Source organism: Kogia breviceps, chromosome 1 (assembly GCF_026419965.1).
Source record: "Kogia breviceps isolate mKogBre1 chromosome 1, mKogBre1 haplotype 1, whole genome shotgun sequence".
Taxonomy (NCBI): Eukaryota; Metazoa; Chordata; class Mammalia; order Artiodactyla; family Physeteridae; genus Kogia; species Kogia breviceps.
Genome location: NC_081310.1, coordinates 105,868,815 through 106,157,172, shown reverse-complemented (window position 1 = coordinate 106,157,172; position 288,358 = coordinate 105,868,815). Strand labels below are relative to the sequence as shown.

The 288,358-nt window shown below is 36.9% G+C and overlaps 3 protein-coding genes and 1 long non-coding RNA gene across 13 annotated transcripts; 1 reads left to right on the top strand and 3 right to left on the bottom strand.

The window, feature by feature from the left end:
* Nucleotides 1–7,421: 7,421 nt before the first annotated feature.
* Nucleotides 7,422–83,204, bottom strand: AGL (amylo-alpha-1, 6-glucosidase, 4-alpha-glucanotransferase). 6 transcript variants are annotated; one of them, XM_067040407.1, is made up of 34 exons: nucleotides 82,788–83,139; nucleotides 82,100–82,249; nucleotides 70,201–70,411; nucleotides 69,268–69,434; nucleotides 67,632–67,835; nucleotides 60,570–60,751; nucleotides 60,294–60,405; nucleotides 57,057–57,180; nucleotides 56,611–56,713; nucleotides 56,419–56,516; nucleotides 55,622–55,761; nucleotides 54,367–54,554; nucleotides 53,348–53,471; nucleotides 52,596–52,759; nucleotides 52,194–52,295; nucleotides 51,924–52,079; nucleotides 51,680–51,830; nucleotides 49,188–49,312; nucleotides 48,986–49,098; nucleotides 48,715–48,849; nucleotides 45,887–46,017; nucleotides 42,115–42,251; nucleotides 41,709–41,842; nucleotides 40,629–40,804; nucleotides 36,290–36,392; nucleotides 32,890–33,115; nucleotides 31,568–31,679; nucleotides 19,639–19,774; nucleotides 18,193–18,305; nucleotides 17,134–17,345; nucleotides 15,606–15,703; nucleotides 13,855–13,942; nucleotides 13,617–13,750; nucleotides 7,422–8,795 (listed from the first exon to the last, which is right to left on the bottom strand). In XM_067040407.1, exons 2-34 carry the CDS (start codon nucleotides 82,179–82,181, stop codon nucleotides 8,678–8,680), a joined length of 4,599 nt encoding a protein of 1,532 aa, XP_066896508.1. In that variant the 5' UTR covers nucleotides 82,182–82,249; nucleotides 82,788–83,139; the 3' UTR covers nucleotides 7,422–8,677. The 6 variants fall into 6 exon arrangements, with proteins under 6 accessions (XP_066896508.1, XP_066896504.1, XP_066896489.1 ...); XM_067040403.1 differs by having other exon boundaries at nucleotides 7,433–8,795; nucleotides 83,134–83,204; XM_067040388.1 differs by lacking the exon at nucleotides 82,788–83,139 and adding an exon at nucleotides 82,326–82,601 and having other exon boundaries at nucleotides 7,433–8,795.
* Nucleotides 83,205–135,492: 52,288 nt separating this feature from the next.
* Nucleotides 135,493–178,824, top strand: FRRS1 (ferric chelate reductase 1). The gene is made up of 17 exons (XM_059077536.2): nucleotides 135,493–135,507; nucleotides 145,093–145,288; nucleotides 146,301–146,437; nucleotides 147,503–147,597; nucleotides 149,204–149,351; nucleotides 152,674–152,856; nucleotides 155,580–155,678; nucleotides 156,831–156,978; nucleotides 164,400–164,513; nucleotides 165,845–165,957; nucleotides 167,666–167,752; nucleotides 171,531–171,628; nucleotides 172,290–172,348; nucleotides 173,378–173,521; nucleotides 174,706–174,767; nucleotides 174,848–174,971; nucleotides 178,605–178,824. Exons 2-16 carry the CDS (start codon nucleotides 145,093–145,095, stop codon nucleotides 174,938–174,940), a joined length of 1,776 nt encoding a protein of 591 aa, XP_058933519.1. The 5' UTR covers nucleotides 135,493–135,507; the 3' UTR covers nucleotides 174,941–174,971; nucleotides 178,605–178,824.
* Nucleotides 178,825–185,996: 7,172 nt separating this feature from the next.
* PALMD (palmdelphin) lies at nucleotides 185,997–240,888 on the bottom strand. Of its 5 annotated transcripts, none has more exons than XM_059077560.2 (9): nucleotides 240,608–240,888; nucleotides 240,079–240,124; nucleotides 216,303–216,383; nucleotides 211,063–211,187; nucleotides 193,722–193,836; nucleotides 193,551–193,584; nucleotides 193,316–193,429; nucleotides 190,554–191,651; nucleotides 185,997–186,352 (listed from the first exon to the last, which is right to left on the bottom strand). In XM_059077560.2, exons 2-9 carry the CDS (start codon nucleotides 240,121–240,123, stop codon nucleotides 186,309–186,311), a joined length of 1,656 nt encoding a protein of 551 aa, XP_058933543.1. In that variant the 5' UTR covers nucleotide 240,124; nucleotides 240,608–240,888; the 3' UTR covers nucleotides 185,997–186,308. The 5 variants fall into 5 exon arrangements, with proteins under 5 accessions (XP_058933543.1, XP_066896430.1, XP_066896415.1 ...); XM_067040329.1 differs by lacking the exon at nucleotides 240,608–240,888 and adding an exon at nucleotides 240,478–240,564 and having other exon boundaries at nucleotides 216,303–216,518; XM_067040314.1 differs by lacking the exon at nucleotides 240,608–240,888 and adding an exon at nucleotides 240,478–240,564.
* Nucleotides 240,889–262,506: 21,618 nt separating this feature from the next.
* Nucleotides 262,507–263,877, bottom strand: LOC136794473 (uncharacterized). Its single transcript, XR_010841294.1, has 3 exons — nucleotides 263,761–263,877; nucleotides 263,170–263,307; nucleotides 262,507–262,940 (listed from the first exon to the last, which is right to left on the bottom strand). It is a non-coding gene; the product is annotated as an uncharacterized lncRNA (long non-coding RNA).
* Nucleotides 263,878–288,358: the final 24,481 nt, after the last annotated feature.

Below are 288,358 nucleotides of genomic sequence, written 5' to 3'. Positions count from 1 at the left end.
ATACAATAATTTTTTTATTGTTGAGAATTTAAAATTGAGATATAATTGACATATAACATTATAATCGTTTCAGATGTACAACATAATGATTCGATATTTGTATATATTGTGAAATGACCACCACAACAAGACTAGGTACCATTCGTCACTATAGTTAACAAATTTTTTTTTTCTTGTGATGAGAACTTTTAAGATCTATTCTCTTAGCAACTTTTAGGTATGTAGTACAGTATTCCTAACTATAGTTGCCATGCTGTACATTATATGCCCATGACTTTGCTATTTTAAAACCGGAAGTTTGTACCCTTTGACTGCTTTCACCCATTTTACTCCCCCCACCCTCTTCTTACCGCGGGAATTATTACAACCCGAAGAGGAGATGTGGAGTGAAATAAACTACCAAGGGTAAAACATCTATTTCAGGTATCTTTACTGGTATAGCCTGACTTTATTTAATGATAATGAAGATTGTATTATATATAGTACCATGGGATAATTTTCCTGTATCTATGGTATGAAAGTTTAGAGAAAACTGTTAAAACCCACAATTGTAACAAGCCTTGAAATATGTATAGTTGGAACACCAAAAATCATTTTGGTTCAACAACTTAGGATCAGAATACACAGGCTTTAATGATTTAAATAAATAGTTGAGATATTTACCTGACATAATTGTGGCTAATTAAGCTGTTTTAGAATGTTTTGGGATGAAGGTTTTTTTTTTCCTATAGGGACAATGGGAATATTAAAAGATTATTAGAAAATGAAATTGCTTCACACAAATAAAATTTCTAGTATAAAATCTGAGAATTACAGTATTGATAGAACTTAGTCAAAATCACTCAGAGTTCTTGCAAAAGCAAAGACATTGAACCAGATAATCTGGTTGCTTTGTCACTGGAACAATTATTTTCAAAGTTTAGTTCAAGGAGTTTTAGATTTTGTAGGTATTGAACTCAAAGCTGTGCAGTTTTTTATCTGCGAATACTGCTATGAGGCCATGCAATGCTTATAGTTCCTATGGTAAGAATAAGGTACTTTCAAGGAATAAAATAAAATAGGAGAGGGGAAAAAAGGGAAAGAAAGAAAGAAGAAAAGGGAATAAGGGAAACAACAAAAAAGAGGAAGGTGAGATAAAAGGAGAGTAGGGTTTTAAAAAAACTGTTCAGCTATTCCTAAATAGGACAACGTTTTCATTTCTACAATATATATATGACCATTTCAACAGGATTACAAAAGACAGAAAAGAGTCAAATATAAAATAAAACTGGAAGAAAAAAAAGAAGAGGGAAAAACTTGTTATCCAAGTTTTAAAACAGTAGGTTATACAAAATATATATATTTAAAAATATTTATTTATTTGGCTGTGTCAGGTCTTAGTTATGGCACGTGGGATCTTTGTTGCTGCGTGCAGGATCTTTAGTTGCAGCACGTTGGATCTACTTCCCTGACCAGGAACCGAACCCAGCCCCCCTGCATTGGGAGTGCAGAGTCTTAGCCACTGGACCATGAGGGAAGTCCCCCATACAAAATATTCTTGAACTACCTGACTGGATAGGAAAGGAATTATGACAACCATCTGGTAAATACATTTTTGAGTTAAATTTCAATAAAATTTAGCACCTAAGAACAATTTTTGTAATTTCAAAGATGATGTTAAATGGGGGAGCATTCTCTAACACAGCAGTCCTCAACCTTTTTGGCACCAGGGACTGGTTTTGTGGAAGACAATTTTTCCATGGACGGGGTTGTGGGGTGTGGTTTTGGGATGATTCAAGTGCATTACATTAATTGTGCACTTTATTTCTATTACTATTACATTGTAATATATAATGAAATAATTATACAACTCACCATAATGCAGAATCAGTGGGAGTCCTGAGCTTGTTTTCACTTGCCACTTACCGATAGGGTTTTGAATGAGTCTGCAAGCAATTGACTTATTATGGTCTCTGTGCAGTCAGACCTCTCTGCTAATGATCATCTGTATTTGCAGCCGCTCCCCAGCGCTGGCATCACTGCCTCAGCTCCACCTCAGATCATCAGGCGTTAGATCCTTATAGGGAGCACGCAACCTAGATCCCTTGCATGTGCAGCTCACAGTAGGGTTTGTGCTCCTATGAGAATCTAATGCCGCAGCTGATCTGACAGGAGGCGGAGCTCAGGCGGTAATACGAGTGATGGGGAGCGGCTATAAATACAGATGAAGCTTCACTTGCTCATCTGCCGCTCACCTTCTGCTGTGCGGTCTGGTTCCTAACAGGCCACGGACCAGTACTGGTCCGTTGGGGACCCCTGCTCTAACACACAGAAGGTAGCCTTTCCATCATCCTGCTTACTTCTGTAAAGACAGTAGCTTGACTAGTTGTCTTGAGTTTGATGCCGTGGCTCTCACAGGCCTGTTGGATGGTTTGATGAATTTGGAAGGTGTTTGACTCCCAGTGTTCAGTGTAAAGCTTGCTCCATTCCCAAGGACCTATGAAGCAAATCTTGCTGCAAATCTCATCAGAAAAATACTGCTGTGCAGGCTGTTTTAGTTATTTTACAGTCTTTATCTTCCTAGAGCAGAATTCCTGGAATACACTGCTATTATCTTTGCTTGGTCTCAGTACTGTTTAAATTGGGGACAGGAAATTTGTTTCAGTTTTCAATTCTGTGTCAGGTTCATGGTTATTCATTTAATTAATCTTCTTTAAAGGTGCACATGTTATATACTTTTTATATGGACAACGTATTTCAAAATAATTTTTCTCTAGGAAAGAACTTGTACTTGAACATTCCTTAAGACGTTTCTAGACTGAAAACTGATAAGCCATGTCTCTAACAAGCCCAACAAACCATTACCCCTTTAATTATAAATGGTTTGCTCTTCCTTAGGTTGGGCATAAGGTAAAGTAGCCTCTGTGTTGAGAGCAGTTTTCCAACCAGTGTGGGGCCCCATGGTAAAAAGGTTCCAAGAGTGATGAGATAGTTTTCTTTAGCCCTATAGGCCAAACATCTCTGACTAGTTGTCAGTAGCCAGAAGCATCCTCCTTTCGTTTACCAAAATGCTGTTTAAATAGCTTTTTCTACATATTCCACAATATATAAAAGATTGGGAATCACTGGTTTAGGGAACTATGTTTTGTGGAAAATGGCATCTCTTAAACACTAGAATCACATGACATCTTTTAATCACTAGAATCCATTGACCCAATGGAACAATCACATTAAGAGAAACAGAAATGAAGATCCCCTTCATTCAAAGTAACATATTTGTTTACTTCCGAGTCAGCAGAGCTGAATTCCAGTAAGTTAAGTGAAGCTCTAATAGAAAGCTACTCTAGGTGTTAGAGTTAGTGCTTTGAAGTTGCTTTAAATAAAAAAGCTTATGCTTTCTAAAGACATTCAGAAACAAGGGAATTCTAAGTCTATTAAACAATTGCATTCTAGGTAATTATTCCAAACCATTTCATTTATTTTTCTGCTGAAATACATTTTTTCCCCTTTAACCAGTGATGAGAACCACCCAAACCAAAAACAACAAATATTTGTACAAAATTCCATCTTGCCTTATTAGTAGAGACTTCAATAATAGTTATTTTGCTTCTTTAAACTTTAATGTAAGTGTAAAATTATGAATTAAAAATGTAAATATAAAATTATGAATTATAAAATTTGTTCTTATTTTAACCAAGCCATAAAATTTACAACCAATTTGAAAGATATAAACCTTGAATTCTTTTTTCCTTAAGGTAAGGCTTTGGGAATCAAGAAGAAAAAGAATTTGGAGAAACCACTGATCAAAATAAGTGAATAGGTTATTGTACATTTGTTCACAACACCTAGAAGACAATGAATTCACATTAAGAAAATTGTATCTAAGAAATTATAGAATATTTTTTGTCATTAGATGCTAGCCTTGGTTCCCGATGACCACAGAACCAGCATATCAGCCCTGGATTGCACACTTCCGGACTTCTGTCTCATAGAGACCACTGTTATGGGCTCTGTTACGTGCAGTCAAACTTAATCCTAACGTACTATGGGTTGCTTTCATGAATTCTTACTGCCCTGCAAGGTAGGTATTACCATCATTTTTGTTTTTACAGTTGAAAAAACAAAGACTCAGAGTGGCAAGTAATCAGCTCTGGAAAGAGCAAAAAGTTATTGTAACGAAACTGGAATGAGATTGGGGCCAAATTATAGAGCATCCCAAACGACATCTGATCAGTGGTGGGATATAAGCAGTGTTCAAGAAAGGTTTTCCTCAGTTCTATGAGGGATGGTGTAAGTTGTGATCAATTAAGCAATCATTATGTTTGTTTAAGGACAAGACAAGAATGCAAATACAAAGCGGGGAATAGATGAGAGCCCAGGCAGGTAAAAGTGAAGCCTGTGATTCATTGAGTGTGATGTGGGAGTCAAGATGAATTATCTTTGGAGCACTTCCTTATGTTATGATTATATGAAAAGATGTTTAGCGCTCAGTTTTGCGCTTTCAAAATATATCAGTTACAATAAATATATTAACATTGTTTGCCTAATTAAGTGCCATATTTGTTAGTAAACTTCTATAGATATAACTTGCTTCCTTTGACCAAAATTCTCATGGACCAATATATTCCCTACTGCCTTTGAATTTTCTGTCTCACTTTGATAAGACACTTATATTTGCAAATTTATCCAAATTGTGTAACCTAACTCATGCATTTTGAGTCTGAATATTGAGCCAGTAATATACCACTTATCCTATCAAGGCAGATTGCTGCAGATACATTTTGACCAGGGAGTCAAATGTATTATCTGACCAGGATAATAAGGGAGTATATCTAGACCCAAGCAGAATAGCATCTAAGGATTTCCATAATCATGTGGGCAACTAATAATAGCCACAGCTCGACCTGTGGATGGATGGTGGCAAGAAGCATGAAGGTGAGCACAGAAGGCTTCAGTCTTGAGGATCTTTGAAAAAGGATTTGTGGTAGGAAGATCAGGGGTTGAGTTTTGGTCCAGTAAATTATCAGTTGTGTGACTTAGGGCAAGATGCTATATACATAAAATGGGTATAATATTTCCAATATAAAATTGCCTGTTATATGGTAGGGGCTCATAAATGTTTGTTAAATCTGAGTTTTTTATTCTAACTGGCAAAACAAACATTAGGAAGAATTTCAGCAATCTAAAAAAATAAAAATTGAATAAATGCAGGCACTCTATGTTCTTAGAAGATTAAATACTGTAAATGTCAATTCCTATCAAATTACCTTACAGTGTTAAGTATAAGTTTAGTAAAAATGGTAAGAGAATACTTTTTGGACATGGAAAAGTATTTGAGAAGAACAAATAGGTAGGTAGATAAAACAAGATTCTAAAAAAGGAGTAGGGGATTAGTGAGAGAAAGATGGTGAGGAAAAGCTCTAACAAATATTAAAACAAAAATTATAATAGTTAAATGAGTGAACAGGCACAGATAACTTCAATGGTATATCCCAGAAGTATACCCTATTATTACATAAAAATTCAATAATTTAAAAAAGGAATCACTACAAATCAAATTCAATTCATGAATCTGGATATAACAATTTTGAAAAAAAAGCTAAGTAATGTCTCAACTCATACTGTATGCTGCTGTAAATAGATAAATATAAAACCAGAATATAAGACAGAAACAAAAGTTTATTAAATTATTGGATCAATTAAAATTTCAATTAAATTCTGAAGAGATAGAAGAGTTCACAAAGATAAACACTAAAAAATTTGATTAAAGGAAAATGAAAAGCTTTTGTAATTAAACAAAAAACCTCCAACCAATACCAGATATATTAAGAAATATATATTAAGAAAAAACTGTGTCAAAATGACAAAATATCAGTATTACTTAATAATTCAAATCTCATACAAATGGAAAAAAAACCCAAACTGAGCAACTTACTTGAGTTTATTATTTTGGCACATTGAGGATCTATATAAATAAGTTTGGCAAGTTTGACAAATTCACTCATACTCATGAAAGAAAGGTAAAAAAAATTCACAGTAGTGTGAAAGATTTCAAGAAATACCTGGGGAGTGTACAGCTGCTAACAGATCAATTTGTACATCAAAAGTTAACTTTGCTCCTAATTTCAACATAGCTAATTAAATAAATAACCAAACAGCCTAAAATTCTTCTTCCTCTCTTTGTCCCCACACATCCTGCAAAAAGATAAAGCACCCAAAATAAGTAAGCCCTGAATAAATGGTAGTAGTCAGCATCAACAAATTAGTTAACTGGTAAATAATGGAATAAATGCAAAATATAGTCCTTTAGAAAAGATTTTTATTTTCTTGCCACACAGACATAAAAATGCATTTGCCTACTAGATAGAGCAGTTGAAGACATATCAGAAATGCACTGTAATTCACATAGGTTATAATGCTCATAGACAGGATGACAGGTCTCATGTTTCCTCAATTATCTTTGAAATGTATTAAATTACCACAGCATACTGGTTAAACTGGCAAACTTCTCAAGTTAAAAAGTAAGAATGATTTGAATTAATTAAGAACAAAGGCACAGAACCATTCTCAATATGTAATATAATGGTACCTCGTCCAACATCACTCAGGAATGAAGTATTCTATTTAAATGTTTTTTAGTCAACATTTATCCCTCTAAAGTCTAAAACTACTATTTTAACAAACTTTGATGAAGTAATGTGTAACATGCCTCTTAAACTTTAAAATAGGCCATGCAGATTATAACAATGTTCTTTCATTAATATTCCTAGTAAGGAATATGAATCACTTAATTTTCTACTGCAACACGATATCCTAAAAATTTACTGAGGTGGATATTTGCCCTACCATAGATAACCCAATATGGTTATGTATTTAAAATTGTCAACTTGTTATTATTTATTTATAATATATTATATATATTAATAGAGTTAATATATATAATATATTATAAATAAATAATATATTATAAATAAATATTAGTTAATATATTCATTTACTTATTTATTTATCACATTTAATCATCAGCCAACCATTGCTTCTTGCTTTTATATTTAACATATTTAATGTTGGTTTTTGGTTACTTTTCTTACCACTTTTAATATAGGAGTTAAATCAGAACAATAGAACTATGTGAATCTTTGATGACTAATGGTTCTGCCTCTCAAGGAAGGTCATTCTTTTTAACTGCACAGGTTACAGAAGGTTATACATTGAGCAATAAAGAAGGGAAACTTGGAAATCAATGTGTTTCTCGACAGGGGTCAGATTACTATCACAATGGTTATTAAATCTGTAGGATTTAATCTGCTTCAGGTTGGGAAACCAGGAACGAAGCTAGTTAAAACTAAAGGAGGGTTGAGAATGGGCATTTGGTATCTGAAGCATTTTTAAATTTTTACTACCCAGAAGTTTTAGCTTACTTGTTTTTCTTCTTTATTTTTACTCCTTCTTCAGAGTTAAGGTGGTTGGATATGTGACCTCTAGCTGAGAAGTGTTAATGCACCATTATTTTAACTATAAATACACAACTGAATAATGATATGGATTTTTGCAAGTATTTTCTTTCAACTGAAAGTATAATGATCTAATTTAAGAGCCTTCTTGAGAAAAAAACAGATAGTAAAAAAAAAATTCATCTAGAAAATAAGTACTATTAAAAAATGTCAAATCATATAAATGTTAAAAGCCTTTTTCCTTTATGACTTTTCCAGATTTAAGGTATCTTAAAATAACATGAAAAACTTTTCAAATGATTATATTGAATTCAAGATAACTACTGAATTCATATCTCTATATTATGTTAAGATTGTTATCAATGTTAAACTTGTCAACACATTTTGGTTACTACGAAACCAGTAAAATACACTTTTACACACAAACTAAAAATAGTTATTAAGTTTTAGAAAACTAATATAGTATTTTTTTTCTTTAAAGTTCTCATAAACATGGCCAACAATTTGCATTATGAAAAGGTAAACCATCTCATAGTAGGACACTGGCACTCAAGACTAATTTTATAAAACTGTTTTTAGAAAATAAATTCCTAATGCTTTGTGTTTTTTTCATATATCCTATGCATCATTAGCACAAGTAAATTATGTTAAATATACTGTTGAAATTCATATTAAAAACATGTTAATATATCAGTGAAAAAAATAAAAGCACATTATAAACATCTGTGCTCCAGTTATGAACATATATTGCAGGTGGACACTTCTATGATTCAACATTCATTTAGAATGCTGAATATTGAATGCAGTGTGGAAGGTGCTAGAAATACTTTAGTAAAAGAATTAACCACAGCATATTTGGTATATATTGTTACTGAAGAAAATATATACCACCATTTAAAGATACTTTTCCATTTCTTTCATTATTACATTCTCATATTTCATTTTCACTTATGTACAAATAGAAGATTACATGATTTTTTCTTTTTCAAACTCTGGATTTCAAATTATTGATTTCTAGGCATTTGAAGAATACTTCCTGAATTGAAAAGACAAACATCCTATTTAAAAAAAAAAAAAGAAAAGAAAAACCAATGCTTTACAGTCTTACCTAATCGGGCATCAATATTATATGAATGAGATTTTAAGAATGACTTTAGTATGTGCATATAAAGCATTTACATTATTACCTTGCATTCAACAATACAATTGATTGCATAGTTAATGCAATCATATGCATCAGCCAACTATAAATCATAGAGTGTTTCAAGAATAGCAGCAATTGACCAGGCCTGTGTTTCACAGCTGAAAGGACAGTATTGGCCATTCTCATTGGTCAGTTCTGGAAGTCCTTTCCAAGGGGATCTTAAAGAAAGAAAAGCCATTTTATGAGATATAATCAAACACACATCTTGTTGGATTAACAAAACAGGCAATACACCTGGGTGATTTTGCCTTCTCTTTTAGAAAACAATATGTACTCATTTACTACAAAATAAAACAGAATATCCTAAAGCTTATGTATAAAGAATTTAGATTGAAATTATTCTTTGATATTCAATCTTTTGGATTTAAGACTTTCAATTATAAAGGAATCCCTTTATGTATTAAAAATAGGAAACTACCATCCCAAGCAGTATATAAGTATAGATACAAACATCCTCTCAGGCCTAATTTTATTTCTTTTGGAGTAAGTTTATGAAACTCAAATTGTAATTATGTGACTGTATTATGTTTGATCTTGACAAAATTATAAAATGAATATGAAATGAAGAAACACTGGATTATTATTAGGAAAAGAATGGCAATTAAAAACAATCTAAATTTCTATAATAATTTCTCATTCTCTTGAATAATACAGTTAGTATTTATTGTGCATTTATTATGTTCTAATACTAAGTGCTTTATATACATTATCTCATTTAATGCTCACAGCAACTCTATAAGGTAGGTATCATAACTATTCCTATTTATAGAGGAGGTAAGAGAAGTTTATGAAGGTTAATGACTCGTTCCAGATCTCACTATCAAAACACAGCATTATTAGCATATCAAATTTATTCTTCATTTTGATGTCATGTCATCCCTTAAATATGAAATGAAAATTTTTAAAAATACAGAATTCTGCAATGTTTCATTCTTTTGGTTCATTTTAAAATTTGTTTCATTATTATGCTTTGTAACTTACATATACTTTTCTGAAGATATGAAATATTTCATAATAAAAATGAAAAAGTGATTCCATTAGGTAAATATGGCAATATTTTGAATAATAATTAATAATATCAGTTAGATACCATATTTCAAAAAACTGTCATAGAGAAATAGAAAACATAGAAAACTTATTCATTTTCAAGTGTTCAAACTACTTCAGAGTTAAATGTCAGATTACTGAAGTTGGGTTCCTGAGTATCTATAATGGGCTAAATTGTGTCCCCCTCAAAATTCATATGTTGAGGTCTTAACCCTCAGTACCTCAGAATGTGAACTTATTTGGATATAGGGTTGTTGCATATGTTAACTAGTTAAGGTGGATTAGGGTGGGCCCCTAATCCAATATGATTGGTGTCCTTACAAAATAAGGAAATTTGGACACAAACATGAACACAAGGAGAATGCCATGAGAAGACTGGAATTATGCTGTACAAGCCAAGGAAATACCAGAAGCTAGGAGAGAGGGATGAAAGAGATCCTTCCCTAGTACCTTCAGACAGAACATGGTCCTGCAAATGCCTTGATTTCAGATTTCTGGCTTCCAAAACCATAAGACAATACATTTCTGTTGTTTAAGCCACTCAGTTTGTGGTGCTTTATTACAGCAGTCCCAGCAAACTAATATAGCACCAAAATTAAGAAACAAAACAAACTTACAGAACTGTTAAATGCTGCTCATAATTGGATATGAACACAAGAATGTGGAAGATACCCATTCTTGTATAAAGAAATCCCCTTTCCCTTGCTTTCTGAAAAATTCATTCCCCAAGTCATTAGGTGGGACCAAGAAGGTCAGTAACTACAGTTGAGGGAAGGAGAGAAGGGTAGCAGGAGTAGCACTGAGTAGAATGTTAGAGTCTAGGGGGTATGAGGAAGGAGTTCACAGCAAGGGTGGGGGTAGTCCAGAGCCCAAGTGGTGCAAGGAGAGCATCCATGCATAAGAGTGGCCTACATGGGGTTGTCAGGCCCAAGGAAGGTGAAGAGGGCATCTGTGTCTTGTGGCACCCCAGCTTGGGGTGTCAGAGCTAGAGCAGAGTGAGCTGGGTCCATGTGGTGGTGACAGCAGAGTATGGGGAGTAGGTTACTCACTGTTGGAAAAGGGAATTACAAATATGAAAAGGGAGAAAATTAAACACTAGAATTAAACAGGTGTGAAGGCAGGTTTTCAGTATACTGTATAGAGATAACTACAGGGAAATATAAATATATGTGTATGTATATATATTGTATATATTTCCTAGCTCTGTCTACCGGGAAACAGAATAGCATGAACAGAATTTCCCTCCTGCCTGAAACAATCTAAGAACGGGAAAAAGTATACAAAGCAGTAGTTTTTAAGACACTGAATATTAAGCAACAAAGGAGAATGATTCCTAAGAAATAAGAAAAAAATTGAAGTGAGTCCTATGATTACTATACCTTCCTGTCTTTAGAGAGTTTCTAGGATTTGACGGGGAACCCAGGTGGAGCCTGGCAGACTCTTTGAGCCAAAGAGATGGAATTGAGAGTCCAGAAAGACCAAGACAGCTGGTATTTTCAGGTCAGAGTACTAGAGATGAGATATTTGCACAAACTGAGAACTCTGGAGACATGTAAAGGGTCCCACTCAAGTATCTGCAGCATAATCATCAGCAAATACACAAGAGAAAACTAACCAAGGATGCGGAAAGAACCACCCAAAAGTATTAGATGAAGTAGTACCTGCCATTCAGAGAGGGTCAGGAACAGTGCTTATTCCCACGAGGTAGATTTGAAAACTTGGTAATTTTAGGGAAATGGGATAGAGAACTCATCAGATGAGTCTTGACTCACTAGTGTAGACTAATTAGTCCTGAACTAAATGCTGCTCTGGTTAGGTCCAAAAAAAGTTAAAATCAAGTCCTGAAAAGATCAGGCTGTTTCCAAATAATTTAACTGCATTCCAAACTAAAGTTCAAGAATATTTATGGAAATACAGAAAAAAATCCAACATCCAAGAAAGTAAAATTTACATCTAGCATCCAATAAAACACTAACAGGCAAAGAGTAGGATAATATTAACCATAATAAGAGAATATCACGAGTGAAACCAACCCAGAAATCAATTAGCAAACAAAGACATTAAAACAGTTACTGTAACTGTATTCCATATGTTCAAAATATTAGGCAGAGACATGAAAGATATACAAAAGACCCAAATCAAACTTCAAGAGATGAAAACTACAATGTATGAAATGAAAAATACACTGAATGAAATTAATGGCAAATTAGACATAAGGATGACAGCAGACTTTGATGACTTTGTATAAATTACTTAACTTTCTAAGCTTAATTTATAAAATGGAGACAGTAGCTCATATCTTGAGTTAGTATCTTGTCCGCATTACATGGTTACATGTACTAATATATTAATCCTTAAAACAATACCAGCACATCCATTTAAGATGAGGAAACTGAGGCTCAGAGAAGTTAAGTAACTTTCCCACAGCCACATAGCTAGTAAGTGGAGATGTGAATAACAATAATAGAATGATAATAATAGTAGTAGCTATTTTATATAGTTTTTTGGATGAAATGAGTAACGTTATATGAATGCATTTAGAACAACATCTGAAGATAGTAAGTACTCAATAAATATTATTTGCTATTATTATAGTTGTTACTATTATTAGGTTAACAAGGGAAAACTAATGCTGTGGCTAGCATAACATTTTTCATGAAAAGAGGAAAGCAACAATGTCAAATACTATAGCCAGGTCAAAGAAGAGAACTGAAAGGAAGTCATGGGATCTGGGAACCAGAAAGGATCTTCTTGAGTGGCTTCACCACAGTGGTGAGGGCAAAACAAAAGCCAGATTGTACGTGGTGATGACTGACTGGGTGTCAGAAAAGAAATCAAAATGAGGTTAATTGTATAGAAAATGTACTGAAAAGAGAACAGAATGATAAAACAAGGCTTGAGGCAGGAACAGCATGAAGGGACTTTATTTTAGGATAGGCTGACAGATATCTCTATAGCTTAGGAAGGAGGGAGCAAGTGGAATACCAAGAAAGGATAACTATTTGACAAGGTCATGGAACAGGTAGGAGGGATGTGATTATAGGTAAAGTAAAAGAATCGTCTCTGCAGTGCAAGATATTCTTACTCCTCGTGGAAAAAAAGGAAGAAAGAGAAAAGTAATGCAAATATTGAGAAATACTTTGAGCAGTAAAGGACGGAATATAAGAATGTTCACATCACACAGACTTCAGACTTAATCTCTAGATGAGGTAGAAGTGAGGCAGGATTAGGGTTTCTGTGACTATACTTAAGCTAATGAAAATAAACTTTAAATAAAAAGAAAAATTTTGACAACATTCATGTTGCTAGCTGGAAGTCCCTCATGTTCTTAAAATGAGGAGATAAAACTATGTTGTTTATGCATATTTATGCATAATTATTCTGAGCAATAAGATATACATATATCTAGGTTTAATCTAGAACTTGTGAAATTAAGATACCTTTTGACTGAGTTATATCATCTTATAAAGACACATAACTCTGATACTATTTATCTGCTAATAATTAGGACAAAGGAGGTGACAAATGGGTGTGAAATAGTCAAAACATCAACACTGATATTTTAATTATAATGAAATTATTTCTGAAAATTATTTATTGATATATCTTTAAATCAGTTAACTCAAAAGGCCCAGCCTGAGACTTTTAGTTTTTGTATTTATCCTGTGCTAACCATATCCAAAAATATCAGCTAAATTTTATAAACAAGATTATTCCACCACATGTATAAATCATGCAATATCAAGTCTTTAAATTAAATAACAACCTAAAATAATTAAAAGAAGGTGAAAATTGCATAGAATTTGTGTTAAAGAGTAAAGCTTTCAAATTTCACATAGAATATACTGAAATGAATTCTAAGGAAATTCCATTTACTAGCTAATAAATTGACTAAACATTAATTTTGAAAATTACATGCCCTGACGACTTACCTCTCAAGATGAACATAATGTCGAGAAAGAACATTTTTAACCAAAAATATAGTCTTTGAAGTAATCTCGGGACCCATCAATTTTGAAAAATATAATTTCGCACGAAGAAAATACCCAACAGGCCACAGCCACTCCTGAAAAAGATAATTTAAAAGTGAAGGAAAAAAAAGAGCTGTGGATATCAAAAATTCTTTGAAAAATAACTTTAAAACTCAAAGAAGAAAAATTAAATTCTTACAGGTCCTTGGTGATAATTGAAACCTTTAGCAAGACTGTAGTTGTCGTTGTCTAAGGCATTGTCATAAGTTCCACAGTAAACCATATCACTGCAAAATAATTGAAATTTAGGTTAAAAAAATATCAGGCATTACACAGAAAGCATTAGAAAAATTTCCTAATAGCAAAGGTAAGAACTAATCAAATTATTTTGTTTTCCAATCTCTAGACTAAAGCTCATCATCCATTTAACCTTAAATTAGTATATACTGAGTTGAGAATGTGTTAGGGAATGATTAAGAAACGCTTACTGCCTAATACAAAAAATATAAAATGTTCAGATATCTTGCCTTCAAGGAGGCACTAAATATTGGTTGAATTTAATTATTTCACTAGGCCTCTAATATACTTATAACAATTAAAATATACACAGAATAATGTGAATTAGTAAACATTAAAGATAAAGTTTTATTAATTATTATATATTGGAAAGGGTTGTTTTTAAACTTCTCCATGAAGTTATTTTAAAATTAAGTAAAACTGGTACATTATTAGATTATAAACAGCAACTAAATGCACACAATTTATACATACTTACAAATTAAACTTACAAGCACTGCAACATTTAATACAAGACAGTTATCTACACTCTGTTTAATTAAATTATTACTTTTTTTTTCTTTTAGTGAGGTAGATAGAACTTGCAACGAGTAAGTTTTACTGTGGGTTTTAGTTTTGACCAGTGGTTCTTAATGGGTTTTAGTTTTGACCAGTGGTTCTTAACACCTCTGAAAATATTGAGACTACTTCAGAATGCAGATAAGTACACACATATAAAATTTTGCATCTCAAGACTGAAATGAGTACACAGTAAGTCAGGAAAAATCTACAAAGGTAAGGGTACTACAAAAATGAGGATCTCTCATACATGAAAGAGAAAGCAAATTGATGATGGGTATCAAGCTTTAAAGCAAAAAAGTAGAAGAAAAACAGAAGGGTCATTAGAAACTCAAAAAATATTGAAAAAGAGAAGAAATACAAAATGAGATAAACACATAATCATAAAAACAAAATTATTTATTGGTTTCAATAAAAATAGTGGTGTAATTACTTAGAGAGGATGGAAAGGGTTTGTGGCAAGGTAAGGACAGAGTTAAATCCTCATCTGTCATCACAAGCAGTAAGCAAATAATGTCTAATATTTAAAAGAATCAAGAAACAGCTGCAAACACATACCATTTAGAAATATGGAAGGAACTACTACGAGTAACAATTTAGAAAATTAAGTTGTCTCTGGGGAGACAATACATCTATATTTCCAATGTTCATGATAATCATGTATGACTTTTACAGTCAGAAAAAGTAGGCATTAGAAAATATTCATGACATATTAGTTTATAAAATTAAAATTCTTTTACTGATTATTGAATATAGGACAAGCCAAAGGCATTTTGAACACTGATGTTTAAACATCTGTTTAAACAGATGTTTTGAACACTGAAGATACAAAATGTATTTTTAAAAATTCAGTTTGAATGCAATTTTAGAGATTTCATTGATAAGCAAAAAAATTATGGCTTGATGCAATAAAATATCCACAACATTCTTAATACTTATACCCCAACTTACTCTGGATCCAAATTTTTCATATATAATTGTATATATATATTGTATATTGTATATATATGTATATTGTATATTGTATATATAATTGTATATATATATAATTGTATATTAAATATAATATGAACATTCTTAATACTAATAACTTACTCTGGATCCAAAGTTTTCATGCCAAGAGGACCAAGCAATTTTTTTCCTGCAATCTCCAAAGCTTTCCATGCTTTTTCTGTAGTAAAGAGCTCAGGGGCCTAATGAGTGTTAAAAACAAATATACAAAACTTTTTAAGACCACAGAAGAATTAGTGTCCACCCACTCTGGAAAATAGACTTTAAACTTGGAAAAATAACGAAAACTTTAAAAATACAGTGCCGGTCAGAAATCAAGTGCAGATGCCTAATCAGACCTAATCCTATCAGGCCGACTTGGAAGCGCTGATCTTGGCCTTAGAGGTTAGGAAAGCTGTTTGAGGTGCTTGTTTCCTTGTGTCACTTAAGAAAGTATACTAGCTCCAGAATGAAGCTGTCACAGCTACAGTGGAGGCAGAACACATTTAAACCCATATAATTCATTCTTTAGAAGATTTACAATAGCTTCCTTTAAGTTCATCTGGAACTCATTTTTTGCTTTTAGGGTCATAATATAATACAGAAGGATTTGCACTCCAATAGCACGAGTAAATTTACTTGTGATGTAGAGGAGAGAAAGCATTGGTGACTAAGAATCTGCATTAATTTTATTTTAATTAAGTAATTAATTAATTTATTTTTTGCGGTACACGGGCCTCTCACTGTTGTGGCCTCTCCCGTTGCGGAACACAGGCTCCGGACACGCAGGCTCAGTGGCCATGGCTCACAGGCCTAGCCACTCCGCGGCATGTGGGATCTTCCTGGACCGGGGCACGAACCCCTGTCCCCTGCATTGGCAGGTGGACTCTCAACCACTGCGCCACCAGGGAAGCCCTGCATTAATTTTAAATGTTAAATGAAATCAAATTCACACTGAATCAAAGCTACCATTATGTACCTTAGTATTTTTATTCTACTATAATTAATAATACTACATTTAATACTCTTTTTGACAAAGCGGCAACATCTAGGTGGGCATAGAAGAACACATACCTTCTCTATTTTACTGCAGTTTTAGACCAGGTATAGAGAAAATAAGGAGAGTCTAGAATTCTTGGCTAGACAGAACTAATTAGTGCAATACAACAAAGAAAACGGAATGTGAATTGAAGCTACCCATATTAGTTCATTAGTCCAGATGTTTCCAACTAGTGTGCTGAGGCACTGGTCATGGCACAGGTGTGCTGAAATACAGATGCCCTCTGCTTTCAAGACAGCTGGGTAGGGCCTGGGGCTAACTGAAGCAGCTGGATCTAGCAGCAACCTAATCCATTTGGGCCAGCGTGCTGTACAAATATCATTTTCTATGTGTGTTAGTGAGAAGAACTTCATTAGTCATCATCCATTATTTTCTATTTTTTGACACCAAATGTTATAGGTTAAGGGTGATATGCATAATGCTTTATTCATTAGAAAAGACCATATAAAACGAGTCGGTAAACAATGTACTTTTTAGCAATTCAATGAATTTGGAAACAAATGGGAATAAAGAACCAAATAAACCCTATCATAACATTTTTGAAATTTGCAAAGAACAGAACAAATCACTTACCACAACCATTGCTATGGTAAAATTAGGCCTGAGTTGGTAGTCACACCAAGGGCTTGAAGCTCCATAACTATCTTTGTATATGCCACGTTTATGCACCAGATTAGAATGTTTTTCATTGACATCGGAAGGGTCTTCTGACACATAAAATAACTTTTCAAAGTTATCTTGTATTTTTCTGTTCCATTCATCATATGAGACTCTCACAACTTTTCCTGAAACATTACAAAAGACTTGGTAGTTTTAGGCATTCAAAGAAACCCATACATTTAGTTACAGCTAAAGAGTAATATTTAGTCAATAAATTATCCACTTTTTAAAACTGTCAGGGCTTTTTGAAGAACACTGCCCAGAAATTAAAAATTATCTTTCACTGTATTACCAAAAAAGGATTAGACTCTAACAAATGATCCCAGATCATTTGTCTTTGTTTGGATCACTCTTACATTTGATAAAATTATCCTAATTGAGCACTTGAAAGGAGGCTAGTCTGAATTGAGAGGTGCCAGAAGTATATACTGTATTTATATATATTTATATATATACTGCATTTCAAAGATATAGTACCCCCCAAAAGAATATAAAATAGTTCATGAATAATTTCATATTGATTACATGTTGAAATAAAATTTGGTATATATTGAGTTAATAAAAAATATAATCATAATTAATTTCACCTGTCTCTTTTAACTTTTTAAAAATGTAGGTACTAGAAAATTCTAAATATGTATGTGACTTAAATTATATTTCTATTGGAAAGCACTGCTCTAGAAAGAGATGTAAAGATTTCATAATTGTTAACCAAAACTGGACTTGCTCACAGTCATACTGAGGAAAAAAAAGAAATATGATGCTCTTCATATCTCAGATCAAAGTTGCTATAAAAATATGGTTAGTAATCAGGTTTGTTACAGTTTTCATACTAGTAAATTAATGGTTTGTCTTTTCCCTTAATCTTAAGGATTTTCTACTACTAGTTCATTGAGTCACATGATGATTACATAGGTTAAGAATATAGACAGTACATTTGGAGTTTCTTTGTAAACAAAAGAAACAGCTTACCATGTTTTTTTACTGTAACTTCATGATAAGGAAAAATATTTTTTTGGGATAATTCCAGCAACCAACGAACAGCAGATTTACTCAGGCCCACAATTTCCACAGCAGACCCATCTCTAAAATTAAAAATAAATTTTACTCTGTGACAATGAATAAATTAAGCACTATCTAAAGGGCATTCAGGGACTTCCCTGGTGGTGCAGTGGAAAGACTTCACGCCCAATGCAGGGGTCCTGGGTTCAATCCCTGGTCAGGGAACTAGATCCCACATGCATGCTGCAATGGATCAGAGTTCGCATACCACAGCTAAGGAGCCTGCGTTTCGCAGCTAAGGAGCTGGCGAGCTGCAACTAAGACCTGGTGCAACCAAATAAATAAATAAATAAATTTTTAAAGAAAGGGCATTCAAAAAACAGCTTTGAAGAATTATATAACTAACACATAAAAATGACTGTCTATTAAAAAATCCTCACTTTATAGGAATGTGTACTGCATATATAAGAAATTGTGATTCACTTTGCTATACAACAGAAACTGACACAGCAGTATAAAGTAACTATACTCCAATAAAAAAAAAGAAATCATTCCTCTTATTACTTGCCATTGCTTACCATCTTAATGTATTTTTAAAAAATTCTATGAAGTAGAATAGAGATTATGGAGTAAAAGGAGACAGCTGCTGGAAAAAGGCAGAAGTAGGAGTCAGAGAATACTGAGATAGAGTTCCAGTGAAAAAGAAAATACAGGATACTGGATTGAAGAAAGCCAGGGAAGGTGAACATCATAATTTGAAAGCTCATTTTTAAGGAAAATGAAAGGGAAATATAAGATCTAATAATTCACCAAAATAAACAGGTTTTTAAAAGAATTTGTAAAACATATAATGACAACTACTATTCAAGAATTTTTTTTTGACAATTCTGATTGAAGATAAAATTTGGAATAGGAATATAGTTTCTCAGACTTGATACTGTAGTAAGAACTTGAAATCATAAAAAAAATGATGGGATAAAAGATTTTAAAATTAAGGGGAAAATATTCAGAAAGTGAAAGGATTTCATAAAAGACAGGACAACTGGTTGTTTTCTATATTAAAAAAAGATAATAATAATGAAATACTTACAAAGAAAACACCTCATGTTATAAAGAAATGTCTTAACCATGGGGATAATAAGTCATAAAACTTTCTTTTGAGGTGCCTGCAGGTAATCAACCCATGAGAACGTCCAGAAGAGAACAGAGAGCTTTACTTGATGACTTATATCAAGAGGATTGTGTATGTGTATACTAGGGGAGAGAAAGGAGTGCGTGGAAGGGGAAGTAGGGGGAAGGAAGGAAGATTTTGACTGATTTAACATGAAGATTTCATGGTTAATAGAATAAAAGATTCCACAAGTATGTGGTTTTACAAATGATATTAACTATATAAGCACTAAAAATAAACACTACCTTGGAGTGGCTGGGATTCCTTTGTTTCTAGCTCTGTCACTTTCTCCCATTTTATCCATCCATGTACCGCAATTTAAGCGATTTCCTCCATAAACAAATCCTGTTTCTTCATCAACCCCTGCAGTTATATTAAAACCTAAAAAAGAAAAATAAAACATTTGTTAAAATGTAATAAATTAGGACAACTACTCTAGAGAGCAATCTGGTAATACCTTAAAAGTTGAAGATGTGCATATTCTACCACATAATAATTTCGTTTCTAGACATACACTCTAGAGAAATGCTTACCTATGTGAACATGGAGACACATACAAGAATATATATTGCAACACTGCTTGTATTATCAAGAAAATAAATAACTGCTGAGAAGAGGAACAGATAAACCCTAGCCTAGTCATATAATGGAAAACTCTCTATACCATTTAAGATTAATGAACTAGGATTTACATAAAGCAAAATGGATAAATCAGAATGACTGAGTAAATAAGTTGCAAAAGATATGCATAATAAGATGCCTTTTCTGTAAAAGTTTAAAATATAGATAATACTAACACATATAACCATGTATGTCTATATGACTGTGTCTAATATGATAATATTTGTATAAAATTAGAAAACATAAAATACATAATATATATACATTATACAGTATATACTACGATATACTGAATATATGCTACATAAAATATATCATACATAATTTACACATACTCAAACACACATAAACACACAAAATACAAAAACATACATGGAAATAGTACATCCTGATTATAGGATGGTTGTTAATTCTAGAGAGTGAGGGAAAAGAAAGAGATAGAGATGAAACTTTAGCTGTATCTGTGTTGTTTTATTTCTTTTCAAAACAAAAGAGAACAATCTGAAGAAAATCTGGCCAATTGTTAATATCTGTCTAATTTCAGTTCTAGGTTCAAAGCATAATTTACATCATTATCTGTATGTTGAGATATTTCATAATTAAAATTAAAAATTTAAATAACTCAGAGATGATAAACACAGATGAAAAATCCTCAACAAATTATTAACAAACCAAATTCAACTTGAAAAAGCATATACCATGATCAAGTGGGATCCATCCCAGGGATTCAAGGATGGTTCAATATTCATAGATTAATCAATGTGGTATCTACACATCACATTAACAAATTAAAGAATAAAAATCATATGATCATCTCAATAGATGCAGAAAAAGCTTTTGACAGAATTCAACATCCATTTATGATTAAAAACTCTCAGCAAAGTGTGTATAGAGGGAATGTACCTCAACATGATAAAGGCCATATATGAAAAGTACACAGCTAACATCATACTCAATGGTGAAAAGTTAAAAGCTTTCCTGCTAAATTGAGGAACAAGACAAGGATGCCCACTCTCTGCTTTTATTCAGCATAGTATTGGAAGTATTGGAAGCCACAGCAATCAGACAAGAAAAAGAAATAAAAGGAATCCAAATTGGAAGGGAAGAAGTAAAACTGTCACTGTTTGCAGATGACATGATACTATATACAGAAAATCCTAAAGACACCACCAAAAGATAACTAGAGTTCATCAATGAATTTGGTAGTTTCAGGATACAAAATTCACAAACAGAAATCTGTTGTTTCTATATACTAAAAATGAACTATCCGAAACAGAAATTAAGAAAACAATCTCATTTACAATTGCATCAAAAAGACTAAAACACCTAGGAATACATCTAACCAAGGAGGTAAAAGACCTGTACTTGGAAAACTATAAGACATTGATAAAAGGAATCTAAGATGACACAAACTAATGGAAAATATACAGTGCTCATGGACTGGAAGAATTAAATTGTTAAAATGACCATACTATCAAGGCAAATTACAGATTCAATGCAATCCCTATCAAAATACCAATGACATTTTTCACAGAACTAGTTCTAAAATTTGCATGGAAACATAAAAGATCCCAAAGAGCCAAAACAACTTTGAGAAAGAAGAAAAAGATTCCCTTCAATGGGGGATCAAGATGGCAGAGTAGGAGGATGTCGAAATCACCCCTCTTCCCAAACACATAAAAAATACATATACATTTGGAAAAATTCTCATGGAAAACTAACTGCAACCTGGCAGAAGAACTCCTTCACAGCCAAGGCTGCAAAAATGATTCCCATGTAATCAGGTAGGATGAAAAGAAAGGCACTGGGTTGGAACCTGTGCCTCTGGGTGGGGAATAAGGGAAAAGGGAGATCACATGGGCAGACACTCACCCTGGGAAGTGAGTGGGCAGACCCACAGACTGGGTGTCCAAGTTCTAGGGTCCTATATGGAGAAGACAAGCTCCCTTGGCTGTTTGGAGAACTCCTGGGACAGACAGAAAGGCTTGAGAAGCCCAGATTCCACTTGTGAGGAGTATGTGGGTGCTGGCTTTCCATAAGACAGGGTGAAGAGAGAGGTCTACCCTAGTGGCTATTGCCTCCTTGTGCTCCCCAATCTGTGCTGAGTAAACACCATGGCCCCACTCACTCCATGCCACAGCTTGGCACTGGATTTATGGCAGGGACACAGAAGGCAGTCTGGGGCCCTGGATTGTGCTCCAGGTAGGGTGGCAGTGGCCATTGTTGGCACTCACTCAAACAGTGCTGGAGAAGCCCGGATTTCTGACAGGAGTGAAGCTGCTTCAATTCCCACAACCACAATGCCATGAATCCCAGTGCTAGCTGAGTGAATGCTCCAGTCCTGCCTACTCCATGCCATAACCTTGCACTAGATGTGGGACAACTACAATAGGGGAAAAAAATGTGACCTTGGACTGTGTCTGAGTGGATGCCTACACAGGTAGCACACTGGACGTCTGTAAGTGCATGAGCCCCACTTATTATACCACGCCCCCACCTCTGGGGCGAAGGCCCCAGTGTGGGGAGAAGGAAAAATACACACTTAAAGGGAACAGAGTCAACTCCAGCCTGACCTTCAGGACACCTGCTCCAGAACCTTGGGAGCAGACCCTGACCCTGAAAGGGCAGTGACTGCCACTGAGCAGAGAAGAAATCCCACCTCACGTCCTGTGTAGGCTCTAGCTCCTACAAGACCAGCCACACCCCATATCAAGGTGATAGTGGCCAGTACACCCTGAGGAAAGGCGTGGCTTGTGTCTACATCAAATCCAGCTCTCACACAAAAGATATTTGGCACGTGTAATCCACACAGGGATGCCCTCACATAAAAACACACTTTCAAGACCATGATAATAACTGTTTCACCTAAATTCATAGAGACAGAGAAAGTTAAGCAAAATGAAATGGTAAAGAACTCCCAACTGAAAGGGCAAGAGAAAACCTCTGAAAAAATAAATAATGAAACAGAGATAATCAGCCTACCAATGAGTTCAAGAAGTTAGTAATGAAAATGCTAACTGAATTAAGAAAGCGAATTGATATAAGCATGGGATCATTTTAACAAGGAACTATATGGAAGACCCAATAAAGAAGAGATAATTCAATTTCTGAGATAGAAAACACTTGAGAAGCAATGAATAACAACCTAAATGACACAGAAGAATGCATACATGATCTGGAAGATAGAATAATGGAAATCATCCAATTAGAACAGAAGACAAAAAGAAATGGAAAAAAAAAAGCAACATATGAGATCTAAGGGCTCATATAAAATGTGTCAATATAGGGGTTCCAGAAGGAGAAGAGAGAAGGGGATCAAAAATGTATTTGAAGAAATTGTGGCTGAAAACTTCCCAAACCCAAAGGAGGAAACAGATATCCAGGTACAGGAACACAGAGGGTCCCAAACAAGATGAACCCAAACAGGCTCACACAAAGACATATCATAATTAAAATGGCAAAAGTTAGAGATAAAGAGAATTCTAAGGCAGCAAGAGAAAAACAGAGTCATATACAAGGGAACTCCTATAAGATTATTAGCTGATTTCTCTGCAGAAACTTTGCAGGCCAGAAGGGAGTGGCATGATATATTTACAGCCCTGAAAGGGGAAAACCTACAACCTAGGTTACTTTGTTGAAAATTAATAAACCTTTAGTCAGGCTCATCAAGAAAAAATAGAGAGGATCCAAACAAACAAAATAAGAAATGAAAGAGGAGAAATAATAAATGATATCACAGAGATACAAAAATTCATAAGAGAATACTATGAATAGTTATATGCCAAAAAATTGGATAGCCTAGAAAAAATGGACAAATTTCTAGAAATATACAGCCTGCCAAGACGGACTCAAGAAGAAACAGACAATTTGAACAGGCTGATTGCTAGAAGTGAGATTGAATCTGTAATTTAAAAACTTCCAGCCAACAAAATTCCAGGAGTGGAAAGCTTCACAGGGGAATCCTACCAAACATATAAATAAGACCTTATACCTATCCTTCTGAATCTATTCCAAAAAACTGAAAGGAGGGAACACTCCCAAATTCATTCTACTAGGCCACTGTCACCCTGATACCAAAACCAGACAAAAACACTACAAAAAAGAAAATTACAGGCCACTATCTTTGATGAATATAGATGCAAAAATTCTCAACAAAATATTAGCCAACTGAATCCAATAATGCATAAAAAGGATCATATACCATGATCAAGCTGGATTCATTCCAGGGTCACAAGGATAGTTCAACATAGGCAAATCAATCAATGTGTTACACTACGTTAACAAAAGGAAAGAAAAAAAATCACATGATCATCTAAATAGATGCAGAGGGCTTCCCTGGTGGTGCAGTGGTTAGGAATCCACCTGCCAATGCAGGGAACACGGGTTTGAGCTCTGATCCAGGAAGATCCCACATGCCGTGGAGCAACTAAGCCCATGCGCCACAACTACTGAAGCCTCGTGCCTAGAGCCTGTGCTCCTCAACAAGAGAAGCCACCATAATGAGAAGCCCGTGCACCGCAACAAAGAGTAGGCCCGGCTCACCGCAACCAGAGAAAGCCCTCGCGCAGCCACAAAGACCCAAATGCAGCCTAAAATAAATAAATAAAAAGAAATAAATAGATGCAGAAAAAGCATTTGACCAAATTCAACATTCATTCATGATAAAAACTCTCATCAAAATAGGTGTAGAGGGAACATATCTCAACATAATAAAGGCCACTTACTACAAACCCATAGCCAACAAAATACTCAATGGTGAAAAGCTGAAAGCGTTCCTGCTAAATTCAGGAATAAGACAAGGATGCTCACTCTTGCCACTTCTATTTAACACTGTATTGGAAGTCCTAGCCACAGCAATCAGACAAGAAAAAGAAATAAAAGGTATCCAAATTGGAAGGGAAGAGGTAAAACAGTCTCTATTTGCCGATGACATGATATTCTATATAGAGAACCCTTAAGTCTCCATCCCAAAATTAATAGAACTAATAAATGAATTCAGCAAGGTTGTAAGATACAAGATCAATAAATAGAACTCTGTTGCACTTCTATACACTAATAACAAAATATCAGAAAGAGAAAGTAAAAAAACAAAACAAAACAAAAACCTATGGATAAATTAAACCAAGGAGGTTAAAGACCTATACTCTGAAACCTATACAACATTGATGATGGAAACTGAGGATGATTCCAAGAAATGGACAGATATCCTGTGCTATTAGATTGCAAGAATTAATATTATTAAAATGGCCATACCACCCAAAGCAATCTACAGATTTAAATCCCTATCAAAATACCCATGACATTTTTTTCACAGAACTAGAACAGATAATCCTAAAATTTATACGGAACCATAAAAGACCCTGAATTACCAAAATAATCCTGAGGAAAAAGAACAAATTTGGAGGTATAACCCTCCCAGAACTCAGACTATACTACAAAGCTACAGTAATCCTAACAGCATAGTATTGGCATAAAAACAGACACATAGATCAATGGAACAGAATAGGGAGCCCAGAAGTAAACCCATGCAGTTATGGTCAATTAATCTATGACAAAGGAGGCAAGAATACACAAAGGAGAACAGACAGCCTCTTCAATAAGTCATGCTGGGAAAACTGGACAGACACATGTAAAACAATGAGATAAAAACATTCCTTCATACCATGTACAAAAATGGACTCAAAATGATTTAAATGTAAGACCTGAAGCCATAAAACTAAAAGAGAACATAGGCAGAACACTCTTTAACATAGATCACAGCAATATTTTCCTGGATCTGTTGCTTAAGGCAAAAGAAATAAAAGCAAAAATAAACAAATGAGACCTAATTAAACTTAAAAGCTTTTTCACATCGAAGGAAACCATCAACAAAACAAAAAGACAACCTACAGAATGGGAGAAAATACTTGCAAATGATGCAAGCAATACAGGGTTAATATCCAAAATATATGAACAGCTCATATAACTCAGTATATTTAAAAACCCAAATAATACAATAAAAAATAGGCAGAAGACCTGAACAGACATTTTTCCAAAGAAAATATACAGATGGCTAATAGGCATATGAAAAGATGCTCAACACTGCTATTATTAGAGAAATGCAAATAAAACCACAATGAGGTATCACCTTATATCTGTCAGAATGGCTATCATCAAAAAGGCTACAAATAACAAATGTTGGAGAGGATGTGGATAAAAGGGTACCCTTGTACAATGTTGGTGGGAATGCAAGTTGGTGCAGCCACTGTGATATTTTTAATATCTAAGTTAGGTCACATCACTCCTGCTCAAAACTGTTCACTAAGAATAGAACTACCATATGATCCAGTAACCCCACTCTTGGACATACATCCAGAAAAGATGAAAACTCTAATTCAAAAAGATACATGCACCACAATGTTCACAGCAGCACTATTTACAATAGCCAAGACATGGAAATAACATAAATGTCCATCAACAGATGAATGAATAAAGAAGATGTGGTATATATATATATATATATATATATATATATATATATATACACACACACACACATACAGACAGTGACCTACTTTAACATGAATTTGTTTGAGTACTGGTGAGATTGAATGCTTCCCTCTATGTTTATTAATGGAGGGTTGATGTATGTTCTTGGGCAAGCTACTTTTACCTCCTGTTCCTATTTCCTCTATTATGAGCTAGGAATAGAGGTACTAGCTTCTGGAAAATGTTTGTCAAGTGATATACAAAGGCAAAGAGCTTTTCAGTTTATTTGATATTAAATATATGACATAAAGGCAAAGAGCTTTTTAATTTATTTAATATTAAATAATTGGACAGTCAATGTTTAGTGAGTAAATCTCAGAGATTTAGCTACAAAGTCATAAGAACACACACAAAAAGGTATACAAGTCAAAATGACTATGAATGAATAGGTTGTTTCAAATGCATAACGTGGGAAGAAAATTTATTTTTGCACTTTCTGATGAGTTGGCAAAGTATTCCAGGCTATTGGCTCCCTCTCCACAATCAACCCTGGAGAAACTACAGAAGTATATGTGAGGTACTGATGTGAAGAAGTCACATAATGTTTGGGAGAAACTAATAAAAACACATGAGGACTTCCCGGGTGGTGCAGTGGTTAAGAATCCGCCTGCTAGTGTAGGGGACACGGGTTTGAGCCCTGCTCCAGGAAGATCCCACATACTGCAGAGCAATTAAGCCTGTGCACTACAACTACTGAGCCTGTGCTCTAGAGCCCGCGAGACACAAACTACTGCCCGTGTGCCACAACTACTGAAGCCCACACGCCTAGAGCCTGTGCTCCGCAACAAGAGAAGCCACTGCAATGAGAAGCCCGTGCACCACAAAGAAGAGTAGCTCCCGCTCACCGCAACTAGAGAAAGCCTGCGTGCAGCAACGAAGACCCGACACAGCCAAAAATAAATAAATAAATAAATAAATAATTTATTTTAAAAAAACACCCCCCCCCCAACAAAAACAAACAAGAAAACCAAAACAAACAAAAAACACGTGAGATCTGACCAGCCACTTTGGACTTTTATTCCACCTCAGCTTGTAAGGCTGCTGTGTTACGACTTAAGGAGACTGCTTCTTTTCAGTGTTTACAGAGTAGCTAATAATCAAGGGAATATGAGCTTACTGGGAAAAGATAAACATTTGATGCCAGAGGAGTCTAACGACTATATAAAAGAGAGAAGCTGAGTAACATATTTCACATGAAGCAGAAGTACTGGAACAGATGGACATATAATATATAATAAGCAAAATAAATATCCTCAAAGACATAGGTAAGATATTATTAACATGAAGCAGGAACAAAAGACATTAAAAATGACTAAGTGGAGATGTTAGGTCTGAAATTTTTAATTGTTGAAATAAAGAAAATAATAAAGTGATAATAAGGGACTAAATAGTAGATAGACACAGCTAAGAATGAATTAGTAAGATGGAAGACAAGATTGAAAAATTCTCCAGAGGTAGCAGGAATGGTTAAAGGGAGAAAATAGAAAACAAAAAAGAGCTAAAAGCTATGGGGATAGAAATAAATCAAAAGATATCCTGACAAAAGTATCCCCAGAAAGTGGAAAGAGAAGGAAGAAAATATTTGAAGAAATAAACTGATAAATATCCTAGAATCAAGAAAGATCTCAGGTTAAAAGCACTCATAGAGTACCAAATGAAACAGATAAGGAAAGTTAGAGTAAAATCTTGAATTCAGACAAAGAGATGGTTCTAAAATCTTCAAGAAAGAACGTGTAGATCACTTCTAATGGAACAAGGCATAGGTCCATATATCTTTCAATAGCAATATTGGAAACAAGAAGTCAACAGAACAATATTTTCTAAAGCATTGAAGAAAGCATTTATATCTAATCTGTCATTTAAATATGAAAGCATAATAAAAATACTGCCAGCCATACAAGGCCGCAGAGGGCTTGACATGTAAGTTCCAACTTTAAAAACATTCATATAGCAGCACTAAAGATACTCATATAGCAACAATAAAATGACTACAGCAAGGCACTGTAGTAGTAGGCACTGTTCTGAGACGTTTTCATATATTAACATAAATAAATAAGCTCATCTGGTTAACTCAAATAAGGAAAGAAATGAACCTTAGAGGATACTAGTAAGAGAGATGGAATGAAAAGATGATCAAATTACACCTAAAAATTTACTGTTGCCTAAGAAAAAGCAATAACCAAAGAAAACAAAAAGAAGTACAGTCATAACAATTCAAACTGAAATTCCACCTAGATAATATCAAATAGGGATTCGGGGAGAGGGGCACACACTAAATTACTTATTCTGTTAGGGGTCAATATGGATTTTAATAAGTTAAAGAAATGAACATAGACATGGTAAATTAATACAGATATAGGTCTTGAAAACAAGAATCATAAGAACAAAAATAGAATGAATTAAAGTGGAACGAATTGCTTCTTTTAAAAAAAATTGTAAACTATTAGCAAACTCAGATAGCTAATAGAAGTTAATGTGTGAGATTATCTTTGAGACATGAAGGTGGGGTAGGATTTCTGAAATGAAATATGGTGAAGGACATCATAGATAAATTGGGAAAAGGTGTGTGTAATTCTAAAACTAACGATGGACAAATGTCTAGAATAAACAAAAACTCCTGATAATCAACATGAAAAATACAGGAATGCCAAAAGAAAGATGAGTAAAGGCACAGAACATGAACAAATAATTTATAGAAAAGGAAACTTTCCAAAGAGGCCAATAAACATATGAGCAAATACTCAAATTCAATAACAGGAGAATTGCAAGTTAAAACAATTACCTATAGCTTTACACCTATATTTGGCATCAGAGGATAATGCCAAATGTTGGTAGGCATATGGACACTTAAGAAGCTACTTTGATTGTTAATGGGAATAGAGACTGGTGCAGTAATTCTGGAAAGGAATGTGGTAGTGTTTAAACAAAGGGCATAAGAGTATAGTATATGTAGCTCTGATATACCAATGTTAAGTGAAATAAGCCAGACATAAAAGGACAAAAATTACATACTTCCATTTATATGAGGTACCTAGAATAGTCAAATTCATAGAGACAGAAAGTAGATTAGTAGCTACTAGGGGCTAGCAAGGGAGAGAATGAGGAATTATTGCTAACTGGGTATAGTTTCAGTTTGGAATGATGAAAAAGTTCTGGAGATGGATAGTGATGATGGTTGAAAAACAGTGCAAATGTACTTAAAGCCACTGCACTGTACACTTAAAAATGGCTAAAATGATATATTTTATGATAAAACGGTAAATGTGTATTTCACCACACACACTTAACAGTAGAAAACCAGCAATCCAATTAGAAAATGGATAAAATACATGAATAGACATTTCATCAAAGAGGGGATATGGATGGTAAATAAGCACATGAACAGGTGTTCAAAACCATTAATAGGGAAATGCAAATCAAAACCACAATGTGTAGTGGTCTACACAACTATCAGAACATGTGAAAATAGAAAGTGATAACAACAAATTCTGGCAAGGACGTGGAGAAACTGGATCTATCCAGCTTGCTGGTGGGAATGTGAAATGAAAACAGTTTGTCAATTTCTTATAAAACAAAACATGTGCTGACCACATCACCCAATCACATTATTGGGCATTTATCCCAGAAAAATGAAAACTTATGTTTACACAAAAACCTGTATATGAATGTTTATAGCAGCTCCAGTTGTATTAGCCAAAAAAATCGGAAACAACACAAACATCCTTCAAAAGATGAATGGTACATTCATAAAAGGGAATACTACTTAGCAATAAAAACTAATAAAATATTGATAAATGCAGCAACTTGGATAGTTCTCAAGGGGAATTATGTTTAGTGAAAAAACCAATCTCAAAAGGTTACATACTATATGATTCCATTTATCTACATTCTCAAAATGACAAAATATAGAGATGCAGAACAGATTGGCAGTTGCTAGAGACCAGGGATGGTTGGTGTGACTATAATGCGATAGCACAAGGAAAACCTCTTTGGTGACGGAACAGCTCTGTATCTTGACTGTAGTAGTGGTTACATGAAGCTATACATGAGGTAAAACTGCACAGAACTAAACACACACACATCACACATACACACACAGATGAGTTAACGTAAAACTGGTGAAAAAGGAATATGGTCTATAGCTTAGCTAACAGTATGATACTAATATCTATTTCCTGATCTTGATATTGTACTACAGTTATATAAGATATCCTCATTGGGGGAAGCTGGAAGAAGGGTTCAGGGTACACTTATGTATCATTTTTGTAACTTTCTATCAGTCCCCAAGTCTTTCAAAATTAAAAAGTTAAAAAAAAGGTCTACATGCACTTAAAGCAATATATATTTTATAAGATGATACATGAATATACAACAAACCCATTGGAATGTCTCTAAGGGGAATGAGTAATAAAATGAAATAAATTATTGTTAGCCTTGCACTGGCTAATGATGGTGACAGTGTGCCATAAAAATAGGAATATGATGAATGTCAAAGAGGTTATAAAAGTATATTTTAACTCTGAATACAAGTAAACCTCTTTATAAAAAGTATTTTGTAAGAGCCTAGATTACAGGGCAGACAAACTATGGATGAAATCCTAGCTCTGCCACTTAGCAGCTGTGTGACTCTGGGCAAACTACTGTGCTTCAGTCACCTTATCAATAAAAAAGGGAACAATGTAACTCATGCCCAACATTCTCAGAAGTGTTAAATGGGAATAACGTAGGTAAAGTAGTTAGCACAATGCTTAGCACATAGCAAGCACTCAATTATTAGCAATTATTGTTATGATTATAAATGCAAGCACCAAAATTACCTTTCAAACTGGCTGACAAAAGATATAACATTTTATCTTTCCTCTAGAAACCAAAACTAAACTGGTGAGATCAGAAACTCTTAATCTTTTTCATTATTATATTCTGAAGTTTTATACACAAATAAAATACCTGTGAAATAAATGAACAATTACAAGGTTTAATTTCACCTCATCACTAAATCTTTACTATGTACCTAAAGTTATGTACCTTCATCCTTCATGTTCCGATCTATCTGTGGACCAGCATTCCTTTCTCGGAACTGTATGCCCTGCATGTGTCTTTGCATAGCTTCCTGTATTACTTCAAACAATGGTTGATCCTGTTTGAGACACAATGGATGTTACCTCTGTTAGAAGTCACATTTTTCTTATCGTCTCTCAAATTCCATAACTGAAGTTTTGTGGAAACATATATTTTTCCCTTAAAAGGAGAAATGGGGATAAGGGGTGGGACTGGGGAAAGAAACAGCTCCTATACATCATATAATAGATCAGACCATTGGCATATGAACATTAACATATTGTAGTTTTAACTATAAATTCTGTGACATGAAATAATCTGTAATTTGCTGATACATGAAAAATAATCTTGTGAGCTTGTGTAATCTGCGTTAGAGTGAACAGTTCAGCTAATAAATGAATCTAGCTTATTATACAGAAATCTGAGTTTTAAATTGGCATTGCTGTTCTAATTCATCCACATACATAGCAATGGAGATAAACTATATACTATAATGGTAATTTACTTTAGGTTAAAAAAATTTTTGGACAAATATTCTTTGAACACTTCATGATAGAAACATTGTAGTGACATAAATCTATGCTAGCCCTGAGGTAGAAGTCCTCCACACCAAATAAACTATAACATAAATGCAGATCAGAAGTGGCAAAAGTACAATATCCCTGTAGATTCTTGACTGGGGGAAAAAAAACACAAAAAAATGTTTATTCATTCTGCACTGCTCATAAGATAAACTCTGAACTCCCTGGATTGGTAGCCAAGGCTCTCCACAACCTGGTCCACCCTTTCCACAATCTCTTACTACCCTGCAGGTACCCTACACAAAAAGCCAAACTAGACTGAGCAGGATGTCCTAAACTGTGCGTCAATCCACCCTGTGCTTTATTATTCATTTCATCTTTAATATCTTCTCACAACCTCCCTCATCTCTGATGAAATCCGACTCAACTTTCAAGGTTTAGTTTAGGTGAAATTTTAGTTACTTTCTGTAGTCCTCCCTGAGACCAACCTACTAGATCATCTCTCTTTCTTTTATGAGACTACATAGCACGTCCCTCTTTTTTGCAATGATTGTATTATATACACATCACTTCTTCTACCATGTTGCAAGCTCTTTAGGCAAAGAGCAAGCCTTATCTCTGCAATCTTTCATAGTAGCAGCAGGTGCTAAATAAATACCAATATTTGAAGAATTTGTAAGATTCAGATTCTTAATTTTACATGTATTTTATATTAGAAGCTAAAAGTCATTTTTCAGGAAAAAAAATATTTTAAGAAGTGATCTTTACCAGTGTGCCAGCAGACAAAGGAGCAGAATCATCTGTAGGATACATTCTGGAAACTGGGCACCTGAGAATGTCTAGACCATTTGGGACCATTTTACAATAATCCTGAATACACTGCAGCCACCACCACACAGCATCCCGGCAGTTGTATCTGGCATAAGTTCCTTCACCCAGGAGATTAGGAATGAGACCATGTCTCAGGGTACCAGCAAATGCTAAAATAATATTCCTAAAACAACAGAATTAGGTGAATCATTTGACATGAAAACAATCACTTAAAAAATTGAAGACAAAAAAGTCACTCTTGGTAATCATTTTTTATGTATTTTCTCTCCTGCCTTTCTTTGTATTTTCATGTAGAAAGAGGTCATAATATAAAATAAGCACTGAATTAAAAGTCAGGAACCTTGATCCTAGCCCTGTCTTTTTCTCTAACAATCTGTGTGACTAACCACCTCTCGGAGAATTTTTTTTCATCTGTGGAGTTTGGGATTGGACTCAGTGATTTTTAAGGTCCCTCATAGCTCTAGGTTTTACTTTTGAAATCCCTCGTATTTCAAAATCTGAGTAACTAAGAACATGAATCTTATTACTTTAAATAGCAGATACCAAGAATAAAACAACCATATAAGAAAATAAATGGGTAAAAACTGACCTTGAAAAACATAATTTATTTTCAAAAACTTGTAGAGAATATTTTATCTTTCAAAGTGTTATTCTACTATCATACATCAAATGACAACTTTGTGAGATGGCATGGCATTCTAAAAAGAGCATGAAACTGAGAAATAAGACTGAGATTTAAATCCTAGTGTTGCCATCTGTATGACCTTGGAAAAGGCATTTAAAATCTCTAGGCCTCAACGCTTTTTGGCTAAACCATTTAGAAATTTAATTAATTCTATATATCAGTTCAATGCCCATTTCTTTTTAAAAAATTTTTGGCTGCGTTGTGTCTTTGTTGCTGTGCACGGGCTTTCTCTAATTGTGGCAAGTGGGGACTACTCTTCATTGCGGTGTGTGGGCTTCTCATTGCGCTGGCTTCTCTTGTTGCAGGGCACGGGCTCTAGGCATGCGGGCTTCAGTAGTTGCAGCACATGGGCTCAGTAGTCGTGGTGCCTAGGCTTAGTTGCTCCATGGCATGTGAGATCTTCCCGGACCAGGGATCGAACCCATGTCCCCTGCATTGGCAGGCGGGTTCTTAACCACTGAGCCACCAGGGAAGTCCCATGCCCATCTCTTAAATTATAGTGTAAGAGGAACTTTTTGTCTTCGCAGTACAAAAGTGTTAGTATGGACTGTGACACTTCCAATTAATAAAAAGTCAGAGTATTAGCAATCTTAATTATCTAGAACATGTCATACATGAGAAAGTTGAATAAAAAGTCCTCTGTCCATGAACATCTCTGCAGAGGGTGGAGGTAGAACTATCTGTGGTAGAGACAGCCATGTGTCCACCAAAATGGCTTTCCTATACATCCCAGCCTACCTTACACTTGGCTGTGGCCAGATGACTGCATTCTAAGGCAAAAGAATGTTAACTGCATGGAACAGGTGTGTGTTCCTCAGGCTCTCTTTCCCTCTCTGCCAGCTGACTGGAGAGAACCTAGAGTCCCTGGAAGATGGTATATCCTGAAGATAAAGGAGCCTATATCCCTTCACCACTAAGTAGAAAGTTCCCTCCTGAATACCAATACAGGATCAGAAGCAAATGAATTTCGTTTATGAAAAGACATTGAAATTTAAGAGTTTATAATTCATAGCAGCTAGCACTACCATAACAAACACATTATCTTCTGGGAAATCATCTAGATCAGGGGTAGGCAAACTTTTTTTCTGTAAAGGATCAGATAGTAAATATTTTAGGCTTTGTTGGCCATATATGGTCTCATCAAATATTCTTATTTTTTTTAATGATCCTTTAAAAACGTAAAAACCATTCTTAGCTCATAGGTCATACAAAACAGGTGACAGACCATAGCTGGTGCCTGATCTAGATAGTCATATGTAAAACTAAGTAGCAGAAATTTTTGACAGTACATAGAAGTGATCACTGGGAGCCCAGATAACAATGAAAGTAACAATAATTATTCTAAAAATGAACATTTATGGAGTGCTTAGCATGTGGCAGACATTGCTCTAGATACTTTAACTGTATTAGCTTATTTAATCTTCACAAAAAACCTATAAGGTAAGTACTATAACCATTCTATGGAGAGCACAAAGAGAACAAATAATTTGTCAGGTGGGCATTTGGAACCAGGATTAGAACCTGGTAGTCTGGCCCAAACCCAAGTTCTTAACCACTATCCTATGCTTCTGACGTTCCACTTCCTACTTCTTAATCATGGTCATTTAGGGGCATTTGGGGAAGAAGCACACAGTCTCCCAAATTTCTATAGCCCCATAATAGTATCTTAAGTCCATAATAAAAGGTCTTATTATATATTAGGTTAGTATAGGGAAGCATATAATACATTTTAGATGCTTACTTAGAAATTTCCAATTTTAAAAAGATCAAAAATAAAACTTGTCATTTGGAGAGGCAAACCTCCAGTTATTTCTCAGGTGACATCAAAATAAGGTATCATATAAATGCTTTTTTTGCTACAAGTTTTAACTTGCAGAGCAGTGATTTCAAACTTTAGTCTTAGGCTGTTGAAAATCACCTGGAGCCCCTGCGGAAACACAGATTGCCATCTGTCAACTCTGCCCTTTCCACCCCCAGGTTTGGATTCAGCAGATCCAGCATAGAGACCAAGAATTTGCATTTCTAACAAGCTGTCAGATGATGGTGACACTGCTGATTTGTGGAACACTATACAGCACTGATGTAGAGCCTTTCTTTTCTACCTCTGATAAATTCACACATAATATTGTAACATAAGAAAACACCATTTTAAGTCTAGAAAACATAAAACTGGAGGTTACGAGGTCTGACATTAAAAAGAAGAAAACCTGGTATTATAATTCTTTCTACTGGACTCTGTCAAAAAGCCAGCAATGCCTTCATTATGGAAGAACAAAAAATGGCAGACTTTCCAATTTTACCTAAAAGTTCACCTGAGTTCTTACACTTAACTTGGGCATAGAAATTTTACTCTTTAGTGAGTGATGTTAGTAATATGGTTATACATGTTTTAGTTTTACTTGAAATAAAGTAGCAAATGCTGAAGATAACCTGGTCTGTAACATAAAGGGTTAGAATCTGGTACCTTTAAAGATTTTCACTTCTTTGAAATTCTATGATCTTATTAATTGAATATATAAAAAATAAAATAAAAAACACATCTAAGGAAAACATGCCTCCCAAACGTTGAGAATAGATGAATAAGAAAAGTTTGAAGAGCATGTGAAAAACATTCAAACAAACCTGTGTTACAACTTTTTAGAGATTTCCTACCTGGCCTCCAAGTAGCGTCCAGTAATCAGCAGCAGACCTCTAAGGGCAATAAAAGTATCCCTTCCCCAGCAGCGGAAAATACCAGAAGAAAAGTGAGGTAAGCCTAAGAGAAAACACAACAAAGTAATATATTAACCTTAATATGCACAAACCTATGAACTCCATTACTACAGATGAGTTGCTCTAAATTTGGGGGTCAAGGATGAGCTAAAAAGAGTCTTCAAACCCTCTTAAGTTATCTGCAGAATGTATGGCTATACTTATGTCAACTTTTGTGTGATGAGGTTCCATAATCATATCTGATTCTTAAAGGAATCTACCACCCAAAATAGATGAAGAATCAGTGCTAGAGAGCGATGCTTATCTGAATTGGTTCAAATGTGTGAGTCTTTAAACACAGATAAACTTTCTATTAGTAAATTAAAGTTAAAGATTAAAATCAGAGGTCAAATATTTAACACATCAAGAAACTCTTAATATAATAGTAATGATATATTTTTAAAGTTTCCATGTGCAATTTGAAGGCAACAAATTAATCTAAATATGAGATTACCTTAATGATACATAATTAAATGTTTATTAATCTATCACTATAGAGTTACTTTATTACCAAATTTCCCATTTACTTAAAATGACTTCGAAGTGTTATAGTTTGTTAGCCAGAAACAATTTTTACAGATGAAAACAAGGATTTCAGATGCCAAATAACTTGAACATTCTAGGTAACTGCAACTTTTATGCATGAAGTAAAACAGAGTGACTGATGGATAAAATCTAAAATTTTACTTTTAGATTGAGTTTGGTTTCTTACAAAACATGAAAAGAATATAATTGTTATCTGTATTTGTACTAAAAACAATAATCAGTAGGAAAGTAAAGCAAAGGAAATTAGCCTTTCACTCAAGAAAACCAACTATGCTAAAGTATAAATGTAACAAATATTTTAGGAAGGGAAAACTTAGGTCATAAATAAAATGTTCACAGCATTCATTCATAACTATTTTCTAAGCACTTAACACTATTTGACAATATCTTGTTTGTTTTCTGGTTTGTTGAATGAATGTCTCTCCCCAATAGAAAATAAGATCCATGATAACAGAAATCTCATTTGCATTGTTTATCAAAGTATATCACTGAAAATTGTAACTGGTACATATCACTATAAAAATTTACTGAATGAATGAAATAAAAGATTAATTATAAAAGGTAAATTGAGAGGTGAAAGAATTTGACTAAGATAAACAAAAATTGGCAATACTTCACAATTTAAGTTTCTGTTTACTGGGTCTTCACCTTGTATGTTATTCTGTTAAGAAAACATCAGAACTAAAGGTAACATCAGACGTTTCTTTCTATATTGTCTTTCAAATAGTGGTACAAAATTGCCCTAAACACTTTGTGTATTGTTTATACATGGTTCACATATACAGTTTATATACTGGGCTGGCCAAAATGTTCGCTTGGTTTTTTCCGTAAGATGGCTCTAGTAGCACTTAGTTGTCTTTAACTTCATTCAAAATAATTTTGTTATACTGTATTGTGACATCTGTCATATCAGCGTGCATTAAAAAAAAATTGGTGAATTTTTGCGTAGCCATTTTAATACTGAAGATGGAAGAAAAAAAGCAACATTTTTGGCATATTATGCTTTATTATTTCAAGAAAGGTAAAAATATAACTGAAATGCACAAAAAGATTTGTGCAATGTATGGAAAGGTGCTGTGACTGATTGAACTTGTCAAAAGTGGTTTGCGAAGTTTTGTTTTGGAGATTTCCCGCTGGACGATGCTCCATGATCAGGTAGACCAGTTGAAGTTGACAGTGATCAAATTGAGACATTAATTGAGAACAATCAACGTTATACCACATGCGAGATAGCTGACATACTCAAAATATCCAAATCAAGCATTGAAAATCATTTGCACCAGCTTGGTTATGTTAATCACTTTGATCTTGGGTTCCACATAAGTTAAGTGAGGAAAACCTTCTTGACCGTATTTCCACATGAGATTCTCTACTGCAACGTAATGAAAACATTCCATTTTTAAAACAAATTGTGATGGGTGATGAAAAGTGGATACTGTACAACAATGTGGAATGGAAGAGATTGTGGGGCAAGTGAAATGAACCACCACCAAACACACCAATGGCTGGTCTTCATCCAAAGAAGGTGATGTGTGTACATGGTGGGATTGGAAGGGAGTCCTCTATTATGAGCTCCTTCCGGAGAACTAAATGATTAATTCCAACAAGTACTGCTCCCAATTAGACCAACTGAAAGCAGCACTCGATGAAAAGCGTCTGGGATTAGTGGACAGAAAACTCATCATCTTCCATCAGGATAACGCAAGACCACATGTTTCTTTGATGACCAGTCAAAAACTGGTATAGCTTGGCTGGGAAGTTCTGATTCATCCGCTGTATTCATCAGACATTGAACTTTGGATTTCCATTCATTTCGGTCTTTACAAAATTCTCTTAATGGAAAAAAAATTTCAATTCCCTGGAAGACTGTAAAAGGCACCTTGAACAGTTCTTTGCTCAAAAAGATAAAAAGTTTTAGGAAGGTAATGGAACAAAACGGTGCATATGATGTTCAATAAACTTCTTGGTGAAAATTAAAAACGTGTCTTTTATTTTTACTTTAAAAACCGAAGGAACCTGTTGGCCAACCCAATATATGGTTGATGATGTAATTCTGACGATGATGATGACAGCAGCTACACATATATATATAGTACTCTGTGCGGCACAGACTTCTTGGTACCTTAACCCACTTAACACCTTGCATAAAATGTTAAGTATAGATAGATCCAAGGATGAGTTTGAGTTGGTATGCCCCAAAATACAGGTAGTTAGTCTTTGTTAAAAAGTCAAAACTATAAAATCTCTAGCACTGATGGTGGAAATGTTTGTATTAACTTTTTGACCTCTCAGAGTATATGACTTAAGATCACACATTTTCTGAATGATTTCTACCTTTTCAATTATTATAAAAGCTAATAATTATATATATATATATATATATATATATATATATATATATATATATATATATATATATATATATTGCACCACTGTCACCAAAGGAAGGTATTCCTGGCCTTTGTATTCATTTAAAAATGAAATGAAGAAATCTATCTGCAAATCTGAGTACAGTCCTATATATTGTTAGTATGGAGTATATAAACTCTCCTTTATGATGTTAGAAAGAAATCCCAGAACTTCTATTTATATTTATGAACTTATCTTTTTAGTTTCTCTTTTTGTTTTACATTGTACCTGATATGTAAACATACCAAGTATCATAACTTATATCAGTATATCATTTATGATATCAATATATCAGTATATTTATTTTGGGAGTGCTTAACAACAGCAGTGAATAATCAAAAATGTTGAGATCACTATTCTGTGTAATAGGCTTCTAAACAATAGGCTTTAAAATCAAATTCTGCCTATCAACTTTTTTTCACAATGGCCCTGTTCAGTTTTATGACCATCTGCATGGATTCACAGGGGAAAGTACCAGAAGGAGATCAAATAGTTAAGTAAAAATCTAAAACACAATTACATAATTAAAACATTCAGAAGGTTCATATGATCATTCCAAATGAAAAGTTAACTTCTTTTTTAGTTGTTGGGTCCACTAGGTCTTTTTTCTTGGTCTGAGCAAATGCAAATTTAAGGGTAAACAGAGGAATTCACACAGACAATACTGTTACTTTCATCCTGCAATTAGTATTTTTCAGTTTAGTTTGGAAAGTTCTAAACTTCAGTGGACTCAAATATTAAATACTTCTTAGAAATAGCTTGAAATTTATTAAAAAGAAACCAAAAGCCTATTTTGCTTAGATTTCAACTTGTTACTTGATTCGGGTTTTAAATCTACTTTCAGGAAAAATACCAATAGAGCTGAAAGCATTTGATTGCAATTAGACACATAATAAAAATTATTTAACATTTGTTCCGTGTTTTGTAACTTGTAGAGGACCTTTACAAGGTTGGGTTAATTTTTAATATTGGGAAACAAGTATAGTGTAATGGAAAAAAGCGTAGTAAAACAAATTTGATTTAAAAATGCAAAATGTCATAAGTTGGAAAAAATAAACATGAAGAAAAGGATTAACTGGCCACAATAAAAAATGCACATAAATAAATGGTGCATAGTGGTAATTAAATAGCATGGTTATTATTTTTACAAGTGAATACCTATGAAATTTTACTAAGCAGTAACATGAAATCTTGAATAACATCGTGAGCTTTTTAAATAATAATTTCTTCATAATTTCTTCTCTAATCCTGACTTACACATTTAACCTTGTATATAATTTCTTACCTGCGGCTAGAGACACACAACACTGCTCCTTCTCTCCTGTGATTTCATTCAGCCTGCATGGTACATCCATAAGGGAAGGTGAAAGAAGTGGCAGAGAAGGGAATTTTCCTACTCCACACATTTGGACTGAACCCAGGGAAAGGTGTTTCACAAAGGTAGAACCGTTCTGAACAAAGCTGCAACAATGTTATAGAGTTCAAAACATTATGTGTAGAAATACAAAATTTTAAAATATTCATTTATTTATTAAAAAATTTTATTAGGGTAAGAACACCTAAGTTGAGACCTACCTGCTTTAACAGATTTTTAAGAGTACAACACAATATTGTTATTTATAGCCACAATGTTGTACATTAGATATCAAAACTTACTCATCTTGCATACGTGAAATTTTATACCCATTGATTCAAAAAATTTTGGCAGTATTATTTTACTTGGTTTCTTCCCTTCAAAAAGTCTCTCTACACAAATATGTAACAACGCTAATATCAGTTGAACAAAATTTTCTATTTGGATAAGGCTTCAGAACTGCTTTCATTTCACCCAGTATTCTGTCTAGCTGGCTTTAAAAGGCCTGTTGTAAAACAAATGGTAGGGCTGAAGTTTTGTTCTTTCTGAAATCATTCCCCAATTGATTTGGCAGCTCTTCACTGGTGCATTCCGACCTGTGGTTTCATTTTAGGGAAATTCACCAATAAAGGCAAATTTCATTTATAATAATAGAAGAATATTTTTTCTCTTAATTAATGAAAAATTAGAAAAAAGAATGGCGTGTGTAGATTTATGAAATTGTATCCATTAACTTAACAAGTCAAGGAATAAATAGAAACAGATAACATAAAACAATTAAAATTTCCCATCAACATGCTTTTTAGTTTTATAGAACAGACTTCAATAACTGTTTGTTTTTGTGTGTTCCAGATTAAAGGATGTTAATAAATTTACTATCCACTTATGAACTTTTTCAGCTCTATGTGTGTATGACAAGTCTTCATGTTTTGGTCCTTTAAGAGTGTTTAAACTGACTGTATGTGGCTTCTACACAAACATGCTTATCTACTCAAGCTTTGCTGGATATACCTTGACATCTGCTTCCATGCTATATCCAGGAGAGTGGTATATGCACCAATTAATATAGCATCAAAGTAACATGGGATAAGGTAACGTGGGATCTGCTTCAGGTAGAAGAACATAGCCTGCAACCATTTACCAACCTGTTATAAAAATAATTTTAAAAGTTAATTTGATGTGCTTTAGGCTAGGTGTATTTTCAAAGCTAAATCCAAACATGCAATTCTACTATCTAGCAATCTATTCACCAGATTTTCACTTATTAGAACTGAAAGACGATGAAGAAGGGAGGAAAATGTTTCAGTTTAGAAAATAATGTTTCAGGTTAGAAAACAATATAAATATTATACGTAGTACGTTAATATACTTCTTATTGTGCCCTTGTTTTTTTGGACTAGAATATAGCTTTACTTACTTCAGCAATGGTTCCTGACCGTGAAATAAGCCGGTTACTGACATAGTCAATCATCCAGTCTCCAGATCTCAAATTATCACAAAAGGGATGCCCCAAGTCATTCTTTGGTCTTATTTCTGCCAATATGGACATTAATCCTGAAAATTCAGAGAAATATCATGACAATTTAATCACTGGCAAAGGTAGTTTTTTTCTCATAGCCTGGGCTGCTGCTTGTCTCTAGTGATTTGGGGTGAACACATATACAGGTAGACAGAAGGACTGCACAGTCCTTAGTGGCACTTCCCAGGGCTGGAGATAAGTGTGGCAACACTGACTTTAACCAAGATACAAAGGCATACTGAAGGGGACTGCTGTCACAGGAGCTATATGGAGTTTTCCTAGATTCCTATTTTCTGGGGCTGGTCCTGCTCTTTTGAATTTTAATATTACAATATTCAAAGGCAATTGGCATAGCTTCCCTGCCCTAAGGATCTGGGGGAAGAAAACTGATAAGTCTACATCTTTTCACAGTTGAAAAGTGGTGGATTCCTTAATATTCAGGCAAGATTTAAGAAAATCATAGAACTGGTTTCAGAGACAGCAAGAGCACCTATGGTGGTAATAAAGTCTGTTTTGGAGAGGCTCTTTGAAATATAACAGGAGGTACTTGGAACTAAATGAAGTATCAAAATGAGGTATACAGGCATATCCTTAAGTACTACTCAGATAGAAGTATTAGAATTCCTATGCATATATAGCACATTCTATTATTTCAATGACAGAGGAATAGTACAACTTTCATTATTTAATAAGGTAGTAATTTCCACTTTAAAAAATTATATTGGCTTCATTGACTTCATTTCAAATAAATTTATTTACTTAGAATTTAATTAATTTTACTGTATATATAGCATGTTTTGAGAAATGAAAATATAAATATATAAATTTAAGATATTCTTTCTTTCAGGAAGCTTATAATCTTCTTTAGGAAACAAAGCTTAAAACATAAAAGAATCTAGAAAACAAGACAGTATAAAATAATGGTCTATATATATCCTAGCATTTTCAGGGTAGGTAAATATTGCTCAGTGTTAGTTCCACTTACTGAGTAATGGAATGACATGATGGAGCAGTGTTTTAGAAGAGAGGTCTGATGATAACCAACGGGATGGTATGATTTGTGGAAAAGGTATCAAGAGGTTGGAAAACTGGTTAGTTGGTTTTGTAGACAGGACTTAGTCCTAGACAGGATGATAACCATGGAAATAAAAAGGAAATAGTATACCAAAAGAGAATACAGAAAAAAATCCAGAAGTCATGATTATTGATTTGGGATGAACACATATACAATAATTTTGATTTATTATTGATCAAATGTTGAGGATAAAAGGGGCAGGTCCAAAAGTAGATTCCTGGATTCCAACATGACTGAGTATGTATTGTTACAAGAGGTAGGGAAGGGGGATTTTAGTTAGAGGAGAGAAAGGTCAGTGAAATGGTTAAGTGTGATTTAATCTGAGGTTGCTATTAACAGCCTGCTGGAAATATCAGGTGGCTGCTGGAAATACTAAATTGCCAGAGGGTAAAAGGATTGGTATAGAGTAAAAAATAAATCAGGGAAGGGCAATTATATTTAGACAGAATGAGAAAAATCATTTCATGAGAAGGCAAAGAGAATTAGTATAAAACCAGACTTAACTTTAAGAAACATAAAGGCCAGAAAAGGAGTTCACACAAGTATGGTCTTTTCAGGCAAATAGAAGTTTAACAGGTCAGAGTGAAAATGGTAGGTATCTGCTTAAGAGTGGTAAGATAGGGGCTTCCCTGGTGGCGCAGTGGTTGAGAATCTGCCTGCTAATGCAGGGGACACGGGTTCGAGCCCTGGTCTGGGAGGATCCCACATGCCGTAGAGCAACTAGGCCCGTGAGCCACAACTACTGAGCCTGCGTATCTGGAGCCCGTGCTCCACAACAAGAGAGGCTGCGATAGTGAGAGGCCCACGCACCGCGATGAAGAGTGGCCCCCGCTTGCCACAACTAGAGAAAGCCCTAGCACAGAAGCAAAGACCCAACACAGCAAAAATAAATGAATAAATTAATAAACTCCTACCCCCAACATCTAAAAGAAAATAATAATAAAATAAAGTATACCCCACAAAAGTAAAGGATTTAAAAAAAAAAGAGTGGTAAGATATATATTTCTTTATTATTCACAGCACAAAACATTTTTTGTTGAAAATGAGAATATTTTAGAAATAACAAAATGTCATAAGCACAAAAAGTCTTACAAATTGTTATTGAGAGCTTCTTACGTGCTTGAATTTGTAGAAGGTATGAAAGCTAAAAACCAAGAATCCCCCAAAAGGCAAACACTGTTCTTTCTCAAGGTACAGTTTACTTAGTGGAGTTTTTTTTTTTTTTTCGGTACGCGGGCCTCTCACTGTTGTGGCCTCTCCCGTTGCGCAGCACAGGCTCCGGAAGCGCAGGCTCATGGGCCCAGCCGGACTGGGGCATGAACCCGTGTCCCCGACATCGGCAAGCGGACTCTCAACCACTGCACCACCGGGGATGCCCTACTTAGTGGAGTTTTAAAGCTAATTATCACTGAATACTTAATATGAACTAAGCATTGTCTAAGTACTTTACATGTATTAACTCATTTAATCCTAACAGTAACCCCTTGTGGTAGATTCTATTTTTATCTTCATTTTACAGATGAGAAAACTGAGCCACAGAGAGTTTACCATATAGTTATACAGCTAGTCAGTGCAACCCACAAAGTGTGGTTCTAAAGCCTATTTCTTGACCACCATAATGAAGATTTATAAAAAAATTATACTTATTATTAAAATAAGGCAGTAAATTCCAAGGGTAATAAGAGACATAATAGATAAATGCAATGGGTGTCTGGAGGACAAAGAAATTACTGTGAAAGCAACAGTTAAGGAAGGATTTGTGGAAGATGTCAGAATTGAATTGGCCCTTAAAGATGGGTTAGATGGACTGAGAAATAAGGAGTTGAAAAGGAGGTTTGATAAGTGGGAAACTATATGAACCAGGAATACATGTGCGAGAAACCAAATTTCCTTGATAAAAATCTAAGAAAATATTACCAACCAAATGAATTAAACTGATAGTTAAATATTTAGTTCCTGTATCCCACTATACAACTACTCTAACTGCATAATATTTAACTAAAAGTTCTCTTCGTAGGCTAAAACAAATATGCAACAAAAAAATATTTCCAATTAGGGCTTCCCTGGTGGCGCAGTGGTTGGGAGTCTGCCTGCCGATGCGGGGAACATGGGTTCGTGCCCCGGTCCGGGAGGATCCCGCCTGCCGTGGAGCGGCTGGGCCCGTGAGCCATGGCCGCTGAGCCTGTGCGTCTGGAGCCTGCGCTCCGCGACGGGAGGGGCCGCGGCAGTGAGAGGCCTGCGTACCACAAAAAAAAATAAAAAAATAAAATAAAATATTTCCAATTAGAAAAAAAAGTAAGATGAATATATTTACAACCTAGTCCCATTTGGAGCCCAAACGAATGATCTCATTTAATCCTCATAAAAGTCTATGAATTAGACGATATTAGTCACATTTTATGGAGGCAGAAGTTGGGGCACAGAGAATTTAAGTTACTTGCCAGAGGTCAATGAGTAGGTGGCAGAGCCATAATTTGAACCCAAGCAGTTGAACTCTGAGCCCATACTCTTATTCCTATAAGAAAGACACCATATGATCCTTAAAAACAAAAACAAAAAACCCCGAAAAGTTTCACTATCCTTATACTTGCTTACCTTGAAGACCTGCATATTTAAGAGATGACCAGTTTGGTATGTTATAACACCCTCCACCATCTTCTTGTTCTTCTGATTCACATCGGTAAAGTACCTGATTTAGCTCAGCCAAAGTTAATTTAGAGGCAATACTAAAAGTTGGAAAATAAAGAACACTGGTTAAACATACTGAAATTTCACTTGCTCTCAATAAAAATAAAGAAAATCTGAATCATAACAAAAAATGTTTTAGCAATGTATGTTTTAGGAACTCAGCATTATACTATACATTGTAAACAATATACATTTATAAATAATAATTAGAGGAAAAACATGCTAAAAACTCAGTTAGAAGTAACATTTCTCCCAAGCCAAGGAAATAATCAAGTGGTAAATTTTATTAATTAGCAGTATACTGGAAAAATCTTTTGGTTGCTATATCCTTTCTTATAAATTTGTTTTTAATCTTTCTAGTTCAGACTTAGTTTTTCCTCTGCTTTATATTCTCCTATGTAGGGCAATAAGAACTTTTTATGCTAATTATCTTAAACTCAAATCTTAAACTCAAAATAATTATCAAAGGACCAATAAAAGGATAATCAAAAGTCACAGTTAACGACCTTAGAAATTGTGTTACTCTACTGCTACATTCTTCTCCTTTTCTCCTTTCCACTCCTAAGGTTGCATTACCCTTCAGCTTGGTTGCTTAAGAAACCAGATTTTCTTAAAGATGTTTATTTTCTTTCTTTCTTCTTTTTTTTTTTTTTTGCAGTACGCGGGCCTCTCACTGTTGTGGCCTCTCCCGTTGCGGAGCGCAGGCTCAGCGGCCATGGCTCACGGGCTCAGCCGGTCCACGGCATGTGGGATCTTCCCAGACTGGGGCACGAACCTGTATCCCCTGCATCGGCAGGCGGACTCTCAACCACTGCGCCACCAGGGAAGCCCAAGGTGTTTCTTGATAATGAGCAGAAGGAAGTGTTTAACAGTCGTCGCCTTGGTTTCCCTTTGTCCAGTTAGCAGTGAGATTGTGTAGATGACTACACCTGAATGCAACTGAAACCCTACTTTCTTTTCTTGCACTTCTAACTGCTCAGTTATATAATTTCATTTTACATAACTGAATACATATCCTCTTGAATGTACTCCCTTCTTTCTCTTCTAGTTCTGTCTCAGCTTAGAAAATTGTCAGCTGTGCTTTGTTCCCTCTGTCTTTGCTAGCCTCCCTCCTCCCAGCTGGGACTGACCCTTCCTCTGCAATCTGTGAGTCAAGAGTAAGTCAAATCTATCAGTAGCCTCAGTACCAAGTCCATTCTAGTGCAATATTTTTCAAGATGTAGTCAGTGAACTCCTTGCATAAGAATCACCTGAAAAGCATATTGAAGTGTAGATTTCTTGATCTTGCCCCCAAATAATCTAAATAGCTCTGATGAGGAATGTGCATTTTATAAACATTCCATAGAAACACAAAACTGCTTCATCACAGATTTTTCTTTAGAATGTAACTACTAAGTATGGTTTGAATTGAGTTAATACCCTTATTAATAAAAGCTCTTAAAAACAACAAAAACAATTGAACAGAAAAATGAGCTAATATGTAAAAATGACATATCACCAAATAAATACAAATGGCTGATGAACAAAAAAATTAGCTTAATATTTAAAATAAATTGATATCATTTTAAAGTATTTTATATTTACCAATTTGACTAATAATAGCTAACACTTACTGATCACTCACCCTGTGTCAAACACTATTCTGCGAGTCACTATAATTATATCTCTTAGGTAACGTGCCCAAGGTCTTACTTCTTACAGCTGAGAGTCTGAAATTAGACTCAAACCCAGCAGTCTAGTCGCATCCTCTATGCTCTTAAACATTACAGTACAATAATATATACTCAGTATTAGTAAGGATGTGTGATACTAGACTCTTTTACATAGAGCTGAAAATATTAATTAATATAATCTTTCTGGAGCGGATTTGGCAGTATTAAAAGCCTCATATATACAGACAGTCTAACTCAGAAATTACAACCCTGGAAATTATCCTAGTACTCATGATATCAAACATATATTGAGCATTTATTATGTGCCATGAATTGTATTAAGTGCTTTATATGCATTATCCTATTTAATCCTTACAAAATCTTAAGAGGTAGGAACTATTATAAGCTCCATTTTCCAGATGAGGAAACTGAGATGAAGAAAGTCTAAATAATTTGTTCAAGATCATACTGACAGTGGTGAAGCTGGAGTTAAACCCAGCCTTAAATTTCAAAACCCATATTCTTTAGTACTATATGGTACCACCTAGCAAAGGCATGATTAGTAAAGGAATAACTAAGGGTTTATGCAAAGATGAATGTACAAAGACATACATAATAAGGAATAATTGGGAGCAATTCAGCTGTCCAAAAAATGTAGACTGATGAAATAAATTATGGTATAGCCATATATTAGAATAATGCATTGACATTAAATAAATGAAGTGGTAAGAAGTATGATGTATGCAACTTAGTCTCAAATAGCTCAGAAAAACTATGTGTATATGTGTATAGAGACATGTATATATATATATATATATAGATATGTATAACATATATATGTATACATGTCTGTCTATCTATCTATCTATCTATGTGGGAGTGTATGAGTGAGAGAGCATGCATGCATACATAGGCACAAGCAACAGGACAAAATGGTAACACTAAGTGATGAAAATACTCCTGGTCCTTAGACTATCCTTTAAGCAACAAAGATATACAGGACCCTTAAAACTGCTTAAATCAGGCTTGCGGTAACTTATCAGTTATTAAAGTGAAAATCTCCATAAAATAAGGCATACTTACGAAGCAAAAGGAATTTTTAATATAGGATCTGTGTTGTCAACAGCAAGACTCCCAGATATAAAATGAGGACTGAACTGTGTCAGATGATTTCGAAGAATTCCAACAGCAGCTTGTGCATGTGGATCAAGACTAACTCTGAAAACATTAATTAAAATATGGTTAATTTTTAACAGTAATTTATTAAAAATTAACAGGATATGTAAAACACTTAATATATAAGTAAACACTTAAATATAAGTAAAGTTAACAGTTTGAACTCTAATTAACATACCTGAATATAATAACACTTCCAGGAGACAAATTTTCAAATTCTATTTCTTGAATATATTCATTGGGTCCTTTTGTGGTAATTCCAGCTTGTTTAACAATTTTACTTTCATTAAGCTTGAAAAAAATTATATAAAACCATTCAATAAATAATTCCAATGTCCTTAAAATGTTAAACACAGTAGTGGGATGAGAGTCCCAAATACCTGAATATGTTCTCTAATTTCTACTGTGATATTTGGCATTCCATTGATTGAATTAGCATCCTTCCTATAAGGTTCCGTATTTCTCTCAACAGTTCTAGCTTCAAGAACTACTTCTTCAATTTTACCTAGGAATATATAAAAACTTTAACAAAATTTCATATTAAACCATCTGAAATTAAGAATTGGTAAAGGGGTTTTAAATCACTTAACTTAAAGTTGAATATGAAATATCAGTTAATTTAAAAAAAAAAAAACACTCTGGGCTTCCCTGGTGGCGCAGCGGTTGAGAGTCCGCCTGCCAATGCAGGGGACACGGGTTTGTGCCCCGGTCTGGGAGGATCCCACATGCCACAGAGCGGCTAGGCCCGTGAGCCATGGCCGCTGAGCCTGCGTGTCTGGAGCCTGTGCTCCGCAACGGGAGAGGCCACAACAGTGAGAGGCCCGTGTACCGCAAAAAAAAAAAAAAAAATCACAACTTAATTAACAAAGCTTTATTTGAAAAGAGATCTCATCAAGTAATAATGGCTTAGCTCTGGGAACAATGTACAACCTTCCTAATATTGAGTGGAGAGAAAGCAGATCACTTGAAAGGCTTAGGCTTACATTTAAAAAATGGAATATTTCAAAGACAGAAAAAATAGGGAAAAATTTAAAACACCCAGATCTCTCTACCTCACTTAAGAAAACATTCCAAATCCAACTGATGTCCCTGTGTACCATTTCTCCCCCTTCAGAGGTAACCACTACCTGAAGGTTGGGGTTCATTGATCCTGTGCATTTTTGCTACATATGTATTTTCCCTAAGCAACATATACTATTTTCCATATGTCCAAGTTTATTTAAGTGGATTCAAGTTATATATACATCTCTGCAACTTCCTTTCTATTGGACAACACTGTATTTTTTAGGTTTGTTCAGCAAATATAGATTAGCTCTACCTCATTTATTTCAAATGCCAAATAGTATTCCACTGTATGAATATACCAAAATGCATTCATTTTATTAACATTGTTATTGTTTTTCTCTACTATAAATAATGTTACAATAAATATTTCTGTGCATATTTCCTAATGGAAATGCAGAAGGGTTTCTCAGATATATACCTGGGAATAGAATTGCTGGACCAAAGGATATATAAAACTGCAACATTATTATTTAAATAATTTGAACTTTAAGCCATTAATCTGACAATGAAAGAGTTTTTGATCCAGAAATATACTTCTGGAAATATATACTAAGAAAATTGTTCAAAAGAAAAAGAATTATTCCTAGTGTATATTCAAATCTTAAAGAACACTGCTAAACATACCCCAAAATATTAAAAATGGAATACTAACATAATAAAATATGAAATATTTAACATAATGAAAATCACAATTTTGTGGACTGATAAAATGGAAAATGTTTTAAGGATGATCACTGACCAAAAAAAAAAACAAACCCCTGGATACTACTGTATACACTGAGTGCAGCCATGTAAAACTATATATGTATATTAGCAACAACCAAATAAGATTACTGAATATAAACATGTGACTAGTCAAAAAAAGTAATAAACATTTAACTCTGTGAAACTATTCAAGTTGATAATTTCTATAAATGGGAGTTATGAATATTTAGCAACTAGCAACCAATATAGAATATGATGATTTTTATGAGAATCTTCATTCACTCAATTGATCAACAGACTTGGACAGTTGCTGTATGCACAGGAGCATGTTATGCCATAATATATTATATATAATAATAAGGAAGGAAATGAAATACACATGTCTAGAAAAAAATCAAGCAATACTAAGGATATAGCTCAAGGATGTATTTTATAACTAAGTGTCAGAGTGATATAGAGAAACTATAATTACTTATGTTCAGAGGAGAGAGAGTTCACTGAATACTTAGAGAAAGATTGTCAAAGGAGGTGAAAGATCAGTCCTTGAAAGATGTAAAGAATTCATAAATAAGTGGAAGTAAGACTACTTGGGGAACAGTGAAAATATCTATTTGGTTGAAATAGTGTAGTGACACAGGGCCAGGAAGGTAGGTGAGGATGGATTATAAAGAGCCTTAAATATTAAACTATTTTCCATTTTGGTTTATATATGTAAATATGTATATACATATACATAAAAACACTCAGACACACATATGAATATATGTATATACATATATACAAACATATGAACATACATATATATTTTCCTGGGTATAGAAGAAATACATGTTCATTTTATACAAATTAGGAGATAAGGGAATGTATTAGGATGAAAACAAAATCACTTCACAACTCAAAAAATGTTAACATTTAAGAGTATTTCCAGGTTTTGTTCCATGTAGTAAAAATATAAGCTATCAAAAATTTCTAATTCTTTTTCTCAACTACATCTACACTTGCACTGTGTTACAATATATATGATATGTAACAACAATTTAATATTTATTATTATTAACAATTTAAAAATATAATCACAATAACACTTTTTAGATCACATTACCAGGGATGCACATTTGAGGCACTTCCTTGCTGTAAAATGAAGTCTTGGGATTCCTGAAAGCAGTTCTAGACACAGATACAACTGATTGATGGATACTAGGTGAGTGTCTTGTTACTGCCACTATGTCTTCATCAACTTGATCCACATACACCTGAGAAACAAAGAGAAAACACATTAGTGCTCAAATTGGGAAGACTCTAAAATTGAACCTTAAGAAAGAAACCTAGAAAATTTAGTTTCTTGCCTGAATAAAACCCTTGGCTCCAAGCTCTTGGTGAAGTTTATTGATGGCACACCTGGCTGCAATGATGCCACTTTGGAAATTAACTTCACCGATATTGGATGGTGATGCTGCAGGATTCCACTTACTGTAAAACCGTTCTTCAGAAACTACTGAAATCTGAACAAAATTAAAACTTAGCCATGTGTACATTTTAATTACAATGAAAACTTTTGGTAAAAATGATCAAAGTTTTTGTCTTTGTGGATTTTAAAAAACAACACATAAACAAACCTGATGAGGCACTAATTCGTCATAGCCCTTAGTACTTCCACTAGCACAACATGCCATAGAAACAATCGTGGAACTTGGGAGAGCATCATATGCTGACCTATGCTAGAAAACAATAAAAAAAAAAAAAAAACAGAAGAAAAAGACCCCAAAGTTTATTTTCTTTCATATGCAAAGTGCCATCCTATAGCATAATGAAATAAAAGGATAAGTGCATAAATACATTCGATAAGATACATTCATTTGCTTTAAAACAAATAACAAAAAGCTCAAAAACCTTTGTATCACAATCACTAAGGCACTATTTTGAAGTTTTGTGGATATTACTACCACTAAATAGCAGGGAACTAAATATCAAAACTTTTAGCAAAATCAGTAAATACAAGAAACACGTTAGATGCTTACCACAATAGGACACTCATTATCATGGGTAATATCCATAAACAGGGCATGTGCAATAGCTGGCATTAAAGGCCTCAAGCAGGGTTGAACGAAGGATCCAACAGGTTCTCCTCCATATCGGTAAACTAATCTGCCCTCTTCATGACTGTCACATGCACTCATTGCCTCTGCAAGGCATTACAGAATATTTTAACAATCTTCATTATCAATGTCCAAGAAGAGATTAGATTTTGTATCATGACTGACTTTCAAAAAAGACCACATAAATATTATAAAAAATAAAACTGCTTTAAACATTTAAACAAATGTCCATTAGTTTAAATGACAAAAAAGTCTTCTCTGTAACTTAACCAGAGAAATGGTTCATGCAGGTAAAAGGGAACATATGTTGTTTATTAGGACGTTGGTTATATAAAATCCATGAAGAAAAATCTAAAGATTATATCATATAGGCAGGTAGGAGATGAAAAACAGATTTGTATATTTTCAACAACCAAAAAAATGGTTTTGTTCATGAATCATCAGTTCATTCCACTGCTCTTTCAAGTTAAAATGAGATATTTTACCCCAAAGTGGAAATTTTTACTGATGAAAACAGACTAAGTTATACTAGGAAATTCTGAGTAGAATATTTAAAAGAACAGTAACTATGTTGAACATTATTAAATGCTGTATATAAAGCTATTAAATGCCTTTTAATCTACTTAAACAAAAACTAAAGCTTTAGATGGGAAAAATGCTTTCAATAAGCCTACCTCTTATTAAGGAACTAATGCCCAGTCTAGTAACAAAGATATTGTCCAGGTCTTCACTTCCTGTGAACAGTTCAGCTACTACATATAAGTTGGGTTGCAATTTCCTAGCAGCATCCAACATGTACTGCAAAAAGCACAGTTACAAATGTAACAGAAAGAGGGGAAGGAGAGGAGGCAAGATTAGGCATGGATTTGACAAAAGAAAATATCATGTAGCAAGACAAAATGGAAATTCAAGAAGAATTTCCAAAAAAAGTAATTGTGCATATGTAAGAAAATATAAAACAGACCAATACACACAGGAAACGAGAATTTATAAAGACAATATAACAGTTAAAAAGATTAGATTTTGCAGATATAGGGACACGGGGGAGGAAAAAAGGAAGAAGAAAAATGTTAGTGTCACATTAAAAAAATGTAAACCAGGGCTTCCTTGGTGGCGCAGTGGTTGAGAATCTGCCTGCCGATGCAGGGGACACGGGTTCGTGCCCCGGTCCGGGAAGATCCCACATGCCGCGGAGCGGCTGGGCCCGTGAGCCATGGCCGCTGAGCCTGCGCGTCCGGAGCCTGTGCTCCGCAACGGGAGAGGCCGCAACAGTGAGAGGCCCGCGTACCGAAAAAAAAAAACATAAAACGGGGGGAAAATCCTAGCAGAACTGCAGTGTTACGGTTTACATTTTTTTTTTTTTTTTTTTTTGCGGTACGCAAAAAATATGAATATTTTAATAATATATATACAGCAATATGGTTGTATGTGTATTATCAGAGACAATATAATGTACTTCCCTAACTTAAAATAAAAATATTAACTCAAACATTTTATAGCCCAGTACTCCATAACAGCTGCATCAAAAAACTGTCAGAATTATGCAAATTATGCAAGTGTTAAATACTACCACCAAATCAATGTTGGTATCCAACTAGCAAAAGGAAACATATATTTGTATACTCTATTTAAGGAAAGCTAGGAGAGAATACTGAATTTCTTTTCTTAATGTAGATGAATTGTTTTTCTGTACCTCGGCTACATGAAGAGGTGTTGAGTGACAGTTATCAAGACGGACTCCTTGGAAATAAGTCGCAGTTATTTCAGTGTATTTTTTCATGTGTGCCCAGAGATAAGGACAGTCCTCTGGTTTTTTCCCATAGCGTAATTTAACACTGTCTCCCCAGCAAATAAGTTCTCTCCTTAGATAAACATCTGAACCTGTTAAGAAAGGAGCTTGCTTTCAATGGTTTGAGAAACAAAATGAAAACATTTACTTCAAGGAAAAACTTGTTTTTAAAACACATTTATTATTTCTAACACAAACCATATATAGGTTAAAATTACATCTAAAATGGCATGGGATAAAATTTTTTAAAGTTAATAGTAATTTGAAAAACAAAGTTAATGGTAATTTGGATCTCATATCTATTTTGCTAAAATTGTACCTTATGGTCTCTTCTAAAAATGTGTGCTTAATGGAAAAAATTTAAGTTACTTCCTGAAGGAAAACAATAATAGTAGGCCTTTAAAGCTATAGTTCTACCAAAAACATTTAAAGGTCCATCTCCACCTTGCTACCAATTTTTGGCAATAGGTTACATTAAATCCATGGTGTAGAGCAGAATGTCTTTTTCCATTTAGAATGGTTAGAAAGGAGAGGGCAGAGATACTTAAATCCAAAGCTACACTCTTTTTTTAAAAAAATGAGATTTCTGAATTAAATTTAATGTCATTAAAACAGGCTTCTAATTCTAAAATGTTAAAAAAGAAATATACTGATAGGTCCCCTGCAAAATTCTCCCTGGCAATGAAATAGCTGTAGAAAAATAAGATGCTAGTATTAAGTGAGAGGGAACCTAAAAATAACTGGTTTCTAGTTTAACTGCCACTCAAATACCTTAAATACTCCTCTGGCTAATGAGTGAAAATATCTCTTATAGTAAATAGTTGTAATAATAGAGGTTTCAAACGTCTTTTAAAAACGCAATAAATTGTTGCCCAAATAAACTCTTAGGCAGAACCACAATATAAAATAGATATATAAAAGCTATTCTGCTTGAGGAGATAAGGGGTAGAAAGGGAAAGGAGGGAAAAGAAGAGGGTGAATCCCATCCTGTCAATCCCTTCTCTTCTCTCTCAAACTGTATGTACCTCTGGCATCTGTAATGAAATAGTTTTAAAAACACTAGCATACTGGGGGGGAAAATCAATAAACAATTTATATTTTGAGGTTGCCACGAACTTCTATTTCCCTATCCATAGAGAAGTTAACAAAAATGATATACCTGGTTCAGCAAAGTTTCGAAGGGGATCATCTCCCATTACCCATCCATTATGTGCCATCAGAAAACAAGCTTTATTTGGGACATGAATCATAGATTCTTCTGTGGAGAGGGATGTTTCTTCAAAAGGGAAAGTAAAATATCTAGGGAGATACAATCAAGTATGAAATCCATACAGAGAAACTCCTTGGAGAGAATGTGAATTAGCACTATTAAAATTAAACTTCCTCCCTAGTGAATAGAATAGAAAAGATTAGTTTGACACCATTTATGGGAAATAAACTGCAATATAGGTAAAAAAATCGTCAGTAGACATTTTGAGTAAACCTAGTAGATTTGAGAAACCGAGTTAGTATTATAGCATATCTGATTAACATTCTAAATAATAACTTTAAAAATCTCATAAAATTACTAAGAAAATCACTGAGGTATTGACATTATTTTGCAAAGGTTTTTACTACACTTCAGTTGCCTAATCTATGTTGTACATTACTTAAAGTATAAGGAGCTAAATGCTTGCTTAATTTGATTAACGTTGAATTTATTAGTAAGTATGCAGTCCTCCAGAAACATGAATGTAAATGATTATAAATTGGTTCATAATAATGATAGTTTCTCTAAGTAAAGATTTGCCTAACAAAATTAATTAATATTAAGTTTAGTTACCAGATCAAAACTTCTATTTCAATTTAAGAAATGTACTGAGTCACACATTAGAGGAAACATCTAGGTTAATTTGAAGAGTTTAATACAATTTTCAATTTTTAACCTTTAATGAGAAGAAAACAAAAATGGAATACCTGGTAACCAAAGGATGTTCTCTAGTGACAGGTCCTAGTTTAGGACCATGGCCAGCCAGTCGTTCATAAAACACATTTTCCAAAAGGCAATTAACTGCCTAGAAAACGTGAAATTATATTACATCAATGACAACAACAAAAAACAGTATTAACACTCAAAGAAAACAGCAGTTCAAAAGAAGTAGGTAAAACCTGTTCCTGATGATAGTTCACGAGTTGATGCTTCTCTGAATTTAATTCCTCAATTCTCTTCTGGAACCAACTGCAGCATTCGTTAATTGCGGCTGGCCCATTACTTGAAGCAGATAAAGCAATACAAACATTATTTAATGGTTTTACAAATTCGACATTTAAAAATTTTCTAATAATGGTCATAGAAACTTTAAATATATTCATCAGGATCTTAATTATGGCTGAAGAAGTTTTCCAACTGTATACATTTTTACATTTATGTATAGGAATACGGACCAGCACACAGACAAGAGGGGAAATGTCATGAGTTTGAAGTAGTAGACTTATGGTGAATTACTTCATTTCATTTTATACTCAGGCTTTTAACAACAGCATGAAAATAATACTATCCATAAAGGTTTACAAGTAATATTACTCTTCAATATGTAGTAAAATATAAAACATACTCATGTGGTATGAAAGTTGCTAGTGCAACGTTCATATCTACAGTACAGCCAAATCGTCTGTATTCAGGATCCTGAATAATCTTAAGGTGTTGTTTTGGATCAGGCTTTGTTGTTTTCCTATTTTCTGAAAGAAGGAAAATATTATATCTTAAATGCAGATATGCATAAGGAGATTATAACTGTTACTGATTTCAAATTTTTAGTTTATAGTTTTTTCTTGGAAAATAAAACGTTTATTTCATAAGCATCCTTCCTAACTCCCTGTCCATCCTCCTGCACACCATCTAACACACACGCGCACACACACACACACACACACACACGGAAGGAAAGACAGAGAGAGAGACAGAGAGAGACAGAGAGAGACAGAGAGAGAGAGAGACTGACTGATTGATTGAGGAAAAAAATCCCCAAAACACTATAAAAGAAAAACACAGCAATTCCTACCAGTTCAACCTCAGTCCCATCTTTCTACCTCAGCTGGCATTCAGTTATTCTACACATTCTTTAGGGCATTAATGATGTTGATGGTACAAATTTTCTTCACAGGTGCTACCAAATACATTAACATTAGGACCTTTTCTTCCTCAAAGATTGCTTTCTATTCTAAAAAGTAAGTCATATTAACAACCTGACTTTCTCTGAAAGAAGCACACAGGTTTGTTTTTATACTGTTTTCCTTTTCATCAACAAGCATATTCTTACATAATTATAAAAAACAAAAAAAGTAAATAAACATTTTGTGGGGGGAATTTTCACTCTTCTTCTGGAACTTGTTCCTAATAAATCAGGTGTTGGTGCAGGATTGCCTCCACTGGGTTTGATTTTATATTAATTAATACCTGCCTTATTCTAAAAAGATTTTGCAATGTTTTATAAAGGCCCAAACAAACTAAGATAAAAATTAAATAGATTTTAATATGTAGTTTCTGAAGTTAATCTAGATGAGTAACATACATGAAAAATGCCAGAAGTGTTTAAAAAAGAGAAAAAGCTACACAATCAGTGTACATTATAAAACAGTCTTTAGTACTGGTAGACCAAAAGACAGATCACTGGAATAGCACAGCTAACAGGTCCATGTATATTTAGTGTATGATTATACATTATGAAGTATTATGGTGGTATCCCAAATCAATATAGAAGGATGGATTATCAACTTAATATCATTTTAAAAAATAAGAATAAAGTTAAATATCTTCTTTATATAAATTCCAGGTGTACTAAATATTTAAAAGTAAAATATAAATAAGATTATCAGAAGAAAACATAGATTGCTGTTCAAAGGTCTAGGCACAATGTGAAATCAGAAGCCATAAAAGAAAAGATCAACAAATTTGGTTACACTGGGGGAAAAAAACCACCATAAACAAGAGTTAAAAGATCAACAGCATACTAGGAGGATATATTTGAGGCCACTATAATAAGGAATCACAAAGAATAATAAGTCAATATGAAAAAGACAAACAACCCAGTAGAAAAATAGGGAAAGAACATTAACAGGGAATTAATGGAAGAACTATAAATGGCTAATTACATGTGAAAAGATATTTCACTAACAAGCAAAGAAATGTAAATTAAAATAATGAATATTTTCTCTTATTGACAAAGATTATAAAGATTAATGGTATCTAACGTTGCTGATGGTATAGTTAGTGATAATGTAAACTGGTACAACTTGTGTTAAAAAGCAATGTGACAATATCTATCATAAATTTATCATGAAATCAGTATACCATTTGACCCATGAATTCTATGTCTAACAATTTGTCCTACAGATTTACTCACATAGCAAGTAAAGATAACATGTACAAGGATATATTTTCTATAGTACTACTTATAAGAATATAAATTCTCCTAGGGCAAGGGCTTGCTACTATGTTCACCATTGAATCCTCATGCCTGGAAGAGTGCCTTTAACATAACAGTTGATTCAATAAATACGTATTGAATGAATGAGAAATGAACTTCAAATAATCTATGTAAAAGGCTAAAGAAATTCAAGTACTTTAAAACAGTGTATTCTATCTAGAGGTTAAAAGAAATAATTAGCTGTAATAAGATCATGCTGTCAACTAAAATAACAAGCTGTTAAACAGTCCATATGCTATAGTTTTACTTGTGTGTGTATAAAATAGATATAAACATAAAACTTATGAATATAATTTTTATATATCTAATTAGATAAAATTGGAATTTCTTTCAAAAAGAGTCTGAAAAGAAACACAACTATTAACTGATAGTTCCTTCTAGTAAGTAGGTTTTGGGGGAGAGGAACTCACACATTCCATTTATTATATTTTTGCACATTATTGCAAATAAATAATACAGCTTATAAACATCAGAGGGAAGGGAAGATGGAGGCTCTTCAGTAAAATAAAACACGAAGGAAAGTTAATATAAAAAATTCATATATTAAGATGTTACACAATTGTGAAAGTTGTGAGAGTAAATCTGACCCTAAGCTTCCTGGGCCTCAGGTCATACTGATTTCTACTTTGAAGGCAGTACTTCTGGGCCCTACGCAACCTCTAGTTTCTGGATGAGGAAGAGGATTTCTAGCCATCAAAGATCCTTGCTGTTAGGTTGTCCTATACTAATTGTAGATAAATTCTTTATAGTTTTTCTAATTTGCCTCCTAAAAACCCTAATTTCTCTTTCAGCACTTTTTTTCTATCCTACTTTGTCAGGGACACAATGATTAACTTCTTAAGGTTAATTATGTCCTTAACTGAAGATCTGTTTCTTTATCTTTGCTACTGGCTAGTACCTGAGTCAGTCTCACTAGTGGTTAGGTAGCCTTAATGGTAGGCACCATCAGCTAGAAGCCCTTCTACCTCAGTTAAGATTCCTACGTTAGCCAACAGAAGACTTACATCTCTCAGTTTCAAAGCCTGTTTTGAGTCTTTGGCAGCTGAAAACTGCTCTATTTACCTTCCATTCATGCATTTAACAAATACATATTGAGCTTTATGGTATTCTGAGCATTGTGCTAAGGAATCAATGTAATAAACAGTCACCAAGGGAAATAATTATGTATTATGATATGCCCTTTAGATAGCTCTGCTAACTCTAAGATAGCTTCCAGAATCATAGTTTTAGAGCATCAAAAACAATACAAATATCATATAATAATAACAGATTTAATAATGTGTTAACCAAGAGAAGAGTTATCGCTTCAAGAGTAATACTAAATTTCTTAAAATCGATAAAAACATTCTAGTGTATATACTGTACCTTGTGTAAGAAGTCCTCTAAATTGCTCAACTGCTTTGTCAACATCTACTTGGAAAAATTCCCAGAGATGGATCTTCGGGAAAATATCCTCCCAAATTATTTTTCGAATGCACTGCAAAATATCAATAGTTAAAATATACACATTTAAAATCTTTTTACTAAACATTATTCAGCATATTAAAAGACAGGTTCTAAATGATTTTCAACCACACATTTACTTTACACTTTAGAAATTCTGCTATTGTTTTAGTGTGGTATTCCTCTATACATACTGACATTCATTTGATGATCATTTTCAATCAAAGCAGCTACTCCTCTTTCTTTGTATTTCTCTTCTGCAACGTCACAGGATAAATGCCAAAGTGCTCTGTCTAAGACCCAGGCAGGTTTTAAGTGTGGGGAATTCACAAGGTTATATGCACTTTCTGGATGTTCCTGGAGCCATCTACTTTTAGCAGCTTAAAGAAAAAGGAAACATAAAGGAATATCAGGTAGTTAAACTGAAATTAAATTTAAAGGTAAAATAAAATATCCACATCTATCACTCATTTTCTTATGTATTAGATATCAATATTTTATAATGACATTGTAGTATGAAAACAATTTTTTGGTTGTGGTATCCTATCATCTATTTCACCATACATTTTTCTTTTCTGTTGTAAGAGTTTTCAATTGATAGTAAATAGGTTCAACACATTTATTAATGCCATTGTATAAATTGTTTACTATTGCAGTGGGATTTAAGAAGGGTCTTGTCCTTGGCCTCTTCTGATGGTCCTTGGGTGAACTATATTTTGGAATCCTCCTTCTAAACCTAAAGGACATCTTTTCCTTTAAGGCAGACTGGGCTTTTGCCCTGACTTCAAGTTCTCTGGCCTCATTAAAGCAGAAAGTTACCTGTATCTTCAACTCTGGTTTAGGCTTTTCATTGTCTGGCTGTTAGGTTCTAGGGCAGAAGAGCCCCCTGACATTTACTTTCCCCAGGAGCTTCTCCTTTTTACTTCTGGTCTCCTGAGTGACAGGGCCCTCCTTTCGCCCCACCTAAGCTCTAGGTCTGTCTCTTACTTATCCTTAGAACGCAAAATGTCATTTATATCTTTTTCTCCTACATATGATGTATTCCTGTGGGTTTTTTTTTTCTTCTGAGGTGGGAAGGTGAGATTCCTTCCTCTAGATCTTTAAATATGCCTGTATCTCCCCAAAGCTAAGAATACACACCTTATTTAAATGCAGTTCTTTCTCTATGTTCTGCAGGGTCTGTTAGTATCGAGACCAAACGTCTTGAATATCCAACCTGTATCTACCGCTTCCACTTTCTCCCCACACTCTCATTCCTTCTCCCACTACAATCTGCTTCTACAGCCAGTGTTCCACCGAGATTACTCCAGACTCCTAATCATGAAGTTTAGTGTTACTTTCTCATTTTCTTTTTTTTTTTTTTTTGCAGTACGCGGGCCTCTCACTGTTGTGGCTTCTCCTGTTGCGGAGCACAGGCTCCGGACGCGCAGGCCCAGCGGCCATGGCTCACGGGCCCAGCCGCTCCACGACATGTGGGATCTTCCTGGACCGGGGCACGAACCTGTGTCCCCTGCATCAGCAGGCTGACTCTCAACCACTGCACCACTAGGGAAGCCCTACTTTCTCATTTTCATCACTTTCAAGCTCTGCAACATTTGTCATTACTGATTAGTCCTTCCTTGATTTACAAAAGGTGTCATTATCTTGGTTGCCTTAAATTGTTGCTTCTCTCTTTTGTGCCCTCTCTTTTCCTTCTCATCTCCCCTAAACCCTGGAGGGCGGTTCGCTACATTTTAGTCCTTCTCTTTCCTTGAACATGCCCTTCCTCATCACACCCACTCTTCTCAGTACATCTCTCAAACTGGCCCAGACTCCAGCTGAGGCCCAGGCACATCTGCCCAAGCATGTGATGATAGCACTGCCTGGGGACAGCAAGTTAACTCAAAATCCATTCATAGGTCCACATATATCTACACTGAAAGTGTCATATATCCCAGGCACTGTTCTGAGAGCTAGATATTCTGTAGCAAATAAGGGAGCAAGGTTCAGGTGCTCATGGAGCCTGCATTCTAGAAAGGGTTTTTTTGTTTGTTTTTGTTTTTAATTTTGCTTAGACAATCCTGATGGAAGAAAACTCAGTTCTCTCATAGGCAACCTCTTTGTATAGTTAATCTTGAAAGGTTCATAAGATATATTGTTTCAATAAAACTGATAAAAGTGAGGCTGAGAAACTGCTAAAAAATATATACTCAAAGAACAAGGGTATAGCTTGTATCTTATTACCCATTTGTATCAGTAAGTTCAGAATCCGAATCAGGAGTTTTGTAAGGTATTTCAAGCGTTTACAACATTGCAGATAATTTGTTTTAATTTATTAATAAACAAATAAAAGCTAGACACATTTTGCTTCACCTTTAAAATGGACTGATGCCCTGTAAATTCATGCTCAGGAGTGGTTAATGTACATGAAAGTAGTAACAATTATTCAATACCTACCATATGCCAGGAACTGTTAAGTGCATTAATTTATTAACCCTCATGCCCTTCCAAATGATACAGGACATACTATTATGTTCCTTTGACCGATGAGAGACTGAGACAAGTATCTCAGCAAAAGTCACACAGCCAGGAAAAGAACTGGGCAAGTCTCTTCAGAATCTTCAGTCTAACCATTTTGCTCTATGGCTGAGATGAATGTGGTCATGCCTTGTTCACTCAGCTGAGAACCGTTACAGTCCTTACAGAGTTTTAAAATCATTATTATTTTTAGTTTCACTTATATGATAAATCATTTAGTAAGTCATTGATTGGCTTAGTATTTATTTAATAGACAAAATACAAGAAGCAGAGATGTTGTAATAAAAGTTAAATTGATAATTCTCCAAATTTGAATCAAGATAGTTTTCCCAAGATTTATCATCATAGTCATTGAAATTCAAGATTATATAAGAGAAAAAGGTCATGATAATTATATCCAATTTGGATTTTCGTTTATTAAGAGTAAATACTAAGGCAACCCCAACTTTTTACATGGTAAAATCCTGAAACTTTGTTTCTTATCTCAATTTATGAAACAAAATCAAGTATAAAATGAAAGAATTCTAAACATTAGGTAATAAAAGTATTTTTTCTCATTCTATATGAAAGAGGAGTTAAACTCCAAACTATGTCTTAATACATATCAAAATTAAAAATGAAAGATGGACTTCCAGAGTAGCACAGTAAAGAAAGACTCTGGTAATTGTCCTAAGTGCATCTGGCACATGGAGAAACATTTATTCAAGAAAACCTACTCATTCTTAGTAAGAATAGCAATCGTCTGTGGCATTTGAACCACAACTTGCTCCCTTATCCCACCCGACCAACCATGTGTTATGGAAGCTCTACCCCAGTGCTCTACTCCAGGCAGGTGTGGCCAAGATGGGAGATGCCCTCTCCCCTTACCTCCCAGTCTGGGGTTAGTTTCATTCTGGGAGAGGCAGGCACACCGAGTGAACAATGAAGTACGCTCTGACCCAGGGTGACTTCTAGGAAGCCAGCCTTAAAAAGAAATCCCATTCACCTCTGGCAGTCCGGAAGACCTTGTGTATGCCCAAGGCTGAGCCATCTCCGCAGCAGTCAGAGAGGGAACTCCTAAACTAACCAGTTCAGGTTTATCTTTGTCCATCCTTTTACTGTCAACCTACCTGTATCTTTGAATGTAAAGTGTGTGGCATGTAGACAGCATATATCTGGATCTTGTTTTTTTTATTTATTTTTAAATTGACTCTGATAATCTCTGCCTTTCAAGACATTACTTTCAAGATTCCCTAAATCTTTGGCTTTCAAAATTTTTACTATGATGTGTCTGAGTGTAGCTCTCTTTTGTTTATGTTATCTGGAGGTCCCTGAGTTTTAGGATGTGTAAATTAATGTTGGAGGTTGGGAGGTTTTCAGCCATTATTTCTTCAAGTATTTTTTTCCATTCTTTCCTCTCCTTCTGGTGTTTCCATGTCCCACATTTCACTGAAACTGTTCATTTTTATTTTTTTTTCTCTCTGTTCTTTAGATTGCATAGTCACTGTTCACTAACGCTTTCTTCTTTCAACTCAAACATACTGCTGAACAGCTCTAGTGAAATTTCTCATTTTGGTTATTTACTTTTCAACTCCAGAATTCTCATTTGGCTCTTTTTAAAAATTTCTATCTATTTATGATATTCCCTCTTTGATGGGCTATCATCATAATATCTTCTTTTACAGCTTTAATTTGGTTTCCTTTAATTCTTCAAATACATTTATAATACTTGCTTTAAAGTCTATTTCAAGTTTGACATCTAGGACTTCTCAAAGGTGATTTCTGTTGCCTGTTTTTTTCTTGCATAAGGGCCACACTTAGCTGTTTCTTTACATGTCTCAATTTTTGGTTGAGTATTGGTGATTTAGATAATATATTGTAGCAATTCTGGATACTGATCCCATCCCCTCCAGGTCTTTTTTGGTTGCTGGTTTGTGACTTGCCTGGACTATTTTAGGGAAGTCTATTTCCCCCACAGTGTGCAGACTCTGATGTTGTGACTCAGAGGGTGCAGCCTTGGCCATGGGTAGTCAGCCTGGGGTGATGGTAGTTTTTAGCAGCTCTCTTAAGTGTCTTTTTCCCTGAAATCTGTTAAGCTGTCTGCTTCTGTTGGTATCACACTCAGCTATTTCTCTCCTGAGCTGTTACTCAGGCTGACTGTGCTATTATTTTTGATAATATTCTGGAGCATAAATTGCACCGCAATATGATCCAATTAAATTTGGGTCCCTTGGCATGGGTAGTCTTTGAGGCCTGTCTTTGAGGCTTGTTCTGACCCCAAGAAGGCTCTTGTTAGCTGTCTCTTTCCCTGGTTCTCTCTGTTAGACCAGTAGCTGGCCTATGGTTTAGCATGTTGCTCTCATGAAGATACCAGCCTCCTTTGGATTGTTTACCACCAAAGTCTCCATTGTTTTCAACAGTGCTCACAGGCTTGAACTTTCCCATGCCATGTACCAAATAAAGTCAGTTCCATTCTTACTCTGTTCTTACTGCACATCTCTTCCCAGGGGCAGAACACCCATGTCACTGCTCCACCAGTGGTGGCAGGGATAGGAGCCTCTGGTTTTCTTGGCTTTCCTCTCCAGGAACCCCGATCCCACAAGCAAGCTGGGGCAAGGGTCCAGTATTCTTGACCTGCCATGCATGAAGTAGAACTTTCTCTCTCTGAGTGGGGGCTGGGTGGAGGAAGGGAGCCCCAGGCCTCTCATCTGCTCTTGCCTAGAATAGTTTCCGTAACATAGTGCTGAAAGAGGGGAATGAGAAACGCTGGAAGCCTGCCCCTTTCAACCACAGCCCTAGACTGGGAGCCAGGGAGAAAGGGAGCCTGGTGTCCTTGGCAGCACCTGCTAGGAACAGACCTATCATCACTCTGACTGCGGAAGGGTAGGGAGGGAGGAGCAGGTTGTGGTTCAAATGTCACAGACTCTCACTATTCTTTCTGAGGTTTAGTACATATTCTTGAATAAATGTCTCTCCATAGGCTGAATGCCCTTAGGACAATTTTCAGAGACTTTAGTTTCTTAAAAATAATTTTCATCAGTTATAGCTGTTTTGCAGGGTAGAGGGTCTGTGAAACCCTTAACAGTGCCATTCTGGAAGTTGACTTTCCCTGGATAGTAACTTTTTAATGAAAACCTATTTCATAGAAAGGATATCATGATACGCAACACTTTCCATGCAAGGTGGAAGCAACATTCACTTCTTTTATATTACACAGAATCTCTCAAGTGCTTTAGAAAATACAGTCTCTGACAGAGTCTGTGACTGTACTCCAAACCTTATACTCCCTTTGTTCCTTTAGTAACAGAACTCTCAAGGTTCAGTGACAGACATGGCTGACAAACAAAATACTACACTGCAAGCTCCTTTATAGCTAGGTGTGACAAGAGACAAAATCCTATCTGGTGCAATGTGAGCAGAAGGGATATATATACCAGATCATGCCCTTAAAAGACATACTTCCCTTTCCTCATTGCCACTGGGTAGAGGTGATATAAGGAACTGGAGGGGCCATATTTGATTAAGAGATGGAAGAAAAGTGCTGGAGACGGCAGAGCAGCATGAGAGAAAGAACTTAGTTCCCTATCATGGGTTGGCTACCACACCAGTCTTGGAATGCCTACTTAATCTTTTATAAGAAATAAGTATAATTTAAATCTTAAGTCACTATATTTTTGTCTTTTTGTTACAGCTGCCTAAGCCATATCATAATTCGTATGCTGCCATTATGTGGCTTGATAAATTTGATGTGAATAGTATTAAAGATGTCAAAGTAGTTATCAATAACATCAAATTTTCAAGCGAAGAATAGTGAATTCTTAGACATTAGGCAGTTTTCACTGTGGACCCTGATGCTTAGTTTCCAGGTGCATGCAGAAACAACAAATTTTAGAATGTTCCTATTTCTTTGCCTAACTTTGATTGCTTATTATTATCATTAGAGATTATTATCTATATTGATGAACCAAATCTTTGAGTTTTTGAACACCTTCATGGTTCCTATGGTTACTCGGAAAACAGTTTTATGACACACACACCAGAGATTTTTGTCGATGTTGTTAAATTTTTTGTACCACCTGGAATTCCTGTTGTTTACATATGTAAATCAGTGGTTTCCTGACTTTTCTACATCATGGCAAACAGAAAAGAGCCTCTGCAAGGTACACTGGGTTAAACTGAAAGCTGATCAGGGCCAGAGGCTTCTCCAGACCCCGTTACACTGATAGTTGATGGAAGCAGTCATTTCCTGAGGATCAGCATCTGGAAACCTCTGATACATTTTTATAGAATTGTTTACTGGTAAGAAATCCAAAACAAGTTAACTTTAGTAATATCTTTTAACATGTAAAAGATATAATTTTCAAATTTAAGTTCTAAGAATTTACCAATAATTTTCTCTTCAAATAACACCATTCAGTTTTTTCAAATATATGCTATAGTACCAGAGCTATGGCTATATAGGATTCATTAGTTGGTCTGTAAAGTATTAATACTATAAATTGAAATATGTGGTCTTTTCTATGATCACACTCCTGTTTTAATAATCATCACATGTAAAATACTTACATATTGATTATATCTTCAACTAACACTGTTTTCTTTGAAAGAAAAAGTTGGTACTGTATAAAGTGATTTTTAAATTGAAGGACACCTAATCATCACTTGTGTTTTTAAAATTTATGTTATATAAAACAGCAAGGAATGAAATAATTAGAATATAATATTCTCATTAAAATTAATAGAAGTAGTTAATGAAGCTCATACCAGTATGATTGTAGACAACATCAGTAATACAAAGAATATTCCATTCCTTTTTCAATTTTTCCACTAGCTGTCCAACATCAGTCCAGGTGTACTTTTTATTAGGTCTTGAAAAATCAGGATTTAATTCTAACTGATCAGCAAGGGAATAGCATGACCTAGATAGTCCAAGAGTCTGCAATGGGGTAAAATGAATCATGTTGTAGCCTGCAACACAAGAAAATAAACAAAGACCACTATAAGAAAAAATATACCTAAAACTAAGCAAAATGTAAGGTTAAACTTCCAAAAGTAATTCTAAATGGCAAGGCAACCATGCTATCAGAGAAGGGGTTAAAGACTTGGGTTTAAATCCTAGCTATACCACAAGTGACTTCAAGCAAGTCTACTTAAATCTTTCAGGATTATCAGTGTCCTCATATGCAAGGTAGGGATAATGAGATGATGTATTTGAAAAAAATCACACACAATGCCTAGTTACTATTAGGGGTTCAATTTATATTTCTTGAATTGATATATTTATATGTAGAAAATATATCCTATGCAAGTATATCAGTACATCTTTCTCCTAGTTTTAATGTTCCATAATACTCGTATTCTGTTTTAGTTACGTCAGTGAATTTCTCATTTCTTTCTTCACTCTATGTTCAAGTCGAAAGTAGAAAATGACCATTACCCTTTACTTAAGAGTAAAATACACCTTAAGTTTCATTTTACTCTTGGTATGTATGGCAGCACATGACTTCCACATGGAAGACCATTAATCAAGGCTTGTTGAATTAAAATTATATATAACGATAATATATTTTATTTGTTTATTTATGGCTACGTTGGGTCTTCATTGCTGTGTGAGGGCTTTCCTTAGTTGCGGCGAGCGGGGGCTGCTCTTCATTGCAGTGCGAGGGATTCTCATTGTGGTGGCTTCTCTTGTTGAGGAGCACAGGCTTCAGTAGTTGTGGCACGCGGGCTCAGTAGTTGTGGCTCACGGGCTCTAGGGCGCAGGCTCAGTAGTTGTGGTGCAGGGGCTTAGTTGCTGCACAGCATGTGGCATCTTCCTGGACCAGGGCACAAACCCATGTCCCCTGCATTGGCAGGTGGATTCTTAACCACTGTGCCACCAGGGAAGTCCATGATAATATATTTTCCAACACATTCTGGTAGCTTACTAATTTTTATATGTCAAAGTAAAGTCTTAGAAACAATAATAATCTTATTTTATCATAGAGTTCCTTAATTTATTCAGTTGAACCATAAAATTTGCCATTTTTGTAGGTTAAAAATGGTCAAGAAGCAACAATTTCATACAATTCTATTTATGTTACTAAATGTACTAAGGAATGAAATTAAAAGAATTAAAGCCTTTGAAATCTGTATCACAGAAGATCATTACATTTATTTTAAAGAAAAGGGGCTTCCCTGGTGGCACAGTAGTTGAGAGTCCGCCTGCCAATGCAGGGGACACAGGTTCGTGCCCCGGTCCGGGAAGATCCCACATGCCGCGGAGCAGCTAGGCCCGTGAGCCATGGCCGCTGAGCCTGTGCGTCCGGAGCCTGTGCTCCGCAACGGGAGAGGCCACAACAGTGAGAGGCCCATGTACCGCAAAAAAACAAAAGAAGAAAAGGAAGAAAGCTGACATTACCTGATTCTTTTGCAACCCTAAGTCTGCTTTCCCATTCATCCAAGGGTCCCATACACTTGGCTAAAAATGTCTGGAGAGTAACACAGTCCAACGGTAAAACATGATCATCAGCACCAACACGTAAAATAGGGTCCACAACTATGTAACCTCCACCGCTTTTCTCATTTCTAAGGAAAAAACAAAACAAAAACGTCTCAATTAATGATAGGAAAAATAATTCTCATCTAATAGTCTGACTCTAATTGGAAAGTAAATTGTCCCATTTAAAAATATATTTCTAAGCATATAAAATCATTTAAAAAGTTGCAATAGAATAGAAAAGCCATGTTTTATCCTTTTCCAATCTTTACTTAATGACATAATACAATATATACATATATATCTAATAATATTGTTTTAAGGAAAAATAAGTGTACTAAGATCAGTAATAACAAGGGCACTTAAGTAAATAGCATCCTATAATCAGGTTGCATGAAAAGACTACAGTATTTATGCCATTACTTTATAATAGTAATACTTTGAATATGTAATGAGGCTTACAATTACTTCCTAGAAACTGAAGGATCATATTCTATTTGCATCTCAGGAAAGCCCTGTAAAAATTGCACTGCCATGGTTCATACGGTAACTTTTTACAAGTTAGATAACTTCAAGTTATAGAATAAATTAACTTTTTTTTTTTTTTTTTTTTTTTTTTTTTTTTTTCGTTATGCGGGCCTCTCACTGTTGTGGCCTCTCCCGTTGCGGAGCACAGGCTCCGGACGCACAGGCTCAGCGGCCATGGCTCACGGGCTTAGTTGCTCCGCGGCATGTGGGATCTTCCCGGACCAGGGCACGAACCCGTGTCTCCTGCATCGGCAGGCGGATTCTCAACCACTGCGCCACCAGGGAAGCCCTAACTTCTTTTTTTCACATACAGAACACCTGACTTACCCTTGAAGGAAGTAATACTGAAATGATCCAGCTTGTTGAAGATTAAGTTTACAGTACTTATCAGAATCATCTTCTCTTTCTGTTGGATTTTCCCATTCCAGGGAACGGAATTTTTCTCGATTAAATGCTTCTCCAGGAAATGGGTAATTTGTATACACAGTAACTGCTTTTCCCTGTAAAGTTGGGCCTAATCGGAACTGTAGTTCAAACCCTAAACAAAAAGCACATTTTAATAAACTCATTGCAGGACTTAAGTTACCACATTATAAAGATATTTTATTTAAAGTATTATACAACAATGATTTCTCAACTATGTTTAAAAGAACTCCAAATATTTAATGCTGTTCTGGAACCACTTTGCATTTCAATTTAGCTTAATTTTGTATTTTAACATACAGTATACACCATAGAACTGTCTGCTCTGTACTGTCCCTCTCTTCTCCTGGAAACTGATTCCTAGTTGCATGGCTACTTTGGGATATGCAAGTTCTTACATGATTCCATTCCCCACAATTACCTCCGTTCCACTTCCTGAACTGCTCAGAGGTGGGCATCTAACTAGAGACTTTCGCTGGTGTTTTTAAAACTGCAGCAGAGAAAGTGAGTTTCTCTGTGGTATCAGAGTCTGTGATAGTACGTAAAAGTTGGGAGGTATCATGGGACACTATCTTACCAGATAGAGCAAGCCAGTCTTCCCTGGGAGAAGTCAACCTCTAGAGAGGCAGAATTCAGATTTCTAACAGTTCTAGAGCCATTTGAGCCCCTGATCCAGTTGTCCCTGATGTCTGCTCAACTCCAGAGATGTGGTAATAGAGGGTTAACAAGTGGCTGTGTGGAGCTGAGTGGGACGGGGGTAGGAGAGGTGAGGAACCCTGATTTGCAGTGTTTGCTGACTTCTGGAGGAAACAAGTCTCATCATGGTCCATCTCAAGCTACAGACATGGCATCACTGAACGTGGAACTGGGAAGAGATATGTATGATCAGCTCTTGTGAGACAACGCCAGCAACTCCAGCATGCTACTGCCTCTAAACCTACTCTTCATTGTTTACTTACTCAAGCCTTTCTTGGAATTCTGAAAGCCAAAACGTTCTCACTTTTGCCTTAGTTAGGATAATTCTTTTAAAATATATCTGAGATTTCTGTACTGTATTACAAGTATTTTGCCCTAAGAGGAAAAAAAGTTAACACATTACAGTTATAACTTTACTATGAAAGAAAAATTTTTATTGGTTCAAGGCCGACTTTAAACGTTGATTATAATTGTTAGGATGTAAAAATTCTGACTATATTAAAGTCTATTAGAAATTCAGGCATATATATTTTAAACATGGGTGTAACATTTTAATTAATGATGGGCAATAATAACTGATGAAGGCAGGGAAATTTAGTTCTGCTGGTTATAATCTTTAAGCTTAAGGAACTTTTTAAGAAGAAAGAAGTACAGTAATATTTATACTTTTAATAATTTATTAAACATCCAACAAAGTAATAAAAAATGATGCACTGAGCACATATGATGTAATAAGGAACAAAAAAGACAATGATCTCTGCTCTTGTGAAGCTTGAGTTCTAATGGGGGAAGGCAGCCATTAAACAATGGACATGACAGATAAATAAGAAAAAGTAGTATGTCAGAAAGGGATAAATGCTAAGGGACAAAAGTCAGAGCAGTGTAAGAAAAAGGAAAGGAGTGACGGTGAGGAGACGGTAGCAACTTTAAATAGGATGGTTATTGAGAAGTTGAAGGGAGTGAGAAAAGTGAGAGAGTTAGCCTCATGGCTCACCATGGCCATGGAGAGAAAGTGCTGACCAAGCACAGAACAGAGAGCACAAAGGACCTAGGATGGAAGCATGCCTGGTGGTTCCAGAAATAACAAGAAGGTCAGCATGGCTACATTGGAATAAGCTGTGGGAGGAATAGTAGGATATAAGCAAAGAAAGGTAACAGGGGAGCCAGATCATGCAGAGCCTTAAAGGTCATTGTAAGTATTTTGGCTTCTTCACTAACTGAAATGAGCCAGTGAACATTTTTAAGCAGGAGTGACATGACCTATCTTGTGTGTTAAAAATATCCTTCTGAAGATGTCTGCTTCTGATCATAATGGAGTCACTGGTACTGGACTTGCCTTCTGATGAAAAACTAAAAGAACTACATGAGACAACTGTTCTAAAAAACAGGTAGAGAGGACTGTGATGCCTGAGAGAAGGATGATTTCTATGAACCTTCTAGTTATCAGACTAGGGGACCTTTTTGGACTGTGACACTGGGAGCAGGAACAGTAATTAATCTCACTGAGTTGAGGAGACAGAGATTAGAGTTTCAGAGGGTGAAGAGACTACAATTTTCAGGGCAGAGTATGACAAGAAGGGAGCTATGCAGAGACAGAGCTCCAGGAATTTACCTACAGTCATCTTGAGTCTGCCTGAATACTAAATTGTACATGAGTAGGGTCTGACTACATAAGGCTGGGAAAAGAACAACTAGTGGGAGATGTAAATTGAACAATTCTCAGAGCTCACTCAGGCCTGGGATACATTACAATTTTTAAGCAGCCAGAGTTAAGAGACCTTGCTGAACATCTGTTGTATTCAAGAGAGTCATGTCTTAAGTAATAGGGTTAAGTAGCCCTGGAGTAAAAATTACTATAAACCTATCCTATCAAAGCTTAAAAACAAGCCTCAAAAGGATTAAGCTGATCCACAGATAATGTAAATGACTTCTAAAATAAAACTTATCACTCCTTTAAAGCAAGACAACAAAATCCAGAGATAAAAACAGAACATTCACAATGTCCAGCATCCAAGAAAAAACTGCTAAACAGAAAGAGGAGGTGAGGGAGTTGACCACACAGATATCTGGAATAGGGCATTCCACACAGAGGAAACAGAGACCTAAAGGACTGAGACTTCTGCTTCTGGCAAAGATGGAATAACAGGGATTAGATTTACCCCCCCTCCCTGAAGCTTAAAAGAAATAAACCACCACCACCAACCAAAAAAACAGATAAAACATATGAAATGATGATTTTTCAAGACCCTGACATCAGGCAACAAAAGTCAGTGATCCCTGAGAGATGGAAAGTAAACAAGATGAGCCCTACAATTGCCCCTGCCTACTTACTACCTTGAAAGAGTTTCCAGGTTGGGGCACAGGGAGAAGGAACCCAGGCAGACCTCAACTGACTTCCTGTGTTGAGGAGATGGAACTAAGAATCTGTGGAGATGAAGGCAGCTAGAGTTTTCAGATGAGAGTTGTGGATGAAGAGGAGAAAGCTGCACAGAGAACTCCAGAGATCTGCAAAAGGTCTCCCTTGAGTATTCAGAAGAGTAATGATCAGTGCATGTCTCTGAGAAAAATACCTGAGACCAGGAACACTGCTTGTTCTCACCAGCTAGACTGGGAGAAGTCATAATTCATGAGGCACTGGGTAGAAAGTTCAGAAGGATCTTGCTTCAGTAGTGCAGAATAATGAGCCTTGGAAAGGGCATAGTTCTAGATTGGCTTAACAAATCATAAAGTAAAACTCAAAAGACTATAATATTTCCAAGTAACTTCATTCCAGAACAAAGACCAAGAATACTTATAAGAATCCAAAAATACCCAGCACCCAACAAGGTAAAATTAATAATGTCTGGCATCCAAACAAAGATAATGAGACATATGAAGGAGGAAAGCAAAGCCCAAAACAAGGAGAATAATCAATCAATGAAAACGGACCCAGGAGTGATACAGATGTTCAACTAGTAGACAACAAAGGATTTCAGTTATCATAACTGCGTTCCATATGTTCAGAAAGTTAGGTCAAGACATGGAAAATATTAAAACAAAAGAAAAAGATCCAAATCAAACTTTTAGAGATTAAAACTACAATGTCTGAGATGACAAATACGGAGAATGGATTTAATGGATGGTGAGACATGGCAGAAAAAAAGATAAGTGAATTTCAAGACACAGGAATTGAAACTATGCAAAAAGAAACAGAGAGAAAAAAGAATCTAAAAATTTGAAAGAGCATCAGACAATTCAAGTGGCTTAACATAAAGAGTCCTCAAAGGAGAGAAGAAAGGAGACATAAATTATTTGAAGAAATAATGGGTAAAAAATTCTCAAATTTGGTGAAAACAACAAACTTACAGATCCAAGAAGTTCAACAAATCCCCCACACAATAAATATGAAGAAAATTACACCAAAGAACATCAAAATCAAATTGCTCAAAACCAGTGAAAATGAGAATATCTTATAAGCAGCCACAGGGGAAAAAAGACACAAGTATGTACAGAGGAACAAGGATAAGGATGACAGCAGATTTCTCATGGGAAACAATGCAAGCCAGAAGACAGTGGAGCAACATATTTTTTTTAACATCTTTATTGGAGTATAATTGCTTTACAATGGTGTGTTAGTTTCTGCTTTATAACAAAGTGAATCAGTTATACATATACATATATCCCCATATCTCTTCCCTCTTTTTTTTTTTTTTTGCGGTATGCGGGCCTCTCACTGTTGTGGCCTCTCCCGTTGCGGAGCACAGGCTCCGGACGCACAGGCCCAGTGGCCATGGCTCACGGGCTTAGTTGCTCCGTGGCATGTGGGATCTTCCCGGACCAGGGCACGAACCCGTGTCTCCTGCATCGGCAGGCGGATTCTCAACCACTGCGCCACCAGGGAAGCCCCTCTCTTCCCTCTTTCATCTCCCTCCCTCCCACGCTCCCTATCCCACCCCTCTAAGTGGTCACAAAGCACTGAGCTGATCTCCCTGTGCTATGCGGCTGCTTCCCACTAGCTACCTATTTTACATTTTGTAGTGTCTATATGTCCATGCCACTCTCTCACTTTGTCCCAGCTTACCCTTCCCCCTCCCCATATCCTCAATTCCATTCTCTAGTAGGTCTGCGTCTTTATTCCCGTCTTGCCCCTAGGTTCTTAATGACCTTTTTTTTTTTTTTTTTTTTTTAGATTCCATATATATGTGTTAGCATACAGTATTTGTTTTTTTCTTTCTGACTTACTTCACTCTGTATGAAAGACTTTAGGTCCATCCACCTCACTACAAATAACTCAATTTCATTTCTTTTTATGGCTGAGTAATATTCCATTGTATATATGTGCCACATCTTCTTTATACATTCATCTGTTGATGGACACTTAGGTGTGGAGCAACATCTTTAAAAGTACTGAAAGATTAAAACTGTCAGCCTAGAATTCTATACCTGGTGAAAATATCTTTCAAAAAAAAAGGTGATAAGAGCCAGGTTTTTCACTGTCAGAGAAAGATGTTACAAATAAGCAAGGGAGACAGCTACAATGAACCCTGCTGTGGTGATATGAATCAGAAATATGAGTATGAATGGCTATTTATTTATATATAAAGAATGTCAGTTTGGTTCAAGGCAAATCCTGAAATAGAGAACATGTAGATATATTTCAGTCATGTCTAAAATTGCTCTTTGATAGAAGTAAATCTTTCACAGTGATGTCTGACAGGTGGTAAATTCTACACCACAATATTAAACATTGGGTAAGATATTCTTTGTGAAGAAAAGATATCAGTATAAGACATTAAGAGAATGCTGGACTCTTCTAATTTATGCTAATCCAATTCAATACTTCTGTATTTGCCTGGAGAAGTATGAATGCTGTTTTATATACTGCAATACATATAACATGAGGGAATGGAAGTTCTAGGCATTCCTGGAAAAACTTATAATTTAGTGATAAGTTCTGCTAACCATATTCCTGGATTGGACCAAAATATGGATATAAATTTATTCACAGTAAATGGATTTAGCAAGCAAGAAACAAATGATTCAAATGTAGTTATTAAGTAACTTTGCAAAAATTGAGGGACTCATTTTTACTTCTTACTTTTACTATACAGTGAAACTAATAATTTTTCCAAGTAGCTACATGCACAAATTTTTCTATAAAGCAATTTGGCATAAACATACTAAGAATATTAATAAAGTTTAGATTTTTGGCTCAATAGTTTCATAAAGACATTTATTTTCTGAGGAATTAGCCGGTGATATAAACATAGATTATATTTAAGTATGTTCATCATAGTTTCATTTATTATAATTAAATAAATTCAAAACAAACTAAATATCTAATGATTGGGAATGATTAAATTATGGTACAAATTATGGCATTATGTAAGCAGGAATATTATAAAGTCACAATAAATCATATTATCAAGGGATATTTAATAACATGATTACTTTTACTGTTTTCTTATATTTTATGCATCTATATAGATCCTTTCAAATCCTTTCTAGAAAAAAGTATGACTGAAATGTGGCAGTAAGGAGGGAGGTGGAATTCACACACCATGACACTGTAAGCAGGTATCAAAATTGTTTAGATAGTATAAACCCAATTTTGTTTTGAAACAAAAAGCATAAATAAAAGACTTTTTATACCTTTTTATAATTTATAAAAAGGTATAAAATTGGGAAACATTTTTATATTAGAGCTATAATTATGAAGAGATAGACTGAGAAGTAATTGCCCAAAGAATTAAAATGTGAAGTTTTAATACTTAAGTGATTGTGAGAACCATAAATATTTATATTTGCCAGAATGATTAAATTTATTACAGAAGTAATGGTGTCATTTTGAACAGTACACATATCAGAGATTAGCCAACTGAGCGCAGCTAAATAACCTGTCCCTTGGTCAGCTTATATAAATATTGGGTTTTTTTTGCGGTATGCGGGCCTCTCACTGTTGTGGCCTCTCCTGTCGCAGAGCACAGGCTCCGGACGCGCAGGCTCAGCAACCATGGCTCATTGGCCCAGTCACTCCGCGGCATGTGGGATCCTCCTGGACCGGGGCATGAACCCGTGTCCCCTGCGTCGGCAGGTGGACTCTCAACCACTGCGACACCAGGGAAGCCCCAAATATTGTTTTTATAATTACACAAGGATTCAGAGAACTTGTAGAACAAAGGTTGAAACTCATCCAAAACCTCTAAAATAGTATTTGGATCAGTGGTCTACCTTCAGAAAAAAAATGACAACTAGTCTCCAAATACGAATATTTATTTATATAATATATGAATATGATAATTTAATAGATCATGTAATTTATAAAACACAAAAATAAGAATAAGATGTAAATAAAATAAACAATATTTTAAATAATTAATTTTATTTATTAATTAATGGAACAAATCTTTTGGCTCTCACTAAAAATTATATTGGTAATATCTGTCATGAAAGTAATGTGATTAAATAAATTTCATTAATTTTAAAAGTCTTAGTTTAATATTGTCTGATAAAGTAATTTAAAGATTCCAAGTCCTATTTATTTTGATACTTGATTTAATGGCCTCAGAGTTGAAAAAAAAATACAACACAAGATACCCAAATCCCAATGGATAAAGTTCTTGGTAGCTATGTTTACTAGTCCATGACCTTAACTTTTCAATTCCAGTCATCAATTATGTAAATATTTTGTTGAAATGTGCTAGTAAATATAAATATTTTCCTTGACATACATCAAGTGCTTTTATAAGCTAAAGAGAAGATGTCCCATTTTATATATTAAAGAGATGATCTGAAAACCAACTGAAATTCCTTATTTGGTAGATTTCAAACAGATTAGAAAACTTTGTTATCAACTTTTAAAACTTAGCAGATATTTATTTATACCAGTAAAATCATATGATGAAAGTGTTACTAAAAGTACTTATTCAAAATGCTCTCCCTGTAGTAAGGGTTGGCAAACTATACCCTCTTTCTGTAAATAAAGTTTTATTGGAACAGTCACACCATTTATTTATGTATTGTCTATGGCTGCTTTCATAGTACAATGGCAGAGTTGAGTAGCTGCAACAGAAAGCATATGGCCTGAAAAGCTGAAAATACTTGCTATCTGAACCTTTGCAGGAAAAAAATACGCTGAACCCTGCTCTACAACATCAATTTCCATCAAAAGCAGTTTACTTTCACACTAATGTTTACCTCAGAGTTAGATTGTGTTTATTTTTTCTGATAATATTTTCTAAGTATACTATAGAAAAAGCTGTGTGTCATTTCTGAAAAGGACAAAACTCAAACAGCAAATTTCAAACACTTTCTAACTCATCTTTAAGTTTGACAACCTCCTGAGGTAAAAAAGGCATGTACGGTTACACTACCTCTCATTGCAAAGTATTGTAAAGATGCTACCTACTATTTAAGATAATATAGCTTGTATATCTACTTAACCTGGTTTAGGTAAAAGTGTAATTCATGGCAACATAATGCAAGCAAACCAGTGGCAGTATGACTGTCAACCTCTTTTAGACCTATAACTTCCACTCTTTCCTCAGAATATATCTTTTTTGTTATTAACGCATCTGACGTACAAACTGAGAGCATCAATATCAATTCATATATTAGCAAAATATAATTACTTTAATTAAAAAAAATTTTTTTGGTAGTGTTGCACAGCTTGTGGGCTGTTAGTTCCCCGACGAGGGATCGAACCCAGGCCCTTGGCAGTGAGAACACAGAGTCCTAACCACTGGACCACCAGAGAATTCCCCTTAGTTGACTCTAAAAATCAAAAATAGATAGGTAGATACGTAGACAGAAAGAAAGAGAGAAAAGAAAGAGAAATAAATCCTATTCTTTCTATATTCCAATAGACAGGTCAGTGCATACCCCCAAGGGTGTGTGTATATATATATATATATAGCTACTCTGTAGACCTCTAATCCATATCCCTGAAACTAAAATTTTTATATACAGTAAATGAAACATCAGAATACCTAGAGTGTGTCAGCTTCCATAATTAATTGCTCGGTTTGCTAAAATTAGCTTAGCACAGCAGCATATGGTGTGGTTATCTTATTCCTCATACACCAGGAATACTTTACTCAGATTAGCCATTTCCCTCTTGCAGGCAATTAAACTGGCAAGATAAGTGATTAAACTATTACTATAAACTATTACTGTAAAAGTTTTTCTACCTCATTCCCTCCACTCAATCTATATAAACTTGACTCCTAATCAAGGAATCTTTATAAATATTTTCTTTTAAAAAAATAGAAATTGTAATTTGACCAACCTATATAAAAAATAGAAGAATTCCAGGTTTAGGGAATAATGATTTTATTCATTATTTGCCCCTAAATGAGATAGGAAATACAGGGACAGGTTATCATTTGGCTAGAAAAGATAATTATGTGGTCTCGCGCTTGTTAAATTAGAAGAGTCTATAGAGATATTAGCCTTGAAAATGCACAGGAATCATTTCTTAGGGAAAAGTGAAAAGGAAGGCAAAATGAATAAGGGCTTGGTGAAAGAACCAAAAATTGCCAGAGCTTTTCTTTATACCTAATTGGTCACCAAGTCTTATGAATTTTAAAATGTCTCATACTCTGTCCCTTTTTTTTCAACCCTGATGTAGTTAAACCAGACATGTTTTTAAAATAGCCTTCTCCATGATTTCTTGTCTCCAATGTCCCTTCTCTTCATCTTTCACAGTATAATTATCTTCTAAAATAATACAATGACATCATTACTGCACGAAAAAAGTTCGACATGTTCCCATTTATATAATTTGGATGAATTTACTGGCTTTAACCAGAGTTACAGTCACCATATTCTTATTTTATAAACCCCTTCAGAGTTCTCTCTTCAAATAGCTTGGCTAGTTTAAACTGGCACTTTAGTAATCAACCAGCAAGGATTTATTAGCTGTTGTACACTGCACTAGGTTTGTAATACTTTCTATCTTCACAGACCTTAAACTCCAGTTGGACACTATAAGCTTTTAGACACTGCTACATCGTTAAGCACTTAACTGTTCTATGCCCATTGAGTAATCAGAAATCAAGGAAAGGAGATAATAACAAATTAAGGAATAGCTTCATGGAGTAGGTGGAATTTTACCTGAAGGCTGAGAGGGAGGCAACACATAAAATGATAGTAAAGGGATTTAACAGATATAGAGGAATCTGACAGGAGTGGAGGTATAAGAACAGGCATGAGAAAAGCCACTGGGGAGGGAATTAACAAGTGAACTGGAAAGATAGAGGACACTAATAATGAGGAACAATGAGATAAAATCTTGGCTAAGGAAGGCAGATCATAGACATTATAGAATGTCCTGGAAGCCAGGCAGAGGTGTTTAAATTTGACCTTATAAACACCAATTAATAAAAAGAGAAGAGATAGCATAAGAAGATTATTTCAGCATCCATATTCAGGCATATGGAAGAGACAGGCAGGCAAGAGGAGACATCTGGAAAGAAATTATAGGGTTTAAAAAGAGACTTCAGTTAAAGAGAAAAAATCATCAAAGAATAGTATAAAGTTTCTAGCCTTGGAAACTATGAAAATGGGAAAGTAAACAGGGAAGCTGAGAAGTAAAGAACACTTGAGAATTGTGAGGAGATGGTTTTGGACATGTTAAATTTAAGCAAATCTGACTGGAGCTATCCTAAGGCTCTTCCATAGCATAATACTAAGATGAAGCCAAGAATCGATGGTGAGAATAGACAGGTATAGCGATCTAGCAATGCCTTATATCTATATAGGTCTTTAAAGCCATTTATTATTCATTTTGAGCCTCAAAACTCAGGAAAGTAGAAAAGCAGAAATTAATACCTTCATATCACAAATAAATTAATATTTAGAATTAATGTGACTTGCCCAAAGTCAAACAATTTGTTAGCAGCAGAGCCAGGAAAATTCTAGTTTCCTACTCTTGCCATTACACTCGCTTGCTTCCAAGAAGCAAGCAAAGCTCAAGGCCTTTCTTCCAAAAGGAGTCATCAGTATGGAGGCAACAGTTGAGGCCATGAGAATGTATACTTCTTTGAGGACAGGAGAACAGAAAAAGAAAGGATTCCTTGCAGATATACACAATTAAAATGTGGAAGAAAAAAAATGTGGAAGAAGAGAGCTCAGCAAAAGACACCACCAAGTTGACAGGAATACTTAAGAGTGTAGGAAAAAAAATTAAAACCAGAAAACTGCAGAGTCAGGAAAGCAAAAAATGGACTAAGTACTCAGTGATCTTAAATGCTGAAGTTGGAAGAAGATAAAGATTTGGCATGGAGGAAACACATTTGATGGACGAAATTTTTTAAAAAAATTTAGCTCTTGAGAAATTCAGGGAAAAAAAATTTCTCCAAAATGTTTACTACTATCAACATTCATTTGGTACAATAATAAAGGGGATTGTATTTTATTTTTCATACATTAAACTTCTATTTACTTCACAAGTTATATTAATATAAGTGAGTGTGAAATGTTTTTTTCAATGCTGAAAAATATAAAGTCTAAGAAAATAAAGCATCTATTTGATGTCTTATAGAAATATAACTTGATCATTTAAATCACAGCTCAAATATATTTCAACACAACCTGATCAGTTATTTCACTTTTTCAGCAAAAAAATATTTAAGCCTTTTTACCCTCTCCATAGTTGACAGGCTTTTGACAAACATAAATAATAGTTTACTTTTTGCTGTGATCTATTTTACTAATTCAAATGTCTGATAAAGGAAAAGAGCGAGAGCTATAAAAGAGCAAAACTACAGATATACCCAAAGTAAAATTACTTATGAAGCAATTTCCCAAGTTTTAATAGTAAATGCTAATGGAAATAATACGGTTAATTTTCCGATTATAAATGCAACTTCTGTCTTAAGTGGAAGTTAGAATGCAAAGTAAAGTGAACTATTTTATCCTCATTCTAACATGACAGATATAAATAAAACATTTTTCAACTAAAATCCACTTTCATTAGTGATATTTTTTAGAACACAGCAACGTCTTTGCACAAATCAGGTTTAGAAAGGTCCTTGGAAATGATGTCTAAAAGATAAAAGAAATTTTAACATGACTATCAATTAAAAATGTAAAAGACACAGAGCTAATCAAATGACTTACTACTGACCTTGTTCAAGTCTGAAGAGGGTCTTTTCCAGCTTTTCCATTTCGTTCAGAAGTAAAATCCTAATCTGTTTACTGTGTCCCATTTTGGCTTCTAGAGGATTTGAAATCTTTCAGAAGAATGAAAAGAACTCCGAAATCGAATGAGGTACCCCTACGAAACAAAAAAGGAATCAAGATAAAGAAAATACCTGTATCTTAGATTCTCTAAGGCTCACAGCCACACTTACATGTTCAAAATGTGTTTTAACCCTAGCAGAGCAAAGAGGAAGAATGAATCTTATAAATAAGATAAGAAAAAGCAAATTGATAGTTGTTTCCTCCCTTCGAGCACAAGACCGAAGCAAAAAATAGTTTTAAAAAATGAAGTATTTTTACATAATCAATACGTTTTGGAAATCCTGGAGCTGGCTTGGTGGGGGGGATGGGGTAAAATTCCCAGTCCCAAGCCAACCGACTTCGAAGACTTCATATGGCACTTCTGCTTACAAGAGATTAGCCTGCTTAAAGATAACAGGTGGGAGATCTCCCCATTCCCAAATTCGGGTGGGAAGCCACCAATGGGGAGATGAGAACAGAGGGAAGCAGTTGTTGTCCCTATAATAGCTGCCGTGGACACAGAACATACAGACAGAGCTATAGATAGAAGGAACGCATTTCCCCGGGACGCCGGCGGCATTCCTAGCACTTACACCGAGAAAATTATACGTGCGGCTTCTGGGACACTGCAGGACCCGCGAATCTGGTGTTAAAACAGTCGGGGGAGGAGACGCAAAGGAAAGTTAAAGGGAAAAGGCAGGCTGCCCAGGCGCAGAAAGAAGCCGCCGACGAGGAGGGCCGGGCGCTGTGAAGGGCAAAGGGAGGGGCGGCGGCAGCCGAGACAGGGCCGAGGCCTCTGTGTGAGTGGCAGAAAGCTTTTCCGTGACTCCGTCTCGCGCCAGTCCCCGAGGAGACCCCCGATCCCCACGGGGCCTCGAGAGCACACAGCCGGGGTGGGAGCTGACAAGTCCCCTCGCCCACTTGCGGGAATCTCCGTACCTGCTCGTCCCAACCGCTAGTCTCGCGAGAGTCCGGTCGCGGGCTTCCCGGGTGTAGGAGGTGGCTGAGGAGCAGGCGGCGTGCTACCTTTTTTCTCGCCCGGAGGAAGGTGAGACGGCTGGGGTGTGTCTCTCCTTTCACAGTCTTCGAGCTCATGGTTGAACATTAAAATGCTGCGGTAGGGGGCTGCGAGCTAGGTTGACCCGCACCACAGGGTCGTTTTGTGGACCCGCTGAGTGGCGGGAGGCAAGCCTCCTGGCTTCCTGTGCCATTTCTACCATATTATGTTTTGTGTCTTCGTTTTGACTTTGTTACGTGGCCTAAGTTTTCTTGGCCTAAATTCCCTGAGCCTTGATTTCCCCGTGTCTAAAATGAGGGGCCTGGCTACAGTTTCAGACATTCCATCCTTCGCGTGTCCACATTTCTAGTCCTATCACAGAGCGGGCCCGTCTTCCTGAATACAGACAAGGAAGGACTAGGTGGGTGAAGTGTGGCCAGTCTGCGAACGACCAAGGGGCAAATACACGTGTGTTTACAACGTCTGGTTGCACCTAATATACACCGCGTAGGCTTGAAGATCGTCTGAGACTAAGAATCTATATTGGCTATAGCTGCACATATTTTAGGCCATTCAAGACATGGTGCAGATGCCTAAGGAGATTTTATGCCTGAGGGAAAAGGAAAGCTCATCTTTCAGGGCCGTTGGAGGGCACCTAGGGATCATGAGAAAATGGACAAAAGGTCTGGAGTGTGGAGAAGAATCTTACTTTCTTTATTGTGGAATTACTGTAGGTCCAAGAAGAATAATGGGTTAAAAACTAAAGATACTGAAATATTTGCTTGTTTCAGTAGTTTTCTGAGAATGGCTAGGTGCAAATGGTCCAGAACTGAGTCTGAAAACCCACAGCTCGTTTATTCATTCAACTGACATTTATTGAGCACCTACAATTTGCCAGGCACATAGGTGCTGGGAATGCGGCAATGAAACAAAGTCATTGCCCTCATGGAACTCCTACATGTGATTGGTAGCAGACAGATAAATTAAATAAGTAAATTACATACAATAATTAAAGGTCATAAGACATAAAGCTAAGAAGGGGAAGTATGGAAGAATCAGGAAAGGATGGTTTGCAGTTTTAAGTACAATTATGAGTAAAGGACTTGCTGGTAAATTGACATTTGATCCAAAACAGAGAAAGAAGATAGAGGATATCCAGGGCAGAGGGTTATACACAGAGGTACAGGAAGTGCAAGGGCTGGGAGGTAGGAGCATACTTGGTGAATTCAAAGAGGTCACTGTAGCTGAATGGAGAGAGGTAAAAAGTTAGGACAGAAAGATGGGGAGGGGTGGGTGGCCTAAAAGGTTTTGTAGGCCATTGCAAGGACTTGCACTTTTGCTCTGGGAAAAAGAGCCACTGGAGGATTTTGAGCAGAGCAGTGACATAATCCGACTGACCTTTTAAAAGGGTCACTCAGCAACTTTATAGGGAATAGCTAAATAAACCGTAGGGTATGGTTAGGAAGGAAGCAAGGAGACCTGTTAGGAAGCTATTTCAATTATCCAGGCAAGAGATAGTGGGGTGTGTGTGTGTGTGTAGCAGTGAAGGTGGAGAGAAGTTGTTGAACTACGAATCTATTTTAATGGTGAAGCCTACACCACCTGCTGGTGGAGAGAAAGGAGTCAAGGATGATTCAAAGTTTTTTAGCCTGAGCAACCAGGACATTATTTCTGTCCAACAGAAATATAATATGCCACATAGGTAATTAAAATTATTCTAGTAGCCACATCAAAAAAAGTAAAAAGAAACAGGTGAAATTAATTTTAATAATATATTGTATTTAACTCTATCTTAAACATGATTTCAACATGCAGTCAGTATAAACTGTTATTAATGAGGTATTTTAGATTCTGTTTTTGTACTGTCTTCTAAATCTAGTGTATATTTTACACTTCCAGCATATCTCAATTCTGATAGCGACATTTCAAGTGCTTGATAGCTTCATGTGGCATGTGGACAGTGCAGAAGAAGCTGTCATTTAGTGAGAGAGGAAGCAAAGGGGAGGAGCAGGATTGGAGGGTGAAATTCAGTTTTGTTGTAGACTGTCAATAAGCAAGTGAAGATGACTGTCCACTTGCTTGAGATAACCATCAAACATCCAAGTGGAGATACTGAGTTACCATTTGTAGCCCTGGTCTCCAAAGCAGTGTTTTTCAAATTGTGAGTCGTAACCCATTAAGGGTTGTAATATTGATTTATTTGTCGCAACCAACAATTTTAAAAATGAAATAAGAAAGCTCTGAATGCACTGCATCTAATAAAAGTATTGTTTCACAAAACTTCTGTTTCTATTACTTATGTTTTGATATGCTGGGTCATGTATTCCTCCTGGGGGTCATGGTTAAAAACAAGTTTGAGAGCCACTGCTGTAGAATGTATGCTGTGTAAAGTCGTAATAATTCATGATTATGAAATGGTGCCTGGGTTTCAATCCCAGCTCTGCCTCTAACTAGCTGTGAAGCTTTGGAAGATACTCAACTTCTGTGCTTTGGTTTTTCCAACTGTGAAGTAGGGATAAAGATAGTACCTACTATTAATTAAACAAGAAGAACTGTGCCTAATACATACTAAGTACTGTGTAAGTACAAATATCAGCGCTGACCGTGTTGTGAAACACAGTCCACATTTATGTTTGTCTTCAGTCTCTCCTTTCCATACCCCCTTCCGATTTCAGGTTTTCCTATTACTGTCTCATCACACAGACCACCTGGTGATCACTCTTCACCAGGGCTCCAAAATTAGCCTTGCCTGCTGTCCTTCCTCCAGCAAAACACTCACTTCAGTGCCCAGCATTTCAGCCAGGTATAAGAAATAAAACAGATTGATGAAGTGAATTGCTTTAGTAGTGAATTCTTCTTAAACAAAAGCTTAAATTGAAAAAGAAGATTTGTTAATCCAAATGGCCTTAATTTGGGAGATTTCATGTTGTGAAAGAAAGTGAAGAATGTTAAGTAATGAAAACATTATGATTTAATGTGATGTGTCTCTAAGATTAAGTTTATAAGCAACATATTATCCTTCTTAAAAAGAAAATACACTGGCATTGCTATTTGCGAAGTTCTTGGAATGCCAGTGAATTTGCAGTCTAGGGCAATAGTGGTGCCATTTGCCGCCTTCATTTTGGTGAACATTTGTCATGTGCCTGTCCTGTGCGTGACAGCGAGCTATATATACACAATAATCTCATGCTGGAGTTGTTAGGAGAAGACTCTCCTTGAGGAACAACTGATGGATGATCTCAGCTATTTGGCAGAGACTCTAGTGTTTTCTAAAACATTGATATTAATGCAGCTGGGGAGTGGGAGAAGGGCTGTGGTCAGAAGGGGCTTTCTTCAGGTTTGTGTATGTAGGTGTATGTTTTCTGAAAGGAAAGGAGTTATTTGGGGGTATTATTTATGGTTAGGTCCCAATTCTGTGATCTTCTGGGTCTGAAGTAGAGGGGCTGCCTTATTTGGTTTTTATATTCAACAGTATTTTCTGTGTATTTTGTTTTGTAGCAATAGTATACTGATATTATTAATAGTTTTATCATAAAATTTGGAACTGTGTTTCCAAAATCCCTTCTAAGGTGAATAATTTATTCTGTATGTTTTGAAATATCCAGATATAGCCAGTGAGGAGAAGAAGGGAAGATAGGAAAGGAAATAGAATTGAAGTCAGAGAGGTGTGGAAAAACAGTGATTTTTTCAAAAAGGAGATAGTACAACATCTCCTTTGGAGACAAACAAACCTCTGATTAGTTTCAGTCTCTCTGAATTACAGTTGATTCATCCATAAAATGGAGAGAACAACACCTCACTTGTGAGGTCAATGTGGAGAGGAGATGAAATAATGAAAGCATTTAAAATGTCATTTGGGGACTTCCCTGGTGGCACAGTGGTTACGAATCCGCCTGCCAATGCCGGGGACACGAGTTAGAGCTCTGGTTCAGGAAGATCCCACATGCTATGGAGCAACTAAGCCCGTACGCCACAATTACTGAGCCTCTGCTCTAGAGCCTGCGAGCCACAACTACTGAGCCCGTGTGCCGCAACTACTGAAGCCTGCATGCCTAGAGCCCATACTCCACAACAAGTGAAGCCACCACAATGAGAAGCCCGCTCACCACAACGAAGAGTAGTCTCAACTTGCCGCAACTAGAGAAAGCCCACACGCAGTAACGAAGACCCAACGCAGCCAGAAATAAATAAATAAAATAAAGTGTCATTTAGCATTTAGCAAAAATTAGGCTTTTAATAAGGATAGCCTTAAAAAAGAAGGGGTGATTGGGACTTCCCTGGTGGTCCAGTGGATGAGACTCTGTGCTCCCAATGCAGGGAGACTGAGTTTGATCCCTGGTGGGGGAACTAGATCCCACATGCATGCCACAACTAAGAGTCTGCATGCTGCAACAAAGACCCGGCACAGCTTAAATAAATAAATAAATATTTTTTAAAAAAGAAAGAAGGGGTGATGACTAGTTGTCTTTGCTGGGTCAAAGATGGCCGTCAGACAAAGTAGATGAAGAGGATTCCAGGGCATGGCAGAGACAAAAGACATCACTGAAAGGTCTCTTACTCCATGAAGTATAAAGGCGAATTCAAAGAGCAAAGTCAGAGCCCAAGTTTTCAGCCTAGATTGTACAAAACTGAGGAAGGGTGGAGACTAAGAATGAAGTAAGTGTTAGTTGGTATATAGTAAATATTTGTTTGAAAATTTATTGAGATGTACATATATAGAGGTAAATATAGTTGTATTTCTATTGAAATAAAAGATCTTGGGCTCTTAGAGCTAATGTAGGAAAAGTCATTAAAGAGTTCCTAAACATTGATAGAACAAATTAGCCCAAAGCAGTGCGTGGAATGCTTGGAAACCATGATGGGAGGAACTTCAAGAGGACATTTTTAGTGGTGATCTTTTCTTTATTCTTAGATCTTTAAAAAGTTCTTTGGGGCTTCCCTGGTGGCGCAGTGGTTGAGAATCCGCCTGCCGATGCAGGAGACACGGGTTCGTGCCCCGGTCCGGGAAGATCCCACATGCCGCGGAGCGGCTAAGCCCGTGAGCCATGGCCGCTGGGCCTGTGCGTCCGGAGCCTGTGCTCCGCAACGGGAGAGGCCACAGCAGTGAGAGGCCCACATACCGAAAAAAAAAAAAAAGTTCTTTGGTCTCCAATTTAATGCTAAATCATTTTCCCTTGCAAGTAAATTTAACTTTGTTAAAATAGTGGCTGCAGAGTTTCCATATAGGAGGGTTTAGAGTAGGCAGTGTGGTTGAGGAGAAAGGACAAGGAAGAGGACCTTGAAGCTAATTTTCTGTTTGTCAGGGTGACTACAGCTGCATATGACAGAAAAAAACAAAACAACAGTGGCTTAAACTAGAGATGAGTTTATTTTTCTCTCACATAAAAGTCCATAGGTGAGGTGAACAATTCAAAGCTGGCATGGCAGCTCTATAACATCATCAGGAAGCCAGACTCTCTCTAGTTCACAGCTTCCTTCCTCTTATTATGTGGAACTCATCATAGTACAATAAGGCTGCCAGAGCTCCAGCTATCGTATCCACATTCAGGGAAAAAAATGGAGGAAGAGGAAAAGAAGGGTGATTTTCCTACCTTTAAGAATTCCTGGAAATACCACACATTTTCACTTGCATCTCACTAGCCAATACTTAGTCACAAGGTACATACAAATGCAACCTTTATCTAGTCAGCAGTGAGACTAGCCAAAACCCGGGTTCTGTTATTATGGAAAGAAAGAATGGATTTTGGCAGATAACCAGTAGTCTCTGACACAGTTTGCGTGGTACTCTTTTACTTTAATTATTAAAAAGCAGTTCAGTTTGGAGCAGGGAGATGGAAGGCTCAGGAGGAATGTCTCCAAGGGGAAAAAAAAAAAAAAAAGAACTGATTATGTAACATGCTTGACTGCACTGAGAAATGTTTCACAAACACCTCACAGTTTTCTGTCAGAAAGCTTAGGGGTGAGTCAATCAATGATTCACTTGCCAAACAAACAAAACGGGAGACTGCAGCTTTATATCTATCAGCCAAATGAGCTTGCTAAAACTAAACTTCAGAACTGGCCAACTTTCCCTTCACGTCACAAAGGACTGGGGTAATCATGCTCACTGCATGTTTATTCCCAAAGGGAAGAAGGACAGAGGTGAGCCAAGCTCACCCAGTTATTCTTCCCAAATTCATCAACCGGGTAAGTCACTCTGCCTCCCCAGGAATGGAGTGAGTTAAAGAGCAAAGAGAAGCCAGGAGTTTGTTTAGGGAAGCTCTTTAAAGAAAACAGAATTAGGGAAAGGCATTCTTCTTCAGGCATTATACAAGTCATTTAACCTCTTTTGTGCCCAATTCCTAAACTGTAATCTTTCTTCCAAGGATATGCAAAAATAAAATATATAAGATATATTGAAAAAGAATATATGCCCTATAAATAGCTAATAACAAGTAATATTTAATGAGCATCTAGGAGGTACCAGGCACTGTTCTAAGCCCATTACATGTACTAATTTAATTCCCAAAACAACACTGTCATTACCCCCAATTTAAAGATAAGGAAACTGAGTCCCCACGTTTAAGTAACTTGCTTAAGGTCAGATAGTGGAAGAATGTGATTTCAATTGCATTCTCAGTGATTCTGTTCAGTAAACTCTAAATCTGAGGGCACTAACATTATCCCCATGGCCTGGTAATCAATAAAGTTTTTATAAATTAAAGTTGGGTGTTGCTTACTTTATCTATGGCTGTGTCAACAGTGAGTTTGTTTTCTTGCTTCTATGGATTTTCTAGCTAATTAAAGACAGAGTCATCTCAGGGCAGTTCCTTCAGTTACCCTGCCTTCCCCTCCTCCCATGGGTCTGGAGTAGATGCTTCCCATCTATGATCCTTTGTTGTGTATGTTGTGTTATGTTGTATAACTGCCTTTACCCTTTTCTCCCTTTCCCACTGGGGTCCCTTAGACAGGGGCTGTGTTTTCTGCCTCTGGATGGCAAGTTGTAAAGTTATTTACACTTTTTAGATACAATAAGAAAACCATACTTTATTCGTTAAAATTTTTTTAATACATTTTATATTTTACAATAGTTTAGAGTTAAGAAAATAGTTGCAAAGAAAGTACAGAGTTCCTGACTACTTCACACCCAGTTTCTATGTTTCAATATGTTCCTCTATTGTTAATATAGTAAGAGGCATTTGTTACAATCAGTGAACCAATATTGATACATTATTATTAACTACAGTCCATATTTTATTCATTTCTTTTTTGTGATGGGAACAATTAAGATCTGGTCTCTCAGCAACTTTGAAGTTTATAACACAGTATTGTTGTCTATAACCCCTGTGCTGTGCATTAGATCTCCAGGATTTAATCTACTGGTTGCAAGTTTGTACCCTTAAACAGTATTTCTCCAATTCCCCCTTCCCCCAGGCCCTGGTAACCACCATTCTACTCTCTGTTTTTACATGTTCAGGTTTTTTAGATTCTACATATAAGTGGTATCATACAGTAGTTGTCTTTCTCTCAGCATAATGCCCTCAAAGTCCATCGACATTGTTGCAAATGGCAGGATTTCCTTCTTTCTCATGGCTGAAGAATATTCCATTGTATATATATACCATATCTTCTTTATCCCTTCATCCATTGATGGACACTTAGATTATTTCCATATATACTTTATTCTTACAAACTGCTCTGATCTCTTTACCATTCCCCAACTGCTAGGTAGGCATGGAAAACAAAAAAAAAATTTAGTCTAGTCTGTTTTAAAACTAATTCTGATCCAGTTATTTAAGTAACCTCTTTAACTCTGTCTCTTTGAAATCATTGTTTTATGGTTTGAACCCCTCTTCCTCTGCTTACTTCTAAGATGGTGTCTGGCACACAGACACCATCTTAGAATGGTCTCACATTAACTTGTTGCATTGGGAGAGTTGAACTCTATGACCCTGAACTGGTCATTGTGCAGGGACTGGCATCACCTGAAGTATGTCTGTCTCATCTTATTCTTGGTTATCCTGTTGACAAAAGCTACTGATGTATGTAGCTGATAATTTCTTGGTCATTCTTTCTTGTCTTGGTCAGAGCCTAGAGGCCCTTCCTGCTATCTCCACCTTCCTTGAAATCTTACTTTCACTACAGACTCCTTTGAATATATGAGATATTCTCGGCCTGGTCCAAGGCCCTAAGCATCCATCCTTAAGTCTTTGTTGGAGTGATTACACCTCTGCTGGGAACATGGGCGTGCCAATATCTCTTCAAGTTCCTGCTTTCAATTCTTTTAGGTATATACTAAGAGGTGGAATTGCTGGATCATATGGTAAGTCTATTTTTTATTTTTTGAGGAACCATCATACTGTTTTCCGCAGCAGCTTTACCATTTTACGTTCCCATGAACAGTGCATAAGTGTTCCAGTTTGTTTGCATCCATGCCAACACTTGTTATTTTCTGTCTTTTTTTTTTTCTTGGTTTGTCTTGGGGTTTTTTTTTTGATAGCAGTGATCCTGTTGGGTGTGAGGTGGTACATCATTGTGATTTTGATTTGCCCTTCCCTAATGAGTAGTGATGTTGAACATATTTGCATGTGCTTATTGACCATTTATATATCTTCTCTGAAGAACTGTCTATTCAAGTCCTTTGCCAATTTTTGAATTGAATTATTTGGTTTTTTGTTGTTGGGATCTCTATACATTCTGGATTGTAATCCCTTATCAGATATAGATATGCAAATATTTTCTCCCATTGCATGGGTTGCCTTTTTACTCTGTTGATTGTGCCCTTTGATGCACAGGAGTTTTAATTTTCATGAGGTCCAATTTGTCTATTTTTTGCTTTTATTATCTGTTCCTTTTGTGTCATATCCAAGAAATCACTGCCAAATCCAATATCATGAACTTTATGCCCATGTTTTCTTCTAAGAGTTTTGTAGTTCTATAGTTTATAGTTATATAAACTATAGTTGTAGTTTATATATATTTTATATGTACATTTATAGTTATATAGTTTTACATTTAAATCTTTGATCCAATTTGAATTAATGTTTGTATGTGGTATTAGTTAAGAGTCTAACTTCATTCTTTTGGATATGGGTATATAGTTTTCCCAGCATCATTTGTTGGAAAGACTGTCCTTTCCCCACTGAATGGACTTGTCACCCTTGTCAAAAAACATTTGAGCATATATATGAAGATCTGTGTCTGGGCTCCCTATTCTATTCCATTTGTGTACATATCTATTCATTCCATTACCATACTATTTTGATTACTTTAGCTTTGTAATAGGTTTTGAAGTCAGGAAGTGTGAGTCCTCCAATTTTGTTCTTTTTCAAATTGTTTTGGCTATTTGGGGTTCCTTGACATTCCATATGAATTTTATGATAGATTTTTGTATTTCTGCAAAAAAAAAAGTCATTGGGTTTTGATAACGATTCCATTATATCTGTGTATCACTTTGGGTGGTACTGACATTTAACAATATTAAACCTTCCAATCCATGAACATAGGTTATTTTTCTGTTTATTTATGTCTTTAATTTCTGTTAGCAATATTTTGTAGTTTTCATCGCACAATTCTGTTATCTCCTTGGTTAAGTTAATTCCTGATTATTCTTTTTGATAGTATTGCAAATGGAGTTGTTTTTGTAATTTTCTTTTCAGATGTTCACTGTTAGTGTATAGAAATGCAACTTATTTTTTTGTGTTGACTTTTATCCTGCTACTTTGCTGAATTTGTTTATTAGTTGTAATTGCTTTTTTGTGTGTGTACATGGAATCTTTAGGGTTTTCTACTATAAGATCATAACATCTGTGAACAGAGATAATTTTACTTCTTCCTTTTCTATTTGGATAATGTTTACTTATTTATTTGTTTAACCTACCTAATTGCTTTGGCTAGGACTAGTACTATGTTGAATAAAAGTGATGAAAGTGGGCATCTTTGCCTTGCTCTTGATTTTAGAGGAAAAGCTTGCAGTCTTTCACCACTGAGTATGATTTTGCTGTGGTTTTTTTCATACATGGCTTTTATTTGTTGAGGCAGTTTTCTTCTATTCCTAGTTTGTTGAATTTTTAAATAAAAGGATGTTGAATTTTGTCGAATGCTTTTTTCCTGCACCAATTGAGGTGATCCTTTATTTCTTTTTAAGAATATGTATTTCCTTTTCCCTTTTGAAATGTCATAGGAAAGGCCACAGGGCTTGAATTTGCTGTATCTCATAACACTATAATAAGCCCATGGCTAGCATGGTGCTAACAATGCTGCATTTGCTGTCTTTTCAAAAGTAATATTCTTATTATTAATTAATTCTTTTTTTTGAAGATGTTAGAGGTAGGAGTTTATTAGTTAATTTATTTATTTTTGCTGTGTTGCGTCTTCGTTTCCGTGTGAGGGCATTCTCTAGTTGTGGCAAGCGGGGGCTACTCTTCATCGCGGTGCATGGGCCTCTCACTATTGTGGCCTCTCTTGTTGAGGAGCACAGGCTCCAGACGCACGGCTCAGTAGTTGTGGCTCACGGGCCCAGTTGCTCCACGGCATGTGGGATCTTCCCAGAGCAGGGCTCGAACCTGTGTCCCCTGCGTTAGCAGGCAGATTCTCAACCACTGCGCCACGAGGGAAGCCCAATTAATTCTTACTATTATTAATTTTGGTTAAGGTTAAATTTTTTCTCAGTTATGAATTAGAGTTGATTGGACAGCTGATTTCACGGTGGAAAGCCACAGCCCAGCTCAAATGGTGGAAAACAAACAAACTTCTCAAAACAAAGCTTTCAAAATGGAAGAATGCATAAAATATCCTGACAATAACAGCCTTAGGTCTGTCTCACCCAGAGAGTGAGTTCTTGAGGGGAGAAAATATCTTTTCCCCTTATCCCCTGTTAACTGGAACTGGAGATTGTTGTATAGTAAACACTTAATGAAACATCTTGGAGGGTATCAAAGAACAACGGTGTTCCCCTTGCCCTCTCTTCCCTCTCCTTTCCCCAAGAGAGATTGCATCAGACTCAGTAACTTTCATAGTGTTAATTTATTGTGAAGTATAAATATGAAAGTATACAAGTTCTGCAAATAGTGCAAAAGTGAGCAATTGTGCATTTTAATTTGACTTAGTATTTTTTAAAAACATTTATTTATTTATTTATTTATGACTGTGTTGGGTCTTCGTTTCTGTGCGAGGGCTTTCTCTAGTTGTGGCAAGTGGGGGCCACTCTTCATAGCGCTTCACAGGCCTCTCACTATCGTGGCCTCTCTTGTTGCGAAGCACAGGCTCCAGACACGCAGGCTCAATAGTTGTGGCTCACGGGCCTAGTTGCTCCACGGCATGTGGGATCTTCCCAGACCAGGGCTCGAACCCATGTCCCCAGCATTGGCAGGCATATTCTCAACCACTGCGCCACCAGGGAAGCCCCGACTTAGTATTGTTGAATTGAAATATTTATATTTTGGTATTAAGAAAGGATTGTACTTTTTTTTAAACCATGTCACTGTTGATTATTTTCTTATTCCAAAGCTGTATAGGCTTATGCATTATTTAATTCTCAAAAGTTAAGTTGATAGACTGTCTGAGGGTAGATGTACAAACTATAATATAAAGCCAGAATTGGAAAATAGAGGTTCTTTGACTAACTTTTCAAAGTAGGCTTTATGTTATAAAAAGTATCACATAGTACACTGTGTTAAAATAAAATTAGATGAAGTATAATCTATGAGTGATACCTGCTTTATGGACTCTCAATTTGATGACCAACATAACCTAATTTAGCTGAACACTTGACCGAAGTATTTCACTGATGATCAAGTAAATTCTGATGAAAGGTCAATGGTATAACTACAAAGGCCAATCTATTTTAATTGCCTAAGGTTTAAAAAAAGCCCTCTTCTCAATTTACAGTGACTGTGGGAGTCATTTTCCTGCTTACACAGTGATAAAGGGCTTGTATATCATGAATGTAGCATAGTGGATAATCAACAAAACTTTAAGACTAAATTAATCAGCACTTTGGAAAGTTTATTCCATGAACATAGGTAACATGTCCTGTCAAGGCAAATGATTGCTTCTTTGATTATAGAAAAATACTAATAAGTTTTCACTTTTTAAAAAATGTTTTACTAGAAAGAATTTAGTTAGAGATTCAAACATAGTAAAATTTACTTTTTAAAAATAATTGAGAATCACTATGTTGTGCACCAAGAATTAATATAGCATTGTAAGTCAATTATACTTTGAAAACAAAGAAAAAAACAAACAAGCAAACTCAGGAAAAGAGACTGGACTTGTGGTTACCAGAGGCAGTGGGGGGCAGAGGAGGGTGTTGGGGGAAGGATGAAAGTTGTTAAGAGAGTAAATCCTAAGAGATCTCATCACAGGGAAAAAAAAATTTTTTTCTTTTGCATCTGTATAGAATGATGGATGTTCACTAAACTTATTGTGGTAATCATTTCATGATGCATGCAAGTCAAATCATTATGTTGTACAACTTAAACTTATACAGTGCTTTATGTTAATTATATCTCGTTGAAACTGGAAGGAAAAATGGATAACAAAGTATACCTGCTTTAGGTCTGAAAATAAATAAATACATAGAGTAATTGATACTTAAAAATAAATAAATGAGATAAAACTCTTCTTTTAAAAAGAAAAAAGTGAGGCTTAAATTTGATAATGGTATTTTTGAAGTACAAATATATGAAATATATACTAAGTTCAGAACAGATTCAATATTTAGCCTTTGAACTGATAAATCATATCATATTCATTTATCATATTCTCTAGGTCCCATCTTGACTTTTCTTTCTCTCCTTCTCAAGGCTTATTGATTTTTAAAAATATTTTAAAATAACAATTTTAAAAGTAATGAAAATTTAAGGTGCTTTCTGATTCCTTCATGTTATATCTTAATAGTAACATTAAAATCAAGATGTCAAACAACATTCTTGTGTTAATTCTGGACTGTTAGGAGTCAAGGTGGCATAAAAGGAAGGACACTAGAGTGCATATCAGATAAGATGATTAAAAACTTTGCTGAGTCACTAACTATTTGTTTGGACAAGTCACTCTTAGACCCTTAATTTTTGTGTCAATACAATGATCTCTAAGCTAGAATTCATAAATAGGGGACATGCGCATTAGGAATAGAATCCACAGTGAGGAACTGTCCATACTTCAGAAATCAGAGGAATTTCTCTAGACATAGTTGGATGATACTGCATTTCAGGAAGACTGGGATCTTGGACAACCTAACTCATGAGATAGCTGTTTTCTGAGCAGTAAATTGAGGAAGCCCAAGCATGCCTCACTGACATGCCCTCAGTTAACAAGGTAAGGAGGTGTGGGATGGTGATGGGGAGGAGAGTCTCTGAGGATATGGAGACTTCCAACATGTCTCTCTCCCACATAGAATTTACAGGCATCCTGAGGGATCTAGGTGGGATCCATGAATATAGGAGAGAGTTCTGATCCTTGGACCATTTTTGGCATTGCACTTTCTGCTACATAATAATCCTGTTAGGAGCTCGTCATCCACTGTGGATCAGGCAGGGTTACCGGTAAGCTTAAGAATGGTCTTCACAGCTGTCCTCTTCCCTAATTGGAGGCTCAGTCCCGGGGACTCTCGCTATCACTGTGAGCTTTAACACTTAGTGTCTAGCCTCCCAAGTATCTTGTATCCATCTCTTAACTTGAGATACTATGAGCTTGGACCAAAATGGAATTTCTCACCAACACTGAATAATATTTAGTGAAATAATGTGATATTTTTGGTATGAATACTTTGGAATCAACTTATACTTTATATAATTTTCCAAATTTTCTATATTGGAAAATGAATATTAAACTATAGGAATAATTCATATAGTCAAATATTCATATGGTCAAATTTACCATGAGTTGCATCATCTCTGGGTTGACAAAGTTCTTTGATACTTTATTTAATATAATATTTGTTGGGAACCTACTCAGTGCAAGACAATCTAATTGCCTTTTGATATCTTATAATTATCTAATTGGTTTATAATATCAAAAATAGAAAAAATAGAAATTATGGAAGTACAGAATTTGCTTTCCTACAAAGAATAAGTGAACCACAGGATACTGTGTCATCTACAAGTTCAGTAGTTATGTTTTATTAGTCAGTACCTAGAGGAGTACTTAAACCCATGTAAGTTGGTTGCCTTTTATTTGGCAGCATAACCACAGATCAAGTAGTCCCTTTAGCCCTTTGGGTTCAATAGGCAGAATGTGATTTTTTAAAAATATTAAATTATTTATTTGACTGCACTGGGTCTTAGTTGCAGCATGTGGGATCTAGTTCCCTGACCAGGGATTGAACCTGGGCTCCCTGCATCAGGAGTGTGGAGTCTTAGCCACTGGACCACCAGGGAAATCCCAGCAGAATGTGATGTTAACTGTCACTTATTAATCCAGGCTTGGAAAAATTGCTTTTAAAAGTCATTTATTCATCTGCTAAATTAAACTTGCAATATCAGTGATAATATTTGATGCTTATACAGTACTTTACAGATTTTCAAAGTATTGCAACATTCATGATTTCATTTAATCTTCACAACAGTTTTGCAAAGAAGACAAGATAGTAACTAACTCCATGTTATAGATAAGAAAAATGGTGACTTGTGTACTATGGTCTGGCTATTCAGTGGTAGAAGGGAACTAATTTCTAAGTTTTTTGATTTCTAGGTGCAGTCACAAGGTATTATGGACTACATACAGACAGAGGGAACATATTACAGCACGCTGCTATTTTTTTTTTTGTAGAATAAAACAGTACAATTTCAGAGATGCCATGGATCCTGTCCAGGATGGCATAAATAGGCAAGGATTCAATCTGACTGGGTAAGCTATGTAAAAATAGCCTTAATTATAATACTTTTAGTCAAATGTCAGGATCTTTGTTCTTGGGGGTAGAGTTGGACCACAGACAGATCTACAGTGAAGAAGTGGGGAAGGGTCACAAGGACTTAAGCATAATATCAGGGCCCCCAGAAGCCATATTGTCTAGGATTTTTTGCCAGGTTCCAGTCTTAGCTGCAGAATTAGAACACAAGTCAGGACTGGCATAGCTGCCAGATCTAAAAGATTGGGGAAACGTAGTGAGAATTGGGCATGATGTTTGGGGAGGAGACTGCTGTTGTTTAATAGGCTGGGGAATGTCACCCCAGAAGTGAAACAGAAGGAAAATAGGCTAATTGTAGATGCTTTGACATATTCCAGGTATGCTCATTGTCAGGGCTCAATCTGCTGGTCAGATGTCTTTAGTCCTCTCTGCTGGACAGAGCTCAAGTGGGCAGGGGCAAGAAACAGTGCTCTTTGGCACCTGAACACATGGTTCAGCTTGTAAAGCATGTGCTTTACCTGACAGTTAAGTGAGATGCTCTGCTCACATAAGTCCATAGATTTACACCTGTGAAGTTTCCATGTAAAATGGGTGCTACTGTCTTTTATAATAAGTCCCATGTGTATTTTCATAGAATATTGACAGGTGAGCATATATTGCTTTATCAGTGCTTCTGGGATTATCTGAAAAATAGCACAGGTATTCTCATGACAGGTTTATGTTAATAAGTTTGGTTAGCATAGGACTTCCCTGGTGGCACAGTGGTTGAGAATCCGCCTGCCAGTGCAGGGGACACGGGTTCAATCCCTGGTCCAGAAAGATCCCACATGCCACGGAGCAACTAAGCCTGTGTGCCACAACTACTGAGCCTGCACTCTAGAGCCCGAGAGCCCACAACTACTGAAGCCTGTGCACATAGACCCCGTGCTCTGCAATAAGAGAAGCCACCACAATGAGAAGCCCGCGCACTACAGTGAGGAGTAGCTCCCGCTCACCGCAAATAGACGTGCACAGCAACGAAGACCCATCACAAACAAAAAATAAATAAATTTAAAAAAGAAGTTTGGCTAGCATAAAGCAAAAATTAATTCAATGACTCACATGTAAAGTTAATAAACTCTTCTTTCTCCATGTCACTAATTTCCTAGTCTTGTGAAGGTCTGTACATTTCTATGGCTGGACAAATATGTGGAAAGTTTCTATTTGGGTTCCCAGGATGCTACGTTAAGTCGGGTGTCATCAGTGTGACGCTTTGCTATTCAAAGTGTGATCCAAGGACAAGCAGCATTGGTATCTCTTAGGAGCTTGTTAGAAAAGCAGAATCTCAAGCCTAATGCTAGGCCTACTAAATTGGAGTGCATTTTATCAAGATCTCCAGGTGATTTGTAAGCACATTCAACTTTAAGAAGCACTAGTTATACCTTTGTGGCTGAAGGTCATGCCTTCCTAAACCTCTATTTTTAGGCACACTCTATTTCCTTCTCTTCTGGAATCTGTAGGCTATCAGCTAGCCAATTCATTTGGATGTTTTTAAAATTCTAAACCTGTGACATTGTGTGGCCTATGCTGTCTCTTCCTTGTTTTGTCAGAGAAGAGACTTTTTCTTTTGCATTCCCCATATTTTTCACCTCTTTTCACTTGATTTTTGTTTTTGAAGACAAACCATCACTTCTAGCTTCCATGGGTCATCTTCTCTCTCTGATCAACTTGAAGACTTTTTCCCACGGCATCTCTCTCAACATTGAGATAATGAGGTTGTGTTTACTGCCAGATTCAGTCATAAATGTGAGTTGCCACTAATATCAATATTGCATATTTTTAAGTAGCTTTAGAGTAAAATAAAATAAAACCACAAAAAAGACTACTTGGTAGCTTTCTCTGCTGTGTTTAACTTTTTGTTTTGTTTAACTTTTCATATTACAGAAATCTTGGACCTCAGAAATTTTATGTCTCTTGGCAGTAGCTATACTTTCTGTGTCTTAGTGATAAACATTCTGTTATTTTATTCTAAAACTCTAAACCAATTAAAGAAAATCTTTATTGGACATTTTCTGTTCTCTGTTTTCTTAGCTTTCCCCCCCCCCATCTTTGTTATAAAAGGAAAAACCCCTCATGGAATATGTTGCCATTATGAAATTTAGGTATTAATATGTATATTATTTTTGTGTATGTATCAGAAATCACATTTAGAAATATTCTCTGTAAGTTACACTTAAACATTTTTAGTTGATAAGTGCCAACAACATTATGGTTTGTTTCATAAGACCTCTCTTCACTTTGAAACCATATACTCTGTTTCTTCCTTTTCTTTAAAAACCACACAGGATGTTGAAGAAATAAAGTGAGAGAAGTCTGCTGAAATATATTTACAACAAGCTATTGTAAATGTCATTTGTTGAATAATGTATACAATTTCATGGCACAAGGGGCAGGATTGTCTGAAAGTAACCCTGAGAGCTCACTCTTGGTTACCGATGCACTAGACTATCTGGAACCAGGAATCACCCTTCAACCAGTGCGAGAAGCCACACTTGAACTCAGCTTCCTATTAGACTGATAGCGTTATTTTACCCTCTTGCAGGAACTACAGCTTTCTATGATCTCCGCTGTCCTCAGGTGCTGGGCAGCTAGCTTTCACAGTTACTCCCTTTAAATATATTGCATGCAATCCAGACTGCCTAACATTTATGTTGTGTGCTTATCTCTTCTGATTAAGGTTGCTATCATGCTTGCCCTGTAAGAAAGGAGAGCAACAGTGAGGGGGGAAGGATCTGCCCTAGAATACTGGACCAAGTGTCCATCAGATGGCCGGGGGCCCTGCATACTTCCTCATGGGAAAAGTGGGAAATTCAAAGGACCTGTGACTTTTCTTGTTGCTGACTCCTTGAGTTTCCTCGATAAAGCATATTCTTTAATATGATATTGTAAAATTCACCCAGAGCTCTGGTGAACCTCAGGGGACCCATCTTGCACAGCACATTTATTGATGATAATCAGGGCTTTGTTCTGCATACCCTGCTTCGGGAGAGTTCATATCTCGGTTTGTATATTTGTAGCATAGATTGAAGTCACTGCCATATTCCCATTTTGCCTTGGATAAAATGTCTTCCTATTGATGACTGTTAACTCATGCATTTTCTTCTCATCCATATGTCTCCCTTATTCACATCTCTCTTTGTCCAGCAAGATTCCATGATGTACTGTTCAATAATACTATTGCTAATAGCTTAAACTTCCTTCCTCTTCTGTCTTCTTTGTGGCATCTGACAAGGACTGCAACCATAGATAAACCAACTGTCTGCTTTCTCTGCATCTTTGCCTGAGCAGCCAAGCCCTGCTGGAGAGAGTTATACAATAGGGCCTATTGATATTACAAAAAATTAATTAAAGCAACTTCAAACTGTACAGCAATCCTGTAATGATTCTCAATCAAGCTCTCTCCCACTTTCCATAATGATTATTTCAGGCTTCTTCAAACCTTCTTCCTCTCATCACCCATGATTCTCAGAATATGATATTGATTTTTATTTTATAGAGAAAATAGAAGCCCTTAAATGAGAACTGCATCACCTGACCCATTATCTGTCCATACTATTCTAGTTTCCTTTGCTTACAGTATGGGTGTAATTATTTTTGCTAAGGCTAAACCCTCCTCTGGTACTTTTATTTTACTCCCTCCCACCTTCTAAGGTACCTGAAATTATGGATTATCTTTTGTCTGAATATTCAAACTCTCTTCAATTGGAGCTTTTAAAAACAGGATCAAGTATCTCCCAATTAAGAGAAAGAAAGAGAGGAAAGGAAAGAGAGAGAAATTTTCTCTAGATTTCTTCATTCCCTTCTAGTTACTGCTCTATTTCCTCTGTTTAAATTTTTGAAAAACGGTTTCTATGTACTGTTTCTATTTCTTTCCGCCTAGCCGTTTCTAAGCCTTTTCCAATCTAACTTCTGCCTACATTGCTCCATCTCAGGATTTCTTAACCTTGGCACTATTGGCATTTTAGGCCAATGTTTTATATTTGTGACACTGTCCTGCACATTTTAGGATGTTTAGCAGCGTCCCTGGTCTTTATTCACTAGATACCTGTAGCAGCTCTCTCCCTGCAGCTGTGACAACCAAAAATGTTTTCAGACATTACCAAATGACCCCTGCAAAGCAAAATTGCCTCTGGTGGAGAATTGTTGCCTTATTCCCATGGTTCCTGTTAGGTTACCAATGACTTTCACTATGCTAAATCTCATTTCTTATCTGACTTGGTAGCTCAGTAGTATCTGAAATTGTTAACATCTCCTGCCTTGTAACATTTTTCTCTTGACTCTATTGACAACACTCTTTTGATTTTCCTTTTACCTCTCAGATTGTTCTTTTTTCTTCCTTCCTTTCTCTCTTTCACTCTTTCTTTCTTTCCTTCTCTCTCCCTCTCTCCTCTCCCCCCAACCCCTTCTTTTTCTCTTTCTTTAAATCTTTTTAGGCTCATCCTCTTCCAATTGACAATTAAATGTTGACACTCTCTTCTACTCTGATCTTTTTCTGGGGACTCTCATCCCCACGCAGAGCTTTAATATTCACCTTTATACTTGTGCGTCACGCTTTGATGAACTAGCTTCAGTATGGTGAACAGGTCAACCCTCCCACCACCAGCAACAACAAAATGCTGGATACAATAGCTTATCCATAGCTTGTGAGTCTTTACATGACAGCCTTCTCTTTTAGAGGAAACAACAAATCTGCTTGTAACTCTTCCTTTTGAAGTAGAAAATTAGTTCTTAATCAGAATAACATAAAGATGAGTGAAATTCTTTAAATTGGCCTAGATGGGCCTAAATGATCTGCCTACACCCTTACCTCTCATAGCTCTCTACCCTCCCCAATCTCATCCTCCATCATCATCCCTCCTGTGTTCCTGCTTGAGGCAACTAGCTGTGGTTCAGTCCTTTGTTCATTCTCTACCACAGGGCTATTTTATTTGTTGCTCTCTCTGCCAGGAAGATACCTCTCACCCATCTCTGCAACTTAACCTATTCTTCTAATCTCAACTCAAGCAGATTTCCTCAGGGAGCCTTCCTTGTTCTTCCTGAACAGCTCCCACTCCCCATTATGGAGGCCTTTAATGGCCTTTGTATATCTCTTTCTTACTGCATAGTACAGTAGCAATTTTGCATTTACTTGTGTGGTTAGTGAGGTGAGTACAGTTGAGCAAGGGTTTTCAAACCAAGACTGCTTGGCTTGGAATCTTGGGCCTTAAATTCTTTGTGCCTCAGTTTCCTTATCTTTAACATGGGGATACTAATAGAACCTATTTTAAGGGTTGTTGTGAGTCTTAAATGATTTAGTGTATATACAATGCTTAGAACAGGGCCTGGAACATAGTAAGCATTATGTAAATATCGGTTGTAATTTTTAAAATTTAATTATCATCTGTCTCTTCCACTTTTTTTTCCCCACATTTTGTGAAAGTTTATTTGCAGGATAAATTCCTAAAAGTCAAATTACTCGTAGAATTAGACACACACATATTATCACAGTTGTCACATCTACCAAAAAGTTATTCCAGTTTCTAATCCCATTAATGGTTATATAGAAATATCAATTTCTCTTATAGTTTTATTTATTTTTAAGGAATTTAAGAAAGATTAGCATAACCTTTGTTTTTTAAACATCTTTATTGGAGTATAATTGCTTTATAATGGTGTGTTAGTTTCTGCTTTATAACAAAGTGAATCAGCTATACATATACATATATCCCCATATCTCCTCCCTCTTGCGTCTCCCTCCCACCCTCCCTATCCCACCCCTCTAGGTGGTCACAAATCTTCCACTTTTTTGCTCATTTTTTTTTCTCAGTGCCAGCACAGTTCATGACACATTGCAAGCATGCAGTAACTGTCAGAGTAATGTATAAATTAAAGAATTTGGGAAAAAGAAATACCATATAAATACAAAGCACATTTGTATAGATGAAAAAGTAGAGATTCTGCATTGTGTTTTTAAAAATAATTCTACTGTAGTCATTCACTGTTTTTACTTGCACAACCTATGCTAGAGGGAAATAGGTGATTTTTTAATTCTGGGAGAATTCAAACAATATTTTATGCTGGGTGAATTCATTCTAACACAATCAGCGAAATCAGAGCCTTTGAGTTAAAAATATTACTCAAATATTTTATATTTGAAGAATATATTCAAATTCAAATTCCTATATTAAATATATAAGAAGTAGACATAATTTTTCATAACCTTGAAAACAAACATCTTAGTCTCGGAGGTTAAGGATTATGTAACAAAGAATCATTTTAGTTTTTAAAATATCGCATAAGAGCTTGTAAACAAACTTTTAAGGACTCAAGTTTCTGATGACAAGATACCAAATATATATAAATCTGACAAGTAAACCTGGTTCTGCAAGCATGCATATGAGATTATTTATTTGGTATGGAGGTTGCTGGGTTCTTTGAATCATTATTAATTATTAGACATTAATAACTGAGAAAAACCATGCCACATGAGCAATGATAATTCAATGGAAAAAAATCTAAACCCAAGAAGAGATATTGATAAAGTAGTATGTTGCCATTTGTGTTAGTCAGCTCAGGCTGTCATGACAAAAATACCACAGACTGGGTGGCTTAAACAACAGAAGTGTATTTCTCACAGTTCTGGAGGCTGGGAAGTCTAAGATCAAGGTGCCGACTGATTTTATTCCTGGTGAGAGCTCTTTCTTTTGTTTGCAGACAGCTATATCTTCTCACTGTGTCTTCACATGGTGGAGAGAGAGCGCTCTGGGGTTTCTTCCTCATAAGCGTACCAGCCCTGTCAGATTAGGGCCCTACCCTTATGATCTCATGTAACCTTTATCACTTCCTCGCAGTCTCTGTCTCTAAACAGTCACATTGGTGTTTGGGGCTTCAACATTTGAATTTTTGAGAAAGCACAAACATTCAGTCCATTACATCATTCAAAAGAAGGAGAGAATATTTTTATTGGGGTGAATGTGCCAAAAACTTTCAGAAGAGTCTTTTAAGATTGACTTTAAAGGGTTTGAAACTGCAGAGTGTGAAGGGAAATTATACCATGATCTCAATATTATATGTGGAAAGCAGAAGGGATGTAGGATCTGTGTAAGGCTAGTGAGGATTTCAGTTTGATTGGTTTCCTAGTATGTGAGGAGAAAATGAGTGAATTTCAGGTCATTGAGAAATTTGAATTATGAGTTATGAAGTTTGTACTTTATTCCGTGAGTAATAGGAACCCGCTGTTTTAGAAAGGAGTAATATGATCAGAGCTGTTCTCGAGGAATATTAATCTGACAGAAACTTCAAGGGGCTGAAATTGGCAGTTTAGTACTGGTCTGGTTAGGAGGCTCTATTAATAGTCAGGAAAGAGGTAATCAGAGCCTGAGCTATAATAGTGGTAGCAGGTGTTCACCTATGGGTTAAACATTGACCTTTCTCATTAGGCCAGCATTCTAATGGAAAAACATACAAATAAACTAGTAATTAATATAATGGGATAGATTCTAGAACATAATGCTAGAAGAAGATTCAATTCACCAGAAACATATAACAATATTAAACTTGTGTATACCTAATAAAACATACTCAATATTTACAAAGCAAAAGTGGATAGAACTATAGGGAGAAACTGATAAATCTACAATTACAATAGACTATTTCAACATATATCACAAAATTAATGATAGATTAAGCAGATAAAATATTAGAAAAGATACAGAAGGTTTGAATAATGGGAGTAACAGTATCGATGTTGGCTCGAATCAGAGCACAGTATAGCCTTGGATAATAATATATCCAGCAACCAGAGAATATATATTAATGCTGTTTCTCCATTTCCCTTGCCCAAATTCTCTTTTACAGTTACCATTTACCAACTTTTCAAAAGAAATACCTTTTATTCACCCAAATCTTCTATGATGCCTCACCCTGGGGTGCAAAATCTTCGGACGAACAATCAACATATTGGTATTGGAGAAGCCTCTTATAATCATAAACCTTTCATAGACCATTGTCTTTTTCTGCCGAATATTAATGTCTAGTAAGTGTGAGGCACGGCATTAGTAAAGGGGTAGTTTGACCCTTTGGGGGATGTTCCAGATTCAATAGCGTGGGACAGTTGGTGCAATGACAATTGTTATTTTGTTGTTTGCCTAACTTACCTCTTTCATATTCTCACTATTATCAAATAATGAGTTACTCTTGAGAGAGTCATATCAGAGCAGCACTCGCACGCGGTAGGTGAGAAAGGGGGTCAAGGAGACCTGGCAGAGCTGTTCCCAGGGCTGTGGTCCCCATGCCAGAGCTTTAGCCTGGCCAGTTAAAGGGCTAGAGTCTCTAAGGGCTTGCCCTGGCAAGAAGTACCTCCTGAGAAAGAAACTGGGAGGAAATGGTGGATGTGGCTTAACCAGTAACTTCCACTAACAGTGAAGCAGAAAGTAGCTTTTCTAAACTATCAATAATAAAATGTACCAACTATGTTGAAGAAAAATCTCGATTATCTTTTTCCCATAGAAAATGGTATAAAAAGACATTGTCATTTGAAGAGATGATTAAAAGTGTTGAGCCAGAAAGTGTAGAAAAATTGTTATAGAGATATTAATTAATATTGTTATTGATATTATACTTTTCTAGGTTATATGATGTTTGTGGAACTTATCATCCTTTTAAAGTGCATAATTTGTCATGATTTTATTCTCATGTTACATAAATATTTAATTTTTCACCTAATTTTTAAAATTTATAATGTTGTCTTTTTTAAAAGAGGTCTGCACCTCATGTTATATAGGCTTCAGGCTAACAAAACCTGAATCCATCCCTGGACCTGATACTTATTCTATTTCTCTTCCTCTTTGTCTTTCTGTTTTTCTCATAATTCCTTTCCATTCCTTAAAAATGTAGGACCTATACTAATATATAAGGAATGTAGAACAAAATTTAAAAAAAAATCAGCTATGATATAGCACCCTAAACTTCAGAAAACCAGCTTTATTAAATCAAGTTCTCCCTCTCTGATGTTAATATATTGTTCTAATTATCAGATGCAAAATATATGGTTAATATATTTAAAATTTTACTAACAAAACTTTCATTCTCATCTACTTATGTATAAAAATAAGGTTTTTTTAGTGCTATAAATGAAAAACAGGAATAGCTAAATCCTGACTCATTGTAGTAATAAGGTAATATTAACCCAAGGATAAATAAACTTCTAAACATATTAAAAAACATTAGATGATCAACTTTAAAAATTTGTGAAGGATACATTGTTTTTCAAATTTATTTTACGTGTATACAGGCAAAAACATTTGGAGACAACTGATCTAGACAAATAAATATGGAAGGCTATAGAAATCAATCATGCAACTCCTTTAAGGGAGCTGCCATCTATTTTTAACTGCCCTGTTGGCATATTTCAGCAGACAGCTGCATCAAATGGATGGAGGCTGCCTGAGGGTATGAAGAACATTGCATTGGCTCACTTATTTTCAGTTGTGAAATCTTCTTTACAAACCCTAATATTTAAAAAAAAGTAATTGAGGCTAACATTTTTATAATTTTGGGTGAAAATAGCTCCCATTAGTGATACAGAACAGAATACGAGGCTCTACAGGCCTATACTGGCAGCAGTTCTGGTCCGTTTCCCTCAAGGCCCTCCTTTTATTTGTTCAGAAATCCTTGTGTACTTATTATCAGTACTTAGGAGCAAGTGAGAGTGAGTTTGAGATTGATCCAGACCACCTTGATGCTGTCTTCTTGACGTCTGCCCTGGAGGTGCCTGTCTTCAATTCAGAAGTTTTCCCTGCATAACTGGGGCTTAATGCCTTGCTTTAGGGCTGCCTAGGAGCTGGAACACCAGCATTAGCTGATTTATGAGGATAGGCAATGTCACTGCCCTCATGCTATTCTTATAGAAAAGGAGTCTATTCAAACTGACCATGACTCCAGAATCATGGTTCTTTTCATTTCTTCCCCCAACCATTTTCCCAAGGGTTGAATCTATCAGATCTATCCAGGAGAGCATTAAGACAGTTAATTGAAAAGATCGTTAAGGCTGCAAGAAGCAGGAGAGGGGCATTTATTTCTCAGTTGGATGCCTGCTGAGTCACAGAACATGTAGGTCTTCCCTGGAGCTGTCATGGAAGTATGGTGATGAAATTATTAGGAGAACTTGGCTCGTACCCTCTGGAATTTGGGGCAAACATGAATATAGAGACTGGTGCCTATTTTTAGTCTAGAGATTTCTGAGGGAGTCTCTGTGGATTAGCCCAGACTTGTGGGGCTTGAGGAGACTGTGGCAGAATATACGTAAAGAAAGTAGGAGACAATCCCTTATCACATCCATTTGAAGAGGACCCGGAAATTCTTGAGTCTTCTCAGAAAGAAGCATGAGACAAAAAGGAAAACATGGGTTGCCATATAGGAAGATAAATTTGCTCTTCTGTACCTCACTGGCTTGTAATTACCTAGAATTTCCTGGCATCTACTGCCACCGTGTGGGTATTTACATTTATTGAATTCAAATGAGTATTTTCCCATAAAGGCTTGTCCTAAGCCAAAATACAAAGAATTTTAAGTGTTTTAGTGCTCTTCACCTCAGATTGTCTCCTAAGTCCCCTCTAGGTTCCCTGTGCTTTCAGACTCACAATGAGGTTCCATCATTAAATACTCTTCTCTTCTGTAGCACTGTGTTAAAGCAGTACTAAAGTCATGCTGCTGATACCTCAATGACTGAGTTTTTGATAAATCAGTTTGAGCCAGAGAAACTCTAAAATGGTCCCCAATTATCTGTTTCCTGGTTTTGATGCCCTGTGTAACCATTTTACCTTTACTATGGGTGGGATCTGTGTCTAGCTTCTAACCAACAGACTATGGCAGAGGTGATGGGGTGTCCCTTACATACTTACATTACATAGCACTAAAACTTCCATGTTGCTAGGAGACTCTCCTGACTGCCTTCTGGGCTTGCATACATGAAGCAAGCATCCACGTATGGGAGGCCCAGTGAAAAGGAACTGAGGGCAGCTACTGGCTGTCAGCAGGCAAGAAACTGAGGTCCCCAGCCCAACAGGACATAGATCATTGAATCCTGCTAATAAGCATGTGGAATTGGGAGCAGATCCCTCTTCAGTTGAGCTTTCAGATGAGATGGCAGAAACCTTGATTGCAGCATCATGAGAGACTCTGAAACAGAGGACCTTGTTAAACTATGCCCAGATTCTGTGAGATGATACATGTGTGTTGTTTTTAGCCACTAAATGTATTCTAATTTGTTATATGACAATAGATAATTAGTACACAGTTCTTTGGTTTTGCTTACATTACTCCCCCCTTCACAGGACTGCAGTATAAGTCCTTGGAGATTGTTCTTGGCAGTAAATATAATTGACAGTCACCACTCTGTGCTCAGAATTGTCCTTCTCCTCCCACCGAATCAACTTGTTTTGCCTGATTCCTTAGGGAAAATTTCTCTCTCAGGTGATACCTCAGCTCCTCACACAAAGAGTGCTCTGTGGGTTCTGCCAACGTCATTCCCCAAACAAGCTTGGACAGGCTTAAATACAGCAGTGGCACAACTTGGCCTAAAGCTGAGAGCTCACAGCTTGTCAGATAATTTGTCAGCTTCAAGATGCATTACACTATTGTGGCTATAGTTATTAGATTGATATTAAACTCTATTCTTAATTTTAAAAATGTTTCATACCCTATGTAACACTTGACTATCGGTAGGAAAGTGGTGCTAAAAGGCAAGGGTAGGGACAGGGAATGACTCCCTGTCATTATAGACCATTAACTTGATCCCAAAATACAACCATGAGTTTTTTTATAACTACACTAAATTTCATATATGTTCTTGTAGAGCCAACTATGCTATGTCAAAGGCATGCCTCTGATAAACCAATATGATAAATATAAGAGAAGTTAACCTATAGAAATCAGTTATTTATTAACCTAAGCTGCCCCTAGTGATTAGCATTTGGTCTCATAAAACATCTTTTAGTTTATCCATTCTAAATTTTTCTAGAGGCTTGTCATCTAGCTCTGCAGTTTCTAGAATTTAATTTATGGCTTGTCATCTAGCTCTGCAGTTTCTAGAATTTAATTTATATCTCTTTTTGAAAACCAGTATTTATTTAGCTCTGGTATAGAGGCTTACATAAACTTAAACTCAAAAAGTACTATATCATCTTTTTTTTTTTCTTTTTGCGGTATGTGGGCCTCATTGTTGTGGCCTCTCCCGTTGCGGAGCACAGACTCCGGACGCGCAGGCTCAGCGGCCACGGCTCATGGGCCCAGCCGCTCCGCGGCATGTGGGATCCCCCCAGACCAGGGCACGAACTCGCGTCCTCTGCATCGGCAGGCGAACTCTCAACCACTGCGCCACCAGGGAAGCCCCTATATTATCTTTTCAGCATAATTGAAACAAACTTGGCTGTGGGGCACTGCAAAGAGTTTTCAATGGTGAGTGCAAAGAGTGTGTCTAAGTAGCAGATTATGCCAGAGAGGTAAGCAGAAATCATATTCTAGAGGGCTTTGAGTGTTATGCTATAGAACTTGAACTTGATAGTGAAAACAGAAGATTTTCAATATGGAAAATATTTTAAACAGGAAAAGATTTTAATCAAGGAAATGATATAATGATTTATACTTTAGAAAAATACATACAAACCAGTGTAGTAGATGGATTTAGAGGGGTACAAGACTGGAGGCAGGGGGACCAGCTAGGAGGCAAGAAGCAATGAGGGCCTGAATTAAGATAGAGGGGGTAGAAAAACATGGAAGCATATGAACAATATTTTGAAGGTGGTATAGTATTGATTTGATGATCAATAAAATGTAGAGGATAAGTGAAAGGAGACTATGATGAGCACCAGGTTTCTACCTTGGAGAATAGGTATTTGGAAAAATAGATTTCTTAGGGGTACCACTGACTGAAACTGCCCACCCTGTCCAGGCATGATAGTAACCACTTGCATGAGGTATCTTACAACAGGAGGTCCTGGTAAGGAATGTGGAACTAACAAGCTATCACCAACCAGAATTTGGGAAGGGTCAAAAGGAGAGGAGACACCAGTCTGTATGTCCTACCAACCTCCCAGAATCCTTCTCACTGGCATCCATCTTGGCTGAGTGATGTACACATCACTGGGAAGGACCCTGAGTCAGAATGATTGGCCAGAGACAACCTGGAAACTAACCCCATCACCATAAAACCCGACTGTGAGCCAAGTGGCTGAGCATTTCTCCTGGGCTCCCTTACACTCCTGCTCTCTGCCTGGGCGCCCCCTTCCCAATAAATTCTCTTGTCAGCATGAGTATCTCCTCAGACAATACATTTCTGGGGTTAGATAAGAGCCCATTCTTGGGCCCTGGAACAGATTTGTGTGTGGAAGTCTGAGGAAGCTTAATGTTTAAGTCCTAAACTTAAACATTTAGTTTCCTGCAACAGATCTGTTTCCTGCAACAGATTTGTGTGTGGAAGTCTGAGGAAGTTTAATATTGAAGTCCTAAACTTTAAGATTATAGATAGAAGTCCATGTAGGAGGCTGAGTTCAGGATGCCAGGGCCATCAGAGGAAAACTAGGAGAAGGTGGAGTCACAGTAGCTAAGAAAATATCTAGAGAACTGGAGTGACCCATAGTATTCAACACCACATGGAAATCACATAAGATGAAAGTTATCTTTTGAGGTGGAAAGGGCTGTGAATAGAGCATGTCTGAAGGTGGGAGATAGTAAGAGTTCAATTTTGGACATGCTGAAGTTGAGATGTCTATTAGAGATCATAGAACATATGAACTGAGAGTTTGGCAGAGAGGTTAGAGCTAAAGATGTAACTTTAAGAAATGTGAACATAGAGATGTGTTTATAGTCATGAGATGGAATAGAATCTCCAATGGAAAGACTGTAAGGTGAGGAGATGTCCAAGAATTGAAACCTAAGGTATCCCAACATTAAGAGGTCATGGGCACACAGCAGACGAGGAGCAAGGCAAAAACCCACCAGACCTAACAGATGAAGAGGAAATAGGCAGTCTACCTGAAAAAGAATTCAGAATAATGACAGTAAAGATGATCCAAAATCTTGGAAATAGAATGGAGAAAATACAAGAAGCATTTAACAAGGACCTAGAGGAACTAAGGAGCAAACAAACAGTGATGAACAACACAATAAATGAAATTTAAAATTCTCTAGAAGGGATCAATAGCAGAATAACAGAGGCAGAAGAACAGATAGTGACCTGGAAGATAAAATAGTGGAAATAACTACAGCAGAGCAGAATAAAGAAAAAAGACTGAAAAGAATTGACAACAGTCTCAGAGACCTCTGGGACAACATTAAATGCACCAACATTCGAATTATAGGGGTCCCAAGAGAAGAAGAGAAAAAGAAAGGGACTGAGAACATAGTTGAAGAGATTATAGTTGAAAACTTCCCTAATATGGGAAAGGAAATAGTTAATCAAGTCCAGGAAACAGAGAGTCCCATACAGCATAAATCTAAGGAGAAAAACGCCAAGACACATGTTAATCAAATTATCAAAAATTAAATACAAAAAAACATATTAAAACCAGCAAGGGAAAAACAACAAATAACATAAAAGGAATCCCCATAATGTTAACAGCTGATCTTTCAGCAGAAACACTGTAAGCCAGAAGGGAATGGCAGGACACATTTAAGTGATGAAGGGGAAAAACCTACAACCAAGATTACTCTACCCGGCAAGAATCTCATTCAGATTTGACAGAGAAATTAAAACCTTTACAGACAAGCAAAAGCTAAGAGAATTCAGCACCACCAAACCAGCTTTACAACAAATGCTAAGGGAACTTCTCTAGGCAGGAAACACAAGAGAAGGAAAAGACCTACAAGAACAAACCCAAAACAATTAAGAAAATGGTAATAGAAACATACATATTGATAATTACCTTAAAGGTAAATGGATTAAATGCTCCAACCAAAAGACATAGATTGGCTGAATGGATACAAAAACAAGAGCCATATATATGCTGTCTACAAGAGACCCACTTCAGACTTAGGGACACATACAGACTGAAAGTGAGGGGTTGGAAAAAGATATTCCATGCAGCAAATGGAAATCAAAAGAAAGCTGGAGTAGCAATTCTCATATCAGACAAAATAGACTTTAAAACAAAGACTATTATAAGAGACAAACAAGGACACTACATAATGATCAAGGGATCAATCCAAGAAGAAGATATAACAATTGTAAATATTTATATATCCAACATAGAAGCACCTCAATACATAAGGCAAATACTAACAGCCATAAAAGGGGAAATCAACAGTAACACAATCATAGTAGGGGACTTTAACACCCCACTTTCACCAATAGACAGATCATCCAAAATGAAAATAAATAAGGAAACACAAGCTTTAAATGATACATTACACAAGATGGACTTAATTGATATTTATAGGACATTCCATCCAAACACAACAGAATACACATTCTTCTCAAGTGCTCATGGAACATTCTCAAAGATAGATCATATCTTGGGCCACAAATCAAGCCTTGGTAAATTTAAGAAAGTTGAAATCGTATCAAATATCTTTTCCAACTACAACACTATGAGACTAGATATCAATTACTGGAAAAAATCTGTAAAAAATACAAACATATGGAGGCTAAACAATACACTACTTAATAACCAAGAGATCACTGAAGAAATCAAAGAGGAAATCAAAAAATACCTAGAAACACAATGACCCAAAGCCTATGGGATGCAGCAAAAGCAGTTTGAAGAGGGAAGTTTATAGCAATACTATCCTACGTTAAGAAACATCTCAAATAAACAACCTAACCTTACACCTAAAGCAATTAGAGAAAGAAGAACAAAAAAACCCCAAAGTTAGCAGAAGGAAAGAAATCATAAAGATCAGAGCAGAAATAAATGAAAAAGAAATGAAGAAAATGATAGCAAAGATCAATAAAACTAAAAGCTTGTTCTTTGAGAGAAGATAAACAAAATTGATAAACCATTAGCCAGGCTCATCAAGAAAAAAAGGGAGAAGACTCAAATCAATAGAATTAGAAATGAAAAAGGAGAAGTAACAACTGACACAGCAGAAATACAAAAGATTATTAGAGATTACTACAAGCAACTGTATGCCAATAAAATGGACAACCTGGAAGAAATGGACAAATTCTTAGAACTGCACAGCCTTCCGAGACTGAACCAGGAAGAAATAGAAAATAAGAACAGACCAATCACAAGCACTGAAATTGAAACTGTGATTCAAAATCTTCCAACAAACAAAAGCCCAGGACCAGATGGCTTCACAGGCGAATTCTATCAAACATTTAGAGAAGAGCTAACACCTATCCTTCTCAAAGTCTTCCAAAATATAGCAGGGGGAGGAACACTCCCAAACTCATTCTATGAGGCCACCATCACTCTGATATCAAAACCAGACAAAGACATCACAAAGAAAGAAAACTACAGGCCTATATCACTGATGAACATAGATGCAAAAATCCTCAACAAAGTACTGGCAAACAGAATCCAACAGTGCATTAAAAGAATCATACACCATAATCAAGTGGACTTTATCCCAGGAATGCAAGGATTCTTCAATATATGCAAATCAATCAATGTGATACACCATATTAAAAAATTGAAGGAGAAAAACCAACCATATGATCATCTCAGTCGATGCAGAGAAAGCTTTTTACAAAATTCAACACCCATTTATGATAAAAACCCTGCAGAAAGTAGGCATAGAGGGAACTTTCCTCAACATAATAAAGGCCATATATGACAAACCCACTGCCAACATCGTCCTCAATGGTGAAAAACTGAAATCATTTCCACTAAGATCAGGAACAAGACAAGGTTGCCCCCTCTCACCACTGTTATTCAACATAGTTTTGGAAGTTTTAGCCACAGCAATCAGAGAAGAAAAAGAAATAAACGGAATCCAAATCATAAAAGAAGGAGTAAAGCTGTCACTGTTTGCAGATGACATGATACTATAAATAGAGAATCCTAAAGATGCTACCAGAAAACTACTAGAGCTAATCAATGAATTTGGTAAAGTAGCGGGATACAAAATTAATGCACAGAAATCTCTTGAATTCCTATACACTAATGATGAAAAATCTGAAAGTGAAATTAAGAAAACACTCCCATTTACCACTGCAACAAAAAGAATAAAATATCTAGGAATAAACCTACCTAAGGAGACAAAAGACCTCTATGCAGAAAATTATAAGACACTGATGAAGGAAATTAAAGATGATACAAATAGATGGACAGATATACCATGTTCTTGGAGTGGAAGAATCAACATTGTGAAAATGACTCTAGTACCCAAAGCAATCTACAGATTCAATGCAATCCCTATCAAACTACCAATGGCATTTTTCACAGAAGTAGAACAAAAAATTTCACAATTTGTATGGAAACCCAAAAGACCCCGAATAGCCAAAGCAATCTTGAGAGCGAAAAATGGAGCTGGAGGAATCAGGCTCCCTGACTTCAGACTATACTACAAAGCCACAGTAATCAAGACAGTATGGTACTGGCACAGAAACAGAAATATAGATCAATGGGACAGGATAGAGAGCCCAGAGATAAAACCAGACACATATGGTCACCTTATCTTTGATAAAGGAGGCAAGAATATACAGTGGAGAAAAGACAGCCCCTTCAATAAGTGGTGCTGGGAAAACTGGACAGGTACATGTAAAAGTATGAAATTAGAACACTCCCTAATACCATACACAAAAATAAACTCAAGATGGATTAAAAACCTAAATGTAAGGCCAGACACTATTAAACTCTTAGAGGAAAACATAGGCAGAACACTCTATGACATAAATCACAGCAAGATCCTTTTTGACCCACCTCCTAGAGGAATGGAAATAAAAACAAAAATAAACAAATGGCACCTAATGAAACTTAAAAGCTTTTGCACAGCATAGGAAACCATAAACAAGATGAAAAGACAACCCTCAGAATGGGAGAAAATATTTGCAAATGAAGCAACTGACAGAGGATTAATCTCCAAAATTTACAAGCAGCTTATGCAGCTCAATATCAGAAAAACAAACAACCCAATCCAAAAATGGGCAGAAGAACTAAATAGACATTTCTCCAAAGAAGATACACCGATTGCCAACAAACACATAAAAGAATGCTCAACATCATTAATCATTAGAGAAATGCAAATCAAAACAACAATGAGATATCATCTCACACTGGTCAGAATGGCCATCATCAAAAACTCTAGAAACAATAAATGCTGGAGAGGGTGTGGAGAAAAGGGAACACTCTTGCACTGCTGGTGGGAATGTAAATTGATACAGCCACTATGGAGAACAGTATGGAGGTTCCTTAAAAAACTACAAATAGAACTACCGTACGACCCCGCAATCCCACTACTGGGCATATATGCCGAGAAAACCATAATTCAAAAAGAGTCATGTACCAAAATGTTCATTGCAGCTCTATTTATGATAGCCAGAACATGGAAGCAACCTAAGTGTCCATCAACAGATGAATGGATAAAGAAGATGTGGCACATATATACAATGGAATATTACCCAGCCATAAAAAGAAATGAAACTGAGTTATTTGTAATGAGGTGGATAGACCTGGAGTCTGTCATACAGAGTGAAGTAAGTCAGAAGGCAAAAAACAAATACCATATGCTAACACATATATATGGAATCTAAGAAAAAAGTGTCATGAAGAGATTAGTGGTAGGATGGGAATAAAACACAGACCTACTAGAGCATGGACTTGAGGATATGGGTAGGGGGAAGGGTAATCTGTGACGAAGTGAGAGAGTGGCATGGACATATATACACTACCAAATGTAAATTAGATAGCTAGTGGGAAGCGGCCACATAGCACAGGGAGATCACCTCTGTGCTTTGTGACCACCTAGAGAGGTGGGATAGGGAGGATGGGAGGGAGGGTGACGCAAGAGGGAAGAGATATGGGAACATATGTATATGTATAACTGATTCACTTTGTTGTAAAGCAGAAACTAACACACCATTGTAAAACAGTTATACTCCTATAAATATATTTTAAAAAAAACCAAAAAAACTACAATGAGATATCATCTCACACCGGTCAGAATGGCCATCATCAAAAATTCTACAAACAATAAATGCTGGAGAGGGTGTGGAGAAAAGGGAACCCTCTTGTACTGTTGGTGGGAATGTAAATTGATACAGCTACTATGGAGAACAGTATGGAGGTTCCTTAAAAAACTAAAATTAGAACTGCCATATGGCCCAGCTATCCCACTACTGGGCATATACCCTGAGAAAACCATAATTCAAAAAGAGTCATGTACCACAATGTTCATTGCAGCTCTATTTACGATAGCCAGGACATGGAAGCAACCTAATTGTCCATCGGCAGATGAATGGATAAAGAAGGTATGGCACATATATACAATGGAATATTACTCAGCCATAAAAAAATTGAAATTGAGTTATTTGTAATGAGGTGGATGGACCTAGAGTCTGTCATACAGAGTGAAGTAAGTCAGAAAGAGAAAAACAAATACCATATGCTAACACATATATATGGAATTAAAAAAAAAAAGGTCATGAAGAACCTAGGGGCAAGAAGGGAATAAAGGTGCAGACCTGCTAGGGAATTTGCTTTAGGATACGGTGATGGGGAAGGGTAAGCTGTGACAAAGTGAAAGAGTGGCATGGACATATATACACTACCAAATGTAAAATAGATAGCTAGTGGGAAGCAGCCGCATAGCAAAGGGAGATCAGCTCGGTGCTTTGTGACCACCTAGAGGGGTGGGATAGGGATGGTGGGAGGGAGGGAGATTCAAGAAGGAAGAGATATGAGGGTATATATATATGTATAACTGATTCACTTTGTTATAATGCAGAAACTGATACCATTGTAAATCAATTATACTCTAATAAAGATGTTAAAAAAAAAGATATCATCGAAAAATGGAGAAACCAGCAAAGGAGGCTTAGAAAGATGAACCAGTGTGGTAAAGAAAATCACAGAGAGCATGGTGTCCTGGGAGTCAAATGGAATATATCAAGGAAGAGGGGTGGTCACCATGTCAAATCCTTCTAATATGTCAAACTAGTTGAGGAAGATGGACTTAGCAGAGCAGAGGACACTGTGACCTTGCCAAAAGTAGTTTCCATGAAGTGCTGAGGACAGAAGCCTGTTGGGGTGGGCTTAACTGAGAATGGGAAGAGAAGAGCTGGAGTCAGGGAGTGTGATGTTTAGTGTTATATGTGTTAACTTGACTGAACCACAGGGTGCCTAGATATTTGGTTAAACACTATTCCGTGTGTGTCTGTGAGGGTGTTTCTGGATGAGATTAACATTTGAATTGGTAGACTGAGAAAAGCAGATTGCCTTCTTCAAAGTGGGCCTCGTCCAATGCATTGAAGGCCTGAATAGAATAAAAGGCTGAGTAAGAGAAGAGTCTCTCTTTGCCTGACTAGCTTTGGGCTAGAATGTCAGTGTTCTGCCTTCAGACTTGAACTCAGACTGGAATGGTGTCATTGACTCTGAGTTCTCCAGCTTGCTGACTGCCCAACTTGGGACTTCTCAGCCTCCATAATTGTGTGACTCAATTCTTTATAATAAATCTCTTCATATACATAAAATGTTAAAAATATACAAAAATTTAAAATTAAATATAAAAATAAAGGGAATATAAAGAGTTTTATTATAAGGAATTGAGTCACTATGTATGTATAAATATATACAGCCTATTGATTCTGTTTCTCTGCAGAGACATACAGATTTTTGTACTGAGAAGCGAGGAGCTGCTGTAACAAACAAACATGTGAAAGTGACTTTGGAATTGGGTAATGAGTGAAAGCTGGAAGAATTTTGAGGTTCATGCTAGAAATACAAATATTAAAGGTGATTCTGGTGAGGTCTCAGATAGAACTGAAGAACATATTATTGGAAACTGGAGGAAAGGTGGTCCTTAGCATAAAGTGGTAAAAAACTTGATGAATTCTGTTCCTGTTTTAGTGCTCTGTGGAAGGTAGAACTTTAAAAAAATTTTTTATATTGATGTATAGTTGATTTGCAATATTGTGTTAATTTCTACTGTACAGCAGAGTGATTCAGTTATACATATATATATTCTTTTTCATATTCTTTTACATTATGGTTTATCACAGGATATTGAATATAGTTCCCTTTCTATACAGTAGGACCGTGTTGTTTATCCATTCTATATATACTAGTTTGCATCTGCTAATCCTAAACTCCCAATCTGTCCCTCCCCCACTCCCCCTGCCTCTTGGCAACCACAAGTCTATTCTCTATGTCTGTGAGTCTGTTTCTGTTTCATAGATATGTTCATTTGTGTTGTATTTTAGATTTGTGAAAGGCAGACATTTATTTATTTATTTATTTATTTTGCTGTACGCGGGCCTCTCACTGTTGTGGCCTCTCCCGTTGCGGAGCACAGGCTCCGGACGCGCAGGCTCAGCGGCCATGGCTCACGGGCCCAGCCGCTCCGCGGCATGTGGGATCTTCCCAGACCGGGGCACGAACCCGTGTCCCCTGCATCGGCAGGCGGACTCTCAACCACCGTGCCACCAGGGAAGCCCCAGGTAGACCTTTAAATTGGACGTTTAACTGCTGACAAAAAATTAATCAGTTTATCTACGAAAGAATTGGAAAATTTTATTCAAGCCAAATTTGAGGATTATAACCCAGGAAGACCATTTCAGGATGCTCTGAGAACCTTTCCACCCTTTAGAAGTCAAGACACAGTTTATATAAGTATTTTGAGACAGAGGGCTGTACGTTAAATGATGTATTATTGACAGCTTATATAATCCAGTTTTAAGTGCCATCATGGTGGGTCATGTGACCCTTTAGAAGATCAAGAAGGAATGTTATCTTTTAAGGAGTTGGTTTTTTTTTTGTTGTTGTTTTTTAAATATCTATTTATTTGGTTGCACCAGGTTTTAGTTGTGGCAGGCGGGCTACTTAGTTGCAGCTCCAGGGCTCCTTATTTGCTGCCCATGGGCTCCTCAGTTGTGGCATGTGAACTCTTGTTGCAGTATGCATGTGGGATCTAGTTCCCTGACCAGGGACTGACCCCAGGACCTCTGAATTGGAAGTGTGGAGTCCTATCCACTGCACCACCAGGGAAGTCCCAAGGAGTTGTCTTGATGCTAGGAGAATGTTGCTATTTATGGTTGAGCAGGTATTCCTGCTGATGGGGGAGGTTTGGTCAATGCATAATGAGGATACACAATGCACAGTGCGAGGAGGGGGGAGGCCAAAGGGCAGAGAAGAATTTTTATGTTTAAATTTTTCTTGTCTTGCCATAAATATGAATTTTATTTCACAAATTAAGATTTCTAAGCAAAGTGTGAAGGAATGCCTTGGTTTCTCCTGACAGCTTATAGTAAAATGTGTGAGGAGAGATATGAATTGAAGAAGGGATTGTTAAGCAAAAAGGAATCAGAACTTAAAGATTTGGAAAATTCTTGGCCTATCCATATTGCAAAAAATGAGAAAGTGTGTTCTGAAGAGAATACCAAAGATGTGGCTGGACTCTCACTTGATAAAGAGTTTATGGGATTATATAAATAGAAATACTACCAGTATGAGCTGAATGGGATGGAAATGGGATGAAATGAAGGAAGGCTTTTGGACTTCCTGGATTTGATGGGACAGGACAATAGAGCTGTTTGACTGTGAATGTGTGCTGCTCTTCAGGAAGAGGGAAAAGTGACCCCGAAGGTGATTCAGAGATCATCAGGGCCTCCACCTCAGTCTTAATAGGCCAGACAGCCTCCGACCTCCAAATAAAACCCTGGGACTAGGAATCGCCTCTGGAGCCATGGTGCTGGGACCACCTGCAGAGCCTGTGGGCATGACAACCCCCATCCTCCGCCACTGCCAGCAAAGCCACAGAACAAAGTAAGACAGTGTTGAACCAAAGAGGATTATTCTAGAGCCTTAAGATCTGATGGAATTTACCTTGCTAGGTTTTGAACTTGCTTGGGACCCATCACCTTTCCCTTTTTATTATTTCCCCCTTTTGGAATGGGAATGTCTTTCCTATGCCTGGCCCAGCGTTGTATTTAGGAAGCACATACCTTGCTTCACAGCTGGAGAGGAATTATGCCTCAGGATGTATCATACCTGGAGACTCACACTTACCTGATTTAGACATTATTTAGATGCGGCTTTGGACTTAGACTTTAGAGCTTATGTGGGAATGAATTAAGACTTTGGGGCTATTGGGATGGAATGAATGTATTTTGCATATGAGAAAGACATGGATTGGAGGGGACCAGGGGTAGAATGTTATGGATTTAATGTTTGTATCTCCCCAAATTCATATGTTGAAGCCCTAACTCTCAGTGTGATGGTATTTGGAGATGGGGGCTTTGGGAGGTAACTGGGATTAAATTAGATCATGAGATTGGGGCCCTTAGAATAGGGTTAGTGGCTTTCTAAGAAGGGAAAGAAAGAGAGATTGCTCTCTCCATGTGCACACATGGAGGTAAGGCCAGGAGAGGACATAGAAAGAAGGCAGCGGTCTGCAAACCAGGAAGAAGGCTCTCACTGGGAACCAAATCAGCTGACACCTTGATCTTAGACTTCTCAGTTTCCAGAACTGTGAGAAATACAGTTGTGTTGTTTAAGCCACCCAGTTTGTGGTATTTCTCTATGGCAGCCAGAGCAGACCAATACAGAGAGTACAGGCAACTCTTGCATTATGTTGGAACAGGGAGACAGAAAATAAACAAAAATTGGGATGGTTTTGGGTGGGGGCAATGGAGTCACGGAAATTTTTTGTTAAGTGGGGAGAAACAGCAACGTGTCTGTGTGCCAGAAACAAGTTTGAAGAGAGTCAATCAAGCCACCCTCTCAGTGGGTATACTAATCACTATTCTAGGCACAGTGGAAAACAAGACTAACAATGTCTCTGTTTACATTTTAATTGACGCATGATGTGTGTGTGTGTGTAAAGAAGACAATGAACAAATAAACAAAGAAACAAAAAATACCAAATGAATTCATATCCGAGTAATTCTCACAAATCAAGCCATTTGTTCCACACCTTTCGAGGCCTTGCCCTCCACCCCCAAGGACATATTTTCACTAGTCTTTCTAAGGCACCTCGGAGTCTGGCGTTTGACACCTGCTCTCTGATTTATAAACTTGGGAGAACCAAAGCTTCAGGTCGAAGACATCAATGGCTGGAAGTAATCTGGGCCCAAGATGCAGAAGCTGCACTTCATCATCTCTCTCTCTTGTTCATTTTATTCTCTCTGATCATGTTTGTTTTAATCTTTCCACTTTCAAGATTATTCTCTTTGATTGAGAAAAAAGTAAAATAGGCGTTGATAGTTCTATTTTCCACTGCCATTTAAAAATTTACTATTTGGTTCTCTTAGTGAGATTCTATCTTCCTCAATCATGTACTTTAAGTGTTTCTTAGCAGGTAGGCCCTTATTAATCTTCTTAGCATATTAAAATACTTCAGTTGACTCTGGGCTTTAGTCTCTCTGTCATAAGTCTTTGGCTTTGGTGCCATTTCTAGTCATTGGTTTCAAACTTGATATTGTTGGAGAGCTCCTTCAGTAGTCAAATTATGTTGTTTGAATACAGTATTGGCTAAGGGATAAGCACACTTGCTGTACCAGAAAGCACAAAATATGAGATAATTTTATTTTTCTTTTACACAATAGTAGACAGGCAAGCCAAGGCCTATTGTTGGTTTTATTTCTCAAGATCATCCAGTGGCTTGGTTTCTTCTGTCACCTCCACTTACATTCCACTGGAGAGAATTTAACCATGTAACCTAAATGCGGGGGAGGCTGGGAAGTGTATTTTCTTGATGAGTAGCCATATGCCCCACTGAAAAGAGGAAGAGTATCTATTACTAAAAGGAGAAGGGAAGAATAAGCACTGAGGAAATATTAGTGTTGTGTGTCACAAATGCTGCTTCTTCCTCTTCACTGAGATACATTTGATTATGTTTTCAGAGTTCAGCATTTGGGAGACTTTCAACTGCTATTTATGTGCCAGACACTGTTATTGGAGCCGAGGTTAAGGGGGTGAACACAAAAATACAGCCTAAAGAAGAAGATGTAGCTCCTGCACCACAAGGGCAGCTCTGAGTCCTGGTAGCCTCCTGCCCCCTCAACTCATCTCTCTGAGGGTCCTGCTCATGACTCTCCGCTCCTAGCATTGAATGGGTAGCCACTCTGGGTCTGTGGTGGCAATGGCAGCAGCTCTTTTAAGCCTGGCTGTCTCCAGGACTCTGCTGCCACTTGGGGCTTGTACAGAGCTTCTGCTTACATTCTTCAGCCTGGTCTAGTGGTCCCACTGGAAGTTTCTTTACATCTGCTTTGTGCCTTCAGTAATGTTCAAAGTTCACCTACAGCTACATATTTAGATCTATTGATTAACTTTTTGGTATTTGGGAGCCTGTAGGATGTCTGGGCTGATTCTCCAATAGGTTACCCACCCCAAAACAAAAGCGATCTAACTGTAAGCCCTGTCCTCTTACAAAAGGCGTGAGACAATAGAGACAATGAACATTGGTCTCTGCCTCCAGGTCCTGGCACAGAGCTCCTAATATCCTTGTAATTTCCTAAGCAGTCGTTTATTCCAATATCTGGTGTTTGACCTGGGTTGCGGACACTGAGATCTCTTGGATTTTTGTGAATGTGTTTTGTTCTAATGAGCTGGCATGTGATGGGCTCCTGCAGGGGGCCCGGTCACCAGAAAGACCAAGCTGTGATTAGAAGCTTGGAACTTTCAGCCCTCTATCCCCATTCTCTAGAGAGAGGACAGGGACTGAAAATTGAGTTCATGGTTGATTATGCCTACATGATGGAGCCTCCACAAACATCCCCAAAAGTGCAGGGTTCAGGGAACTTCTGGGCTGTTGAACACGTGGTGGTCCTGGGAGAGTGGCTGGCCTGGAGAGGGCCTGGAAGCTCCGTGCCCCTTCCTACACACCTTGCCCTGTGCATTTCTTCCATCTGGCTCTTCCTGAGTTATGTCCTTTTATAATAAACTGGTAATCTTAGAAGTAAACTGTTTTCCTGAGTTCTGGGAACCATTCCGGTAAATTGATTGAACCCAAGGAGGGGGTTATGGGAACCTTCAGTTCAGTCAGTCAGAAGCCTAGGTTACAACCTGGACTTGTGATTGGCATCTGAAGTGGGAGGGTGGGGGGAAGTCTTGTAGAACTGAGCCCTTAACCTGTGGGATCTGATGGTATCTCCAGGTAGATAGTGTCAGAATTCAGTTAAATTGTAGGACACCTAGATGGTGTCTCAGAGAATTGCTTGGTGTGAGGAAAAATGCATACACATCTGGTGTGAGAAGTGAGTGTGGCAGTAGTGTGAGAGTGACACACACAGGAGGAAGAGTGAGGTTGTTCCTGTTGAGGCCTCATCAGACTTTCTACTGCCACATTCTTAAATGGAAATAAGCAGCTGAACCTCCTGTCATTTGCAGTAAGCCTACAATATAAAAAAAAGAGGAACTAAAATAATGAAAGGAAAAAACCTGATTCTCGGGGAAATAGATAATTCAGAGAACAGAAGCTATTTGAAAACAAAATAAAGCCCTTCAATACTCAGAAAAATTTAAGAAACTACTGAATCCATTAAAAAGAATGTAAGAACTTTAGGACATGGCAACGAACATACAATGCATTTTTTTTAGAAAGGAAAAACAATGAAAATCTTAAAAAAAAAACTATACAAGAAACTCATAGTCTAAAATCCAATCAAAAATAGGAAATCTATAGACTTAAAGGAAAATGGAATGGATATGGATTATAAGCAACAGATGGAATGAATAAGAAACTGGATGATATTAAAGATATTGGGTGGAATGCATTTACTTCTTTATCCAAAAAGAAAAAAAAAAAGATTCTAAGAAACCCCAAGGCAAAACAAAGAAACATTAAACAGTATGGGAAAGTCAATGTTCTAAATATGAAGTAACACAAAGTATAGTCTGATTTCTAACAATGGGTGGGAAGTAAGAAAAGAGAATCCGTTTTGTACATTATCATATTGAGTGGCACTTGGATCAAGACTTAGAGACAAAATTAGGAAATCCATCTTGACTCTTCAGTGAACAATACTAAAACAATCAATAATCATAATGTAGATATCTTTATAGTTTTCAATTTTGAAATCAATTTACAGGCAAAACAGGGAAGACCTAATTAGGGTTACAGAATAAACTGTAAATATGTTATTCACCTTGACCAAGTTATTGACAGAAGATGGGAGGGGATGGGGAAAGGAATGTAAATAGAATGCTAGAGGTCCTATTATCCTCATCTACTATAGGAGAAATTCAATGGATAATGTCTATATTTGAGACAATTAGGCAGAAGTTTGGGTATTATATTAAGTCACAAAAGTAGCCAGGTAGAGGAGCTAAAAATAGTGATATGAACATATAGAGAGTAGAAGTGAACAGAGGAGAGTGGCAGGAAATTAATAAAGAATGTCTCAAGGTATTGTATCAAGAAATAGTAGGAAGAGTATATTATTAACAAAAATGGTAATAACCAAAAGAACCAAAGCAGATATATGTAAAAGATTTTGCCTCTAGGTTAGGGAACCGATGGTAGGGGACAGAGGAACACAGAATGATTGCTTTTCATTATATGGCTTCTGTACTACTTGGTTTTTAAAAACTTACTTTCATGTTTTATTTTGATAAAATTTTTAAGAATTAAATATGTATAAACAACTTGTTGCAATTAGAAGAATGCCCCCCGCCCCTCTCGCTCTCTCTCTCTCGGAACAGGCTACTTACAAAGAGCTTTTCTTGGGGTGGAGTGGTGTAGGCAGATAACCTCTGAGTTAAAACTATACCCCTTGTTTCCATCATTTCTGCAATACTGAATTAGTATCTTTAAGTATTACCAAATGATGTAACAAAATACAATTTTATTTATTATTTAAATCCTCACATATCATTGGTTGGAATGAAAAAAAGAGCAGTCACTTTGGAAAACAATTTGGTAGTTTCTTATAAAGTTAAACATACACTTACCATATGATCTAGCAATCCCACATCTAGGTATTTACTCAAGAGGAATGAAAACATTTGTGCACACAAAAACCAGTATGTGAATGTCTATAGTGACTTATATATGCTTATAATTGCTGCAAACTGGAAACAACTCAAATGTCCTTCAGCTGGTGAATGGATAAACAAACTGGTACATACATACAATGGAATATTACTCAGCAATAACAAGGAATGAACTTCTGATACATGCAACATGGATGAATCTCAAATGCACTATGCTAAGTGAAAGACACCAGATGCAAAAGGCCATAGAAGCTATGATTTCATTCATATGATATTCTGGAAAAGGCAAATCTATAAGGAGAGAAAACAGATCAATGGTGCTATGGGTTGAATTGTGTTGCCCCAAAATTCATATGTTGAAGTCCTAACTCCAGTATCTCAGAATGTGACCTCATTGGAATAGTGTCTTTACAGAGGTAATCAAATTAAAAATGAAGCCTTTAGGGTGGGCCTTAATTCAACATCACTAGTGACCTTATAAAAAAGGAAAATATAGACACAGAGCCATATAGAGGGAAGATGATGTAAAGAGACATAGGAAGAAGTCAGTCATTTATAAACCAAGGGGAGAGTTCTGGAACAGATCCTTCCCCCACTGCCCTCAGAAAGAACTAACCCTGCTGACAACTTGATTTCAGACTTTGAGATGTAGATTTTCTATTTTTTAAGCAATTGAGTTTGTGTTACTTTGTTACAGGAGTCCTAGCAAACTAATACAAATGGTTTCTAGGGTGGGGGTGAGGCAAGTGTTGAATATAAAGGGTCACAACGGGACATTTTGAGGTGATGTGAATGCTATGTTTCTTGATTGTGGTGGTTACGTGACTACATGTTTGTCAGAAATCACAGAACTCTACACTAAAAAGGGAAAATTTCACTCTTTGTAGAATTATACTTCTATAAACATGACTTGAAAAAAATTAACCAAAAAATGACATTTAAAAAAGATTACTTTAAAAAATTAAATATTGAAGAAGTGATCCAGGATGTATGTATATACAAGAATATTTACATTAATGTTGTTCATAATAATAAAACAGCAGAATGAAACACAATGTCCAAAGTAGGAGATTATTTGAACAAATAGTAGTTAAAAGCAAAGCCAAAAGATAAAATTCTTTCCCTGATAGAACTTATATTCCAGCAGATGAGCTAGCCAATACATACATAAAGAAAGAAATATGTAAATATAATGTCAGGTAGTGATAAGTTCTGTGAAGAAGATAAAGTAAGGTAAGGGTAGAGAGTTAAAAGGAGCACTATTTTTTTTTTTTTTTCAGTACGCAGCCCTCTCACTGTTGTGGCCTCTCCCGTTGCAGAGCACAGGGTCCGGATGCGCAGGCTCAGCGGCCATGGCTCACGGGCCCAGCTGCTCCGCGACATGTGGGATCTTCCAGGACCAGGGCACAAACCTGTGTCCCCTGCATGGCAGGCGGATTCTCAACCACTGCGCCACCAGGGAAGCCCACTGTGAAGGTATTTTGTAGATGTGATTCAAGTCCATAATCAGTTGACTTTCAGTAAGGGAGATTGTCCTAGATATCGGGGTGAGCATGGAGCAATGATGAGCATGTTAAAAGGCCCTAAAAGCAGAGACTTCCCTGAAGAAGGAGAAATTCCAGCTATGGTGAGAGAGAGAAAACGTGAGAGAAACTTATTATCTCTAAGACCATGTCATCTTAGAGTTTTATTAGCCAGGGAAGGGGGCTACATTTTGAATCACACATATTCTTACTCTGTTTTTAAAGGGCCTTTTAAAAAAAAATTGGTACAGTGGTTCTCAAATTGTAGCCATAGACGAACAGCATTAGCATTGCCAGGAATCTTGTTAGAAATGCAATTTTTCAGGTTTACCCCAGTCTTCCTGAATCAGAAACTCTGGAGGTGGGTTCTAGTAATCTGTGTTTTAAGGAATCCATCAGGTGATTCTGATGCATATTAAAGCCTGAGAACCATGGGTCTAGAGAAATGACTGATGTCATTCCAATGACAAAAACTCTAATACAGCGACTCTTGGGTATGTGAGAATAACCCTGTGCTTCTTTAAGTGCACAGTTCTGAGTGCCTTCCTACAAAGTCTGTCCAGTAGGTCTGAGGTGGGCCCAGAAATCTCATTTTAATAAGTAGGTAATTCTGACGCAGGAGGTCCACAGGTGACTCTGAGAACCATGCTCATTTGTCAATTGTTAGTCTCCAGTATATTCAAGCTCTCAGCAACATTGGACATGATGGACCTCAACCACCTTTGGTACCACTTTCTACATTTTGGGACTCACCACTCTCTCAGTTATCTTCCTACTTTACTGGCCAATCAATCACAATTTCCTTTACTGAACTTGCCTGTTCTTCCCAGCCTCTAAACATTAGTGCACTTGAGGCTTATTCTTTAGACCTCTTCTTTTTCCCATCCATGCTCACACCATAGTGCCAATGACTCAAATGTGTATCTTCATACATGTATATGAACAGGTATCTCCACTTGGATACTTTAATGGCATCTAAAACCTAGTATGTCCAACACTCATCTCTTGGTTTCTACCCTTCAAACCTGCTCCTCCTCTGTTTCCCACCAATCTTCCCATCCAAATAGATGCCACCACTTCCAATTTCTTCCTGTTTCCCTCAAGTTTTCTATCTTTGGATTCATCAAAATTTCTCTGTTGATCAGATATTGACTCAAGAGATAAAGTTCTGGTTGTTGCTTCCTTTGCTCTCAGAGAGGTAAAGTTATTAGTAATTCAGGTCAAGAATTTATTCAGTGTTCTGAACTTTGAGTCTTATATTTAACATCTTAAAAGAAAATATCCCATTTTAGGCTGGAGAAGCGCAAACGTGGCCTACTGGGGTCAGCAGAGAACAGTGTGTTAAAGATTTAGACCCAGAGAAGGCACTGGGAGTGATTAGTTACTAAGCAACTCTCCTAAGCACTTAGATCACTGATGTGATCAGTACTCAGCTGTGCTGTTGGCTGATGGGAAGTAAGAGACCGGAGGAGAGTATCAGATGAGTCCAGAAGTGCCTCTCAGAGTTGGGACCAATGGACAGACATAGCAGCCATCATAAAGAGACAGCTGCTCTTGTTTGCTCCATAGGGATTATCAAAGTTTCCTGGAGAATCCATAAACTACTGAAATTATTATCTTTGTTGACTCCAGCCAGCTTGCTCAATGGCACACCATCCAGACTGGACTCTTAGTTAGCTATCAGTGAATTAGCTTATGCTAAAAATGGACAAAAAGATTCACTATTTCCAGACTGCCTACAGTTTTTTTTTTCCTATCCCCTTTCTCTTACACATTCTGTTTTTGCCTTTGGCCCTCGATAGTGTAATGTCTGTGGGAAGAAGGCTTACATATAAGTATTGTAGGGGAGCAAAATTTGCCACCCCTAAATGTGTCTCTTTGGCATGAAGATTAATTTAAGCTGATTATTTTTAAGAAACAGAAAACTCAGGAATTCTCTCTTCTGCATTCTCCTTGGCTGCCTAAATAATTTAGATAAAGGGCCTGTTCCCAGAATAGAGCTATCACCAGAGATATAAGTGTGGTCGGGGGAGGGGGAGGGATGGGGACTCAGCTGGACCTAGAGATCGGAGTCCACTCTGTGTCCCATAGTCTCTTCATGGCCCAGCAAACATTTATTTACCAAACATTTACTTTTCCATCTCTATGTCAATTACCTTTCTCCTCTTTAAATTGCCCAAACTACTACCCCCAACATCCTCTTTTGTCTTTGGCTGAAGATGGTACTTAAGGTGAGGATTTAGGCCATTTTGGCAAGTTACTCAGTTTTCCTGTATCTCTCCTAGGTGTTCATGTTATTAAACTTTTGTTTGATTTTCTTTTGTTATTCTGCTTCATGTCAGTTTAATTCTTAGACCATCCAGAAGAACATAGAAGGTTAGAGGAAAATTTCTTCATTCCTAACAGTAGTGAAAAAAAAGGAACTGATAATTGACTTGGGGAAATTAAAAGTAATTGGTTTCAACATTTTGGGCTGTTGCCCACAGTAAGAAATACATCTTATCTCACGAACCAGGATATATCTACTCATAATCAGAAAAGCTCATGAAATAGCAGTCATTTACCCTTATCATATAAAGGTATTTTCTCTGATTATTTTTTCTATTTTATTTCATTAACAGTTTTCTGATTGTGACCTCTAAAGATTTTACAGTCCACTGACAAATGGGTAGTGGCTCTGAGTTGAAAAACTCTAAGCTATAAAATATGAAAAAGACAAAAAAGTTGAAAGTCCTCCAGGTTTAGTTTGAGTGGTGAGAAAAATGGGTACCACTAATTGATAAAAATAAAGAAGAAATTGGAAAGGGGGGTTGTTAAGTGTCCTGTGGCTACTGTAACAAATGTGAAAGGAAAATAAAAATGGAGTTGGTGTTGCTAAGAGAGCTCTCTAAAATGAGCCAGGAGGCCATTGAGGAGGTGTGACTTGTGTTCATCTTGGCCTGGATGAAATCTGGTCTTTTGATTCTTGTCCTACTTAGAATCCTTGTTGGACCTTTACTCTAGGGTGGCTCCTGGCAGCCTGTCTGCTTGTTTGGGCCCTTGCCCTAGAGCAGCTCATGATTCCTGGAGGACATATGTTTCCTGACTTGCGTCAGGGGCGGTCACGGTTCTTTGGCAGCCATGTGGCTTTAGTCTTTATGGGCCCTTGACTTTTTCTCTTCCCCAGAACACTCTTTCGGTTTTCCCTGAATCTGTGTCTCCCAAATTGCAATTCCTAAGACCCCAAATAAAGCTCTTTTTTCTTTGCAGCCTCAATACTGATTATTGTTTGATACAAATTACCATAAACTTGGGATCTAAAACAACAAAAATTTAGTCTCTCACAGTTCTGGAGGCCAAAAGTCCAAAATCAGTATCACTGGGCCAAAGTCAAGATGTTGGCAGAAGCACACACCCTCCACAGGTTCTAGGTGAGAATCTGGTCCTTGTCTCTCCAGCTTCTGGAGACTGCGTGTGTGTAGGCACATGGGTTTCGGTAATTGTGCCTCTTCCTCCTTCCCTCCCTCCCTTTCTTCCTCCCTCCCATTTCCTTCCTTCTTTCCTCCCTCCCTTCCTTCCTTCCTTCCTTTCTTTCTCATCCACCTAAGAAATCACAATATATTAGAGTAGATGTAGAACCACTTTGTACAAATATAGGTTAGTGCCTAGCACAATATCTGCCATATTGTAGGTACTTGACAAAATATTTGTTGGATGATTGTGATAATTCTTTTTTTTTTTTTAAGTGACCTTTCCCCTAAAAATCTACTATTTTTCTGGTCTATTATGTGTCTCTTCTTGGCCATCAGAAACCTGCATTCAGAATTTGGCATGAGACCTTAGAGGATATATGGTTCCGGTTGTAATCCCTCATTTTTACTCTTTTGCTTTTCTTAATTAAAAAAAATTTATTTATTTTTGGCTGCGTTTGGGTCTTTGTTGATGCGCGTGGGCTTTCTCTAGTTGCGGCGAGCGGGGGCTACTCTTCGTTGTGGTGCACGGGTTTCTCATTGCGGTGGCTTCTCTTGTTGCGGAGCACAGGCTCTAGGCATGCAGACTTCAGTAGTTGTGGCACATGGGCTCATAGTTGTGGCTCGTGGGCTCTAGAGCGCAGGCTCAGTAGTTGTGGTGCACAGGCTTAGTTGCTCCACGGCATGTGGGATCTTCCCGGACCAGGGCTCTAACCTGTGTCCCCTGCATTGGGAGGCAGATTCTTAACCACTGCACCACCAGGGAAGTCTCATTTTTACTCTTGAGGTAACAAAAACAGAGAAGATAAGTGATTTGTCTAGAATGATCTAGTGCTCTTTTCACCACACTCCTTTGCCTTTTCACATTCGTTTTAAGCCAAGCTTCTTTTGAGTTCACCTGTCAACCTAAAGAAGCAGTACTATTACTAAAATGCGGTAATACTCTAGGTCTTTACCCTGTTGGTTTTTATTTTCTTCAAAAGCAAAATACTTCATTCCACTGGGACCCAGAGTGACTCATCTAATCACAGCTTTACACAGTGGATCCACTCTCATACCTTATATCTGCTTCCTGCTGCAACTTTGGAAATGTGTAGTGGCATTTTTTTGATTATCACTATTAATAGGTAGAGCAGGGCTTCTGTATTTTATAGCTGGAGTAATGGAATGCTTAGACATTCTACAATGAGCAGGACAGTGTGTCACAACAAGGAAATATCTCAATTGAATAATTACTAGAAGGCAATGTCCTATGCCACAAAGAGTTATCCTCTATGTATTTACATTAGAGTATACTTTTATGACTTCAGATCATCTCCATTTTTTTATGGTAAAAAAATTTATGGTGAAAGTAAAGATTTTTTTCAAGAGATTAATTTTATCCAGAGAAGTCAAAACTGGGTCTCAGTAATGACATTAGTTATCTTTTGAAGACACAGATAATTTTAGCCAGGGTTTGGGTCAAGTGGCAGATATTCTTCAGGATCACTCATCATAGAGAGTCACATTATGTTGAGTAATTTAAGGAGCAGGCTGTGTTTAGAGGAGAATAATGTGAAGTGACCTGGAACTGGTAGAAAGAAAATTATGAAGAAGAGTGTTGCTACTACTAATCTAATGCTGAGAATGGCTTTGTGTTGTCAGAGAACATGTGAAATATGGATTTAGTGAACAGAGTTTGGTTAGAACTTCATGGGTAATTTTGGAACAATTTCTTATTATGAAGCACTGGGAAGATGGGGCATCTCATTCACAAATCAAAAAAAAATTTTTTTCTTTTAAGTATGATTTATCAAACACTTCTGTGTCAGGCACTGTGATTTACAGATATTTCATTTTACCATCTGTCTACAGAATCTGGACATTCATTCATTCATTAATAAGTAGTAAGTGAAGGTTTTTTGAGCAGAAGAATTACATGATGTGAGTTATACTTTAGAAAGATTAATATGATAGCATGTGGGATGGCTTATTAGGTTGATGAGAAACTGGAGGCACTTACTAGATAATGACCGTAGTCCAGTTGAGAAGTAATGAGGACCTAAGCCAGAGTGATGGCAGTGGAGATAGAGAAGATGGGATGAATTTGGATGAGATGGCCATAATTAAAGGCTGAATGAGAATGAGTCCATTTTAGACAGTGGGTTTGGCTTTATTGAGTTGAGGCAGGGTCTAATCAATTGGAGATGTTTTACTTCAATGTAATTTTTAATGAAATGCTGACTATAATAGGAAGGTTTTTGTTTGGTCCATCAGCCCTCATTCACACTTGACAGTGTAGAGAGCTAGTAGCTCTGGCTTAGAACCCCGTAGGTCACTTTTCTCTGCCTGACCTTGGGCTATTTACTTAGCCAGGCACATCCTTACCCTTCTGAGCTGCAGAATGTCCATAACAAATACCTTTTACCTAGAGTCCTTGTGAGACTTAGATATGATAATTCATGTGCCTCGGTCAAAACAGAAGCTCAATAGATCATTACTTTTGTTCTTGCTATGCTTTATTTGCCTTATTCATTCTCATTCTCTTATGAGTATGCAGTGGATTTTTCCAGTGGCTGCATGATGTGTTAATATGATATTGCAACAGACTGAATACAGAAGATATGAGAATTCAGCTGTCTTCTATTAACCCAGGCACAGAAGAGATTTGTAAAAATTTAAACAATACTACTCTTCTCACTAAATTCCTATTTTTGAAAAACACTTATAAAAACAAGAGTAAAAAATATCATGTCAACATGTAGAGTTCATTATTGTCATTTGTCCATAAATAAATTTGTGAATAAGTATTTAAATATACAATAGACATTGACAGATATCACCCCCATAACCAAACATCTCTTAGAGGCTGCAATAATTTTTAGGAGTTGCAAAGGGGTCCTGAAACCAAAAAAATTTGAGAACTGCTAATTTAGAGACATGAGAGTGGGCTCCAAAAGGCTAGTATCTACTTATCAGAGTCCAACCTCCATTTAAGACTTTAATAAATTGGGTTTCCTTTCTGGCAGCTGACAAGTAGCTGATGAAGGAACCCCGTAGAGGTGAACTTCTGGGAGGGAATGATAAGGGGAATTATAACTGGGGACTTTCAGGGAAATGATAGGCCTGGAAAGGGTAGTTTTAGATAGTGCTAAGCCTCTCCATTCAGCTTTTTCTACTGTACTTTAGGATTAAAGGTTATGATAGTATATTCTAAGAATTATTTGTTTTATAGACTTTTTGTCATGCTTTTGGCATGTATAGTGTCCACTGGGGACTATTCCTGGAAAGAGTCTAACTAAAACTAGAGAAAGTTATGTCACCACTTGATGCTTTATATGGAAGGACTGAAGATCAACTGACTTAGTTTAAATTCATTCACATTCCAAGCACCTTTAGGGTAGAAAACCAGAGCTGCATCTTCTTTATTTAGAGCTTCTCTCTAAAGGGGACTTTTGTTACTTGTGACAAGTTCCTAAAGAGAAAGATTAAAGTGATGGTGTTCGTTCCCTACTTTTCTCCCCTTTTAAAATGGTTCTAGAGAATTTACTAGTGTGATTGCCAACCAGTGATCACAGGTCACGGCGTCTGTGACAAAGTCTATTTTCCAGTCTGCACATGTTAGTCATGGTCTGAATTCAGTGTTTAATATTTTCAGAACATTATCTTTTCCTAGCCCTGAATTTTTTTTTTTTTTTTTTGCAAAAAGAATCTTGGAAAAACAATGATTAAAGGCTTGAAAAGAAACAAAAACAAACTAAACTCCTAAATTCCAAGGTAAATTTTGCGTAATAAAAGAATTCTTGTACATTACGTCATTTACACTTTCAAAGGCTTCATTTCTTTGCAGTCTGATTCTATTTCACTTTTTGTAGTTAATTGGAATAGTTTGCTAATTACTGTTATTCTCTAGATAGGGTTGCCAGATAAAATAGAAAGTAAACTTGAATTTCAGGAAAACAATGAATCACTTTTTAATATAAGTATATCCCCAATATTGCATAGGACAATACTTATGTTAATGAATGATTTGTTGTTTATCTGAAATTCTAATTTAACATCCTATACATTAATTTGCTAAATTTGACAACCCTAACCTAAGCACAAACAGGTTCTTTGGTTTGTCTTTGCTTAGCATTATATAGAACAGGTTGTATTTTCAAATGGTTTTATAGTAAAAGACAAGAACTTAATTTTCTCAGTGAAACAATTATTAGTTGTAAAAAAGTGTTCCTTTGTGTAAAATAGAATGGTTAATTCTCAGAAACTGAGTCCTAAGGCTAGCACTGGTCTTGCAAATCCAGTTTTGCAGTTAAGATTGGGAAACGTTCTCTTCTCTTTATGGGTAAACTGGCTCCACCCAGCTGCTGAAATGAGATATAAGTTGTAAAAAAACCGGAAGTTGGACAGGCTGCGTTTGCTTCTCGAGGTAAGTGTCTCCTGTTTTCTTTATGTCTTCGCAAAGCGCTTACAAATGGAATCCAGCTGGGTGACAGTACTGAGAGAGTAGGCGCCTGTGCTGACCTGGGCGGTCGGCGACCCGGGATGGATGCTTTATTAACAAACTGTTCTGGAGCTTGCGAGCTTGTGTTGAGCTAATGAGTGCTCACGAACGAGTTAGATTAATGATAAGTCACGTAACTTTGACCACGGAGCTTTAATCCCATGAAAAGGGTGATTGTAAATAGAGACGTGTCTGGGATCATGAAAAGCATTGACTTTATTCATGCATCAGTGTTTTTATGTTTTTGTTTTTTGTTTTTAATTTTAAGCAATGGAAACTCCCTTTTTATCTAAAGCTAATGGCGTAATTACCTATATGGAGGTTACTTAGAACCCTATTTGGCTTTTAAAGTGTCTTTTAATTTAGAAATCTTATCTCCCCTCACCCCCACCTCTGGTGTGCCTTTAGGATTTCAGAGACGCTCTGGGGTGACTAGGTGTTACCTCTGCCCTTAATTTTTGTACATCTTGTGCTGCCCTAAGGGCAAAGGGGAGTTTTCCGTTTGTAAATGTATTATTAGAAGTATTTCTTTATAAAGCTAAACTTCTTAGTTCAGATATTTTCTTTTTTCTCTGAATTAAATAAAAAATAGAAAGATTTGAATGTTTACTTGGATAGTGGAGAAGTGGGAGGCTAAAATTTGGTCTATTGATTTACTGAAAACAACGAGCTAGACTTTTTAAAGGTTGGTTTTATTTAAAGGGATGAGTTCTACTAAGTCTTTTAATAAGCCAGTATGTGGATTCTTTTTGCTGGCTGTACCTTCTGTTTCACACCTGTCCACTTAGGTAACGTCAGATTCCCTGGAAGTCACGTTGTAGTGCATTGCCTTGAGTGCTGTTTTCAGGGTTGTCTGCTAGTCATTTTGAAAGGAAATCAAGGAGTAGGATGCCTTTGCCGCCTTCAGAAATTTGCCTTAAGACAAGTCAACCAGTTGTGGCCAAAAAATGTGATACAATTTTTTATTAGCAAAAAAACCAAAGCTTTTGGAGCTTCCCAGAAGAGACTGGTTAAAGTTGGCAGAATTAGGCAAAATTCCAAGGAAGAAAGGATTTTAATGGAAGACCTGGTTTATGGTGAGCACTGTGCTAAATGTTTCGTAGATGTTATTTCATTTAATCTTCACATAAATCCCTCGATATTGGTAGCATTGTCTCTAACAAAATGAGAAATTTTAGGCCCAGTGAGATTAAATAATTTGCCCAAGGTCAGTCATTAAGGTGGTACCTGCTGGATTCAATCCTAGGTCTATGTGATTTCAAAGTCTTTACCACACACTGTCTCATAGGACAGAGTAGTTGATAGCATTTTAAATGGACCTTGAATGACAATAACAGTAAAAGTAATATAGAATGTTTGAAAATAGAAAAAAATCTGAACACCTTACAATTAATTTAATGTGTTTCTTTACAGTCTTCAAATATGCATGTCTTGTAGTGTTTTTTAAATTACAAAGCACTACATGCTTTAAAAATATGCAAAATTCAAAGAGGATTAAAAAGAAGAAGTCCACTTCTTTTCCCATATTGAAAACACTTTTCTAAGGGGTAACCACTATTGAGAATGGTTAAAGCATGGTGTTTTTTCTTTTCCCTTTTCTTTTACATGCACTTGGTACATTACGTATCATTTTGTAGTTTGCTTGTTTTCATTCCTCATTGTGGCAGGAGCATGTTTCCACCTAAGTACATGCAGATTCGTGTCCTAAGCTTTTCTGAAAAGAGTTAACACTGGCAAAGAAGTTAAAAGAATGCCTACCTCTTAGAAAGCAGTCAGTAATTATTAGCTGTTATTTCGGTCATTGTCTATTTCATTCTTTTAAATGGGTACACGGTATTTTATTTTTAAATTTTTTTATTAAAGTATAGTTGAGTTACAATGATGTGTTAATTTCAGGTGTAGAGCAAACTGATTCAGATATATACACACACCTACATGCACACATATGTATATGTCTATTCTTTTTCAGATTCTTTTCCCTTATAGGTTATTACAAAATATTGAATATAGTTCTCTGTGCTATATATAGATCCTTGTTGGTTATCTGTAGTGGTGGGTACACAGTATTTTAGAGTTTGGGCATAGCATAGTATATTTTTGTAACCACCTAAATTGTCTTAAATTTTTGCTATTACAAATAATCCTTGCATACTTGTGGGGGGTTTCTTTTTCTTTCTTTCTTTCTTTTTTTTAAATTGAAGTATTGTTGACTTACAATATTATATTAGTTTCAGGTGTACAACATAGTAATTCACATTATTATAGAACATACTCCATACAAAGTTATTATAAAATGTTGACTGTATTCCCTGTGCTGTTTGTTGTGTGGGGTTTTTTATAGGATAAATTCCTAGAAGTGAAATTCCTCAGTCAAAGAGTAAACATATTTTAGTTTAGTAGGAAATTGTCAAATTTCCTCCAAAAATATTGCAGCAATTTACACTCTTCAGTGTATGAGCACACTTATTTCTCCACATGCTTGCTTATATTGGATATTATCAGTCTTTTGCATTTTACATGAAATGATAGGTAATGTACATTTATTTTTAACATAGTTTAAGCAATGTTTAGATATTTTCTGTGTCTATTTTTTTCCCATTTAACATATATCTGTTTTTACATGGGTAGGAATTTGTGATGGATGGCATAATGGAGGTCCCAGTTAGAAGACAGAACATGGTGAGAAAAAAAGTGAGGTACTTGTTCCAGAAATAAGTACAAATGGTACATTGTTGATAGAACATGGATTGGGCTGAATACACATTAAATGCCTAATGCTTTTGTCTTTAATTGAATAATTCCAGGGAAGCTGTTGAAGGTTTTTGGTGAGCGGAGTGATATGATGAGAATTGTGCCTTAGGAAAATGATCTTGTGGTGTTGTGTAGGATTCGAATGGAGATACAGAAACAGGGAGGCCAATTGAGAGTATTTCATGAATCTGGGTGAAAGATAATGAAGGCTTTGTGCTTGAAGGTGGTGTCGGAATGGAAAACTGCAGACAGATGTAATAGAGGGAATGGAAGGTAGAAGAGAGAAACAGAAGGGATAGGTAGGTGTCTGGAAGGGTGGAGGTCGAATCTGCTGAGCTTACTTGGAAATTGGGGTCCCAAAGAGTGTTTGGAGTAAAATCTTGAGGATTTGGGGTTTCAAATCTTTTTTTAAAAAAATTAATTAATTTTTGGCTGCATTGGGTCTTCGCTGCTGCACACGGGCTCTCTCTAGCTGCAGCGAGTGGGGGCTACTCTTTCTTGCTGTGCACGGGGTTCTTACCGCGGTGGCCTGTCTGATTGCAGAGCATGGGCTCTAGGTGCGTGGGCCTCAGCAGTTGTGGCTCGTGGGCTCCAGAGCGCAGGCTCAGTAGTTGTGGTGCACGGGCCTAGTTGCTCCGCCGCATGTGGGATCTTCCCGGACCAGAGCTCTAACCTGTGTCCCCTGCATTGGCAGGGCAGACTCCCAACCACTACACCACCAGGGAAGTCCCAGGTTTTCAAATCTTGTTGACTAGAAATGTGTTGATAGGCCACCGTCAAATTAGGAAAGTCAGATTCAAGAACTAGTTTGGAGGAAAAAATAATGAATTTCATTTCAGAAAAATTGAGCTTAATGTCATCCAAACAGAAATCTATGTATGGTTGGAAATTTGAGTTGAAGCATTGTGGAGATGCGGGATGGGGGCAGTTGAAAGATTTGGGAAATATTATTCAGGGGTGATAATTGAGGCTATGGAAGGGATAGCCTGTAGAGAAATGTGGGGGTCAAGGAAAACAGTCTTGGGGTTGGATATATTCATGTAAGGGTCATGAAGAGGGACCAGATTTATAGTATTTTTTATAACGACTGTTTCTAACATTTGACCTTGGATCTAGTTAGGCTATTCTTCACTGCCCTCCAAAGTCCATTCTCACTTTGCTCTTTCTATCTCTACTTCTTTTATTGCTCCCAAAGTGTGCTCATTCTGAATCCCTTTTCCTGTGGGATTACTATGTCAGCTTTTAGTGTCTGATTTGAAGCTGTGGATGACTTAGTGGTTAAAACCTCACAGACTAGACTGGAGATCATACTTTTCACCACTCATTTGCTGTGACTTTGGCAAGAATCTTAATCAGTGCCCTGTTTTACATACTGGGGACAATAATACCCCTCACACCTTCCTGGGTTGTTTTGAGGAATGTGTGCTAAGTCCTTGACATGATGCCTGCTATGTTGTGAGCCCTTAGCTCTTCTATCATATTCTCCTTTACCTCTCAATCAACATAATAAAATGCAGTTTTTCCCTGTTCTGTCCCTATGTGATCTTAGGCAGTAGTTTGTTTTTTTTTTAAATAACCTCTGTGAGCTTCAATTTCCATGCAACAAAAAAAGTTTTTGTTTTTTCCAGGGATTAGAGTTCATACGTGTGAAGCACCTACTATGTTGACTAGAATAGAACAGGCATTCAATAAATAGTAACATCATTTAAATGATAGATTAATGGTATTTGCTTTTGTTTTATCTATTAGTTTTGTGTCTTTAGAGAAGGGACCATTCCACTTAGCACCTAATATTGTTTTTATGACAGGACTATTGTGAGGGCCATGTGGATGATCCAGATGAAAGCTCTGTGTGTAATAAGATATTTGCTTCCAATCATTTTTCCAGAGAATGAATAAAGTGGAAAAGTTGGTTTCTGATGATTCTGTGATTAGAGGAATCAGAATTATATCAGAGAACTCCCAATTCCTGTTTCTTCAGTGGTTTCCTCTACCTTTCCTTTTACTTAAACTCTAAATTCTTTTCAGAATTCTTTTCACCCATTTTAGGTTGTCAGACCTGACAGATCTCATTGTGCCATTTTTTATGCTCTATGTTTTTTAGAATCTTCACTGAAAATGTCATAACTCCAATTGTTAATTTAAAAAATCATTTTTCTCTGTACTTCCTGCTGTGAAAATGGAGTCTGAAACATTTTTATCTGGGGAAGTGGAAATCCTTGACCTTGTTTTCAATTTACCTATAATTTGAGATCCAGCTGTCAAAGTCAATTTAACTCTTGATGTGGAAATTTTCTATGAATGTAAAGTTAAATTGCTGGAAAGAAGGGGAGCAAATTTTCTGAAATATTTCAGAAGGCTTGAACAAGTTAAATGCAGATGAAAGAAATATATGGAAACCTCCGTTGTTTAACCACAATAGTGTTCAGAAGAAATTAGCACATACTGGTGATGTGGAAAGTTGCTAGTGATAATAAATAATGGCAATTACCATTTATTAGCAACTTAGTGTTTTTAGCCATTGTGCTACTTGTTTTTATATCCATTCTTTCAGGAGCTTTAGTTCTATGAATGAAGTCTCTACCTTCCTTCTCAGACTCATAGAGTGGACCTGACATCCTGAATTAAGTGGCTAATTTAGATTTCACGTTTGTCACAGCATGCCCCCACTCACATTGTTCATTGTGAAATTTGGACCCTTGCTGTACCTGTTTACTTTCCACATCCTTCTCTCTCCAAGGAGGGAGCAATGATGTGGAGTGAAGAGAGTGAGAATGTTGGAGTTAGATTTAGGTTCTAATCCTAAAAGTGTACACGGTTTTGGGTACACTCCCTGGTCTCAGTTTCTTCATTTCTAAAATGATGATAACATCTGCTTGTTGTAAGGATTACGTTAGATGCACTATCTACCGGTTTCTCACCAGGTGTCTGTTTCTTTTTCTTCTTATTCACACTATGGCCCCTTTCTCCCTCCTCCCCCCATAGTAAAACTGTAATCCTTTCCTTTCTTATTGTTATAGAAATTTCATTGCTTTCTGTATATCTCTTGTGCTTAGTCTTAACTTTTCTGATTTTTATCAACCTCCTTCTTCTTCTCTGGTTCTGCCTAATTCTGCCACTGTACAAGTGAACATCTATTTGTACCTCTAACCCCAGTCCCTCTAGGTTTTGGTCACAGGCCTACCAGGTTTGCCCCAGATCCTAGATGAAATGCTGAAATTACACATGTGCTGTGTCCCAAAATTAACTTTTAATTCAGCTTGGAATTTCAATTCTATTTTTTAATGAAAACAATATTATAAATGGTGGTTCTGTTTCTAGGCCAAAAGCCCAGAAACAAAAGTATGTTTAAGTCATAGGTTAATTGAAAATTTTATACTTATAACAAAGTAAAAGAATATAATGCCATTGCAATTTTAGTAATAAAATAAAAACAATATTGATAAGAAGTAGTTATTTACTTTATACATTGTTTGTAGTATATACTTGATGGAAATTTTGAATGGAGCATTCAAGTGCTTTAGGGATTGCAGTGTTTGTATATTACGGTATGATGAAATAAATATTCACATTTTAAGGCAATACAAGAAAAATTTAAACATAATATTTTTTCTCTGCCCCTTTGGCCACCTCCCTCCCCCCTAGTGTGCACTATGTGTCTGTATTATGGGTTAACCAGACTTCCCCAAAGGCGGAAATACCTGCTCAACCATAAAGATCGATTTTTCTTCTGGCACCAGTCATGTAACTCCTTGAAAAATAACATTCCTTTCTCAATCCAGTAAGGGGTTGATTACTCATCAACCCCTTGTACATGCAGACATCTTTGGTGAACTTTATGTATGATGCCAATATATTATTTCCCTTAAAGATAGTGATTGGTGTAAAACTGGTCAGGTGACCTGCGGAGATACTGGGCTACACCTAATGGAAGTTCTTAGCTTAAATACTTACTTATGACCTTATTATTGTTACTAGCTGTATTATTTGTATTCTGTCTATTTTACACAATTATTGTTTCTTGCATTACCAACATGTGGCTGAACCTCAGATAAATTTAGTGATGATTAGGAAACCTGAAACAATTGACCAAATATATAGTACTATAAGATCAATGATTGTAATAGTGTAACTCAAGTTGTGGGAAGAAGCAACAAGAGGGAACCATTTCTTGGACCATAACAAACTAGTAAGACAGGTGGTCTGGAGACTTTTGGCTACTGTTAACTGGGCCTAGTTCAGTAATAGCATGTTGAGTGGCCTATCAATATCTGGTATTCAGATAATAAAGAATACACTCGTTTTGAAGTTTTATCTTCATGTGGGTAGAGCATGGTAAAGGCAGTCGTTATACCTTTTTACTAAGTGCCTGTCTTTCAGGCAAAAAAGAAAACTATAAATCTCATCAGGTTTGGTAATATTTCAGTTAGAGAATCAGGATAAACTCTCTTTTAACCTTTTAAACTAATAGGTCTGTCTTTGTCCTGGGATGACAAAATGCAAGTTATGGTATCTTTTATTTCTCTATATTATACTCATGGTAGAATGTGAATATTAAAAACCTTTAAAAATCATACAAAATATAAAAAACCTGCAAAAATCATACAAAATTTTACATACCTGTAAAAATCATACAAAATCATACAAAATACAAAAATCATACAAGTTTTTCCAGTGCTTGAAGAATGACCTCGTAATATAATAGCTCATTATCCACATTCCATAATTTTAGCTTAAATGTTTCCACATATAATTCTTTATTCCTTTTCGTAACTATGCAATCTGTTGGCATAGATCGCCTAATGAATTAATGTATTCATTTGAAAAAGTTTCCTTAAATCATTAACTGGGAGACCACCATTGGCCATTGTTATGAAAATAGAACTTTACCTTGGGTGGTCAGTATCTGACTAAGGACAAAGAAATTGCTGTGGTCTACTTCTCTCGCTGACCTTGTTTGTTATATTTTCCTAACGAATGACAGGTAGTGGTGTCTTTGTCACTTCCCTTTCCCATCTTATACTTCATGCTCTAATAATTCCCAGTATGTTTTTCCACTTTGCTTTATCATAAAATCATAATGTTAGTATTGCCCTGAATTTATTCCAGTTCATCTGTTATATTTTGCAAATGAAGAAACTGAGACAGAAATTAAGTGATCTGATTGATGTTATTCAGCTACTTAATGCATAGCAGAGACTAGAAATAAAGTCTTGTTTCCACTTTCACCTGGCAGGAAGTCAGTGCCAAATAAATATTTGTTAAACCAAACTAACTCTTCCCACTGTACCATTCTTTAAGTGAGGTACATTTCTGCATTTAATTTTCATAATAACTTGGCCAAGATCACATGGTTAAAATAATGACCTTGATCCTCTCCAGTAAACCTTGTATGGTCCTAAAATTAGGTCTGCCCCTAATGAAAGGACATGGAAGCCATGTTTGAACAGAAGATTTTCTATTGCTCCATTCTTTAGCAGTTATTTTCTTAAATATTGTTTCCTATAGTTAACTATTTTCAGGGTTATGCTTTTCCTCTGAGTCTACAGAGAAATCTTGTGCTGCTCTTATGATATAGAATTTTTCAGAAGCTCTTGATTGGTTCATTTGTTCCTTTTGCTTGTCATTAAATGAGAAGAATTCTATCTAGCATCAATGTTTGATGAAAGATGGGGTATAGAGTTGGACCCAAAGCTATCTACTTGGTAGCTACTGGTGTAATGTGCAGGGCTAGTTAAAGAGTATAACTCCAGCACAATTTCTGGTGTCTAGCGGGAATTTCTATAGGTTAGCTCTGGTCCAATGTGGGGTTTATAATTTACATGACTATGAGAGGATAATTTGTTCTAGTGATTCTAAGGGTGCTTTTATTTTTGTCTATGACCATGTATAGAAAACGCCCATTTCTGTGGAGAATGAACTGCCTCTTGAGCTCTTCCCATCTGCAGCCTGTCCACTGTGTGGACTTTACTGCCATATAACACGTCCCTGCCATCTACCTCTAGCCTTGTTAAATACTATGATTTGCACGTTCTGCATATATGCACAAAGTGAGCTAGACAAGGGTGGGACTGGTTTTCTGTTAGGCAGATAGTAAGAGGCAGATAAACTGGATGAGAGAAGAAAATTGCCTGGGTTAACAATCATGTTTCTTAGTTCAGAAGTATTTGGGCTATAGGTAATAGAAATACTGTCTCTTGCAATTGGTTGTTAGCCTCAGTTTTCAGTGTTGCAAATTAAATTGTCACCCTGACTAGTTTAATGGGAAGTTGGGAGAAATCATATCAGAGATTTATTCAGGTGATGATATTTAAATCCAGAAGAAACATTTTTTATTTGTTCTTTAAGCTATTTCTAGGATGAAGTGGAGCAAAACCTTTTGCTTTTACTGGATCATTTTTTTATTTCCCCATCATGCTAATGAAAGCTAACATTTATTATCTTCCTTGTCAGACCTTTGGCTGTATCTAAATTTTATTAAAGCAGTTTCAAAAGGAGGGTTTTCGTTTCCTTATTTTTCAGGTAAGGAATGAGACTTAAGTGACTTGCTTAAAGTTTCACAGTTGGTAATTGGTAGAGATGAGATTCAAATCCAGTACCAACTTCACATATCACATTCTTTATAGTGCATATTTTTGAGAACGTGGTTAACTGACCATTGAAAGTAAATAGTTGTCTAGAACTTACTATCCTGTGATGTGAAAGCATTTATATTTTAATTACCTTTAAAAATAATGTGCTTTTAATCTTCTTTTTGAGATGGCCGTTCCTGGATTTACCCTTGGTGCCTTCATACTTCTGTTGCTCGTTAGTTCTGTGGCTAATTATCCCAATGGAAAAGTAACGAAGTCGTGCCGTGGAATGATTCCTAAACATGGTCATACTCCACAGTCTGATCCCACTTGCCGCATCTCAGTGAGTCAGAGGACGTTCAGGCCAGGAGATCAGATCAAAGGTACTGTGCTGGTATTAACTGTTTACATTTTGAATTTCGCTTTTTTACTGTACATTGAATCTTTATTACTATTGGATTTATACAGTTTCATTTAATCTGTTCATCTGTTTTTATAAGATACCATGATCTTATACTTCTCATTTTTGTGTGTTTAACTACTACAGATGACTATATTACTTAAGTAGTATATTTACTACCCATTCAGAATAGGTGGGCTTTTTCTTTTTGGACACACCACATGGCCTGCAGGGTCTTAGTTCCCCGACCAGCGATGAACCTGGCCCTGGCAGTGAAAGCACCAAGTCTAACCACTGGACTGCCAGGGAATTCCCCAGAATAGGTTTGAAAATATGCTTTTGTCATTATTTAATATATCTTCATTAACAGTACTATTTACTCAATAGAAATACATAAAATAAAGCTTATTTTATCTGGCTTAAGATGTTAAACCCTTATCCTTCTTGACATAGTATAATCTCTTGTGTTTCCCTAATTCTGGCAAAAGGTAGGCTGAAACTTAATAGTCTATTAAGGATGTATCTATAACAGCATTTTACAAATTCTATTTCTGCAACTTTAGAAATGCAGAATATTAATAGATATGCTCTAGCAAAAAGGGTATATGGAAAAATAAATTTGGAACACTCTGTTATATATATTATATTTCTTAGAGTTTCATACTGCACAGTAGAATGTTAAAGGGCCTGAGACGTTTTCAGTAAAGACAGAAGTATTTACTTTCAACCAGCATTTTTCAAACTACTTTGGCCCCATGGACCACACTCTGACCATAACCTACCTTTTCTTCCTTGTGGAATGGCTATTACATCTCATGGAATAATGTCCTGTGGAACACGGTTTAGAATTTCTTTGACTATAGGATGATTTCTACTGTTTTCTCTCTTGGAATAGCTTTCTATATATACACCCGATTTGGTGATGTGCCTCCTTTAAACAGTTTTTTTTGGGGGATGTTCTAAACTCTTAACTTATCTTTTTGTTTGTTTCTTAGTTGCTTTGTCAGGGCCACCATTTAAAGGCTTTCTCTTAGAAGCACGTGATGCTGAGAATTTGAGTGGCCCTCCTATTGGCTCTTTTACATTGATTGACAGTCAAGTGTCACAGCTTCTGACCTGTGAAGATATACAGGTTTGTGTTTAGTTTGAAGCCGATTTCTGTCAGTTTCCATGGGTCTTTTCACTACAAGGTGGTGTTTGCAAGATAAACAATGACATTACCCATGCATTGCAGACATCTGAGTACATTCATGTTGATCAAACTTTCCCCCTAATTTTTCTACTGGCAAGATATTTTTATACAACATCCTAGAAAAGGTAGGGTTGTAGCTTGAAGAGTTTATGGCTTTGATATTTTATATAGTATTGACTCTTATTATATTGAATTTCTAAAGATGTTAATATTGAAGATAGAGTTCTAGAGTGGAACAGAGGTCTAATTTTTGTAATTAATTAGTTTAATGAACATTTATTATACCAGGAACTTTCCTGCATGGGGTATGGTGATGAACAGGACTTGTTCTTTGAAGAGCTCATAGCCTTACACATAAGTAAAGCATATGGACATATGCTATATGGCACATAAGTAGAACGTATGGATATAGGACAGACACATAAGTGGAATAGTATGATGACTTAGATTAGAACCATACACAGGGTGGGTGAGAAGCATAGCAGAGGTGCTGTGCACAGGCTGGAGGGAATTGAGAGAGAGAGGAGATGATCTCAGCTAGACCTCAAAGAATGTGTAGGAATTTGCCAGGTGAATGAGTGTGGGAAACAAGATTGTTCAAGAGAAAGGAATTACTAAATATAATATTGCATATTTGGAGGCAGGAATTTTTTCTTTTGATGAATCTTCTGCATTCTGTTTGCATCTATTAATAAAAAAAAGAAACTTACAGTATAAATGAAATAATGAGCAGGCTTTATATAGCATCAACACACCCAGTATTCATAACTCTCTTCAGTTCTTAAATTTCTGCTGACTCTAGTTTATTCATAGAGCTGGCTGCTAATTTGGTGTCAATCAATCAACATGTATTTATTGAGCACCTGAGTCCCTGTTCTAAATAAAATAGTCTTTACCACAATGCCAAGGTCATGCAATGATAAATTACTTTGCAAAATGGCTGTAGTTCCAGCTATGTTGAGCTATTGAGTGTCTGAATGGTAGTTCTTTTCCATTTTATTTCAGGGATCAGCTGTGAGTCACACAAGTCCATCCAAAAAAACAGAAATTCAAGTCTATTGGAATCCTCCAAGCAGTGCCCCAAATCACATAAAGTTTCTGTGAGTAGAAGAGTTTACAACTCTGTAATTAGTATAATTGAAATAATGATAGTCTGTATCTTTTTTTATACCTATTGGACATTCACCTGTATGGCAGCAGTGAGGTGTAGTAATGACACCACCTTACTGATATAAGTAGCTGTTTTGCTATTTTGTTTGTTTTTTTTTTTTTCAGCATATATACTGAGCACTTAGCACAGGACCAAGGACCTAATAGACACTTAATAGACATTTGTTGAGAGAATGAAGTGTTGTAGTGTCTTCACACTAATAAAACCATCAATTAATACTTGAGTCTATATGGTATAATACTTTTTTAAAGATTTGTTTCTGTATTAGTATGAGAATATGAAAAAAAGCAGTCCTGAAATTTGGATGACTTTTTTTTTGCAGTGTCACAACTTGCAGATTAGATTGTCAAAAAAGTAAGATCATGTGTGCTCCTCAGAATTATGAAATTCAGTAGAATTAGAATAGTACTTCTCTCTTAATCTTACATGCAAGGGGGAAATGGAATGTCATAAAGCCCTATAATGATTCCTGAGTGGTATTATAGACATATATTTTAAAGGGTGAATTGCTTTCCTGGGCTGTCACTATTTTCTGCTTCACTTTGTGCACAGGTCACCGGCACACAGTAATGCAGCTTTGCACCTGTGTGTTGAGTGGAATGTGAGAAAGGGGATATGACCCCAGTAAGAACTGATGGTTGCTTATGCAGCCTCTATATAGGTTTTTGCTGTAGCTGCCTGTTACACATGGCTTTTGGAATAAATTGACCACTGTGAAAAGTGTAGTAGTAGTATGTTCTCTTATGTCAGGAGTGGAAATCTGTGCACTTTAGTCCCGGGGTCTGACATTCCTGGTTGCTGTGAATATGCCCAGAGAACAGACAAGTAAGAGAAGAGAGAGAGAGAGAGAGAGAGAGAGAGAAAGAGAGAGAGTAATTAAAATTCATTTGGTGATGAAATGGAAGAGAGTCATTAGAGATTTGCCTCAAACGAAATTCTGTCAGGTATTACAGGTATCCTTGTTTTATTGTGCTTTGCATTATTTGGCTTCACAGATATTGAGTCTTTTTACAAATTGATTTGTGGCAACCCTGCATTGAGTGGGTCTATGGGCACCATTTTTCCAACAGCATTTGCTCACCTTGTGTCTCTGTGCCACAGTTTGGTAATTGTTGTAATATTACAAACTTTTTCATCATTATTATATTGTTATGGTGATCTGTGATCAGTGATCTTTGATGTTGCTACTATAATTTGCTGAAGGCTCAGATGATGGTATTTTTTAGCAATAAGGTATTTTAAAATTAAGGTATATTCATTGTTTTTTTAAGATATAGTGCTATTGCACACTTAATAGACTACAGTATAGTATAAACATAACTTTTATATGCACTGGGAAACCCCCAAATTCTGTTACTCACTTTATTGTGATATTCACTTTATTGTGGTGGTCTGGAACTGAACCTGCAATATCTCCAAGGTATACCTGTATTAAGTGGTATGTCCCTAGTTCATTACTTTTTTTTTCGATTTGATTATGGTGGGCCACAATCATGGTTCTGTCTAATCTCACTCTCGTTGGTACTGCATTTCAGAGCCACAGTTGTTGAGAAGTACAAAATCTACTGGGTGAAGATTCCTAGTCCTATAATTTCACAATCAAACGTCCTTCCTTTTACAACACCTAAAGCTACAATAGCATCTATGCCAACATTACCTCCAGTCTCCCATTTAACCAAATCAGTAAGTAACATTTTTTATGGTTTCACCAAATGCAATCTAAAGGAACAGCTTCCTTAGAAATTGTGGTTCTGTGCTTGGGAATGTGTAGAGAAGTAGCTGTCCTGGGTTGTGGTAGCAAGTTTCTGAATTCCCTTCAGGAAATCAGGAGGAAGTCTTCATTGTAACATTATGATTTATAGGTTAGAATAAGAGGAGTGTAAGACCCTGCATGTTCAAAATGTGGTTATGACATTCACATGTAGTCTATACTAGCAGTGGATATGTTTTCATTTGAAAGTAAATCTGAAGCAGCAGCTTTCTTCCATTCTTTTTTTTCTTTTTAAAAAAATAAAACAACAACAAAAAACACAGCCAAATATCACACATGGAGAGAGAACTTAAAGCTTAAGCTAAATTTAGACAAGATTTGGAGGAGAATCTTGAAATGGTGATATAACTCTTTGATCTTATTTCATTAAGGCCAATGAGTACTGGGGAATTCTGTGTGTTGAACCACAGAAACTCTTTTGCAAGCTTATCAGCTAGAATTCCAGTTAAGCCCTCTGATTCAAAAGAATTACTGTTAAAAAAACATACCTTAGAAAGGGTGATGCATGTTAGAAACATTAGAAAGGTTTTACTGAAAGCAATTCTGATAAATTATACTTATTAATTCAGAAGTAAATATAATGAAAAATGTCTTAAAGTAGGTTATTACAGTTGCAAGAACAAATTTGGGCCTGAATCCTGATTTGTCTAATTTCTGTTTGACTTTGGAAAAATTACTTAATTCCTAAAATCTCAGTTTCTTCACCTGTAAAATGAGAAATAATATCTAGCTCTTACATAGTATTACTACGAGAACTAAACATTGGAATGAATATAAGGTTTCTAATGGCTTTGTACTTAATAGATATTCAGTAAATATTAGTTCATTTTTTCCTCTTCCTTCCCTTTCTTGTCTTTTTTTTTTTGCGGTACGCGGGCCTCTCACAGTTGTGGCCTCTCCCATTGCGGAGCACAGGCTCCGGACGCGCAGTCTCAGCGGCCATGGCTCAGGGGCCCAGCCGCTCCGCGGCATGTGGGATCCTCCCAGACCGGGGCACGAACCCGTATCCCCTGCATCGGCAGGCGGACTCTGAACCACTGCGCCACCAGGGAAGCCCTCTTGTCTTTTTATAACTTTTTTTCCTCATACTAAATAAAGCTCTTCTACTCCTATACAGTGTCTCATTTTGTTTTCCTTCTTTTCTACATTATGCAATGTAGGATGAGCCATTTGATTACATTATTATGAACTTTTGTTTGACCAAACAATTCGATCTATTATTTGCGCTAGTTCTCAGTTTATTTAGTGTTAATGTTTATTTATTTAAAAGCTGCTTTAGGGGAGTCCACAGTCAGTTTGGACCTGAGCTTCCCAGTAGGAATCTGTTGACAGGATTATTATCTTTCCATAAATTCATATAAAAGGCTTTAGCGCTTTTTAGAGCTTTTGATTGTATCTCTGCACCAAGTTTATAATCTCTAATTATATAGAGGGGTTCATTCAGAGTCACAGGATGATGGCATTTGTAGAGAACTAGGAGAGACCTCAGGGTCACTGCTGCATGGTTAAAGGTAAAGAGACCCTGAGAGAATAAGTTCTTTAGCAAACATGATGGAGTAAAGGGGAGAGCAGAGATCAAAACCCATGGTTCCTAGCTCCTCGTAACTTGTTCTCTCCACTCTACTAGGATTTCTCTTTAAGTTCCTGTGAAATAATAAGGAAAAAAATAAAACAGCGTCTGCCTGGTTTCTGTTAATGTTTGGCCTTTGACCCCAGTTCCTGATACAGAGCTGCTAAATCCCTTGGAATTTCCTGGATGATGGGAACATCTTTTGTTCTAATGAGGTGACTCTTGGTGGGCTCCCGTATGGGGGCTGGTCACCAAAAAGACCAAGCCATGATTAGAAGCTTGCAGCTTTCAGGCTCCCTCCCCCAATTCTCCAGAAAAGGGAGAGAGGCTGATTGAGCTAAAAATCCATCATGCCCACGTGATGGAGCCTCCATAAAGATTCCAGAAATATGGGTTTCAGAGAGCTCCTGGGTTCCTGACCATGTGGAGGTGCTGGGAATGTGGTGCCTCAGAAGTTCTGTGCCCCTTCCTACATACCTTGCTTTATGCATCTCTTCCATCTGGCTGTTCCTGGGTTGTTATCTTTTTATCAATGTAATAAACTGGTAATCTATTAAGTAAACTATTTTCCTGAGTTCTGTGAGCCATCTTAGTAAATTATCCAACTTGAGGATTAGGTGCTGGAAACCTCCAATTTATGGCCGACCATTCAGAAGTGCAGGTGACAACCTGGGGCTTGTGATTGGCGTCTGCAGTGGGTGCAGTCTTGTGGGACTGAGCCCTTCACTTGTGGGATCTGACACTAACTTCAGGTGGATAGTGTCAGAACAGAATTGAATTGTAGGACACACAGCCGATGTCTCCAAAGAATTGCAGAATTGCTTAGTGTGGGAAATACCCGTACCCACTTGGTGGCCAGAAGTATTGGTAGAGTAGAAGAAGAAATGAGAGTTTTTCTGTACAGTTCCCATTAAATCTAATTACTTAAAGTAATGTTTAGCTCTCTTCTGAAATGTCATGTCACAACTCATTCTAACACAAGATAACTGCTTGTTTGCCCTGTTAGATTGTAGAGCTGACATTTTTCAATACTCTTTTCTTATTTGCCACACCAAGAAGCTCTGAATTAAATCATTGTAGAGTATTTTTGTTTCTCCCCCACTAAATTGTTCTTACTATTATTTGGAGTGGTGGTATATATAGGAGTAACCATTTTTTTCTTACTTTGTCTTAATGTCAAATTTGAACCTGAATTCTAGAAGCCGAGTCCAGGATCTAAATACAAAACTTGATAACGGTTTGTTTGTTTGCTTTTAAAAATTCCACCTCTAAAAGCTAGAGGATACCCTTTAGGCAAGAATTTCAATGTGGACCTAAATATTCCCTAAGAAATTCTCAAAATTTACCAGAAACTTTGCTCCAGAACATAATTAACTTGAAGTATTTTGTGTATTAAAGGGATTTTAATACTAATGCATAATTACAGTCCAATTAATGTTGTGTCTTCTAAAGTTTAATTAAAATTAATTAAGTTTAAAAGTTCACAACCTAACTATTGCTTTGATAATTTCTAATTTGGGATGTGTCTTTGTTCCCTTGTTTGAATCCTTATTATGAAAACGTATTCTTATTAAAACCCATACTTCAAAGTAGTAGCTCTTCTGTCATTGGAAATGAACTGCCTGTTTGATAAGTGACTTTTTTCCACCCTGTCATTTTCCTAGTTCAATGCTTCAGATTGTGGGAACAAGAAGTTCTGTATTAGGAGTCCTTTGAACTGTGACCCGGAGAAGGAGCTTGCCTGTGTCTTCTTGTCCTTCACACGAGATGCCGAGTCAGTGATGGTTGAAATGAGAGGTCCCAGTAAAGGCTATTTATCCTTTGCACTTTCTCATGACCAATGGATGGTTTGTACCTCTCACTTACATAAGTGGTAATGAAAGGAGAGTCACTGGGGTGAGCTCTCATCAATAGCAGTTTAACTGTTTGTTCCAGAGTCAAATTATCGTACTTAAGGGAGGAATGGGAAGGGAGGGCAGAGAAACTAACTTAGATTCTAAGTTAAGCAGCTTTGAGTTGGGCAATTACATACCTCTAAGAACAAGACTGTCCTGAGGAAAGTTAGGACATTAGGAAAGTTGTATTTCCAGTGGATTTGCCACTTTATCTGTCTACCTCTGTCTGTCTATCTCTGTGATAAACAGGAAGTGCAGTTAAGAAAAAGTTGCTCTGCATAAAATCTCATGTGGTTTATGATGCTTTTCAACTCCTAGTTTTCTCAAGTGGCCAGCAACGACAGCATGGGTTGCCTCTCTGCTTGACACCCATCATCGGCACATTTCCCAAACAGAAAATTAAACCTGGCATGTCCAGGCATAAATGGATTCTTTACCAGGTCTACAGAAGGCAGCATTGATTTTTCACCTGATTCTTCTTCTCCTTGGGTAGTGCTGAATGGATTAAAAGATTCTGTAGGTGGCAGCCTTGTGCTGTGGTGTGGAAGAGCAGAGTTTTGCATTAGCGTTCTGATTTCCCAGGGAGAGGGAAGAAGGGTGTAAAGGCCAGGACATGTGTCAGTCCTGTTCCAGCAGAGCTGGCTGTGGAGGGGGATGGCTACAAATGGAGAAGGCTTTTTACTTCCACATTAGCAAATGCAAGGCGTCTTTTCTTGAGAGTTTTCTTCCTGTCAGGTTTTAAACTTAACATCACTTTTTAAGGAAATCATTATTTCAAAAAAAGAGAAAAGGAACTCTGAGAATCTGTGATAGAAGAACCAGTAATTTCCTTCAAAGTGCACTCTAATCACGGTGGTCCTTGTTACACTGGCTGCAAGTATTGCAGGAAGCCAGGTGTAACTTTTTTAGGAGGATGTCATTGCAATATAAGATATGACGTGTATCTTTTACTATATAGTTCCAGAATGCACTCATTATCTTTTTTCAGTCAACAAAGGGTATACCTTAAACCTATGAGATAGAAGACATGTCATCGGCTTCTAAAAAGAACATATAAATTATGACTCTTTCCTTTTTACAGTTGCTTTTATGGGAAACTTTATACTTGTTCAAATGATGTTGCAATTGTTCAAAACATTTTGCCCATTTCCCTTTTGTAATTACCATTAGACGGACAGCATATCCTTTTGGGTTTTCTCAATTCTGGCAAAAATGAACCTTATGCCTAAGGTGCATAAGGGGGCTGGGTTAAAAATAAAATGTAACTGTAAAGCAATAAGGAAAGTTGGTGGCTTGTTGTTGTGTGAATGGAACTGGCTCTGAAGGAAACTCTGAAGATGAATCCAACAATGGTTAACAATGGTAGCCTTGTTGGAATAAGTGTGTAGCTTCATTAAGGTGCATGTCTAAGGTAGGGTACACATTTAGATATGTGTTCTAGTCACTTCATTAAAAATATCCTAGTCACTTTGTAGCCAAACTTCATGCAAAAGTATACTAACACATTTCCTTTTCTGGTCACATAAAATCTGTCAGCCAGAGGAAAAGACAGTATTGTTGCAGTGAGTGTTGTGATGAGGAGCCTGCAAGTAGACCAGTTATTTCTAAGTTGTAGGCACAGATGACACAAAAACCTTTATCTCTAATTCATTATATATTTATCTTACTTAGAAATCTTATGTTTCTAGTATAGTACTCATCAACAATGTTTATAAAAGACTTAATTATGCAGGTGCAGTTGATTTACAGAGAAATCCTATTTGATGATTAAAATAATCTGTACACCTGTTTGCCTAAATTGGGGGAAAATAAATCAACGTCAAAAATACTTTTAAAGTGGTTGTTTCTATTTTTGATTATTTAAAAAATTTTAGGATATTTTTATGACCTGCTATTTCTTTCTTTTTTTTTTTTTTTTTTTTGGCAGCCTTCAGACTACCTTTACATGACCCAAGGTACTTAAATCTTTATTTATAAATGCTTTTTTTTTTTTTTTTTTTTTTTTTGCGGTATGCGGGCCTCTCACTGTTGTGGCCTCTCCCGTTGCGGAGCACAGGCTCTGGACGCGCAGGCTCAGCAGCCATGGCTCACGGGCCTAGCTGCTCTGCGACATGTGGGATCTTCTCGGACCGGGGCACGAACCCGTGTCCCCTGCATCGGCAGGCAGACTCTCAACCACTGCGCCACCAGGGAAGCCCGACAATCATTTTTAGTTAATATATGAGACAGCCAATTCTTTAGAATTTGTGTTATCATTTTAAAATTCAGTCAGTAAATTATGTTTTAAAAGCATCAAATACTATTTGATAACATTAGGGACTTTTTTTTTTGGATGCGTCAGGTCCTCATTGTGGCTCGAAGGCGTCTCTCTGTATTTGCAGCGTGTGGGCTTCTCTCTGGTTATGACATGAGGGTTTTCTTTCTCTAGTTGTGGCTCGCAGGTTCCAGAGCACGTGGGCTCTCTCATTGAGGCGCACAAGCTCAGTAGTTGTGGCGCATGGGCTTAGTTGCCCTGTGGCATGTGAGATATTAGTTCCCCGATGAGGGATTGAACCCACATCGCCTGCATTAGAAGCCGGATTCTTTACCACTGGACCACCAGGGAAGCCCCAGGGACTTTTTTTTAAAGAAACAAAATTCCCCTGAACTTTTTCTCATTTGCAATTGTTTTTCAGGGTGATGATGATGCTTATGTGTGTATTCTTGAAGGTCAGACTGTGCACATACAACCTTCCCATCTGACAGGGCGAAGTCACCCTGTAATGGACTCCAGGGTAGGTGTGAAAATTCTGAGAATCTCCATCTGGCCAGTCCACCTTTTGGCTATGTGGCTGACAGTAGCATGGCTATGCTGCAAGATAGCTTCCAAACCTGCAGTTAGCAGCAGAGACCAAGCAGGGGCCTGGCAGCAAGGTTCCTCTCTTATAATCTGGGAGAAGCCTTTCTGTGTTTTATTTTTAACATATATATATATATGTAAATTGCATATATTTAAGGTGTACAACATGAAGTTTTGATATCCTTTTACATAGTGAAATGATGACTAGAGTCAAGCTAATAAATGTATCCATTGTCTCACATAGTTACTTTTTCTTTGTGATAAGAGCACCTGAAATCTACTCTCTTAGCAAATTTCCAGTATATAATACAGTATTAACTACAGATACTGTGCCCCTTTTCTATGCTTTAGAAAGCATAAGAAAAGTTTGAGGAAAAGATGAATTCTTGCTTGTGTTACTTAAATCCTTTTTTTAATGCATCTTACAAAAAATATTTTATGGTTTATTAAAAGGGTCAAAGCATCAGCCCCTTTTCAAAAACTTACAGACAGATTTTAAGAGGCTTATGTAAGTGACACAGAATTTCTTGATTGGTGAGAAAGAGGCACACATATGGTAGGTACTGGTTCAGTGCCTTGGGCAATAGTCTTAAGTGCCTGTTGTTGGCACCTGTGCCAAAGATGGCCTATTTCTGGTAGAGAAGTGTCATTTTCACATGGCAACTGACAAGCAAATGAGCTCTGTTGGAGCAGTAGCTATCATCTAATGACATGTTATGTTCTCTGCATAGCTTTCTCGTGGGGTTGGGACTTCTCCCCAGTTGCATTTTGGCCACTAGAGTATTACTTGCTAAGTGTTTCTTCAGTGTTGTTGATTGTATATTAGTGGCCAAATGAAGTTAGTACATCTGCCAGTTTCTAGCCTAGGTAGTAAAAATACTATCTTTGCCAAGTGGGATAAAGACAAACTGGGAGAATATGTTTCTGGTACTCTTCAAAGAGGAAGTGGGAAAACAATGACACTGCAGACAAAACATGCACAGGGGAACTTAGGGAAAGGAAATTAAACAGGCCAGGATTTTGATCATATCTTATTTTTAGCAAATCTTTGGAAAGTGCCGAGAAGACCCATTGTATGTGTTTGCAGGATCCTCTTGAGGATATGGCTTGGAGGTTGGCGGACGGTGTTATGCAGTGTTCTTTCAGAAGAAACATTACCCTTCCTGGGGTTAAGAATAGATTTGATCTAAATGCAAGCTACTACATATTTCTAGCAGATGGTGCAGCTGATGATGGTAAGTATATTGATAAAAAACTACCTTTTTAAGTTTTTTTTCGTCACTTTATTCCTTTCCCTCCTTTTTTGGAGAGACTATGGTAATTGATCTTTTTTAAGATATACATTTGTGGGTAAAGGGTTATTAAACCCTTTTCCTTTTTTGCCTGACAATTTGACTTTGATTGACCTTCTAGCTTTGTTCCCCTGGAAACTAGGTAAAGGTAGTGTTAACTGGGTTATAAGGCAACCTGCTTATGATAAAAGTGATTTCTGGTCGGTAGACTGCATTTGGACCAGGAGTAACTGTAAATACCTAGTGAGAAGCCATGTCTTTGGGTTTCCCTGAGTGCAGTGATGTTGGCAGATCCTTCGCAGGGATACTAGAAGCAGGACTTTGGGGTTATTGCAGGAGATATTGGCTCTTGTGGATGCCCTGTCCAATATGAATCTCATCGCCATGGACCTGAGCTTTCTCCAGGGAGGTAGAGAGGGGTAAAGAGAATAGCTCCTGGACAGCTGAGTAAGCTTCCACAGGACCTCCCTTTGAAAAAGAATGCCTCATGGTGCCCTGCAGGTGTGCTGTGTTTCCTGTCCTACATCCTTCTCAATCAGTCTGATGCCAAGTGTAGCCTAAGGTAGTTTTATGAGTTTGAATGTTTAGTTTATACTTAAGACTGCCCTGGTAGGTACTGCAACACATATTAATAAGAATAATTAGATTTTGTTTAAGGGCTTGGCTAATGATATTCCGAAGAACTGCAGGAAATGCCAAGGTAGTGTAATATGTAGTGACTCATCTCCCTGGAGATAATACTACCCCCAAACTTTGAGCATATGGCCTACTTTGAAAATGGTGAAAAGCTAAGCATATAGAATGGAAGGATGGGGGTGAGGTAAAGGAGGAGGAGGAACAGAAATGTGGTACAGGCAGAATTGTGAAAAGCCTTGCGTATTCTATCGTGTGGTTTATTTTTAATTGAAGTATAGTTGATTTACAATGTTGTGTTAGTTTCTGGCAGTTTCTGCTGTATAGCAAAGTGATTCATATATATATATATACTTTTTCAGATTCTTTTCCATTATAGTTTGTTACAAGATATTGAATATAGTTCCCTGTGCTATGCTGTAGGACCTTGGTGTTTATCTATTTTATATATAGTTTATATTCTATCATGTGGTTTAAATTTTGTACTGTAAGTAAAGTAGGGATTCAAAAGGTTTTAAAGCAGGACAAAATATCAACTCAGTGTTAGAGAAAATTTAGGAATATTTGCAGCTTTAGTTGTAGATGATATGTTAGGTTATCTTAGTCAAATCGTGTATTCTTATTTCACCAGCAACAGCAAACGTAGCTGGAAATAATTTCCTGGTTACATGATAATAAGGAACAAAAATTACTTAGTACTTAATGAGTGCCAGTTGCTGGCTCAGCACTATCATTAAGGTTTTCATTTTTATCTTCATAGAAACCTACATAAGATATGTACTATTATTAACCTTATTTTATCTGGCAGGATACAGGCTTAGAGAGGTTAAGTCATTTGCTCAGACAAGTAAATGGTAGAGTTGGAATTTGAACCTAAACTCTTTGACCTCAGAGCCCAAGTGTTTCACTTTGTAACATGGGAAATGTAGGAAATGAATTTTTAAGGAGAAGGTCAAATATTTGCATTTTTAAACAAATATTACTGAAGTACAGGTTATTGTCTTATTGTTATTATTGCAGCTATCACTAATTGTACATTACATATATCTCATTTATTTCTCACAGAGGCTTTGTAAATAGATATTATGTTGTCTATTGTAGAGATAAGAGAACTGGAGCCTACAGCGGTGAAGTAACTTGTTCAAAATCAAACAAGTAGCAGAGTCAGGAATTAAACCCAACTCTGTTGAAATTATGAGTTGTGCCCTTTTCATCATATCAAACTGCTTCCTTTTGTGCCCAGCATGTTATAGGTACTCCATAAATGATTACTGACTTGAATGGATGACTTAAATTGCTAGGAGATTTTAACAGTTTGCATTTGTACTTTAAAAAAGTTTATACTTAAAAAGTTTATACTTTAAAAGAAAAGCAGTGTCATTTAAATGGGTGAATTCTGTTGTGCAATAAATTAGGTGTGGTTTTGGGTGTATGGTGATGCCAAAAATTTCTTCTTAGGCCAGTATTGTAGAACTTGGAATGCATTTTCTGATAGAAATAATATGTTAAGTAATAGTTCTAATATTTTCCTGGAAAAGCCTAGTTCGTGGACGATTCATGTGCAGAATAGAGCACTGTTTTATCTCCCTTTCCTGCTGGTGTTGCTGTGCTCGTGGCATGGTAGGGAAAATCTCTACCTTGTCTTTTGTGGTGTTTCCCAAAGCATGGGGCTCAAATAACCTGCTTCAGAACCATCTGGAATGACTGCTCAAAAGGCAGGTTCCCAAGCTCCATCCCACACTCATGGAATCTCTGTTGTTTGTGCTTGGAATTTGCATTTTAACAAGCATTTCAGGTAATTGTTCTGTATAGTGTGGCTCGATAACTTACTGCTCTAGGACAATGTTCTTCCAACGAAGGTGTACATATTGTAAGGTAGTCCAGGGGATACAGAAAACAATACCAGAACTTTTTTTTTAGATTTATTTTATCTCATTAAAAATTTCTATTTTAATAGTGTTCACAATGTGTTAAGACAATAGTACATTTATTAACAAAAATATACATATGTCACAGACTCATTTTTGTTTTTTTAAAATTTATTTATTTTATTTTTTTGACTGTGTTGGGTCTTTGTTGCTGTGCCTGGGCTTTCTGTAGTTGCGGAGAGTGGGGGCTACTCTTCCTTGTGGTGTGCGGGCTTCTCATTGTCGTGGCTTCTCTTGCTGTGGAGCACGGGCTCTAGGCATGCAGGCTTCAGTAGTTGTGGCACGTGGGCTCAGTAGTTGTGGCTCGTGGACTCTAGAGCACAGGCTCAGTAGTTGTGGTGCTCAGGCTTAGCTGCTCCACGGCATGTGGGATCTCCCCGGACCAGGGATCAAACCTGTGTCTCCTGCGTTGGCAGACGGATTCTTAACCACTGAGTCATGAGGGAAGCCCCCCCCCCTTTTTTTATAACTGGTGGAGTGCAAAGCAACAAAACAAAACCTCAAAAAAACAGATCTAAACGTTACCGCTTCAGGGAATTCACTTTCTAGTTCCCTTGTATTGGGGAACAAAGTACAGTTACCACATGAATCAACTGTCGCTTCTGTTATCTAGTCATGTGTATGTGGATCATTTAGACGCTGCACACTGCTTAAAAGCAGTGAGACTTTGTGAGGTTGAAACCATTTTTCAAAGCAATCATATAATCTCTGTAACCCATGTTAATGTAGAATGAGGTCGTCCTGGGCAAACGTGATGCTCAGGAGGCATTGTTTACTGGCCGACTAAAGGTCAGAGGGAACGCCATGGTAAGTCAGATGCTTCAGGTGATTCTTAAAGACGACGCCAAGCTCTGAAGGATGCTTGCTACATTATTAGTAAAAACAGAAAAATTAACTACTTTCTTCATCCAGATATGCAAAAGTGATTCAGCAAAAGTGATCAAAACTAAGATACAGGGGAAATGGCTTAACATTTTCAGATTTCAGGTAACTTTTCAGGTTTTCATTTTCTACGAATTTTTCATGTTATCCTTATTTTTCTGTAAGCTAGCACATAATTATCTTTCTGTTCTTTTTCTAACTGCTGAGTTTTTTTTTTTCACCCTTTCACAGGTAATTTTATTCTCTTCTCTGGGTGTCAACAATGCTCATAGATTGAAATTTGAAACATTCAGAAAGCAGATACCTGAATATTGTCACATTTATTTACATCACAATTTAATAACTATTAAACATTCATGTCTACTAAATGCAGCAAACAAAATAGTAGAAATTTGTACCCGATTCCCTTGTAAACAAGGCTGGTGAAATCCATTGGTGACAAATGGAATTAATGCATTACACAAAGTCAGTGAGGAAAAAAACATTCTCTGTGAGTAAATTATTCTGTTTATAAATAAACTCTGATTTTTTTTCAGCACACATTTACAGACCTGATCAATGAAAAGAAACAAGATACGTATTTTCCTTTAAAAAGAAAATGTTGAGAAATGGCCCACAACGGGAGAAGTCACCTAGGAAGAGGGGTCAGAAGCAAACTAAAGATAGAGAGTTGAAAGTACTGTCATATTTAGTAAAACCAATTTATAACCTTTTTTTAACTGCTGTTTTGCCCCCAGAAAGCTGACTTTGTCCTATCATGAAATAAGCAGTCATGTGAAATGCTTAGTGTTTGAACTGAAAGATAGAACTCACTTGGATGAATAAGTAATTCCCAATTTGGAAATCTACCAATTTAAATAATTAATGAAGTAGAGACCCTGTTATCACATGACCTGTTATTTTGACAATTTAAGAATAATACTGTAGAGCCATGTACTACACATGAACCCAACGTTCCTTAGAGCATAACGCCTAAATTATAATGGAGCCATACAATAGAACTTCAAACTTAATGATGGACCTCTGCTTTAATGAAGGTTAAGTTTATCTTAGCCCATGGCTCCACGGTGGATCAGAGTTTAAAAACACTTTTCTTCCAACTTGACTCTCAGGCTGTTAGGAATGTGGTCTGGTTTTTATCACTACCACTCTACTAATACAGTATTTTTAGATTCTTCAGTGTGTTTCTTGTCATTTTCAATAGTTTTTTTCATTCTTTTCTTTTTGACATTTTTGTAGCTTCTGATAGTTATCGTCTCTTTCTTCTTGACGCGGGTCTCTAGGTGTTCACGATATAAAACTTCTCGTTTTCTGCTTTATCTCGGATCTTCTCTGTAATAACAGGCCATGGTATAATAGTTCAACAAATGAATAACCTGGTGTCCAAACACCAGTTTTTGAATAGTCCATTTTATCTCTACTGTTTCAAAAGCCTTTTTATCATACACTAAAATTCTTTCAGTAAATCAACTTGTTTATAGTTTATTCTTCCAGTGATCTGTTTGTCTATTACTGCACTGGTTGAAATTACTATAGCTTAATAATAGGTTGTGAATTTTGATAAAGCATGATACCCCTCCTAGCCTTCTTTTTCAGGAATTCAGGAATTCTTGCCTCTTCCTTGTGTATCGGCTTTTCTAGATAAAATTCAGAAATGATTTATCAAATTTCATTAACAATCCTATTGGAGTTATGACTGGAATTGAAATGAAATTTTAGATTAATTTGTGGAATAATCAACGTCCTTGAGTCTTCCTATCTAGGAATATATTGGGATATTCCATTTATTCAGATCCTGTGGTTTTCTTCAGATCTTCCTGTAGGGCTTATTTATTTTTGTTACTTTATTCTTATGTATTTTATAGATTTCTAATACAAACTATTGTGAATGGGATTATTTTTTCTTACATTTTCTAAATTTGTTGGTGTATAGGAAAGTTATTGATTTTTGAATGCTTATCTTGAATGTAGCCGCCTAGTTTTCCAGTTGATGGTCTTGGATTTTCTAGATGAAACATCATATCTTGTGCAAATAATGACAGGCATAGTAGCCCTCATTTTCTTTCTTTCTTTGTCTCACTGCATTGTTTACTTCTCTCAGAAAAATGTGGAATGGCAGTGGTGATATGGCAAGTATTCTTATCTTATCCCTGATTTTGATGGGAAAGCTTCTGATATTCAGTGTTGTGTCGTATTTGTTGTATTTTTCTGGATATATTTTATTGTGTTTAGGAAATATTCTGTTCCTAATGTTACAAAGAGTTCATGTCATGGATGTGTGCTGAAGTTTATCATTACTTTTGTAGATTTCTGAATGGTGAACAATCCTCACTTTCCTGGGATGAAAGTCATGTCTTATTATTCTTATTATTGCATAATTGATTTAATTCACCAATAAGATTTTCACATCTATATTCATAAATGATTTTGGTGTATGGTCATAGGATTCTGTGCGTTTGTGTGCGTGTGCATGTCGGCCTCATTCTGGTTTCAGTGTTATGAAAATCTCATAGAAAGAACTCAAGAGTTTAAATAAATATGAATTTTTAAAGTTAAAAAAAATTTTAAATGGTATGATAGAACTCATCCACGTAACAGCCTGAGACTTTAGGAATGGAAATATTTGACTAATAAAATAAATTTTTATTGTTATAATTCTCCAGAGTTACTACTACTTTGATCAATTTTTGTAATTCCAGATTTCCTCAGAAATTCATCCATTTTATTTAGATTTTGAAATAGTTTTGGCTGACTTAAAGTTGTATATAGCATTTTCATATAATTTTAAAGAATATGTTCTATATCAGCAGCTATGTCACTGTTTTCATATCTAATATTGTTTGTGATATTTCTTTTTATCTTGTGGTCAGATTGTCAAAAAATCAATCGATTTTATTGGCCTTTTACAGAATTGATTTTTCTCAGTTTTAGACTTACTAGTTTGTTAATTTCTACCTTTATTTTTAATCAATCCTCCTTTTTGGTTTTCTGGGTTATATTTTGTTTTAAACACATGTTGAATTAAATGATTATTTCAATACTTTAAAGTCTTTTTATATTTTTTTAAGGAAATGCTTTTAAGATGATTAAAAACTTCTTTTGAATAGTACCTTAATTACATCACGTGTTTTGATATGAAGTGCCTTCATTGTTATTCGTCTTAAGAAGACTTGTGATTTTAGTTTTGATTTCCTATTTAACCCAAGGGTTATTTAGAAGAGGAGTTTTTAAAATATCTAGCTGGACCATTTTTTCCTAGCTTTCTGTTGTTAATTTGTTTCATTTTAGATAGATAATATAACCTATATAAATGCTTCTTTTTGGAAATCACTGAGATGTAGTCTGTGGTCTAATACGTATTTGTTTGAAACAGATTCATATATATCTCATATCAAATTTCTTAAATATTTTTATTCTTTTTGACACTTGCATTGTATCCTAAAAATAATGTATTTTCCATAATTTATTTACTCATTCTCCTAATGATGGACATTTAGCTTGTTTAAATTTTTTTTTAGCCAGTGTAAAAAGAAAGTATCTATTAACATGCTTATAGATATACCTTTGGTTAAAAAGTAAATATTTCTGTAAGATAGATCCCCAGAATGAACACACACCCATACATACCCATATACACAGACTAATTGGAATAATTCTATACATGCACAGATTTAATTTTATACATAATGAATATTATTATATATTAATACTACATATATTTATATTATATTAATACATGTGTATTAATATAATATCAATATATAATAGTATATATATATCATCTCTATTGAAATTTATTTATTTTTTATTACCTTAAGAAATTTTGTTGCCATGCCATGCCATTGTCTCTCCATTCCTTCTCTCCTGAGAAAGTAATTCGTCTTCTTCTTCTTCTTTTTTTTTTTTGTTTTTAAATTTCAGGTCAGATTCATAAGCATTCTCAGCAACCTTTGATTACATATGAAAAATACAATGTGACAGGCTATCCAGAGAACATAGGAGGATCCCATTCTTTACTCCTTCTGAAGGTTCATGGTAAGTTACATGTGTAATATTATTACTACTTTGTGGAATGTACTTAATTTTGTGTAATAAATTTAGTGCTGGCTAGATTGAGAATGGTAGTAGGCATAATTTAGCGAACATTCATAAATCAATAACATTTGCAGGTAGCATTATCTATTTTAATGTTTGATAATTTTTATTAAAAATGGAGAGTAGGGATAATTCAGTGGTTTTAACCCTGACTGCACATTAGAATCACCAGAGGAGCTTTTAAGACATCTGTAATTTTTAAAAAGTATGATAGTCATCTCTAATTGCAGCCAGGATTGAGTATCATTGGGTTAATTAATTTAACTTTTATGAGACATTAATTATACCTTTATTAAAAATTGCTGATAAAAGAGTGGTTTGTGATTGTGATGGTTTAATTATAATAGTAGTTTGGTTTCAGAAGTACAGTTTTTTGTTGAAGAACTGATCAATGTACAAGTATTTGAGGGTATACAAAGTACTCAGTGCTATACTTAGATATTATATACTTAAAGTGATGAAGGGAACCAAGTTGGAAGAGCAGTAACCTAGAAATAAGGCTCTGATGTACTCTGGTTCTACAAGTGAAAGTTGATTCCATTTGAAAAGTAGTCCAGTTGATTATTAAAAAACAGGATTGAAAAATAGGGAAATAGTGTAAGTGTATACTATACTATACTATTGTAATGTATTAGTATTGGTGGGAACTTTCCTTAATTGGTATATTTCCTTTATATTCTCCAGAGTTATCCATTCTAGTGAGAGTTTCAATAAAGCTTGAAACTATCTTTATTGTTGTTATTTTGCTTCTACCAGTAGCTCTAGTTGAACAGTAATTGGATTCAGAAATAACGTGCTTATTTGTTTTCCATTATTTTTTGGAGTGAAATGTGAGAAGATTCTGAGATAACTTCAGAAAGGCTGTATAACTTCAGACAGTATAATGATTAAGAGCACAGTTATTCAAACCAGCCTGGGTTCAAATTCCAACTTAGTAACCTTGGGCAAGTCACTTAACTTCTCTGTGCTTTCCTTCTCCACACAGCAAAACTGGAATAATAATTATACTTTATAGGAATTGTTGTAAAGATCAATTAGATTAATACACATAAAGCACTTAGAGACAGTGCCTGGCACAAAATAAGAGCTTTGGAAGTGTTAGCTATTAGCAGTAGTAGTGGTGGTGGTAAAAGCATTGATATTTAGGTTATGTTTATGTCAGCTGAATGTATTTTTGTTGGCTATTTACATTTTCTATGCATTTGGCTTGGTCATTTAAGAGACAGCTTAATTAGACTGTGTTGTTAACTGTTGCATTTTCTCATCTGTAGGTGCCTTAATGTTCGTGGCATGGATGACTACAGTTAGCGTAGGTGTACTGATTGCCCGGTTCTTCAAACCTGTTTGGTCAAAGCCTTTATTTGGTGATGCAGCTTGGTTTCAGGTAGGTGGAGAAAAAGGTTAATGCAATTTCCATATTATCTGAACATTGCAACATGAAAACACATGAAGTAAGCAGATTTTTTTTGTGTGTGTATGATTATAGTTGTAATTTTGGAATCCTCATAATTTCTTTTTGCTCTTTGGTTTCTTAACCAATTGAGAATAGGCACAGATACTTGATGGAAATAAAAATAAAGACAGCTCTATGAAGGGCCAGGCTGGATTGGAGAATGTATCAGTGCCATGTGCGTTTCTTTGGAACATGGATTTGGGGACCCAGATGATCTTGAGTTACATGTCTACTTGCAGAAGAAGAGACTAGAAGAACATTCACCCACTGCACTGAGTACAGATGGGTTGAGGAAGGTAGCAGAGAAGAAGAAAGAAATAGTGGGTGCTTACTATGTTGCAAAGCAGTGTTCTGTCCTCTGGTTGATGCACCAGTGAATGTTAGGCCGTCCCTAGCTTACCAGTCAAGATCATGTATCTCCTGTGTGGGTGGGAAGAGAAACTACAAGTGTCCTTTTTAATGCTGTCCCTTCCCATGGGATTAGGAGGCAGTCTTTTAATAGAAACATGAGCAAGAATCAATAAATACCCCTCAAAACAAAACAAAACAAACCTTTATCTTTCATTTGTCATGGAGTATAGATATTTGCACATATAGTGGAAGATCAATGACTATGTGTTTAGATAGAATGTACATGTCTGCTTATAGAAAAAAATACTGCTTATTGGAACAGTTTTGACTTTATAAGAGGTATTCTTGAAACTTTACATAAATTTGTAGCTTTTAAGATTTACCTTATCTAAAATTATTTCTCACTTTTGGCTGGCAGTGTTAATCTGTTTTATTTGTTCTCAGTAATGACTGCTACATGACTTGCTCCTGTCTCTGCCTTTGGTTGCTCTCTCTCTCTCTCTCTCCCCTCTTCTCATGTGCATATTCCCAACTGGAAAACTCTTTATGTCTCCTCTTTACCAATCCAAATCCTCCACTGTCTAGGGTGACTATATGTTCTACTTTCTGGTGATGTGTGTGTGTGTGTATATATATATATATATATATATATATATATATATGCACACACACACCATATATGTGTGTGCGTGTGTGTGTATCTATTTATCTATCTATCTATCTATCTATCTGTGTATATAGTGATTATATGTCCTACATTCTCTGGGATAGTTTTGGTTTGCATCAGTTATCCTCACATAATCAACTAACAGTGCCCATTTTCACTCTCAGTATTCTCCTCATTTGGATAATGAATTCCACATTTCAAATATGTTTCTCTTATCTGCTCAATTAAATCCCAGACTCCCTAGGAAATAGTACTTTCTGTTTCCTTGCAGTTTCATTGTATCCAAGCACTGTGCTTGGTGGTGGAACTTAATAAATGTGTTTGGAAGAAAATGATGGACTTGGCAAGTAAGTGCTCTGTGTGTGTGAAATATCCATTCCTGCTGTTCTGTGCAGGTGAAGTCTTGGCAGATGCTTTAGAATGATGAGGTTGGCAGCTTAGGCTTTTCTTTAAAGTTCAATGGAATAGTAAGATTTTTGTTTTTAATTGACCACAAATTGTGGCTAGGTGTCAATTGAATGCATGCCTTCTGTGAATCTCATCCCATAATCTTCATAGTGACGTCAACTCCTTTCTCTTATGTGGTTAACTCTCTTCTCATTTGTCATTTCATCCTTGCAGGTACATCGAATGCTCATGCTTACTACTTCTGCCCTCACTTTTATTGCTTTTCTTCTGCCTTTTATTTACAGAGGAGGCTGGAATTGGGTAAGTAGATCTTAAACAGAATGTTTTTATTCAATTTATATGTTTAACAGTCATTTTGGTGCCAAAGGAGATTGCTGTTTTATTCTCAGATGATGGGTAAAAAGATATTTCTGCATGTATCTCTCTTTCCTTCCTTTTTGAATCCTCTGATGACTATTTCACATGGTTGGTGGTCAGGGATGAAGTGAGACTGTAAGTGCAGATTACTTGGTAATGGAATGTATTTTTAGACTGCCTCAAATTTTAAATATACACTATATAGCTTTAATACATTTTCTTGCTATAGAATGGTAAAAATTGAAAGCATGATATCTGAGGAACATGAACACTGTAAGTGGTTTTCTCTAACTAATACTCTGACTATCACTAAGCTAACATTAGTTGCATTCCTACTGAGCAACTGTGCTAAGTGCTTTACATGTGTTGTCAAATTTAAACCTCAAATGAAATTGTTATTGATAATAATCCCATGTCACAAATGAAGAAACTGAGACTTACTCTCAAATGTGTATCTCCAGCTTAGACCTCTACCCTGACTGAGACTCACACAAACAGCTGTCTACTCAGGAACTCAACTTGCATGTCTGAGGCGTCTCAAACGGAATTCCTGATCTCTCCTCCCAGTCTTGCTCCACGTGCTGTCATCCCCATATTAGTTGCTTGCAGTTCCCTTCTTAGGCCAAAACGTTGGAATTATTCTTAACTCTGCTCTCACACCCCATATCAAATCCATCAGGAAATCCAATTGGCTTTACATGTCAAATACAACACTTTTCACCATCACTGGTACTACTATGTGGGTTTGAGCCACCATCATCTTTTGCCTGGACTTTTTTGCAGTAGGCACCTAATTGGTCTCTCTATTTCAGCCCTTGCCCATGTACAATCTGTTTTCAACCAAGAAGCAGAGTGATTTTTAAAAAACATAAATGATGTCATTCCTGTCCCCTAAACTGGTTTCTCTAATGCCTCCCAGTTTTACTCAGAGTTAAAGCCAAAGTCCTCCATGATTGGCTCCCAGTTACTCCCTGAATTGATCTACTCTTTTCCTCATCCAATAGCTCATTTCATTTCACACTGGGCTAATGCTAGGTATGCTCCTGCTTTATAGGTTTTTTCTTAAAAAATTTATTTATTTATTTATTCTGCTTTATAGTCTTTGCAAAGATTCTTCTTTCTGCCTTGGTCATGCCTCCTCTACTCCCTCACCTTCTTCAAGTCTTTGCTCAAATAATAGCTTCTCAAAGAGCCCTGCTCTGCTTCATTTTTTTCCTGAAGCAATCTTTACCTTATGTCTTTTCAGATAATTTACTTAAATATTATATCTTTTCTTTGTCTGTCTTCTCACATTAGTATGTGAACTCCATGAGAAGACAGGATATTTACTGGTATGTTTGCTAATGTATCTCTGATACCCAGAACAGATTCAGGTACATGAGATATTCAGTAAATATTTATAGAATGAATGAATGAGGCTTATTGAGAATTGGAGATGTACCTAAGGTTAGAGCCTGTGCTTCCATTATACTCTTCTAATTTAAGAGCCGGTCAGAATTGGATATTAAAATTTAATATTTCAGTTTGGGCTGTTGCTACAAGGGCTAAGATTGATGACTCTTGGGTCACAATATTATTAGGAAATCTCCTTTCTGCTTTTTAGGTAGTTTATAGATTGGTCAACCTATTTTTTTAAAACAATTTTTATTGGGGTATAGTTGGTTTATAATGTTGTGTTAGTTTCAGGTGTACAGCAAATTGAATCTGTTACACATATACATATATCCACGCTTTTTTAGATTCTTTTCCCATATAGGCCATTACAGGGTACTGAGTAGAGTTCCCTGTGCTCTACAGTAGATCCTTATTAGTTATTTATTTTATATATAGTAATGTGTATATGTCAATCCCAATCTTCCAGTTTATTCCTCCTCCCCCACCCCCTGGTAACCATAAGTTTATTTTCTACATCTGTAACTCTGTTTCTGTTTTGTAGATAAGTTCATCTGTACCCTTTTTTTAGATTCCACATATAAGCAATATCATATGATATTTGTCTTTCCTTGACTTATTTCACTCAGTATGACAATCTCTAGGTCCATCCATGTTGCTGCAAATGATGTTATTTCATTCTTTTTTATGGCTGAGTAATATTCCATTGTATATATGTACCACAACTTCTTTATCCATTCCTCTGTTGATGGACATTTAGATTGCTTCCATGTCCTGGCTATTGTAAATAGTGCTGCTATGAACACTGGGGTGTATGTATCTTTTCGAATTATGGTGTTCTCTGGATATAGGCCCAGGAGTGAGATTGCTGGATGGCATGGTAGCTCTATTTTCAGTTTTTTAAGGAAACTCCATGGTCAACCTATTTTTTTTAAAGGAAATTATGAAGATTTTCTGATATGACTCAAGATATTGAAACTTTATTTTATCCAGGTACTTGGACAAGCGTAATACTTATTTTGTAAACTTTGTAGTCTTTGCAGTTTATGACTATGGTAGTAAAAAGGTTAAGAGCACAGTTGTACAGCCAGACTGCTTGGGTTCAAATCCTCATGTCATCACTTATTACTTGAGACACCCTGGGCAAGTTGCTTAACTTCTCTGTCCGTCGGTTTACTCAAGTGGGGATAGTAGAGTATCTATCTTATAGGCTTTCTGAGGGTTGAGAGTTAATTAACTGAAAGCACTTAGGATAGTTCCAGCACATTCTAAATATATAAGAATTTTGTTGCTGCTGTTAACTGTTTTTTATTAGAGAGAGGCACTTTCCATCTCCAGGGTCCAGGTTATAACTTATCTGTGTATAACTGAGTCCATGGCTTGAAAGTTTTACAGTGCTCTTCTGTCAACTTTTAGTTCCTAATTTGCAAAAGCTTCCTATCTTGGCTTGGAAACCACTATGTCCTTGTTCTAGATCACAGGTTTTAGAGCCTTCCCAAGCATGGGAGTCAGTGACAACAGACTGTGATATCCCTCTATTTAAACGTGTAACGTATTAGAGCATCTTCTTAATTCCTCTCTTAAGTTTTTAAACGAAATAATTGTGCACAGTGATCTAATCCAACTGTCTGCTGTTTTCAGCAGGCACACATCACTGAGGGAAGAGTGTAGCCAAAACTGTTGAGGTATTGTGTTGATGATTTTTCTTGGCTTAGACCTTTGTGCTGAACAGAGGAGGTGAGATTTTAGTACAGTGGTTGTGCAGGTTATTCTCTTGATCAGCAAACATTTATTGAGTGACTAAGGCTCTGTTAAGCATATGGGTTACAAGGATTCAAGCAGGACCTTCAGCTCCAGGAAACATAGAGGCCTGAACAAGTAATTAAAATACACTGGGTTGATTGTTCCTGACATGCAGATACTAACTAGTCCTAGGTGGGCTTCAGATGGCTGTGCTAGTGTTGGTGGTCATCTAACATCCTGGTGGGAAGAAGCAGCATTCTGTGCATGGATTCCACCACAACCATTTACACACTGTGTGACCTTGGATGCATTACTTGATATCTCTGAGCCTCAGTTCCCCCCATTTGTAGAAGTGGGATATTGATAACTAACTGTCAAGCATCAGAGTGAACATTAGTGATAATGTGTATAAAGTATGTGCCTGGTATAGAGACTCAGTGAACGGTGCCTGCTATTATAACTATCATTATTAAATGTTTAAAGCTACAGAAAAACGCTAAGAATACATCTGTGTGTATTATTTTTAACGTGAGGGTTTAATCGATGGGCAAGATTGAGACCATTAAAATGATGTAACTTTGTTCAGCATGCAGGTTATCACCCATACCTTGGTTGTATAGTGATGATTTTAGCAGTTCTTCAGCTTCTTTCGGCAGCCTTCAGACCACCTTTACATGACCCAAGGTACTTAAGTCTTTATTTATAAATGCTTTTTTTTTTGCGGTACGCGGGCCTCTCACTGTTGTGGCCTCTCCCGTTGCGGAGCACAGGCTCCGGACGCGCAGGCTCAGCGACCATGGCTCACGGGCCCAGCCGCTCCACAGCATGTGGGATCTTCCCGCACCAGGGCACGAACCTGTGTCCCCTGCATCGGCAGGCGGACTCGCAACCACTGCGCGACCAGGGAAGCCCTATAAATGCTTTTAATGTGGATGTCATTAGTTGGGAAACCAATTCCCAATTCCTTTTTTGCATTTTATAAAATTCAGTGATAAATTATACTTACTTTAAAAGGTTTTATAGCCTTCCCTGGTGGCGCAGTGGTTGAGAGTCCACCTGACGATGCAGGGGACACGGGTTCGTGCCCCGGTCCGGGAAGATCCCACACGCCGCGGAGCGGTTGGGCCCGTGAGCCATGGCCTCTGGGCCTGCGCGTCCGGAGCCTGTGCTCCGCAATGGGAGAGGCCACAACAGTGAGAGGCCCGCATACCAAAAAAAAGGTTTTAAAATGTATTTCAGATATCTAACTCCTAGGCAATAGGGAAATTACATGCTTTTTATTCTCTTGGGAATTAATTGTAGTTCCATCACTTTTAATAATACTGACTGGTTCTTTATTTGGTAGAAGGCAAATGTTTAAGTGGACTCATTGGAGTATGGGAACAGCTGCTAGAATAATAGCAGGTAAGTAAATGTGATGCTACTTATTCATATATAATTGCAGGTTGTTTATATTGCAAGTTGTAATTTGGCTTAAATGATTTTTAGATGCATTAGTAATTGGAGTAATTGGCTGTTGAGAAATCAGTCAAACATTGAAATCCAGAAAGTAATTTCTAGAGGTAACTATTTAAGCCATTATTTCAGTTTCAAGGTTTTTAAAATGACTTTAAAACTCTCCTTTTGAGAATTTTTTTTTTCCCCTTCGGTATGTGGGCCTCTCACTGTTGTGGCCTCTCCCCATTGTGGAGCACAGGCTCTGGACGCGCAGGCCCAGTGGCCACGGCTCACAGGCCCAGCCGCTCTGTGGCACGCGGGATCCTCCTGGACCAGGGCACGAACCCACGTCCCCTGCATCGACAGGTGGACTCCCAACCACTGCGCCACCAGGGAAGCCCGAGACTTTTTTTTAGCATTTGCCTTTGCCAGCAGAATAAGCTATGCTGATGACCAAACATTTAAGCAGCTCAACTTGTGGGTCAGTCGTGGGTTGGGCTGAAGTGGGCTCCGGGGTCCCAGCCCGCTGTCTCCAGATTTTCTCCATGGGGATGGTACCTTTCAGGGAAAGGTTTTTTTCAAAAATCAAGTATGATTATCCAGTGTACTTCGATGCTTTCTGTAATAAATACCTAAGCTGACACCTCCTATCCTCACATTTCTACAGTTTATAGAAATTCGTGGAATGGGAGGTATAATCAGAAATGGTTTCCATATGTTTCTCCCTTCCTACACTGCAGACTTAAAACATTTTGAAAAATTTGGGTACCTCTTTTTTAACAATTGGTAGATTGTAATTATTATTTCCTCTTAGCCTTTCTGGTGTTAAAATAAAAAAAGCTAAATTAACTATTTGTTCTTAAATATTAATCTAATTGATATCATAAACTCTTCTAGTATATTTTACTTGATATAATTCACACACATGTATGCATGCATACACAGTTACCTCTTGAATTGCATTTGAGTATATGTATTTCTTCCTTATGAGTGTAGTGGCAGCAATGTTCCTGGGAATGGATTTACCAGGATTGAATCTTCCTGGGCCATGGAAAACCTATGCAATGATTGGATTTGTAGCCTGGCATGTTGGGACAGAGATTGTTCTGGAGGTACACACTTACCGGCTCTCTAGAAAAGGTAACCTGTTCAAAGAGCAGTGTTATATAGAATCACTTTTATACAAACTGTTGGAATATAATTAGTTTCTTGACACTAATGGTTGACCTTTACATGGTAGCTTACTAAAGTTTCTGTTTTGATTACTCAGTCTATGGTAAAAATAGTGGAAAATTTCTGCGTTTATTTTTTATGTTCATTAGTATTAGAATCAGTGAGTAAAATGCAAGGGAAAGAGGTTTTAGGGAAGAGGGCTTCTTTGTAGGTACTTTTTACTTTTCATGCTGGTCTGACTTGGGGCTAGAATGTACTGAGAGCCCTGAATGCCTGGAGCTGAGAGACCCCTGAGATGGAGGAAGAAGAGATGCCCATGGTCAACACAGGGCAAAGCTGCAGACAAATTTTACCTATTTGACAAACTTCCTGTGTGCTGTCACTTAGGTTGCCCTATACATCGTATGTAGCTAGCTAACCAGCGCGCTAGATAGGAAGGATTTATTTTGCCGGCGCTCTCTAGTGGCAAGGTCTGTTTTGGTCTCATCTCTAGGCAGGGTAAGATACCTGTAGCCATTAGAAGAGATTAGTAGAGAATCAGTGACATTTTAGCTTGATTTCTAGTCTGACTGTCTTTTGTGTCCTATCTAGTTCTCAGCCCCTCAAATAAGTAAAGGTGGCCTTCTTAAAAACAAAACCTGTTTGTTGTCTAGTGTGTGTGCTGTGAATCTAGGAGCCTGGGCAGCTTTTAGGAACTGAATACTAAATATCTGTCCTACCATTTTTTTGGTTCTTGGTAGGGTCACATACATAGGGTTGGAGTCTTTTTTTGTTTTGTTTTTAGTTGAAGTATAGTTGATTTACAATATTGTATGGGGATTGAGTCTTAAAGGACTTTTGATCACTAGATTATGGCTTGCTATTTAAAATACATATGTACTTAAAACTTGGATTGCTAGGAGTTAGGTATGGTGTTTATTGACTAGGAGAAAGTCTTTTAACAAATGTATGCTGTAGCCAGCTTGACCTAATTTGTGAGACCCTGAAGTATTCAAGAAGTTTGCAACATTCAGTCACTTGAAATGGGAGAATGAACATCCTGGAAATCAGCAAACGCTACAAATCAGGTGTTTTTTTTTTTTTTTTTTTCTGAGAATTAGTTTATCTGCATACCCACTGGCCTTACAAACTTATGTTCTTATTCTTGACAGTTGAAATATTGGATGATGATAGAATTCAGATCCTCCAGTCATTTACTGCAGCTGAAGCAGAAGTAAGTCTTTTTTTCTTCTTTATTGACACAAACCTTAATGATAGTTATTCTTTTTTTATATCTCAATTTTTTTCTTTCAGGGTTATGCTTTTAAAAAGGCAGTGTTAGCAATTTATGTCTGTGGGAATTTGACTTTTCTCACTATGTTCTTATCTGCAATCAACCATCAATGAGCGAGCGAAGACCTTGGCTTTTGCAGACCAGGTGATAATTATCATCAAGCCAAAAAACTTGATGCCTGTACCGACTTCCTGGAGCGTATTCATGACTTCTAATTAGGAAGACCAGGCCATGTCTGTAGAGAAATTCGGAAGTCTGGTCTTTAGAGATCAACATTCAGTAGGGTCCTATGGGCTATAAATTGATGTCAAGCTTTTATGTATTATTCTGAGTCTTAAAGGGAAGACTGTACTTGAGGAGAAATGACTCAAATATTTCTTATGCTGAAATTTTAAGAATGTTAGCATGTAAGAAAAGAACTGTTTGGGAAAAAAAAGATGTCATAGGATAAAATGCAGATAGTATTAAGGTAAATATATTTTGGACTATAAAGGTGCTGTGGTACTTTAAAGAAAACATTTATTTTTACTAGTTTATCTGAATGGTCTTTCTTAGGATTTTTTCCCCTTCCCCCCTTTCTTAAAAATTTTTTAGAAACATGTTTTTCGGTCCAGTGTTTTGGATATATCCCTTGTTTCATGTATTTTGTTACTTCCCTGGTAAAGGTGAAAGTAGGGCTAACACCATTTCATTAACATTTAAATATATTATTAATATTATAATTTCTTTCTTAGCAGTGAAATGCAAGTGTGCATCTTCTGATTAAGAGTGTCTTTATATATTCAGTTACAGAGCTAAAATGGCATTTTATATGCTAATTGTTTTGACTCTGAGGTTGTCTTAGCCTTTGGAGATTGTAGACTTGCATTTCAAAATTAATAAAATTCACTCTTGTGAACATATTTAAGAGTTATTCTTTGTCCTTGTGGTAATAAAATAACATGGGTGGTTCTGTTTTGTTAGAAGATCCTGATGCTAAAATGAATTAGAATTATCAATGTTATTTCTCTTCCATTTCCAAAAATTTCTATTTTATGACTGGGTCTCATGTTTGCTATGAGGACTTCTAGCCAGTGGGTGGCGCCATAATACTACCGCTTTGTTACTGTTCACTTGTGCTGATTCATTTTTAGTACTTAGATAATATCTTGGGATGGCATTTCTCTTAAAATTCACCAACTCTTAATATTTATTTGAAAATTTTCTCTCTTTTTTTTTTTTTGCCTAACAGTTATAGGTTACAAACTGAAATTAGGGACCAATGTTGTTATTTTCTGGTTTCAATTCTATTTGTTTTCTAACCATGATTGTTTGTAACCGTTGTTTGATACTTCCGTTTACATTCCTGTGACCCTGTAACAGATGAACATAACTAGTTTAGGCAGAGGAAACAAGCAAAACTCTACATTCTTAAAATAAAAAGTTTAGGGAGGCATATTTTACTTTTTTAGGTGTTCTTTCTGATTGGTCCAAGGACCTAAATTCTATCTGGTATAAATAATAGCCTCAGCGATGTATCTTACATCTTTCACTGGGTAAAATGGTATGTTTTTGTTCTTTATACAGGTGTTTATCATAAGTAGCTTAGGGTTGAGATATGAACTTTCCGTGTTTATGTTCTATAAGTGCCAGGCTATTTACAGTCTAAGATTTCCTTTTGAATGTCTTTATTTAAAAACATTTTGTTTAGTATAGAAAGTTAACTGTATACTAAAATATTTTCCTCTAATTTTCAATTATTAGGGGCCTAAAGGTTAATAAAATTCTCTTAATAAATTATATTATACATTTGACAAGGAAAGATTTGTTTAAGGAGAAGATGAACCTTAGTGGGTTTCGTTTTCAAATATGTGAGCTTGCTGGATTTCCAGTGCTGAGGCTAACCTATTTTAACTTTTCTTTTTCATTGATTCATCTGTTGGCACTATTTTGATATATCATCAATTGATATACAGAGTTGCCCAAAGAAGTCTTTGTCATCTAACCTTAGTAGACCAACAAACCTTTTCATTAATATCAAACTATGATTCTTCTGCTTATGAATGGTTGACATCTACAAATTGAAAATGCCTATTCGTTGCTCCTCTCAGTTTTCCTTCTTGTTTTTGTAATAAACAATCTGTTTTTTTAAAGATATCTTTTGATAGGAGTAATTGTTAAACTAAATGTCTTTATATCTTCAGCAATGTTGCCCCAAATAGCAAAATCATGAGTTTTCTTCTTAAAGATGAGTTCTTCTATAAAATAAAAATAACTACTTATTTTTGAAAAAAAGTGAAAAATTCTAGAAAGTTGTGGTTTGGATAGCATTCATAACTGAGGCTATTTTTGTTTTTATTATTTTCTTTTTTTTTTTTTTTGTACGCGGGCCTCTCACTGTTGTGGCCTCTCCCGTTGCGGAGTGCAGGCTCAGCGGCCATGGCTCATGGGCCCAGCTGCTCCGCGGCATGTGGAATCTTCCCAGACCGGGGCACAAACCCACGTCCCCTGCATTGGCAGGTGGACTCTCAACCACTGCGCCACCAGGGAAGCCCTATTTTCTTATCTTTGGAAGTCAATCTTAAGGACGTAGGTAGCCTATGGCATAAGTTATCGAATAACACTTTAGTGCCTACTTGGTTATCAGGATTTTGGCTCTAATGTGTGTTAAGTGATATTCATCCCTCCACATCTTGCCCCAGTCCAGGTTGTGGTGGGAAAAGACAGATGCAGCAGATGCCAACCAGGAAGCCCTAGGGGGGACCTGTAGCTTTTGGCTGAATTCTATTTGTCTGTATATTCTGGTGAAGCAAGGAAAAAAAAAAGAACAATGGTCCTTGTTTAAGATAATCCATTGTAGATGGGAATGAAAGAAAGGATTCTTCTAAGCTCTTTTCAAATCAGATTAGGTTACACACTGTCACTGTGCACACCCTCCTTCTTTCCTTCCTGCCCAATACCCACCAGGCTCATGTCTGCACCCAGGTCACTGATGATCACCTGCCTGGAATGCCCTTTCTGTTCCCTTCTTTCTAGCAAAAACTAGTTTATTAAGTTCTGGCTCAAAAATCCTTCTTGTTTTTGGAGGCTTCCCTGACTGTTCCTTCTACATAGGTTTCTCCTGAGCATCCTTATAAATGGCATGCTGGGAGGCAGATAACCCTGTACATAAAAAAGACTGAGTGTCTGGGAGTGGAGCTGGAAGACCTGAGCATGCATGTCTGATTTATAAGACTCATGTCGTTGGGCAAATCGCTCGTTTTCTCTGAGCCTCATTCCTTCATCTGTAAAGCCCATCTCACAGGGCAGTTATGAGGAAGGAAGGAAGTGGTACCAGCAAAAGGTGCTTTGTACATGTTGTTGATGATGTCATTGCTTTTGATTACAGTGTTAAACTTTAGTAGTTTTTACCTATGGAATGTGTAGTTTTTATTTGATAAAAAATTTGATATTCACCTTGAAAACATTATGCTAAGTGAAATAGACAGACAAGAAAGGACAGCTATTATATGATTTATTTACTTGGAGTACCTAGACTAGTCAAATTCATAGAAAGTAGAAGGGTGATTACCCAGGACTGGGAGAGAGGGAAGAATGGGGAGATGTTATTTAATGGGTACAGAATTTCTGTTTGGGATGATGAAATTGTTCTGGAGATTGATAGTGGTGATGCTTACATAACACTGTGTATGTACTTAATGCACTGAATTGTACCCTTGGAAGTAGTTACAGTGGAAAATTTTGTGTTATGTATATTATACCACAATAAAAAATAAATTAAAAATTTGATGTTTATAGGAACACTATTCACAGTACCCAAATGATGGAAAGAGCCCACGTGTCCATCAACAGATAAATGAATAAGCAAGTTGTGGTACATACATACAATGAAATATTATTCAGCCATAAAAAGATATGAAGTACTGATGCATGCTGTCACATAGATGAAACTTCAGAACATTATGCTTCTCCATGGCTACCAGAGACATCAAAGGACTGGAATAAGAAGAGGAACAGCAAACAAACAAATAAACAAACAAAAAAACTATTATGCTAAGTGAATCAGACACAAAATGTCACATATTATGACTATATGAAATATCCAGAATAGGTAAACGCATAGTGACAGCAGAGTGGTGGTTGCCAGGGCCTTGAGGGGAGGGAGTGGAGGAGAGAATGGGGAGTAATTGCATGATGGGCATAAGATTTTATTTTGGGGTGCTGACAATATTTTGTTGGTAGATAGAGGTGGTGGTTGTACAACATTGTGAATATAAGAAATGCCATTTTAAAAGGATTATTTTATGTTACGTGAATTTCACTTCAGTAAAACAAATATTTATCTGATTACTACTCTTGGATTATATCTTTGGGTGGAAAGATCTGGGAGGTTTGTTTGCCCTAAAATTCGTATCAGCTTAATTTCATATTTTGTTATCAAATAAGTTAATGTCATTTTATATAATGCCTGGTCATATAACTCTGGTTTAGAGGAGAGACAGTTCCTAGAACATATCTTTATTTTTTTCTTTCTTTATTTTTTTCCAGTGGTTTTTCATGGATTTTATTAATCTTTAAAATTTATTTATTTTATTTTATATTTTACCAAAAACCTTAAGTAGTGGTTTTTTCCCCAATTTTTATTTTATTTTTTAAAATAGATCTTTATTGGAGTATAATTGCTTCACAATACTGTGTTAGTTTCTGTTGTACAACAAAGTGAATCAGCCATATGTATACATATATCCCCATATCCCTTCCCTCTTGAGCCTCCCTCCAACCCTCCCTATCTTGTCCCTCTAGGTCGTTGCAAAGCACCAAGCTGATCTCCCTGTGATATCTTTAGAAGTATATCTTCTTCATATATCTTATAAACACATAAAATAAATTGTATTGTACTCTGGGTTTCTTGTAAGAACATAAACAAATTTTTGGTTCCCAATCAGGTACTCAGACATGGTAATCAAGCTCTGCAGATAAGAACTTCCTGAACTCATACATTCTAAATATGTGATTTCCATTGCCAGTAATGGTTAAGATCCTGCCAAATAGACTGTCCTTCAGAAAACTAGAGTAAACTTCAAAAAGCAGCTATCTGAAAGCCACAGAGAGTGACAAGAAGCAGGAAGATTTGGATGAGGTGTCCACACTCAGAGGAGGAAAATTGTTTGGAGTTCCCTGTTTTCACTGTTTTTAGTTTCAGGACAGTTGAAGTCCACTGTATATGTGGTGTTGGATGGCAGGGGGACTGCAGTGTTTCTGGCATAGGAATCCAGAGGACTGATGGCTGGTCAACTGCAGCTATCACAGAGTGGGGTGAAGGGAGGGGAGTTCCTTTCTTGGAAAGGAAAACACTAGAGAGGGCATCCCAAATCCTGTTTGCCCATATCTCTGAATGATCCCTGAATATGTTCACATGCATAACGCAGGTGCAAAGCAGCTAGACCAAACAAAAAAAGTTGACTTGAGATTGGAGCTGGAACACAAGAAACAGAGTTTGCAGTCCAACCCAGTTATTTGCCTGCTAAAACAAAAGAAGCCATATTCACTGGTGAAAAATAAGGGAATCCAGTATGTTATTTTATGATGTACCGACGACAATCCAAAATTACCTGACATAAAAAGAACCAAGAAACTCTGGCCCATTCTCCAAAGCAGGGGTTAGCTAACTTTCCTTTAAGGGGACTGATAGAAAATATTTCAGGTTTTGTGGACCACATATGGTCTCTGTAGCATAAGCATTTTTTAAAACAGACCTTCGAAAAATGTGAGAAATTATTTTAAGCTTGTGGGCCATACAAACAAGATGTGGGATGACTTTGGCCTCTGGGCCAGTTTGTTAACCCTTGCTCTAAAGAAAGAACAACCAATGGAGACCAACCTTTGAGATTTCTCACATGATTAGATTGAGGAGATAAGGATTTTAAAGCATGTATTATAATCATTCTCAACTATATAAAAAATTGCTTGCTATAAATAAAAATACATAGAAATAGAAACAATACAAAAAGACCATATGGAAATTGGAAAGCTGAAAAACTACAGTATTTGAAAGAGTTCAGGAGAGAATTAATATCAGAATGGAGATGACAGGAAAAAGAGCCAATGAACTTGGAGATAAATCAATTATCTAATGTTTGAACAGAATAAGGAAAAAATTTGGGGAAAGAATTGAACAGAACAGAATCTCAAGACCTGTTAAATGATAGCATCTTTAGATATTATCTCAGAAAGAGAGGAGAATTTGAGTTAATAATGACTGGAAACTCCCCAAATTTGCTAAAAGACCTAACTTTACTGATTCATGATGCAGGAAAACAACTCAAGCAAGAAAATATGAACAGTCATGCTTATACAATGATTTATACAAATCATTGTCAAAGTCTTGAAAGCAAAAAATACAGATCAAATCTTGAAAGGAGAAGGAGGAAAATTAAGCATTCCAAACAGGGGAACGATGATTTGGTTAACATTTTACTTCCCATAAGAATATATGGAGGCCAGACAGGGTGAAATAACGTCTGAAAGAGGAAAAAAAGTCAATAAGAATTATACTTGTGGAAAAAATACCCTTCAAGAATGAGGACAAAAATGAAGACATTCTGGGTAGAAGGACATCTAAGAGACTTTGTTGCACTACAAGAGGCAAAAGGAAGTTCTTCAGGCTGAAGAGAAATGATAGTTGGATCCTGGGGAAAGAATGAAGAACACTCAAAATGGTAAATAAAAAAACCTCTTTGGATTTTTACAACTTAAATTCTTTATAATAAATATGTCTGTTCAAAGCAAAAAAAGTCTACATTGTTTTGTGGGGTTTATAGTGTATGCAGATGTAATACATATAACAAGTTAGCATAAAGGATGTCAAGAGATAATAGACTTGCATAGTTGAAAGACATCTGCATCTTATATAACGTTATACAATGTTCTAAGTGAAAAATTCTAATGTAGAAAATTAAAAATGTATATTGTAATTCCTACAGAAAACAAAAAAACAAGACATATATAATATATAAAGCCAGTAGAAAAAAATAACATGAAATCTTAAAATTATTTAAGTAATTTAATTAAAAAAGCAAGAAAAGAAAAATAAAGGATCAAGAAAACAGAGGGGATAAAGAGAGAACAAATAATAAAATAGGCCAAAACTCAGCCATATTAATGATTATATTAAACATTAGTAGACTAAATACTCCAATTAAAAGGCAGAGAATGTCAGATGGATAAAAAAGTAAAACCCATGACATGATTTAAATGTAAAGGGGCAAGGACTTCCCTGGTGGTGCAGTGGTTAAGAATCCGCCTGCCAATGCAGGGAACACGGGTTTGATCCCTGGTCTGGGAAGATCCCACATGCTGTGGAACAACAAAGCCCATGTGCCACAACTGCTGAGCCTGCACTCTAGAGCCCATAAGCCACAACTACTGAAGCCCGTGCACTTAGGGCCCGTGCTCCACAACAAGAGAAGCCACAGCAATGAGAAGCCTGTTCACTGCAACAGAGAGTAGCCCTCGCTCGCCGCAACCAGAGAAAGCCCATGCGCAGCAACAAAAACCTAACGCAGCCAAAAATAAATTAATTTTAATAAAAGAGAATACATTGCAGTGATAAATATGAATGTGCCTAATAACAGACTCCAAAAGACATAAAGAAAAAGTTGACAGAATTAAAGAGAGGCACCCATTCATAAAGTATTTGACAAATGTGGAAAAGAAGGGGATTTCCTCAACCTAATAAAGACATGTAGGAAAAGCTGATAGCTGTCATCATATTTAATGGTAAATGAGTGAACACTTTCACCTTAAGATCGGAAACAAGAGTGTCATCACCACTTTGCATCAACGTTGTATTAGAGGTTTTAACAAGGGCAGTTAAGCAAGAAAAAGAAATAAAAGACAACCAGATTGTAAAGGAAGAAATAAAACCATCACTTTTCATAGATGACATAATCTTATACAAAGAAAACCCTAAGGAATCCAGTAAACAACTACTAGAAGAAATAAGTTCAGCAAAGTTATAGTATACAAAATCAATTGACGGGCTTCCCTGGTGGCGCAGTGGTTGAGAGTCTGCCTGCTGATGCAGGGGACATGGGTTCGTGCCCTGGTCTGGGAAGATCCCACATGCCGCGGAGCAGCTGGGTCCGTGAGCCATGGCCACTGAGCCTGAGCGTCCAGAGCCTGTGTTCCACAACGGGAGAGGCCACAACAGTAGGAGGCCCGCGTACCAAAAAAAAAAAAAAAAAAAAAAAAAAAAAAAATCAATTGCATTTCTAAGCACTAGTAAAAACAATCTGAAAGTGAAGTTAAGAAGACAATTCCATTCACAACCATCAAACAGAATAAAAGAGGAATAAATTTAAGGAGCTGTAAGACTTGTACAATGAAAAATACAACACATTATTGAAAGAAACTAAAGAAGACCTGATGAAATGGAAAGTCATCTCATGTTCAAAACATTTATGGGTGTATGTCAAAGGTGCATAGGAACAAACTGAAAGAGCTTACAGTGGCCAAAGCTGGAGCTATTTGAGCAACAAATTGTGTTGGATTATAACTCAAGTGTAGTGTAAACACCCATGAGTCTACACTGATTTAAATTAATGATTGAATAAATAAACAAATGGGAGAGAATAGACAAATCTCCTGCGCAGAAGAATTTGAAATAATTGATGTAAATACTCTATCCTCAAGGAGAGTGAGCCTAACTCCCTACTCCTTAAGTATGGGCTGTGCATAGTGAGTTCCTGCCAAAGCATACAGCAAAAAAGAATAATTTTACAGTGAAGTAATCTGACTAAACTATATCAGTTAGGCTATCAAGGTCAACATTAACAGTATGTACTTTCATGTTGAAAGTACTTACCCTTGATATGATGTGATGAAAATGGCAATTTACCTCTTTTGTCTTCCTTTCCCAAACTTATGACCTCAGTCTAATCATGAAAGAAACATCAGACAATATGCAATAGAGGGACATCTTACACTACTTGGCCAGTAATTTTCAAAACTGTCAAGCTTGTCAAAAACAAGGAAAGTCTGAAAAGCAGTCACAGCCAAGTGGAGCCTAAGAAGACATGACAACTAAAAGTAATGTGGTTTTCTGTATGAGATCCTGGAACTGAAAAAAAGGACAGTAGGTAAAAACTAAGGAAATCTGAATAAACTATAAGACCTTAACTAATAATAATGTATCACTATTGGTTCATTAATTATAACAAATGTACCATACTAATGTGAGATGTTAATAATAGGGGAAACTGGGTGTGGAGTATATGGGAACTTTGTATTCTCTTTTGGATTTTTCTCTTAATCTAAAACTGTTCTTTAATGTTGAATATAGTTAGCTGTGGGCAGCATAACTCAGGAGTGTGTGTCTCCTCATTTGGGGGAGAAGGTGAGATCTTTTTTTATTAAAGGATAGCTGCATCTTATTAGATGGAAACAGTTGTTTTTTAGTTGCTTGAATGGTCAACAGTATGTAGAAAGATAAACACGGAAGCTGTGTAGAAAAATGAGTGGACAGTGCCAGTTTAATGCTTCATCTTTATCTTCATCATTTAATGCTTCATCTCCAAATCCACCCTTCTTTGCCCTGCTTTGTGATGTAAACATTTCTTCTTTGCCAGCTGAAGCAATGTTAGCCTTTGCCAGTAGAGGGTACTGGAGGGATGCTGCATGGTAATAGCAGCAAGAAGGCACCTCACTTCCATTTTCCAGCTTTCCTTCCTTTTCCCTGAGCACAGGAGCCAGTGGATTGGTGTGTGGATGGTCCAGACTCACCTCAGCAGCCCTGACTGACTGGCTCCAGCTTTGCACTCAGACCCCATTCTGCCCACCTGGCAGCCAATTCTGCAGCAGCTCCCGCTTTACCCCCAGGCAAAAGACCAGTTCCCACATCCCACACCTTCTGGCCATGCTGGGCCACTTTTGCATGGTCCATGCCTCATGATCTGCCAGACAGATTCAAGCTTATGTTGCTTGAACCCAACTGGTGTTACACAGCCTCCCCTTGCAGACTACATCTTTCCCCCTCTGAATCACTTATTCATTCATTTGCTTATTGATCACTTACTAGGTGCCAGGCAGTGTTCCAATAAACTTTTGTGTACAAAAACCAAGACCCAAATCCAGTGATTTAATCACAAGGATGGCAGAGCTACAAAAGAATGTGCAGATTAGATAAGTCACTTATGCTAAAGTCAGAAGCATGAAAAGGAAGGAATGGGACACTTGGACCTGGGATAGGGGTGTTTGTATTAAAGTGCTTCTGAAATTTGACCTTCCAGATTTTCCAGAACATTCCAGGCCAGCAGCGGAGCTCTTTCCACCTAGAGAACAACTGCCCCTTGCAGACAACTCATCTGAGGCTGATGCTCTCCAGGTAATGCTTGCCCTCATCAAGATCCGCTTCTTTTACTTCTCATTGCCTCCACACTAGTAGCTAAGATAATTTTATCATGGTCTCACCAGGGCAATTCAGTGTTTTCCCAAGAGAAAACAGACCATTCACTGAAAGACTTGTCAGGACCTGGGTGATTAGCACTGGCACGATCCAGGGGAAGATGTATTTGAGTGGATTTTGAGGGTGTTGGATGGAGGGCAGTATAACAAGGTAAGGCAGGAAATAATTGGTATGGGAGTATTCTTCAAATCATGATTTAACATCCTGGCAAGAATACTTAGGAATGAAATGTTGTACACTTTCTTATTATGTTTTAATATTAGGATTCTAACTTGTTAACAAGAATTGGTAAAACATTAGATCAGATTTGTGTTGAGAATTTGGGAAGTCCTCCATCCAACCGTCTTCGGTCATAATCAGTCATTGTACCCCGGAATTCACATTGAACTGAATGAAAGAAAAGATGATATTTCAAGAAAACTGAACATATTGGTTTTCAACTGTAAAGTCATGTACGCTATCAAGATAATCCAAATCCAGTCCCCAAATATGAGGATAATTATTGCATGCACCTTTAAAATGTACGCAAAGCATTTTAAGTTTCAACTGAATTGGTCCTTAGCAGGAGGATGTAGTTGTCTTAGAGCCTTGTTGACTTGGCATGGCATGTTTACTTGTCAGAGTTGAAGATGAATATTTTTGTGATGAGGTGTAGTGGCTTCCTATGATCTTTCAATCTTTGTGTCAGCAAAATTACAAGGTCAGTTAATAAAATATAGTCGGGCTATTTTAAATAACTTTATTCTTAAATTTAACAAGCTCTTATTAGAAATGCTTTGGTATCAATACAATAAAAATATGTTGGTTCCCCCCCCCCACTGAATCATGTCAAGTAACTGGAAAAGTTAAGAGTTTGTTCTCCCCAGCTTTTTTGGAATTTGTTTCAAATAATGACTACTGCTTATTCACGTGGCTTAATATGGGTATAATTATAATTTTTTGTATCTCAGGAAAAAGAAACAAAATATCCAGAAGAGAAATTTGCGAATGTTTCTTAGTTTCTTCTTCAAAGGGTGTTTAGGTAGATGGTACACCTCTCAGATAACTTTTTTCCCCAGCTTTGCCATTCTTATCCTTAAGGCTGCAAAATAAAGAAAAAATAGAGAGAGAGTTATGGGGAAAAAAGCTTTACTTTTCACTGTAAATGACCATTACATAGATTGCAGGAAAGTTTGAAACATACCTCAGATGATTTTATCCAACCATGTGAGCATTGTTTTAGTAGCATAAAAAGATAGTAGAAATAATAAGCTATGGTTAACTTAGGGAAGAAGCAGGTTCAGAACTAGAAGGATCCTATTTCTATAAAAATTAAAAGAGCAAACACAGCATAAATTGAGTAAATACACGATTAGTGCACAGTATCACTGTTAGCCATAGATAAACAGCTATGGGTCAATGACTGTTTTGTGCATATTTCTGAGCTATGTACTACTAAAGAGAAAAAAGCATTGATGTAAACCCCAATTCATGATGGTTCGGTTATCTTTTAACTCATCAAACTTGGTTATCCTAAGGGGCTTCATCCTTGGGTATAGAATGGCAAGAACAAATATTTTTAATAATGAAACAATATGAACCAGTATTTAGGAGTTGAAGTCATGATAAAATGTCTTTGTCAAGATATGTTATAAGTACTTTCAAAGGGCAAATTTATCTTTTTGAGAATATTTCACTGCTAATGGTATATTGGATATAGAAACCATTTTAAAAATGTAGATTTAAAATTCATAACATTTCTCTGTTCTGGTATCATGCCATTAATATTTAAGAACAGAGTATAGCTGTCTCAGTCATGTTCCAAAAGTTGAGAGATGCTTTCAAGGCACTGATCACTACAATCATGTGTGATACGGCCCAAGAACCAGCTATTTAACTGTTTGCAAAATTTTGTTTAATTTTAAAAAATCGAAAAGGGAAATCATGTTTTCTTATTTCACAGCCATATATTAGTTGTCTATCAACAAATGAAATGACCCTATCTCTAAGAAGGTCTTTTTCACAAATACAAGAAGGTTGGGGATCTAATATTGTGAGAAGGCCACGGGCATTTTTATTTTCACTCTACTTCTATGAAATGTTTTCATCTAAATGAAGTCAAAGAGTTTTAGTTCCCTTGGAATTTTAAGGGAAATGATTATTTCCAGTGGCAGGATCAAGAGTATTCCCTTGAGTTTAGGACCAGCTGAGAGAATCCTTTGCTCTGTAGCCAGGAGGATGGTGTCGATTGCTGGGAGATGTCAGACGGTGAAACTGAAGGACAGGACTGTGCTTCCACAGCCAGAAGGCAGAAGGCAAGTCTTTCTAGGTTTTACTTTGGGATTTTTGGACCTCTATCTTGCCCATACCAAAAATGAAAGAAGAAAAGTTCATCTTAAGGGACTTTTGAAGGTCTCTTTTAAGCCTGGGGCAAAATCCTCCTCCCTACAGTTACTCCTCAACTTAGACTCAGTAAATCAGGCATAGCCAGTGTGCTGTGGATTTTCAGTGAAATTCTTAAAGGACATCCTAGATGTCTGCATCCTCAGGAGTGGGGTAATCCAGTAACTCACTGTCCCGTTTCTTAAGGGGGAAAAAAGAATTCTAGATTGTTAGAGTCTGGTATTCCTTTCTTTAGCCCTATAGTAAGTAGATGGTGTGAGTTCCAAGTAGATGTGTGGGGACACAGCTTTTGGCAATGGGAAGGCCCCTTGGTGTAGCAGCTAAAAGACCTGAGTCATCAGCTCTCCTTTTTACTCCTCCTTTCTGTCCTTCTCTGTTCTCTATCTCCTCTCCTCATAGCAATTCAGATGCATAGTTTTGGCTGGTTTTAACTTGAGGGAAGAGAGCTTGCCTTCTTACTCTCAGTATCCCTTGGCTCCTAATGGTTGCCACAGGTTGGCAATTTTGGCACCAATAGCTTTTGAATCCCCCGGAGCTGAGTTTCCCTACCTCTTTATCCTGAAATGCCACTGACATCTGTAAGAGGGGAGAACAGAGCTAAAAGAAGTACAAAAGTAGGTTGGTGAGGATTACCAAAGGGAGTCATCTGTCTGGCTGGTGGGGATAGGAGGGGAGTCCCAGTAAAAGCTTACAGGGGCCACTCATTGGATGCATCTGGCATTGAGTCAGATACTTTGAACATGATCCTGTTATATTTATTGATACATAAATAAATGGACATAAATTTGCCTAAATTTTCTTGTTGTGTCTTATCCTTTTCAAAGTTTTGGCTAAAAAATCTGATCTTTAGGGTCTCCAGGCTCCACCTTTTTCCATCTTTCTTCCTCCTTCATGTTCTTTTCCAAGTTAAAAATTGCTCTTAGGTCAGGCTTTGATAACAGCATTTACACTAAGAGAAAAGAGACTTACACTTATTAACTATTATGCATACTAGGAATGTTTATATTTAGTAGGGCACCTATACCATAAATAAAGGAATGGACTGAAATGGTGGATTTTCAAGTATCAATATGTATTTTTTTGGGGGGAGGCATTTAGAGGGAGAAGCTCAACCTAGTTGGTGCTTGTGAAATTGAAATGCATAGGTGGCTATATATTCTATGAATATGGACGTACCCTGAGGGCATATGTCAATATGATATACTTATTTTAAAAAACCCATTAAAAAATCAGTTCTGTAATCCACATGGTGAATTGGAAAATGGGAATGTAAAATGATATCATAACAGAAGGCAAGGAATTTGGAGCATTCTGTTTATAAGATGATTTAATTGATAGTACAACATTTGTATTGTTACTTTGTCTGGAAAAAGTCTTCCTGTTTTCATTATTTTAGTTCAGTGGCATGATTAGTGTTGTCTGGAAACATTAGTCACTTCCTGTCTTTTTCTCTGGGATATATGTGTTGACATGGGTAGGGGAGAAGGAATAAGGGTGTTCAGGAGGAACTGGCTAACATCCAGGTTAAAAAATGGGAGGTTTTAAAGTGTGTAATGTCACTGCTCTTGACCATAAACAGCATGCTCCTCTTTTCTAAGTCTTCTGTGTTGTTTAAAAAATGAATTTAAGCTGCAAAGCTTGATCATTCTCATAACAGAAAGGAGCTTTTAGTTTTATCCGGTTTCCGTTGTGGGGACACACCATTCAACTCTGATTTAGGAAGATAATATAAGTGCACACTTACCAAGAGCTTAGAAATTCTTCAGATAATTAAATTTACAATAGGTATGTCTAATTTAACTACTTAAAAAATGGAAGAGTTCCATTTTATCATATTATTGGCAACCTAAGACTGGGTTTCTTGGTTGCAGAGGAAGAATCCTTCCTGAATGGTGCAGGTACTACCAACAGTTCTGTAGAATTATCAGGTTTTTTGATTGCTGGATTAGCTGGGACTCAATAGTTATTGCTTTTTAATGAAAATTCTTCTATTAGAACATTTAAAATTACTGTTCCTTTCACAGATCTAGTACTTATGTCTGGGTAATTTGATTTATGTCTTTAGCTATTATAATTAATTTTATCAGCTCATAATTAATTTTATCATATTCTTATTTATTGTTTATAAATAAATAGAATATAATATTCAAGTGATAATAAAGAATCTAAAATTGATGAGCTATCAGTTTTGTAGAAAAAGTGTTATTTTCTATTCAATGCTAGAAAAGCTAGATAGCTCTAAAACTTTACAGAGAATGAGAATATGTGGAATGCAAATATTTAGAAAATAAAAAAATAAAATTTCTAAGTTAGGGAAGTTTATGTGACATTAAATGTTATAGATAATGTAGAATAAACTGATATTCCTTTTTAAAATGTAGAAAAATTAAGGAAATAAAATTAATAAAATTATAAAAGTATAGCGAATCAGGATATAACAAAGTTAATAAAATATCGCATTGAAAATAAAATTTGTTTCTTGTTTTTTCTTGCAAAACTAAGGCAATTTGTTAACTTATGTAGGAAGTTTAAATCACAGAGAGACACAAAAAAAGAGCTGGCTTCGATTCTCATGGGAAAAGATCTAATATTGATGATCCAACATGATAGTAATTCAAATACATTCATGCCAGAAGATGAATTTCAAGTTACTAAGGTCAATCAGTGCAGTACCCAAATAAGGGAACACATTTTTGTTTCACTTTCCTTATCTTTTGAAGTGACTTAATCACTTTGCTTATGATGATAACAGTTCATATCAGCATTAATAAAAAAATCTTAGCATGTATTAGTTTATGAAGTGGTCAAAAAAAGCTGAAAAAACGAGGGTTTGGTAACAACACAAAGAGAAGATTATCACAGGACTAAACAGCAGTGACAAACCTTGTCATTTTTGTTACCTGTTAAGGAGGGATCCTCAGTCCCATCTCCTGCTATCTGAACGTCAAGTGGAGAACGGTGGACAGGGCTGCCTAGGCTTTCTTCTTGCTCTTTCAGGGATATGGAATTTTTGTGGGGAGATTTATGGTTTGTATTTTCATGGGGATTAACTTCTGATCTCTTTCTTGGAAGTGGTGTTGGTTTGGCAGGCTGGAAAACCTGACTGTAGGGGGCTATGGGATGGTAGGATAGTTTCTCAGCTTCTCCTTCACCCTCCTCCTCCTCATCATCAATCACAACCAGCTCAGCATGGATGACCCCGTCATATTCCATCAGAAGCTCCTTTTCTTCCTCATTGTCTTCTGCCTGCTGATAACCCATGAAAATCATCGTCACGGGTTCTTTCTCATCCATGTCAGAAGGCAGGGAATGAACAATATTATATCTAATGTCTTCCTCATCCTCCTGGCAAGTAGGTGAAGAACCCTGGAGTTCTGACTTCCCAACTAGTGCTTCGCTGGGACTCAGTCCCGCCTTTGGAGAGGTAGCATACCTGTCCTGCATTACATTTGATTCTTCCCAAGGAGTCATCAGCCTCTTTTGCTGGGTGTGGGGTGTCTCCTCTGCTTGTTGAGTCATTGATCGGGGTTGAGGTATTGGCCGAACGGGACTGATGTGATTGAAGCTGTTGCCACTCTCCTCTGAAAGTCCATTGTCCATGTTGCATGTGGATCTATTCACATCATTACCCAGTCCATTAGCTTTAATCTTTATCCTTTCTTGAAAGTTTGGTCCAGGAGTTACCTTCTCTCTCTGTGGAGTTGTAGGTCTGCAAAATGGATTGGCATATACAGGCTCATGATACTCTGTTGGGGATTTAGAATTTCTCTCTGAAGCTTGTCTTAAAAGTTCCTCTACTTCAACTGGTGCCAGGCCATCGGTGCCATTGTATGCTGCACTGTGATTAGAGCTTACTGCATATACTGACTTTTGCCCGTCATCATAAACTTTTATCCCTGTACCTTTAAAGTTATCTGATGGGAGAGGTATTGAAGACAGGACTGTACTTTCTCCAGTCTTCAAGTCTTTTTCAACTTTGATTTCCATGGCATACAAAGCTGTTGAGAGACAAATTTGATCCCTGATTTAGTTAACTTTTTCTCTTGTAAACTAGCTAGCTTTCACAGTGTTTATTTTTATATTAAGTATCCCCTTTGTGTTCTTTTATGAGATGTCTTTTAAAATTTTCTCATTTTATTCATTAATTGTATAATGACTAATAGTTTAATGACATGGGTTTTAATGTAAGGATGTATGAAATTACTGAAAAAATGGAAAGGATTGAAGAAGAGAAACTGGAGAAGAGAAACTGATGGTTCCTAACGGTAAGGATTTTCACTGGGGAACCAAAAGATATCCCCTTTCTAATGAATAAATCCAACACAACAGATTTACATTCTTTACATTGCTCAGGAATCAGATCTTTTTTTTAGTGAGGAAGAATATGTTGCTCTGTGCATTACTGTAGATAAAAGGCCAAGCACTGTATATTTTATTGTTACAGCCTTGCTGCACAGGCCAGCAGCATGTTGAAATTAGAGAGGAGTGTTCTAAAATTTTCCCAACTGGGAGGTTGTTAAATGTAGAACTGGTATAGAAGAGGGAGGCAGTAGGCTAGAATCACATGCTTCTCATTTTGCCTTATGTTTCTTTTCATTTTCACTCCCATTTTTAAGAAGGGCTAAAAATAGAGCAACATCAGCTCTACTAAAACAACTGAACTGGGGAGAACTGGTTGATTTGGGGGAAGTTGAAATCTGCTTCATGTCCCTGGCAAGATCCTGAGGGCTGTGATTTTAACTGGCAGAGTAAAGCTAATGGGATCCTGGGCAAAATTACAACGTTGTACTGCCTGCTTTATTGTGTGCTCCCGCCTTCCTCTTTGAATGCATCTTGCATGTCATCTCTCCTCCGTAGCCCAGTGGTTCTTGGCCTTCCCTGGCTACCCAAATAAAACTGCAACACCTTCACACACACTTGCCCTATCCCCCTTCTCTGTTTTATTCTTCTCTTTAGCATTTTCACTTCCTAATATGATATATCTTATTTGTTTACCTAATTTTTAATCTATTTTCTCCCTTAGAATGTCAGCTCTATGAGGGCAGAGATTTTTTGTGTTTTATTCATTACTGTATTCTTAGTGTGAGAACTGAGCTTGGCATAGAGTAGGGGGTTCACTGAATATTTGTTGAATGAATGGATGAATGAATGACTACTTCCTGCAAAAGAGTGTAGCTTCTCTTTTCATTCTAAAATTCAAAGTTCCCCTCTCTGTCCCAATACAAGCCTTCATTTTCCCTGGGGCTTTGAAGTATTAGTGTCATGCAAATCATTCCCACATGGGGGTAAATAATGCCGAGACGTCTCAAGGGGAATAATTTCACTTCATTCATTTCATTTTATTTTATTCTAGTGTCTACTACATGGAATATGTTGGGAGAGATATTTTTGAGCAGGGGAGCTTTGCTTTAAGAGCTTCTTGTCTCCTTCAGGCCTTTATCTTCCCTGTTCTTACTTAGTTTGCTGGGGAATGAAATGCGTGGAATAAATATTGTAACCCCATTATCCCTACTTTTGTAAGTGACTCACATACCTCATGGAACTTTATAAAATGGACCATTGCTTAACCTGGAAGGATAGAATGTCACAGCAAGTTGCTAATATTTGATGTTGTAAAATCTGAATTTGAGAACCTACCATTGAAGACAGATTTTTCGTATACCTTTTCTATTTTGTTCATCATCTTCTATTCCTTCATTTCTTTCCTTCCTTAATCTGGAAGGTATGTAGGATTTTGGAAGGTCAGGGATATTAGCATAGATGTCTTCAATTGACTCTGTAAAATCAATATTAATTTAAAATATATTTAGAATATATTTACAATAAAGGGAAAAATTTCAGTGGGCTTGTCAAAAAATATCTCAGTTAGACATAGCATAGGCTGCTTGAAAACATACCTCCTGATGGTTCTTCCTTTTCCACCTTCACAGACTATAAGAAAAAAGAATTCTCCATGATTAATACAGTTTAAAAAATAAATTCTAAATATGGATATACTTTGAAGAATTATATACTCTTTGTGGAATCACTTTGGGAGGGATTCAGTTTTAAAATTAGCTAATGCCTACCCGTATTATGTCTTCTGTTGTCCTCTCAACTGATTTTAGTTTCTTTAAAATTGCCTCTTCATTGGTTGAGATTTGCAGTTCGGCTTTTTCAAGATCTTGGATCTCTTTCTCAAGTCTGAACAAAAAGATATACTTTATATTACTTAAGACAGTACAAATACAGAGCTCTCAAATATATATTCCCCATATACAAACTTTACTTGGAATATTGAATGTAAGTATCCAGATATCTTCTAAGAACTTAGCATCACATCAAACATCACATTAAGTACATAGAAGATATCCAATACCTGACTTTGGCTTAACAATTTTCAATTAAAGTTTTTTATTTTTTATTTTTGACAAAGGGGATTCTTAGGTAAAATATTTGACCCTTGGTCCCATTTTCTTCATTGCAACTACTAATGTTACTTCCACATGAAACAGAGATTTCTTTTACAAAGAGACTTAAGTTTAAAGTTGGACCAAAAGGAATGGTCCATCTGTCATTATCCTGTAGATTGCTAATTTTTCTTACACAAGTTTTCATATAAATTGTTTGGAGAAAACATTATAATTTTATTTTCTAGCCAAGCAACACTTTGTAACATTATAATTATTAAATTTGATTTAAAATCATAGCTATTTAACACTTAAAAACCCTGCATATCCTAACATTGAGAATGACACTTCATTTTAATTTCACAGTTCTCTAAAAGTTGTACCATATTATAGAGAGTAGAGTGAAGAGGTGAGAAATGGACAAAATCTAGTACAGTGGCCTCAGCTGCTGCTGTTTATGGAGACTACATTTCCTAGAAAAAAAAATGTTATCACATGGCCTGACAAAGTATAAGGGAACTTGTAGGGACAGAAACAGACATTTGAAATTAGATTGTTGCTTTCTGAGCTGGTATCTAGACTAGTTTAGAGCTGCATGTCAGATTCAAGTTAATTCCAGGGTGTGGCATGGTGACCTCTATCCTGGATAAAAACACACAACCACTAGCATTCACAAAGTTAGTAAAGCTGGCCCTGGGCAGCCATGAAACACATGTAGTTTCTCAGCCAAATAATCCGAGCTCTCAAATCAGCTGCCTCAAAGGATGGCTGCTTAGATATAGCAGCTAGTTCAGGAGATGACAGCTGTGGGTATTAGTGTCACCTAAGATAATTGTCAGTCTTTTTTTGACTTCCTTCTTTAAGATGGTCATGCATCTGGCAGCTCAAAATTCCTGTGCTACTGTCACAGCAATAAAAGTCCAAGCTATGGTCAAGCAGTTCATTCTCCTACTTATTGCTTTTGTTTCAAAATTCTGACTTTCCTCCTACCTCTAGCTGTTGGTAGTTGGCTGTTTATAGCTGAGGAGGTTTTCTTGCATATCATAGAACTCCAAGTAAAATGCAGTACCTCTGGTTTCTTAGAAGTTACTGAGATGTGACGCCATTCTATTAAATTCCCTCCACATCCATGGAGCACATTTGCCCATCAGTAGAGTTGTGGGGATATATGTTGGTTAGTACTAGAAAGTTCTATACTGAAAGTGATATATCTGGATTATTCTGTTTCTGCTACTCACTACTTGTGAGAGCCAATTCTTTTAACTTGCCTGAAACTCAGTTTTGTAACATGTACAATGAGAATATAGCACCTGCCTTACTTTATACAGAAACATGGTGAAGCTAAGAAGCAGTGATGTATTTGAAAGCACATTACATATAATTGATATCAGATGTAAATGTTATTATGGTATAATTATCAAAGGTTTTCTGCAATACACCATGTCTATTCCATGTCCTGTTCTGCAGGGTCCTTTACCTGACAGCATGTTAGAGACAGTCTAATGAGGGGCTTTTGGGTAGAAAACAAGAAGTTTCAAGTCATTGCTGTATAAAGCTCTGGGACCTCAGGATCCAGCTGTGGAACCAGGCAGACCTGGGTTTGAATTCTGGTTCATCTGTCAAGTTCCTGGGTGACCCTAGACAAGTCACCAGACCTTCCTAAGTCTCCTTGTCTTCATTCATTCATTCAAAATGTTTGTTTAGCATCTACTTTATACCAGGCACTATCCTATTTTCTGGGTTATAACAGTGAACAAAACAGAGTTCCTGCCCTCAAGGAGTTTACATTCTAGTGGACATCACACTAACACAGGGGCCAGCAAATAGTAAATACTTTAGGCTTTGCAGGCCACATTTGGTTTCTGTTGCATATTCATCTTTCATATTTTCTCTTTTATAACCTTTTAATAATATAAAAACAATTTCTAGCTCATGGCTATATTAAAAAGTAGGCCAGGGCTAGATTTGCCAACTCTTGTAAATGTTGTGTGTGTATGACCCAGGATCAAATCTAGCCCTGGACTTTATATATATACATATACGTATATGTACATATATATATGTATATACATATATGTATATATACATAGACACATCTCATACATATACTTATAAACACACATATATGCAAATATATATACATAATAAACAAATACGTGTATATGAACACATATATACATTTATTTATGAAGAAAAATGTTTCCATGAAAAAAGTGGCATAAGGACTATAAACAGAAGAATAAGGGAGACGGAGACTGCCTGGGGAGGGGGCTCTATTTTACAGAGTGTGGTGATGGGGAGTCTTTCTGACAAAGTGTCCTTTGAGTAGAGATTGAAGGGAATGAGGGAGGGACACACAAGGGTGTTGGGGGAGTGTGCTTCATAGAGAGGGAAGAGTAATTTCAAAACTTGAAATGAGAGGCAAGGGAATAAGGAAGTGAGTGGTGAGAAATAAAGTCAGAGAGGGGGTAGCCGCCAGATCATAGGGAGCCTTCCACATGGTAAGGCCTTTGGGAAGCCTTTGGGAATTCTGAGCAGAAGAGAAACATGCCAAGACATGAAATTTAAACAATTACATTGACCGCGGTGTTGAAAATAGACTGGAGGGGGGCAAACATGGAGGTCTCAGTTATTGAAATAATTCAGACGAAGATGGCTTAATCCAGGGTCCTTGCTGGTAGAAGAGTGAGCAGTGATTGGATTCTGGAAACATTTCAAAGGAAGAACTGCCAGGCTATGTCAATAGATTACATATGAGAAGTGAGAGAAAGAGAGATGTCAAGGGTGATTCCAATGTTTGTAATCTGAATAACTGAAAAAATGTGAATGCAATTGACCAAACTAACCTGGGAAGGAGAAGGAAGGAGCTTGGTGGGGAAGTGTTAAATGTGAGACAGTCAAATGGTGATATGGAGAGGGCAGATATAAAAGTTGAGAGCTCAGTGAAGTCTGGGTTTGAAGATATAAATTTGGGAGTTGGTATTTATAGCCATAGGAGTGGATAAGATTTCCTAGAAAGTTAGGGATTCCAAGGACCGAATCCTGGGACAATTAAGCATTTAGAGGTCTGGGCAATGTTATCTACTTCATACGGTTTAATAAGGAATAAAATAAATTGCGAGCACTTGGCAAATGTTAGTTTCCTCCTGTCTCTGCCCTTTTCTATTCCTGGGGCACAGAGATACAGCTCTTGATCTGCCTGGGCAATTACATCTCAGGGAAGCACGAAATGCACTGGTATTGGTAGTTGTTTTCCTCTGTAGAGAGGCCCATGTGTAACGTAATGTCATGTAGTTCTCATGAATATCTTTAGACTAATATGGTAAGAATATGAGGTTGAAAGCCTGCTAACCTCGTCAGAGTATCTGCTAATGAATGTTTTTGAAGGTTTTCAAGTCCTCAGTGAAAGCTGAATTAATATGAGGTTGTCGTCAAATGACACATCATGATGTGTTTGTGAAAACAAAATAGAAACACACACCCCTTTTCTCTTCTTTATAACTTAGTTACAACCAACTCTCCATTAAATAGGTTAATAAGGAAGTATCTTGGTGCTAATTACTTAGGATTGCAAAATTCTGCCAGGAGATGCTTACTGATATAGAGCATTTCTTAAAATTCTCACTTCAATATGCTATTTTTATATGTTGATTTGATACTTCTGTATATTATTTGTGGATAACATAAATATTGTTAAGAGAAAAACGTTAGACGTTTTTTGTTCTGACAAAGCTTTCTAGAAGATTAGAATGTCGGTGGAAGTAATGGGAGACCTAGGAAATAGTAATTGAAGATAAGGAACCGGCTTCTCTCTAGCCTACCCCTTCAAAAGACCAGAACTCAGAGGGGCAGGCACTGTGGTAGCCCAGCAGTAGAAGAGGAGGCCTCACAACCTCTACACCAGATGATGTACCAAGTTTTTGAGGAATGAGGATTCTTAAGGAACATAAAACAAAAATTACAACTGGTAGGCAGGTGCTATCTTTGTATAGTTAGTACAGTGGGTCTCAACTGATGGCAGTTTCCTCTCTGAGGTCATTTGGCAATGTCTGGACACATTTTTGGTTGTCACAGCTTGAGAAGTGCTACTGGCATCTAGTGGGTAGAGGCTGGGGATGTTGCTAAACATTCTAAATGCATGGCACAGTCCCTCACAACAAAGACTTACCTGGTTCAAACTGTCAATAGTGCTGAAGTGGAGAAACGCTGGGCACCTAATACAGTGCCTGGTGTAGTATAGGTGCTTGATACATGCTTTGCAAGGGATTTTGAAATATCTACCTCTGGTATATTTTTACTTTTTCCTCATTATTTCTCTCTTCCATTTAGCTGTAATGTAGAGTCCAAACTTATAATTTTTTGAATAGAATTTGATCATCCTACTTTTATTTAAAATTATCATTTGGGTTCACTTGATTTTCAAATCTCCCTCTCTCTATATATAAATATATATTTATTTCTTGGCTCAGTGACCATTCATAATTGAGAGTATACTTAACCCTGATTTGAAGCTCCAAAAATGCAGGGAATTCCCTGGCGGTCCAGTGGTTAAGACTCTGTGCTCTCACTGCTGAGGGCCCGGGTTCAATACCTGGTTGGGGAACTAGGATCCCACAAGCCGTGTGGTGCAGCCCCAGACAAAACAAAACCAAAAAAATGCAGGGCTTAAATTAGGGCCTCATATCCAATCCTTCTTCAAAGGTTTCGGGTGGAGAGAAAATTTAGCAAGTATAAGTGAAGAATTGGGGAAATATATATCTATATATCTGTATGTGTGTATAGGTACATTCATGTATACACATATATGTATATATGTATGTCTGTATTTTTGTATGTGCATGTATAAAATTTTAGTTTTACATATAAAATATAAATTTATGTGTATATACATGCATATGTAAATTTTTTTTTACTTGGAAAGCTTTGGGTATGTCACTGGGGGATAACTCTCTAACTTTCACCTACTTATCTCTCAGCTGATGGGTTAGAATTTCCATAAGTGCTACCACCCCCATCTCTAGAAGGTATTACCTTCCCGAATGGGAATTAAGCTCCTAGAAATGCTGATTCAGTTTGGCGAGAAACAGGCAGCAGAGAAAGAGAAATATCCTTCCTGGTGCCTCCTGGGCTGTTAGGCGGGGTCTGATGGATGAGTTAGTACCTCTCTCAGTTTCTGAGAGATGGTGAGCAGGCATCATGTGCCAATTTAGATAAGCAAAGTACATGAAAAAGGATTTGTAATGCTATCCATTATTGGAATCTTTTTTCTCCTTGCTTATTTGCTGGAGAAAAAGAGGGTTATTTTCAAGAGCTCCCTAGGTGAAAGCAGGTAGCTTTCATTTCATGCACTGTTCTAGTAATAATTTTCCTTAATCATCATGAGATAATATCCCCAATCTAATTCCAACATACAAGTTATTGTCTTAGAAAAAGGACAGCACATTAACGCTGCATGCGCCAAAAAAGGGTTATTTCAGAAAGCAATTTTTCTGCTGCTAAGGGTCCATTTATCTCTTTCAGTTTTTGGTGGTGTTAACTAGGACTAACAACCTGACAGAGTTTTTGCTATTAGGCAGGCGCCAAACAAATGAGAAATCAGGAGAAAAGAATTCAAAAGTTTATGCCCTACCTTACAGTACTTCACTTGTTAGCGATTATAACAACATTTAATATGTACTGCGTATTTACACCGTACCAGATCCTGGCCTAATTAGTCCTCCAACAACCCCCATGAGTACTGTTATTAGTTCCTTTCAACAGGTGAGCAAACTGGGCACCTAGAAAGACAACTGGTCCAGAGGCTTACAGGTAGCCTGTGACAGGATGGAGTTTGAAATGAAGCCTCCGCCAATAGAGCCTGAGCTCTGAACTCCTTGCTGATTAGCCACCATGGGAACAAAACTTTAAAAAATGGATTCTTATGAACTTACAAATAACATTCATTTGCTCAACAGTATAAAAGGATTTTTTTAATTTTCTATGATAATAAAGTGAAGATTGAAATGCTAGCTGGGGTCTACCACAATGTAACAGTGCTGACTCATTACCCGTAAAGCTAATATTTCTCTCCTGATCTTCATTAGAGTGATTTTGTTGTGCAGAGAATTTCTCTGCTTAGTGGTCTAGTCAGTATGACCAGGATTAAAGTCCAGGCTTTGTCATTTTTCTCTTTGGCTGCTTGAGTTTGGTTTTTGGTAGGAGTTCTTAGAATAGTCTTTTTCAAAGAGTCTGAGGTTTTCTAACCTAGTGCTGCTTTATAGAGAGATTTTCTTTGCTTGGACACAAGATTATCGTTCAAAATAATGGAAGCTTTAGGTCTTAAATATAAAGCTGGTTATACAATTTGATTACAACTCCACAATTTGAATGTAACCACCAATGCTATGTTTGAAATTGAATTTATGACTGACTTTAGCTATATACTTTGAAAGGACTGATGAATTAATACTTATGTCTTGGTAACTCAAGCTCTCTTATTAAAAGCCAGGACTACATAAAGAGAGCGCCAAATGGCCACTTCTCTGGGATGGCCTGAGTAAGCAGGTCTTAGACCCAGGCTGTGCCACTATTGATGTACCTCTGAGACCAGTCAATGGAAGTGCTAGGATTACCTCTCCAAGCCTACCCCAGGCTAGATAAAGAAGGACCCAGTTTCTTTTTGGGACTTACAGGCTCTCAGATATGTTTGCCTCCAACAGGGTGTTGACTTCAACATGGAGTTGTAAGCAGTTGTTAATCCCTGACTCTTCCCTTGGGTCAGAGATTCTTTCTTTTCTTCCCTGCTGAATCTTGGGAGAACAGGAGGTGGTTGGTGGTTTACCTATGTTTTGTGAGGGGTTTTTTTTTGGGGGGGAGGCCCACTTCTTTTCCCCAGCTCTACCCATGGAAACAGAAAGTAAGCTCATATCAAAGCTAACTCACTTGGCATAATTATTGACCCCCTCCAAGCTTCTGTTTTCTCATTTGAGGAATAATATTCACTAAGGGTTGTTTTAAGGAGGTAAATGAGATAATGTTTGTAAGTCTCTAGCACAGGGCTTGACATAGAGGAATTTCTAAATAATGATTAGTTACTCCTTTCTCTTCCTCAGTTTTCTAGGGAGAGGAGGGCCCTCTCTGACAACTCCAGTGAAAGAGAAAACCTACTGGCTCCATTTTTGGATTTGATCTTCAACCTTGATGTCAATGATTTTAGAGCAAGCATGGTGCTAACATAGTGTCAGAAACAGACCTGTCACCTAGAGGGGTGGGATGGGGAGGATGGGAGGGAGATTCAGGAGGGAGGAGATGTGGGGATATATGTGTATGTATCGCTGATTCTCTTTGTTATAAAGCAGAAACTGGCACACCATTGTGGAGCAATTATACTCCAATAAAGAGGTTAAAAAAAAGATAATAAACATGTATAACACCCCCCCAAAAAAATAAAATGTGCTGCACTCCAAAAAAAAAAAAAGAAACACACCTGTCCTTGAAAATACTGTTCTAGATGGAACACAAAAAGCAGTGCTCCAGCATTATTAGAATTTTCATAACATTTATGGGGATAGTGTCTATTTAATAAATGCAATTTAATAAATGATGTCTATTTAATTAAAGAAAGAATATGCTAGTTTGCTTTGACAACCCACTGATTTCTCCCCAAATCCATTCCTCCTGTTCTTTTTAGTAAGAGAACTCCCTGAGTTTTATGTGTCTCCCTGCTGCCCTCCTACAGTCTACATTTCCCAGTCTTATTTGCATTGAAATGATATCATGTGACTAAATTCTGGCCAATAGGGTATTAGTAAGTGTGACCTCTGCAATTTTCAGGTCATATCCTTAAACTAGAGCTGTTTGCCCTGCATTTATCTTCCCCTTCCTAAGTTGAAATGCAGATGTGGTGATGGTCAGCTGCCTTTAACCTTACAACCAAGTGCATCCCTTAGGGGGTAGCAAAGCAATAACACAGAAAGAAACAGAGTCTTTTGATCATCTCATGTAATGTTGCTGCTCCCCTCCCTTGAATTTCTCCCAGCTAAGATTGTTATGTGTAGGAGGAAAATGAACCTTTCTAATCTTGTTTAAGCCACTGTTCTTCTGGAGGCTTTTAAAGCAAAAAAAACCCCAGTATGTTAATTATTATATAACCTTATGGAGGATGAATCTTGGTGTGACAAATTTTATGAAATTTTTTCATAATTTTTTTTGTTGATTTACAGAATTAATCATTAGTATCTTGCATTTCAGGCAGTTCACCAGTAACAATAGAATAATAAATCAGTTTTTGCTCCTAGTGGTTAAAGAATTTACATGTTTCTAAATGATATATCAAATCTGACATGGTTTGTGTTGACATAAGCTAGTTAATATTGAATGGCTAAGGTTTGCAATGAAAAAAGGGAGTCATTTTATTTTTTAATCATAACTCATCTAAAAAATTTGCTCTGAAATTGCAGTGGATACTATTGAATATACATAGTTGATTACTTTAATCAGGTATTCTTGACTGTTGTGTGTTGATCTCATGTAATGGGCAGATACATTATTACTAATGGGTCAGAGATTATAGATATTTTATCTTTACAGATAATGTGGCCAATGGGAATGTCAAACTGTATTTTCCAAATAAAATTGGGAGTATGTAATCAGGTAGAAGGTAGGCTGTTCTGTTTTATTTTTAAAGTTGGGGTCCAAACATTCAACAAACTTTTATTAAGCACCTACTACATGTCAGGCACAATTTTTCACCAAACTGAAATAAAAGTATATCAAAAAAGATGAAGAATGCTCCTATGCGTGGACATAGGACAAGAATTGCCTTTCAATCGGCCCTGGCCGAAGAGCATGTATAATAAGAAAGCTCTAACCCACAAGTGCAAACAATCACATGCCATGGGTAAGCCTGCCAGAGTTAAAGGGCATTTGGCATACAGCAAACACTAAGTTTGCCCCGAGTCAGATCTACTGCCTCTAACCCTGAGCACTGAAGAACAGGACAAGCAATATAGCACAGTAGCTTCAAGATAACTAGAAGCAGAGAGCTGGCCCAACAGTGACATTGAAACAAGTGTCAGTTTGTTCTGATAACTGGGAACAGAGCAGTTGTTTAGAAAAGCTGAATAATTTATAGTTAAATGTGAGCAGATTTTACAGGGGTGAATCTCATCTCCTAATATAACTGTAAATATTAAGAATTATCTTATGGGCAGACAATACCATCATGATTTGAAACTGCCTGATAGGCATTCAAGAGAGTGATTTAGTAGAAAACCAAACCCCCTCATTCAGAATAATATTTTGTAAATTAAGGTATGCATTTGCCATGAAAAACAAGAATCCAAACCGGTTTTCAGAGAATAAGCTATTTTTATGTGCAAGTTACAAATGTGATTTTCAAATGAACACAAATAAATGTACACTTGGGAGGTTGGTGTGATATGGAAAATTGGTTAGTTATGGGCTTCTCAGATGTTCTGCCAGTGACCTTCAAATACTGTCATAGCCAGGTCATGGCAAGTTAACTGCAGATATGCTTATCCATGATTTTGGAAAGCTGTTTTTTCTTAAAAAAAAAAAAAGTTGTAGGGGAAAACTATTTTTAGTGAATATACTACTTGTAACCATATTATGAAATGACAAAACATATTCAGTGATGTATACAGCCAGTGACTCTTTCCATTCAGAAATAATTACTGGCTTAGTGTCTTGTAACCCTTAACATTTATCTCTAACAGTATTATAGAGCAGCCACTATATTTTCTACTTTCTATCCACTTCATTTTGACTTTGTGCCTAGTGTTAATTGTTCATATTTGATGCCAAGAACAGGACTCTTATTATTTGAACACCAAAAATATAAATTCCAACCTCAGTATAACACAGAATAACCAACAAAGACCAGTTAGCCTGGGGTGGTCTAAATGAACTAAGTGACATTTGCTTTATGTCAGACAAAAGATGCATTGCAAGGGGGTGGTGTGGAAGTTTTCTGAGCTATAAATTTAGTGTCTGGGGACTCTTCTGGGGAATGGGGAAGCCTAGAGCCTATGGCTGCACAGACCCTTTCTCTAACACAATGAGTCTCTGCTTTTGAACATGACCGCCACCTGGAAGATGGATCACTGAAACGAACTCTCCTCCCACTTTCTGGATTGTTCAGTTGTTCCTTTTTTCCTTCTTTACTCATGCCAATACAGCCAAAGACCTATGACATCCCTGTTAACGGCCTTAAACTTGTGTTTCAAGTTACCGAATATTGTTTTGAATGAGATATTTAATGTAAAAGTACATTGAAAAGTTAAAGCATGTACAGAGAGGTAAACAAATAAAAATTTGCTTTCAGGAATTTATGATTCTTAAATCTCCTCTAGAAGAACAAAGACTTATATGTGGCAGGTTCTTAATAAATGTTCATTGAAATGAATCAAAAATAAGCAGGGTGAAGCATGATGGAAAGGGTCTGGAGTCAGAAAGATCTGTGTGTGACTTATAGGTCAGTTGTTAAAAGGTTCATAGCTTTCTGTGCTTTAGTGTCTGTATGTGTAAAACAAGGCTAGTTAGACTCCCCTCAGAGAACTGTCATTCTCAAAATAATGCTTAGTACATAATATGTACTCTGTAAAGGATAGATGTTGTTACTGAATTGCAGTCAGTTGAGGAGAGGACTCTCAGGGGTTATTCTAATCTATCTTTCAGCTTACCACTGTGGTGGGGGAATGTTTATTCTAGGTAACCATTTAATCCTTATTTCTACTAACATATAAATGAGATTGGCAGGTATGAGCAAGAGAGAATGCTGGAAGGCAGGGATAAGGAAATAAAAGAGCATATGAAGAAGGGGGAAAGTGAGAAAGTAAAATGATGAGATGGTAAAACATGCTATCAACAATTGCCTCAAAAACCTGGGGCACTATAGCCACGTAACTTTGCCCTTGACTCAAGATAGTTGGGTGTTTATTTTTTATTTTTTAAAAAAATTTCAAGACATTCCTTTGTAGTTTATTAACATTAAAATCACTGTCTAATCTTCATCTGGTCTCCTTAAATATGTGGTATTTTCAAGTCCATCCATCCATCCATCCATCCATCCATCCATCATTCATTCATTTATTAAGCTATATAGTCATAGATATTCCTACTATGTGCTAGGAATTGTATTTTTTTGTAGGGGGAGATGGAATTTTCCCCCCTTTTCTTATGCTGGAAATTTGGTTAACTTAGCTCTTTTTGTTAAATTAAAAAAGCTCCTGAATTAAAAATAATCAGAATATCTGGGAAATTAAAAATAACCACAGATGAACTATTACAAATCTGGTAAACCAGTTAGTCAAATACGGGCAGTGAAAAACATGCTTGGAATGATTTTGACTCAGATAATTGCCTCAGAGTAATTTCTTGTGTGTTTCTAGGCAACAGCAAATTTAAGAAGAAACAAATGGTGGGGTTTTTTTTCTCCCTTTTTGCCTTTTTTCCCTTTATCTTCTCTTATGTTGTCACAGAAGAGCAGCTTGTCTATCTCCATGCAATGTAATGTTAGATGTGGCTGGTTGGATCAGAGCAGGAAGACAGAAACATTTAGCCTGTGATATTTTCCATGCAGCATGTGCCACTGTGTTTGATGAGACATTATTTTCACTAAGGTACAATTGGCTTGTACAGGTAGATAAGAACATTAGGTAGTGGTTAAACTTGGATAGAAATAATAATGAGCTAAACTTTGATAAATCATAACCAGTGACAAAGTCATTTAACCTTTCTATTTCTACATCAGTACTTTGGGTTCCCTTTCGAAATTGAATCTTGCCTGCTATCTTTTGAGTTAACTGAGTAGTTTATTGCTCTACATGCTGTTGAGCAGAGTGCATTTTCTAGTTGTCCATCTCCACTTGTGGAGGGATTTCCCTTAAGTGATGTGAGTTAGCTATAGCTGCTGTAACAGCCCACTATCCAGCTTTTCTCATGACATACAATCACGTAGAAATCCAAGTTTCACATGCACCTTCTCCTGAGTACGATCCGTGGAAGGCAGTTTCTGCCTATATGGAGACGAATGAAAGTGCATTAAAGAAAGGCAAAAAAAAAAAAAAAAAAAAAAAAAAGAAAGGCAGAAGGTCAGAAGGGTACTTTGGAATATTAAAAAAAAATCTTACTAGGGAACATTTAATCAGAAGTAGATAATCCTTCTCAAAGGGAATGCAGTGTATTTGCATCATTCTCCTTGGCAGCTAACCTTTTGCACTTTATGCTTATGACATTTCTTTCAGGCACTCTGTGTGCTCCAATTGAAGTCAGAGGTCTTTGGACACAGTACAATAAGTAGCAAGTATCTGGAAGAGAGCTTGATGCAAGGCAGTTTGGCAGAGGAAGTCATGGAGAACTGCAGGGTAGCTAGATAGCAAAGAGGAACCTAGCAAGTGAATGACATAGCTCCCTTGGACACTTCTTAGGGTGCTTGGGGTGTCCTTTGAGTATAGGTATTGGATGGAGGAAAGCAGCAGAAGTGATAGAACAGGATTTCTAATTCAGCCTATTAATCTGTGCACATGGATATTTGGATTGAGAAGTCAGTGCTGGATTTGCACCTGTGCCTACAATCAGGAAGTAAAGGGTTCAGTGGTCACACTAAGAGCTGGGCTCATTTGGGAGGTAAATTGAAACTCTAATTTGAGCAAAGTGATTCAGAAGATGTTCAATACAGTTTTCCTCCTGGGAATGTTTTCTCCTAAGGTATTAATCAGGGCACAAGTCAAAGTGCTCACCAATATTGTTCCAGAGCTAACGTGTGACTCAGAAACAAGAATTATGGAAACCCACTTAGTTTCTGAAATGTTGCCTCTCTTTGAAAGGAAAAATGAGAGGATAAATATGAAGACATACTTTACTTAAAGGTTATGTGTGAGTCAGGGAACCTCTGAGTGTTTTTAATATGATAAAGAGTCACATGAATGTCTCTATAAAATGATGCATATAAGAGTGAAATGATAGCATGGATTGGAAATTAAAAATGCTGTAGAGGATAGCTTTTATAGGATTTAACTTTGGTAAAATTTTGCTGTGGATCCAAGACACAATTTATCTTTATGATTAGGACTTTTAATTCGATTTTAAATTCTGGCTCTTAATTTTTTAGCTGTATGACATGGGGCAAATTAGCCTCTATAAATGTCAGTTTTCTCACCTGTTAAATGTTATCTCCCTCATAAGATGGTTGTGAGAATTCACGAAATAGTACATATTAAGTTCTTAGTACAGTGCCTGGTCTACAACAAATACTCTGTAAAAATTAACTGATATTATTAACATTTTAGTCTTCAAACCATAAAGAAAACCCATCAATTATTTTCCATATGGAAAGAATCTTAGCTGGGGGATAACCTCAGATTACTCAAAGAAAAAGATTCTTTGTACTAGCATAAAGAAATGAGAGATCTTAGCCAAAAGATGAAAATCTCCAGATAAAGCTCTAGGCAGTGTCCTTCTTTTAATTAGTTTTGATTCCTTATAAGAAATAGTATCTAATGTTTTTTGAACACCTACCATGTGTCAGGCACTGATGAAGTTGTTTCTCTCATCCCAGTACCGTGAAGCAGCTTATGATGGTCCACTATTACAGACAAGGAAATTGAGGCCCAAAGAGATGAAAGAACATGGCTAGGCTTATGAACTCTGGTCAGCAAAACAGGGATTTGAATGCCAAAGACCATGCTCTTACAGTTCATCGCATGAAACCGTGGAAGTAAAAGGAATGCAAATTTCATGGGCAGTCTGGCCTTGCTACAGACTCTGAGGTAATAGCAACATTTCTATTTTGAATGTGCCTATTAAAATCTTATTCCATAGCTGAGAGGCCTGGCAGATGGCAAATGTTACCCTTGAGCAGGCACCTAAGTAGGGTGATAAATCACATTCAGGGATTGGGATACTTTTTCTGCTTAGGGAAGGAGGATGGCTCTGCCTACTTCAACCTCATCAGTTGGCTTGGTTGCCATTCAGAGCTTACAAGAAAATGCACTGTACTTAGCTGGTAATAAAAGCTTCTTAAGCACTGTGGGTAGTTGTTTCTGAAAAAGAATGAATTTTAAAACATGTACCTGATTATTTAGCAGCTTTAGAAATATCTGAGGAAAAAAATGTTCAGTTATCAGGTAAAGCTGCTTTGGCAACGTGATTTCTATAATGCTAGGCAGTAGTGGAGGCTGCTTAATACTGACAATGCACAGTTATTTTTTGTCTCCGTATGTTGCTTTAGAATGTTCTGTTCCCTGCACATTTTTAATGAGATAAACATGCCTTTATGGGTCATGATGGTGCAAATTCTTTTTTTTTAACATCTTTATTGGAGTATAACTGTTTTACAATGGTGTGTTAGTTTCTGCTTTACAACAAAGTGAATCAGTTATACATACGGTGCAAATTTTTTACTAGCTCTTTGCAAATACATCTTTTTAGGACTACTCCTTAAACAATGCAGTTTGCTGTTAGGTGTCAGGTATTTTACTACTTCCAGAGCATTTACACCTATAGCTCTCTATTAATTTTACAGCTGGAGAGCACCGAATTTGACTCACTTTGAGACCCAAATCTATCCTTTACTGGCTCTGTGATCTTAATGAAGTCCCTTATCCTCTTCAAGTGTATTTCTTCATCTATGAAATGGAGGTGTTGATGCTTTCCTTCTAGGGTTGCTGTGAGTAATAAATGACTTAATGGAAGTGCAAGTGCTTTGTAAATTGCACAAGGCCATTTAAAAATGAACCATTACTGTTATTATTATTTATATTTGTGGATTAAAATCGTTTGGTGTTAATAAAGGAGCACTGATGGGTTAATGACATCCTAAAGATCTAAAATAAAGTCGCAGTGAGATGCCAGAAATTGGGTAATGAATAGACATTTAATTGGTAGTTTAACAAAGACATTAATTGGATGTGGAAGAAGATCCTGATTGTGGTAAAGGCTGTTTGGAGAAAGCAGAACCAAGGGACAGAACATGCTTCAAAGACTTCTTACAAGATAATGACTTTTCAGTCCACAGAGGTTGCTGTGTGCCATTATTTTATAGGCAGCATTGGATAGTCAAATTAAGTAGTCTCTGATCTGCCACTTCCTAACAGTGTGAATTCTTTAATCTTGCTGCAAAAAGTGAAGATCATAACACCTGCCTTATAGGGTTATGAAGATTAAATGGGATGATATATGCAAAGCGCCTGGTGCATAATACGGCTCAGCAAATAGGTTTCCTCCTCTTCCTCCTACTTCTCCTCTTCTTCTTCTTCCTTGTTTTTGTTCTTTCTTCCTCCCTTCGTCCCTTCCTTCCTTCCTCCCTCCCTCCCTCTTTTTCTCTCTCTTTCGTCACATAGGAGCTCTAACTAGGCAATCCACTACCAAAACTACTAGAAGCTTATGTGATTCTCAGAGCATTCAGGCAAGGCCTGAAAGCAATCAGTATAGTCCTAGTAAATTCTCTTGGATTACTCAGAAAGCAGCCCAAACTCGTTAATGGACTTTGAGTATATGTAACTACTTCATTTATCATCAGATGCAGAGAAAGTTGTAGGTGTTCAGTATGTGGAAAGACTCCAAAGAAGGGGCTCTGAGGCAAAGAAAGGAGGTGTCTGTGCAGGGCAAGGGTTTACAGGGATTAAATTCAGAGCTCCTTGAGAGATAAGGATTGTGTATGGAAGGGTGAGGAAAGCAATCATCAGCTAAACCAGACTTTGTTAGGAAGCTTTTGCTAAGGGATGCCTTACGAATAATCAAGTTTTCCAAATGATTTATTGAGTTATTTTAAGAGTATTTACTATCTGCCATTCAGCAGCAGTTCATATCTTTGAACAGACAACTGAGGAGTTTATAAATATAAACATTTCAATTATAAAATATAACTTTAGAAGAATTAATTTTAAAACATCTAAATACGAATGAGCAGTCAATGATTTTAGCTATTAAATATACAAGTGTATGAAATTAAGCTAGTAAAATAAAAATCAGTTGAAAAAAGAAAGTTTATTTTTATATTTTTCCATGTTGTCAATTTCAGGCCTAATGCAATCTGTTTACATAGTGTGGTGAGTATGGACAAAATGTGGTCATAGCACAGCTACTGGATATTTTTATCTTCCCGGTCTTTCCTATGGTCCTCACAAAAGATACCAAATTTGCAGTGAGTAAGGCTTTGAAAGTTACCTATGTTTCAAAGATGTGTAGGCATTAAATTATTGTCATTATTATACCACCAAAAATTCCATCTTTTTTCCATGTGTGGGCTAGAAAATGATTCTGACATTTCTCACATCTTTGTCTTCTGTGCTATCTATACTTTGTGATAATATTAATAATCCTATCTTATATTTGAGCTTTCCAATTTTTTTCAGGTCCAACACCTCATTTTAAGTCAAGGCAATTAAAAAACTTTACTTGCTATATCCGAAGTTGCTGAGTCTGTACTAATTGTGTATGATGGTCAGGAAAGGACACTGAGAAGTAAAGTCAACCCCTGTGACCAATCAGAGAAGTAGAAGAGAGAAAATGTTAGTGAAGTAGTCCTATAGTGTCTTCTTTTCCAAAATATCATGGCTGAGGCTAAGGAGGGCCTGGGAAGAGGTGTGATGGGGGAGAGTACGCGCACACCCTTATAACTGTCACCTGTCCTAAGATGAGAGAGGGGGTTGAGGCAGTGAAGAACGGCTTTTGCCGTTTTGCCAGGTGGATGCTAGTAGTTTAGCACATGCATTTATTAATCTGTTCAACAACTCTGAAAGATAGATATTGTTACTACCATTTTGTAGATGAGGGAATGGGCTCAGAGAGCCATGGGTAAGGCACCCATACGTATTTTAAAAATGAGTCTCGTGTTGCTATGTTTTGAGGACCTTTACAGCAAAATTTCTGTTGTTGCTTTCTGGTATGTTTTCTTAGTCTTAGAAATCCAAATGGAAGTTCTGATTGTGCCCCGAAAAAGGAGAATGGCCTTTATACATTCAACATGGGACAAAGTCAAAATAAAGGTAGTTGTGGAGTATCTCAGAGAGGGCCATACCTGAGGATACTTTTTTCTAGAACCTGGATCTGGTGCTGGTCTTGTTGATTTTGTTTCTTCATCTCTTCCTGTTCTTTTCCACTGCTGATTCCATCTAGAAGCCATTTCTCCCTCAAGGCCTTTTTCTGATATCAGGAAACATAAATATATGTTCTTATATCAATCAAAAATTCCAAAATCTGAATGCTTCAAATCTTATTAATTTCAATGTGGATATATTAAAGAGAAATTGTTTTATCTCACTGTCTTGCCTGAATAAATCTAATAGTTTCCTATTTTGCACCCTTCTTGACCCCCTTCTAAAGCCAGGGTTTATGTATCTGAATCCTATATATATCCTAAGGTCTAGTTCAGGTCCTCCTTCTCTATGAAGATCTCTGTCCTACCTCTGCATCTTCCTCCACCCCCACCCCCAGCCTCACTTCACCCCCAGGGAACTCTCCTTCTTTAGAATCACACAGCAGTGTATGTTTATCTATACTGTATGTTTACTGTATTTTTAACAGTCTTGTAGGGACGTCATCCTGATGATGCCTTACTATGATTTGTTGGGTTGATGGGTGTATATCTTGTGTCAAAGTAACAAGCTTCTTGAAGCCATTTGCTATTCATCCCAGTGACAGTACATAGTGACCCCTCCAAAAAAAAAAATCTTTTGTGGGATTAATTGGAATGGTGGGCAAAACAAGAGATTGCTATTGTATCTTAAACTAATTCAATGACAGTCTTAGGCTTTGTGGTTGACATTTATTGTTTTGCCTACCCAGTACCCCTTCTTTCTTCTGAGAGCCTCCTTGGTTCTAGATATCCTTTACGTTCAGCTCCCTACTTGTCCCAATCATATGACACATAAAATTCACTGATCTGTCTAAATATTTGTGAGTTGAATTTTTGTCAACTTTAATAAAAGAAAAAAGATTTATGTTTCATCAGGTGGAAAAAAAAATCCCTTCGAATTTGCATGAAATAATTACATTCCTGGACTTAAGCCTAAGAAGACAAAGCAAATGAAGAAGACCTGTAAATTTCAGGGGGCTTTAGCTAGCATCCTGTCGATGTCTCAAGGGAAAACTGTTAGATATTATTTTCAAAGTGTTTGAGTTTCTTCTTTTCTTCCTGAAGAAAACTACTGTCACTATGTATCTATCTACCTTTGTAAATTATTTGTTCAATAATTATTCCCTGGGAATTTACTGTTTCTAAAATGGTGAGAAGAATGGGAATTTTCCTTATTTTTTTGACACTTCTCTCTCTAACACCATGATTAGAATGAAAGCAAGTAAGAGGAATATTTGTCTTTTTTAAAAAAATGCTTGTTTTTTAAAACAGAATTAATACAACTGGAATGTAAATACCTCTGAATTTAAAATAAATTTAAATAAGGTTGATTGGGCTAGATAATTACCAAAGGAAGTTTATTTTAACTAAGGCAATTTTTTTCAAATCATTAAAAATATTACACTGATTACAAATAAATGTTATTTGGAATTATAACTTGTAGAATAGATGAAATGTGGCCTGCTCTAGTTGAAGCAATGAGGGGGCCTGGAAGCCTACAGATGCACAGGACACAGTTTGAAAACCACTAGATTAAGTCAGTAATTATCTCATCCCAGATCATCATATTTGTGTTGGTTTTTTTCAGAGTTTCAAGAAATTGCGTGTGGACAACACATCCCATAAAAGCAGTGTGTATTATTCCAGTTTGTAGCCAGATTCCTTCCCACAATGTTATCTTTTCCCTTAATTATAGCTGTTTCGTTGTTTGTAAAAATGTGTTCCCACAGACACAGTAAATATTATTAATAAAGGTCAAGATTTATTTCCTGATAATATGCCAAGAAAATCTCAATATATCAGCATTTAAGAATTTACCTTGATTTTAGTTTATTTTTATTTGATGGAATATGATGATAGCTAATGCACAGTAAGAATATAGATGACATCCATCAAAGTAAATTACAGTTCTTACAAACCACCTATAAGGATAGTATCAGTCAATTACATCCATATCACTGTAAGAAACACTCAGATGGGATGGTCTTATGATGCTGAGTTGTGGAGGGTGGAGAATGGCTCCTATGACAAAACTAAGTTATCTTGGGGCTTCATTCTTGGTTCTTAGTCTGGTTAGGACTAAGAATAATTTTAATTTTAGCCTTATAAGCTTTGTTCATATAAGCTTTGTTCAGGAATTGTCATTTAACTCTGGCAGAGAACTTTTTGCCTCTAAATATAAAATATATAATTTGGATGTGCACTCAGAATGATATGGTATAATCACATATTGTGGTAACCACAAGACAGTTATTTTGCTTTTATATCACAGTTTAGACTTATGCTTTAGTCTATGAGATTGAGGAATAGAATAAAATCTATTTCACAACAATGACATTCAGAATCAAAAGCCATAGTAACTAAATAAAAATATGTGATATGCAGGTAGTAGATCTTTTGGCAGTTTTTTAGGGAAAGGTTTTCTTGAAGCACTTCTATATTCTGCACAGCAGTTACAGGAGACATTAAGAATAAATTAATTTTTCATACCATGACTTAAATGGATTTCCAGAAAAGTTTTCTAGGTTGAGTACTAGGCAAAAAGATCAAGAGTGGACAAGTCTCAGAATGTTTGAATGTGAGAATGCTGTTAATGGCTGTGGAAACTCCCTTTCCAGGACATCATTGGTATGAATGTCAGGTTCCAGAGCTAAAGGATATTAGAGTGAGTTACCACAACTATTCTGAAGTGTGTGTACTGCTCACACAGAAGGAGCACTTTGTAAATATTTACATTTGTGTTGTTTAAAGTGAGTCATTGACATGTAATGAAATAATTTGCAATTGGGAAAGTGGTGAGGATAGTCACTGGAATGGAGACAAATGGATGAAGAAGAAAATAAAAAGAAAGGCTGGTAATTGCAGAAGCCAACAGAGCTTTTTTGACTTGGTGAAGATATTTTGGAATCAATTTTTAGAACACTTCTGCACATTTTTGAACCCTATTTTGGAATTGTGCCTAGTTGCCGTTGGAATAGCCAACCATTTTCTGCAGAACTTGGAAGAATGTACTTACTGAAACAGCCATTCTCTCCTCTATGTTCCCTTTGCAGTTGATGCCTTGGATATAGTGTTCATCACAGTATAAATCTCATTATAAGTTTATGTGTCAGTTACCGTTTAAGGGCACAGATCAAACTTATTTTATATTCTTAATGTCCAGCTTAGTACCTTGTACATAATAGGTGCTTAATAAATGTTTATTGACTGAAGGTTTTCTACTTACCAGTTAAGACTCAGGTTAAATCCCACACCTTTAACAGAACCTTTTTTGACCACCCCAGATTAAAGGATTACTAATGCTTACACTTATGCTTAAATTAAAAAAAAATCATCCTTTAACTTGTACTAATTATTTACTTAACCTTGAATTTCCCACTAGGTTGCAAGCAGAAGGGCTACAACTCTCAAGGCCACTGCTAGTCTCTAAGGCATTAATGTGCAAATTAGGAAAAGGTACAGTCCCCCACTCCTACTCCTTCAGGTCAGTGCACAGCTTGGGAAGGTGGACAGCACTTGTGTGCAGAGAGAAAGAAACTTTGTCCTCCAGACAGAAGCAGCCCTGTGCCAGAGTGTACCGTTCCAAGGGAGTATGGGCAGGGTTTCAGCACCCCCCTCTCTCAGGTAACTATGCAGTATACCATCTGCACAACTGTGTACTGCAGTCCAAAGCATGATACATGCTTTGACTGGATTGGATTAGTAGAGGTCTTCTGGGATCCAGAAAGCAAACCTATAGGGAACAGTATATATTACCTTTCGGACTGTTTTTGTTAAGTATTGAAATGAGGTGTCACCTCAGAAATGGACCTCTCAGTGTGTTAGAATTTTCCTGTGTGAAACTTACTTCCTAGAATGAACAGAGAGGATATATAAAACTTTTCTCCTACTGTGAACTCTGATGTTGTTTGGCTACTCATTCTGTAAGGATAGCAATTACTCAGAAGCAGTAATTAGTTCACTGTGAGATCCAAATTGTGTGTGTGTGTGTGTGTGTGTGTGTGTGTGCGTTTGTGTGTGAAAGAGAGAGAGAGGGAGAGAGAGAAAGAGAGTGATTTTGGAGTTAGAAATTGCCTATCTCAAAAATTGTTGTAGACTTGCTTTTGACTTCATTTGACTTGTATCAAAATGACTTAGTAAAATGTGTTATTTCATTGATTTTTCTAGGAGTATACACTGCATTTCTTGGCTATGTCTCCTACTCATGTAATTTCAGTGTGACAAACTGTAAGGATAGCAGGCTGACTACACATTGAAATTATTCATGAAACATTGGAAATGTCAATTTGTATAGGAGCAAAGAAGCAAACAGAATCCAGAGAACTGAGGCTAATTGGAATCCTAAACTGTGTCTTTTTTCTCTCAAGAGGTGGTTACTTGATCCATCAGAAAGATGGATTTAGCTGAATTCAGCAAGTTTACCAAAAGATTGTAGACCCCACGAGTGTGCAGCATTGTTTCACTGAGGGATTTATTACATCTATAGATAGAAGCCCTGCCAGGTAAGTAGTTTCCTGCTTGGGCCTGTTCCCAAGGAGCTCCTGTTTGTCATTTGGTTGCACCCTGTGACTAAGCTACATAATAAAATGTGAGACTCAATGTGCTTAAATTACAAAATGACCACACCCATGAAAGATGTAAAGTCTGATTTTAAAAATGGAAGTTTATTTTTGGTTATGACCTCATGTTCTGTCAAAACAAAATAAAACAGAACCTTGAACCACACTCAAACAACATTGAATTCATTGCACTGAGCTTTTAAATACGAGCATCCTTGAGCAGGCCAGACACTGTCTGCTTTGCATGCCCTGGGTAAGGGCTGGCTTTTCATTGATTTCAAAAGGGACTTCCCAGCTGGATCCACTCCCGAGGGATGTTAAGCAAGACTGTATTCAGGGCCAAACTATCAAGACTGAATTCTCAAGGTTACCCAAGAAAGTGAGGAAATTCAGTAATAAAGGATAAAATGATAAAACCATGTTTTCAATTTTCCACATGTTTGCTAGGAGGTATTAGTCTCATATGCAAATATTACTAGCTTAATGGCTTCCCTTATGGTTATTAGGGTGTTAGTATAACTTGGAATTTTTTTCCTTCCTAAAGCATCTTTACTACTGAAATTTGAGTGCAATTAGAATATTTGAATGCAAAATCATTGAAATGAAATTAAAGTCATAAGTTACCTTCAAATGCTGGTGCTTTAGTTTTTCTTCCTCTATTTTCAAACGCTTCTGTGATATTTCTTCCTGTATTTTTCTTTTATCCTGAAATAAAAAGTGTTCCAGCATAATCTATTTTTTTCAATTTGCTTAAGTATGTTTCCTTGGGGATGCTGTCATTATCGAATGGCTGGCCAGTGGTATGCTCTTGGCATTGGTATGAAGCTGCTTTGGAAACTCCTATTTCAAGGCAAAGGAGAGCAAAGTGAGACATTCAAAGCATTTTACTGATGGAAAATGATATAAGGTGCTTTTTCAAAGAGAATTTAAAAATATTTTAATGTCTTTCCTTCCCCCCTCATCTTTTCTATCTTCCCCATTAAGTCTAACAAGATTGAGCTCCTTAGAGATGCAATGGAAAATGTGAACTTTAAGGAGGGAGTTTTGAAATAGGCATGAGGAAACATTGTGAGGAGAGAGACTGTTCCTGGCATAAGGCTGAAGAAACTGCTGGGTGAAAGATCTGCTTATGTGGGAAAACAGGATAGCGTTAGAGCTATCCTGTTAGAGCGTTAGAACACGAGGAAACTAGAAAGTGAGACTGTTTCCTCCTGTAAACCTTGCTATGGGAAGAGAGAGAGAGGAAAAAAAGGGATCAGATAATGCATGTTAACACTAAGAGGGCTTCTAGCAGAGGTTAAAAAAATTCATGGAGAGGTATAGTATCTTTCACCAAGTTTAAATTGCAATACCTTAAAATCCCAGATAGCATAACTATAGATACACAGAAGTTGTACTTTTTAGAAAATATAGCCTGTATACTATATAGAAAGCCTGGTTTCAATTTCTGGCTCTGCCATTAACTAGCTGTGTGTCCTGGGACAAAATCCTTAACTTTGTGCCTCATTACCTCATCTGTAAAATGGAAGTAATAAGGGCATCTACCTATAAGATGAGCATTAAATTAGCTAATATATGCAAAGGCTCCTAGAACAGTGCTTGACACATAGTGCTTTACAAGTATTTGTTTTAATACAATTAAGTAAATAAACACATAATCTGTTAATCACACAGAAAGCAACACACTAATTCTGATAATAGTTTCATGGGTCTGAAATGTTTTAGAGATTCCCTGTCTGGAGTTGTTTGAGACGTTTTACAAGCCATGCAAAAAGGCCCTTATTTCCTTTTTTTTTTTTTTTTAATTTTTTTTTTTTTTTCGGTACGCGGGCCTCTCACTGTTGTGGCCTCTCCCGTTGCGGAGCGCAGGCTCCAGACACGCAGGCTCAGCGGCCATGGCTCACGGGCCCAGCCGCTCCGCGGCATGTGGGATCTTCCCGGACCGGGGCACGAACCCGTGTCTCCTGCATCGGCAGGCGGATTCTCAACCACTGCGCCACCAGGGAAGCCCTATTTCCTTATTTTTTGACCAGAGGTGACATTATCCTCCATCTTATTTATGAGTTGTTTTTAAATCTGCTTTCAAAATTGAAAACTCCCAAAGGTAAACATGTGTTTCCAATGAAGACATCTAAAAGAATTTGGGGCTTCCCTGGTGGCGCAGTGATTGGGATCCCGCCTGCCGATGCAGGGGACGCAGGTTCGTGCCCCGGTCTGGGAGGGTCCCACACGGCTGGGCCCGTGAGCCATGGCCGCTGGGCCTGCGCGTCCGGAGCCTGTGCTCCGTGATGGGAGAGGCCGCAACAGTGAGAGACCCGCGTATTGCAAAAAAAAAAAAAAAAAAAAAAAAAAAAAGATTAAAAGAATTTGAAGCAGGCTCAGGAGGTAATTTAGAAGGAAGAGTTCCAAAAATATTTGGCAGCATTATTGAAACAAGTGCATGGCTTCTTGATGTGACTCCTTTGAAGGTAAATCTCCTTTTTGATGTATAAGTTCAGGTATACTTGTTGAATGTAACAGCATTCATTTGAACATACATTGCTGTCCAAATTTATGTCATGTTTCTCTTTGTGTGTAAGGAGTGTATATGACCTCATCTGTATTGTTTTTTAACTTTCATAAACAGCTCTTTTGGAAAGAAAAGAGCTAGGCAACAAGCATGGATACTGAGATTCACTTGTTTGTTTGGATGAAATCTGGTCATTAGGAATAAAAACTATGAAGACCTCTGTGAGTCAGGTCTCCATTATATCGCAAAACTGTTACCGAGCAAATATTGGTAATATTTTAAACTTATTGTGCCAAACATTTTGGTAAGTATTTTTCAGGCACTATTTAACCTAATAGTCATAATAACAGAGATATAATAATATTACACTTAATAGTCATGATAATAAAGAGATAGTGTAGTATTTTCATTTTATAGAAGATGAAATGGAAGTTTCCGGAGATTAACTAACCAATCCAGGTTCTCACAACTAGTAAGTGGCAGAGCCAGGATATGAAGCCAGGCAATCTGAGTTCAGCCTCTTAGCCAATTCACTATACCATTTTCCTGAGTGGGAAATTAGTACAGCTTCCCACATCTTCCCCATTGCCCTATCTATCGGGAAGTACTGAGGTCTGGAGGCCAGCACAACCAGCGCCGGAGGAGGGCCCCTCATTAGAAAGGAGCACATTTTTAGTTCCCTGTGTGCTGGTATGCAACTGCCCATCTCTCTCCGTGGACACCCCATAGAAAAGAGCACGTTATGTATGTGTGACCGTGACTGCTGCACCCAGCAACGCTTCCCCACCACTGCCGGTAACCAGTTGGGGTTGTTTGTTTCATCCTGAGGTTAGTAATAAGGTAATGAAAGCTGTGGGAAGAGGCAGGGCGTCTAAGTGTTTTGGCAACATGATGCTTATCGAAGGGTTGCTAAGGAATACCAATGTTTTGTCACTCAGATGTAATGTGATGCCTCTCTCATATCAGTCTAGGTAGTTAAGAAGGTAATTTTATAATGTTATGGGCATGACTCTATTTTAAGATAGGAGTACTTTTCCTCATAAGATATTCATCAGCAGCAAGTTATCCTTTTGCCAAATTTCATAAAGATCTATAAACATTACTGAAAAATATATGGCAACAATTTAGTTTCGTTATGGCAGAATAAATTATAAGTTTTACATGTAGTTCTATTGCTAGTATACTGAAAGTTATCATAGCCAGCTACTTCCTTCCCAATTATCATGGAATAAATGGATGTGAAATGCCATCTGCTTCCCAGAATTTCCCCAGAAGCTTGAGCATCTCTATATACACCTGTCATAATCCAGCACATCAGATATTTATTAATGTTTACCATTATGAATAACATATTTCTTTTTTTTCAACATCTTTATTGGAGTATAATTGCTCTACAGTGGTGTGTTAGTTTCTGCTTTATAACAAAGTGAATCAGCCATACATATACGTATATCCCCGTATCTCCTCCCTCTTGCGTCTCCCTCCCACCCTCCCTATCCCGCCCCTCTAGGTGGACACAAAGCACCGAGCTGATCTCCCTGTGCTAAGTGGCTGCTTCCCACTAGCTATTGATTTTATATTTGGTAGTGTATATATGTCCATGCCACTCTCTCATTTCGTAATAACATATATTTCTGTTTACTTCTTTTTTAAAAAATAAATTTATTTATTTTTGACTGCGTTGGGTCTTCGTCGCTATGCGTGGACTTTCTCTAGTTGCGGCGAGCGGGATACTCTTAGTTGCGGTGCGCAGGCTTCTCATTGCGGTGGCTTCTCTCGTTGCGGAGCACAGGCTCTAGGCACTCAGGATCAGTAGTTGTGGCACACGGGCTTAGTTGCTTCACGGCATGTGGCAGCTTCCCCGACCAGGGCTCGAGCCCATGTCTCCTGCATTACCAGGCAGATTCTTAACCACTGCGCCACCAGAGAAGTCCTGTTTACTTCTTCAGTGTTCAACTAGTAAAGACGTTTTGTTCAATGAACAATTGCTTAGATTTTCAGCTGTCTGACTTGGAATATTTTAGCAGCTGACACCCACAGATTCCAATTCTGTAAAAGCCTAGGTCTTAATTGTTTTGAAAATTAGTTTAGTAAACTTGTACAACTACAAAGCTATTGTGACCATCTATGATTCATTGATATTACTACAATCACATACTTGATAAAAGTAAGCACAATATTTAGGAGTGTGAGTATTTTAAAGATATTATTGATTAATGATTAGCTAATATTCTAAAATGCTTGAATCTATCAAGAAGGCAGGATTGATCCTGAGTTATTTAATTTTAAATTTATTCAGCACTTAGGGACTTCTATATAAATGCTATGCTAAGGTGATGTTAAGAGTTGTGCTATGTTTGAAAATTATTCAGAAGTAGATACTTTCACCAAGGAGGTTACATTGTCTTTAAGAAGGAAAATCATTTGTGCAAGGAACTATAGTCTAAGAAATAAAGTGATAAATGTCATTACTAAGGCACAAGTGAGGTCTTGTGAGAGTTGAGGGGTGAAAGGGAGTGGTTGTTTCTAGATGATCTGGTTAGGAGATGCTTTCAAGTAGCATCCAAATAGAGTATGTTGGGTAGTTGCTGGAGAGCTGGGGATGGGGAGGAAAGGCATTCACCTCTAGAGCTCATTGTGAGCAAAGGCCTGTTGTAGAAAATTGGGACATTATTTGGAATAGCAAGTCTGGAATCCAAGTTGTCGTACAGAGAGTAGTGGAAAATGAAATAAGAAAATGAGATGAGGATAAATCCTTAATAGAGAATACTAAAAGGCAGGGAAAGGAGTTTAGAATTTATTTACATATTGAGATAGGGAGCAATGAAAGGTTTTCAGAGGGAGAGGAATAATATAGTTAAAACCATGTTTTAAGAAGTTTAAAATAGCCTGATTTATAGATACTGAAGAAGACAACTTGAAAGGGATAATCAGTTAGGCTACAACTCATACATAAGATCAAGAGAGCTTGAACAAGAGGTAACAGAGGGTGGGGATGTCAGAGATACCAAGCAGTTAAAATTAGCAGGACTTGGCAACTGATGACATATGGATGCAGGAGAGGAAGAGGTCAAATGGGGTATAAGGCTTTTATATCCGGGTAAACTGAGAGGAGAACAGAATCACTAATAAAAATAGGAAATTCAGGAGAAGAAAGCAAATTTGGGAGGGAAGATGGTGATTTACACCAAGGTTGAGGTGTCTTTGGGACAACCTGGTGGAGTAACCTGGCAGGTAGTTGAAATGCTGGATGGAGCTAGATCGGAAGGGAAGTCAGAGCTAGAGATAATGATGCCAGAGTTTTGGAAGGGATAGCTGAGGCCAGGAGACTACATCAGAGCATGACAAGAGACATATTTATGTAAAGGAGAGCTAAAGACAGAGCCTTCGTGAAACACCTACATTTAAGAGGTATTGGAGGAAGGGAACCCATGCGGAAATTTATTTTGGGATTAATTAGACATTACTGATAATAGAACTTGGTGAATTCAATTAGGAAAATGGTTTCAGATTCATTCTGATAGAAGTATCTTGTAATTTCTTGACTACCTTTGCTGATATTTTCACTGTTTAAGGTCTCAAAAGAACAATAATAGAAGCTACTATTTGGATTTAAATACTACCAACAACACAAAACTTCCTGGTGAAATGCATATAATGATAACCTTGAAGGAAACGGATGTGCTAACACGATGCTCCTAGAATTGAATCCTGAGCATAGTTAGAGGTTTACTACATTTCAATGAAAGTAGATTTTTTTAATTCTTGAAAAATTATTTTAAAATTTCTTGAAAAAGAGGCAAATATTTTAAGAAGGAAGATAGATCATGAAGCATGGGTGATTTACAAATGGAAATATTGATACACAATTAAAAAATGATCTCAAGTAAAAAGAAAAGAGAACTAAATCAAACCAAACTAAATAGCTTAATATCACTGGGAGCTTCCCCAAAGCTCGTGAAACCAAGAATACAGATAAACAGGTGGTACCCATTTGTAATAGGTAAAAATACGTACAAATATGTAAATAAGTTACAAATTCACGGTGACAAGATGTGAAGCATGTGAAAAACATTGAGGACACAAAAAGCATGTGTGTATAAGTAAATATATATATATTCAATATGTTGAGAGCAAAAAGACTACTGCTGAGATACAGAGTGTAATATCAGCATGTCAGAGATAAACTAGAACTACTTCAATCCTATTTTACTTCCATTTTTTTTTTTTTTGATTAAGGAGAATAATCTTGATCCTGGAAAGGGTAGAACAAATATGCTTAAAGGGAAATCAAAGCCCAAGAAGATATAAAGCACCAAAGACAGAACTGCTCAGACTCGGATTTCATTTCAGGGAGCAGAAAAATGTATAGACATGACAGGAAAATATTATCAAGTAATCTTGGAATCTTGGGTGAAGTGAAGAGGCACCAGAAGGCTGAAAGTGGCATATGACCCAGTTTTTTGAAGAGAGAAAAAGGTGAATTATGAATATTTAATGACTGGTGAATGTATTGGTTAATACTTGGCAAAGTTGTAGAATGAATTATTAAATAGTCTTGTATTTAGACAAGGCATGTCTAAGAGATAGCATTCAGTTATTAAAAACAAAGCATTTAAGACTATTTCTTTTGCTTAATTTTTTAAGATCTGCTGCTATGATGATTATGACGGTTGTAACAATAGCTAACATTTATTGAGAGCTTTTTATGTGTCAGGAACTACTTAGAGCACTTAAATGTATCAACTTATTTAATTTTCCCCAAGTCTTTAGGAAGTAGGGACCACGTTTATCCCCCTTATGCAGGTAAAGAAACTGAGGAGCACAGGAACCTAAATCATGGGAATTCAGTGTATCTTGGTTTTAGTATGACTTTTGACAAAGTTTCTTATTATTTTTCTTTTGGAAATTTGTGTAAATGTGAACAGAGAGGAATATTTATTTGAAAATGATTGTCTTAACGTGTTTTTTAAAAAACCAATGCCGTATAAGGGATAGAAAAATAAAACTAAGCCCCTACCAGAGGGCAGACAACAGAAGCAAGAAGAACTACAATCCTGCAGCCTGTGGAACAAAAACCACATTCACAGAAAGATAGACAAGATGAAAGGGCAGAGGGCTATGTACCAGATGAAGGAACAAGACAAAAAACCCAGAAAAACAACTAAATGAAGTGGAGATAGGCAACCTTCCAGAAAAAGAATTCAGAATAATGATAGTGAAGATGATCCAGGACCTCGGAAAAAGAATGGAGGCAAAGATCGAGAAGATGCAAGAAATGTTTAACAAAGACCTAGAAGAATTAAAGAACAAACAAACAGAGATGAACAATACAATTAACTGAAATGAAAACTACACTAGAAGGAATCAATAGCAGAATAACTGAGGCAGAAGAACGGATAAGTGACCTGGAAGACAGAATGGTGGAATTCACTGCTGCAGAACAGAATAAAGAAAAAAGAATGAAAAGAAATGAAGACAGCCTAAGAGACCTCTGGGACAACATTAAATGCAACAACATTTGCATTATACGGGTCCCAGAAGGAGAAGAGAGAGAGAAAGGACCAGAGAAAATATTTGAAGAGATTATAGTCGAAAACTTCCCTAACATGGGAAAGGAAATAGCCACCCAAGTCCAGGAAGCACAGTGAGTCCCATATGGGATAAACCCAAGGAGAAACACGCCGAGACATAGTAATCAAACTGGCAAAAATTAAAGACAAAGAAAAATTATTGAAAGTAGCAAGGGGAAAATGACAAATAACATACAAGGGAACTCCCATAAGGTTAACAGCTGATTTCTCAGCAGAAACTCTACAAGCCAGAAGGAGTAGCATGATATACTTAAGTGATGAAAGGGAAGAACCTGCAACCAAGATTACTCTACCCAGAAAGAATCTCATTCAGATTCGATGGAGAAATCAAAAGCTTTACAGACAACCAAAAGCTAGGAGAATTCAGAACCACCAAACAAGCTCTACAACAAATGCTAAAGGAACTTCTCTAAGTGGGAAACACAAGAGAACAAAAGGACCTACAAAACCAAACCCAGAAAAATTAAGAAAATGGTAATAGGAACATACATATTGATAATTACCTTAAATGTGAATGGATTAAATGCTCCAACCAAAAGACACAGGCTTGCTGAATGGATACAAAAACAAGACCCATATATATGCTGTCTACAAGAGACCCACTTCAGACCTAGGGACACATACAGACTGAAAGTGAGGGGATGGAAAAAGATATTCCATGCAAATGGAAATCAAAAGAAAGCTGGAGTAGCTATACTCGTATCAGAAAAAATAGACTTTAAAATAAAGAATGTTACAAGAGACAGGAAGGATGCTGCATAACAATCAAGGGATCAATCCGAGAAGAAGATATAATAATTATAAATATATATGCACCCAACATAGGAGCACCTCAATACATAAGGCAACTGCTAACAGCTATAAAAGAGGAAATCGACAGTAACACAATAATAATGGGGGACTTTAACACCTCACTTACACCAATGGACAGATCATGCAAAATGAAAATAAATAAGGAAAGAGAAGCTTTAAATGACACAACAGACCAGACAGATTTAACTGACATTTATAGGGCATTCCATCCAAAAACAGCAGATTACACTTTCTTCTCAAGTGCAAACAGAATATTCTCCAGGATAGATCACATCTTGGGTCACAAATCTAGCCTCAGTAAATTTAAGAAAATTGAAATCATATCAAGCATCTTTTCTGACCAAAACGCTATGAGATTAGAAATGAATTACAGGGAAAAAAAGTAAAAAACACAAACACATGGAGGCTAAGCAATACGTTACTAAATAAGCAAGAGATCACTGAAGAAATTAAAGAGGAAATAAAAAAATACCTAGAGACAAATGACAATGAAAACATGATGATCCAAAACCTATGGGATGCAGCAAAAGCAGTTCTAAGAGGGAAGTTTATAGCTATACAAGCCTACCTCAAGAAACAAGAACTATCTCAAATAAAAAATCTAACCTTACACCTAAAGGAACTAGTGAAAGAAGAACCAACAAAACCCAAAGTTAGCAGAAGGAAAGAAATCATAAAGATCAGAGCAGAAATAAATGAAACAAAGAAAACAATAGCAAAGATTAATAAAACTAAAAGCTGTTTCTTTGAGAAGATAAACAATATTGATAAACCATTATCCAGACTCATCAAGAAAAAGAGGGAGAGGACTCAAATCAATAAAATTAGAAATGAAAAAGGAGAAGTTACAAAAGACACCGTAGAAATACAAAGAATCCTAAGAGACTACTACAAGCAACTCTATGCCAATAAAATGGACAACCTGGAAGAAATGGACAAATTCTTATAAATGTATAACCTTCCAAGACTGAACCAGGAAGAAACAGAAAATATGAACATACCAATCACAAGTAATGAAATTGAAACTGTGATTAAAAAACTTCCAACAAACAAAAGTCCAGGAGCAGATGGCTTCACAGGTGAATTCTATCAAGTATTTAGAGAAGAGCTAACAGCTATACTTCTCAAACTCTTACAAACAATTGCAGAGGAAGGAACACTCCTAAACTCATTCTATGAGGCCACCATCACCTTGATACCAAAATCAGACAAAGATACTTCAAAATAAGAAAATTACAGACCAATATCACTGATGAATATAGATGCAAAAATCCTCAACAAAATACTAGCAAACAGAATCCAGCAACACATTAAAAGGATCATACACCATGATCAAGTGGGATTTATCCCAGGGATGCAAGGATTCTTCAATATATGCAAATCAATCAATGTGATATACCATATTAACAAATTGAAGAATAAAAACCGTATGATCATCTCAATAGATGCAGAAAAAGCTTTTGACAAAATTCAACACCCATTTATGATAAAAACTCTCCAGAAAGGGACATAGAGGGAACCTACCTCCACATAATAAAGGTCATATACGACAAACCCACAGTAAACATCATTCTCAATGGTGAAAAACTGAAAGCATTTCCTCTAAGATCAGGAGCAAGAGAAGGATGTCCACTCTCACCACTATTATTCAACATAGTCTTGGAACTTCTAGCCACGGCAATCAGAGAAGAAAAAGAAATAAAAGGAATACAAATTGGAAAAGAAGAAGTAAAACTGTCACTCTTTGCAGATGACATGATACTATACATAGAGAATCCTAAAAATGCCACCAGAGAACTACTAGAGCTAATCAATGAATTTGGTAAAGTTGCAGGATACAAAATTAATGCAGAGAAATCTCTTGCATTCCTCTACACTAATGATGGAAAATCTGAAAGAGAAATTAAAGAAACACTCCCATTTACCATTGCAGCAAAAAGAATAAAATACCTAGGAATAAACCTACCTAGGGAGACAAAAGACCTGTATGCAGAAAACTATAAGACAGTGATGAAAGAAATTAAAGATGATACAAACAGATGGAGAGATATACCATGTTCTTGGATTGGAAGAATCAATATTGTGAAAATGACTATACTACCCAAAGCAATCTACAGATTCAATGCAATCCCTATCAAATTACCAATGGCATTTTTTACAGAACTAGAACAAATAATCTTAACATTTGTACAGAGACACAAAAGACCCCGAATAACCAAAGCAGTCTTGAGGGAAAAAAAGGGAGCTGGAGGAATCAGACTCTCTGACTTCAGACTATACTACAAAACTACAGTCATGAAGACAATATGGTACTGGCACAAAAACAGAACATAGATCAATGGAACAATATAGAAAGCCCAGAGATAAACCCGCACACCTATGGTCCACTAATCTATGACAAAGGAGGCAAAGATATACAGTGGAGAAAAGACAGTCTCTTCAATAAGTGGTGCTGGGAAAACTGTACAGCTACATGTAAAAGAATGAAATTAGAACACCCCCTAACACCATACACAAAAATAAACTCAAAATGGATTAAGGACCTGAATGTGAGAGAGGACAATATAAAACTCTTAGAGGAAAACATAGGAAGAACACTCTTTGACATAAATCACAGCAAGACCTTTTTTGATCCACCTCCTAGAGTATTGGAAATAAAAACAAAAATAAACAAATGGGACCTAATGAAACTTCAAAGCTTTTGCACAGCAAAGTAAACCATAAACAAGACAGAAAGACAACCCTCAGAATGGGAGAAAATATTTTCAAACAAATCAACGGACAAAGGATTAATCTCCAAAATATATAAAGAGCTCATACAGATCAATATTAAAGAAACAAACAACCCAATCCAAAAATGGGCAGAAGACCTAAATAGACATTTCTCCAAAGAAGACATACAGATGGCCAAGAAGCATATGAAAAGTTGCTCAACATCACTAATTATTAGAGAAATGAAAATCAAAACTTCAATGAGGTATCACCTCACACCAGTTAGAATGGGCATCATCAGAAAATCTACAAACAACAAATGCTGGAGAGGGTGTGGAGAAAATGAACCCTCTTGCACTGTTGGTGGGAATGTAAATTGATAGAGCCACTATGGAGAACAGTATGGAGGTTCCTTAAAGAACTAAAAATAGAATTAACATCAGTAATCCCACTACTGGGCATATACCCAGAGAAAACCATAATTCAAAAAGACACATGCACCTCAATGTTCATTGCAGCCCTTTTTACAGTAGGCAGGTCATGGAAGCAACCTATATGCCCATCAACAGACGAATGGATAAAGAAGTTATGGTACGTATATACAATGGAATATTACTTCGCCATAAAAAGGAACGAAATTGAGTCATTTGTTGAGACATGGCTGGATCTAGAGACTCTCATACAGAGTGAAGTAAGTCAGAAAGAGAAAAACAAATATCGTATATTAACGCATGTATGTGGAACCTAGAAAAAGGGTACAGATGAATCGGTTTGCAGGGCAGAAGTTGAGACACAGATGTAGAGAACAAACGTATGGTCACCAAGGGGGGAAAAACCACTGTGGGGTGGAGATGGTGGTGTGATGAATTGGGCGATTGGGATTGACATGTATACATTGCTGTATATAAAATTGATGACTAATAAGAACCTGCTGTATAAAAAAAATACTATGCCCAATAAAAAAGTAAACATAAACATACTGAGCTAATTTTCTGAACCAGAATTTCAAGGGTGAAGTGGGTGTGCACTGGAAGACTTGTTGCTAGAAGCTGCTCCAGGCGACTTTAATGAACAGCCAGGTTTGGGAACCAATGAAATAGAAGATGACCAAGCCAAGATTTCAAACATCTTGTCTGGTAGGAAAAATGGACCCAAATTAATGATTAATTTTATTATTAATAAATGTACACTATGAAACTTATAGGATATGTTAATTGCAGAACAGTTGAAAAATCTAGACAACTTTAAAGAAAAATATAAAAATCTCCTATACTCCCACTACTTTAGAAATAACTACTATGTACATTTTGGTGCATTTTATTCCAATATTTTTTCAGTATACCCAAAACACAGATATGCAAATTTATACAAACACACATGTGCAAACCACGCAAGGAGACCCATACACACAGTTTTGTGTTCCACCTTTTGCACTTAATATTGTGTCGTGAGCATTTCTCATTTAATTGAATTTTAATAATAAAAATATTGAATTTTATTCGGAATATTGTAATTTGCTTAATCACTCTCCCTTTTTCTGCCTTTTAGGTTGTTTTGAATCTTTTGCGCTTATAAGTAGTTGTATGATAAAGTTCCTTATTTGTAAAATTTTGACCACTTTTGTCTGATTATTTCCTCAGGATTGGTCCCTAGAATTTAGCTCATCAAGGGGTAGGGATGTTTTAAAAATTCTTGATGCAGATTGGTAAAAGGACTGCAGTGAAAAGTTATTTTAACTTATATTTCTGCAAAACAGTGTCCATTACCTCACTCTAATTAGGAATATTATAAGTAAAAGATCCTTTAGCAATATAAGTAGAGCAAAAATAGTGTCTTATTTTGATGTCTTAATCAGATTTCTGATATTAGTGTGGTCAAATATTTTTCATAATTTTCTCGGCTATTTGTATTATTTATTTTTAAAAATTGCCTGTTTGTGATGGCTACCTATTTTTGGGTAAAGCCTATTAATTAGTTAATCAACAATTTGTAAGAACTCTTTGTATTAGGAATAGTAACCTTTTGTTTGCCATACTAGTTGTAAATAATTTTTCCTGTTTGCCTTTAAATTTTATTTATGGTGTTCCTAGAAGTACTGAAAGTTTTTTCCTATTGCTTTTATGTTTTTAATATCTTTTACTATCTGAGATACAGTAATTATTCACCAATATTTTCTTCCAGTTTCCTAAAGAGTTTTAAAAAACCTCTTAAATCCAGCCTAATTAATTTTGATTTATGGTAAATGCTGAGGGTCTAATATTTTTTTCCCAAATTTTAAACTAGATCTTAAGTTTTATCAAAGAATTCTTTCCTATTGGTTTACTTTTTTTGTTTACTAATTTTATCATTTACTAACTTTTATCATTTACACTAAAAAAAATGTACATTAGGGTCTGGCTCTAGGTTATCTGTATAGTCTTTAGTTATAGATTTTGATACTAGGTAGCACCAATGAGATAATTTAACATTTTATTGGGCAAGTTTTCCTTGTTGCTTTTCTCTAAAATGTCTTGATTAGTAGCAGTAGTTTATTTTTCCAATTGGACTTTGGAATCATTTTGTTACATTCCAATAGAAACTAAATTGAAAACTCAACCAATTCCTTATGCTTCATTACTCCCTACCAAGCCAAAAAAAAAAAAAAAAAAATCAACCAACCAATCAACCAAACAAGCAAACAAACAAAAAAACCACACACCCTGATGGAATTTTAAAAGTTACTCTTAATAGTAATTATCTTTATCCAGAGATAATCAGAGATCGATACTGTTATATATGATTTACATCTGCATGATATAGCTCATATAAAATTTGAATTGTTTGTTACACACTTAGTAATCTTATTTTTTTAATATATCATGAACATAATGATATACCATGTCATTAAATAGTTTTCTAAATTATTTTTAATGGATGCACATTATTCTATTTCACATACATGCATATATATACACACACATGTATATGTGCACTGTATTTATTCAATTAGTCCCTATTTTTGGACGTTGAATTTGCTTCCACTTTTGTATTATATACTATAAGAAATGATTTTGTTATGCTATGAACATCTTAGGAATCCATCTTGTATGCATCTCTTATTTTTCTTTAGTATAAATTTCCTTGTTAATGAAATTCTTGGTCAAAGGGTAAAACAGTTTTTGAGTTTTCTTTTATCAATTGCCAAATTATCCTGTTTTAGCAATTTCATGGTGCCATCAGAAGTGAAGAAGAATGCCTCATTAGAGATTTTGATTGGAATTGCATTAAATTTAAAATAAATTTGAAAATATGTGACAGCTTTTTTTGTATTCAAACCTTACCTCAAGGAATGGTGTGCTTCTCTAGACATATATATTATATCACTTAGTAAAGTTTCACTATATATATCATGCACAGTTCCTTAGTAGGTATAAAAACATAAAGGTTTCTTCATATAAATTCTGTACATTTTCTAAATAGGATTATTTTTAGGTTTCAACAGTTTTTTAAAAAATGTAGCTATCAGGAATGGGATGTTTTCACATTACAATTTCTGACTAATTATTGTTTTTCAGAAAGCTATTGATTTTTGTATATTCATTGTGTATTGAATACTGAGCTTTCAAGTTAATTCATTATTAATTTTAGAGACACTGAAGTGAGGACCAGAGAGTTTATCAGCTTCCCCAAGTCATAAAGTTGGTCTAGTGTTGGAACTGGTATTGAGCCTAATTTTCTATAATTCCAAAGATAATGCTCCTTAAACTACTCCTTATCACTTCCCAAATATATCTGTAGAAATACGATTAGCCAAACAAGGGAAATTAAGAGCAGTAAGGTCTCTGTACTGGTCAGAGTGTTCTGTTCAACTCTCAGCACCAAATTTTAAGAGTGACACTGACATTTAAGAGTGTCTAGAATGAGCCTGTGATATGAGGAATGATTGAAATCAAGAAACTAAAGCTGTACAGCTTCAATGGCTAGAGTCATGATTGGGAAGCAGTTATAGGAAACTAGATTCTGGCACATTATGTCAGAACTCTTAACACAGAGACTTGTTCTCAAATGGAATAGGGTATTTTGGGAGGTATTAATCCACCCACCTGATATTGGAAGTGCTCAAGGAGAAACTGGGTGAGCATCTCTTGAGCATGGTGTAATGGGGATGGGAATGTGGATGAAGAAATCCCTAAGTTTTCTCCTGGTCCTATGATTATTTCTGAATTTAGCTTTGAAAAACCCTAATTCTTATGTTAGCCATGGGAATTGGATGTAGTTATCACTACTACTTATGGGGTGAATTAAAAAGCACAATTTTTCTAAACCTCATTTTATTTAGTAAATTTAGTCTTCTTTCCCAGCTTTACAACAAATTCTGACAGATCTCTAAATAGAATCTGGTTTATGTTCTACTCTTTTATTCCTTTGTCTACCCTTTCCTGTTTGTTTTAATGAATTGTGACAAAACAAAACAAAACAAGGATAAACAACAAACACAAAACAAACTCCTGAATAATCAAAGGGTGATGGTAAACTTGGCCGTGTCTTCAGTAAAAAAAAAAAAAAAAAATCTGTTAGCTGGGCAAACAATCATTAACTGTCTCCCTCCTTTCAGCTTCATTCACTTATTCATGATGGGTTTTTTGGGCTCCAGCTAGTGTGGTGCTCAGTGTTGGGGGGCTGTGAGAGATGCAACAATGTCTTTGCCTTAAGAAATCCTGGCTGGAAGGGAAGAGACCATGTAATGGAAGTGGAATGGGGAGAAGGTAACCAAGGCTTAGAATATGGGATGCTCTGAAAAATGATTCTGTCCCAATCCTGTTAAAGCAATAAAAAATGCTTCTGCAATGGCATCACATTGTTTCCTTTCCCACTTCTACTCCTATCAGCCTGGGGAAGAGGAGAGGAGACTGCAGGGTGTGAAGGACTGGTTGGGGTTAAAAAAGGGGTTTACGTGAAGCAGAACCTCCATAGATTCTCTTTGCTCCACTTCAAACTTTATTAAGAGTGAACAACAGAGGAAGTTCTGAACAAGGGTGAGGTTTATGGTTTTGAAATTTACTAGAATTTATTGTGATGTTATGAGCAGAAACTCTGCCATTTTCTACTATTTAACTAATCCTGTAGCTTTCCTTGGTCTTAGGTTTTTCACCTATAAAATGGGGATGGCAACATCTGCTTTTGAAAATACTCATAGGACTGTTTGGACAAATGAGATAATGAATGTGAAAGTTTTTATTTTTATTTTTAAAGTCTAAATGCTATGCAAGAATAGGTTATTATTATTTTTTTTAAAAATTGAAGTATAATTTACAATGTGTACAGCAAAGTGATTCAGTTATATATATATATATATATATATATATGTATATATACTTTTTCAGATTCTTTTCCATTGTAGGTTATTATGAGATACTGAGGATAGTTCTCTGTGCTACACAATAGGTCCTTGTTGGTTATCTATTTTATATATAGTAATGTGTATATGTTAACCCCAAACTGTTATTATTTTTTCCATCTTTTTTAAAAAAATTGAAGTACAGGTGATTTATAATGTTGTGTTAATTTCTGCTGTACAGCAAAGTGATTCAGTTTATATATATATATTCTTTTTAATATTCTTTTCCATTATGGTTTATCTCAGGATGTTGAATATAGTTCCCTGTGCTATACAGTAGTACCTTGTTGTTTGTCCATTCTATATGTAATAGTTTGCATCTACTAACCCCAAACTCCTAAAACTATAATTCAAAGAGATACATGCACCCCTATGTTCATAGCAGCACTATTCACAATAGCCAAGACATGGAAACAGCCTAAATGTCCATCAATAGATGAATGGATAAAGAAGGTGTGGTACATATATACCTCGGAGTATTACTCAGCCATAAAAAAGAATGAAATAATGCCATTTGCAGCAGCATGGATGAACCTAGATATTATCATACTAAGTGAAGTAAGTCAGAAAGAGAAAGACAAATACCATAGGATATCACTTATTTGTGGAATCTAAAATGTGACACAAATGAACTTATTTATAAAACAGAAACGGACTCATGGACATAGAGAACAGACTTGTGGTTACCAAGGGAGGGGGGATGGGGGAGGGATGGACTGGGAGTTTGGTGTTATTATTATTTTTAATCTCAGAATTCTTGTGCTTAGGATATGTCTTTATATCTATATTTGTTAGCATAGATTGATTTTGAGTAGCTCTTGTAGCTTCTTTTAACATGTTGTATCACCCCATATCAATCATTGATGCAGTTACACATTGAAAACTTGATGCTTAAGACAGAAGCCAGAGGTTCAGAAAATAACCTGGCTCTATGTCTGAAATGGTTAGAGTGAATCCAGTCACTGGAGTTTTACATAAAAACCATAAGTTCAGATCTCACTCAAACTGCTCCTATGGTGTTTTAGAACAATAGACATGTCACAGGGCTCCTGGTGAGGAAACTTCTTGAGCTCCCCAGAATGACACCACTGCCATTTAAATAAATTAAAAATTAAAACATTCTTATTTTATTTCAAGAGAAGCTAGGTAGTTTGAGACTTTAGATTAGGAAGTGGAAGCTCTGTTTTGGTTTTAGCCTGAACTATGCTGTACTTGTTTAGACTCTTGTCTGACTTACTCTCTGGTTTGTTTTAATCACAGTTTTCTAAAGAAGCAGCTTTTCCTTTTCACCATCTAGTAATGTTGAGAAAGTTCATGGGGATTCTTGTCAGTAGAGGGCTTTGCAAAGTAGCATTATCACTCTGTAGCACACTGGAAAAACCACCCCTGGTTATCAAAAGGCAGTTTCCTTAATAAGCTATCAAAATTATTATACCTCATCACATGGTCTCCTTTGTGGGTGGGCTATTATGTTTGGCAAAGAAATGTGGCATAGTACTTTTGTTTGAAGAAACCTTTCCCTCTCTGGAAGAAACATGTAATAGTATAGCACTGTGGAAAATTGTGTGGAGGCTTCATTGTTTGAATATAGTGGCACAGGACATCTTTACTTAGGAAATTCCTGTATCTCCACATACCATCTTTAAGTGAATGTCTTGGGATGCTCATGACAAATTGGGAACTCTTCCCGTAACTTTGTCTTAACCACAAGGTACAGTGGAACAATGGTTCATTATGCTTCCTTTTAGTCATTATTACTTTAAGGAGTCCTTAGAGCTCTAAATAACACAGCGATCCAAACACATGTTAAGGTCTAACTTCTGTCAAGATCCAGGCTGGCTTGCACTTGTTTTCACACTCTCCTTTGTACAGGAAGAATGGACAGGGAAAAAAATGTACCTGGCCAGCAGCCTGGGCTTCTTGGACATGTGACCTGTGAAGTCATACATGAGGGCACCACGCTCAGAAGGGCCCAGTGCTTAGTCTGAATGCTTTTAAACTTCTGCTGTTACCACCTTGAAATTCTGAACACTTTTTGAACGGGGATCCCCACATGCTCATCGTGTAAGGGGCCTCACCAATTATGTAGCAAGTGCTGCTTTGAGGTCATTAACTGTTTTATTAACTGTTAGAAGATCCCAGATATTGAAAAAAAAGAGAACGAGATGAGGTGGGGTGTCTAGTGAGAGGAAACATGTGCTAAGGAAGTAACTATTAATAGAACCTGTGTGTATTTATGTTATTGTTTTAATAGTGGTCTTTGTATTGGGTAGATTTCTGTTTTATATAAAGAGCTTTCTACCTCCTACTTTCCTATGTTTACAAGTCTAGAAAAAAATTCCTTGGGAGTGGAACAAAATAGGGAGTGGATCTGGGGAAATGTGAGAGCTCTTGATAATTCTGCGTCATGAGCAGATTTGGCCGGCAAATCTGTTGCTCAGATTCCAGCATCAGGCCTTTAAGTGGCTCATTACCAAATGGAGTCAGTCCTAGGCAGGTGCTTGTCCTTGTGATTATTGCTGTTGTCTAACTTTTGACCAAGTTCACCTCCTTTATCTATGATCAAATGTCACCCTCTCCATGAGGCCCATCCTGACCATGCTACTGCAAATTGCAACCCATCCCATACCACTCCTGACACTCATGATTCCCTTTTCTTCACTTATTTTAATGTGAATGCATGAGGTTTGGCACACAGTAAGCGCTCAATAACCATGAATTGAATAAAGGGAATGAGAGAATGAATGGATAACATGCATTTCTAACATTAAAGGTTAAGCTTTGAAAAGAGTAAAAATATCAGCTTTATTCTTAGCCCCTTTCTCCTCAGCTGGTTTGTTCTCTGTACATTGATTCTAGTTCTCAGAATTCTTCTGAGCTCACCCCCCTCATCCCAAACAGTACTATTTTTGTGAATCTATGATCTCTAGCCAGTTTCAGATCTAGGAGTTTTCCAGTCTGAGTCTCCCCATGTTATTTAGTAACAGGAGTTTCTAATGTCACCATCAGAGTGGAGATAAGAAAACATGTTCCTTGTGGAGGAGGATGTGAGCAGTATAGGATATTACAGGTCATAAGGGGATCTTGCTATTTCTGAGGGAAATTTACCTGCGCCTTTTCATCATTCTTTGGTGTGGACCATGTTTACTTCCAGAGAGGAACTCTATAGAGATAACTCTTTCAGTCCTTCATCTCACTCTTCCCGAGACCGCTGGAGACATTGGTATTGTCAGTTCGGTGATATTCAAAGCACGTTTCAAATTGCTAGCCTACTTCAGTAGCTCTCCTTTTGTATCAAAATCAGCTATTTTAACAGTATGTACTAACTTAAGCCTCAAGAGACTTTTTAATCAATGTAATATTTAATTAGTTTGAAGTACCCTGTTTTCCACTTAGAGTTGAAAACTAAATTCTTTGGCTAAGATATACTTTGACCATTAATTTAGTAAGTGAAGAGTTGGTACAAGTGTACCTCAGTTTATTGTGCTTCACTTTTATTTCGCTCCATAGATACTGCTTTTTTCCTTTTTTTTTACAGTTTGAAGGTTTGTGACAACCGGGCGCGGAGCAAGTCTATTGGCGCCATTTTTTCAACAGCATTTGATCACTTTTACATTTTGCTGATTGTTGCAATACTTCAAACTTTTCCATTATTATTATATTTGTTATGGTGATCTGTGATCAGTGATCTTTTTGTTTGTTTTTTTTCATTGTGAGCAGTCTTTTTTTTTTAATTGAAGTATAGTTGACTTACAATATTATATTAGTTTCAGGTGCAAACCTAGCAATTCAATATTTTTATAGATTGCACTCCATACAAATTTATTATAAAATACTGACTGTATTCCCCATGCTGTACATTATCTCCTTGTAACTTATTTATTTTATACCTAATAGTTTGTACCTTTGATCCCCTTTGCCTATTTTGCTCCTCACCCCTCCCCCTACTCTGGTAACCACTAGTTTTTCCTCTGTGTCTGTGAGTCTGCTTCTGTTTTGTTATAATTGTTTGTTTGTTTTATTTTTTAGATTTCACATATAGTGAAAACATACAGTATTTCTTTGTCTGTGCTCAGTGATCTTTGATGTGACTATGGCAAAAAGATTACAACTCGCTGAAGACTCATGATGGTTAGCATTTTTTAGCAATAAAGTCTTTTTTAATTAAGGTATGCACATTATTTTTTAGACATAATACTATTGCATTATGTTATACAGTCCAAACATAAGTTTTATCTCTACTGGGAAACTAAAAAATTTGTGTGACTCACTTTTTTGTGATATTTGCTTTATTGCAGTGGTCTAGAACCAAACCTGCAGTATCTCCAAGATATGCCTGTACATGGATAAAGTAATGAAGGAGAAACATGAGAGTTAAGTGTACAAAATATAACCCATATTTGGTATACCCAAATGAGGTGCCTTCTTTTAAACAATCATTTCTGTGTACTTTCATAATTTTGCCTTTATTCTCTTTAAGTCCTTTTTTTGAGGGGGGGACCTCACCCTGTGGGTTGCGAGATCTTAGTTGCCCAACCAGGGATTGAACCCGCCCCCTCGGCAGTGAAACACAGAGTCCTCACCAGCAGACCGCCAGGGAATTCCCCCTCTTACAGTCTTTGAGAAGGACTTCTGACTAATCTAAAATTTGAAATGAATGGCACCATCACAGTAATTTAGTTTTCAGTTTGAGAGCCTGGTGTCACATTCCATCTACTTACTACGCTTAATCTGATTTTTAAAAAAGAGGAACAATAAGACTGGCACTTGATTCTGTCAAGTTATAGGCATATACATTTGTTTTTTAAATTCCTTGCAGTGGAAATAATGACTTTTTGGATGCTCAAATCATGTGGAATAAATATAACAGTGAAGATTATTTCATTTCACAGCCAGGAATTGGAGGGATAAATTTTAGTATAAAAATCAAATAGATCTTTCTTAGACTGTCAAAAGTTTTTATTTTTTCTAACAAAGTGCCTATGAGTTGCTGTGTTGGGTTACATTGGGCAATTGTCTTATGATTTTGTTCTTACAGTACATAAAAATTATTTCAGTGTAGGGAAATAAGAGGAAAACAGTTAAAATGAGGATATTGTCTCTGAGTTTTAGTCTAGGTCAGAGATTTTGAAGATTTTAAGTACTTCCAAAAATGAAACAATCCCTGCAAACTCTCTGGACACTGTGTGTTTTCATTTCCCAGGGGGAAGGGCAATAGCTGAGGTGGCTTCCTGCGTAAGGCAAGGGTGGAGAAAGCTGGCATTTCCCAGGGTGTCCGGGAGGGAGATGAGTGGATGTGTTGTTTCCATGGACACACCACTGCTCCATTTTTTCCTTTTAGGTGGTGACCAATGTGTCTGGTGAGGTGTATGCTATTGGAGATTTGCTCTCACAAACTCTTCTCAATTTTTTCTCTACAATCTTTATACAAGTATCTTACTTCCAAAATAGAATTACTTTGAGATTTTACTTTGGAGATTTGCTTAATTCTTTCTAATGGGATATGGTTAAGCTAATGAAATATTCCAAAAAGTAGTTGTTATTTTATTTTATTTTTTAAATGATCATAAAAGCACACACCAGTATATTCAGGAACCTATTTATTCTCTTGTCTGCTTGTAAGGCATTTAAGGCATTATGACTTTTGTTCTAGCTCTATTTGCATTTGGAACCCTCAGTGAAAATTCCTAGTTTTCCTGAATAACTGTATGCAGTCATACCTTTAGAACACATGCTGCTTTAGTACGAGTTGTAAGGTGCACTGGGTGTAAAAAGGGTGGAAGCAAGGGTGGACTGTGATTCAAAAAGGAAAATGTGGTTCAAGGGGCTACTTGTGGATTTCATTGGATACATGATTTAATTTAGTTAATTAGGAGATAGAAGCATCAGGAAAAGCGGAGCTTGTGCCCACACAACTCACACAGTCTAATACAGTAACCTTTAGACAACAGCTGTAACCTAAAAGGCCCATGCCAAAAACAACAGAGCAGGGCCCAGTTCCTGTCCCTTAAAGCGGGACAGCTGAAATGGTGGCTGAGGTTAACAACAAAAAAGAACAAAGCAAAACAAACAATAATCCAAACCAAGGTTTTCTGAAAGGAAAATGTACTAATTAGAAGTTGGACATTTCGAGAGCACTGTCTTATGGAAAAGTGCCAATTTTATCTGTGGATTTTTGGTTCCTAACCATTGGCTGAGAAAATATTTCAAGTTACTGCATCTTTCTGGGTGGAACTGAAACATTGTATCCTTCTAATAAAAATTCTAAAATGGGCTTAGCATAGTAATAATTTATGCTGTGGGACTTCGAAGAGCAAAGAGTAATATCTTTCTACCCACCCTGCTTTTGCATCTGTTTTCTTTTCACAAGGCAATGAAGAGTTATTTTTATAGATAGTAATGTCCAGTATACATTGAAATTGATAAATCCGCATCTGTGATATTATGCGTCAGTTTTTTAAAAGTACTCCTGATAGTTAATTTCAGTGGCAGAAAATGCTGAAAAATTGGGATGTTGATTTCCAAAGTGGTTTTTCTTTAAAAAAATTATAAGTTGTAGCTAATGATAAGTGATTGTGCCAGAGATTTCCAAGTTACTGCCAAATAGAGGATTTTGGAAAATTAAAAAAAAAAAAAAAAAAAGCTGGATCATTTAAGGAAAGTAATTCATTTCACACTTTGACTCTTTCCCAGAACAAACATAAAAAATGCACTATCCTCCCTCCCGGTATTAACGAAATATTTTCCAAATCCATTGCATCGCATGCATTGCATTCCTTTATCAGGATCTTATTCAGTTTGTGACTCTGCTGGAAACTGATATCTTAGAATTAATCTGATACATGCTTTTACCTACTTTTCTCTTGTTTAATGCTTAGCTTAAGTACGACGACATTCATTTTAATTTTGTTAGGCTTTCTGGACACACTTCCACAACTACAAATAAAAAGTTTCAAGTTATTTGTTTTATTTCTTTTTCTCTCCTCCTTTTAAAAGATTTTAACTTTTTGGTGAATTAATTATTTTAAAAAGTTTCCAAGTTAGGGGTCTGTTTTTTTATCTATTGTTTGTCAAATATAAATTTAAGGAAAATCTGCATTTTTTTTAAGGTACATAGAAGTTTAACCAAACTGCCTTAAAAAGCTTCTGACTGCTATTTAAAACATAGGCACAGTTTTTGTGGAAATGAAGAACATTTGCCCTGTACTCAGGTTCGGAAAACCAAGAGTTACAGAGGGTCACCAGGGTTAAGAGAGTGGCAGAGACTCGTCGTCCATGAAAGGTGACAGTTCTGTTTTTCCACTTACGGGGCTCAGCGGCTGGGGCAGCTAGCAACGCGTCTGTTGTTCGTATAAGCAACCTCCTCCATGAGTTATAACTATATGCAAGACTTACTGTGATGGCCTGGAGTCTCTCCTTCACCAGCTCAGCTTCTTCCATTCTAGAAGTCAAGGACAGGCAGCCAGTGAGGGAAGTCCAAAACTACCATAAAGCAGGAGCCTCCTTGGGGAGAGGAGTGGAGGTGACAGAGAAGCAGGGAGAAATCCGCTTTGGCAGCGGTGGAGAAAAGCAGAAATCCCCGACTCGGCAGGAGCGTCTCTGAGCAGATGTACAGATCAGGCCAGACACATGTAATGAGGGTATGCTGGGGAAGCAGACGCTGAGGCTGCTAGCACGGGCTGACTGACAAGTTTGAACGGCAGCCGTACAAGCCCTTTTCCTTCAGGAGCTGCCAGCTCTTTGTTGTAATATGCACAGTTAGCAAGGCACATTTTCTTATTAACTGTTCCTTACCCAATTCATTCTTTTCTAGGAGTAGCACTAGAAGCCCGTGTACTGAGTGCTTAATCAGCCTCTGCTCTAGCCACACACAACCAAACTGCTGCATGTGTGGGTCTGTGTGTATTTGTACAAAGTTGTTTACCTGTACTGTCCTCCAGAGTTGCAAAGACAAAGCCTTTCCTTGACTGGGTCAAGTCACTTGCTTGCCTTTCTTACTTTAATTGCATTTAGATAAGAATACAAAATTCTAGAGTAACTTTAGAATTTAATATAGTGGTAAATTTACATCAGGCTGCCCTTGCCTTTCCCTTCCCTTCCTACTTCAGCAGTTTGTTTCAAATTTTGGAATCTTTAGGTCATGGAGAAATCAAAGGCATTAATGTGACTCTGTTAAGAACTTGGTCCACCGGCTGTGTTTAGTGTGGTTTAAATGTCAAGTACCACCCTCCCTTATTTCTTGTCTTGGATTTCTACGGAATGAAGTTCTTTCTTGGATCCTATTCAGCAATGACACTCAGGAAGTTGCCCATCTTGACCTCACCAGTTATGCAAGAGAAAAGAATGAGACTTTGAAAGTGTGATGAGACATTCTGTAACTCATGTAGTCCGACACCATGTGAGTATTCCCTGGCCCTTTAGAAAGAGGAAGTCAAGCCCAGCGAAACTCTTAGGTAAAAGCAGAGGCTGGGAAGCTTTATGACTGACTTTGTTTTCTTTCCCCTACCATTTCTTTAATTAAATTTTGATGTAATAAATCCTAATTACCATCTACCTCATTGTTACATGTTTGGATGCTATCAAGCACCTTCATATCAACATTCAGCTGAAGAGGTTAAAAGGACACCCCAAAACATTGAACAGATGTTCTAATTTCCTTTGCATTATTGATATCAGTAATAATAATGGCTAACATTTGTTGAGTACTCTCTATAGGCAAATGCTTTATGTTGGATTTATCTTACAAGGTGCTGGCAGATATTAGCCCTATTTTAAAAATGAGGGAACTGAGGCTCAGAGAGGTAATTTGTCACACAGGTAATAAGTAGCAATGCCAGGATTGGAACCTGGACTTTCTAATAGCCATTCATCAGTTCTGCCCAAGAAACAGGGCAAGGTGAAACACAGGCTGAAGGTTACATCAGTCGTTATGAGAAAGAGTTGGGCCCCCAGCCTCCTCCTCCATCTAGCTCCCAGAACACTTAGAGCTGTGTATAAACCCCTTAGTTAGAACTCTGTGGGGATCTCCTCTGGGTAACCTTTGTGGCCCTAGTGAGAAAAGAATTCCCCATATTGTCATTTAAAGTCGCCCTACCATAGAACCCTAAGGTGAAACTCACCAGTTTCCACAGTCTGAAGTCATACATGAGTTTAGTTTGTCTTCACTCATACATCCTCAAGGGACATTTAGGGAGACTAGAGAATGGGAGAATTGACCAGGTGTGGGCCAAGCTTGATTGCTATTGGATGGATATTTAAGCTTAAAAGATCAAACCTTAAAAATTTTTGATTTTGTTTATCTGCAGATCCTGGCTGAAATTAAAGACAAGAGAGCTGTAGTGATAAATATCTCAGTCAGAATTGCATATTTGCTGCTCAGAACAGACGGCAGCCATCCAATTATTAGTCTGGATCTTTTCCTAAAACGAATTTACCTCTTAAATCTCATTTCTGTAATGGGAAAACCCAAGTGTTTTCTAGTGTAAGGGGAGGACTAGATTAAATAAGAGAATCAGGGAATTTAGGAGGGAGCAAAACTGTAATAACTGATAGGGATCATCATGTGTTTATTCATTTATTTAGTTGATAATACTAATAATTGCTAATTTTCAGCATTTGTTATCCATTTATTCTGCACATATTTGTTGATATGTCAGGTACTGTGCTAGATGTTTGAGATACATGGATAAACAAAATTCCTGCTCTGCTGGAACCTATATTCTAGTAGGGAGTAAAAGATAAATATAATAAACAAGCAAAATATAGGAGGTGAGAAGATGACTATGTTGGTCTGAGTCCTTTTGAAAAACAAATGCCAAGATGGATTAAATGTGTTTGATTTTTTTAGGAGAATGACAGTATGAGAGAAAATGGGGAGGTAGGCAGCAAAGGCTGGAGCTGGGAAGGTCTGAGAAAGTGATCAGACCGTGCAAATTTGACCAGACTGAAGGCAAGAGGGAGAGAAAGTTGGGTGAAAACAGCCCAACCTGCAGTGCAGTGTAAGGAGGATTGGCAAGGCCATCACAGAGTGCTGGAGCCGAAGTCAGCTAGCAGAGAGGTCCTGTGTCTCCAAGGAATGAGCCTATTTTAGCATTCCTGCCAGACTCAATCAATGGCTGCGAGTAACCCCCGAGAGGCACGGTCTTGATGCAAATACAGGGATGGATTTCAGAGTACAACAGCTGGGACCCCTGGTCGATTATATTCCCATAGTTGGATGTCTGAGAGGCATATTCTCATGACAGCCACAGTGATAAATGCTGTGGAAAGAAAATAGAGCAAGGGAGAATAAAGATCTCTAATGGGTGGCAAGTTGCAGTTTAGAATTGGGCTCTTAAGGTAGCCTCAATGAGAGAGGAGCATTTGAACAAGGCCTTGAAGGAGGGGTGGGACTTAGCCATGAGGATATCAGTGGGAAGAGCTGATCAGGAAAAGCTTGTGCAAAGGGCCTTGGGTGGACTCTTATGTAGCATGTTTTAGGAGCAAGGCCAGTATGGTTAGACAGCTGGGACTGAAGAGGAGCATAACAGGAGATGTGACTGGAATTGTAACTAGTCTCGGTCCACGAACGGGTCTCGTTAGGCCATTGTAAGGACTTTGGCTTTTACTCTGTGTGGGGTAAGAAGCCATTGAGGTGTTCTGAGCAGAGAAGTAACATGACCTAGCATGTTTTGCAAGGATGGAAGTGGGGAGACTAGGTAGGATGCTACAGCAGTAATTCAGCTGAGAAATGATGGTAGCTTGAGCCAAAGTGGTACAATGAGGGTAGTGGGAACTGGTTAAACTGTGGATGTATTTTAAAGTAGAACCCACAGTATTTCCTGAGATTGGATGGGGTTTGAGAGAAAGAGAGGATTCATGATAACTCAAAGACCCTTGGACTGAGCAAATGGAAGTTGCCATCAATTGAGATACAGAAGTTGTGAAATAATTTTTTTTTGAGGAAGAGGGTGGATACCAAGTGCTCTGTTTTGAACAAGTGGATTAGTTATCACGTGGAAATGTTGAATAGACAATTGGATATATGAGTTTGGAGTTCAGGAAAGATGGCTCATCTGGATTTATAAAATTTATTTTATCTCTGGTAATAAGTAGGATCACAAAATATCTAGAATTATGGTCCACAAAGCAGCATAATCTAGTGAACTAGTATTTATTCAATGTTAAATATATATTTATGACCAAATTCAGTCATTGTAAAATACACAATAGAGCTCTATCTGTTCTCAATTATCTTATTAAAGTGATTTTACTAAATATTTTGTTGTTTGCCAACCAATGTAAATGAGGATGGCAAGAGTTAAAAGTTACAGTCCATTACCTGACCTTATATTAGGAGTTAAGAGACATAAGAGCTTCTGAGACTGCGTTTTCTTAAAATGAATTTGCTTTCTGGTTGGAGAAGACATAGGCTTGAAACAATTAGAGGACAAAAGAATAGTAAACAAACTGTCACTGTATTCTGATAAAACGTAGTGCTAACTATTGCACTAATTGAGGCCAGGATAGTATAGCGTGGTTGGTAATAGTGGTGCATGGCACAAAAAGTAAATGCAAAATAAGTTGAAGAAGATAGAAATTAATGTGAGTTGCAGGAAAGCTACTACAGGGAGAAAGTAGAACTTAAAAGCAGAGAAGTCATCTCTAAGTGTCAGAGGGAGGGAAGTACAATGTATTCAAAGACCAGAAAGGAAATTGTCCTTACCTGGGGCAGAGAGGAGAATTAGATGGAAACACTGATAGAAATATATATCCATACATAGAATTTGATGTTCAGGGAAAGTGAATTAGGGAAGTGGGAAAAGAAAGATCAACTTCATATTTCAGAAGAATAAAACTGTCAACTCTTTTCAGAACATATAGGAAGAGGGAATGATTAGGTAAGAAGGTCTTTTAGGAAGGTAGGAAGTATGAAATATGAGTGCTTGCGGATATAGCCTAAAAAATTGCCAATGTTCTGTAAAAGGAAGGGTGCCCAGGCTTTTTTCTAACCTTTAGGTGTGAGCCTGGAGGCCAAGGAGTAAATGAATAAGTAGAACAAAGTAAGTGGTGTAGTACTTAAGGTGCTAATACAAATATTTAAAAATCCAAGGATGATGGCGATGGGAATGATTTATAAGGGAGAAATCCAAAAGAAATTTCAGTAAGAGGGTTAAATTAGACAGAAGCATGAGAATTTGATAGATTCCAAATTATGGACAAAATAGAGCCTTAGATTAGAGATTTTGGATTGCAAACCACAGAGAAATAAAATCCAAATAAAATAATGGCAGGAAGAACATTGAAGGAAACCAAGGGTAGGAAGTAAATAATGTGAAAAGATTTTCTAGAGCCTTTCTGAAGCCAGATCCCATTATAAAAGTGGGTGCTTACTCTCTTGTTCTCTCTTTCTTCCCTTCTTTCTATATGACTTCTCAGACTTCTGGAGGCCAGAAATGGTGTCTGCCTAAAGAGGGAGTTTCCTTCTCATAGTCAGTAGATGTTTAACCAATGTGTGAAGTATGGATAGATGAATGAACAAACGATCAGAACTCAGGGTACTTGGGCTCCCATGTAGTAGTGACACACCTTTACAATTTCATATCTAGTTCCATAATTGTATCCCTATGATCACCAAACTGTTCTTTGAAACCTCTATATCTCTGAAAGAATCATTAAAAACATCCTGATTCTCAGACTTGTTATGTGATAACCAGTCTGTCTCTATTCTTGCTGCCCTTGACTCTTACTTTCACATCCTTTCCTTCTCTAGTATGGGATGGTATTTAATTGCTATAAGCAAGTAACAGACAGGTATGTAAATGGGGTGATCACATAAATTCCAAGAGATTCCTGATACTGGTTTATATTATATTTATATTCCTGATACTGGTTCACATACTGGTTTATATAGCTGGATTGACAATATGCCTATTTCTTTGTTAGGTAATTTGAGCTTTATAGTTTAGAGGCTAAATGGGGAAAATGCAATAGGCTTCAAGACCGTCTATGGTGCATGTGCTCCTCTTACTTGAACTGTTCACGGCACTGGGCAGAGTTGATTCCTCTTTCCTTCTTTCTTCACTTGGCTGCCATGATATGCACTCTTGATTTTGTTCCCACCTCACTAGTCTCTCCTTCTTAGCTTTCTCTGCTGGTTCCTTCTCTTTTCCCCAACCTGAACACCAGAGTTCATCTGTTGGTGCTCATTTCTTCTCTATTATTCTCTACTCACTCCCTAGAGATCTCATTTCATCTCATTCTAATGCCATTTATATGCCCAAACTGCATTTTTTGTACCTACAGCTTAGACTCCCCTTCTGCCCTAGGATCTTAAGAACTCACTTACCCCAAATACCTGCATGGCTCATTCCCTCACCTTTTTTTGGTCTTTGCCAAGATGTCACCTTCTCAGTGAGGCCTCCCCTGACCACACTATAGAAAACCACAGACCTCTCTGATTCTAGCAATCCCCCTCTCTTGGACATATTTTTTGCCATAACCCTTATCATCTTCTACAATACTATATAATGTACTTTTTTTGTTTGTTGGTTGCTTGGATTATTGTCTTTATTCTTTCACTATGGGGACAACTTCCACATAGTGAAGGATTTTGTCTGTTTTTGGAAATCAACGCTTGAAAAGATTCAGTAACCTATCAAGGGGTTACATATCCAGTAAGCAATGAGACCAGGATTTTAAATCTGGGATTGTCTTGTCCCAAAGCTCCACCACAGTCCACTATATCATCCTACCTCTATTTTTCCTCAGTGGGAATGAGACACTATAGTACCAGGTTTAACTACATGTATTATTACATGCCTAGAATAACACATTATGCATGAGGAGCCAACTTGGTCATCTTTGTAATTTGTGGAATTGATTTTTTAAGACTGCACACAATCTATAACCATTTTTCTTTAGGTATTTGTTTAAAAATGAGACTACAGCTTTTCTGTAAGTGAAGTATTCCAGAGGTATACCAGTGTCAAAAAGAAAATTTACTAGCAGATATTTAAAGTGTGTGTGTGGATAAGCATGCTGCTTTCTCTTTGAACAACTTATAGTTCTTTCAGGCTGAGTTTCCTAGGATTCAAACAACTGCTTAATTTAGTGGAAAAGAATATTTAACTAAAACAATTGTTGGACTTTTTGGAGATGAAGGAAGCAGCTGTTTTCTGAACTCAGCCTCGGTTATATAATAGCCTATCAAAAATAGCCACAGACAAAAAATTACCTATTAACAAATGAAACATGGCATAGCAAAAAAATCCCCCCAAACACCCATCAAACAAAATGCAAGTGTTCCATAATTTCTTTCTTTTCTCATGTGCACATAAAATGAAAAGTTAATATTTAACATATTTAGGATCTTATATTTTAGTTTCCCCTGGCTCAGTTTACAAATGGACATGAAGATAATCAGCATCGTAAAAATGTTAGCATTGATGTCAACATCACCATTGATAAGTCATCCTGAGAGTACATACCCTTGATATGATGTGATGGGAATGGCACTTTACTTTTGTGATCTTCCTCACCAAAAACTCTGAAAAACTTCAGAGTCTAAAGAGTCTACAATTATCATTCCAGCAAGATCAAGGACTATAGGTGCCTCAGCACAATGAATTCTCCTCTATCAATCACCACTCACACATCCAAACCTAGTGGCTTTACACCCGTGTGTAGTGTGTACCATAGAGGGGATGAAAGGACCATCTAAGCTGAACTTTAAGTGTACTTTTTTTGAGTCAGAGCACTTGGTGAGGACCGTTTGCCTTATGCATTTTCCTGCCTTTGTTAGCAGTGTAAGGAAGCTGCCCTTCCCTTGGCATTGTTTTCGGGTTTGGGTGTTTTCAAAAATGCTTTTCTACTGTGATACCTTCACTTGATGCTTTCATTTTCAGTCAGTCAATTCAATATTTAAAATATTTGGATCAAGAATGTTCCTGAAGTCAAAAGTATTTTGAATGGTGTCCACAATATGTGATACTACACATACTCAACTGGATATTTAAATTGTCCAGTTTGCCTCTGTGTGTACTAAGCTGCTTTTTAAACTTGAAAAGTTTGAACTTTTTTTGTTTCTTGTTTGGAAAAATTATTTTGTATTTTTCTCCTCAAATTTGTGATTTTAGTTTAAAGAGTAACGGTAAGTTTTAACATTTGAGTAGTTGGATTTTTTTTGCCCTAGATTTGCACAAAGAAATATTGAGTGGGGCCCCTTGTACTTACTAAAATTTTCTCATTCCCTTTTTATTTTCTCCTTAAGTTTGAATCTCAGGTTTTGTTGGTATAGCAAAATAAATAACCTTATATAGGTATTGGGATCATATATGCAAATAGAGGAGTTGAAACTGATCACTGAGGAGCTATCCTCCCCATCAAGGAGTCACAGATTCCCTAATTCTGCTAGACTCTTGAATTTAGACTCGGGGATTCCTGGTTCTCATATTTAAATCTCAAACACTGGTATTCCCTGAGAAGTTTCAGAGAACAGTTTGGCCATCACAGGAATGCAATTATGGAATTGGGTATGGAATTGTAAAGGGATGTCAATACTACATGGTAGCCCAAGTGCCCTGAGTTCTGATCATTTGTTCATTCATCTATCCATACATCACACTTTGGTCAAACATCTGACTATGTAACTGACATTGTACTATGTGCTAGAGACAGAAATGAATAAGACAATGAGCTCTTTTCAGTGGAGAAGACAGGAGATAGAAGACAAGTAAACGCTGTGTGAAAAGTGCTGGTCACTAAAGTCAGACTCAGGGTAGAGGGAAAGCCAGAGTTCAACTAAGTCATCCTAGCAGAGATGACAGCTGAGCCGAGTGTCTGAATCTTTTAGATTTGGACAATTAGGAGTTAATTAATCAAGAGAATGAGTCAGGTTGGAGGGTGGGGAAGCAAAGGGGAAATAGTACAGTCACAGTCCCTGATTTTCTAGATCATCCTAGACAAACTGAATATTCTCCCCAGATACAGATTCCTTAGCAGATGATAGAATGACTGACTTACCAAGTTGTCCGCATACAGGCTTCTAAGTCCCGAGTTTATTATGTAAGGTATGTGGTATTCAAAGACTATATGTATGTATGACTCAGCAATCCCACTACTGGGCATATACCCGGAGAAAACCAGAATTCCAAAAGAGTCACGTACCACAGTGTTCACTGCAGCTCTATTTACAACAGCCAGGACATGGAAGCAACCTAAGTGTCCATCCACAGATGAATGGATAAAGAAGATGTGGCACATATATACAATGGAATATTACTCAGCCATAGAAAGAAATGAGTTATTTGTAGTGAGATGGATGGACCTGGAGTCTGTCATACAGAGTGAAGTAAGTCAGAAAGTGAAAAACAAATACCATATGCTAACACATATATATGGAATCTAAAAAAAAAAAAAGATTCTGAAGAACCTAGGAGCAGGACAGGAATAAAGACGCAGACATAGAGAATGGACTTGAGGACATGGGGTAGAGGGTAAGCTGGGACGAAATGAGAGAGCGGCATGGACATATATACACTACCAAATGTAAAATAGATAGCTAGTGGGAAGCAGCTGCATAGCACAGGGAGATCAGCTTTGTGCTTTGTGTCCACCTAGAGGAGTGGGATAGGGAGAGTGGAGGGAGATGCAAGAGGGAGGAGATATGGGGATATATGTATGTGTATGACTGATTCACTTTGTTATAAAGTAGAAACTAACACACCATTGTAAAGCAATTATACTCCAATAAAGATGTTAAAAAACCCCCCAAAACAGACTATACATATGTATACATATATACACACATATAAATATGTTTGTCCAAATATATATTTATTAATGTCCTTAACTGATTCACATATATCAAAATCTTGATTTCTTAATTAGAAGGTTAATAAATATAGGTGGTTTTGAATCAGAGAGACATGGGCTTATTTTCCAACTTTTCTACCTACTAGGTGAGTGAACTTGGAAAAATCAGTCTCAGTCTGTTTCTTCAGGTGTAAACTGATAGTAATTATAGTCCTCATAAAATTTTTTGACCAAAGTCAAATGAATATTTAGGTAAAGGTGATAATGGAACATAATAGTTGCTTAATAAACGGCAACTGTTATTATTAGTTAACTTCTTATTGTACATGTCAATTTCTTAGGTCTATTAAATCCTGCAGGCACATTATTATTTTTTTCAGTGCTTTCACATTTGCTGAATGCATCTTTCTACACATATAACCTAATATTGTGATTGACTTGTTCAGGAGAAAGACCAGAGTCTCATCCTTCTGTGTGAACCAAGAAGCTATCAGATGGGTTCATTTCCAACATGGGGAAACTGAGGCTTAGATGGACTGATTGATTGGGGCAGAGAGCCAGTTCATTAAATGTTAGCATTCTCTGTCCAGCAGTCCTTCCATTCGACTGTCTGTGGAAATCTTGGAAGTCTTGGTCTGATTCTTTGTTATTATGGAAATATGCTAGAAGCTTATCCAATTAGATTGGCTCCTAGTAGAGCCATCACTCTGAAAGCTAGGGTGCGAGCCAGTTATGTTAAAGAAGATTTACATGGCAAAGCAAGAAATGAGCCAGCTGTCAGTGTGTCTACCCTTCAGTCCATTTTACTATTGAGAGTGAAGGCTCTGAGGTTTAGCCTACTGACAGATTGGATTCCAGACAATAGCAATTCTAGCCTGAAGATTTTTAGAAATAAGTGTTTTGAAAGATGCCAACTGAAAGTTAACTTCTAAAATATTTAATCGGTCTCTCTTTGGAGAGATGGATGTTCTGTAAGGGCCAGTGATTATTGCATGCGTTAGGTCTTTAAAAAAGAACCTAGGGCTTCCCTGGTTGTGCAGTGGTTGAGAGTCCTCCTGCCGATGCAGGGGACACGGGTTTGTTGCCCGGTCCGAGAAGATCCCACATGCCACGGAGCGGCTGGGCCTGTGAGCCATGGCCGTTGAGCCTGCGCGTCTGGAGCCTGTGCTCCGCAACAGGAGAGGCCGCAGTGGTGAGAGGCCCACGTACCGCAAAAAAATAAAATAAAATAAAATAAAATAAAATAAAATAAAATAAAATAAAATAAAATAAAATAAAATAAAAAAGAACCTAAACAAAACAAAACCAAAAAGACACCAAACATTTTCATTTAGAAGTTTTACTCTATTTTAGTATGAAAAATCGTTGTTATTTTGTGATTAGATCTGTCATCATTAGATCCTTTCCTCTCCTCCCCCCCACTCTCCCTTCTCTCCTCTCTCCTCTCTCCTTTCCCCTCTCCTCTTCTCTCTGGTGAGATTCTAACTGTAAGAGTTAGATTGCTTAATGCCCGCCCAGGGCAAAGATCGAAAGAATTGCAGTATGCAGTCACGCAGTGGTGTAGGTGGGGTGAGAATTTAAGAAAACACTAAGTTCCAAGAAATATAGTTTCCACAAACAGATTTGTAGGACCTCCCTTAGAGCTGGAGGTTAATTAGAGTCCTTATTTCCTGTGAATGTGAAGTTCTAGAGTATAGTCCAAGTAGTGTCAAAGATAGCTGCCGCTTTATACCCACATCTTTTGTCCAACACCCACTGTTTAAAAAAAAATCTCAGCAACAAAAATATTCCTTTGTATATAGCTAATTTTATTTTAAAAATTATTTTATTGAAGTATGTTGATTTACAATGTATTTATATCTAATTTTAATCTTATAAAAATATTTTTGGAAGAGAAATTTAACAATTTAGCTAAAAATTTCCTTCTAAGTGAAATTCCAAAGAGCAGTCCACTCTGTTCCTGATAGACATTGGAATTGTTAAAAATGAAATCCTAAGCCAATATGGTACCACAATAGTAACCAGCCCTCTAAAGGCAGCCCCTGAATAGGGAAAGAATAGTAATTCAGTTGGGAAAGAAAGGTCAAGCCAGATGACTATCTCTGGTTAATTTTGTCCAAGGCTTTATTAACTTACTATGGTTTGCCCATTTGACATTTGATTTTTATCAAGCTGTATTCTTATCTCCCTCTTTTAATTACATATCCCTTTCGGAAATGGGTATGAATGAAATACAAATCACATCATTTTGGGGTGTGGGCAGATCCATTTTCCTTTGTTTGAATTTACCAAATCTGTGTGTGTGTGAAGAAGCCAGAAATGCATTTTATTATGGCCTAATGAACTAAGTATTATGTTTCCTGGAGCTGTTGAAAGTAGCTCACTTCCAACAGTGCAATGTAAACACTTTCAATTTTGTGTCAAGCTTTGTGTGATTGCTGGGTCTTCTCCCTCTTTCCACAAATCTACCAAGTACAAATGCATATGCTGACAAATGGAATGCAAACAAATGGTATGCCATGGGTACACAATGGGTGAAATGTACAGAGAGGCTCTTATACATTGGTACAAATGGTAGTCCCCAAATACCAAGTTATTTATAAGGAGAAGAGTCTTCCTAACATAGGGCTCAAAGTAAAGAGGGTTTGTCTACAAAAAAGAATCTGGTGATTCAGTTCTGTGCATTTGTTTATTGATGATCACTTTTCCTCCTTATGTCTTGACATTCCACCAAAGCAAACTGCATGATCTTCCCCTTGGGAACCAATACAGAGCTTAGCTTTATTTACAAGTTTCATTATACTAAAGAGCAAAATGTTCTAGCTGATTGAATAGATATCACATGGCAGCCCACTGACTTCTCTATTTGGGAGAAATATTTGACTCCTACAGAGAAGTCCTAAAAGTTAGCTGATTCACGGTTAGTTTTATTTTTGTTTTGTATTTACCGTAGCCCAAATCACTGCCTATGGTTCTTTCCTCCCTCCCTCCCTCCCTTCCTTCTTTTTCTCAGTATGGTGTTTCTCTACTTCAGGGATCCAAGGGGATGGGAAAGACCTAAACTTTTAGGAGTGGAGTGGCTGGGGGCTCCAGCATCAAAGATAATTGCAATGACTACTATATCCTTGATTGTCTCCCTGTCTCTCTAGGATGGGTGTGGCCTGGGGAAGATCTTTTAGTACATAGTGGTTATTCCATTATCAAAATGTAAATTCAACACTCTACAGTAATAACATGTTTGAAAAGAAACTAGATTTTTCTAAAGTCACTTTGGTAAGGTATTAGAATAATAGTTGAGAGTCTTTGCTTCTCACAGCAATGTTACTGCAGCTTTTATTCCTGTCTCTGCCAATAGCCCTTGGTTCTTTCCACCAAACCAATGAGTGCTAACACATTTGAAGCTTATAGCCAACATTGTGATTCAAGCAGCATGCATGATTAATCCCATATCATGGCCAGTATTACTTTCTCTCTCTCATGCAAAAGTGCACAGAGCTCTTGATTATTACCTGTATCCTCACTACCTAAATAAATTTCATCTGTCCCTTACCCTTTCTCCTTCCTCCCTTTAACCTCCCTAAGAACTGTTATTCTTAGGTGGAACATAACCAAATGGGTCTAGGTATATTTATTAATTTACCACCCCTCAAAGTGTTTAGGTCAATCTGAATGATATATTTAGGGATGAAAACACTTCCCATAGTCTAAATGGAACATAAGCTTAAGCATTAAAGTTTTACTGAGTGGTCAACTCATGTACGAAAAGAAGTAACCCTTCGCCTGAGGCACTAGCTTGAAATCAGTAAGACTTTTGTGGGAATTACAGTCTGCATATCACCTGTGTGTCAGCTGGTGTTGTGTTGGTGCCTCTGTGGTTGGTTGGAAAGATAAGTCACTCGGAATGACAAAATCTTGGTTCAAACATGTTGATGGGAATCAGATGATTACTGAAGGTCTTTTGAGATTTAAAATTCTGTTCACGGTGTGAAACTTTTCAATGCTATACACCTTAGAGAAATGACTGTTGTGGCATGGTAGTATTCATGCACTCAGCCAGTATTCATTGTGTATTTGCCGTGACTTGGGCACTGTACATGAGGCTGGCGACAGGGTTCTGAGCAGACAGACACTGTCTCTGCTCTCTTGAGCCTTAGATTTCAGTGGTGAAAATAGACATGAGAAAAGCAAACACATGACCACAGTTTAAGATAGTGTTAAGTGCCATAGAGAAAACAAAGCAGGGATTTCAGTAAAGTTACTGGTTATGGGTGGTTGCAGTGGTAAGGCGTTTAGCTAATTTAGACTGAGCAGTCAAAGAAGGTCTCCCTGAGGAGATAATATTTAAATTGTTCCAAGTTGAAAACTCAGGGATCTTTTTGAATTAGATCCCTCTTTTCATAGTTCTGGATTTATGAGATTTAGCTGAATACTTATTTGATTTTTATTTGCTCTCTTTCTCAACTAGCCATACCTTTTTGCTGTTGTCATAGAAACATTTAATAAGCTTGCAAATTGACCATAGGGGAGCGTTTGCTTCCTTTTAAGAATTACCATAAATATCTCACGACTAGGGAAAACTGCCTCCAGGTAACAGGTGATACTTGTTAAAAAAATAGCCTCATGACTTTAATAGCCAGACTTTAGCTATGAGCATATTTTTTTGAGCAATAATAGATTTTTTTTCCCCAATGAAAACCACTTTTCTTTTAGTAATTCTATGTAGTTAAACCCATCCCAACATTGTTGGCATGAGAGGTGTCTTTTTGATGGCTTCTCAATCAAAGAAGTGACAAAAGAAGTTATCTCAGTCCTTTCAGAATTGTGAAAAGAGAAGTAATTTAGTAATTCCAGCTATGGTAGAGCCACCAGCCTCCTCAGAAAATGTAACCCACCCAGTCTTCATTGTCAAATCAGCTTGCTTGACCTTCGTTCTTTATGCATTTTAACTAGGTACATGGGTAATTGGATCCTGGGGTGGATGTAGACTGATACCTCCCAGTAGATAGATATTGAGATATTGAAGTATTGGTCAATTATGCCTTACCTTGCTAGTGGGTTTCAGTCAGTTGCTGTCCTCAAGGCCCCTCCTGTAATGCTTCAGAAGACATCCATTAGGGATGAGAGCTATGAGTTTATTTCCACTAGAGGCTTGCCCTGGAGGTCACCCAGTCCTGGTCTTTCTCTCTTAAGGAATTAAGTAAAAATATAGGTCCAAAACAGAAAAACTTTAGAGACCCTTTAAAAAGTTTATGAAAGATAGTATTTGAATGAGACACAGGTGGTTAACTGTATGGTTCATTTATGACTCATTCATTCACAGATATTTAGAGAGGGAGCATGGCAGGGAGACTTCAGGCTGTGATGCAGGTCTGCCATCTGTGAAAGGACAGCGGCAAGGAAAGAGGATTGTATAGAAGGAGCTTCAGAGCTCAGTGCAATTTTGAAAGCACCTTAGGTAGGCTGATGGGGAGTTCCTGGGTCAAGGTTGTTTGTTAGAGGAGTCCCACATCCAAAGAGCCTGGCTCTAGTTCTCCTACTGCATTTAGTCATTCTGGGAACAGCCAGGAGGAAGCATTGCCTCAGAGTGAACTTTGAGACAGATCTGAAGGAGTGCCCTGTGAGACAGGTTTTCTTGAAGGGAGGTCTGAATGGTGCACCCATGGCCACCATAGACAACATGCAGAATTTTATCTTGAGTGACTCCTGGTGAGAGAGAATGAGTGAGAGAGAAACAGGTATGTTTTTGTTTTGTTTTGTGTATAAATTAAGAGTGTGGTTTTAAATTTGATAAATATGAAGTATCTAAGACATCCACATGGAGTAGATAACCAGGATTTACTAGATAGGCTCTCAGAGAAGAGGTTGGGCTGGAGAATTAGTTTTGGAGTCATCATATTTTATAGACAGTATTTAAAGCCATGCGAATAGATGAGATCATTTTGGGGAGAGATTGTAGAGAAAGGAGAAAATGTCCCAGACTGAGCTCTATGGAAATCCAATACTGAGAGGCCAGGAACAGGAGGAAAAGCAGGCAAGGGAGACTGAGTAAGAACAGCCAGAAAGGTAGGAGGAAAGGCAGGAAAGTGTGCAAGATGAGTGTTAAAGGGGGAGGAAGTGAGACAACTACATGAAATGCTGCTTTTGGGGCTAAATTAGAAGATGACACAATTGGCAATATGGAGTCTCCGGTAGCTTTCTTTCTTCTGAGTATCATGAGTTCAGAAGACAGTTCAGAATAGGCTAAAGAGAGAATGCAAAATGAGGAATTGGAGTAAATATGTATCTAAAACTCAAGAAATTTGGTGATTTATGGGAGCAGGGAAATAGGGCAGTGGCTGGAAGTGGGTATGGAGAGAAGAAAGTTCTTGTTTTTTGTGACTGTAGATATTGGAAGATATTTGTAAGCCAATGGGAATGATCCTATGGAGGGTAAGCAGTTACTTTTGTAAGAGAAAGAAAGGATAGCTAAAGAAGAAAAGGTGCTGGAAAGATGAGTCTGGGATCCCGAGTGCAGATAGAAGGCCTGACCTTTGCTCGGAGGAGGGAGATGGCATATGTATGGGATATCATTCTTCCCTATGGGTCTGCAGTGCCTCTCCGCTCAACTTTCTGTTTGTCCAGGGAAGGCTGGAAGGCAGCCTTCCTTCTGTGTGGCCATGTGCTCAGCTAGAGATACTATTAAGAGGGAAGAAAGAAAAATGGATACGGGAGGACAACTAGGAAAAATCTTTATTAGATTTATTCCTAGGCACCATATATTTTTGTTGCTATTGTAAAGGATGTATCTTTTTTTTCTAAGTTACATTCCACAGTTCTCTTTCAAAGCATAGATCTTATCATATCATACCACTTCCCTGGCCTCCTTTAACTATACAATAAAGTCCGAACCTCAGCCTGGCAGTCAAAGCCCTTTGCAGTCTGTCCTCATCTACCTGCTCCCATACTTTCCATTTTACTTACTAGTCCCTGCATATGAAATGTACCTGTGAAGTCACTCTGTCCTTCCTTTCTTCCCCAGCTTTGAAACTTCTCACCCTTCCAAGGCCTGCTGAAAGGACTCTTCCTCTCTGAAGCCTACTTGGATTTGTAGAACTAATTATTCACTCACATGTGCCTCCATAGCCCATGATACCTGCTTTTATTATACCACTCAATAAATTGCAGTTTCAAATATATTTGGAAATCTGTCTGCCCATGAAAACATGAGATCTACAAGTTCTGAAAGTGTTTTAATCATCTGGCAGTAAATTTTTATTTAATTCTTTTTCTTCCTTCCTTCCTTCCTTCCTTCCTTCCTTCCTTCCTTCCTTCCTTCCTTCCTTCCTTCCTTCCTTCCTTCCTTCCTTCCTTCCTTCCTTCCTTTCTTTCTTTCTTTCTTTCTTTCTTTCTTTCTTTCTTTTCTTATTTTTTAAACTGAAGTATAGTTGATTTACAATGTTGTGTTCATTTTTGTTGTACAGAAAAGTGATTCAGTTATACATACATTTTTTATCCTTTTAAATGTTTTTTTCCATTATGGTTTATCTCATAAACCATAATAGAAAAGAATATTATTTAATTCTTAATGTCAAGCTCATAAGATATATTTTTGGAGAATTTTTCTTACAGGCTTATGAAAGCCACTTGATGACATTGGGCCTGATTTTTTTCATAAAAGGTGACGGTAAAGCAATTCTTTTGCATTGGGCCTGAGTATTTGGGTGGAAATAGAGCTGCCCCTGCAACATTACCATTTCTTCTTGACAGCAAGGACACAGTTCACCCAGAGACAGGCATATATGCCAAAGGGGAAGTACTGGAAGGGGGAAAACATACTTCTCTTGGACACATGTCCATCCTTTCCAATTTGTCTGGCCTGGAAGTGTGTAAATGCAGTGCTGGAGCACACACCTTCAAACCTGTTGGAATCTCTAGCCACCTCTCTTTATATTCCTTAAGTTTCGGAATTATTATGATTAAGCAGTCATTGTGTGCCAGCTACTTCAATAGGTGCTATGCCGTTCTTATCTCATTGACTTCTTATGACGATACTAGAAGAAAGGTAGTTTTATGATTTCCATTGGAAATTGAGACCAAGAGTGATGAGGAGACTTTCCCAAAGTCACATACACACAACCTGCAGCAGAATGAGGATTTCAGTCCTTTTCTGCTTGAATTTAGAGACTGAACTTTAAATACTGTGCTCTGAAAACTCTCCTAGGTATTTGGTCAGCCCATGTCTCTGCTGGGAAGGCCCAAGTTGGAGACAGAGCTGATTTAAGAGAGTCCCATGGTGTATGACAGCGCTCTAGGTCAAATCCCAGGAAAGATAAAGCTCCTTTTAATGTTTTCCAAATTCTTCTTCCCTGTAGTCTATTATAATGCTGTCCTCCAGCTGTCCAAAGCCCACCCAAACTCACTCGAAATTTCTTTTTTTTTCAAAAACAGCTTTATGGAGATATACTTCGCATACCATATAATTTACCCATTAAAGTGGATTTTTAGTATATTCAGCGTTGTTCATCCATCACCACAATCAATTTTAGGACATTTTTATTACTTCAAAAAGAAACCCATACCCCTTTGCCATCACCCCCAATCTTCTTGTACCCATAGCTCTAGGCAACCACTAATATACTTTCTGTCTCTATAGATTTGCCTATTCTGAACATTTCCTATAAATGGAAGTGTACAATATATGGCCTTTTGTTTCTGACTTTTATTTAGCAAAATGTTTTTAAGGTTCATTCATGTTGTAGCATATATCGGGACTTTTCTGTGGCCAAATAATATTCCATTGTCTGAACACACCATATCTTATTTATCTATTCATCAGTCGAAGGATATTTCAGTTATTTTCACTTTTTGGCTATTAAAAATAATGTTGATGTGAATATCATTCAAAGTTTCTAGTCCATCTTTTCATTTTTCTACTCAGAACTTCCACTTCCCCATATCTAAGTCCAGAGCTGGGAGAGCATTAGAACAGTCTAATGATTGCAATTCATACTGAGGGGTAGGTGACTGAGGTACTAAATGCATTTTAAAAGAGAAGCGTTATGACTCAAGTAAGCTTCAAATTAGTGAGATAATTCTTTTTGAGAAATGAAGTCTTCCCAGTGCCTTTTTCTTATACTGGCTGCCACCTGTCACTTTTCTCTCCACACCCACAAAATTCCCAAAGAAGCAGTTTAGCAGTCATTTCTGAAAAGCTACAGATCCTTTCAACAGTTCTGGGTTTAATCCTTTCTCATTTTTCTTCCTGTCACATTCTATTTTTCTTCTCTATTATAGTTTTTTTTCTGAGTAAAGATTATTATTCTGAATCTTGTCATTACCCATAATTGCAATATCTCCATAATCTCTTCCCATTCTATGACCATTACTTCCTATCTTCTAGCTCCCTCCTTCTGGAACCATGATTCCAACAATTTGATTCCAGTTATATCTGCAACCCACTGATCTTACTACCTTTTCGCTGTCACCCTCTCGATGTCCTCTCTTCACTCTTGACCAAGCTTGAATTCCATTTGCAATCAGGATAGTCACTCTCGTGCATATACCCTCAATTCCCTTGCCTGTTTTGGCTTCAGTGTTCTTCCTCACAAAAGCCACTAAATCCATCTGTCTGTCTACTACACACCTACACCAATCCATCAGAGCATGACAAGAGAAAAACAAAAAACCTTGCCTCACTATATAATTTGCACAGTTTTATCCCACTGTAAATTGATGACTCTCTACTTCAGATGGGCCTCTGTTGCTTTATACTTCATCCTTAATGCTGCCTGGAAATGGTTTCCCTAGTCTGTTGGCTTTCCCAGTTTTCTAGCTAATTTTTTTCACATCTCTCCTCAAACCTCAAATACCTCTTCCATCATCCTCAATCACAACTGAAAGAAAATTCTCCAGCCTCCAACCCCCATTTTTACACGTCTGCAGCAACTGCATCCTTTAGCTCCACCCTCTGCACTTGTTACTATAGTTTCTCCTTAGAGTGAAAGCTCTCTTTCTACTTGTGTGCTAGATCCCACCTTTTACCAGCCAAAGATCATTGCCCCAACAATTCTCCCCTCTCTCTCCTGCTTCCTCAATTTTTCACTTTCTTGGAACATTATTACCAATATACAAATATGTTAGTTATTATATTTTCCATCTTGAAACAAATAATGAAAACCAAAGCTTTCTACTGACTCCACTATCCTTGCCAGTTACCACTCTACTTCTTTGCTTTCCTTTGCAGCAAAACTCTTTGAAATAGTTGCCTCTATCCACCACCTTCTTGAAATCTCCACTAAAAGAGCTAATCAATATCACAAACCATATATCCAAAATGGAATGTCTAATCCTCAGGCCTGCAATGCTTCTTCTCCATTTGTCGCCATCTCAGTTGATGCCAACACCACCCTTTTCATTGCTCAGAGCCCTAGAGGTACCTCTGATCTTCTCTTTCTCTCTTGCCCCACAGCCAGTCAGAAAATCTCATTTGCCCTACTTTTAAACTCTGTGCTTTATCTGATCAATTCTTATCATCTCTATCATTAGCACCCTGGTGCAAGCCCACTATTGTCTCTCACCCCCTAATTGGTCTCCCTGCTTCCATCCTTGCTTTTTATTTGTTTCAACAAGGATTGAGCCTTGTAAAGCCTAAGTCAGATCATGTCACTTTTCTACATATAACCGTCAGTGTAAAAGCCAAAATACTAGTAACAGTCTACACAACCCTGCACGAAGGACCCCTATTAATCTCTGACCTTGTGTTTTATTGCTTTTCCCTTCCTACTCACAAAGCTGATGTGCTCTACCTCAGGACCTTTGCATGGGCCTCTGCCTGGAATCATCTTCCCCTAGAAACCCACATGGCCAGCTCTTTCAATTGCTGAAAGCCTTTCAAACATCACCTTCTCAATTATGTACACCTGAGTCACCCTATTTAAAATTGTATAAAAAAAGATAAAATAAAATTGTATAGCATCTCTGCCCCAGTTGTCTCACCCTGTTCTGTTTTTGTATAGTGTTTGCCACCTTCTCATATACAATATATATATAATTTTGCTGTTTTTTAATGTTTATTTTTTACTGTCTGTCTCTTTCCACTACTATGTGAGCTCCATGAAGTCTGGAATTTTTGTCTGTTTTATTCATAAGCATTTAGGTGCTCAATTAATATTTGATCAATGAATTAATCTCAGAAGTAGAGAAATGCATCCAGTATAGCCTAATAAATCTAACAATCAAATTGCTCTACTGCATGAAATATCAATTTTCTTTGAAAGTTTGGTACTTGAATCATATATTAAATCTGAAACTTATTTTTAAAAGATATATATATATAAATATACCTACTTATATTTATCACCCCCATTTTGCCACTCCTGTCATAAGCTTTCATTGAAATGGTTGCTATTTTGAGTTTGCTATAGAAAAATATTTGTTTTAGCCTACATTATATTTAAAAGCAACATTCTTTTGATAACTAAAACCTAAAATCATTCGTTTTAAAAAGAGAAGTTTGAAGCCATGGTATTAGCTTTGTGTCCTGGAATTTGGCGTTGAGGACTCCCCGGAATTCTCCAACTGCTGAGACCTAGCTGAGAGCTAAGAATAGTGCAGAACATAAACTACTATAGAGGCAACTGTGAAAGGAATTTTTAGAAGCAGTGTGAGACTACAGCATTGTCAAAGAGCTTGGGAAATGGCAGTCTTTAATTGTCAAACAGTACAGAGTTTTAGTTATATATTTTATTATCCTAAATTTGTAAGGAAATCTGTGGAAAGCTTGTAGGACTCTGCCTCACAGTTTCATTAATTCTCTATTCGTTCATATCTTATTTAACATTATTATGAGGGAACATAGGGTAAGGTCTATATTTGGCAAAAGGCATGTTGTTATTGCCACTTTTCAAATTTTATTTATTTATCATTTATTTTTTTATTTTTTAAATTTATTTTTGGCTGTGTTGGGTCTTAGTTCCGGCACACGAAATCTTCGTTGAGGCATGCGGGATCTATCATTGCGGCGTGGGCTTCTCTCTAGTTGTAGCACGCAGGCTTTCCCTTCTCTAGTTGTGACGTGCAGGCTCCAGAGTGCATGGGCTCTGTAGTTTGCAGCATGCGGTCTCTCTAGTTGAGGTGCGCGAGCTCAGTAGTTGTGGCGCGCGGGCTTAGCTGTCCTGCAGCATGTGGGATCTTAGTTCCCTGACCAGGGATCGAACCCATGTCCCCTGCATTGTAAGGTGGATTCTTTACCACTGGACCACCAGGGAAGTCCCTATTGCCACGTTTTATGGAGTACCTTCAAGGCACCTGAGAAATGCAGGTGGCAATTTTATTTGACATCGGATTATAATTTGTTGAATTCACTTTAGACCTGGGATCCTCATTTTTGTTTGTAACCTTCCAGGGTAGATTCAAGGACAGTCTAGTAGAATCTGGGAAATGAAATGATGCTGGTTTTGGTTTTCCTGTATTTGCCCTTCCAGCATTCTTATTTCCCCTTTCAGCATCTTAATCCTCATGGCCAGTTTGGTCATAGAGCTCTGCCCTCCTCAGGAAATTCTTATTTCCTGTCCCTACCTGGCTCCTTCGCCTTCAGTGGAAACCTGTTCTTAACCGACTGATTGCTGGGGGAAAAAGTCTAGTCTGCAGTTTTGTTTTGGTAAAATAAGGAAATTGGTCTAGATGACATCCAAGATCTCCTCCTGCTCTAAAATCTTGTGATTCTATGATCCTCTCTTTTCTGGGCACAATGAAAACTCCTGATTATAAACTTTCTTGAGAAAACTTCCATTTTCACCATGTTTGTGGAATTATCCTTTTTGTTTTGTTGTCTCTCTCTCTCTAAGGAACATTATTTGGACCTAAACTAGTATTCTGCCAATAGCACATTTCATAGAAGACAGGTCAGTCTCAGGCCCAGTTTCTAGGTGCTTGGATTTCAAGCTCCTAACTGGGACTGCTGGGCAGTTTGGTGGAAAGATGCTGGTGTGTTTCCCACTCTTGGTAAAGGCATTGTTTCACAGCCACTCTGCATGTGCTCCTCTACTTTTGGACTCAGCATGGACCACTGAGTCCTCGATAGAATCATTTATTAAAAGGTGTAATATTGCTAGTACTATGATAGTTTTCTAGTGTCAGTCATTGCAAGCAGTCCACGTGAGGGCACACTATGGACTAGAAAGAAGTAAGTGAGAGTTATTGGCCATCCTGAAACCCGCTGGCCTCTGCTGAGATTAATCGTTGGCAAACTCTCTCTAAGATCCTTGACTATAAAGCACTCTGGGGAATGCAAAAGATTACAGTCATTACCCTGATGAAAAGCCGAGCTAATTTTGCCTGGATCTGACCCTCTGGTTCCAGGGAGTCTAACCATTCCAATCCTGTCGCTTAGATGACACACCATAATGACGACATCGAGAGCGTGATCAGCTGCTTATCAGGTGCTGGCCCCCCAGCATTTCCTTTCCAGCTCACAGATATTCCCCCTGGAATATAAACACCTTCTGAAGCAGGGGGCCTTCCATCTCTTGTCAGTCATCCCTGCTCTCAGTCACTGTCCTCAGAGGGTGGGAGGACAGACAGCCACAGACACATGAATCCACAGTGAGCCCTGTGGAGCCACGGGGGAGAGGAAAGAGCAACAGGTGCTGGCACCGGGGACACAGGCCGGAAAATACTCTGAGAGCGAGGGTTTAGGGGAATTCAGCACACTACCTGCAGAGCAAACTCATTAAATTTCATGTTCTTTTCCAGAGCTTTCTTCTTTGTTTCTGTACGACGGGCAGACAACCACAGTCACGCTTGATTATAGTATTGTTTTCTTCGTTACTAAGGAAGCTTTATTTCTGAAACCTGGTGAAATATTATAAAGAAAACAGTCGTGATGTGTCACTAAAGACCCCTAAATGAAGGCAAATAAAGTCTTAATAAAAGAGCAGTGATGATCTAGATCAAAGTTTCTCAACACTAAATAGTGCTCTCTCTGTGATACAGAATGAAATTGGAAGACAGCAGGCAAAGAATTTGGAATATAGATTTTTAGTTAAAGTACGGTTTCAGCCCAAGGGTAAAAGTGGGGAGTTGAGGTTGATTAGAACTGAAATGATTTTGGCAGTATCCACTTAGGTAATAGCTGTTAAAGGGCCTGGCATATCCTGAGGAGGAGGAGAAGGAGCCCATCTTTCCTAAAATCCTCCCCGCCCCCAAATGGTTAATCCTCAGGAAGTGGGCTTGATGCATCATTACTGCTAAGGATGAGATGGTACTTTACAAATAAAAGAGGCCATTGTAGCCCTGAATGCTCACCCATCAAGATTTCTTAGAGGAAACTTGCTTCATCCAGTCCCGTTTATGGTTCTTAATGGCAGAGATACTTGGCATACTCTTTTAGGAGTTTAGAGTTTCACTGATGTACACTAACAGGCAGAACTTGAGCGAAGTTTAGAAGACAGGGTAAGAAAAGGGATTTGTATGTTAAAGTGTCAGCACAGAAAATACATATAGTATATTAGTTGTATTTTATCCTTTGTGATTCCAACCCTCATTCTACAACACTAGAACTTTTTTTTTTTTTTTTTTTTTTTTTTTTTTTTGCGGTACGCGGGCCTCTCACAGTTGTGGCCTCTCCCGTTGCGGAGCACAGGCTCCGGACGCGCAGGCTCAGCGGCCATGGCTCACGGGACCAGCCGCTCCGCGGCATGTGGGATCTTCCCCAACTGGGGCACGAACCCGTGTCCCCTGCATTGGCAGGCGGATTCTCAACCACTGCGCCACCAGGGAAGCCCTAGAACTTTTTTTAAAAAACACAATTCTTTTCTTTTTCTGGAAAAAAGTTACCTTGCCCTGACTTGCTCACTCCATCAGAAAAGGCCTATTTATAACACATGTAGCTTAGTGTGGATTGGAAAGCCTGACTCATCCATTCTCACTTTTAATAACTGCCTAGACTGAATATTTGCCTCTTGACAGTGCTCAGTCTTTGCTATGGGAAAAGGATAGTGACCAAATTTTGGTTCTAAGGTGCTAGCAAGAGCTAGAAATCATTTTGAAAGTAATAATATGCTTAGCCTGTATCTCTAAGAAGTTTTCCACCCCTAGAGATGTATTCGTGAATGTAAAATAATAGTGGTAATAACATTTAGTGAGAACTTACTTTGCCCCAGATGGTGTGAATTCTTCACACTGAATTTTCAGAACAACCCAGTGAGCTAAGTCCTATTAGCAACACCTCAATGGAAGGGCTGAATGGCTAGTGCTCTGGGTTTAATACATGGACCAAGAGTTAAAGGAGGGGAGATTGATTCTGAATATCATGTGGTGGATGACCCTTTGGATCTAGTTGCCCTGGCACATGGTTCTGTTCTGGGGACAATGGCTAAGCGTGTGAGGATTAAAGAAGTATAAGTTTGAGATGTAAGAGTAGGGAAGCACTATGGCCATGACTGAGATCTGGCCCAGTAAAGATGTCACCTTAGCAGTGGGTAGTGTCTTTTAGATAGTGCAAGGGACTCTGACAGTGAACCAAGCTATGGTGCTAGTGGACTAATGAGCTTTTCCATTCTCTTCTTCTCTTAGCATTTAGAAGAAAATGATCCCTGAATTGAATTGTGAAAGCCCTTAGAATTCTTGGACAATTGAGGGTTAGAATGGGTTGCCATTTTTAGGAGAGAGATGCTAGACTTCCTGCTAGGGCACATACAGTTTCTAGCAACAAGTTGGAAAGGTAAAGAAAGTGTGACTATATTTATGCCAGAAGCTGGAAGAGGGTCTTATCTCTATGAATATCCATTTCTATGGGTCACTGCCTTGTCCAGAAATCTCCAGTGACTTCCCATTACATATGGCATCAAACTTAAATTCCTCACACCAGCCACCAATGTACTTCACCTCTAGTTGTTCTTTTGGGATCCAACATGGACCTTCTGTTGAATACAAGTACAGATCTTCCTCAGTTTATGATGGGGTTTTGTACTGATAAACGCTTCGTCAACTGAAAATATGTAAGTTGAAAATGGATTTAATACACCTAACCTACCAAACATCATAGCTTAACCTAGCTTACCTTAAATGTACTCAGAACATTCACATTAGTCTACCCTTAGATAAATCATCTAACACAAAGCCAATTTTTTAGTAAAATATTAATATATCATGAAATTTATTGAATAAGGTGCTGAAAGTGAGAAACAGAATTGTTGTATGGGTACAGAATGGTGGTTAAGTGGGTTGGCTGTTTATTCTCGTGATCGTGGGCTGACCAGCAACTGTGGCTCGATGACTCTGCCAAGCATCAGGAGGGAGTATCTACTGCATATGGCTAGCATGGGAAAAGGTCAAGATTTCACAATTTGAAATATGGCTTCTACTGAATGTGTATCACTGTTGCACCATCATGAAGTTGAAAAATTGTTAAGTAAAACCGTTGTAAGTCACGTAGTCTCATTTCTGTTTCCGAAATATGCTGTGCTTCCCGACTTGAAGCTTTGCTCAGGATTTCTTCTGTACCTTCAAAAGGAATAACTTCTCCCCTCTCACTGTCCATATTAAACTCCTCCACTAAAACCCCCTGCTCTTTGTGAAGTTTTTCTCTAGTGCCAGCAAATCTCTTCCCTCTCTACATTCCTGTTGCCTTTGCTATCCACATTTTTCCTTTGTTTTCATGAGAATAAAGTGCTACTTATCATTAATTACCTACTTTGCATATTTATATCTTTTCTTTTTAACAAAGCTTTACATTTTGAGAGGATAGGACTACAGGACTAACATTTCTTTTGTATTCTCCATGTGGCAACTTTGATTGAAGGGAGGAAAGCTATGCATTGAATCAGAAGACCTGGATTTCAGTCCTAGCTCTGCCATTTCCTAATTGTGACCTCGGTGACTTTTTCAAGCCTCAGCTTCTTCATCTGTAAAATGGAGTTAATGGTCGCTATCTGACAGGGTTACTGTGAAAATGAAACATGATAGGGTATGTGAAAGTAAGTGTGCAAAGACCAAACACATATAAATTATTAAGAATATTTGCTCATAAAATCTTTTTAAAGTGAGTAACTGTTATGCAACCATACTTTTCTAACGCAGGAATTTATGCCATTCCAGTACCTTTATTAGGGATGGCAGAATATCTTAGAATACTTAGTCTTCATTTTAAACTTCTCGGTGAAAACCATGACCTTCCTCCTAAGCAACATTTGCTTTCTTATGCAGCCTGGCCCCTGTTGTTAACATCACACCAGAGGTGTGCTATCAATCATCTTCAAGTCTTTCCCCTGCTGATCTCCTTCATGTCCAGTTTTGCTGTATTTTTCTCTATTGCTGTTTAACAAATCACTCCAAAATGTAATGCCATGAAATAATCATTTATTATTTCTCATTGTTTTGTGGAATTTAGGAGCATCTCAGGACATTGCAATCAGATGTCAGGTGTGTCTCCCATCATGGGAGGGTTTAACAGGGGCTGGAAGATGGTTTAGTCACATAGCTGTTGCCCATGCACTTCAGTTCCTCTCCACGTGGGCCTCTCCATGGGGCTGCTTGAGTTTCCTCATGGTATTGTAGAGGAGGAAAATCTCTTTTCCTTCTAAGTTCTAAGCCATATCAGAGATGTGCTATCTATCAGCTTCTAAGTTCTAGGCTGGGTCCCCTGTAACAAAAGACAGATTAACAAGAGAAAAACAAACAGAAGTTTATTAACATGTATATTGTTGGGGAGAAAAAATTTTTTTCGCCTACCTGTCTAGGTTCTTTGGCTGTTCTAAAAATCAAATTGACATAAGAGAGATTAATAGGAGAAAAACAAATGTAATTACATATATACAGGGACCCCCAAAGGCAACGAGACCCAAGGGCAGGTCTGGCCATTGAGGCTAATATATCCTCTTGAGATAAGGAACAGGATAGGGGCCTGGGGCTTCAAAGGGGAGGAGGCTGATTCACAGGACAATAAGAAAAGCAGATGTTTGGTAATTAGATGTTTGTCTTGCCATCTAGATAGGTCATTCAGATAAGAAGTTCTCTCTGGTAATAACTCTATTTCTGGTTTAGGCCCCCATCTAAATTCTTTTAGGTGGTTAAGGAGAGGTAAATTTTTTCTTGAGTCTGCTGGGTCTTCATTCCTTTCAGCTCAAAATAGTCTACATGCCAAAGTGGCACATTTTGGGAAGGCTCATTCTGAACTCATTCAATATCTCATATATACATGGGAGAAATTTAGGGGTGAGTAATTCAAAGAGGTGGTTAGGATTGGAGCTTACATACCATCTTCAGCTAAAACAAAGTAAAAGGGTGTTGGGCAGACAAGTTATGGGAGGGAAGGAAAAGCACAGTAAGCAAGGGTAAGGTTTTTATTCAGATGTAAGTGTCTTCTCCATTGACAAGTCTTTTGCCATTTAGAGTATCCTTTTCTTCCTGGTACAGATAGGGAGATGTCTTTACAAATTGTGATTTTATTTAAAAATATAAACTTCCCTTAAAAAGGGTAACTTCTATCCTGTTTTTAGAGCTTCTCTTGTGTCTACTGTTTATCAAAATAATTCTGATGCCAAAGAGGCATATTTTGGGGAGGCATATTCTGGTCTCCTACATTGTGACAGTTGGCTTCCCCCAGTGCAAATGAATGAAGAGACCACCACAGAAGCTGAAATGCTTTATATGACCTAGTCTTAGAAGTCACACACTGTTACTTCTGCCATATTGTAGTGGTCACACAGGGACAGACCTTATTCTTTATAAGGGGGGTGGCTATGCAAGGCCTGAATATGTGGAGGTGAGCGTCATCAGAAGCCACCTTTGAGACTGGTCACCATAGTCCACCTTCTGGTCCCCAGTGGAAATATACTGGTGGCTAGTGGGAAGCTGCTGCATAGCACAGGGAGATCAACTCAATGCTTTGTGATGACCTAGAGGGGTGGGATAGGGAGGGTGGGAGAGAGGCTCAAGATACAGGAGATATGAGGATATATGTATACATATAGCTGATTCACTTTGTTGTACAGCAGAGACTAACACAACATTGTAAAGCAATTGCACTCCAATAAAGATGTGAAAAAAATATATACTGATCACATTCCACAAGACCCCCAAAACTCATGCCATTGCAATATCAGATCAAAGACCAAAACTGCAACATCTAAGTCATATCTGGGCACACCTTGAACATTGTTCCTCTAGATCTGGAAACCTGTGAACAAGTTTCTGTCCCCTACAGTGCCCAGTACCCAACAGTCATTAAGAAAACACAGGATAGGGGCTTCCCTGGTGGCACAGTGGTTGAGAGTCCACCTGCTGATGCAGGGGACATGGGTTCGTGCCCCGGTCTGGGAAGATCCCACATGGGAGCGGCTAGGCCCGTGAGCCATGGCCGCTGAGCCTGCATGTCCGGAGCCTGTGCTCAGCAACGGGAGAGGCCACAACGGTGAGAGGCCCGTGTACCGAAAAAAAAAAAAAAAAAAAAAAAAGAAGAAGAGAGAAAACACAGGATAATAGTATCCAAACTCTTCAAAGAGGGAGAAAACAGGAAATACAGAGAGCCAGTGGTCTATGGCACTTTTGCAGATAGCCAGGCACACATTGCCAATTCCTTTATGAGTGCTCAACTCTACTGTCTGGGAAGGATTCTCCAAGACTCTGGGCTCTTGCTTCTACCATCTGAGTCTTCCTTCCTTTTTTTATAAGAAATGGCCAGTATTTGCACCTGAGTGGTTTTCTCAACCTGCTTCTTGCCCATAGTGGTTCAGGGATCCAAAGCCCTCTCATTTTGTACTGTGTCAGTCCTTTAAATCCAAGAAGACATAATTCTTTTTAAAATTTTGTGGCTTTTTAGTGAATCAATTTATAATCCACTCTGTTAGACAAAAGGCACATGTACATATCTTTTTAAGACAGGCCTCTCTTCACCAGGATCTTCCTGTGAGGCTACTGAGAGACATCACCTTGAAGGGTCTTAGAGGGATTTTTGTTTAAAGGAGTGAATTTGTGAGATTTAGACCTTAGAAGGTCTAAGTCTGACTGAATAGTTTTCTCAGGTACCGCCTTAGATCTTTCTAAGGTCTTAAGAAAGGATCTTATAATTCTTCACTGTATTTGATCTCTGTTCTGAAGTCATTTCTTAATTTGAGAAGCTTGGAAGGGCTGAGAATGAGAATGAGAATGAGAAGAAGTCTGACTGAATAGTTTTCTCAGGTACCGCCTTAGATCTTTCTAAGGTCTTAAGAAAGGATCTTATAATTCTTCACTGTATTTGATCTCTGTTCTGAAGTCATTTCTTAATTTGAGAAGCTTGGAAGGGCTGAGAATGAGAAGGTTTCATTTTTGAGCTCAGCAAGTCTTGGCTTCTTTATACACTTAACTGTTGTTTGTCAGCTCATCTCTCCTTTTACATTTTACTATGAGGAGCAAAAAGAAGCCAGGTGGCACTTTTAGCACCCTGCCTGGAAATCTCCTTAGCTAGATCATTGAGTTTATCAGGTACATCTTCTACTTTGCCCATCACTGCGGGCAACAGACTTCTAAATTTCCTGCCACTCCATAACAAAGATACTCTTTTCTCCAGCTTTCAGTAACATTTTCCACCTTTTTTATTTTTCTTCTTTTTAAACTGTACTTTATTTTTTAAACAATTTTAAGATCACAGAAAAGTTGTACAGAAAGTACAGAGAGTTCCCATGTCCCCACTGTCCCCACAGAGGCACTACTTCCCCACTATCAGCATCCTCCACCACGTGATATATTTGTTGCGATTGATGAACCTACACTGACACGTTATCACTCAAAGTTCATAGTGTACATTAGGACTCACTCTTGGTGTTGTATATTCTATGGGTTTTGACAAGTGTATAATAACATTTATCCACCACTATAGTATCAGGCAGCGGAGTTTCACTGCCCCAAAGTCCTCTGTGCTTAGTCTATGTGTCCCTCCTTTCCCTCTAACTTCTGGCAACCACTGATCTTTTTACCTTCTCCATAGTTTTGCCTTTTCCAGAATGTTATACACATGGAATCATACCATACGTAGCTTTTTTGGATTTAGCTTCTTTCACTTAGTAATATGCATTTACGATTCCTCCATGTCTTTCTACGGCTTGATAGCTCATTTTTTAAAACTGTGGGATAATATTCCATTGTCTGGATGAACCACAGTTTAGTCATCCATTTACTCACTTTCTTTGAAAACCTCATTGAAAGCCTCCTTGAAGCACATCAGGCTTTCATTTAGCAGTATCTTCCAAGTCCCTTAGGCTCGCATTAGGATTCTTCTCAAGATCCTTCCAGTTTCTACATGTTACCTCATCTGAAGCCACTCTCCCATGTTTTACATTTTTGTTGCAGTAGCATCCCATTTCCAGGTACTTAAATCTGTATCACTTAGGGTTTGATCAGAGAACCATTCTCTCTCTCTCTGTCTCTCTCTTGTCTATATAATCTCTATCGATCTCTATATCCCTTAGTATATAAAAATCAGCACACACACACACTATAAAGGGATTTATTTTAGAAATTTGACTTTATGCAATTGTGGGAGTTGATGACACAATATATATGAGGTTTCTGTTTCTTTGTCTGGTAATGGAACCCAAAGTTAGCAGGACAGGCAGTTGGGAAGGGCTGAAAGCATGAAATGGTTCTAAAGACAGACCCTCACTGACTTCCTGATGCTAAGCCTTTAACCTTGGTGATGGGCATATCCTGCAAGAGAAGCTGGCACCTTTTGTCACAGAGCTAAACATGCATCTGGCCCAGGATTTGGAGAAGTTGAAGAAGGAGATCTAGCAGGAGCTGGAGAATTGTGCTTGGCTGCTGCCAATCAGGGGAGCAGCACAGAAGGACAATGCCCAGGAGCTGCAGCAGTGCCCTGAGCCTGGCACTGACCTTCACAGCACAAAAGGAAGATGACTGCTCTTTCTTTTTCACCTTTCAAATGTCATGCAAATGTCTTCTGTGCTCCAAACTCATCTGTGCTGTGTAGGGAAAGGAATTCTTGGAAATTTACTTTAATTGACATGATACAAATCCGCTACACTTGCCTGTTCTCTACCTTGTCTTTTCCCTGCCCTGTACATTCTTCTCAACTGCAGAGACCATAAAATGAGATGCAAAATTTTTGCACATTGGATTAACTAAATTCAATTGAATCTTTGTTATTACAGAATGGTTCTTTTTTTTCACTTGTTCAACTCGTATTTAGTTCTCAGTAAATTTATTGCAGCAGCTGTTTTAGACTTTTTCTAAATCCTTATTGTATTGTATTTCAAATACTTATTATTGCCTCATGCTTCTCTCTCCTATTACCAATGACAATTAAAGTGAAGGGATATAGGCTAGACTGGTGGTTCCCAAACCTTAGTGTGACTGAGACTCAGCTGGAGGCCTTATTAAGACAGAGATTGCTGGGCCCCACACCCAGTGTTTCTGATTCAGTAGGTCTAGATGGAGCCTAAGAATGTACTTCTAACAAGTTCCCATGTGATGCTAGACTCCAAAGGCCTTTAGTGATTAGCTAGGGATGGGGGATAGAGATTGAACCGGAGCGGGCTAAGCATGGAACTATGGTAATAATGAGACTTGGGGGAAAAGACCAATGTTTTAAACATTTGGATGGCTCCCTTGGGCCTGGTGTCGCAAATCCTGCTACAGCCCAGGATTAGCTTTATGGGTTTCTAAGAGGATCTCAAGACTGTTCCATGTGTATTTTGGTTTTGACAAAAAACCCAAGACATTCTTGAATGAATGCATATCAACACCTTCATGAAATGGTGAAGACACGAGGAAAAGAAGTTCACATCTTGCCAACTGGGTGTAGCAATTTGGAGAATACTTTGCTGTGGAGTATTGCATATTTGTGGCAGCTGATATCAGCACTCCTGGCCTTGCAATCTGTTGGTGTTTAGACATGTGGTGTCCTAAAAGTGCTGTAAATCCCTGGGGAAAGTTTTCATACTTAAATAAATACTATTTTCCTAATCTTTTCCCAAATGTGGGGAAGAATATTTATTCTTTTTTTAAACAACTTTATTGGAGTATAATTGCTTTACAATGTTGTGTTAGTTTCTGCTGTATAACAAAATGAATCAGCTATATATATACATATATCCCCAAATCCCCTCTCTCTTGCATGTCCCTCCCTCACACCCTCCCTATCCCACTCCTCTAGGTAGTCAAAAAACACCGAGCTGATCTCCCTGAGCAACGCAGCTGCTTCCGACTATTTTACATTTGGTAGTGTATATATGTCCATGCCACTCTCTCCCTTCGTCCCAGCTTACCCTTCCCCCTCCCCATGTCCTCAAGTACATTCTCTATGTCTGCGTCTTTATTCCTATCCTAGCCACAGGTTATTCAGAACCACTTTTTTTTTTTTTTTTAGATTCCATATATATGTGTTAGCGTATGGTATTTGTTTTTCTATTTCTGACTTGCTTCACTCTGTATGACAGACTCTAGGTCCACCCACTTACTACAAATAACTCAATTTTGTTTCTTTTTTAAGACTGAGTAATATTCCATTGTATATATGTGCCACATCTTCTTTATCCATTCAACTGTCATTGGAAACATAGGTTGCTTCCATGTCCTGGCTATTGTAAACAGAGCTGCAATGAAGATTGTGGTACATGACTCTTTTTGAATTATGGTTTTCTCAGGGTATATGCCCAGTAGTGGGATTGCTAGGTCATATGGTAGTTCTATTTTTAGTTTTTTAAGAAAACTCCATACTGTTCTCTATAGTGGCTGCATCAATTTACATTCCCACCAACAGGGCAAGAGCATTCCCTTTTCTCCACACCCTCTCCAGCATTTACTGTTTGTAGATTTTTTGATGATGGCCATTCTGACTGGTGTGAGGTGTTACCTCATTGTAGTTTTGATTTGCATTTCTCTAATGATTAGTGATGTTGAGCATTCTTTCATGTGTTTGTTGGATATCTGTATATCTTCTTTGGAGAAATGTCTATTTAGGTCTTCTGCCCATTTTTGGATATTGAACTGCATGAGCTGCTTGTATATTTTGGAGATTAATCCTTTGTTAGTTGCTTCATTTGCAAATATTTTCACCCATTCTAAGGGTTGTCTTTTCATGTTGTTTATGGTTTCCTTTGCTGTGTAAAAGCTTTTAAGTTTCATTATGTCTCATTTGTTTATTTTTGTTTTTATTTCCATTTCTCTAGGAGGGGGTCAAAAAGGATCTTGCTTTTATTTCAAAGAGTGTCTGCCTATGTTTTCCTCTAAGAGTTTTAAATTGTCTGGTCTTACATTTAGGTATTTAATCCATTTTGAGTTTATTTTTGTGTATGGTGTTAGGGAGTGTTCTAATTTCATTCCTTTACATGTAGCTGTCCAGTTTTCCCAGCACCACTTATTGAAGTGGTTGTCTCTTCTGCATTGTATATTCTTGCCTCCTTTATCAAAGATAAGGTGACCATAGTTGCATGGGTTTATCTCTGGGCTTTCTATCCTGTTTCATTGACCTGTATTTCTGTTTTTGTGCCAGTACCATACTCTCTTGATTACTATAGCTTTCTAGTATAGTCTGAAGTCAGGGAGCCTGATTCCTCCAGCTCCATTTTCCTTTCTCAAGATTGGTTTGGCTATTCGGGGTCTTTTGTGTTTCCATACAAATTGTGAAATATTTTGTTCTAGTTCTGTGAAAAATGCCATTGGTAGTTTGATAGGGATTGCACTGAATCTGTAGATTGCTTTGGGTAGTATAGTCATTTTCACAAAGTTGATTCTTCCAATCCAAGAACATGGTATATCCCTGCATCTGTATCATCTTTAATTTCTTTCATCACTGTCTTATAGTTTTCTGCATACAGGTCTATTGTCTCCTTAGGTCGGTTTATTCCTAGGTATTTTATTCTTTTTGTTGCAGTAGTAAGTGGGAGTGATTTCTTAATTTCTCTTTCAGATTTTTCATCATTAGTGTATAAGAATGCAAGAGATTTCTGTGCATTAATTTTGTATCCTGCTACTTTACCAAATTCATTGATTAGCTCTTGTAGTTTTCTGGTAGCATCTTTAGGATTCTCTATATATAGTACCATGTCATCTGCAGTGACAGCTTTACTTCTTCTTTTCCGATTTGCATTCTTTTTATTTCTTTTTCTTCTCTGATTGCTGTGGCTAAACCTTCCAAAACTATGCTGAATAATAGTGGTGAGAGTGTACAACCTTGTCTTGTTCCTGATCTTAGAGGAAGTGGTTTCAGTTTTTCACCATTGAGAACGATGTTGGCTGTGGGTTTGTCATATATGGCCTTTATTATGTTGAGTAAAGTTCCCTCTATGCCTACTTTCTGTAGGGTTTTTATCATAAATAGGTGTTGAATTTTGTCAAAAGTTTTTCTGCAGCTATTGAGATTATCATATGGTTTTTATGCTTCAGTTTGTTAATATGGTGTATCACCTTGATTGATTTGCATATATTGAAGAATCCTTGCTTTCCTGGGATAAACCCCACTTGATTATGGTGTATGATACTTTTAATGTGCTGTTGGATTCTGTTTGCTAGTATTTTGTTGAGGATTTTTGCATCTATGTTCTTCAGTGATATTGGTCTGTAGTTTTCTTTTTTTGGTGGTATCTTTGTATGGTTTTGGTATCAGGGTGATGGTGGCCTTGTAGAATGAGTTGGGGAGTGTTCCTCCCTCTGCTATAATTTGGAAGAATTTGAGAAGGATAGGTGTTAGCTGTTCTCTAAATGTTTGATAGCCTTCACTGAAACCATCTGGGCCTGGGGTTTTGTTTGTTGGAAGATTTTTTAATCACAGTTTCAGTGCTTGTGATTGGTCTATTTATATTTTCTATTTCTTCCTGGTTCAGTCTTGGAAGGTTGTATCTTTCTAAGAATTTGTCCATTTCTTCCAGGTTGTCCATTTTATTGGCATATAGTTGCTTGTAGTGATCTCTCCTGATCCTTTGTATTTCTGCATTTTCAGTTGTTACTTCCCCTTTTTCATTTCTAATTCTATTGATTTGAGTTTTCTCCCTTTTTTTCTTGAAGAGGCTGGCTAGTGGTTTATCAATTTTGTTTATATTCTCAAAGAACCATGTTTTAGTTTTATTGATCTTGGCTATCATTTCCTTCATTTCTTTTTCATTTGTTTCTGATCTGAACTTTATGATTTCTTTGCTTCTGCTAACTTTGAGGGGTTTTGTTGTTGTTGTTATTGTTGTTCTTTCTCCAATTGCTTTAGGTATAAGGTTAGGTTGTTTGAGATTTTTCTTGTTTCTTGAGGTAGGATTGTATTGCTATAAATTTCCCTCTTAGAACTGCTTTTGCTGCATCCCATAGGATTTGGGTCATCATGTTTTCATTGTCATTTGTTTCTAGGTATTTTTTGATTTCCTCCATGATTTCTTCAGTGATCTCTTGGTTATTTAGTAGCATATTGTTTAGCCTCCATGTGTTTGTATTTTTTACTGTTGTTTTCCTGTAATTCATATCTAGTCTCATAGTGTTATGGTCAGAAAAGATACTTGATATGATTTCAATTTTCTTAAATTTACCAAGACCTGATTTGTGACCCAATATATGATCTATCCTGGAGAATGTTCCATGATCAGTTGAGAAGAAAGTGTATTCTGTTGTTTTTGGATGGAATGTCCTATAAATATCAATTAATTCCATCTTGTTTTATACATCATTTAAAACTTGTGTTTCCTTTTTTACTTTCATTTTGGATGTGCATTGGTGAAAGTGGGGTATTAAAGTCCCCTACTATTATTGTGTTGTTGTCACTTTCCCCTTTTATGGCTATTAGCATTTACCTTATGTATTGAGGTGCTCCTATGTTGCATGCATAAATATTTACAATTGTTATATCTTCTTCTTGTATTGATCCCTTGATCATTATGTAGTGTCCTTCTTTGTCTCTTGTAATGGTCTTTATTTTAAAGTCTATTTTGTCTGATATGAAAATTGCTACTCCAGCTTTCTTTTGATTTCCATTTGCATGGAATATCTTTTTCCATTCCTTCACTTTCAGCCTGTATGTGTCCCTAAGTCCTAAGTGGGTCTCTTGTAGACAGCATATATACACGTCTTGTTTTTGTATCCATTCAGCCAGTCTGTGTCTTTTGGTGGGAGCATTTAATCCATTTACATTTAAGGTAATTATTGATATATATGGTCCTATTACCATTGTCTTAATTGTTTTGGGTTTGTTTTTGTTGGTCTTTTCCTTCTCTTGTGTTTCCCACCTAGAGAAATTCCTTTAGCATAGGTTGTAAAGCTGGTTTGGTAGTGCTGAATTCTCTTAGCTTTTGCTTGTCTGTAAAGATTTTAATTTCTCCATCGAATCTGAATGAGGTACTTGCTGGGTAGAGTAATCTTTGTTGTAGGTTTTTCCATTTCATCACTTTAAATATGTCCTGCCACTCCCTCCTGGCTTGCAGAGTTTCTGCTGGAAGATCAGCTGTTAACCTTATGGGGATTCCCTTGTATGGTATTTGTTGCTTTTCCCTTGCTGCTTTTAATATTTTTTCTTTGTATTTAATTTTTGATAGTTTGATTAATATGTGTCTTGGCATGTTTCTCCTTGGATTTATCTTGTATGGGAGTCTCTGCACTTCCTGGACTTGATTTAATGTTTCCTTTCCCATGTTATGGAAGTTTTCAACTATAATCTCTTCAACTATTTTCTCAGTCCCTTTCTTTTTTCTTCTTCTTCTGGGACCCCTATAATTCGAGTGTTGTTGCATTTAATGTTGTCCCAGAGGTCTCTGAGACTGTCCTCATTTATTTTCATTCTTTTTTCTTTATTCTGTTCTGCAGTAGTTATTTCCACTATTTTATCTTCCAGGTCACTTATCCGTTCTTCTGCCTCAGTTATTCTGCTATTGATCCCTTGTTGAGAATTTTTCATTTCATTTATTGTGTTGTTCATCACTGTTTGTTTGCTCTTTAGTTCTTCTAGGTCCTTGTTAAACGTTTCTTGTATTTTCTCCATTCCATTTCCAAGATTTTGGATCATCTTTACTATCATTACTCTGAATTCTTTTTCGGGTAGATTGCCTATTTCCTCTTCATTTGTTTGGTTTCAGTGGGTTTTTACTTGCTCCTTCATCTGCTGCGTATTTCTCTGTCTTCCCATTTTGCTTAATTTACTGTGTTTGAGGTCTCCTTTTTGCAGCCTTCAGGTTCATAGTTCCTGTTGTTTTTGGTGTCTGCCCCCAGTGGGTGAGGTTGGTTCACTGGCTTGTGTAGGCTTCCTGGTGGAGGGGATTAGTGCCTATGTTCTGGAGTGTGGTGCTGAATCTTGTCTTTCTTGTGGGCAGGACTGTGTCCGGTGGTGTGTTTTGGGGTGTCTATGAACTTATTATGATTTTAGGCAGCCTCTTTGTTAATGGATGTGGTTGTGTTCCTGTCTTGCTAGTTGTTTGGTATGGGCATCCAGCACTAGAGCTTGCTGGCCATTGGGTGGAGCTGGGTCTTAGTGTTGATATGGAGATCTCTGGGAGAGCTCTTGCTGATTGATATTATGTGGGGCCAGGAGGTCTCTGGTGCTCCTGTGTTTTGAACTAGGCTCTCCAACCTCAGAGGCTCAGGCCTGACACCAGGCTGGAGCACCAAGACCCTTCTGGGAAGTCTGAGCTCTTCTGCCAGCATTCTGTAGGTATTCTGTAGAAGTTGTTCCACATGTAGCTGTATTTGTGTGGAGGAACGTGATCTCCATGTCTTACTCCTCTGCCATCTTGAAGGCCCATCTGGGGAAGAATGTTTATCCTTATTGTATCTGAGATTGTCATCTATATTTGAGGCTCTTGCTTCATGAGTAGATTCTGATGCAAATGAGCAAGAGGTAGTTTTTTAGCAAAGGACACAGGCAGGTATATTAAACTTTAGAGTGGCTTCACTTCCTAATGAAAAGAACACTAGTCCCAGGAATCAGGAGACAAGTTGTAGCTCCAAATCTGCAATTGACATTTTGCAAGATTTGAGCAAGTCACTTAAATTTTCTGGTCTTCGTTTTCTGGACTGTAGAATAAAGGGGATGGATGAGATAATTCCAGAGGTACTAAGTCTAAAATTCAATGACAATTCTAATGGAAATCAGGTTCATTAAGTAACAGGATTGATGTGTTTCTTCTGGGAAGTAATACACGGTCATATTAGAAATTAACAAATTTGCAAAGTAGATTGAAACAACTATTGTAGCTTCAGAATCTTGATCAGAGTCTTACAGGACAAATATCTTCTGATTGGTTTTAAGTGAATTGAACTTTTTGAGGTAAGGTGAGAGGGTTGGCTCTAAGGTTGTGCCCTTTGGCACACCAGTCCCTTGTTTAATATAATTTCCTCTCAAGGGCCAATGTCAACAATCAGGCACACACAATGAAAGCCACTGAGTCAAAGTTTCAATGCTTAAGCAACTGTGGCAGGGTAAGTTTTGATGGTGGAATTTGATAAAGCATCTAGATTGTTTACTTATGAACTTCATCAACTGAAACTTAATTATAAATAGCTCTGGACACTTTGGACATTGAATGTCCTCTGTGAAGGCATCTTTTTGGAATTTAGTTACATCATTTGGTGATGATAATAGCATGGAACATTTTTTAACCTGATTTCTTCAGTATACAGACATTGAAAATTTATATTTTTTAAATGGAGTAAACCATATTATTTGGTATTCCCAGGAATGATGATGAGTTCAAATATAATTATTTTTTTTCCCAAGGAGAAGTACAGGTTTATAAGCAAAAGTTAGATTGAATAAAGCTCTATTTCTACTATCTTAAATAGTGAGCAGAAAGGAGAAACTCAGAACCATCAGTCCAAGAAGGAGAGGTTTATAGGGCTTTGGTGAGGCAGCTAGGTCAATTCTTGAAAAATTGTGAATAAAGGTGGTTTCTGATGCACTTCCCTATCTCTTTTTATTCATTTCCAAACAATTTAATAAAGCGTCTGCCAAGTGCAGAGAACCTCTGTGCTGGAACCTATTCTCAATGCCTTTGTGTTTTTCACGTAGGATATAAATACATGTGGTGAATTTTGATGGCAACACGACAAAGTAGAAAAGAACCCAGAAGTGAGAATGGTCCAAAAAAAGAAGACTTAAGGAGTCTTTAAAGTCTTAATCACCCAAGGGTGTGTATTTTTATAGACAGGATAGTTCCACAATAATATTGAGTATAAACCATGTTTTTTTCTAACTTTACAAAAATTCGCCAAAAGTTATCATTATCTCTACTATTAAAAACACAGAACAAAACCAACTGAGCCTTAGTGTTTAAATAACTTCTGGTGAGCAGTGAATATGAGATTTACGCCCAAATCTACTAATGCCAAATCTCATCCATTGCACCACAGATTGCCAGTTGTAGCTCCTTAAATCAGAAGACTCTCCATTAATCTGGACCATTAGAAAGGTCCAGTCTAAATATAAACACTGCAAAGAAGCTTTTTGACTATAACACCCCTCCCCACTTTTCCCCTACCCTACCCTCATCCCTGACGACTAAGGAGAGAGGAATTTATAGAACTGTAGTCTTTGCAGAATCAAGTTGGCTGATTCAGGAGACTACTACCCTAAAAATAGATTCTGGTAGAAGGATAAAGTATGTACAATTCTGAAGAATGCCCTTGAAGTGTCTTGATTAGTGATTAAAATATGATTTTGACAGGACTGGTTACATAATTTTCAGGGTTCAGTTCAAAATGAAAACGAGGGGCCTCTTAATAATTCAAAAATCATTAAGAATTTCAAGACAGAGATAGCAGAGCATTAAACCAAATGTGGGGCCTCTGTAAGTGTGGAGCCTTTGTGATTGCACAAGGTTGCATGCCTTTGAAATTGGTCCTGGATCCTGAACTCAGCGAAGGAATGACCTCTCTCAGTTGTTTTTATTGATCTACATTGAAGATAGCTTGATATAAAGATTGAAAGGTTATTCCCATTAATAAGGTTGTGGGGTGAAAAGCAAAGTTCCATTAAAATTTTAAAAGTTTTAGGCCGCATAAAATTTATAGGCACAGACAAGTTCTAGAGTGGTTAAGTTTATAATTTTGTCATTTTCTTGGTGGGAGAAGACAAGAGTGAGAGAATGTATTTTAATAAATACATTTAGAATTGGAGTCCATAATTAGCTCAGCTGTTCAGAAACTGCATGTTGACTTCATGGACAAAGGAGGTAATAGGAACGTGACAATATGTTTTATTTATATTGATAATCTACTATTTTTTCATCTTCTCTCTTTGAGGGAGAGGATAAAAGGTAGGCTGCATGTAAATTACATGAGTATTTGAAAATGCCTGCTTACTTGTCTTTGGACTTTCTGGAGCTGTAGGTTAAAGTAAATAAATGAAAGAAACAGTCTTGCCTTTTGAAGAAATGACAACTTAGCTTATATTTCAGCAAACAGATTTAGAAAAATAGTTATAATGTGTGGTTGGGCTTAAAGAAGATTGAGGATGATATAAGAATAACTTCCAAATATGTTAGGAATAATTTATGTAAATCAGGAGGTCAATGGAAAAGTGCCATGTAAGATATATGATCTACAAAAGAAGGGCTTGATTGATAATTCTGAGAAATCATCTTTTAGTTTTTCTTAAAATTAATAGTCTAGTGCTCTCATCTTTGAGAGGTATGATGGTTTAAAGTAGAACAATCAAGCTGCTCATTAATATTTATAGAATTTTAATAAGCTTTCTAGAGAATTACCACATTCTTTATCTGAAATTAGTTTGTCTTTATAAATTAGCTACATTGGCTCCAAACATCCTCAAGACAAAGACCATTTAACCTGGTAGTTTTTATATTTAAGTAACACAACACTGTTTACAGATGATGTTAGCTGCACATAATTGGCCTGAGGTCCTCCAGTCACCAGTAGTTGTAGACATTTTTAGGTGAGCTTTTAACTAGAATGGTTTTTAAAATTATGGTAATAAACTATTTTTCCACTTTTATTAAGCTATAATGGTGTACAGTGCTGTGTTAATTAAGGTGTACAGCATAGCGATTTGATTTATATACATCATGAAATGACTATCACAGTAAGTTTAGTGAACATCCATCATCTTCTATAGACACCAAAGTAAAGAAATAGAAAAAATATTTTTTCCGTATGATGAGAACTCAGGATTTGCTCTCTTAACAACTTTCATATATAACATACAGCTGTGGAAATTATATTTATCACATTGAACATTACATCCCTAGTATACTTATTTATCTTATAACTGGAAGTTTGTACCTGTTGACCACCTTCATCCAGTTCCCCCTTCCCCACCCCCAACTTCTGGTACCACAAATCTGATCTCTTTCTATGAGTTTGTCTGTGTTTTTGAAGTACAATTGACCCACAACACTATGTTAGTTCCTGGTGCACGTCTTAGTGAATCAGTATTTCCATGCATTTCAAAATGATCACCATGATAAGTCTAGTTACCATCTGTCACCATACAAAGATATTACATCGTTATTGACTGTATTCCCCACACTGTCCATTTCATGCCTGTGACTCATTTATTTTCTAACTGGAAGGTTTTACCTCTTAATCTCCTTCACCTATCTCTTTCTTCCCCGCACCTTTCTCCCCTCTGGCAACTACCTGTTTGTTTTTTGTAACTGTGACTCTTTCTGTTTTGTTATGTTTGTTCGTTTTGTTTTTTAGATCTTACATATTAGTGAAATCATATGGTATTTGTCTTTCTCAGTCTGACTTATTTCATTTAACACAATACCCCCCTAGGTCCACATGTTGTCGCAAATGGCAAGATTTCATTCTTTTTGATGTCTGAGTAATATACCATGGAATATATATATATATATGGGGCTGGGGCCAGGGAGCTTCCAAGGCTGCTTCCTCCAGCTGGTGGGTGAGGCCAGGTCTGGGGATAGGGCTGGCCTGCGGGTGGGTGGGGCTTTGTCCCCATGTGGCTGACTGCTTGACTTTGGGGGGGTCCCAGGACAAGTGCTGACTGGCTGGTGGGTGAGGTGGCCACATCCCAGTGCTAATAAGTTAGAGGGAGGACCCCAAAGTGGCGCTTGCCAGCCCCAGAGTCCTTATGGTACAGTGAGCTCCCCCAAGTGGCTGTCATCATCATCTAGGTCCCCGGGTGAATCCCAGTTGCTTCCTGCCTCTCTGGGAAGCTCTTTTAAGATTAGCAAGTGGGTCTGAGCCAGACTCCTTTCAAACTACTGTTTCTGTCCTGGTTCTTGGAGTGTGTGAGATTTTGTGTGCACTCTCTAAGGGTGGAGTCTCTGTTTTCTACAGCCCTCTGGGTCTCCTGAAAGCAAGCCCAGCTGTCCTTCGAAGCCAGACGTTCTTCCAGTACAAGACTCCTGGGCTGAGGAGCCCAGCGTGGGGCTTGGACCCCTTCCTCCATGGGGAGGACTTCTGTGATTGTAATATTCCTTCCCTTTGTGTGTTGCCTACCTGGGATAGCAGGTCTTGATTATACCATGTCTCTGCCCCTCCTATCCATCTCATTGTAGTTTCTTCTTTATAGCTTAGTTGTAAAAGATCTTTTCTGCTAATCTTCAGGTTGCTCTCATTGATAGTTGCTCTGTAAATTGTTGTAACTTTGGTGTGCGCATGGGAGGAGGTGCGCTCAGGGTTTTCCTACTCTACCATCTTGGCCACTTTCCCAATAATAAAGTATTAATGCTACAGTCTAATTTTATAGCTGAACTGGTTTAAAAATTTTTTTATTCTGCAGTCTGTATTATACCATTTTAAAAGGTCCCTATAAGACAGTTTGGCAGTTTCTCATAAAGTGAAACAGATTTACAATATGACTCTGTATTCACACTCCTAGGTATTTCCCAACTGAATTGAAACATCTATTCAAACACAAACCTGTAAATAAATGTTTATAGAGGCTTTATTTATATTCACTAGAGATTGGATTTAACCAAGATGTCTTTCATCAGAAAAATGAATCTTCTTTTACTAAGTGAAAGAAGCCAGATCACAAAGGCTTCATATTGTATCATTCCATTCATATGACATTATGGAAGAGTAAAACTACAGAGACAAAACAGATCAGGGGCTGCCAGGCATTGGTCTAGTAGTGGTTGACCACAAAGGGGATGCACAGGAAAAATTTAGGGTAATAGAATTATTCCGTATGGCACCGAGATGGTGGATACATAACTCTATGCATTTGTCACAATCTATAGAAGTGCATATCACATATAGTGAACCTTAATATATGCAAACTAAAAAAGTCAGTGAAGATATTAGATATCCCAAGGTGGAATGCAGACTTTGGCCTGTGATTCTAACTATAGAATAAATGTACAACATAACTGCACTAAAGGGTGTGGGAGGAAAAAGAGCTAAGTTGAAAAACAGTGTTTTGACTGAAAACTGTAAGGCTGAAGACAAAAAGAACTATATATGAACACTGTATTCTAGTTGGTAAATTTGTTTCTCATGGAGGTATGAGTTAATAATTATGAAACTGCTTTACATTTACACTGGGAATGCACAAATAAGTAAATGGTTGGTGGATGGTGGGTACCATGTTTCTCACTGTTGCAGTGGAAGGTTACAGGCAAGCAAGAGGGGAAAGCTAGAATGAGCCCTGTTGTACTGGATTAGAGTTGAAGACATCAGTATGAACTCACTTGTGGCTTAATATACACACAGATGGATTAATACCAAAAAATTTTAGATGTGTGTCTGTTTAGGTTCATATACATATATCACCTAGGTTCATGTACATATATCACCTAGCTCTGTCTCAGTGGACTCTGAGACAGAGTCCACTGAGAGTCTAGAAGCAATGACATCTCAGGAGAAACAGGCACTCTCAGTGCACAGATCTTGATTTCTAAATATCTTTTTGCTATAAAAGCAACTAGTCATCCTTGGAAAAATGGTTGACTCTAGGGCTGGTTAGGGAAAATACAGGATGAGCCTGGAGCATCCTGTAGTACTAAAGAATAAGGAAATATTCTCAAAATTAAAGGATGGAGCATGTCAAAGGAACTAAACTGAAGGAATGCCCATAGTCCAAACAAGAATAATTTGAGTAGCAAAATAAATCATAATATAGGTTTATAATATGAAATATAAAATATACATACAGTTATAGTGATATACATAAATGATTGAATAAAAAAGTAAATAGGGGAGAAGAGATAAATCTTCCTAACAGAAGAATTCCAAATAATTTATGTAGTACTTCCCTGCTCCACTTTTTGAGTGTGGTTGGACTTACTGACTTACTTCCAAAGGGCAGAGTAGGGAATGGGAAGAATTGTAACTTTATTGTGGAGAAGTGTGGCAAATGCTATCTCAACTGCATGACCAAGGTTAACATCACCAGTGTTATCATGTGCCTATCATGTATCCTTGATACAATATAATGAGAAATGTGCTTCATCTCTGCAGTTTTCTTTCCAAAAACCCATAACCTCCAACTAATCATGAGAAAAACATTGGACAAAACTAATTCTAAGGACGCTCTACAAAATACATAACCAGTACTCCTTACAACTCTCAAGGTCATGAAAAATAAGGAAAGACTGAGAAACTGTCACACTAAAGTGACATGCAGACTATATACAATGTGGTACCCTGTATCAGGTTCTGGAATAGAAGAAGAACACTAATGGGAAAATTTATTGAAATCTGATAAAAGTCTAGAGTTTATTTCATAGTAATGCACCCAATCTAGCTTCTTAGTTTTCAGAAATGTACCACGGTCAGATGATAACATCAGGGCAAACTGAAATTGGATAAGGACATACTGGACTTCTGTGTACTATCTTTGCAATTTTTCTGTGAACCTAAAATTCTTAAAAATAAAAGGTTTACTTTAAAAATAACACTGATGTTAAAAATCTTAATTGATTAATTGGTTGTTTAATTAATTTATTCAGCAAGGAGCTACTGAAAGCTATAATCTCTGGTAAGTGAAATAATAATGATGAACAAGTCAGACGTTGTCCCTGCCCTCCCCAAGCTTACAGTTTAGTGAAGGATAGAGACAATAGGAGAGTTCAAATATAATTTTAAAAAAATTATTTATTTATTTATTTATTTAGGCCACATGGTATGTGGGATCTTAGTTCCCCAACTAGGGATCGAACACACACCCCCTGCATTGGAAGCGTGGCGTCTCAACCACTGGATCACCAGGGAAGTCTATGTTCAAATATAATTTGATAAGCACTTTGAGAAAGTGCCAGAGGTTTAAAAAATATTTTAAACTCCTATATTGAAATTAATAAGTATGGCATGCTAACTGGATGCTGTAACATAGAAAATATATTAGTCCAAAAATAATACTCCTATTGAATATTTTTCATATGGGATAATCCCTAAACTCTGAATGATTTGCCAGGTATTTTATTTATTTATTTATTTTATTTATTTATTTTTGTGGTACGCAGGCCTCTCACTGTTGTGGCCTCTCCTGTTGCGGAGCACAGGCTCCGGACGCGCAGGCTCAGCGGCCATGGCTCACGGGCCCAGCCGCTCCGCGGCATGTGGGATCCTCCCGGACCGGGGCACGAACCCGTGTCCCCTGCATCGGCAGGCGGATTCTCAACCACTGCGCCACCAGGGAAGCCCTTGCCAGGTATTTTAAAAGATTTTTTATCAGATAAATTTGGGGATATTCTTTAGTTTAGTATACTTTGTTCACCAAGGAATTATGCCCTTACCAAGTGGAGAGCTGTTTTCCTTTTTCATATACAAAATGAAGAGTTAGCGGATACATTCTTAAAAATATCTTTCAATTTAAAAAGTCAGGGCTTTATTGCTCTAGAGCCTGTGAGCCACAACTACTGAGCCTGTGTGCCACAACTCCTGAGCCTGTGTGCCACAACTCCTGAACAGTAGTAGCTCCACAACAAGAGAAGCCACCGTGATAAGAACCCCTTGCACTGCAACGTAGAGTAGCCCCCGCTCGCCACAACTAGAGAAAGCCACGCGCAACAATGAAGACTCAACGCAGCCAAATTAAAAAAAAAAAGTCAGCGAGCTTTGTGAAATATGTGGCATTTTCTTGGCTTTTAATTAGTTCAGTGAGGGTTTACTTATTGATCACATAAAAATAAACATCATTATATTTTCCTTTTTCATCATCAAGATTCCTATTTTGTCAGTTTATTTCAAGTAAGAACATGTATCCCAAAGAAGAAAGATATTCTCATAGTGAAAAAGAAAAAAAAAACCAAACATCTTATATTCACTTAGGCAGGCAGCGCACCTCAAAAGAATGAGAAATCCTGTTCCCTTCATAATAAGGCTGGGCCTTGAAATGAAGCACTTAAATCATAGACTCTACTCTTGCCAAGCCTAGCCAGCTTACCTTAGCTCTCAAAACCCTCAGGAATGGGTATTTTAAAAGGAAACACTTTTTGTAGATTTGTGATTTCTCACTGCAAAGAAATCCATCTCAGTTTGAAGGATCTTGTGGGTTAAAAGTCAAGACTTATTTGGGAATGCTGGATGACAGACATTCTGTGTCTCTTTTGCTGAGATGTAATCTCATGAAGGATTTATAGTCAATGGCTGTACATGAAGGCAGCTTCTCTGAGGGACCCAAACTTGTGTGTACTTCAAGTGGAAATGTTGGAGGGGTGAATATGAAACATTATGCCCAATCATGAAATCTGCTCCTTTAGTTACAGACAGAGAAGTTTTAGAACCAGAGGCTGGAATCTAAAGCGGTAATAAGATGTCAACAGGCAGGAGTTTCCAAGAATGCACTGGGGAAGGAAGGGGGTGGAGCAGTGGCCAGATTTCCTCTAAAGAAAAAGAGACAATAGAAAAGGAATTTCGAATGGGGTAGGGGAGACAAAAACAAAAAAAACAAAACCCAAACCAAAACAAACAAAACCATTTTTAGTGGAAGCAAACCTGTCATATAACACCCTTTTCAAAATTACCCTTTTGCTGAATAATTTCGTTAGTCTTCTATTTTACCTTCCTGTCACTAATTTCTCCCTCCTTGAGTTTATTCTGCAAACTACTTTCTGAATGATCTTCCTAAAACATCCTAGGGATGATATAATCTTCATGGTCAAAAACTATCAATAACTCATAGCCGTCCCAGGAAAAAATCCAAACACATCAATTTTCTTTTTCAAGTCTTTAATTTTTAATTTTTTGGTTTTCAAGCCTTTAGATCATTAGCCAAATCACAAAACTTCTGTGTATTGTTTTCTTCATTTGTAAGATGACACTGACTTACAGAGTATCTCAGCAGCCTAGGGCAGATATATATCTAAATATTAATTTTTAAAAATGGTTCAGAAGTAGTATTTTGCTATATATCTATCTATCTAATCATCAATCTTCTAGTAGTAGTAGTAGTAGTAGTAGTTTGTACTTAGGGTGAATATAAATATGGGATATGAATTATTTGTTTCCAATGTTATATTGATTTACCTATACAAGTGGTTTTCATTTTAGTTACTTTGAAACATGCTAAATAAATAAATATAATATCCAAAAGAAAAAAATAATCACACTTTTACTATTTATTAGGACTTAGACCAATCCTAGCAATATTAAAAAAAGAGAATTTTTTTGGTGCCTGCTATATATTTTCAGGAGGTTTAGTAAATAATTGGTTTAATTTAATCTCTTAATTTTCAAAAATCTCTTGAGCAAACTCCTGATCGCATCTGCTTTCAGTAGGTTAATTATAAACAATTAGGTTCTAATGAGGTTTTTGCTTCCTTACTCTGTTTACCAGAATTTCAACATCCTTCTATAGATATGAAACGTGTGGAAACATCATTGTTTTTTCTTTTTAATCTTGATTCTGAGAGTCCTGGTAGAATAGTTAAAGAGATTTCTTAACAGTGAACAGGGGAAGTCTTTTTTTCTCTTTTGGTTTTGGTGGTACACAAATTATCTCGTTTCCTCTACTGAGCTGGGAACTCAGAAAAAGAAACTTGTTGGAAATATGAACATTCCTCTTCTTCCT

Coding starts and splice junctions, on each gene's coding strand:
- FRRS1 (XM_059077536.2), top strand. CDS start 145,093: ATGGCCGTTCCTGGATTTACCCTTGGTGCCTTCATACTTCTGTTGCTC. Junction 152,857..155,579: donor TTTCTCATGACCAATGGATG/GTTTGTACCTCT, acceptor ATTGTTTTTCAG/GGTGATGATGATGCTTATGT. Junction 156,979..164,399: donor AGATGGTGCAGCTGATGATG/GTAAGTATATTG, acceptor TTTAAATTTCAG/GTCAGATTCATAAGCATTCT.
- PALMD (XM_059077560.2), bottom strand. CDS start 240,123: ATGGAAGAAGCTGAGCTGGTGAAGGAGAGACTCCAGGCCATCACA. Junction 216,384..240,078: donor AGAGACTCCAGGCCATCACA/GTAAGTCTTGCA, acceptor TTTTTATTTCAG/GATAAAAGAAAAATACAGGA. Junction 193,585..193,721: donor CAACAGAAGACATAATACGG/GTAGGCATTAGC, acceptor TTTTTCTTATAG/TCTGTGAAGGTGGAAAAGGA.
- AGL (XM_067040403.1), bottom strand. CDS start 82,181: ATGGGACACAGTAAACAGATTAGGATTTTACTTCTGAACGAAATGGAA. Junction 56,517..56,610: donor TGAACTATCATCAGGAACAG/GTTTTACCTACT, acceptor CACGTTTTCTAG/GCAGTTAATTGCCTTTTGGA. Junction 15,704..17,133: donor TTACCATAGCAATGGTTGTG/GTAAGTGATTTG, acceptor AACACTCATTAG/GCCCCTGAGCTCTTTACTAC.